At 52.4% G+C, this 246,463-nt stretch overlaps 4 protein-coding genes and 3 long non-coding RNA genes across 17 annotated transcripts; 4 read left to right on the top strand and 3 right to left on the bottom strand.

The window, feature by feature from the left end:
- The first annotated feature begins 41,666 nt into the window (after positions 1 to 41,666).
- On the top strand, positions 41,667 to 150,375 carry CACNG2 (calcium voltage-gated channel auxiliary subunit gamma 2). Its single transcript, XM_060656450.3, has 4 exons — positions 41,667 to 43,300; positions 136,467 to 136,550; positions 148,199 to 148,339; positions 149,437 to 150,375. Exons 1-4 carry the CDS (start codon positions 43,090 to 43,092, stop codon positions 149,970 to 149,972), a joined length of 972 nt encoding a protein of 323 aa, XP_060512433.1. The 5' UTR covers positions 41,667 to 43,089; the 3' UTR covers positions 149,973 to 150,375.
- Positions 70,214 to 81,727, bottom strand: LOC132693788 (uncharacterized). 7 transcript variants are annotated; one of them, XR_014137978.1, is made up of 7 exons: positions 80,255 to 81,727; positions 79,387 to 79,664; positions 78,626 to 78,806; positions 78,336 to 78,391; positions 76,712 to 76,964; positions 75,129 to 76,529; positions 73,582 to 74,317 (listed from the first exon to the last, which is right to left on the bottom strand). It is a non-coding gene; the product is annotated as an uncharacterized LOC132693788 (long non-coding RNA). The 7 variants fall into 7 exon arrangements; XR_013556653.2 differs by having other exon boundaries at positions 75,129 to 76,964; positions 80,255 to 80,411; positions 81,584 to 81,727; XR_009616955.3 differs by having other exon boundaries at positions 75,129 to 76,964; positions 80,255 to 80,411; positions 81,590 to 81,727.
- Positions 89,206 to 179,323, bottom strand: LOC145715624 (uncharacterized). 2 transcript variants are annotated; one of them, XR_014137980.1, is made up of 4 exons: positions 179,214 to 179,304; positions 158,237 to 158,398; positions 91,497 to 91,670; positions 89,206 to 91,003 (listed from the first exon to the last, which is right to left on the bottom strand). It is a non-coding gene; the product is annotated as an uncharacterized LOC145715624 (long non-coding RNA). The 2 variants fall into 2 exon arrangements; XR_014137981.1 differs by lacking the exons at positions 89,206 to 91,003; positions 91,497 to 91,670 and adding an exon at positions 150,491 to 155,450 and having other exon boundaries at positions 179,214 to 179,323.
- A 46-nt stretch (positions 179,324 to 179,369) lies between these two features.
- On the top strand, positions 179,370 to 193,807 carry EIF3D (eukaryotic translation initiation factor 3 subunit D). 2 transcript variants are annotated; one of them, XM_081796257.1, is made up of 16 exons: positions 179,391 to 179,490; positions 181,547 to 181,814; positions 181,997 to 182,129; positions 182,432 to 182,477; positions 183,615 to 183,751; positions 184,261 to 184,346; positions 184,922 to 184,994; positions 186,128 to 186,240; positions 186,846 to 186,978; positions 188,029 to 188,176; positions 188,949 to 189,079; positions 189,774 to 189,859; positions 189,940 to 190,069; positions 192,680 to 192,822; positions 193,002 to 193,285; positions 193,653 to 193,807. In XM_081796257.1, exons 3-16 carry the CDS (start codon positions 182,007 to 182,009, stop codon positions 193,664 to 193,666), a joined length of 1,647 nt encoding a protein of 548 aa, XP_081652383.1. In that variant the 5' UTR covers positions 179,391 to 179,490; positions 181,547 to 181,814; positions 181,997 to 182,006; the 3' UTR covers positions 193,667 to 193,807. The 2 variants fall into 2 exon arrangements, with proteins under 2 accessions (XP_060512431.1, XP_081652383.1); XM_060656448.2 differs by lacking the exon at positions 181,547 to 181,814 and having other exon boundaries at positions 179,370 to 179,490.
- Positions 193,808 to 196,498: 2,691 nt separating this feature from the next.
- On the top strand, positions 196,499 to 213,259 carry FOXRED2 (FAD dependent oxidoreductase domain containing 2). 2 transcript variants are annotated; one of them, XR_009616943.3, is made up of 9 exons: positions 196,499 to 197,733; positions 199,323 to 199,574; positions 199,705 to 199,968; positions 200,904 to 201,070; positions 204,001 to 204,166; positions 205,450 to 205,691; positions 207,546 to 207,716; positions 208,120 to 208,225; positions 211,412 to 211,525. XR_009616943.3 is itself a non-coding variant. In XM_060656447.2 (8 exons), exons 1-8 carry the CDS (start codon positions 197,186 to 197,188, stop codon positions 211,657 to 211,659), a joined length of 2,058 nt encoding a protein of 685 aa, XP_060512430.2. In that variant the 5' UTR covers positions 196,499 to 197,185; the 3' UTR covers positions 211,660 to 213,259. The 2 variants fall into 2 exon arrangements, 1 of the variants encoding a protein (XP_060512430.2); XM_060656447.2 differs by lacking the exon at positions 208,120 to 208,225 and having other exon boundaries at positions 211,412 to 213,259.
- On the bottom strand, positions 206,248 to 229,327 carry LOC132695230 (uncharacterized). Of its 2 annotated transcripts, XR_014137975.1 has the most exons (5): positions 229,131 to 229,327; positions 222,189 to 222,475; positions 216,533 to 216,711; positions 207,660 to 207,729; positions 206,248 to 207,282 (listed from the first exon to the last, which is right to left on the bottom strand). It is a non-coding gene; the product is annotated as an uncharacterized LOC132695230 (long non-coding RNA). The 2 variants fall into 2 exon arrangements; XR_013556652.2 differs by lacking the exon at positions 216,533 to 216,711 and having other exon boundaries at positions 222,206 to 222,475.
- Positions 229,328 to 229,441: 114 nt separating this feature from the next.
- On the top strand, positions 229,442 to 241,618 carry TXN2 (thioredoxin 2). Its single transcript, XM_060656452.3, has 4 exons — positions 229,442 to 229,564; positions 230,556 to 230,809; positions 232,637 to 232,760; positions 240,789 to 241,618. The coding sequence occupies exons 2-4, from the start codon at positions 230,556 to 230,558 to the stop codon at positions 240,900 to 240,902; spliced, it is 492 nt and encodes a 163-aa protein (XP_060512435.2). The 5' UTR covers positions 229,442 to 229,564; the 3' UTR covers positions 240,903 to 241,618.
- Positions 241,619 to 246,463: the final 4,845 nt, after the last annotated feature.

The following is a 246,463-nucleotide window of genomic DNA, read 5'->3' as shown; positions in this document are numbered from 1 at the left end:
GGCTTCATCACCCTCCCTCAGCCCGCACCCCCCCCCCCCACCCCCCCGCTTGGTGCAGAGCGCCAGCTTCGGGGTGGACAGACCTGGGTTTGTCCCAATGGCAGCGATGATCACGAAAATTACTCTGGGTGCTGTTGACGGCCGGCCATGTCTCTGCCTGGGCTAAGCACGTTACATATATTAGCTAATTTAATCCTTGCCGTGCAGTCTTCTCGTCCCACTTCTACGGATTGAGGAGCCGGAGTCAGAATTAAGTAACTTAGCCAAGGGGTGTTAGAGCCAGGATCGTGGACTCCAGAGCCCTGCTCACAGCTGCTGCCCCTTCCACCTCCCTCTCCTCCCCCGCCTACTCACCCCCGCCCCCCCCCCCCACCCCGGTTTGGCCTGGCCCGGAGCAGGTGGAAGCCTTCCCATCTGCAAAGGGGGTCGGCGAGGCTGCCCCTCGAGGTGACCACAAGAAGTGAAATAACAGGTGAAAGGCATCGGGCACATGGAGGCACCATGCCAGGCCCCACCCGGCCCCAGCCCCTTCCTCTAAGGGTCATTTCACATGAACCCAAAGCAGCCACCGCAGGCTTCCGACTGAGTCATTTCTTCCAAAGGTGGTCGTGGAGGACCTACGACGCGTGGGGCTTTTTTTCTAGGCGCCTTTTCTAGCAATGCCAAGCTGCTGATCGCGGGCCACATGGCCCGGAAGGGAAACCTACCAAAAACAACCAAGGAGCCATGGAGGGGACGTTTCCAGTTGCTCCAGGGTTGGTTACGGGGACCCTGAGCTGGGGACAAAGAGGTGTTAAGAGAGGACAAAAGGCTGGGGCCAGACGCTTTCCCCAGGGCACGATGGGAGGTGGCAGAACTGGCCCTGCTGTTGGGAACCTGCCGCCCCCCCTGCCAACCTCTGTGCGCCTCGCCTTTCCCTGCTGGTAGAAGCAAGCTGAGCAGCCAGTGAGGGTAGATGTGGTGTTGGCACGCGGGTACCGCCCCCAGAGAACCCTCCCGAGGCAGAGGGCACCGCCAGCAAGAGGCTGGAACCTCACTCCCCCCTGCTGGATGCCCGCTGAGCTGTAGGAACCTAGTGCCAGCTGCAGGCACGGGGTGCTGGGGGTGTCCTTGGGGGAGCTCAACACGCACGTTCCGGAGCTGTGCCTGCTCAGGGGGACTTGGTGGGGAGAAGCCTGTGCTTCTCCCGACTCAGTTGCGCACGACCCCCAGAGGGCTCTTAGAGGCAGAGTCGGCGGGCCCCTTCCGGACAGATCCTGGGCAAAGGGCGCTGCTTCCCACCCGGAAAAGGCTGGGGCCTGGCCTGCTGGCAGGGCTGGAGGGGGAGACGGCTGCTCCCTCCCGAGGAGGGGCCGCCGCGGAGGAGGTCCCAAAACGACCAGGCACCCGTCTCCACGGAGACCGCAGCAGATGGAAACAGATCGAGACCAGGCAGGGGAGACAGAAGCCGCCCTCCCCTGACCCCTCTGCTCCCAGTCCCCCCGGAGAGAGGACAAGAGAAAGCTTTTGCTCCCCACTTCCCGCCCCTTCTGTAGAGAAGCTCGGAGCCCAGACCGAGTTTTGAACCGGTCCGGTCTGAGTTCCGATCACCAAGAGCCCCTGAGAGGTGTGGGATCGCCCTGCGTGGAGCCCCAGCGGGAAGGGGAGCTCAACAGAGCGCGACAGAATAAAGCAGTTAGGAGCAGTAAGATGGTCAAGATTCTCCAAGAAACGAGTAGCACGAGTAAATAAATGATCGAGATGGTTTCACACCTTGCTAAGTGCTAGGCAGACAATAAAAAAGCAGCTGTGACCCGTGGTGGGGTAACTGGGTTGGGGGGCGGGGGGGGGGCAGGAAGGACTCTAAGGAAAAGGGGCATTTGAGCTGAGGCCCCACAGCCATGGGACCATCTGAGGGACGAGGCAGCAAGGACAGCAAGTGCAAAGGCCCTGAGGTGTGAACGAGCTCGGAGCGTCCAGGAACTTAAGGCTTGTGAGGTGTAGTCCGGTGTGTGCCGGGAAGAGCGGAAGGAGGTACAAAGACAGAGGCCATACTGGAAAGAACTTGGATTTTATTGCAAAGGCAACAGGAAGCCAGTGGAAACCAGCATACCTGTTATGGACTCCCAGTGCCCCCCCCCCCCCCACCCACACACACACACACACTATTTGGGGGGAATCTCGTCAGTGGTTATCAATTTCTTCACTTGCCTGGAGAGCCCATTCTCAGCAAACATTTAGGAGATGCACACCAGGTCTGCAGATTTAGTCAGTCAACATTTGCTGAACACCTACTATGTGCCGGTGCCTGTTCTGCGAACCGGGGATCAGTCACTGAGTACAAGAAAAACCCCTTCCCTCCCTCTAGCAGCGTGAGGGAGAGCGGTCCAGTTAAGCGGGGAAATCACCGTCTGATAAATGGCCATAGAGCAGGAGAGAGCAGAGGGTGAGCCAGGGAGGGAGAAAAAGCACCCCTGCCAGGTCCTGCTGCTTGCAGACCTGGCTGGGGTTCACCCACCAAGAGGGCAGAGGAAGGCCAGGCCAGTGGGAGGCTGGGGACCCACGGGCCAGTAGAGTTTGGGAGTCAGTGTTCAGAAACATAAACGCGATGTCTCCGTGACACTCAGGCACCTCCCCTGCTGAGTCCTTTGCTGGGGACCCACCACGAAAGGTTCCCCGTTCTGATGCGGATGGTGTGGGAGGCAGCCCCCGGGCGGGTGGCCCCCAGACTCCGCGGTTCACCATGGAGACACTTCCGCCATGAGAACCAGCCCTGTGGTTTTCCAGGCTGAGATAGGTGATTTGGTTAGGTCACCTCAGGGGCAGGAGGTAACCTGCAGCGTCCATGTAAAAATACATTCGTTTTAGTGATAAAACGTTGGCTTTTGACACGGAGACTATTGAACAGCGTCCCGTCCCAAACTGTGGTGGCAGTAAGCACACAGTCACCGTATCCCGGGGATAGAAGCAATTCTAACCCTAGGGCGCCTGGGTGGCTCAGTCGGTTAAGCGTCCGACTTCGGCTCAGGTCATGATCTCGCGGTTCGTGAGTTTGAGCCCCACGTCGGGCTCTGTGCTGACAGCTCAACCTGGAGCCTGTTTCCGATTCTGTGTCTCCCTCTCTCTGCCCCTCCCCTGCTCATGCTCTTTCTCTCTGTCAAAAATAAATAAACATTAAAAAAAAAAATTTTTTAAAAAGCAGCAATTCTAACCCAGATCTATTAGACACGTTTTGCCCATCCTGGAGATACAGAGAGAAGATTTTGGTTTTGCCCTCGCCTGCCCCTTTCCTGCGTCCGCCTCTGTGCAGAGCCCGGCTGCATACTGGAGATAACTGAGGTTGTGCCCTTGAGGAGCTCAGCTCGGGTGAGCAGGGAGAGTTTCCAGGGACCTTGCAGGAAAATACCTGACGCTAGCTGGGGAAGAGAATTCTAGACAAAGGGGACTGCATGTGCAAAGGCCCTGAGGCATGACGCTGGGGCCCCTCTTGGAAACTGCATGCAGGGTAGGGCAAGGACTGAGGGGTGGCCGGCAGGGGAGAGCTGGGGAGAAGGACAAACAAACCACGGAGCTTGGAGACCAGGTAAGAGATGTCACTGTACCCCAGCTGAGGTCTGATGGGGTGGGGTGGGGTGGAGACGGCTTTGTCCACATCCACCACTGACAAAACCTTGGGAAACATTGTATTTTCGGCCCAACTTGGAGAATCTATGCCCCCTCCTTTCCTCAGAACGCCAATTGATTTCTTCTAATGGATTATCCTTTATTTACTTTTAGAGACAGAGAAAACAGAGAGAGAGTGACTTCTTTGGGTTGCAAATTGTTAGCGATGGAGCCTGGATTAAGAACTCAGGCCCGCGCCAGCCCTCTGTGGATTTTATGATATTTATGTATACAATGCCCGTTCACTCTTCTGCTCTGCCAGTAAAGCAAGCTGATAAATATGAAGCAGATAGCAGAGGGCTTGTTTCCACCCTAAAAGGCAAGAAGCCCGGGAAGGCTCATTAGGAGAAAATATCAAAGGGGCAGCGTTCAAGTTTCACCTGGGAGGTGTGCGGCGGTGGGGGGGATGCGTCCTTGGGAAAGCTGCTATGTCACTGGTTCTCGGGGCAGAGGCAGGTGACTCAAGAGCACAGCATGGAAGCAGGAGACTAGGGGTCAAGACAGTGTCGGGTCCTGGAGGGCAGGGCTCCCGCCTGATACTCCTTAAATTCCTCTAGAAGAAGCTGGGCTTCTGTGGCAAGAGCACCGGCTTCCCATCAGAAGAGTGGAATTAGAAATCCAAGTGCGCGAGGGGGCGCCTGGGTGGCTCAGTCGGCTAAGCATCCGACTTGGGCTCAGGTCATAATCTCAGTTTGAGATTTGACCCCCTGAGTTTGAGCCCCGCGTCAGGGTCTGTGCTGATGGCTCAGAGCCCGGAGCCTGCTTTCTTTGGTCTCTGTGTCTCCCTCCCTCTCTGCCCCTCCTCCACTCACACTCTGCCTCTCTCTCTCTCTCAGAAATAAAGGTTAAAAAAATTATTTTTGAGAAATGCGGCTGTGTGTCCATAGGCAAAGCACTTACCCTCCCTGGTGGTCAGCTGCCCATCTATCTAACGGGCGTCCTAGCATCAACCTGGCCAATTACCGCGTGTGAATTAAGATATGTCAAACCTCCTTTTGCGAGGCCTGGTGTATAATAATGCCCAATGTATAGCAGGTGATTTCCAAATTTTCTCTAGTAACTGTGGCTTTTTTTTTTTATAAGCATAATAATGTATGCGTACTGCAAAAGGAAAAGCAAGTCAGAAACACTCAAGAAGTATAAAGAAGAAAGTGAAAATTATTCATACCCTCCCACCGGAAATGGCCACCATTAACATTCCGGTGGGTGTGCTCCCTCCTTTTTCTTCTGCATATAACGTTCCATGTATATTTGTGAAACCAAAAATATCGGATAATGCCACATATGCTCTTGGGGATTTTTTCTCTTCCCACTTAGCAGTATCTTGTGGACATCACTTTAGGTCAAAAAAAAAAAAAATAGGGTTTTACATGGCCATTTTCTTTCTTTTTAAAATCATGAAAATTTTAAACCGTGCCCAAAATTAGAAGAGCGTGGTGGGGACTCACTAACCTGGCAGCCGGATTCAGAACTTGCCAGATTTGGCCAGAATTGCTTCTTCCTATCTCCCTTCCCCGATCCTGTTGTTACAACAGCTTAAACCAGACACCGACCCTCCTGTCACGTGTCTCTAAACCAATACCGAGGCCATTATCACACCTGATAAAATTAATAAGTCGTTCCTTAGGAGCCACTGATAGTCAACATCTCAGATTTCTCCGATCAGCTCCAAAAGGTTCTTTTATGGTTGGTTTATCACATGGTCATTGTTCACGGCCCCCTGGAGAGGAGTTCCAGGTTTCCAAGTTGTCACTCATGAAAAGCACTGAGGGCAACAGCCTTTTGCACAGATTTGTGGACCCCTGTCCAATTATTATATTCTAGGACAAATTCCTAGAAGGGGCCTCTCCAGGTCAGAGCCTATGCATTTTTTTTAAGGCTTTTAATAGCATTTGACAAATTGCCCTCCACGGCAATTGTACCAATTTGCACTCCCACCAGCGGGGACTTGGCACCCTGGACAGCCTTGGGTTGTTAATGAAAGGAAATTCAAGGGAGAGAAAGCAGGTGTGGAGAAAAATAGAGCAGAAAAGGAAGCTGGAAGGAGAGGTGCAGGGGTGTGATGCAGAGCTCTTGGGCCCCCCACTCAGGGTGCCAGCAGGGTACCCCCCCCCACCTCCGGGTGCCAGCTTGCCTGAGCCTGAGAGGCAGCCCAGAGAGCCAAGGGTCCTAGCCCACCAGCGACTGCAGCAGATTAAGTCCTAAAGCAACGATTCAATCGAGACTGAGAACAAAGCTGGAGCAAAGACTCTTCGATCCATTCTAATTAGGAGCTGCCTTTCCAGAGAAATCAGGAGCAAGCTGCCACAGCTGAAGGGGGGGGGGGGGAGGGTGGAAAAAAAGAAGCTACAGCCCAGCTGTGCTCAAAGCTTATCTGTTTTCCTCAAATCCCAAGAGCTTCGTCCACTGTACTCACAGTCCAGGGGACCCTGTTCTGAAGGTTATAGGTTGGACTTGGGCAAGACTTTCCACCATCAAAAGTCAGGGGATGCTCGGGGTGGGGGTGGGGGTGGGGATGGGGGAGGGCGGGGAGGAGGCCCACACTCCCCACGTGGCAGGTACCTCCCTTGCACCTGCTGCTTTTCCGTTGTGGCTTAAAAACTCAAATGTTGTTTCCGGGCGCCTGGGTGGCTCGGTTGAGCGTCTGACTTCGGCTTGGGTCGTGATCTCACGGTTCATGGGTTCGAGCCCTGCGTGGGGCTCTGGGCTGACAGCTCGGAGCCTGGAGCCCGCTTCGGATTCTCCGTCTCCCCCTCTCTCTGCCCCTCCCCTGCTCACGCTCTGTCTCTCAAAAATGAATAAACGTTAAAAAAAAAAAAAAAAAAACTAAAATGTATTTCCGGTTTTGGGGGGAGTAAATAAAATTAAGATAGGCTGAGGCCTGGCCCTACACACAGAACTGGAGGACCGGCCGGCTCTGGTTCCCGCAGGCTGGGTAAAGTCGGGGCTTCAGTCTGTAGGTGGACATTGCGACACTTGGCTTGCCTCTGACTCACCCCCGCCCCCCACCCTGATGTCCGTATGCAGAGTATGAGCCTTCAGAGAAGAACTGTCCGAGGATCAAACTTACCCAATTCTCGGTTGGCAGCGCGTTCCATTTGGAAGCACCGACTATGGCAGCCCAGGACTAGGGCGAGTTCACGGGCTCAGAACGAGTCCAGAACTTTCTTGGGCGCGGTATCACTTGCAAGGTGGTATTCAAACCGGGAGCACGCAGGACCCGGGTCATGGTGGATCCCTGCCGGTGCAAAAGAAAGTTCTCAAGCGAAGTTCGAGAAACAGCGCCAGGAGCCATGTATCGGCAATTCACACACGGGTTCTCGATGTCACTTTGTACATCGAGTTGGACGCTTTGCGCCCAACGTCACGCAAGAGGCAAGTGAAGCCCAGCCGGTGAGGTGACTCACCTGGCCGGTAAGTCAGGACTCCAACCTGAGGTCTCTCCGACTCAGGCCTCTTTCTGTGACCTCAGGCCGCCTTCTCGACATCTGGGAGCCTTTTGTGTCCCCAGCCCTTTGCATCCTCAATGGATCCAACAGGGGCTCCCTTTCCCGGGGGGTGTCGGGGCTCTGGAGCCAAAGTGGAAGAGGGCACAGCAGGAGCACTTGGCCCTGAGAGCCCTGCTTTGTGCCAGGTTGGCCCTTTCGCATCAGCCGCCCTTCAGCCCCTGCCTGCTCTCCAGGCAGAAGGCAGCAACAGCCCCGAGACCAACCTTCTAGGCTCTGGAGTCAGACAGCTCTGGGTTCAGATCTCTGCTCAGGCGCGTCCTCGCTGAATGGCCTTGCGCAAGTCACCTCACTGCTCTGGGCCTTAATATCACCTCCCCCGATTGGCCAGGATTCATGACCTGGCCATCCGTACCGGACGAACCCTCAGCCATGCTGGAACAGTTGCCGCTGGCGTTACTGTCACGATTGTGTTTGCTCTCGGCCCATCCTGTACGTTCCCCAGGGTCCGAGTCTGCTGCCCCCCACCTTTCATCCGAAGGAGCTCTGGGGCTGGGAGGCCTGAGTCCCCCCACAAGTGAGCCCTGGGATGTGGCCCACCGTGGTCCAGAGAAGACTAGGGGGACCCGACTGGGGGCTGGGAGACCTGGGTTCGAGCCTACCTCTTGCCTCCTGGGGAGGGCCCAAGCCTCAGGGGCCTCTGTAATTGTAAGGTTGGACTAACGCACGGCCCGCGGGCAAGAGGGCTTAGTGAACAGCACCAGGCACGGGGACAGTGTGTCTCCACAGACCTTGGGCTTTTGAGCACCAGCCACGTGCCAGGCCCTGTTTTATGGGCAGGATCTTCTGGGCCGAACAGGATTGGAGAGGCCCCTCACCTTGCCTCATGGAGCGTACGGTCTCATGAGGGAGAGACAGTAAGCAGGTTTACAAACACACGTATAACCAGGTTGTAAAAGCAGCTCGAGGGGGTATAAGATTTCAAAGCCCTCTGAATAAGATTTTCAAGGAGGCCTGGTTTACCTTGGGGAGGAGGCTGTCTAGCAAAAGCCTCTCTGCTGAGGTGTGAACAAGCAGGAGCCCCGCAGCGAAACAGGGAAATGGCTTATCAACCAGCAGACACAGCACGTTCAAAGGTCCTGAGGCAGAGAGGAGCAGCAGCCCTGATTCCACAGAGCCTCCTCCCCTGCCCTCACTCTCCCGGGGTTTTCACCTGCCCTTCTCTGCCGAGCACTGGGACCACCGCCCCTGAAAGGGTCACAGATACAACGCATTGGTGAACAGGTGCTCAGAGATGAGCCTTGAGGGGCGCCTGGGTGGCTCAGTCGGTTGAGCGTCCGACTTCGGTCACAGCAGGGGCAGCCCCGAGGGCCCCACGCAGGACTGACCCAGCTCCGGACCCATCAGTGGGCTGCAAAATCAGAGCCAGGGCCTGAAGGAGGCTTCCACTGACCCTTGGAAATGAGAGACAGAGGGTGCGAGAGCCACGTGGGGCAGGAGAGGCTCTTAAGACCCCAGACTGCAGCTGGGCCGGGGTGGGGAGGCACCTTCATCTACCCAAACCTCTCATCGTGAGATGTCCCAGTGCATAGCCCCTGCAGCTAACACGCCAATGCCTTCCCTTCCCTCCCCCTCCCTTCCCCAGACAGGGCAGGCCAAGCCCATTTTACAGCCGAGGGAGCTGAGGCCCAGGGAGGTGGACCTACCCCAGCCACTTGGCTAACAAGGAGGGAAGGCTTGTTCTTCTCTGTGCTCAGCATTCACAACCCACGTCTCGAGCCTCAGAGCCTTGCCGGGGAGGGGGGGGGGGGCATGATTTTCCCCACTTTCCAGATGAGGAGACGGAGGCTTAACTGAAGCCCACCACTCAAGTTCAGTCATGGACTAGAATCCACCCGGAACCCGTGCTCTTTTGGTCGCTGAGACGCAGCCCGGGGGGGCAGGCCCAGGAAGGACACCACAGCTGGGAATGTTCGAGAACGGGCCTGCAGGGAAGCGGCTGTCCTTGACGGTGTGCAAGGGACGACCGCATAGTAAACACTGGACTTTGGGGACTAGAACCCACAGGAAGGGGGGTGCTGGGGAAAGGTCCCCCAGGAAGGATGGACGCAGGGGTTATGACAGGGTGGTGAGGGGCAGGTAATAGCCCGAGGTAACCCTTAACTGATGACGAGGCTCTCAGCAAGCGTGAGTTCCCTCGACTCCCTCCGGTGGGGACCTCCACTGGGGTCCACAAGCCACTCAGCGAGGGGCTATCTCCCTGAGGCATCCGCAGGGTGGCCCGCAGCCCTTGCCACCCTCCCGCCACCCTCCCACCCTCCAGTCCCGCCACGGCTACACCAAAGCCCCCAGGATGCACGGCCCCCAGGCCCGGCACTCCTGGACGCCTGGACCGCGTCACGTTACCCCTCACCGTGCTGTGCAGTGTGCCCCAGGCCAGCTGAGCTCGTCGGCCTCTCCAGGACAGTGGCAAGGGCAGAGGCGCCCGCAGAGACAGAACAGAAGATGGGCCGACGGACCCTCCTGACCCCGATCAGTCCGTGCTCCCTTCCGAGACCATCTGCTCGGGCGGTGGCGGGCCGCAGAGGGCGCTGGGACAGAAACAGCCGGCACCCGGCCGGCCACGTGCTGGCCTCTGGGGCCTGCCCGGTCAGGAGGCCCGGCTGGCCTTCCCCCTGCAGCCGCCAGCCCCCAGCTGGGCTGCGGGGGGTGCCGGGCTCCGGGCACAGACCCTCCCTAATGGAGGTCCCGGGGCAGGGGGCAGGCGTGGGGGACCCTGGGACCTAAGAGGGCAGGAAAGGGGCATGGGGAGGGGAGCGCTTAGACACCAAGTGTGCGTCCCCCTTTCTGAGATGAACACTGTGGGCCGGGTGCAGGGAACCCGGCCCCTCTGACGCCCAGTTCCTCCCTGGCCTTCGTGGTGCCCACCCAGAGCTCCAGAGACCTGTGAGTGAGCTCCGTGGCAGGTCCCCAGGGCACCCCCAGCGACTGCCAGCTGTCCTCCTCCTGTGCCCCGAAGCCAATGACCCAAAAACCTCGTCCTGGCCGCGCACACGCCTCCCCGGCCTCGGCTGTGGTGTCGCACCCATACAGGCCCACGCACGCACGCGCACACACACGTACACACAGTGGGTGCTTTGGCTTCAGAGACCCTCCATCCGTTCTGTGTTTACTTAACTCTTCATCTATTAGATGGGATCCTTAACAGTGTCTTAGTTTCGGGGCGCCTGGGTGGCTCGGTCGGTTGAGCCTCCGACTTCGGCTCAGGTCACGATCTCACGGTCCGTGGGTTCAAGCCCCGCGTCGGGCTTGGTGCGGGCCGCTCAGGACCTGGAGCCTGCTTCGGATTCTGAGTCTCCCTCTCTCCCTGCCCCTCCCCCACTCGCATTCTGTCTCAAAAGTAAATAAACGTTTACAAAATTTATATATATATAAAACAAACCAGTGCTCAGCTCTGCTTACTCCACAAACAGCCCCGGAGACAAATGTTCAGGAGCAAGTAATTTTGGAGGTGACCCCAGGAGCACAGCGGGGAGGGAACAAAAGCCAATGAAGTGTGGCTTGAGCGGGGAGCTACTCCTGTGGGCAACAGGGCCGACGTATCAGCCGGGCACCTCTGCTGTTGGGGCTGCAGAATCCCCCACCCAGGGGCGAGGTAGCTGGGATATCTGCCCCCCCAGTTCTCATGTGTCATTGCCAAGGGCACTCCTGGGAAGTAGTGTGCACCCCCCCGGCCCTTCCAGCCCGCCCCTCGCAGACGGCAGACCAGAAGGAGACCTGTGCCCGGGGCACCTCTGGGGCGGACAGAACAAGTGTGGGCTGGACGTTAACAGCCCGGGCTCCGGTGAGTGCCTCTCTCATAGCATCATGCAGATTAACTGACATAATACACGTAAAGAGCTTAATCCGCGGTCCGTCACATACCAAGCGCTCTGTGGTCTGAGCCATAATAACATTAATGACGTCGCCGTTGTCCCGGGTGAGGTTATGGTCTCCCTGACCACTGGGCCTTTGCTTAGGCTGCTCCCCCTGCCCGTCTTCCCTCCACCCAGTTCACGTCGGCGTGTGCAACAGGTTACAGCCCAAACGTCACCTCCTCAGGGGAGCCCTCCCTGAATCACGGATTCGCTCATCTCTCCTTGGATGCGCTCAGAGCAGCTACTCAGGCCCTTTCTTTCAGAGCATGTGATCACCGAGGTCGTTTTAAATTTATTTGCACGATCGTGTGATTCTCTGCCCGTTGGCCGTCTCTCCCACTGGACCGTAAGCCCCCTGAGGACGCGGCTTTGTTCCCAAAGACATGCCCAGGGCCTGGCATGCTGTCACCACACAGGCGACACCTGGAAAGAAACCGGTGGCACAGAGACCAGGATCTGGCAATGGGGAAAACAGACACAGGATGAGTGTAATACAGTGAGGTCAGTGCCAGATCCGAGGTATTTACAAAGGGCACCGGGAGCAGACAGGACAGAAACAATTCATTCCTTTCTTCAATACAATTTCTAGAACACGTATTCTGTGCCGAGCCTGGGGCAGACAGCGATAAACAAGACAGGCACGGTCTCAGCCTTCGTGGACACAGGGCTACCCATCCCTTGGGGGCAGGTGTGCAGGGAGCAGGGGGAGAAGAGGCTCAAAGCCAAGGAGGAGGGGTGTGGAGGGACGAGGCTATGTGTTCACCAGACCCTGCTTCCTCTTCGTCCCAAGCACCAGGAAGAACACAGGTCCCAGCTGCCTGCAGCACAGTGGGGTCACGTGGCCAGCTGTCACCAGTGGAATGTGGGCCCAAAGGACACCCAGTCTGGCCCATAGAAACCTCCCCGCTCTCTCTCCCTAGGCCTCCAGAGCCCCACAGCAAGGATCAGCAAATGTTTTCCAGAGAGGCCAGAGGGCAAATATTCTTATTTTACGGCCACAGTTCTTGGTCTCAGCTTTTTTTTATATATTTATTTATTTTTGACAGAGAGAGAGAGAGAGACACAGAGCATGAGCGGGGGAGGGGCAGGGAGAGAGGGAGACCCAGAATCCCAAGCAGGCTCCAGGCTCTGAGCCATCAGCACAGAGCTCGATGCGGGGCTCGAACTCACAGACCGCGAGACCATGACCTGAGCTGAAGTCAGACGCCGAACCGGCTAAACCACCCAGGCGCCCCTGTCTCAGCTTCTTAATGCTGCTGCCATAGCAGCACTAAAGCAGCCTTAGAGGATATGTTACTAGGTGGGCGTGGCTGTGTCCCAATAAAACTTTATTTACAAGCCCCGGTCATAGTTTGCCAACCTCTGTCCTAGAGGATGATGGAGCCGCTGCCCAGGAGGAACCCGAGCCCCCATGTAACCGTGGAGCAGAGCCCGCCCGCCTCGCCCCAGCCAGCTTTCACTCACCTGCCGCTCTGAGCGAGAAAGAAACTTCCTTTGTGAAGCCGCTGGGGCCCTGGAGTGCTTTGCTAGCAGTTAGCATAGCCTAACTAACTATGGAAGTCTTCTTGGAGGAGGCGACCTTCATCCTGGGCCCTGGCAGATAAGTAAGGCACTGTCCAGGTGGGCAAGATGAGGAAAGGCCTTTGTAGGGAGGGCGGGAGCTCTGTGAGCCGCCTGACTGAGGAGTGGAAGGTAGTGTGGAAGATTCTAGAAGGGCTGCTGCTACAAAAGGGACAGAAAAGGTGGTGCTGAGCGGCAGGGAGGGAGGAACGGATAAGGCACAAGATAAGACACGGGACAGGGATCGAAAGTGCTGCACCCCGCACAGCTGCCTTTCCCTCCATTTTCCATTTCCGTTTGGTCCATACAGCAGGCCCGCCTGGACGCCCTCCCTCCCCACTCCTGCTTCAGCAACCCCACCCTCTTTCAGGACTGGCTGAAATCCCCAGTGGCTCCACTGTAGAGGCAATGGCGGGGGGGGGCCCTCAGTAAGAGCCGGGGCTTGGAGAACACAGAGTCCCGGGTGCAAATCCTGCCTCTGCCAGTAAGAGAAGTCAAAGAACAGACCATCAAACATAACGGAGCCCGGACTTGCTGGGCTTGAAGAGTTTTCTGGAAAACTCTGGGAGAAATGACACCCCGGCAAAGATAAAAGCTGGGCCCCCTTTCAGGGCAACGACCTCCCACTTCAAGGTGAACTTGCTTCCTGTCTTGCCGCCCAGACAAATCTGCAGCCCCCCCCAAATCTGCAGCCTTCAGGCTGGTCGCCTCCTGGACTCTCTCACGTCCGCGGTGTCTGTTTTCCACAAAGGGCCCGGTCCGATGTCCGGGGAGCTCAGTTTCGGCCATTGGCGCATCTTCTGCGCCCTTCTCCCGTCCGGCCCTTCCCTTCCACGGATTCTCTTCCAGGACCTTCTCTGCCCTGCTTCCACCTGCCCGCCGCCCTTTCTGGGGCTCCACTGGCTCCGGGTGGCATCTGAGCCCCCAACCTTGTTACCCTGGGGTCCCTGCGACTTCTCACCCCTTTCGGTGTCTCCCCTTCCCCTTGGCCTTCCCCCTCTGTCTTCTGCTTCCGCATCCACCCGCCCCCGCGAGCGCGGGTGAGTACCTTCCTCTCCCCTCCCCTCCCCACGCCCCCCTGCTTTGGGTCCTCTTCCCCGGCTGCAAACTGGGTTGCGAACGCCACGCCCCACCGCGGAGCAGGACGTACCGTACCGTAAAGCCAAGGTTCCCCGAGGGCCAGGTTGTGATCGTTTTATTTTTACAACGTCCTTGGAGGGACGGGAGTGTTTGGGCAGGGTGGGGTTGCGTGCTGGGCGGGAGGCGACAAAGACGGCAAATAGCAGTGGAGCGGAATATAGGTCAGTCGGCGAGCGGTGTCCCAGTGGTCCCGGGGAGAGGAGACCTGGTCCCCTGGGGCTGGCTCTGCAGAGGTGGCCGCGGTCCCGTCTCGGGAGGCTGCGAGGAGGGGACTTGGGACGGAGGCAGGAGAGAGAGATGCTCCAGCTGCTCTTCTGAGACCGGAGGCCGGGGTATGAGAGACGCGTCCGGCTTCTCCTCGGGGCCCGTGAGCACAGGAGCGCCTTCTCTGCACCTGCTCCTGCAGGGAGGATCCTGGAGCCGGTGCTGTCGCCTGGCAGGTGGACGAGGCAGGCTGAGCGCACGCAGAATGCGGGGGACCCCGTCTCGTGCCCAGCTCTGCCGCTGTGCCCTTGGGCTAACTGCTCAACTTCTCTGGGCCTCGGCATCCCCACCCGCAAAATGGGCGAAACACCAGTCCCGGAGGGACCGAGGACGTTGGTAAAATGGGGACGGAGCAGCGTTTTTAAAATACCCTCACGGCGCCGAATGCTTCTATCCCTTATCACGTCGGACTTTCCAACCCAGCTCTCCGTTTCACGAACGAAGAAATCGAGGCTTACATGTCACGAGGGTGAAATGAGATCTGGGGTGGGGGGGGGTTGGGGGTGGGAAGAGCTCTGGGCTGCCTGTCGGCCGCCGCATCTGGGCCAGACTCGTGCTCACTCTCACACTTTCTAGCCCAGGACGGGGAACAGCCGCTGAGGGCGGCCTGGGGAAACAGCAGGAAGCAGTTCCGTTCGTTCAAGTGCCCTTCGGTGCCAGGCACCATGGTGGCGGGCAGAGGGGAGGAGGCGCCTGTCCCCATGGAGTTCACATTCTGAGAGGGAGACAGACATCAACACAAAAACCGCGGGCACGAGTAAAACTCCAACGATGGATTGTGCGAGGTGAAAGAAGCATACCGAGTGTGACAAGAGAAGAAAACCAGGGGACCTAATTTAGATAAAGGCAGCAAGAAAGAAACCTCCCTGAGCATAAGGTTTCTGCAGCAATCCGGAGGAGGTGTGGTGCTGCCCAGGCAAAGCGCGAGAGAAGTGCACGTTCCAGGGAGCGCGGCGAGCAGGTGCAAAGGCCCTGGGGCGGGAGAGAGCATAGTGCGGTGAAACAACAGAAAGGAGGCCAAGGGGGGGCTGAAGAGACAGACAGCTAAAGGCAGAGCCAGATTATTCAGGGTACCTGGCACACATGTGAACCCACTTAAAGACTTTAAGCAAGGATGTGACGTGAATTGATTCTGTGTCCCCCCAGAAAGTCCCTCTGGCTGCCGTGCAGAGAAGAGGCTGCCGAGGAAGGAGCCAGAGCAAACAGGAGAAGCCCCTAAGAAGCGTCTAAGCAGGAGACGACAGCTTACATGACAGACCTTGACGGTTTGCTAAAAAGCTCTCTGACTCGCCCCTCAGAGAGCAGCATAGCTGTGCCCATTTGACAGATGAGAAAACTGAGACTTCGAGAGGCAGAAGTGGCTGGTACAACACGGCTCAGCTGGCCAGCGCCGGACTCGAGGCGGTAAGCCCAGGTGTCCCTGTTCCCAAGTCCGTGCCTCTTGCCTTTCTGTCTTGTGGTCCTAAGAGAGTCGACGATGTGGGTCAGCGGAGAGCTCAAAACTAAGCCACTGCGCCTTGGAAACATTCGCTCTCTGGGAAGCCTCCTCGTCGCCGTGCTTTTCCTGCAATTCCCAAGTCCTGGTGCCCGGGTCTGTGGATGGGGGTGATGACCCACCCCTCTTTCCAGGGCTATCGTGAGAGTTCAGGGAGTGTGGATGTCAAACACTTAGGAGAATGTCTGGCCCCCAGTAGGTGCTCCATCAATGTCAGCGCCCCTTTCCTTAAAGAGGACAGAAGGGTCCAGCCTGTCTGACTTCAAGAGCCAGTGACATATGCCCACTGTCATGCCATTGACCGAGGGTGATGGATTTGACAATCGGCATAGGCTCTGAGTGCCGGCCGGAAGGCTGACTCGGTCCCCTGGGTGAGTCCCCACACTCGGCCATGAATTTATAAAGGAGGAGCCAGGCACACAGCTGCCCTCCGGCCGGGATGTCCCCGCACAGTCCCCAGCAGCAAGCCACCCACGGCTGGATCTTGACTCCTTCTAACCACGTGCCCGACTCCTGGGTTCAGCCGACTGGGAGGGGGTCTCCTGGGCCCAAGAAACGTGCGAATGTGGGAGCAGGGAGCTCGTCCCCACCCACGGAGGACTTCCCTATCAGCACAGGGTGAGTCCGTGCTTTCATGGGGCCTCGTAACAGTCTAAAGGTGAGGGGCACATTCCCCTCGGGACAGAGAAAAAGGGTGTTCAGAGACACAGGCTGACTGTGCCCGGTGGTGGGGACACCAAGCAGACAGGCTGAGTCAGGGACTCAGGGCCACCTGACTCCCCCTGTGCTCTCCCCCAGTCTTGTCCACAACACAGCCTCGTCCACCTGTCCTTGTCCAGAGGCATATTCCTCCCGCAGCACAGAGCCAGGGTCAATGGCAGGCAAGTGGAAGGGGCCTAGGTGACCAGAGAGAGCAGAGCCCCCTTCCCTCCCCTTGCTGCCGAATGGCCTTTATGTAAGTGGGAAAGAAACACTGTGCTCAGCCACTGAGGTTGGGGCAGGGGCGGGCGGGGGGGGGGTCATCTGTTTCTAGAATGACCCTAACGAATCCCAGGGGTAACCGCAGTCATTGGAACATTGGAAATATGTAGGAGAGGGGCCCGGGAGCGGGGGGACCTGGGACGGACAGAGGAAGGCCACCTACAAGGGGGGATGGGGAGGAGAAGCCGAGCCATAGAAGGAAAGGTCAAGAGTGTGGCGACCTGAGAGCCAGGGGAAACAAGGGGCTGGAGAAGGGAAGAGATATGGCAAGGGGTCTGGTCCCACCAGAGCTCTGTGTCCACTATAGTCACAGAGGTAGCCGCTGACCTAGGAGCTGGTCACGTGACAGGTGAGCAAGTGAGGCGGGGGGCAGTGGAGGGGGGGGGGGCAGGCATCGGAGGCCCGGCTTGAGAGGCTGGCCGCACAGGGACAGAGACCTGAGGACGGTTGGGGTGCTTTTGTTAGGACAACAGAGACCCGGGCCTGTTCATAGGCCAAGGAGGAAGAGCCAGCCGCGGAAAAGAGAGAAGGCGTTCGAGACACGGGGTTTTGTTTTTGCCACATCTGTGCCTTTTATTCCGGGCCGCCTCGAATCCTACTCGAAAACAGTATAAATAAATGATCACATAATAAGACATTGTTCATTCCCTGCCAGCCGGTGACCTTGAAAGGGTCTTCAGCATAGTCTTTGTTCTGTCCTGGCTCGTGTCAGATTTGCTCTGTTTGCAAACAAGCACACACTTGGCTAGGCGGCTGCTGTGTCCCAGGGACACAGAGCCCAGCCTCTCCCTTCAAGGAGCTCACAGTCTGATGACGGAACGCACATGCAGACGAGCCCCAGTGAGACGGGGGCCCCACACGCTGAGAAACGCACACGAGGCACGGAAGTCACTCGGAGGAAGGAGGGGAGGAGTCTCTCAGGACTTTGGGGGGTGGGAGTATCATGGAGGACCTCAGGGAAGAGGTAACTCCTAACCAGGGCTTTGAATGACACCCGGGAGTCCGCGGGGTGAAAAGAGACGCAGCACGTGCAAAGGTCAGGAGGTATGACAGCGCAGGGGCCTGGGAGGGCTTTAAGGATGATAGAGCTTAAAGGTGAGGACAAGGTTAAGAGTGAGCCTAGAAGTGGGGACAGAGACCAGGTCAGCAACCTACCCCCCCTCCCCTGGTCATTTTGTCTCCTGGGGATTTGAACAATACCTAGTACAGTGGGAGTTTCAGGGAGAAAGTCGAGGCTCGGGGGAAGCTATAAGGAAGGCATTCATAGAGTATACACTCTATGGCAAGCAGGGTACCAGAAGCCTGTCACACGTGGGTGAGCAACACAGGCAAAGAGCTTCGCCCCTAAAGAGCCAACATGTTGGTGTCAGGAGTGGGACAATAAACAGCAGAGCTAACTCTCCTTAAGTCAAGTGTAGAAGGTGCCAGAAGGCGATCCGTTCTATGGAACAAACAAACAAAGAAACAAAGTAGGACAGGGTGAGGGGCTCGGGAGTTTTGGGGGTGAGGTCTGGGTGATGCAATCTGAGGGTGGCTGGGGAGGAAGGAGCCTGCCTGTTGAGCAGGGACTCAAAGGAAGTGAGGGAGTGAGCTGTGCATTTAGCGGGGATCAGAGGGAGCGGCCAGTGCAAAGGCCCTGAGGCAGGAGTGTGCCTGGTGTGCTGGGGGATGGCCAGGCAGCCAGTGTGGGCAGAGGAGAGCTGGGAGATACGAGGCCAGGCCAGGAAGGGCCCCGCAGGCTACCTTACACCTTTGATTTTTACCTGGGGTGAAATGGGGAGCCACCACCCAGGCTCAGGCAGAGAAGGGAGAAGGTCTGACTTCACGTCTTAAGAGGATCATTTCAGTCTTTGCAGTGGGAACGGATGGAGGGGGAGGAGGGAGAGCGGCAGGAGGACCGATTAGGAAGCCAGTGGGATAAGCCGGGGGATTGCGGTTCAAACCAGGACAAAAGCAGAGAGAAATGATCGATGGCGAATATAGGATTTCCTCATGGGTTAGACACGGGGTAAAGGAGGCGGGGGGGGGGGGGAGAGAGGAGCCAACGATGATTCCAGGACTCCGGGACAGAGTGTGAGAGGAGTGGAGAACCCAGTAATCAATGTGGAAGGAGCTACAGGAGAAGTAGGACCGGAGGATGGAGAAGACCAGGGGGCCGAGGGCCGTGGAGTTTGAGCTGTCCACCCACGTGCAGCTGCAGGGGTGAAGCTGGCCGGAGGCGTGAGTCTGGAGTTCGGGACAGGGGCCCGACGGGAGGTAGGAACCTGGGAGTCACCGATGCCTAGAGAGCGTTGGTGAGGATAGTGCCACTCGTCCCCAGGATGCGGGCTTGACCCCGGGGGAGGCGGGGACTTTCCCTCTAGAATCACAGGGCCAGGATGATTTTTACAAGGAGCAGGATCCAAACCACCTCACCAGGAGGAGCGTGTGTGTGTCTCCCGTGGGTCAAACTGCGGTCCCTGCGAGGATCAAATACTTCCGTGTCTGCCTGGAAGTATAAACCGGGAGAAAGCAGCCGCTGCCACCGCTGAAGGGACCACACCGAGTGGAACCCGAGGACTCCCCACGCGTGCCCAGCAACAGTCCCCCGCCTCAACTGACTCATCCGTGAAATGGGCACACGCCTCTCCCCGCGGGTTCCGGGAAGAGTAACCCTGGCCAACGTGCGTAGCTATTGCTTTCGTGATTAGGGGGGTCCTCACCGTCACAAAGGGCCTGGCCCACCCCGGGTGCTCAGAACAGTGAGGATGGTCATTCTTAACAGCAACGGCTGAGGGTGACAACGGTGACGAGGAGGGTGGTGAGTCCGGGCTTTCCCTGCCGAGGCCCCAGTTCTGCAGAACCGCAGGACGAGACGGTCTGCCCCGGGGCCGGGGCCCCCAGAACACGGCGCAGACAGCCCCCCTCCCCCCATGCCCCTACCCTACTGACTTCGCCGGCTGCCGGGCCATGACACGGTCAGTTCACGCTGGCTGGGGCGAGCGGCCATCTGATGCGACACGAGCATCTGCCCCATAGGAACTGAACCAGAGCCTGTCAGCTGAGGCCGCGTGAGGATCCCCCACAGCCTGAAGCCCGGGGGGCCCAGTGCTGGCCACACGCCCCACCTGGACCCTGACGTGACCCAGAGCCCAAGAAGAAAACAGTGGGAATAGTGGCGACCCCCGACAAAGACCCCCGACAAAGCAAAGAGCAGGACCCCCGACATCCTGCTTAGGGTACCAGACAGGGCTGTTTGGTGGGGAAGAGGTAACTGCTCCCTAAAGACATCAGGGTGCTGTGACCAGAGAACGAGGACTCGATTCTGGGCGGCCACGGACAACCCACACCCGTCGCTTCGGGCTTAGAAGACAGGTGGACGCGGGTTCACGTTCGCTTCTGCCACGGGTTGTCCAGGCCACTTCTGACAAGCCAGCCTATGTGTGAGCCTCGAAACCCACCGTGCCAGTGCCCCTGAAGCCCCCGGCGGTGCCCGGTGCCGTCCACGACCTCGTGGAACCGGATGCCGTGAGGTCTGGGCCTTACCCATCCCGCCCTCCCGCTGAAGAGGGAGGGAGGGTTCACCGAAGAGGACAAAGTTGCTACATTCTCCAGGACCATCTCAAAGGTCTGAATCTTGGAGTCCTGGGACCTCCCACGGCGCCAGGGGCAGGAACGCCAGCCTGGTGGACAGCATTTACACGTGGGATGTGCAAGTCTGGGGACGAACACAGAACGTGGCACCGGCTGCCCTTCCAGAAGATCTGGAATGCCGTGTACCACCCCTCCCCTGCCGTCTCCTGCAGTCAGGGAGATTTCCAGGATGTGAGCAGACATCCAAGTAGAAATCCGGGGCTTGGGGTGCCTGGGTGGCTCAGTCGGTTGAGCGTCTGACTTCGGCTCAGGTCATGATCTCGAGGTCTGTGAGTTCCAGCCCGGCATCGGGTTCCGTGCTGAGAGCCTGGAGCCTGCTTCGGATGCTGTGTCTCCCTCTCTCTCTCTGCTTCTCCCCCACTCATGTTCTCTCAAAAAAATGAATAAACGTTAAAAATTTTTCAAAAAAAAAAAAAGTCTTTAAGAAACTCAGGGCTTAAGTCAATGTCCTGGCCCACTGCCAAGATCCGGGTCCCTAGGAGTCGGAGGTGTGGGCAGACCCCCACTTGCCCGTGAGCTGAGAAGGAGACGGAGTTTGAGTCTGAGCCACATCGACCAGCACCTCCTCCCCCCGAGAGAGCCTGCCTTCAGGCACCGGCCTCACAGAGGGTGCCAGCAGCTACGGTGTGGGGGGCCAGAAATACAGAAAAAAACCATGGGGCACAGGCGTAGCAAACCCGCCATCGCGGACACAGGACTGTCTGCAGAAGGGACGGCGGGTCTGAACCGCCCAGACGGGCACAGCCCGCCCGTAGGATGCAGTCACGCGAGGACGCAACTTCCTCCCGGCCCCGACTTCCAGAAGAGGCACACACCCGAGCACATCTGCACGGGCGCACGCACGTAGGCCCGTGCATGAGAATGCACGCACGAGCACGCACGCACACAACCCCAGACGGGGGAGCTCCGCGTTCCGTGGGAGAGTGACGTTTTAAAATGAACCGGGCTGAGTCTTAATAACGAAGATGAGATTATTCTCTTTAATAAGCGAAAGTGATGGGAGGGTTATGGAAGGGGCCTGGGGTGTCGTCCCGAAGGAGCCAGCAAGAGAGGCGGAGCCCAACAGAGCACGGTGGGGGCGGTGATTAGAAAAAATAAAATACAGTGTCCCCTTTTCCTGGTTACCCCGAAAGCCGAGGCCCTTCGCGCAAACCGCCTTCGTTAATTGCCCTCGTTTTCCCGTTTCAGGCCGGGGAGTTTCCTTGCCCACAGAGGAAGTCTCTGTCCACCTGGGAAACTGACAGGTACCCCAAATATTGGGGGACGGGGAGGCCCCACCCGCTCTCCTATCAAAGAGTTTGTTTGCAGGGGCGCCTGCGTGGCCCCGTCGGTGGGACGTCGGACTCTTGGTCTCAGCTGGGGCCCTGATCTGGCGGTTGGTGGGATGGAGCCCCACGTCGGGCTCTGCCCTGAGAGTGCAGAGTCTGCTTGGGATTCTCTCTCTCCCAGTCTCTCTCTGCCCCTCCCCCGCTCAGGCTCACTGTCTCTCTCTCTCTCTCTCTCTCACTCTCAAAAATAAATTCACTAAAAAAAAAAAAAATTTTTTTTTTAGAAAGGGTCCCTTTGCAGAGAAGTTCACCAGGGTCAAAGAAACTTCTAGAAGTAGTCAAGGTACAATAATACTCTCCTTTTTACACTGGAATGTTGTCCCCCTCCCCCCCCCCCCTGCCGCATCATGCATTTCGATCTCCTCCCAGATGAAGGTGAAGGAGCTGGGGATTGGAGGCCCAGTTCTGCCATCTACCAGCTGTGTGACCTGGGACAAATCACTGCCCCTCTCTGATCCCTGAGTCCTCACCTGTACTGTGATAGTAGTGCCCCCACACACTAGAGACCAGATCCGAGAGTGTAAAAATTAACTCATTCGTGCATTCAAGACCAGTGGCGGCAGGGACGCCTGGGTGGCTCAGTGGGTTAAGCGTCCGGCTCCGGTTATGATCTCACCGTTTGTGAGTTCGAGCCCGAGTCAGGCTCTGGGCTGACAGCTCGGAGCCTGGAGCCTGCTTCGGATTCTGTGTCTCCCTCTCTCTGCTCCTCCCCTTCCCTGCTCACTCGCTCTCGCTCTCTCTAAAAACAATTTAAAAATAAAAATAAAAATAAGAGTTTTCAGGTGTTTTTCTTTGGTGAGCCCCTGTTATGTGCCTGGCCCCTACCGGCTGACTTTACACCCCCTACCTGGGGGAGCCCTGTGATCCCCAGTACCTGCCCCCCTCCCGTACCCCCCCTGCACTTCACCGATGGGGCTCACCAGGCTTGCTCTGACAGCAGTGCTCCCTCGCCTCCCCTATCAGGCTCCGACGCTAACCGAGTCCTCCGCTAACCTGACCTTCCTCTCCCGGGGAGAGACTCCGCTGGAAGAATGTGCCACTCAGGCATTTCCTCTATTACTGGAGGCCGTCTTCCCCATTCACTGATCCTCCTGCCCATGAATCAAAGCTTGTCTTTTTCTTTCTTTCTTTTTTTTTTTTTGCCTCTGCTACCAGCCCTTGAGTTTCCGATTTCGCCATTAGCTCATTGAACGGTGGCAGCGTTCCCGAGCTTCATTCAGGAAGGCTCTATCTTCTGCAGGATACAGAGGGAGGGCTAGGAGGGAGAGCCCAGGGCACTGGGGCAGAGTCGGATTCCGACCTCTTCCCCGCCCCCCCCCCAACCTCTCCTCCTAGGGCCACCCCAGAGGCAGGGCCTTGGGCCCAGGTGTGACTCCCTCGGCCTACATGTTCTCATCTGTGAGTCCTGGGCCAGCGTCCCTGCTTCCCCGGCAGACACTTTGTGATGTTATCAACTGTAAAACGCCAGAGGTAAGAGAGGTGCAAAGAGGAAGGGCTTTGTAGGCTGTGAAATGCTACCCCACCCCCACCCTGGGCCAGGCGTTGGTGCTTTTGAAACACCAGGGACCTGCTGGGCTGTACCTTTCACGGTGTCAAGAGAATGCCCCCCTCCCCCCCCCCCCCCACCGGAGTGTGGACAAGTCGCTGGGCCTGGAGGGGGAGCGTGAGACAAAGGGGTAATACAACTATTCCCTCCTGGAGGCCAAAGGCACCAGGGGGTGTTTTCAGGCTCCCTGGGATCTCCAGCTTTAAGGGTTAGAATTAAACGAGATAATAATGATGACCCTGAGTGCCATTGGCCTGCTAAGGTGCCTCATGTGTTTTATCTCCTTCTGTCTGTGCAACAGCACTGCTCTGATCAAGATTCCTTCACCCCTCCATCGACAAGATGCGTGAACGGAGACCTGGCAGACGAGGGGACTTTGCCAAAGGTCTCACAACTAGGGCGGGGCGATCCCAGGACTCACAGTGGCCTTCTGGCCTGCCACCTGGTGTGGCGAGCCTAGAGCACAGCACCCACAGCCCGGGGCGGGGGGGGCGGGGGGGGGGAGGTGGGGCAGGGCATGTGGCTTCTCTACGACTCCCACCGCCACCACGCTTAGCCACGTGCAGAGGCACTGAGCCGTACTAGACCCAGCCAGGGTGCGTCTGAGGGCAGGTGACCCTCACGCCATCCTCAGGGTAAGCTGGGAGCCAAAGTAGCGTTCTCTCATCCGTAAATGGGGCCGTAGACTCCCCTGTCCTCCAGAGCGCCTTCCCAGGGAGTCACATGCCCCAGGACCGTGGGACTGCTCAACTGCAAGCCCGTGTCCTTTTTGCAAATATATTTATCAAGCACCTACTCTGTGTCCTCCTGTACCCGGGTAACCTCAGTTCAACCCAGTGAAAGAGAAATAGAAGCATCCCATATGGCAGAGAGGGAAGTTTCGGTTTTCAGGCGTATAGTCACTTGCCCTTTGTCTCACAACTGAGATCCAACCCCAGGCTCCAGGTGGGAGCTCTTTCCATGACAGTCCGCGGCCTCCCCGCCACGAAAGGGCACAGAGCAGGGAGAGCAAAGGCCACTTCTCCCTCCATGTGGCGTCCTGCGAGCTGCTGCAGTCACGATTCCTGTTTCGCAGAGCAGGACACCGAGGCCCAGACAGGTGTCCACAGTTACAAACGCCCACCCTCTGGACACAAGCCACAGGGCTACACGGCAGTCCCCACTCCAACGCCCTCTCAAGAGGCCGGGAAGGGGGCCGCGGGAAGCATGCGGGTGCCAGGAAGTACCGTCAAGTATGAGAGAGGCTCCCTGCGGAGGCCAGGAGGAGTGAAAAAGGGGCCCCCATCCCAGACCAGCACTGCAGGAGGCATCCGGGAAGGGGAAGAGAACCGGCAAGGCAAAGGAGGAGAGAAGAGGTCCCCGCACCATGCGCAAGGGGGGACAGTATATGGCTCAAAGGACATGAGTTTTGGAAAGCTGACTCTATTTCCCCTGGGGCTGGGCTGGAGACGAGGGACGGGGCGATAGCAGCCGGCAAGATGGGGTCATGCCTGCAGCAGACAGTGGAGAGGAAGATGCACGCAAGGGACGTGTTAAGAAGAGTCTGCGGTCACAGGAGACTCAACACCCGCAGTCATCCCTCAAGGCGCACGAGGGTAGGCAAAGCTCCAGGTCCCACGGCCACGGAACCCGTTGAGTGCTCTCCAATTCTGGTTCCCAAACTTGATTTGCCGTCACATTGTCATTTTTGTTTAGACACCCTAGTTAACATCCAGGGGGACTGATGTCCGTAGAATTTACAATGACGAAGCGAATTGTGGGAACGGACTGATCGAGCCGAGGAATTCCTGGCGCACGGTAGGTACTTAACGAATGTTTTAGGGGTGGACCAGCGGACACAGCTGAAGCAGAGCCCACAGGCTGGCAAGGGTCAGGGCTCCGTGGGAGACTTCCTGCCACCACCCTCTCCTCCACTCCAGAACTTTTCCACCATGGGCATTTATTGACCTTACTATGTGCCAGGCACCTTATCATCACATGCTTTACTTACAATATCTTCTCATGTTCACACAACAACCCTATGAGTCACTGAGAAGGTAAGAAACCAGTCCACGGCCACTCAACAAAAAAGTGGCCAAGCAGGAACTATGACCCAAATTTGACTAATTCCGGAACCCCTTTTTCTGAGCTGCTTGATCTTACCGATCGTCAAAAGTCCATGTCTAGGCATTCGCCCCTTTGGCTTAACATCTGCTGTTTGAGATAAACATTTGAGGTCTGTGTCTCGCTATCGTATCAGACATTTACACTGTAGTACGAATGTGTATTTGGAAGAGTATCTGATACTAACCCACACCCCGATATTAATATCACCCCTCGTATTGAAATTCACGGCAGTGTAATTGTCATTGAACACATTTACATGCCAAGCGTTGTTGTAAGCACTTAAAAGTTATTATCCCTTTTACGGGTGCCTGGGTGGTTCCATCGGTCAAGTGTCCAACCGGATTTCGGCTCAGGTCATGATCTCATGGTTCTTTGTGAGTCTGAGCCCCGCACTGGGCTCTGTGCTACATATGGAAAAACGGGGGTACCGGGAGATTCAGTAACTCAGATATGTTCACATAGCTAGTCAATGAGAGGGCCGAAAATTTAAACCCAGGGAGTCTGGTTTCAGAGCCCTATGAGCACAGAGGAGGGCGTGGGAATCTTGAAGGGTAAGTTCCCAAAGCTCGTTCACCAAATAAACCCAGAGAGGTAAGTGACCACTAGCTTTCAATGCAGAGTCAACAGAAGGTAGCACCTCCAGGCAAGAGTCTGAACACGGCAGGGGCACCCCAAGACTAAAGAGACAGGAAGGAGGGGAGTTTTGCCCTTATTAGAGCCTCGGGGGCTCCTCCCAGAGAAGGGGTGCTGGCTCTGGCCAGTGGGTTCCATGGACAGGAGCTCGGGGCATATCGGTGTTAACAGTCGCTGAACATTGATGAAGTTAGCGGCCACCCCCAGGGAGGATGTCACTCACAGGGTGGATCCTCCTCCAGCCACCCCCCTGAGGAGGAGGGAGGGAACCAATGGGCCAGAGGGGACAGGAGAGCAAGAAAAGGAGAAGTCTGCGTACAAGGGATGGTGTGGAAGGAGACTCCATGCTCCGGACCATAGAATTCTTTTATTAAAAAAGCTTCACGAGCATCACTTTGTGGCCCCCTAAGTCTCTTTTAGTCTCCTTGCTGAGCCAACAGAGTGATTGAGGCACACAGGAGGGATGTGACTTGCTTGAGATGAAATAGTAGTTTTCTCAGTCGGTAGGAATCTGGATCTCTCTCGCAAGTCCTGGACAAAGCACGGTTTGAAGATGCCACTAGATGTGTGAATGCGAGAGCCAGAAAGGTTCTTTTCATTCCTGGGATCCACGTTCTGAGGTGGGGAAATGGAAACCCAGAAGGGCCAGTGACTTGGACAAAGTCACAGGGCAAGACCCGCCGGGTTACTCTCCCACTGAAACTCCCCGTGATCCCTACTTGTAGGAATCTACCCTACAGCCGACTGCAGAAACCATTTAATGCATTAAGATGTTCATCTCAGGGAGCCTGAGTGGCTCAGTTGGTTAAGCGTCCAACTTGGGCTCGGGTCATGATCTCATGGTTCGTGAGTTCGAGCCCCGCGTCGGGCTCTGTGCTGATGGCTCGGAGCCTGGAGCCTGCTTCGGATTCTGTGTCTCCCTCTCTCTCTGCCCTTCCCCTGCTTGTGCTCTGTCTCTCTGTCTCTGTCCCTCTCTCTTGCAAAAATAAACAAACATTTAAAAAAAGATGTTCATCTCAGCATTATTTATAATCATGAAAAATAGAAACATCTTTAACGCCAACAGTAGGGAAATCAATCACATATTTTCCCAACCGCACATACTCTAGATCTGAGGTCCATTAAACTTCTCTCTGCTTTTGGAAGATATGCCTTTGTAAACCTTCATGTCTTTGCACATGCACATCCCTCTGCCTCAAATTCCCTTCCCTCCACTGTCTGTCTGTAAACTCTCGCCCACCCTTCACAACGGAGCACAAAATTACCCAGAAAGATGAACACTGGACCTTTACATGCCCAGCACCTAACTAGGGGCTGGTATTATAGAACTGCTCACCCAGTAATCTACGGAATGCAGGAAGGGCCCATCTGGTGAAGCAAGGACGAATATGTAGGTCTCTTGACCCCGTATCTAGAGCTGTTTATTTCTTTTGGCTTTTTTTACCTAGCGCCTGAAACCAAAAGACACATGTCTAACGTCTAAGCTGTATAGTTTGGCATGAACTTTCACCAAATCGGTAGCCAATCTACCATTTTACCTGAGAAGCTTCCCTTACATCCTGGCCTTGGCTCGCTGTAGCCTTGCACATGGCCCCATGGCCCACGTGGTCCAGTCCACAAGGAGCTGTAATAGTCAAAGAATCTATCCAACCACCGAAACACTCACGATCATGCAAGCTCCCTAATTATGTTGTTCCAACACCACAAAGAGACAGACTGCAGCCAAATTTCTTTTTTTTTTTAATTTTTTAAATCTTTGTTTATTTTTGAGAGAGAGAGAGAGAGAGAGAGAGAGAGCATGAGTGGGGGAGGAACAGAGAGAGAGGGAGACACAGAATCTGAGGCGGGCTCCAGGCTCCGAGCCGTCAGCACAGAGCCTGACGCGGGGCTCGAACTCATGGACTGTGAGATTGTGACCCGAGCTGAAGTCAGACGCCTAACCGACTGAGCCACCCAGGCACCCCTGCCAAATTTCTTAAAGTCCACTTTTCCATTCATTCCCAACGCCTGTCTCATCTCCCCTACAGCTGCTTCTCCAGGGTTCCCTCCAACACCCCAAAAATTCCCCCCGAGCCTTCAGTGGAAGCCTTTTTGTCCATTTCCTTCCACCCCTGTCCTCTTGATTCTGTATCCCCCTAACTGCCCCCTCCAAATAAACTAGTCAAGAATCAGCAAAAAAAAAAAAAAAAAAAAAGGTGGGGGGCACCTGGGTGGCTCAGTTGGTTAAGCATCAGACTCTTGATTTCAGCTCAGGTTGTGATCCCACCGTTCGTGAATTTGAGCTCTGTGTTGGGCTCTGGGCTGTCAGTGCGGAGCCTGCTTGGGATTCTCTCTCTCTCTCTCTCTCTCTCTCTCTCTCAAGGACAATTGAAAATTATTCTTTTCAATGGCATCCTGTTACCCCAAGAATAAGTTTTATTTTATAGCCTCTCCTTTTTGTCCATTTAATGGTCCGTCCTTGGCCTCTTTTCTTCCAACTGGCAACATCACAGGTGATCCCACCATCTATGCCCTGAACCTCGCTCGTCCACGGTTGACACTCTCCAGGCTCGAGTCAAAATGGCAGTGTGAAGGCTACACGACAAACATCTGTGTATCGCCAGCCATTTTTTTTTCAAGGGAAACATTGTGCTTGGACACATTTTACCTACAGAATCCATTGAACTGGACATTGTCGGATGCTTACTTAGAACAAACACAAACTAGCAAGGACCGTGTGAAATATTAAAGCACAAGCAAGGTGAGTCTGATGCAAGCAGGAACCTCCACCTGCACCTTTGACAACCTGCCTCGTGGACGCTCCTCTGACGCTTGGACGGCTCAACCACAGGTCAGTTCAACTCATCAGAGGTCGGCCATGCCTGGCCCCCAGCCTCTCACGCACCACTTTCTGTCTACACCGGCTTTCAGGATTCACTAATCACTTGCTTCCTATGCTTCCAGTTGATTTGGCGTTTTATAAGCAGCAGAGATCAATTGGAAAGTGAATTATCCCTGCTAGGGACTAATAATAAGATAATAACGTTATAACCACCTCAAAAAGCGTGTAGGAGATGGAGAAAATGGGGCAAGAGCGGAAAAATTGAATCGAGTTATTAAAAAAAAAAAAAATTAAGGCAGGTGACCTTGCAAGAAGGCGAAGAGCAGTTAATTTGGCTTCGGAATTAAATTATTCCTCTGTTACAGATGAGTTTAGCACAGCAAGATGTAGGAAAATGTATTTAAATGATCCATTTGGCTTACATGGCCATCATCCCTCTCAGCCGGCCATGCTCCAGCCCCACGCAGCCTCCTGTTTCTATCTCGGGGTCTTTGCACCTATCAGTCCTCTGCTTGAACGTCTTTCCCAGACCTCCACACAGCCTCCCCATCTTCACTCAGGTCTTAGTTCCTCAGAGGGTCCTTCTCTGGTCACACTTGCTGAACGAGGACCCTGCCCACCCCGACCCCCCAACCCCCGCAGCCTCAGTCCCTCCTCCCATGACGGGTTTTCTTTTTCTCTCTCTCTCACAATCCTATTTTTTTTAATCTTTCGTAGCCTTTCCTGCCATCCTGCCATACGAAATTATTTCATTGTATACAAATTATAGCACAGATTATTCCAGATTACACATATCACTCTTTGTGTGTAGGTTCGTTGGAACAAGTAGGCGTCAAAGTAGAAACAGTGCTTGACAACAGGACCTCGGGGCCAGACAGCGCTGCTCCTACTAGCTGTGATCCTGGGCAAGTCCCCCCTGAATCTTGGGGGGACTTGTTTTTTTCAACTGGGATGACAATAGCCACTGGGCAGACCTTACTATGGACTGAACTGTGTCCCCAACCATCACCACCACCACCAAATCCGTGGGTTGAAGCCCTAACCCCCATATGTGACAGTATTTGGAGGTGACAGTATTTGGAGGGGCTCTCATGATGAGATCACTGCCCTTATAAGAAGATGTCAGAGAGCTCGCTTGCTCGCTCGCTCACTCGCTCTCTGCATGGTGAGGACACAGCACGAAGGTGGCCGTATGCAAGCCGGGAAGAAAGCTCCCACCGGGAACCAAGTCAGCTGGCACCTTAATCTTGGACTTCCCGGCCTCCAGTGCTTTGAGAAATAAATGTGTGCTGTGTAAGCACCCCCGTCTATGGTATTCTGTCATAGGAGCCCCAGGTGACTAAGACAGGGCTTCTGTGTTAAGGCAATTGGAATGATGCCTGAAACATAATAACCTCTGTATGCATTTTTAAAACTTTTTCATTATGGAATATTTCAAACATAGACAAAAGTAGAGAGAATCGTATAATAAATATTACCCCATGAAATCATCACCAAGCTCCCATAATGATCAGTTCAATCTCGTTTCACCTGTACTTCCATTCAGTTCTCCCACCCGCAGCTTATTTAAAAACAGATTCCAGACTTCATGTAATTGGATCTGTAAATATTTCAGTATGTGTCCCTAAAATACAGAGACCCTCTGTTTTAAATATAACCACAATATCGTCATCACACTGGAAAATAATGAAAATAATGAACACGGTAGCATCGTCACACCCCAAGAATCAAACTTTTGCCTTGGCCTTGGCTACCACTATATCCCCAGACCTAGAATAAGTGTACTGGCATACAGTAGGTGTCTAATAAACAGAGGCGGGAAAAAAATCAATGCTTCTCTCTCTTTGCTTCCAGTGTCTCAAACAAAACAATGCACTGAGAGTTTCAGCATCTTGGAAGCTTTCTCTGGTTCGAGCCGTCTACTCTGCACACGTTTTCATGTTAACTTACTTTTGGCTTGAATATTGCTCTTTAATACCTTTTGTAGACCTAGAGGTAGAGGGATGGGGCCAATTGGGGAAGGAGAAGAGCCTCAAAACATTCAACAAATATCTTCTGTTTCCCCAATTGAATGCTTGACCCCAGGTAAGTCACTGGGATCCAGTGGTGACCAACACGCCATTGAATAGAATAATTCAAAGTTCACATAGAAGAAGGGAGACCTAATCACAACCAGATCCTACAAAAGAGAAAACATCAGGGAGAAATGTGGCTTTACTAGAGGTGAGACCATATTGAGGCCCCTGTTACCAAATTCAGGTGATGCTGGCAGGGAAGTGAGGCACAGATCAGCGGAACAGCCCAAGAGAGCAGGACTAGGTCAACATATTCACAGGAATCCAATATGGCGCAGAGATAGTATTTCAGTTCAGTTGGAAAATGAAGAATTGTTCAATTAATGAAACTTGAAAAGCTCTCTTTTGCAAAAAAGTTGAAACCTCATCTGACATCACATATATGAATAGCCGCTGGATGGATTGAAGAGTTAACATCCAAAAATACACTACAACAATAAATATCTTGGGAGAAAATGTGGAAGATGACAGGGTCAGTCTCAGTGCATAAGAAAACAAGAAAGTTGTACATAAAAAGACATCCTACCCCCCCCCCCCAACATTACTTGGTAGCCACAGAGCCCCCTCACAAAGTCAATATGAAAATGAGGAATGCAAGTCTAAAACCACTTGCCATTTTGCAATGTATACAAATACCGAATCGAAAAATAATACTAGCACCTATGGCTGGAGTGGATGCGGGGAAAGAGACTCGTGAAGTTGTTGGAGGAAAGGCGACAAGTTACAGCACTGTTGGAAAGCGATTTGGCAACATCGGCCTGAAATAAAAAATAGATACCCTTCCGCTGAGCAATCCCGCCCCTGGGGATCTAGTCCATCAAAATAAAAGCACCGGGTGAGCGGATGTATGTAGAAGGGTGTGTGCTTCAGGACCGCTTACAGGCTCAGGGTGCGGGGAGAGGACAGGAAATAAGGAGAATGCGTGCCAGTAAAAGACTGGATGAAGAAATGATCGCGATTCCTCACTGTGGCATACAACAGTACCATGAAAAGAATGAATTAGGGCTGTTGCAGCTGACGCAGACAGAGCCTCACAGGGGTTGTTGTTTGGCTGATAAAGCAAGATGCGGAAGGGGTGCCTCCTATGGCCCCACTTTGCGACAAGGTGGCCAAGCCCCACAAGTCCGCGTGCACAGGACTAGACGAAGGCATGTGTTTGTGTGTGAACATTAGCCATAGGTATATTCTGTTCACGGTTGTGTGAACATGTAGAAACACACAGGTTGTTGGGGCGCCTGGGTGGCTCAGTCGGTTGGGCATCCGACTCCTGATCTTGAGTCAGGTCGTGATCTCACGGTTCGTGAGATCGAGCCCCACATCGAGCTGGGCACTGACAGCACGGAGCCTGCTTGGCATTCTGTCTCTCCCTCTCTGTCTGCCCCTCCCTGACTAGTGCGCGCTCTGAATGAATGAAGGAAGGAATGAATACACATTTAAAAAGAAAAGAAATACACAGGTTTTTGATACAGGGGTGAACAGAATGGGAGAGAGGAATGTGTAAGGACGAGGGAGACGAGCAAAAGAGAAAAGGAAAGACCGAGAAGGAGCTGGCAGGTATGTCCTTGTCCCGGTTATGCCCTTCCGCGGATTATCTCCACGGGGATGCAGGTGGACACATGAAAGCAGATAGGGGAGAACGGGTAGCACCAAAGAGCCTGGCTTGTCCAGAGAAGGAAGGGGAGCGGGACCGGAGCTCAGTGTAGACGTGGGGATCAGGGGTGACGGAGGGAATAAGACGGACGAGATTGGAGGAGACGGGGTCCGACCTTCCAGTGTGCAGACTCCACCGAAGTTTCTAACCAGGGAGATGCTACCGTCTCCACACGTTTCCCAAGCACCGTCTGTGTAGCATGCGGTCCTAGGTGTGCAATCTAAATTAACTCATACTATACTGTACTGGGGGAGTCATGTTATTTTTCCCATTTCCAAGCTAAAGACATTGAGGCTCTGAGTGAGGAAGCACCTTCCCCAAGGTCCCTGGGATTCAACCCAGTCTTCTAGCTCCAGACTCCGGGTTCTTTCCACTACCCCATTCAGTGTGGCCTCCACAGCTGAGTGGAGGCAGGGGCAGGCCTAGGTGAGAGGCCAGAAAGAAGGCCTTCCCGTCACTGACACAGGGCAGGGGAGGGATAGTCGACCCGCAGGACCTCTCCCCACTCTGGGGCCCTCATTACTATGGGCAGAAACTTTACAGACAGGCAGAGCGCCGTGTGCAAACCATGGTGAATCTGCCCATTTGCTGGCAGTTTGGCCTGACACGTTCACCTCCCTGAGCCTCAGTGTCCCCAAGGTTCCCGCGATATTAAAGGACAAAGAGGCGGGCACACAGCAGGCAATCGGCAAATAGGAGGCTCTTCCGCACGAGAGCCTGAGGGCTGGAATCTTGCTTCTATCACTTATTGGCTGAGTAACCTTGGTCAAGCAGCTTGACCTCTCTGTGCCCCAGATTCCCCATCTGCAAAATGAGAACCATAACTGAACTTCTCTGGAGGCATTGCTGTGAGGATCACGCGAGTTCACACGATGTGAAGCCCCACCCGGCACACAGGCCACACTCAACAAAGGTGGGGGCTGGGTGGTCAACGGGACTCCCCCGCCACGGAAAAACATACGCTGTTATCACTCCTGCCCCTCTCCTCTCTCCTCCCACCCACCCCCACCCCGTTTATCAACAAACACATATGGAGAGCCTGTTTCGTGCCAAACTCTGTGCGCGATGCAAAGGACACAGTGGTGGGCACGAGGGACAAGGATCCAGCCTCTCGGGACTCAGGACTTCTCAGGAAAAGACGAGAAACAGCATTTGCAGCACAAGGACGTGAGGCGCCAGGGCAGGTGGCTCAGAAGAGCCTGCCCAGGACACTGAGCCTAGCCTGGTCTGGGGGCACGGCTACAGCCCAGCTTCCGGATACAGTCCCATGTCCCTCTGGGAGACAGTCCCTCTATCCAAACGGGCCCTTGGAGTGAGCTGGGGTGTTATCACGCAGTGAGTTACCTGGCTCAGATAACAGGCTGCCCACATTCTGACCATCCCTACAAGGAGCCAGGTCAGCCACACTTAGAGAATCGGTGGCACATTTGGCAGGGTATAATAGCAAATCGTTCGTAATTAAAACTTACCAAGGGGGAGACACACACTCAATCATCGTGATGGCAACAGCTCCATAAAGCCACCATGATGCCCATTTTACAGATAAGCACACAGAGGCGGAGAGGTAGAATAACCTGCCTCAAGCTCACATAGCGCATGAGGGAGGGTGGAGCTGGGACTCCTAGCCCTTGGCCCTCGAGCCACCAGGGCGTAGCAGCAGCCCATCGGTGCTCCCCACATTCTGGTCTTTGGGTCGATGTCTCAGTATGATGCCAACTCCTCCTTCCCTTACATCCAAGGCCTAGAGAAGGAACTCTGCCAGGCGCAGAACGCGTTGCTCTTGAGTCATTCTTGGGTGTGATTAGTGCCCCTCTAAGCCTGCAGGTTCAGAAGTCCCGCTGGAAAGGCAGGACAGTTAGCTTTGGGACTGCCATTCAGTTGGAAAAAGAGGCAAATGTCACCTCCTCTATGAAGCCTTCCCTCGCGGTTGCTTCCCATGCTGTGCTCCTGTCACACCACGGACTTCCCTCCAGCACTCCACATTCGGTCATTGGTTCCTGCCAACGAAGGACCCAGTCTTGTTCCCCTTTGTATCCATCTCACAGAGCTGTCACTTAGTAAGTGCTGTGCGTGATTCAAGGCCCTCGCTGACCTGGCCCACCTCCCCTTCCAGCCTGATCTCTGCCAGTTCCTCCAGGCACTTTGGCAAAACAGAATGACCTGCAGCGCCCGCAAACGCGCCTGATTGCAATTAACCAATTTATAATCAATTACATAGAGTCGGCCTCCTGGGCGTGTGTGATCCCGGGGACGGGGACCAGGCCAGTCTTGACACCCAGTAGGGGTTCAACCCATTGTTTTCTTAGACAACATAGTTTTTAACACGTAGTTTGCAAAAATCACGAAAACCTCTTCCGTTAAAAATAATTAAGGGGCGCCTGCACGGCTCAGTGGGTTAAGCCTCTGACTTCGGCTCAGGTCATGGTCTCAGGTCACAGTCTCACAGGGTCTCACAGTTCGTGGGTTCAAGCCCTTCAGGGAGCTTGCTCGGGACTCTCTCTCCCTCTCTCTCTGTCCCTCCCTCCCCCACCCTCTCAAAACTAACTAAACTTTAAAAATTTTTTTTTTAAAGTTTGTATTTTTTCAACACATTGGTGTTGAGTGGGCGTTTCACATCCCCTGTCTTTGGACCTTCCGAAAACTTTGCCTGGCCCTCTCTGCTCCTGACCTTCTACTCACCCTTCAAGACCCAGCCCAGTAGCCACCAACTTCTGATGTCCACGCTGAATGTCCTTGCCCTCTTGGTGGTGCCCGCGTGGCCACCTCCACCTTCCATCCACACCAAACTGCCACCGGCAGGCCTCTCTCCGCCCCCCCCGCCTCCACTCGACTGAGCAGGGACCATGTCTTTTTCATTTTTGTGTTCGAGTTAAAGCACGTAACGCCCAACAGAAGCTCAACGTGGAGCTAATATTTATTTAGGGCTTACCGTGGAGGCGGGGCTGGAAGTACTTTTTTATTTCATTTCATTATCAGACTAGCACCTCGAGGCAGGCAACGCTGCCCCATTTTCCAGACCGGCCGGCTGAGACTCGGGAGCGTCTGATCGCTCGCTCGAGGCCACGCTGCCGGGAAGCCTGAACCTGGGCCCCCAGCTCCCTGCCGACCGGCCCGTGTCTGTCCTGCCCTGACTCTCAGTCTCTGCAGCCCCTCCTTCTTGACCTGCCTGAAATCTGCACGGAGAGGAGTGCCCTCCCTTGCCCTTGCAGCTTCAGTCACCTCTCCAAATTCTACTTTGCCCCGGAACCTTGGAAGACCACCCCTACCCCCACCCCCGCCTCCCAGAAACCTCCAGCATCTTCTCCTGAAGACACAGTTGGCTTCCCCGCGCACAGTTCCAGGCCACCTCTTCCGGGATATTCCCATTTCCTGCCTCTTCTTGCGGGCTGGGGTTTCTGCTTCTCTCCCTACTGGCCCAGGGGGGTCATTTTTGGTGAGCACCTGCTATGTGCCGGACGCTGTGAGAGAGGCAGGGGGAATAATAATAACGTGACCAGACCCCGACCCTTACACTATAACCCAGAAAATAAATGGCAGGGTGAACTTTGCCAAGGTGGGGGGATGGGGGTGGCTGTTAAGGGTTAAGGAGAAAATTCAGCAGGCAAAGAATGGACAGTGACAGAGGAGGGGCAGGCGGGCATCTCTATCGGGTGGTCAGTTGGGTCTCTGAGCAGACAGCTGCGGGAAGGAGGGATTGAATCAGCCGCCAGGAGACCGGCATCCCAGACACCAAAACTGTGACGCAAAGGCCCTGGGGTAGGCCTGGGGCCGTGGGATCCAGGCACAGGAGTCTGGTTTGACTGGAGGAGGGGAGGTTGGGAGGGAAATGGAAGACGAGGGGCCGCAGGGTGGCCGAACTTGGTCATGAAGGACACCCAGGATCCCTTCTCGGTCCCCTCCCAAACTCGCTCATCCACCCCTGGATTCCTTCTCCCTGAAAAGTCACTGGAAGTCACCTCTTCTGCCTGCCCTTCTGTCCTTTAACATTCGATTTCTTGCTTCGCCTCTGCATCTTTATGTGTCCTCTTTATTGTATTATTTTTTGTTCTACTCTGTAACTTTCTTATTGATTTTCTATCATAATATTCTTTACTGTGACTCAGTTCCTGGTGAAATCCCACACCAGGCGGGGGTTGGGGGTGGGGTGGGGCAGAGCTTTGGTGATTCAGAGCGCAGAATGGGGCTGCGAGTCCCGGGTGTGGGCAAGCCACTTGTCTGGGGGAATTGTGGCCGTGGATACCTCCACGTGTGGATTTTCAGCTCCTGGTTCTCACCAGGCTCAGAAGGAACCACATCCCCCCACGACGAGCCGGGCTGACTCCACTCTGCCAGCCTCCTCTGGCAGCAGACTCTTGGGGTTCCCTGAGGCTTTCTCAACTGTTCTCAGTGCTGCAAGGTAAGAAACCCCAAGTCTCCTAGCATCTCGATTCCTCCCGGCCCCATCGGGGCCTCTCTGGAGCACCTGCTCCAGCATGGGGCTCAACAGCTGTCCACGCTAGAAGTCTCTGGTCACCGTGATGGCCTGTGTGGGACCAATAGAGCAGAGCAGGCCCGGGAGGAGCAGTGTGGACAAGCCAGGCCAGTGCTGCCTCCCCAAGTCTGACCCGGGGAGGTACTGCCTCCCCACCACGTGCTCTCAGTCTTCCCATCGCACCTCGGGGACACCTTCACCTTTCCCACCCACCCCCACCTGCCGAGTGTCAGGGCCTTCCAGAGGCCTGCTCCGACTGTCTCCCAAATTCTTATATCTGGTCCCTGTTGCTTATCCCCCATAGCCTGAACCTTATTCACTCATTCAAAAAAAAAAAAATTCTCTGAGCACTTCAGGCACTTTCTAGGCATTGGGGAGACTGGAATGAACAAGACCGATGAGGTCTGGTGGCCTGGGGGGGCAGCCAGCGGGGGTGGGGGAGAGACTTCAGATAATAAACAAGAAATGTCAAGTTGCAGCAAGCGCTATGATGTAAACAAAACGGGCCGATGTCACACAGAGTGCCTTCCCTGGGCTTCCATAGCGCGTGTCTTCATTTTGTCCCCTCCTTCCTTCATCAGACGGGCCTCATGGACCTACTGTGTGCTGGCCATTAAGCAGAAATTCCAAACCACAAGAGGAGAAGCACCGGGAGGCTGTGGGAGCACACAGTAGGGGATGCCACACACCCCAGATCTTCCCTGGGCTGGACCACACTGCCCAGTCTCTTGGAATTAGCTGTCTGCTTGCCAGTCTCCCTGGTTTGGGTATTTTCCATCTCATCTGCCTCCCCAGCACCTCAGCTCATGGCCTGAAACAGAGAAGCTATGCATCTGGATGCATGCATTTAGATTTTTAGACCAATAAAGGAACTTGTTCTTTATAGAGCACCTACTGTGTGCTGGGCACTGTTCTAAGTATTGGAAATACAACGTGAACACAAAATCTCTGCCTTTGTGAGGCTTACTTCCGGGAGGCGGCGGGGTGGGGGGCGGGGTAGAACGTAATTGAATGAATGATTTACAGTCCTAATTAATTAATGGCCAGGAGGAGAAGAGAAAGGATAGGGGCAGGGAGTGCAGAGGCAATAGAATGTAGCAAAATCCCACCCGTGACCGAAGCAGGAGTCTCAGTTTCCCCACGCTTTGCCCCCCCCACCTCCCTCCAGCCTGCTTCTCCTTCAGAGCGGCTGTCTCTATAACGCGCACCAATATTCATCAATTTTCTCCCCGATACCCCCAAGAATCTCCACTTCTTTCCATGCCCAATGTCACCACGGATCCAGGCCACCCCTGTCTATTGCTTGGAGCCCCCCCACAACTGCCCTGCTGTCTCCCTGCCCCACCAGCCTCCTCCGGGAGGCTCCTTACGCTCCAACCTCCTTTCCGAGGCCTCCAGGTTCTTAGCCTAAAACGTTTCCCCGCCCCTGTCTTTAGATCGGCCATACTTAGCCTGAGTTCCCTAAAACTCGCCAATCGTCTTTTCCCACCCGTGTGTACTTTCAAACCTCGGCACGTGCCTGTTCCCCTTCAGCCTAGAAGGCTCTTCTCCTTCTCAGCCACCCCCGTCCTGGCCTAGCTAACTCTGATTCCTACATCTCAGCTTAAATGCCTTGTCCTCTGGGAGGATGTCCTGTACCCCCCAGGTTGGATTCCGTCTCCCTACTCCAAGGCCCGGTAGTCTCCATCTCCTACCGTCCTCCTCACCTTTGATGTGGCTATTCCTTACCTGTCTGCTCCTCCCGCATGTCTTCAGGTCCTTGGAGGAAGGGACCGTGTCTGCCTGCCCAACATCCTCAGGAAGGAATACAGTGCCTGACGCCTAGTAGGTGCTTGGTGTTTTGAACGAATAAATGAACAGGCGAATAAACTTTGGGACGTGGAGCTGGCAGAGCTTGAAGCAGTGCAAAGTATTCAAGCCTCTGCTGTTCCGGTCAACTGGCTATATGACCTTGGGACTTGATATGTGACCTCTCTGGGCCTCTTCTTACTCGCCCGTAGGATAAGGTAGTAATACGTATTTGTAGGGTTGTTGGGAAGGTAAGTGTAAGAATGTCTGTGAAAACAGCAAGCACCTAGAAGTCACTCCCTTAAATGCTCACCAAGTCGGATGAGAAGTCAACACACTTGGGTGTAATACCCTTATTCAGGAAATCCGTATCTCGGGTCAAGGCACAGTGGTTCTGAAGCTCGGCCGCTGGACTTGACTCCCAGCTCTGCCACTCACTAACTGGGCAGCCTTAGGCCGGATACTTAACCTGCTACGTGTCCTCATCTGTAAAATGGGAACAAGGATCGTCCGTATCCCGCAGCGTTATTGTGGGATTCGGCCTCGACCGCTGTCTGGCCCGTTGGCTTTTGTTCCTGCTATTAACGTGTAATAGTGACAGCCACACTATAAGGTTCCACCACGATCCTCCTTGACTGATGAAGAGAGGCTTCCAGAAAGGTTAAGAGACTGCCCAAGGTCAAAACTGAGGAGAAGGCAGCTTTGTGCCTCCAGGCCAGGTCTGCTGTGCCCAAATCCCATGTGATTTCCACTCCATCAAAGAAGGAGCTCAAAATAGGCCTGTGGCATTTCAGCTAATTTCCTCTAAGCCCTTCCCAAGTAACCAACTGCAGGCACACAAAGCTGTTCCCCTCAGAGCACCCATTCAGCAGCTGCTAAGTATGTGTGCCTGGTGGGTCCAAGCCATCGAATGGGACTCAACCAAGCCAGTTCTTCCCAGGCAGCCTCATCTGGGCCGCAGGGGTGGGTTCGGTCGGCGAGGGGGGCGGGGAGCAGAACCGGAGTTAGATCAAGGAAGCCAGAGACCAAACTGGATGTAAAAGTGGGGAGGAGAGGGAGGAAAGCCACGTTCACTGAGGGCCTACTGTGTGCCAGGCACATCACCTGTCTCCTACCATTTAACCCTCACCGTAATCACTCAGCCGTTGTTATCAAGCACCGGCCACGTACCAAGGCCTGCACGCGAGGTCCCAGGACATCATGGTGAACCAGATACGGGCGCTGACCTCAAGGGCTCACCAGTGAGTGAGGGCGACGATGCAGGCACAAGTAAGCGCTAGAAATGGGATGAAGAAGCCCGGGCCCGGTGGCGGTGGCAGCGGTGAGAAGCAGGGAGAAGCCAGGAACAAGTTCAGAAAAGGAAGAGGCAGGTACCCTTGTGCTCATTTTACATACGGTAAAACCAGGGCTCTAGGAAACCCACTTGTCTGGAGCGTGTTTGCAGCAGAGGCAACCCGTGGTCCCAGGCCTGTTCTGTCCCCAGAAGTCCGCTCCGTCCACACTGATAGGCCAAAGCTGTTACATTCCCCTAAGCCCCCTTTCCTTTTCTCCATGATTATCTGGCCAGGAGATTAATCAAATGCTGCAGATCTGCAGCTACGGTCAGTGGCTAAGATGTTAGCAGCCTCCGTGGACAAACAGAAGTTTCTGAGCCTCTGTTACCGATTCCATTTGAGCAAAAGATTCCGGGGTCGGTCTGAAATGTGATGGGAGGGGAGAAGGAGGGCTCTACCTCCAGTGTGAAGGGACTTCTTGGATAGGTCAGAGGCGACCAAGGGGACAGGCAGGAGTGAGGGCAAGCTTCTCAGTCTCATGTGGCTTCAGGCAAGCCTGTCTCCACTCCCCCCAAAAGACCCAGCCCATCTAAGAGGCCTTCTCGTCTGCCCTTCACTTTTGCCTTATGGGCCGGAGCCAAGAAAATCACGCACCTGAACCCCTGGCGGAACTTGCTAAGCTCCCTGCCCAGTGCATCAGCACTTCAGCCCCTCTCCCACCTCAATTCCCATCCCCGTCCTCACAGGACAAGACACAACACTGGAGAAATCCTCAGTCTGCAAATGTCTTGCTATACCCTCAAGGTACCTTAGCAGAGGTTGCCGAAACTGTGGTTCTGTTCTCTGGACACCAGGACCCTCTCCCGGGTGCCAGGAGCACAGCAATCGCCCCTCGTAAGGGTCCTTCCCTTCTGAGAAAGGAACAGAGAGTGAGAAAAGGAAGTTTTATGCAGGGTGGAGAAACAGGTCATTTTTCTACATCAAAAAGTACGCACCGATTACCCCTACAGACCAGCTCTCAGCTAAGGGAAAGAAGTTAGACAACACCAAAAAAAAAAGTCTGTTTTTAACCTAGTCATCTCTCATATACTCTTTGGTAATCACCAAATCACCGAGAAATTGTGAGACAAATTATCTCAAGACAAAAACGGAGGGAAAGAGAAGAGAGTACGGAATAACCGGGTTAGGAAATTCAAACACCTCTAACCCCCAACGGACCCACCAGACTCACCCCTCTCTCTAGGGCGCTCCCCCCAAAAATGAAAAACAGGGCACCTACATCATGCCTCATGCGCTCTCACTTAACTCCGAAACTGATCAGAGAAAAATGTAATCAATATCAGCAGGAATCTGATGGGCTCCTTTCTCCAGGAGTCACATTAAGGAAAAGTTGCACATATAGGAATGAGAGGTAACGCTGTAATTAACCCAGCATAACGATTCTGCTGAGGAAGAGGGGAGGGCTGTGATGTGTTTCAGTGTTCACAGCAGGGAGATTTTTTATCTCTTCCAATCCAGTTTATGAATGACACGGAAACTTAGAAGGATTCCATTTCACCCACTTCCCCTGCAAACAGGTTTATCCTTGAGATGAAAATCACTGCCCAAGCCCCAGCTACCAGCCACCCTTTCGCACCCTTTTTCATGAATAATCTTTCCAAAATGTCTGCTTGTGGGAGCAGAGTCGGAATTTCACGGAAAACTACAGAGAAACACACACGGTGCACTGCACACCCCGTTAGCCGGAAAGAGAGACAAAGAGACGAAGAGAGGAACGACTAAAAGGAGACGCGGCTAACGTGCCAGTAACAGAACACAAAACAAATCCCCCCAAGACAGCAAAGTGAAAACGACGATTGGAAAAACACAGATAGACCGTGTTTGTAATTACCCATCCAGGCTATATTTTCACCGCTTCCAGGCAGAGAAACGGCTGCTTGAAGTTTTGTGCCCATCTGATTGCGATGGGAGGGTTGTATTTGAAGCTCTGGGCACGTAGAGATGGAATGAGAAGGAGGCTGAGCTGGAAGAAACACCAAGGGGGGAGGGCAGGGGAGAGAGAGTGAGAGAGAGAGAGAGAGAGAGAGAGAGAGGGAGAGGGAGAGGGAGAGGGAGAGGGAGAGGGAGCAAGCTCTCTCTAGCTACGCCTTCCTCCGAGCTCCGGGAGCCCAGAAGAGCGCTCATTTTAGGATTTGGGGAGAGGGGTAAAAAGAGGGAAGGCAGCCCCCGGCTCTGCCCCGGCCCTGCCGCCCCCGGAGGGAGGGAGGACTCCGGCCCGCGCCCCCCTCCTGGCGGGCCGCCCAGCGAGCCGGGGCGCGCGCGGAGCGGGCGGCGCAGGGAGCTGTCCAGTTCAGCACCACCCGGTAATGCAGTAGGTGGGAGCGCCTCCGCCGGGGGCCGAGCCGGCAGCGAGTGGGGGGGCAGGCGGGCGGCCCATCCTGCAGCAAGACGCCGGCTCCCTTGTTTCCAGGAGCTTTGCAGATAGGGGGAGGGAAACCCGCCTCGATTCTCCGGGAGAAACCCCCTCCCTCCCCCACTTCGCCAACACTACCCCCGCCACCAACAACAATAACCGCCGCCGCTGCTCGTCCTGCCGCCGCCGCCGCCGCCGCCGCCGCCGCCGCCGTGCCTGCCCGCCCTGCTGCCGCCGCCGCTGCCGCTGCCGGGGCAAAACCATGGAAGGCGAGACCCCCGCACCTGTTCAGCTGAGATCAAGGGCTTACAGAATACTGGGAAGTCTGGTCTGAAACGAAAGCGCCCGAGACCCCCCCCCAAGGAAGAGAACTGGCGAAGCAAAGGATTTTCATGGCGCAGGCCGCAGAGCCGAGAACGAAGACGGAAGGTTGCATCCCGGCTTTTACAATCTCTAACTGTCTAGGTCCCGACCATGAGAGATTGTGTTGAGAATGCGGCTGTTCCCTGGTTCACTGTGGAAGCCATCTCCAAATTAGCTATCACATATGGAAACTGGAGACCAGAATTTTAGGAAAAGAGATTAAGGCATCTCACTTGGGGGGGTGGGGGGTGTCTTTTTATTTTTTTTTCCTCCTTTTTTAAAAAAAAAAATTTACTGCAACTGGAACAGTTTCTGATCTCAAAAGGCAAGCCTCTCTTCCCGTGTGATCTTTATAATTTACACTCTTTTCCGTGAGCTTTTCTTACCTCCCTGGTTTTATATCTCTCCATATTCTCTATTCACACACAGATCCATTATATTAGTAGTGGAATTATTTTTATTTTTTTGCTTTAGTACTCGCACCCTCACACACACTCTCCCGAGAACCAGAAGTCGGTTGGGTGTTTATATAATGAAGAATTATGGGGCTGTTTGATCGAGGAGTTCAAATGCTTTTAACCACCGTTGGTGCTTTCGCTGCCTTCAGTCTGATGACCATAGCTGTGGGAACCGACTATTGGCTCTACTCCAGAGGGGTTTGCAAGACCAAAAGTGTCAGTGAGAATGAAACCAGCAAAAAGAACGAGGAAGTTATGACCCATTCTGGATTATGGAGAACCTGCTGTCTAGAAGGTATTTGATTTCCCATCTCCTCCCCCTCTCTACCTCACCCCTCCCCTTTTCACTCCCCCTCCCCACCCTCCTCCAAAGAAGTCCCCTTCACATTCCACCATTTTCTTACTTCACTCCTTCCTACCACAGATCAAGGTTGGTTGGGTTAGTTTCAGAGGAAAGAAAATCAATAAGCAAAAGCCATACTCAACTCTCAAGCCTCCACCACCACCCCCCCCCTTCCCCTAAACCTCTTCATTGGAATGATCTGTGATGTGATGAAAACAACAAGAGATTGTCTTTTAAAGTCAAATGAGCTCTGCCTGCTTTGGAATCATTAGGATTTGCCATTTGGTGTAGCATTGCCATCTACAAGGGGGGGAAATAGCTGTTTCTGTCAACACTGCTCCTCTTTTCGCAATGAAGAATTCAAAAATGTGCTTCCTTTCCCCCCTCCTCCTCCCCTTACTCCCCAAAAGTCCCAGACACATCATCATCTGCAAATCTCCTTTTTTTTAAAAAAAAAATCTGTTGTTTCTAAGAATCCTTATTTGGTAAATCCTAATTATTCCAGGATCGCAAGCTGAGTTCAAGAGCATTTCATAATGTCTACGAACCCACACATATCTTTCGGGGCGACTGGCTGCGTGTGTGTATGTGTGTGTTTTAACGTTTACAAAGTCCAAAAATACATACGTCTCTCACAGGAAACAAGCCCAAGTTCTGATAAACAGCAGTTCACTTGCGGGTTAGGCTGAGAACCGGTTCCCTTCCACGCAGTGACATGTCTGTTATCCAGAAGCGAGTACGGTCAGCAATGCAGCCAGCTTGAGCATCAGACATTGTGCAGGGAGGCCGGGAGAGAGAGGCGAGGGCTTGGGGAGCTTGAGGGAGGGAGTGGAGGGGGGGCAGTGGACTGGGGGTGTCAGCTGTTTGCCTTGATCTTGCAGGGTCACTGAGACGTGTGTGCCTGTGCATGTGCTGTGGCCAAAGTGGTCCCCACCGTGAGAAGCCTGGGAGCTCGGGGTACCGCTAAAGGCATGTGCTTCTGAGCCACGTTCATAAGCACAGAAAAAAACTCCTGCAGGTCATACAACCTGCATTTAGCAACAGACTTTAATACGAGGGACCGCATTTGAATGGCCATGTGTGTATATATACATACATAGAGATATCCGTATGTACAAGCTACAGCTACCCGTAGAAGGATGTGCACAGAGAGATACGTGTTTCTGCGTGGAGAGAAAGGCTTATGTGCTCTGCTTCTGACATGAACCAATACCGGAGGCCGTTTGAGGCAGCGCTGGGAAGCGGGGACTGCAGAATTGTTTGTTAAGCTCACCATGGGATGGTGATGCAAGGACTTGAAGCCAGGAGATGGGGGAGAAGAGAGGGAAACAGACAGCAGAGGGAGAAACTGATGTGGCCCCAGGGTCTAACCCAAACTGAGCCAAAGCCGCTCTTTGGGAAACGATTATGTCTGGGAAAGAGCACCAGTTTCGTGCCCCCCTCCCAACATTCTTGGTGCAAGCGGTTGAGTGATGGCTGAACATGTTTTGAATAGCTAAGTGACTTCATTGAGCGATGGTCTATTTGACGCATACTGCATTTGGTGCCCTTTCTCAATCCAAACCGCTGCCTTGAACATAGTCTGCAGGAGAGCTGTAGGCTGAATACTCTATGCTCTTCCCCAGCCAGAGAATCAATATCAGGAAATTAATAGGGACCGTTTTAAACACACCCGTCCTTAAAGAATGAAAAGCCTTTCGAGCAGCTTGTCATTAACAGTGGAAAGGCTTCCATTTAATTAAACATTTATGGCAGACTTTTATTCCAAAAGGGAAGAAAAGCAAAGTGAATGAGAGTTGCTTTAGGGAAATGATCATAGGAGCAATTTGCCTTCCTTGGATGTTAGTCGGATGGAGACAGGCAGCCAAGAAATTAGAGGAAAGACGGAACGTTATTTTAGGAGAAATATACTCAGAAATTGGTAAGTTGGTATAAACATACTTTCTTATCAGGGCTTTACTTGCAAATTCTTCATGTACTGGGATCTTTGAAACATTTTATAATTCCCAGAAGGCAAGTGGACTAGAGGTGGCTTTGGATCACTTGTGCATTAAAAGGCTTAAGTATTTTCATTTAAATTCCATCTGTTTGGTGTCTGCGTCCCCAAATGTGCCGCCCACTCCCCCTCGCTTTCTCGCCACACGGCACCCCACCCCCCCACCCCCGAAACATCTCCCAGAAAGGGTTAGGATTACAACACCTCCCAAGGGTTGTGTGGTGCGCACCAGAGCTGTGGGTTTGGCCCTTCTCCCAGGCCTGGGGCCTCCGGGCAGTGAGGGGGGGCTGGGCCAGGCTCCCTCCAGGATGCTACTCCTTTTCCACTTGTGGCCAAGGCCCAGGCGGGAAGGGTGGGTGCTCGGGGTGGCGGGGGGGGGGGGCGTGCAACCTCGCCTGCATTTTCCAACGCATCCGTCCATATGGGGCTTCGCGGACCTGGGACTGCCCCCAGGAAGTCGGGCCTTGGCCACTTAGGAAGTGGCTGGAAGATTTGAAGCCACTTATTTTGGAAGAATGCACTGATTTCCACAGACTGGAAAAGCACTTGTCTCTGCAGGTTAGCACAGACGGCTCTTGTGAGGTGTTTCTGTGCTTGCTTTTTGGAGCATTCAAAATAGGGTCAGCCTTTATGCAGATCCAGTTGTCGGCACTTTACATTTCCCCCAATCTATGTTTTTTTGTGTGTGGAAACTTGGACCTTCAGGAAAGATTCCCCCGTCGCCTCTTTATCGTGTTTCCTGCCCATACCCCAAAAGTTTGTGAACAGACTTCAAATCTCCCCAAGATGCTCTGATGACTCCAGAGGGAAAGACAACCCCGTCTGCTTCTGATCTCTGCGGCTTTTCGGGTTTTCACTCGGGCTTTTTGTCTCCTGATGTGCTTTCCCCCCGCCACTCCCCCACCCCCCTTCCCTTCTTGATGAAAATAAGAATCAGCAAATATTTGCCTGCCTCCATTGCTGCTTTTGAAGTGAATCAGTCTGCTGAAGAATGAGGAGGGACAGGGCCACCTGTTAGGGGTGGACACACAGCGGGAGACAAGGGAAATCAAGAAGTTACAACCTTTTAATTTTTTTTTCCCCTTGTGCAGGGTAAATAGGAGCGTCTGTGCGAACTCGAAATTCCTAGGAGACTGGGGTCTTTACTGGGATCGAGGGGGTGGGACAGTCTGTGCGTGGATACAGACAGGTGGAGCGTGATAGAAGTCCTTGAACTTTTCAGGAAAGCTGCGCTAAGAGCCTCCAGATGGAGAGAGGGATTGGCCCTTTCAGGGAATATAGTTCAATAAAACCCATGACAGGACACTAAAACAGCTGCTCCGAGCGAGGTGTCTCTGGGCCGAGCGGTGGCTTGCTGCTCAGGATATTAACCTCTGCTGTCACCGAAAGGAATCATGGTCTCCAGGGGCAGCAAGAAATTCACTCTGTGTTTATCCTCCCCTGCGCCTTCCTCGCCTTCCTCCCCTCTGTGCGGGGGGGCCCCCGCGTCTCCCCCAGAGGATTTCCGGCCCTGCAGAGGAGGAACCAACAGCGGGGCAACGTGGTCTAGAGCAGAGACCGCCCTCCCTTCTCTCGCGCGCGTCCCTTTCCTTGCTGTGAGGCAGCACAGAAGTCTTTCTGTCTGGACTGTTAACATTCTCTCTGCTGAATCTCTGAGCTCCTCTTCCATCCACGGCTCCTCCTGTCTTTGCTTCCACGTGCTGCCTGCTCACGGTGATTCTGCCACTCGTTCTACGTCCCTGCTCTCTTTGAGCAAGAAGTGTCTCGCTTTGCCCGAACTGGCTTTGCCCACCTCCCGGTCGCGTACCCTTTGCCCGGCCTGAGAGGTGGTGAGGGCTCCAGGCTGGGTTCAGCCATGGCTGCCTTGTGTCTCCAGAAGGAAAGTATGTATCTTTTATTTTAGGAAGGCCAACAGCCTTTCCCAGATCATCTTACTTTTTCGCGTGTCGGGCGAGCTGATTGTGGAAGTCGCTTCGCACCCTGGACCCATCACTCCAGAATTCCCAAGTCAGATTCCCCGTTCGACTCTCCTTGGGCACTTTGCGCGCAATGGGGGGGTGGGGGGGCATAAACATAGTGATGGGTGCATTGATTCCGAAATCTTTAAGATTATTTAACTTAACTCAAACACCATAAGGACGTGTGACAGTCGAGTAATCGAGAAAGAAGGAGGCGAGGAAGTCAGGATGGTCTGTTTGTTCTTCCTGGTGCTTCTTTTTTACAAGAATAGTAATGAGTCATGGAACTCATCATCACAAACTAAGAGGATTCAGAAGGAGTCCGTGTTTAGGGTCGTGCCGCTCCTAACTGGCCAACGGAAAATTGTCAGTAAACTCAGTCTCTGCAAGCAAGGGAAAAATAAATAAATAACCCGTTGGTTTTCTTCCCTTTCCTGCTTTTAAAGTACATCCAAGCCCAGGTGGGTTGTAAGAGGCACCAGAAGAGACACTGTGGGTAGAGAGCAGGCTTTAGGGACCGTCCCCATTTAGTTACCCCGGAATCTTCTATGCTTTAGCAAACCTCCCCACCCAGTCCCCAGGATCCTGAGAACAGTCCTCGAGGTCTTAGGTGCTGACCAGTTTTCCACAGGGCCAAGACCTAAGCATCCTCACCCGGGAAGGCAAACCTGAGTGCTTTACTGAGGCACAAACTCTGGAGCCCTTGCCCACCCGTGCTGCCCTTCCCGCCCCCGTGTCCCTCTACAGCTGAGCAGAACCAGGCACACAAGGGTGACACCACCCACCAAGGCCACGTGGACAGAGCCAGAACTTGAATCCAGGGCCCCGTTTCCACCCCGCAAGCCTCCAGAGGGCTCTATGCACATACCCTGGCCTACTGTGGCCCTATGCTCATATTCACTGCCAGCCCTGGGTTTTATTCTGTCTGTGTCCCTTGAAGTGTCCCCCAGCCAGGGCCCAGCCTGAGCCTGTTCTGGCCCACCGGACCCGCACCTCGCAGCGTGACGGTTCTGCCGTAATTCCCTCACTCCCGTGAGGCTGAGGGAACGCGACCCTGAGCTTCAGGCCAGACCCGCCACGCGCCTCTCTGGGTTTGCCCTTCCAGTTTGGAAGCCTGGAAGTGTCCTCAGCTTTATAGTTGCAAGCATCTTTCAGAAAAATAGCAAACGTATGTCCCCTGTACATTTTCAGATGGAGCTTTGTGGCATGTCGCGTAGCTGAAAGACTTTTGCAGCCACTCGGGCCTGGGTTCGTTCCAAGCCCTGCAGCCGGCGAGACTCGGGGCACGGCATTTAACCTCTCCGAGCCTCAGTTTCCTTTTCTGTAAAAGGAAAGCAAAACAGCTTTCTCACAGGGCGGCTTCCCTGACCATCTTATTGGCGGTCAAGATCGACAAGCCCAACCTGTACCCCTCCTACAATCCTCCTTACTCCGCCTTCTTTTCCTTTACGGAGTCCTTACCACCTTCTAGCACAGTCCATAGTTTACTCGGGATAGTTGCCGTCTGTCTGCCCCGCCGGCCAGTCAGCTCCACGAGGGCAGGGATTTCTGTCTGGTTTGCTCGTTGCTGCAACCACAGCGGTTACGACGTGCCCGACGTCAACCCACCTTCGCTGGTGAATGAGCAAACCGCGACTGCCTGCTTAGCGGGGCGGGGATTCGAGCCCGTGGTCCCTTCATACCGGCGAAGGATCGTTCTCGAACTGATCTACGGTGAGCGGTGGTGGCAAAAGCATCCTCTTTCTGACGTTCCAGAAAATGGAGAACTCAACACAGAGGAGGGCGACAGGGAGCGAGGGGGAGAGAGACAAGGGAGGGTGGTGTTCCACACGCAAGGGACGAGAATAAGGAAAGGTAATAAAAAAGAGTTGGGAGAACAACCGAATGCCTGGGAAGGAAGTGCCGGGCGGTGAGCGTCCTCTAAATAGACGGTGGCTGTGTTTTCCTGCCTCCACATCACCCACAGCGGCTGTCACCGAGATCCTTGGGGAGGGCTTCCCACGAGCATTCGCTTTCAGGTCAGTGGGGAGGAGAAGGCACAAATCCAAACTAATAACGCAAGAGATGTTTTAGACTGTGCAAAATCCAACGGTTCCCTTTCGCCTCGGGTATGAGTATTTTGGCCAAAATACCCGTATTCAAGTGAAATACGCATTTAAAGCTTCTGGGTTGGTTGACAGTCACGGGTCAGGCAACTCCTTCACTCATTTATTTGTTAAACCTTTGGTGAAGTTCAGCAAAGGACCAGGCGTTGGGCCAGGGGTTGAGGTGGTGCCTTCAGGGTCACGGCCCCCGGTCCTCAGAGACCCTAATTCAAAGAATATATGTACAGGGGCGCCTGGGTGGCTCAGTTGGGCGTCCGACTTTGGGCTCAGGTCACAATCTCACGGTCCGTGAGTTCGAGCCCCGCGTCAGGCTCTGTGCTGATGGTTCAGAGCCCGGAGCCTGTTTCAGATTCTGTGTCTCCTTCTCTCTCTGCCCCTCCCCTGCTCATGCTCTGTCTCTCTCTGTCTCAAAAATAAATAAACGTTAAAAAAAATTAAAAAAAAATATATGTACATTACAACTAAGACAGGGCTCTCCAGGGAGGTCACATGGGGCTGTGAGTTCGCAATATTGAGGTGGTATCTAATCCGGGAAGGCTTCCCTGAGGAGGTGAGGTGAGAACGATTATCTGAAGGAGGAGTAGGGGTTCATGGGGTGAAGAGAGGAAAAAAGATCATTCCAGTTCAGAGGGCAGCAAGTGCAGAGATCAGTGAGGAAGAACGAGACAGGGGCCTGGGTGAGGCCGGTGGCTGGGGGGGGGGGGGGCAGGTAGAGAGTTTGGGGGGGGCAGTGCTGGACGGTGTGGGGAGAGGGCTTCAGAGGTAGTTAAGACTCAAAGGTGCGAGGCCTTGTTAGTCTTGCGGAGTTTTGCTCTCTGCCTTCTGGCTTCTTGCTTATAAGCTGTGTGACGCTGAGCTAGTGAATTCTGTCTCTGTGCCTCCCTTGTGCCATCCATGTGGTGGAGGTGACAGTGCCTGCCCCTAAGGTTGTTGCGAGGTTTCGGGTGCCGTTCTCCTCTCTTCTCGGTGTGTTCCCCTCCCCGTCTCCATCCCAATGCCATCAAGGCCTCCAAACTTCCCGTGACAGCGCAGAGAAGGCCGGGAATAGATAATACTCCACTCCAATCGAGTAAATTCAAAATACACTCAGTGGAGGTGTTGACGGCAGGTGCCAGCCCTGTGCCAACATAAGAAGGCAGTGGCGGGGTGCCTGGTGCCTGGGTGGCTCAGTCGGTTGGGCGGCCGGCTTCGGCTCAGGTCACAATCTTGCGGTTTGTGAGTTCGAGCCCCGCGTCGGGCTCTGTGCTGACAGCTCAGAGCCTGGAGCCTGCTTCGGATTCTGTGTCTCCCTCTCTCTCTGCCCCTCCCCTGCTTGCTCTCAATCTCTCTCTCTCTGCCTCTCTCTCTTTCTCTCTCAAAAATAAATTAAAAAAACGTTTTAAAAGATTAAAAAAAGAAAAGAAAGCAGTGGTGAGCAAGCCCCCACCTGCCTGAGGGCCATCCCGGTGAGGCCCCGTGGGGGATCCTGAGGAACAGGCATGTCACAGGGTGGCCCCGCTCCGTACAAGCTATGTGACATGGCCCTGTTGCTGCCTTCGTCACCCTCCCGCAAGTTCAGAGGGATTCCTGGCGCCCCTTACAATCAGTTAGGACCGTGGAGAATTTGAGCTGGAGTTTGAATGCGGCTCAGTCCTATGCAGCAGACTTTTGGAAAAGAGGAACGAGAGAGAAGAGGGACGTTAAGTGTGTTCCCCGACCCCCCAGAAATGCAGGTCGACCATTGTGCGGTCGTCGCTGAGTCGCATGACCTCACGGCATCCCGGTCCTCTCTCCCGGCTACGAAAGGTGCTGTATTCTCCTGGTCCCGTCTTCCCTCACTTCCCCGGGCACTGTTAGTTTACGAAGTGGACCATCCTCTTAAAAATAGCTTTTGGGGGCGGGGGGCGGGGAGGACAAATTTGATGGACACATCAATTGTCAATTTCAGAAACCTTGCAACCTGAATTACGTGCCTTCGAACCAAAGGAAGGTGGTGAGCTTTCTGGCCTGCGGGCAGGGTGCCGAGAGAGCCCAAGGGATTCTGCCCGCAGGCAGCTGGTGCCTGTCCTGTGACTCCGGGAGCAGCAGAGGGCGGAACAGTGTGGTCCTACCGACACCTTTCTCGACAAGGGAGAGGGCGATAGTTGATCTCTGTTCAGTAGCTGTTCCCGGAGCACTAGCGGGTACGAGCTTTGAGGACAGAGTCAAAGGCTCAGTCTCTGCCCTCGGGGCAGAGGGACTTCTCATCTGGCAGGGGAGACACAACGGTGAACACACGAAGATGACGGCACAGCAGGAAGCATAAGCACAGGGGATTCTGGGAGCGCAGAGACCGGGGAGGGGTGGATGCCGGGGGAGACCGGGTTCTGAAGGATGCGTAGGGGTGAGCAAGCTGGGGAGAGGGTGAGCACCTCAGACCGAGGGAAGGGCCGTGTGCAGAAACAGACGCCCGAGCCACCGTGCAGAGGGTCCCACGCAGCTGGAAGGTAGATGGCAAGGAGGGGTGAGTCTGGGAGGCGACGGGACCGCCTTCCAGAGGGACAGAAATGGCTCAAGGGGCAGTGTGTGTTTCCCCCTGGGAGAAAGGGAGGCCCAGAAAGGCGGAAGCAAGGGCAGCAACCGGCTTGGCCCCCCAGTGAGCTCCCGGGAGGCTGAGTCTCTCACGGGGGGAGGGGGGGGGCAGGGGGGTGGCAGGCATCAGGGGCCAGAGGTGGTGAGCTCTCTCCCGGGAAAGGGAGTGAGCACGTAAGTTGCGCGGAGCCGGTTGTAGTAAACAGAGAGAAGAGAGAAGATCCTAGGGAATGCACAAAACAGGTGCATCAAGATCCGCCCCCCTTCTCTTTTGACTTCCGGGTATATTTCCCCTGGAGCCCCCAGGCCCGTGAGCCTCTTTCCTTTCCCTTTTCCGCCTTTCACGTTGACTTTTTCCTTTTTAGCGTTCACTTGCCTGTGATCCGTGTGCCCCTTTAGGGGCTGTATGCTCCGTGCCGGCGGGGCCGTGTCTGCCTCGGCACGGAGACAATGCTGAGGAGCCAGCGTTGGGTGAACCGCTAAGCAGCACCTGCCCTCCAGGAGCTCCCACGGAGGGAGGGACCTGGCTTCCAAAGAAAAACCCGGAGCATCCTCTAGACCGCGCTTTTCTCCTAGGCTCGGCTGGAACCACTTGGTGAAAGACCCGAGAAGAGGCGGGTGTCTCCCTGGCACCCTGCACCCCCCACCCCCACCCACCCCCCCAGGGCAACAGCTTTGCCATAAATGAGCTTCAGGAAGCCGATAAGGCCACCGCCAGCCTTTTCTCTTAATCTAAATCCTGGTCCTTATCACCCGGCCCAGAGGTACTGACTTAGCAGCCCTGAGCCTGCCTCTGAGGAGTCACCACTCCTTTCCCTTCCTGACGCTGTATTTATTCACTCTTCCCTGAACTTCCTTGACCTTGGGTAGTCTTCCAGCTGCTAACAAGAGTGCCAAGGATTAGCTCTGAGATCCCAGGTGCACGGTTGCTGTGGCCTCGTTGTATGGGGAATCAGAACCTTGCTTTGCTCTACAGCATCCACCGTGCAGTTTCGGTGCCAGCCTCTCTCTGCCCTGGCTGTGGGGCACAATCCACTGGTGACTGGCTCTAGCCTTTCTTCCAGCCCAGCCCCCGTGGCTTTCCTCTGTCGCTTTCTCTGCCTAAAGGATCATTCACTCTTTTCTGTCACTTCTCTGCCCCCAGCCCTCTGTCTGTACGAGTCTTATCCCTCATCCTTCTTGAAGTCTCCCTAAGGGTGGAAACTCTTCTCCCCAGGTTTTCCTCCAACGTGTTTGGCAAAGAAGGTAGCCCTGACATCACGTCAACAGTAATGATAACATAAATAATAATAGCTGATCATTCGTGGAGTGCCTCCTTCGCGCTAAGCACTCTTTAGATGCTTTTCAGAGGCTAGCTCTTGCGTAACTTTCACAATTCTGAAGGTACATGCGGTGATGCCCGTTATCTCCATCTGAAGAGGCTCAGAGAAGTTAAGTAACTCGCCCGAGGGCACACAGCAAGTCTCAGAGCTGGGATTCCAGCCCAAGTCTGTCCGTCCCCCAAACCAGTGCACAGCCTTCCTAGTGCACTGTTATATTTCCCATCATCCCCTAGCCCCCAAGTTTATACATAAATCTCTTGGAGAACTCCATGCATGATGCAGTCTTCAGAACTTTGAAGCTTACATTGGGAATATGCTCCTTACACAGGGCAGAGTGGGGGGACGTGGAGGGACTGCCAGTTTCTTTCGTTGCTTTGACGACAGAAGAACGCCTCAAAACGCATGGACATCGTGCTAGCTACAGTTTCTGGAGGGGGAAAGGGGTGAAAAATATATATATATATATATATATATATATATATATATATATATATATATTTATTTATTTATTCCCTCTCCCCCACCCTCTGCCAAAAGGGCCTGTTCCCTACCACATTCCACCTGTCTCCAGGATTCAGCTAACTTGTCACTTCCCCGACACCTCAGCTGCCTCCCACTAGGTTACAACCCCTCCCTCTTTCCTTCCACAGCATCCACATGTGTCTCTAACACACCTTCCCTCTTCCCGTTGCTTGTTCCCAGTTCTGTCTCCGCTTCTAGACCGTGAGTTCCCTAATCCTTTTCATCGACAAAATTCACCCGGTTACTATATGCCAAGTTCCATCCCAGGCTCCAGATTTTAAAAAGGTGAAAAGACGGGGCCCCTGCCCTCCAGGAGCTTCTGCTCTAGTGGGGGATAGAGGGACACAAGCAGCCACGCTCCGGGTGGGGACCCTGCTCCAGGAAGAGGCGTGAGACAGCATGGAGTGTTCAGGGGAGCACAAGAGGTTTCTGGTATTGCTGGGCGCCAGGTGTGGGCGGGGGAGGTAGGGGAAGGTATTAGTACCCGGGGGACAAGATTGGACAGAGCCCACATCGTGGAGGGATGGCTGTGCTGTGCAAAGAGCCCAGAGAGGAGAATGTCGGGAAGGGAAGGGACATGGTCAAACTCGCACTTTGGAAGGATTGTTCGGGAAGTAAAGATGGGGACAGGACGGGAAGGACAGAGCGGAGACTCCAGGAAGGGGGGGACTGCATGGTCTGGGAAGTGATGAAGCAGCTGGCCCAGGGCAGGGGACTGACCCTAGAGGATCCACAGGACCTGGGGACTGTCGTTGTGTCAGGTAAGGTGTGACAGTGAGTGACCTTGTCTGAGTCAGTGCGAGCAAACAGGAGACATCTGCAGGGAGAAGACGAGACCTTTCGTCTTGGATAGAGTGATTCCCACCTGTGTCCCCTTGGCCTCACCCAGTGCCGGGCATATAGTAGGAGCTCAGTCAGTGTTTGTTCAATGAATGAATGAATGGATAGATGGATAGATGGATGGATGAATGACTATAGAAAAAGCACATAGAACGTAGCTTCGCGTCTGAGATTAGGATACATATTTAATCTCAGATTTTTCTCCCAGCACCATAGTAATCCCAGGATATTCCAGCCAGGCCTGGAGCTCCAGTCAGCTCTGGCATTTGCTGGCCTGGGTTCAAGCCCCAAACCTATCACTTATCAGCGAGGTGACCTTGGATGAGGAGTGTCACCTCTCTGACTCGATTTTCTCATGTGTCAGTGGGAAAAGTTGTATCTCACTCTTGAGTTGGTCATGAGATTTTAGTAAAATCCTCATGTAAAGTGCTCGGCGAGATGCTGATACATAGTAAGTGCCACTGTCCTTATCCGTAGTGTGGCGATTGTGGTCACCCTAGCAGTTGCAGACGGTGGCCTGCCAGCGAGTTGTGTTTAGCCCTCGAATCTTCCACAAACGAAGAACTTTCCTATAAAAATTCCTAGTCGTGGCTTCACTTGGGAGAAAAACAAAACAAAACAAATCGGTTTTTTTGTGACCCCGGGACCCCATTCCTGTTTGGCCACCGATGGCAGGGGCCGGGCGGACAGTAGGTGGCCCCTTCAGGTGTGGCAGGTGCTCTGAAGTCCCCCGGGGTCCCCGCCGCTCCCACGTGTCTTCCGTGGCCGCTTCGCCCCTGTGGCCTCCCTCCGGCCTCCCTCCGCAGCGCATCTGAATTTGCAGCCGCTCCTCTAAGGCCAACGGCAAATTGCAGGCAGCGTCTCTGTCTCCTGGTGGCCAAAAATGCTGAGAATGTAAGCAAAACAGCAGCCCGGGCAGGGCAGAGCCACTCACAGGACGAAGCAGGCGGCGCCTCCGTGAACAGATGCGTGAATATCTCCCATCCCCAGGGCAGCGCTTGCTGATGAGATCCGGGTGGAGGGCCAGCCGGGCCGGCTCCCTCCACACGGCATCCCATCCGTGTGCTAAACGCTGCCGCCTTTAAAGAGAGCCTCTCACCCATATGCCGCCACCCCCACAGCGTCTCTTTCAGAGGCTGACATTTTCTGACCTTGACCCCGGTTCGGGAAGCGCACCCTGTCGTGCAGGCCATGTGGTCTGCCTTATTCAATAACTAAATGGCAGGCACCAGGGACACAACCCATGTTGTCAGCCTGGCCGAGGAGGGAGGGGAGGGGGTGTTGCTGGAGCACGGGGGGGTTCTCTTCTTTTTTTGCCCAGCGAGCTTCGGAGAGAAGAGGGAAATTTCTAGAGGGTTTTTTTTTTTTTTTTTGCGGGGTGGGGAGGGTGGACAGGAGGTGCCCGGCAATTGCTCAGAAAGGATATGAACTTCTAGACGTGCAGTTTGATCTGGGAGGATGGTCACATGATCCACCGTGACACGTGTTGGGTGTTTGGCATGCCAGGCTCTGTGCTCATGCGTGGGGCTCAGAAACAAGTCAGCTCCGGGGGAAGGGGGTCTGCCCTGACCCCCCTGCCGGCATCACCCATCCTCCTCCCAACCTCCCCCTGCCTGTTTTATTTTCTCCATCGAGCCTCCTGCTCTCTGAATTTGTTTGGAGGGCATATTATTTCTCTCCCAACAAGAATAGAAACTCTGGGAGACCAGGGTCCTTTGCCGCTAATGTTGTTATTGATGGTCGAAGGTGGTGTCCACAGGTGTGATGGGAATGGTTGGTGTTCCCTGAGAGTGGACGGTGTTTGAGGGTCTCCTGTGTGTTGGGTCGCGTCCTATGGACCCATCTTCCTTAGGCCACACAGCACTTTCTAGCGAGGGGGTTATGATCTTATCTTCCCAGGAGGAAACAGAGAGAGTGTATTAGTTTCCTACGGCCTGCTGTGACCAATCACTACAAACTCAATGGCTTAAGATAACACCAACTTATCACCTTACAGCTCTGGAGGTCGGGAGTCTGAAATTGGTCTCACTGGGTTAAAATCAAGGTTGTCAACGGGGCCATGTTCCTTCTGGAGGCTCGGGGGGGGGGGGGTGACTCTGTCTCCTGGCCTTTTCCGGCTTCTAGAGACTGGCCGCGTTCCAGTGGGGCAGAAAGATTTCCTCCATTTTCAAAGCCCAGCAGGTGCCAGACAAAGTCCTTCTCGTGCTGCATCTGTCTGATTCTGGCTCTCCTGCCTCTCTCCTCCACATGTAAGGACCCTCGTGATTACACTCGGCCTGCCTGGATAATCCAGGATAATCTCCCTCTCTTAAGATCAACTGATTAGCAAACTTAATTCCATCTACAACCTTAATTCCCCTTTGGCATGCAACATAGCATATTCACAGGTTACAGGAATTGGGATGGGGGGCATCTGCAGCCGGCCCTTATTCTGCCTAGCACGGAAAGCAAGTGTTTAAAGATGCCCTAACGTCACAGCCTCAGAATGGTACTCCTGGAAGGGATTTTAGGGCTTGTACTAGGAGGGATCAGATTTGACAAGTAACAGAAACAGAAAATTAACAGAGGCTTAAATGAGACAAAAGTTTTTCCTCTCTTAAGTAAACCAATCTGGAGACAAGTTTGGTCTGGAGGCACCACAAGCAGGTTAGCGACGCAGGTGCCTACCTGCTCACCATCCCTGTGGTGTGGCCTTCAACCCCACAGTCTATAATGGCTGCCAGAGCTCCAGCCACTGTCTTCAGATTCCAGGCTTCAAGGCAGAGAATGGCACGAAGAGACAAAGGCAAAAGGGCACCTGTCCCATGGTTCTTAAGGAAGTGTCCTAAAAGATATCACACAACATTTTTGTTTTGGTCTCATTGGCCACAAGTTTGTCACCTGACCATACACTGGCTGTAAGGAAGTCTGGAAAACATAATCTTTATTCCAGATTGAAGGAGGGTATCTAGCAGTGCATCCAGGGAGCTCATCTGGTCCAGACCCTCACTTTGGGCCCCAAGAACTTGAGGCCCAGAGAGGGAGGGGATTCCGCCAGCGGCGTGGAACCAGCCAGCAATGGTGCTGGGACCAGCATCCATGTGACCCCGGTCCCATCCCAGCATCAGTGCAGAACCTCACGCACCCAGTAGGGCGCTTAGCACACAGCAGGAGCTCAGTAATGCTCGGTGGAACCAGAGGGACAATTCCCTGGGGACCACGTGCTCCACCTCTCTCTGGGCAGGACCACCAGCACTCATGGATCTCTTTAGCCCCCTCCTCCCGCTTACACCCCTGCATACCCTTGGGTGAGCTCCGGGCTTCTCCACCTGTCCCACAAAGTCACATGGGAGGGCGGTAGGATCTGGCCAACGAGAGCCTTCAGATGGCAATGAGAAACAGAGGGACGGGGACATCTACTTGGAGATGGGGTGTTATGTCTGGCATTCACAGTGGTGGTGTTCACGCTGACACAGCGAAGCGGGGGATGGAGGCTGATCGAAACGCGAAGCCTTTTCCCCACGGGCTGCAAAAGCCAGTGGTGTGGCGTTTCCTGTCCTTGCCAGTTCCGACGTGCACCAAGATTTTCTACTTTCCCAGACTTCTCTGTTTTCAAGTCTCTGTCTCCTCGGCCAGGCAGGAAGGCTCTTGAGACAGGGGGCTGTCAGATTTGCCTTTGTGTCTCATTGCCTGGCACGGTGCTTGGCACACGATGGGCATTTGGTCAATAAGTGGGAAATCGGCCATTCGGTCTGATGAAATAGCTAAGCCAGGGTCTGGCACATAGTCGACTCTCAGCAAAAAAAAAATTTTTTAAGGAAAGAAGGGGGGAAAAGGAGGAAAGGAAAGAAGGATGGAAAGACAGAAGGAGGAAGGGAGGGATACATTGGTTTGAGTCGTGGCTTGCCATGGAAGCAGCAGCTCAGAGAACAGGCGGCTCTCCCGGCCTCAGCCCTGGAATAGCAGAATCCCTCCCCCAGGACTGAGTTCACAGGAGAACACAAGAACCTGGCCGGGAAGGTCTGTTTCAAAGGGCCTCCCCTCTAGCTTGAGAACACTGTGCCTTTCAGGCTTCCCCGTGGGCCTCGGTACATGGCACCAGGGTTACAAGGACATGGCCTGAGGCAGAATGGGTGGGGTGGCTGATGGGAGGGAACAGGGAACACTAACGCAGGGATAGGAAGCCGCACCCCCCCCCCCCCACCGCACCCCATGCCAAGGCTAAGACAGTGGCTTAAAAAGGGAGAGCTGGGGAGAGCAGGAGGCGGGACCAGAAGCTCAGCAAAACGAGGTTGGTGTTGGGGGAGGGGGACGTGGAAAGGGTGGGCAGAGGCCGCTGGGAGGGAGAGAAGACGGCTGAGCACGGGAGGGGGCCATCCCCTCTCGGAGCGAGCAGCCGCAACCTTGGAGCCGGAGGGTCCACGACAGTCGGTTGGAGGGTCCGTGACAGTTGGTCGGAGGGAAGAGAAGCGGCCCGCCTCACCCCAGGCAGGGACAGACACCCCCTTCCAGCCCCGAAAACACTGCGGGAGGAGAACTCACCGAGACCCAGAGATCGCAGCGAACAACCAGGCAGGAGAGGTGTATTTGTGGACTGAGCGATGAAGCCGCAAAGCCTGTGGCCCGGACTCGGGCTAAAATTACAGACCGGGAGACAGGACCGCACACCCGAGCAGCCTGGGACCGTAGATCCTCCCTAGAACCTAACCACATCCTACCCTAGTTTTCCCTGACTGATTGACTAAGCGCCATCCAACAGAAAGAGCCCCGCTGGGGCATCAGACGGGCGTGGGTTTGAGTCCCCCCACTTGTGTAACCTCAGGGAGAGGGGGGTCATCTCTGCTGTTTCTTATCTGCCACAGGACACCGGAATGATGATGCCTGTCACGCAGTGGGTTATAAATTGTAAAATAATCTCTATAAAGGGCTTGTACACAGAGAAGGCACTCAAAAGATCGGTGATGTTGTAAATCAAGATTTCCCACCCTTCAGCCATTTGGGTTCCGCCTTCATTATGTCTGCCGTGTCCAGGTGCCACCTGTATTGTTATTAACTTAACACTTATCTTTAATTGGCCCTGTTTCCGCCTCATCCTAAGCAATAATAGCCAAGGAATCACTGGCTTAATGCACTAGTTAAAATTTTAACACATATTAAAAATACTCCACTTAAGTCTGCTTAAATGTTCACCCCTCTACCAACTAAATTCATCTCAGATACCACAATAGCCCATCATTCACTTTGCAAACGCACCATTCTGACCTATAAACCTTCCCCCAGGTTTGAAAAAGATGGAGAGACGGGTGTCCCTTTACCCCCATTACTCACAGCTTTTTTTTTCTTTAGTGATAAAGGGGCGGAAAGTGAAGAGAAGGTCAGAGGGTCAATCCACAGAAATTGCTTGGACTCCAAGAGCCTTTCTATGGCGTCAGGAACACTCAGCTCTTAGTTAAGATGTGACCCATTCTTACATCTATAGAAGGACAGGGGCGCCTGGGTGGCTCAGTCGGTTGGGTGGCCGACTTCGGCTCAGGTCATGATCTCGCGGTCCGTGAGTTCGAGCCCCGAGTCGGGTTCTGTGCTGACAGCTCAGAGCCTGAAGCCTGTTTCAGATTCTGTGTCTCCCTCTTTCTGACCCTCCCCCGTTCATGCTCTGTCTCTCTCTGTCTCAAAAATAAATAAACGTTAAAAAAATATATATATAGAAGGACAATGATGCGGACTATCGCCCAGAGAGAGGTCGTGAGCCTAACTCCCTTGTTGACACACTGGCTTGAGCTGGAGAACCTTCCCTCTGTTTTCCTGCAGGGTCTTGAGGAGCTGTCCCTCCCAGGACCACCTGGGTGAGAGGAATTAGCCCTTTCCTCTGCATCTCCCAGAAGTGAAGGGATTTCTTTCTAGAGTCTCTCCAACATTGAGGGATTTGCCCCTAGTGTGAAGAGGTGCTGTGAGATTTCTCAGTAATGATTGCCCTTGGTGGGGGGCGGGGGGGGGGGGGGGGGCGCTGAGGCCAGCCTTGTAATAATGGTAATGACCGTCTTGCATGACCATCACAGGAGAAAGGATTTAGAGGGACATAGGACAGGTTGGGAATAATGTCGGTTAGGACACCAGGTGTTGGATCAGAGCAGAGGGACACAGGTATTTCCTTCCCTACCTTTGATCCTGACTCAACCACTTAGTTTCACAGGCTCATCTATAGAGCATGGTCTTGAAATCGTAGCGTTGAACTTCACCCCAAGCGTGTTTATCCTGAACATCCAGCACTGTCTCGTTACAGCCTAGCCTGCTGAGAAGAGACAGTTACTTCTTAAACAGTTGAACAAATCAACACATTATCGAAGGTATAAACTGATTGCTGGGTATTACTGTGGGGGCCTGGAAATAAATCACCGTCTATGCAGCCGTGTACGGAGAGGCCAGGGAAGAAAGGATGCCTCAAAGGACGAGTTGAGAGCAGCATGCTTTTCCTTTGGAGGGGCCTGAGCTGTTGTGAACTAGTTGGCTCTAAGAGCCCCCTTTGGGATGGCAGGCGTGGGGGAAGTAAGCGTTCTCGCAATGAAGCTGATGGGATTTTAATAGCCAGACAGATGGCCTGAGAAAAAAAGGAAGATTTTTTTCAAATGAGGGAAAACACTTCCATAGCTTCCCTTCAATTAAAACAAAGTGAGAGCCCTCCACGTCAGGAAGATTTATCACCATTATTAGTATTGTCAGCTTGGAGGTCTTCTTTTTAATAATTGCGTGATTAAGCATCAATAACAAAGTAGGGTAGTATTTTCAAACAAATTAGAGGGTGTAGCTGTCCACTGACTTTCAGTGCAATTATTATCACTTTGGCTTCATTTGATTTCACAATTTAATAATGATCCCAAATAATTATGTTGTTGCCATTCTTATTTATACAAACAAATATTTATTGTTTATTCGATTTCTTAGTGTCCACCCTCCTAATAACTGTAGGGTTCCGTACAAGCCACCGGTGAACAGTCAGCATTTCTCAAAATCTGATATCACAAAACCTCGGATGAAAAGGAAATGCAAACAAAAGAATGTCTTCGAAAAGAAAGGGAGGATAGAGAGAGAAGGAAGAGAGGAAAACAACATCTACTGAGGACACTCCTAGGTGCCAAGTGTTTTTATCGTTCCCTCAGAACAATACACAGCATCTGTTTTAGGAGCCCCCGTAGCAGGAAGGAGAGATTAAGGAGCTGAGAGATTAAGTCACACAGCTAACAGGTGCACTGGTGGGAGTCAGGTTCAGGGTTCCCTCCTCACCCTCTTCACTCCAACAGGGGGGCTTCCCACCCTGCAGCTCCTTCTCAAGCATCACCACGCTGTGGGAACCATTCCTGTCCGTGGTGATGGGCTGTCTCAGAGTGTTCCTGCGGGGGGTAAAAAGGCAGTGAGTTCACAGGGAAATCCTGCCCCCTGGTCTGCCTATGTTACACTTCCCTAATTCAACGATCAGGTTCTCCTAAGGGCTGAGGATTGTAAGGACAAGCTGATGGCAGAAGGAGAGCTGATCCCTAAGAGCATGCAGCCCAGGCATCCTTTGGCTGTACCAGAAATGGACAGAGAGGAGGACGTGATATTCCACAGGAAATGTACATGTACCATGCACATGCCTACCATGAGCTGGGTGCTTTGGGAGCTACAACCGTATGGACCTTCTTTCATTCAATTCCTACTGTGTTTCCTATATGGCATTGATCCCCATTGCACAGATGAGAGAACTGAGGCCAAAAGAAAAATGACATTTTCAGGCTAGTTGTTGGAAGAGTTGGGACTTAAATCCTGTATACCCAATGGATTCCAGACATTAATAATCAATTTTACTTCAGCATCAGGGTCATGAATTTTGATAAGGGACAAAAGGAAAGACTGGGAAAGATTAGGGATGTGACCCAAAAAGAGACTGAGAATAAAGGTGGTGGCCCAAGGGACTATGGGTTTAATTCCTTTTTGGTCCAAAAGCTGACACTCGACTCCAATTCAACAAGCACTCACCGGATGTCAACAATGTGCACATCATGGCCCTAACGCACTGGCTACGAACCAAAGGTTTGGATTTGCTGACTTCTTCCATTTTAGAAACTTTTGATGCTGAATAAAGACATGTACTCTTTTTTCCCACAGAAAGATAAAATAGTTTAGTTTCTCTTCATCATTCTCTTTCTAAATAAGAAAGTTCTGGTCTCTGTACTAGGGTGTTTGGAAGCATTCTCTATGTGCTAAGTTGCCGTACTGGTTCGCTTTAGGTTTTGAGCTCCAAATAAGCTGCAGGTGAGCGTGGAGGTCTGAAGAAAAAGGAGAAAGTCCTAGAAATACAACCAAAAAGAGAAAGAAAAAGATGATGATAATAGATGATAGATAGATAGATAGATAGATAGATAGATAGATAGATAGATGATAGATAATAGATGGATGATGGATGGATGGACAGTTAGATGGGTGGGTGGATAGACTGATGGATGGATGGATAGATTGATCAATCAATCAATAATGAGATGGTGGTGGTGGTGGTGCCAGTGGGGGTCTAGTGGTGATGGTGATGAAGACGTAGTGATGAAGGTGGTGGTGATGGAGATGGTGACAACAGTGATGATCATAGGGATTGTCATCATGATAAGAACGTTCGGAACATTCTTTACAGTGCCCAAAGGCTTTGAACTCATGGTGCTTCATTTTAGAAGAGAAACCCTATTCACAGCAATATGCTGGATTTGTCAAAACAACAACTATTTCTAATTCTAGTTCCACCACGAGTGTCACCTCAGCTCAGAGTTCAGAGAAAAGGGAGGAGAGCCACGGGCTCTTCCTGCCTCAAACACAAGCGGACCACTGGACAGGGACAAAGGAACAGTTACAGAAGCCAGGGCGAGGCTGCAAAAGCCCTTTCCCCCCTTCCCTCAACCACCCGCCCCCAGCCCAAGGTCATTCACTCAAATCAGTCCCCAAAATTGATACTACCTAATACCCTTGTCATGTGACAGCTGTGTAGGGGCTTTTACAAAATGCAAAAATGATTGTGGTCTGATTCCTGGTGGCTAAGTAAAAATCATTTGTGATCACTGAAACGTATTTACTTTTTAACTAGGTAGCGGCCGAGAATGAGGAATCCATGGAGAGCAATCTTCTGTAACCTCTTAAGGAGTCCCACGGACATAGCAAGGGGGGGCGGTCCGTGGCTGGTGCCTTGGCTGTTTTCCACATCTTCCTGTAAAGGCCTTTAGCCCTGACTGCCCACCACAGTTCACCGGAACTGTTCCCACATCCTTTTTTTTTTTTTAAGAAAATTTAAAATGCTGACGGATACACTGCCAACAAAATGATTTCTTCAAAAATAACCTAATAACTGAATATCAGATTAAGGCACGGGCAGCTGTATGGTTTCCTCTGGCCATGCCAGGTGCCAAAATAATTGCCTGCTCTGGTTGCGCCGAAAACTTTGGGGATGTTGGCTGTGTCGGAGGGCTGGACATTCCGGCAATGACACGAACCACATGTCCTTGGGAAGAGGGGGTGTGATGACGTCCCCAGCAGGGTTTGAGGAGTGGGAGAATCAGGTCAAATGCCTGGGGACGTACCTGGGGAGAGAAGAGGTTGCTGTCGGAGGTGCAGCTCTGTCTTGGGTATTAAAAGAAGGGGCTGGTGTCACCTGTAGAAAGGGAAGGTAGCCGTCTGGCTCCGGTCCAGTGGGGCGGGGGAGGGGAACAGGTGTGAATGACTAGCATGGAGGTGGAAACTGGGTCAGATCTGTAGTGTGGGGAGGCGTAGGGGGAATGTTATCGCATGTGCATGGGGAAGGATGCAGCCAAATTGGGTCACGTCTTTGTGGAAATGACGAGAGAACTGGGTCAGAACTGTGGGGGAGAAGGCTCGAGAATTGGGTCGCGTCTTTGGATAGAAGGGGGAATTGGGTCAAACGTGAACGTGTGTGGAAAGAGGGTAGTAGAAGGTGATAGAGAGAGTGGGCTGATTCTCTAAGATCAGAGGGGAAGGGGGATGAGGGGGCACCTTTGGTTCACACAAGGGTTAGAAACTGAGATTCTGACTGATGGCCATCTTCTCCCAGTTCTGGTGACTTGCTGGCCCCTGTCATGTGACATGGGACAAAGTCATGTGACATGGGACAAAGTCAGGCTTTCCTGCTCCTACCCCCCCCCCCCAAATCGCGTGTCATAAACCTCAGCCAGGACAGGGTGTGATTCATTCTTCAGCGCTTTGCAAGCCAACCCCAATTGGCACCTGGGGAGGTAACAATCCCATCACTTGATGTGGCCCCATTTGACCTGGGGTCTAAGCCTGGGGAGCAGCTGCCCTCCCCTCTGGGTTCCAGCACATCAATAGGTTCAACCCTAAGCCTCCCTCCGTCCCCACCCCTGGCATCACTGCGTGACCTGATGACTCAGAGCCTCAAAGTACATTTTGTAAATGACAGCTCAGTAACAGGTTCCTATTAGCAACCTCCAAACTGGCTTTGTTCAAATCCATGCGATCAAGGGCCAGTCAAGCCACAGCAGTACTTAAAAGGGATGTACTTTTATTAATTAACTGAGTTCCCATTGGCTACTTGGTTGACGAGACCTGTTCTCAAGGCAAAAACAGAACGTGCTATTCACAACTCCGTCGGCTGTGACACTCTACGGAGAAAATGTATTAAATCCACAGAACTTTATTACGATTGAATCGAGCCACAGGGTCAGCACACGCCAGCACATACTTCTCCAGTAATTTCAGCTTCATTTATGCCCATGTGGGTTAAGGAGGGTTTCTATTAAAGCGTTCAGCACACCCGTGACCGGCCATGTCCTCTTGGGACCGACGTAAGGAGTTATAATGAGCCTCCTCAGATAGGGCCTCATTGGTTAAATCTGCATTTCACCTCCTTCTGAGAATTCCCTTCTATTGATACGGATCACCGTGATTAATGAGACAGGCTTCTGTGGCCTATGGGCCACTCTGATGCAGCCCCGAGGAAGATGCTCGTGTAGGCAGCACAGTGGTAGGGAAACCGTATCACTCCCTATGCCCCGGACGATGTTTAAGAAAGGACAGACCAAAGAACTAAATGCTTCCTATCCTTAAGGTGATACTGGTAGTATTTTGGAATGACGGGGAAAGATGCCTGACAAATACCCTCATGGATCGAACAACGTGACTCTGGTTTTTCCCGGAGCCTTGGAATCTCTGAATGTAGAAGGATCTTGCAGAGTCTGAAAGCCTTCGCCAGGAGACGAAGAGAGGGAGAGGGACTGAAAGCGAGCCGTTCCCTCTGCAATTCAAATCAAACCTTCGTTTTCCTCCGCAGAGTTATTTTAAGTCATTCATTATTATTTTTCCTCTGAAGCGGAGGCCGGTTGATACCTGCAAGATTGTTAGAACCGAAGAGCGTAAAGAGGACACTGAAGTATTATGCCTGCTGCAATTTCAGATGAATTTGGTGCTGACAAAAGATTTTTAAAATACACACGCGTGCGCGCGCGCACACTTCATATTACAAGAGGCAGAAAGGGAGACAAGTCTTCCGACCGGCAGCTGAGGGAAACGAGGCCCCCGCCGTTTTTCTAGGGCCCTCGCTGAGGCTGGCCGGCAGATGTTCCCACACCGTGGGGTAGAGGAAATGGCACCAGATGTGGGGGCAGAGGATCTGGGCTGGCGGCGGTCTGCTCTTCCACTTCTGGGCGGTGTGACCTTGACCGAGGCCCTTTCTTCACCCTCTGAGGCTGTGCGTCCCTCTGTGAAACAGAGGGCGGGTAATTCCTGCCTCCTCAGTGGTGAGCCATGGCAGACAAAGGACCTTCTGGCAGATCGGCTCACTTCATGCCTCCTCCGAGCAGTCTCCCAGGAAAAGGGTGTTGACAAGGCCTGGGCTTCCAGGGTGGATCTGAGACTCCGGTGACTTAAAATAGGAGTCAGCTGGTGACCTGAGGCCAGTGGTTCAGCCTCTCTGGGCCTCAAGGTTCTCATTGGCAAAACGAGTGAAATCGTTATTCCGGCGAGCTCCTGACCTGGGCGGGGGGGCTGTGACTGACACACGGCAGGTGCACCGTCAGCGGTTACAGGTGGCAAAGACTCTTCCCCTAAAAGAGAGGGCCGTGGTCTCAACCAGAGAAGGATCTTCCGCCGCCACTAAAGATTCAGGTTTGGAGCCACTTCCGAGACCGTGGTAGTTAAAGAAAGGTCAAGGTGCAGGCTGCTGGTGTGTGGTTTACAGCTGCTGGGAGGGCAAGATCAACCCTGTGAAGATTCACAGGTGGAAGCAGGTATCTCGGGTCTGGCCTCCCCAGAAGGTAGCGTGGGCCAAGCCCGCTCCGCAAGGGTTGGGGCGAGACCACAAGGGGGCTTAGTAGCCCACAGGGCAGGTGTGACTGGTAGGCACCCACCGCCTCCCCACTGCGTGGACACGAATCCACTTCAGCTCTCTGCCTCCTGAAACGAGGGATGGCAGGCCCACCCGCCTCCGAGGGTCGCCGTGAGGATCCAGCCCGATGGCGCAGACAGCGCTCTCAGTAAGGACGGTGACTGCCGCTACCATCGTCACGCCTGTTGACCGTCACTGTGGTCGGCAGCGGTCACAGAAACTTCAAGCCAGTCCTTCTCTTCCTCCCTCTCTCTCTTTCTCAAACCTCTCCCTACGGAAAAGGAGGGAGCAGTGAGCGGGGCACTCGGGAGCCCTGACACTCCAGCGACAGCCGTGTCTTCAACTGGTAGGGTGACATCAGGAACTTAATGTAACCCAGCAGGCCCCGGGGGTTGTTTGATGGGACGTAATTCCTAGAGCCGTTATCCATACAAATGAGACTTGCCACCTTGGACGTACTCCCAGCTCTTTGAAAAAAAAGTCAACATAAAAAGACGCCCGTGTCACAGGATGGAATTCACTCCCACCCGGCTTCAGAAACTGACCAGAGCCTACCTGTTGGGTCCCAGGAGGAGAGGAGGGGAAAGGACTGAGACTTTCCGATCACTCACCTCCTAAGTCACTGTATTTTAGCCCCCCCACCCCAAGCTGACAAATACCAAAAGCAAGAAGTACTTTATGCCGGGCACTGTTTTAGATGACCAGCTGCTATCACTTTATCTTGACCCTCACTTGCAACAACCCTTTGAGATGTTCCTATAATTAAACTTGTCATACAGATGAGGAAACAGGCTGAGGGAGACTCACAGAGCCCATCGGTAGTGAGCTGGGATGCAAGTCTGGCTCCGGAGTGCCCACCTGGAGCCTCTCCCTGCCTCTCCCCTGCAGCGCAGGGCACAGTGGGTCAGCACGTGGTGTAGGGACTCAAACTGCCCGCGTTCGATCCAGCTCTCTCAGGGGCCCGCCCTCGGCCTGGGCTTCCTCATCTGCAAAATGGGAATGAAGAGGGTCCCTATCTCAGGTGTGGTTTGAGCATTAAGAGTAAAATGAGTTCGTCCTGGGTCCAAGGTGAGGGAAGAGGTGAAGGAACTTTCCCGAGGTCGCCCCTCCCCCTGCTCAGAGATGCTAGAACCAAGATGGCGGCCTGGCCCCATGGCACCATCCGCCAGAACCGACGCCAGCCCGCAGCTATCAGCCTCCGGGAGGGGCCCAGCCACCCCGAGCTCCTCAGTCGCCAGGGCTGACCTGGCCAAGCATGGGCACCACCAGGCCTTTCTTGATCCTGAGGGAGGGACAGCCACCAGCTGCCCAAGCCCCACAACCCACCAGCAGTCAAGTGCATTTGCCTCACTCCCCGGCACATCCCCTCCCCTCCCCTCCCGATGCACACTGCCCTCTCCCTCTCGCCTGGGTGTTGTCAGCTCCTGGAAGTGACAGGTAGAGACGACATCTGCTGAAACTCCAGTGCAGTAAACCATAAAGCACACTGCTCAGGTGAGGGCTTGGCATGGAGACTGGAACCTCTGGGTAGAGTCCAAAGCCCTTGGTCCCCTATCGGAGCTCACCTACTCGGCTTTCTCCAGCGCCACGCGGCAGAAGGGTTCCAGCCCTCTCTGCTCTCCCCCCGGCTCTTGGGATCAAACCTCCTCCTTCGCTTCTTCCCTCGCCCGCCTCTTCTTCCGCACACAGTGCTCTTGCCTCTTGTTTCCACGTGGAGATGCCTGTTCCACGGCATTCGAGAATCCATAAAAGGGATCCGTGTGTGTGCTGCAAGACGTTTTCTTCATAGGCGGACTGCTTTCCACGTGAAAGTTTTACCAATCATTGCCGTCAGTGGAGTTCAGAGAATGCCACTTCCGGTCTTTTCGACCTTCTCCGAACCCTTGCTGCCCACTCGGGCTGATCGATCGCCTTCTTTCCCATCACTGGGCCCCCTTCACCCCACTGTCTTGGTGTCTGCAGAGATTCATTACTTCACTCCTTCAACACGTGTCTGTTAAGGTCCCAGGATGTGTCCGGCCCCATGCTCGGGGATCAAAGCAGTCAGCAAGGGAGATGCCATCCTCCGCCCACGAAGCCTACGGTCCTGGGGTCTGCTTCTCAGACATCAATGTGCACAAGTCACCCAGGGTCTGGTTGAAATACAGACTCAGGTTCAGGGGGTCGCGGGCGGGCCTCTGCTATGCAGGGGTCCAGTGATGTCTGATGGCAGTGACGATATGGGAGGTACCATGTCTGCTGGACGCGTGGGGAAGGAGGACTGACCATGTGACCTAAGAGCTAGAAGGCAACCAAAACTGCTCCCGGGTTCAAGGTCACCCCAACAAGCTGGGGGAAATCTGACATCCTGAGACCCAGCTAATGGGAGCCACTGCTCTCTTATCCGCACAGAGCGGCACTGAAGACGGCCTGGTGGGAGCCGCCTCTATGCGTGTGGTTTCTCGGCCTCCTCCAGCTGCCTGGCCCCTTCCCATCTGTGCAAAAGGTTGCCCCTCCCGGGCCCCTTCCTGGCCTCCCCTCCACATGTTCCCAGTGTGGCTCTAAGTAAGGTCCGTGTCCCCTTGCCTCTCCTATCGAGGAAAGGTTTCTAGCTTTTCTGCGAATTTCATCTGCGTCCTTCTTCCCATGATTCCTTAGTGCCCTTCTTTCTTGCCTTTTGTTGGGGTTACGGCTGTCTTGCCCCTCTGAGCCCCGTCCGTACCCTCTTATCTCCGCATATACCTCTCTTTGCTTCAAAAAGGCTGGTCACTTTTCCCACTAGTGGAAGCTTCTTTCCTGGGTGAGGGGCTGGAAGAAACTGGAGTCCCCCCACCCTCCACAGCAGAAGCTCTGGGTTCCTGACGGCCTGGAAAAGAGACAAGAGCTTTGTCTTGCAGGACGTGGAGGCAGGGACTCCAGGCAGACCCTTGGAGCACACAGGCTCCAGTCACGTCTGCAACTTAGAGCACAAGTGTCCCAGGACACACGGCCAGCCCTTTCCCTTCGGCCCACAGGAAGGCTGGGAATGTACATGTGGTCAGAATATCCAAAAAAAAAAAGCTGTCTGTTGACCAGTCTGCACTTTACAGAGCAGTGAGGTCCTGATACACAGATTTGCCTTAAGACGCCGGGGTTGGGGGGTGGGGGTGGCAGCTCTGAGCCTGTCTCTGGAACATGTCAGCCTGTAATCGCCCGTCACTCACAGCCCTCATCAAGCAAATGCCAATTGCAAGCAACAGGCCTCACGAAAGGGTATGAATTATTTAAACCAATCAGCTGTCAATGAGCGCAACAATTACGGGGGTCGAATCCAAGGGGAAAGTGAAGTGGTATTTTTCAGCCTGCTTGCAGATTGTCAGATTAATTTTCACTTATTTATTTCTGACCTTACGGAAAACGTATTAGCACAAGGTCAAAACATTTCTTTCTTTCTCTATAATTTGAGAACGTCAGAAGCATAGACATAGAAACCCGTAAAGAACGGACACTTTTTGGACCCGGCTGGCGATTCCGGCCGCCCGGCCTGCCCTTTTCACAGCTGACTTAAACTTTGAACCTCTGTTTCTCCTTCAGAGAAGTCGGTATGAGAGGGCCTACCCTGAGAGTGTTCCGGACCCTGAACTCGTTGTGGGTAGAGCCTATTTTAAAAACTCAATAATTTGGCCACTATGATCATCATTCTTTTCGATTATCAGGTTGTGAAGTACAAACTTAAAAATAGATCCCTCCAAACACACCCACTAGTCAGAAGATGTTACGCCTATAGAAACTGTATTTACATGTCAAGGTGAATGTTATTTGTAATTGATGTAACCTCGTATGTTAGGTCAAAAGTTGGGTTGTGGAGTTTTGAGCGCCAAATGATGAACTGCCCCGGATCGACTGGGTTTTTCCTTAAATTCTTTTTCCACGTTTGCCCTCCCATCGATAGTCAATCACCGTCTAGGCCAACACCCCGGTGCTGGTCACAGTACCTGGCACACGGTGGACTGTGTTTAATATAGGCTTACTATTGATTTTTTTTTTTTTTGGATGAACGAAGTGTGTAAGGAGAATCTTATAGTTAGATCAGTGTTCTATGGAGGCTGAGAGGCAGAGGGAGACCTGATCCCTGTATTCAAATGGTTTATAATCTAAGTATGGAAAGAACGTGATCACAGGAGCGTGCACGCACACGTACACTCATGCACACACACGTGCTCATACGTGCACACGCACACGCATGCTGGCGACCATTGGTCCGCCACAGAGTAAAGCAGGTGGTTTGGACTCCGAGTGCCACGAGAGTTCAGACAGAACTTTCTGGCAGAGTTGAGACTCCAGCCAGGCCTCAGAGGGTGCATGGGGGGGGGGCGGGGTAAGGACCCGAGGCAGGCCGACGTCACGGGGTGGGTGGGGAGGCAGGGAGCTGGATCCCCGTGGAGCTCTGGCTTATACCGAGGAAGCCACGTGCCCCCGCGTAGCCAGGACAATTTGTGGAGTGGGCAGGGGGAGCCAGGGCGAGGAAGAAGAGAGGGCCGGGAACTCAGCAGAGGTAGCAAAGGCCCCGGAAGCAGCGAGCAATAGTACCATCTTCCTCCTGATTGTGCAGAGACCTGAGACGTCCATGCGCCCGAACCGCTTAGAACAGTGCCCGGCACCAGGCAGGCGCTGGGCGGGCTTTGCCACTTGGTGGCCGTGGTTAACATTACCCTTGAAGATCTTGACAAGTAGCCGCGTAGATGAACTGCTTTAGGAGGCCGAGTCTGGCAAAGCAAAAAAACCAAGATAATTACCAGATATTTAGGCCAGAAGAGAACTGATTAGCATAGCTCTGTAAGGCACACTTTAACAACACCCAGTGACCTAATTTCTCGAAGGAGAAACACGAACCCTCGCTTTATTCCTCCCTGATCCAGAGGCGATGTGATGGCAAAACACAGTATTCCCTCCCCAGGCTCTTCCTCTCAAAGGGTTTTGAACCAGGGAAATCATCTGAACAGCCTCTCAAGCTTCTGCGTGGACTTAACATTTCCCCCATCACCAGGCATGTGCTTATTTCATAATAATAACTGGTCGCAAGTGCTCCTTCTGGCCTGCACTTTCTCCCCGTTAAATGGCCAAATTCACCCAGCAGCCACTGCCTGAGGCGCAGTGCTACGTCCTGGACAGGACCCAGAGCTTAGAAACGAGGGCCAGGCCCTAACTGTCGAGTGAGGTCAAGGGCCACGGGAGCAGAACAATGAAATCAGTTCGAGGGACCAAACTCTACAGGGGGCTCAACAGAGGCACAAAAGAGGGAGTCGTGAGTTCCAGGGTGGACAAAGGGGTCCTAAGCAGAGGCCAGATCACCAAAAGCTTTGACTGCCAGGCTGGGAAGTGTGGCTTTCCCCTGAGGGCAACGAACAAACGTTTTAGAAAAGGGAGGGGTATATGCACCTTTAAAATAATGAGAGCAGCTCTTGTTAATTCAGCATCTACTAGGTGCCAGGTGCCGCTCTAAGTGCTTCATGCACACGGGCTCATTCTAGCTTCATGACTTGTGGGTGAGGAAATGGATGTCCAGAATGGGCAAGCAATCTGCCTGGGGTCACACAGCGTGGGAAGGGGCACACCAGGCTTCGAACGTAGGCAGCCCCAGGACCCACATGCCCATCACCAGGCTCTACTCTTACTAGAAAAATCACTCTGTCTGCATGTGACGGTGGGCGCTGGGAGGACAGGAGCGAGGAGGCGTTTGGAACAAACCCAGCAGGTCCCCAAAGCTTCTCTTGGCCAACACTTCTTCCCGATAAGGCGTCTCCTCCCACTGGCCCCTCTGCCCCGTCCCGGGGTCCTTCCGGTGGGACCTCCACCCCCAGCAGCCACCTGGGGGCATCCGCCAGGCCCTCCCCAAGGAGCCAGCCGCCCAGTGTACCCCCTCATCCGAGCTGAGTTGTAAAATCAGGAATCGATTTCTTCCGGGTCTATTCCCTTTACGTTTCAGCCTAAAACACATGCTTTTCTCCCTGGAAATTCCTATCTTAATTCTGCTTTCTTGTTCTGTAAACATTAGGAGATGATGCTTATGAGGAACTCTGTTTTATTACACTGCAGTCTAGCAAACATAATCGAATTAGGTGATGCTTTATTTGAGCACACTTCACCGGGTTCTTCCTCCCAGATAGCACCGGCCTCTCAGCTCGGGCTTCCTCATGTCCTCTGAGCAGTGAGTAGAAAGAGAAAAGGCCTGGAAACCAAGCTCCCATCCTGGTCCCCCACCCTAGCGGGTGGCCTCAGACAGGCTGACCTCTGACCTGAGCTTAGATCCCGTGTCCGGAAAGTGAGGGTGCAAATGGTGCCCGCCCCCTCTGTCTTGTAACGTGGCTTTTGAGATTAACCTGCACCATCCTGGCCACTGGAGAAACTCGCCCAAGAACACTGGGATGAACATAAGCTCTGGGGGAACAGGAACTTTGGCGGTCCTTCCCATCACTGGATCCCCAGTGCCCAGAACAGTGCTTAGCACCGAGTGGTTTTCGGAATTTTTGAATGAATGAATGTCAAAATAAGCCTCTCGGTTTCTCAGCATGCGCGCACGTGTGTGTGTGAGAGAGAGAGAGAAAGAGAGAGAGAGTGAGAGAGAAAGAGGAGAGAGAGAGAGAGACAGAGAGACCCTGCAACTTTCTTGGCTCTTCTATCCTTACTATAACACTTTTCAATTCTGTTGTGCGCTCCAAACCCGCCTTGCGATTCCTGACTCACTAGGTCTGTGGAATTAGGTCTGCACCGTGTCAAGTTACAGACCTTTTTGGCCCCCTGGTGCACAGCCCAGCCAGAGGGAAGGAGGGGAGGGAAAGAAGCGGTTGGCCAGGCAGTGCGGAGGAGAGCCCTTGGAGATGAGGGTGTTGGTTATTGGACGTGCTCCTTAATGGACTCAGGTGTGGCCCCTCCTAGGCATGATTTGTGCTCGTCCCTGCAACTGACAGCCTGGTTCCTTCTGAGCCTCTTCAGGGCATCGGTGCCCTTGGTGAGAAGCGGGCCCATGTGACTGAGGCCCGTGTCCTGAATTTCCCTTGTCATCCAGCCCCCCACAGATGGGAGCTGGGTTAGGGCTGCCTTGTTCTTGCCTGGGACACAGCGGGTCCCCGTGACGTGGCTTTGCTGCACTCTGAACAGTATCAGGCAGTCATCTGAGGCGCCCAGGGATGCTGAGGACCGCGAGCAAGCAAACTCGTTGCATGTCTGCTTCCCACAGCTTGTGGGAGAGGCCCCCCTGAGACACATTAATAAAGATTAAAGGTCCTCCAGGCCCTGTGATCTTCGCCATGTCAAAAGGAAACAGTCACTTTTCCCTTCTCGCCGCCGTTTATTAATATTACAGGGCTTTGCTCTAAAAAGAAAAAAACGCAGGACGCTGGAGAAGATGGTATTCTGAAGGCTCTCACCCTTATATCGCTTTGTCATTTCTCTGTGTGCGTGAAGCACTCATCAAACCTCCAGTTTCTCTGATTTGGGGGCGTGCAGGGATCACTCTTTCCTCTACGTACCCCTTGGCCAAAACCAAAGACCTTCAGATTTAGGGGCCCCAAAGCAGACTGGGTCCACAGAGAGCAGGGCTGTCCAAGATGTCACCCGCGAGGGGGAAATACATCTCCCTGTCACTTCGGACGTTCTGAGCACTTCCTCCAGCCAGACCCTGGGAATAGGCACGTGTTGACAGATGCACCCAGGGGTCTGCTCTCGCGGGGCTTCTGTTCCGATCAGGACTTGCCTGAACCAGCCAGGGGGGATGGGAACCTGGGGTCCTTGATTGAGGTCTTTTTGGTTTTTAGCCATTATTATTCTCGAGACACATCCTGAGGGCTCAGGATTCATTCGGCAGCTATTGTTTGAATCGACACGTGGTGTAGGGCCCTGGGGCCATAGACACACCTAGGCCAGGGTCGCAGAACAGAGCCGAGTTAAAAAGGATGCGAGTTAAAAGGGATGCGTTCCCAGCTGCCTCCTGGAGAGCGAACCTGAGTTCAGCTCCCGTCTCCCCAGCCACGAGGTGGAGAAAAGACCAACCCCACTGCAGAGGGGGCACGAACGGCCTTGCACGTGCCCGGGAGAAAGAAAGTGCTCTGGAGATTGAATCCATTGTAACTGTGCAGGGGGTGTGAGCCTGCGTTGAGGGGATGCCAGGCTACAGGAGCACCTACCTCTAGTGCCCTGGCAGGAGGGCTTCCTGGAGGAGGAGACACTTGAGCTGGGCCTTGAAGGACACACCAGATTGAGTCAGGCAGAGGTGGGGAAACAGTCACTGCAGGCAGAAGGAACACAGAGGCCAAGAGGCGTGGGTTCGCCCGGCGAGTTTGGGGAAATGTGAGGAGAGTAGAGGAAGGAGCAGGGACCGCGCCAGGAAATGGGATGAACGAGTAGCCCTGAGCAAGTTAGTGACCGCTCTGTGCCTCAGTTTCTCCAACTGTCAGGTGAGGCTATTTATAGATGTGATGACATCACAGGGTGGCTTAGAATAGTGCCTTAGAATATAATTAATAAGCTGCCATTAATTCTCTGGTCTCACAAAGAGGGATATCATCACACCCATTTTTCAGGTGAAGAAACCAAGGCTCAGAACAGTTAAGGAACTTGTCAAGGCCCCACTGGGAGTGAGCGTGGAAACACTGCTCAAATCCAGCCAGTCTGAGTCCCCGGCCCATTAGGCCACTTGGCCTCTCATCCCAGAGGTGCTCATCCTGTGACAAGGTCTGGGCCAGGTCTCCCCCCCACCTAGGGGGCCATCAGTTTTGACGCCCATTTCCCTCGGTGACATGCAGGGGGGCTAGTTCCCAAAACAGGTTTCCAGTGGGGATAACCCAGGCCTTCACAAGGGGGACCCTAGTTAAAATTTAGAGATTTGGGGACAGCAGCATCACTGGTGAAGGGGCAGCTGCTCTTAAGCACAGACCCCGGCCAAGCCCCTGACACTCGAGTCGGTGCCGAGCCCCCCCACCTGACATCCTTCGTGGAGGGCAGTTATCAACCCCATTCGTAGACGAGGGCATCATAGGCACGGGAGAGTCCTCTGTCCCAAGTCACTCAGTTCAGAAGTGGCAGAGGTGAGATGCCACACCTCTTCTTCCCTGGAGATCACATGATCTCTGACAAAGGGGGCGATAGGTTTCAGCCTAAGGGGTGTTCTCAGGAGGTCAGCACCTGAATTTTGCTCAGCAGCCTGCAGGGAGGGGACTGGAGAGAGCCACACTCGAGCCAGGAATGGGCCTAATCGATGTGTCCACCCAGCTCCCTGTTCCATTTCTCGACACTGGATTTGGACGGGAGCCTCCACGCAATCCTGCTCTCACACGCAGCGCCTGGGAGCGCCGAGCACGAAAGTGATTGATTTCACGGTCACGGGGCTTATAGCCGAGGAACGCACGGCCCCGCGAAGGCCTGAGCTCCGAGAACATGTGCTAACACCGACACAGGGCATCAGCATCGTGGCCAGCAGCTATTGAGTGCCCACTGTCTACCGAGCGCTGCACGGCACTTTCACTGTATCTCCCTTAATCCTCTAATCATCTTGTGCTGTGACCATCTCCATTTTCCAGATGAGAACACTGAGGCACAGAAAGAGTAGGTAATTGACTCCAAGGCGCACAGCTCAGTTAAACACTGGTAAGACATCTGATCCAGGAAACCCTGGGTGAGTGGGGAGTGGATAGGGCTCGGGATGCATTCCCTGGGCAGATGGCCTCTGTGTTTATTTCACCACCCACCGCCCAACTGTAGGTGCACCCACCATGGGGGGCCTTGTAGGTGAGAACCGGGCCGCATGCACTCTGCCCCTCTTGCCTGGGCAAGATGGGGGGCCCGGGCCGGCAGAAGGAAGGAAGCCACCGCGCTGAAAGTGGCAACGTCTTTGTTTATGTGGGAATTTGGTGCCATGTGCTCCGTTCGGCTTGAATCACGCTGGCAAGAATTCCAGGAGCAAAACGTGGAGTTTCCTTGTGATTTTCCCAGACAGAGAGTGAGAATGGGCTGGAACGAAAGCACTAGGAGGAAACAATGCCGGAACGTGGCAGATGCCTTGTGCCCCTCGCATCCAAGGGCCGCGGCAGCGGGGTGAAGGTAGCAAACAGAAGCCGAGGCCACGGGACTCTGTCTCCCCCCACGGTGATCGTCCCCAGGCAAGGGCAGGGAAATTTCCTGTTCGATTAGGAAGGGAATTCGACAAATATTTGCTGAGCGGCCCGCATGTTATGCCAGATCCTGTCGTGGGCACCAGGGACGGGAGATGACTCAGGCTCATCCCTGCCCTGCAAGAGCTCACCGTCTGATGAGGAACAGTGACACATTAACACACAAGCACATACAATAAGGCAGCACAGCTGCGTGCTGGGTGATGAGAAGCAACTTGGGAGGCTGAGGCTTCCGCAGGTACCAGCCGCAGAGTCCCGAGGGGATTGTCCCCTTCTGGCTCCCAGAGGAGGCTGGGTAGTCAGACCACGCTAGAAGGTACGGGGCCACTGGGCCACTGTCCTCCCTGGAGCTCTGGTGGAAGGGAGCCAAGGCGAATGAGTCAGGCTCTTCTGGAGGACTGCTTACTCAGGCGGCCGAGGCAAGAGGAGCCATGGGGGCCTCCTCTCGGGGCGGCAGGCTGGGGGAGGGGCAGCACGGGGAATTGGGATAGTCAAGGTTTTCCCTCTACCTGCTAGGTATTAGCAAACCGGCACAGGGGGGATTTGAACCCAAGTCAGTCTGGCGCAGAAAGCAAAGCCCAGCCCAGTCCATCAGAGTTCCACCTGTGTCCCCTTTCCCCTCCCCGTCTCTCTCCCCCGACCCTGCCATCGACCCCCTCCCTACAGTGGCCCCTGGGTCCTGCCTCTCTGGTCTCACTCCCTCCCTCGCCTGGCTGGTCTGCTGCTCCACAGGAAAGAGTGTAGCTTTTTGAGTCAGGAAGGCACAGCACACCCTTACTAGCTGAGTGACCTTGGGCAAGTTACTTTAACCTTTCTGAGCCTCAGTTTCTCCCTTGTAAGATGAAGACCTGGGGGGCCTCTAGGAAGTGAGGCTTGTGGGACGTCAGCATACAGTTCTCCGCAGAGAAGCCATCTGACCAGCGTTAACTCCCTTCCTCCTCTCCTTTTCTCCTCCTCGAGAAATGCCAGCGGGATCTCCGTGGTAGACGGGCTTCTGCCCACGCCCTCTCCCACACGGCCCCACCCCGGCCTCTTTTCCGAGAAAAGTCAGGTTGCTGTCTAGGACCTCCCCATCGAAAGGATGGAACCCTGCCTTCCCGTTTGCCTTAACAATGCGTTCGGAGTCTCTCAGTGGGACTCTGTCTACACCTACTGGGAAGCTGTGGGTATTTTCCGTCCCCCATCATCTCTTTCACTCCCAAAGGCCCGAAGTTTCCTACCCACCGGGCAGGGTGGTATTTCCTCTTCCGACAGGAGCTCCTCTCTGGCAAAGCCACGCGCTAGGGCAGAAAGGGCGTGCATTTTGGAGAAACACCTTGCGACTCATTCTCCCCTCTGCTCACTCCTGTGACATGCAGACCCCTTCCCTCCCTGGCAGTCACTGCTGCTCCCCCAGCCCAGATGCATCCCCCACTCAGCCCTTCCCACACTGGGCTCTATCTTATCTCTGTCCCTGACCGCCCCCCCTCCAGCCCAAGGAGAGCCCACCCCCAATTCTCTCCCCATCACTGCACCTTGACCGCTTCCTCTGTGGCACTATCCCAGCTGTGATTATCAGCTCTGCTTTGTTCGCTGTCAACGTCCTCCGTGGATCGGGAAGCTCCATGAGGGCAGAACATTCCTGCTTTGGCCACTGGCCGGGTACCCAGTACCCGGGCAGGGTCTGGCACACGATAGGCCCTGGGTATGAATGTGCTAGAAGAAGGAAGGGACCAGATGAGAGATGGTTGATGAGGACAGGCTTCAGTCTGAACTCCGTCCCGACACTCGGAAGCTGCAAGATAGTAAATTATCTAGCTTCTGCGCTTCATTGTCCTCATCTGTAAAATGGGAACAGTAATAACCATTCCAAGTATTTTTCTTGTGCTCTCAGACATGAAATGCTCGGTACGTGGTGAGTGTTTCTTTCTGCTTGGCTTACCTCCCCCCGCCTCATTAACAGTCTGCCCAGTAGTGCCCACCCCTCCCCCGCTTTTTTGGCAAGGACAGCAGGTCCCCTCATGTTACGGGAGGGACCTGCCCTGACCGTGGTTCTTGTCCTGGTTTGAAATCCACAGCCCGGGGCCCGTCTTCCTCCCAATAAAGGTCAGAGTATTTTCCCTTTACACCTGCCCGCACTCAACTTCATGGGACATTTTTTTTTGGTTCGCTCCTGTGGCTTTGTGAAGTCTTTGTTCTTATTTGCTGCGTTTGTTCTGTAAGGATTCCCAGGGACCGTGCTGGCACCCTACTGCAAACCAGGACATGCTGTAATACTCCATCATAATACACTTACATATGACAGCCCAAGCGGGACATCTGGACGGCCCCCTAGAAATGACAAGTCTATGGGCTCATTCCCCGCAGGCACAAAGTCCATGCCAGTCCCTGGTCTCACTGAATCTCTGTAGGGCCGTGGGCACTGAGAGCAGTTGGAAGAGGACAAGAATTTGAGAATTGCTTTGTGCCCCCGGGCACCAGAACCATACCAGGATTTCACCATCTGCCTGCTTCATTAGGGTCCCAGAGATCTCTGCGCCAGCTTGATATTCTGGAACCAGAAGCCTCGGCTCCCTGGGTCAGGGCAGAAGAAATACACAAACTTTAGGACATTCTTCCTTGTTACAGCACTGCCCATCCCCAGGCCAATCTTATCATCCAGTAAAAAAAAAAAAAAGGTCTAAGATTATGAAAATGAAAAACACTGTACAAGTTGAAAAAACATTCTAGGCACAGACTATAAATCCAATGTCTAGTCCCATAAGCTCCTCAACCCAGGGACCATTCATACAACTGCAGGCAATTCCAGCCCAGCGTCCCCCAGCCTGACTTCTGGAGCAGCCTCCACACCCCTCTCCCCACCCCCATCCCCCCCCCGCCCCCCAGCGGAGGCTTCCTGAACCCAGACTATGCTCCTCTGTCCTTGACACATGAGCCAAACGTGTTCTCCGGGACCAGAGTCTTTTGCTTTGAGGTTCTGTGTATCCCAAGGTCTAACCGCAAAGCATAACCTCCTTTCCGCACGCTGTTGGGACCCTAGACGTGGACGCCTGGGTTCTCTTTGCCCAAAGCTACTTGATCTCCCTTAAAGAAGGCACCAAGGCAAGAATTCAGCACTAATCCTCCACGACTAAGCCACAGACGTTCCACACACATACACATACACGGTCATCTCGCCACGAGGTTCGTGCCACACGGTGCGGCCCCCATTATCCACAGTCGCTGTCCGGCACTTCTCTGTGCCAGGCGCTGTGCCCCGCGCTGGGCTGCAATGGTGGGCAGAGCAAACGAACGTCCTCCCCCTCATGACGCGCCCTCATGCTACAGGAGATAGACAAGAAACAAACAAAAAAGCAGAATATAGGTCAGATGGAGGTAAGTGCTCTGGAGAATTCAATAGGGAAGGAGGCCGGGGACGGGCAGCCAGGGGAGGAGCAATCTGAGTAGGGAAGGCCGGAGAAGGGAGGCCTCAGTGGGAAGAACATCAAGGAAGTGAGGAGAAGAGCCACATATCTGGGGCAGAGCCTCGTGTGGCAGGAGAAACAGGAATGTGCTCTGTGCATTTGAGGAAGTGCAAACAGGCCAGAGTTCCCGGAGTTAGGGGAGGCTAGGGAGGCAGCAGGGGCCGGACTGAAAGGACTTTCTTTGACTTTTGCCTTGAGCACAGTGGAAGCCTTTGGAGGGCTTTGAGTGGAGGAGGGTAGTGATCTGGTTGGTGGGTGGGGAAGAGACCACAGGGGCCAGAGTGGAAGTAGGAAGGCCAGTCAGGAGGCCATTATACCAGTCCCAATGAGCGAGGACGCGGCTTACACTGGGGGATGGGGAGGGTGATGAGAAGTGGTTGGATTTGGGCTGTGTGTTTAAGGTAAAACCAACAAGATTTGCTGTGGATTGAATGTGGGTTATGAGAATAACACGAGTCAAGGATGAGTCTAAATTTGGGGGCCAGCTTAGAATCATGAGCACACACACCAGTACGCAGCCTTTCCAGTCCCTGAATCATTTATAAGAAAGTCAATTGCAAGAGCCCAGCACCATTTCCTGGGTACGTTCAGCTCCTAAGTTAAATTAGTTCCCAGAGGTAACAAGTTAAGAGTCTATCTGTCAGACTGTTCCATCCTATGCTGCTTGAATGTTTCCGGTAGCCCTTGGTGTGGACCTAGCTAAAGAGAGATCTGGAAGTCTTAAGTAAATCACGGCCATTGGTAAGCCTCCTTCATTTGTTCAAAAAACATGTACTGATTATGTGCCAGCAGGTATGGTCTTCGCTCTGGGCTGAATCTATAAAGAACAATAAAACATAGCTGGTCCCTATCCTCCAGAGTCTTCTGGCCAAGGAAGGGAGACAAAATGTAAACTGTGAATTACCATGTCGAGGGGAGTGGGGTACCAAAATAGGACCTAACCAAACTGATGGCCAGGACGTCAAGAAGCTAGCAATTGCTGAAGGGGTGGAGGAAAGCTTCACTTGGTCCAGACTTGAATTACTTAACAAAGACCTCGGGTAGGAGCACCAAAATTGTCCTTACAGGAACTATTCTGTCATAAACGCATGCACTTGAGGAGTCCTAAAACATAAAGCTCCAAGTGGCTCAACTCTGCAAAAAAAAAAAAAAAAAAAAAAAAAAAAAAAAAAAAAGTCACATCTTAGTCAAGGAGTAATTAAAAGAATTCTAATCCAATGTCTACTCCTGATCCCTAAAGAACACGAATCCCTAGAGACGACCCAATTCCTAACCCACAGAAACAGCTCTCACTTTTTTTGCCTCCTACACCAGACCCCAGAAGTCTCTGGCCCAGGCCCCAGCATTCTGGCCTCTCCTCTCCCCAGCCACAGCTGCCTTAAGTCGTGATGCACTCAGGTTCCCTCGCTATTCCTCCCCCCACTTTCTGCCTGCCTCTCTGCTTCGCTCAACTGTTTCCTCGTCCTGCACAGTAAGGATCCACAGGCCAGTCTGGCAAAGGCTGGGTCTTTCAACTTTTCAAAAGAAGCCAAATATTCAGTTTTTCATGTGAAACCTCCCAATTTATCCATGTTAGCAACTCATCCACATTTTTAAAAGAAAAGAAAAAAAAAAAGGAAAGAAATACCATGGGGACCAACTTTGTGTTTGCATAACAAAAGATTTCTGCAGACAGCCCAGCCCCCCTGCCCCGCAAGGGGGCAACTTTGCCTCCTGGCCCTACCGCTTGCTTAACTTAACGCCAGGAACATGGCCTGAGGCTTGTCTGTCTCCTCAGGACTCGAGTGAAAGTTAACTAGCCATTGAAGACCCGACCTAAATTAATTGCTCAGCAGGGCATCTTCCCCACATTCACTCACTTGAGCAGCATTACTGAGCACCTGTCGTGTGCTTGCTGACTGCCCGCTGGGCAGAGACCTCAGAGGTGCAGTCCCTGCCCTTGTAACCCTACAATCCTGTGGTCGAAGGAGGGGAGAGGGGGAAATGGGTGATGGGCATTGAGGAAGGCACTTGCTGGGATGAGGACTGGGTGTTGTACGTAAGCAATGGATCATGGGAATCTACCCCCAAAACCAAGAGCACACTACACAGTATGTTAGCCAACTTGACAATAAATTTTAAAAAGAGAGAGAGAGAAAAAAAAAAAACAATCAAGAAAACACATCCGGGCGCCTGGGTGGTTCAGTTGGTTGAGCTTCCAACTCTTGATATTGGCTCAGGTCAGGATCTCAGGGTCATGAATGGAGCCCCGAATTGGGCTCCACGCTGAGCACAGGGCTTGCTTGAGATTCTCTCTCCCTCCCTTTGCTCCTCTCCCATGCTCACGCTCTCTAGAAAAGAAAAGAAAAGAAAAGAAAAGAAAAGAAAAGAAAAGAAAGCACACCAATCATTGTCCAGTTGCTGCTATCGTAAGACTTACAGAGAAGGGGTGTGTGGAGGGTGCCTCTGTGGTAGCGAATAATGGGGAGATTTAACTCAGGGGTTCAGGAAAGGGATGAGAGTGAGCAAGAGCTAGAGGGAGTGAAAGGTGTTCTGGAAACAGGGGACAGAAGGGTTTGCATGCAAACAACAGTGTATTTGCAGGGCCAAAAGGAGGCCCAAGAGGCTGCATTGCCAAGACGGAGGGCAGGATATGGCAGAAGAGGCAGACAGGGCGAGCTTGAGCAGGCCCTTGAGGTCATGCCAGGGACTTTGACCTTCATCCTGGGCTCTACGGGTAGAAGGTAGCAACTATGGGGAGTGGTTGGAGGGGACATATGGGGACGATGGAGACCAGTTAAGAAGCACATTACAAGGAAGCACCCAGGTAGTTTGGCTGAGGGTGGTACTGAGAAAATGGAGAGGAGTAGACAGATCTAAAATATATTTAAGGAACAAAACGGATGGAACTTGCACGTGGGAGTCCAAGGAAGTTGGTAAGTGTCAAGGGTGACTCCCTTGATTTCTGGCTGGTGTAACCAGGACTCATTTACTCACAAATATTTCTCTCTTTTTTTAATGTTCTTTTTATTTCTTTCTGAAGGAGAGAGAGACAAAGCACGAGCAGGGGAGGGGCAGAGAGAGAGGAAGGCACAGAATCCGAAACAGGCTCCAGGCTCTGAGCTGTCAGCACAGAGCCCGACGGGGGGCTTGAACCCATGAACTGTGAGATCATGACCTGAGCCGAAGTCGGACGCTCAACCGACCGAGCCACCCAGGCGTCCCACAAATATTTCTTGAGCATCTGTCCTATACATAGCTCTGTTCTAGGTCTAAGGTTACAGTGATGGACAAAAGGGGTGAGGACCCCGCCCTTGTGGCTCAGTCCCCAGTGGGGATTGATGCAACAAAAGAAGTCAAAGATATAGCATGTTGCTAAGACCAGCTACATAATTTGTGGGACCAAGGTCAAAATGAACTTGCAGGGTCCCTTGTTTAAAAATAGATATCTTGGGGTGCCTGGTGGCTCAGTTGGTTAAGCGTCCGACTCATCATCTCAGCTCAGGGCTGGATCTGAGGGTGGTGAGCTCAAGTCCCATGCTGGGGGTCCATGCAGGACATGAAGCCTACTTAATTTAAAAAATTAGAAAGATACTAATGGAATCAGAGTCGGCAACACGGAGCACTAAGCCAAGCACAGACTCCTTCTAAGCACAGGGTGGACACCCATGAAGCGAGCCCTACACATTGCAGAGACAAGTTCTAAGGAGAAAAGTACACTGGGGACATGGGCTAGAGTGTTTCTGGGGAAGGGAATTTGCAATATTTCATAGAATAGACAGAGAAGGTCTTAGTGGGAAGGAATGTTTGAAAAACTACCTGAAGGAGACGAGAGACCAAATAATATCTAGGAAATAATAAATACATAAATAATAACTATCTAGGGAAGGTGTTTTTGGTAGAGGAAACAGCTAGTGCAAAGGTCCTGAGGCAGGAGTGTGCCCGCTGTGTTGAGGAACAGCAGGAGGCCAGTGTGGCTGAAATGAAGCAAGCAAAGGAGAGAGGGCCCATTGGGAAATCTTTGCAGGGAAAATGGTGGTTAAGATCAGGAGGATGTGGTAGGAGGAAAGGACCAGACTTGCGTCAGGACTTGCTGATGGATGGGATGTGCCTGGGATTGAAGGGAGGAGAAAGGAGCAAGGACAATCCCCTGGATTCTGCCATGAGCTGATGGACAGTGTGGACGGGCCATTTACCCAGACAACGAAGGAAACATTAAAATTTCAACTGGATAAGGAAATGTTGTTGGATAAGGGGTTAGTTGGACAGGGAAGTGATGAATGGATGTTTGCCCCGGGGTCCCAGAAATGGAAACGCAAAGAAGGTGATGGGAAAGGGAGGCAGTTTGAGCAGAAGGAACCACGTTCCCGGCATGGACTTGCGGGGGGCGCTCTGAGTAAGGTTGTGCTGGACAGAAGGTGTGAGGGGTGGACGGCAAGACAAACCAGAGACGCCAGCGGGAACCTAGTGAGGGAGGATGCTTGTTTCACATTCCCAAGAGCGCTGGGCCCTAGGACATTTCCACATTGATGGTTTCTGGGCTATTTATTTCACCGATACAGAATCATCACTGTACAATTGTACGGTACTGTTTTTTCTGTTGCTTAATTTGGAAATCATGTGCTCTTTTTAAATTATTTGCATTCAATTATGGACCTCTTGGACACCTGCCACGGTGTGCTGGAATTATTTTATAAAGGGCTGAACTTATACTGGGAAAAATATCGCATCATTTCTGAGGTTGATACCAAGGATTCGCCGAGAGTAGAGCTGGGTGATGCACACCTTCCCAGCAGCTGGGAAGCAGACATTTGAGCGTATAAATTTCTTCCTTGACTCCTACTTTATTAGACAAAGATCTTAAATTTATTCTAGAGTTACTCATTCATTCAACATTTTTTTTTCTAAATCCTTATGTTGTCCCAGGGGATTCTAAGCTCTGGGAATAGAGTGGGGAGCAAACAGCAGACCCAGCTCTTGCTCCCATGGAGCTTAGACATACACCCCCACACACACACCCCTACAAACTATGTTGGGAGGAAGGTAAAAGGCCTGGGAGTTAGAAAGAGTGTGTAAGCAAAACTTTAGCTAGCCTGGGGAAGCTGGGCTTTAAGGGATGACATGGTAATCAGGTGAAAAGTGAGGAAGAAAAGAGTATTCCAGGCAATGGCAACTGCATGTGCAAGGGTCCTAAGGCAGGGTGGGGGTGGGGGGACAAATTGAGATAATTAAGAACCAGGAAGGCTAAAGACAGTGAAGCAAGACTTGTGGAGGGAGAGACAAAGGCAGATGGTTATTTCATTCCTTAAAGCAATGAGAGCCACTGAAGGGTCTTAAGGATCCCATAATCAAGATGATAAGACTTGCATTTTAAATGACCCCTCTGCTACAATGAAGATGAAGAGGTAAGAAGGAGCAAGAATGACTGCGGGCAGACCTGAGGGGGCCACTGCAGCTGTGCAGGTGAGAGACGGTGGTGGCCCAGGCTAGGATGGTCAGTAGGGAGGGAGAAAAGTAGAAGGATGTGAGAGGTAAATCAATAGGACTGAATGCAGTTAAGTAAGTGATGGCATCTCTAAGAATTTTAAATGAAGATCTGCCAGGATTATTTGACTTATTGATCATTTGCAACATGGCTAATCCTCTAGGAACAAAAGCCATCGTGAGCGGACGCGCACGGGACGGTTTGGATAAGTAGTGTCATTATCTGCCCCCTGCCATCAGCCCACCATACCAAGGGCTACGAGCAAATATAAAAGTAGAGTCCCTGCCCTCAAGAAGTAAGCCCCAGGTCATTCATTCATTCTTTTCTTTATGGATTAGTGTGTGAGAAATCTCATCACCTACAAGATACTAGGGGACCCTGGGGCAGAGAAAGTCAGTGTCTGCAGCTGGCAAGGTAGCAGAACATGGCAGGGATTGTCGATGAGAATTCCAAACTCAGTTTAGAAATTCGCAAACGAGCAGAAAAGTAGAACATCCACGGGGTGTATGGTGTGGCTGGAGATCAAAGGGCCTTCTGAGGAATAAGAAAATGGCCATTAGTCCAGGTGTGGATTTTACACTTTATTCATGTAAAAGAGGCAATTATTTGCTCCATTTTACAGACTAAAATAGGCTTCTTAGATTTTATGGGATTTTAAAAAACAAATATAACTGATTGCAAATCAATTTTTGTGAGGCTATAGATAAAACTTGGCTGAGGAGTCGCTAATGGCAGCATTGATAGCATTCTTATCTGATGCAGATTTCATCACCATGTAAACAGCTCGCAAACAAGGTCTTGGGCACTGCCTCTATATAATGCTAACTTTTAATTCCAGTCAGCTTTTTCTTTTTAGTACGTCAAGATTGGTGCTGCCTCTATATAATGTTAACTTTTAATTCCAGTCAGCTTTTTCTTTTTAGTACGTCAAGATTGGTATCACTAATCTCACACCTGAGTTAGGAAACAGATACATTAGAGGAAGGTGGGTAGGTTTCATATAGTGGTCAATCATACCCATAAAATAGGTATTTCCCTATAAACTCGGGGAAAGTAGACAATAAAGAAAAAACAAGTGCATGTATAACCATGGAAAGACATTTCTCAGATGTGAGCTTGCTATTAGTCATTTCACACAATGTAACAAAATAAAGCCAAGCCAAGACTTAGAGGCGCCCAACACAAAATTTTAATTGTTGGAGTTTACATGTATCCCTAACTTTCTTCGTTTCTCCTTCAAAATTTTATTTCAACCTAATGTTGCTCAACCTTTAGCATAAATTAACGGGAGGAGTGTTCTAGGCAAAAAAAAAAAAAAAAAAAAAAACAAAAAACCACCTGGCTCTATGTAGGAAATTTTGTATAGAAATATGTACTGGGGTTTTTTAAGTTTGGATACACATGATTGCTTCTTACAATGTTTATTTCTTTTCACATTAGTTTCACTGTGGAAATAAGGAGTTACAAGAGAGAGAGGCACAAAAGCAAAAGAAGAAATCCTCAATGTACATTTCCCATTATGAGATTCCTGTAGCTCTGAAGATACATCTCCATAAAGTGATATGACATCCATAAATGCCAATTTACAAAGCATTATCCACTATCATCAAGGAAAAAAAAAACTATATTCTCCCTCTCTCCCTGCCCAATAAGTAAACTTTGCAAACAGTTACAAGTACATGTAATCATAATACAGCAACTTGCATTTCTATAGCAACTTTCACTAGAGAATTTCTCAATGTTCTACAAACAGTAATTAATTAGACCCCCTAACAACCCCGTGAGGAGCCGAGGGAGGTGGGTATGCGCTGAACATCCCCCAACACAGACTCACTGCCACCTCTGGGGTGGATGAACAGCTGTTGTTTAAAAACTGTAGAGCAAACAGAATTCAACATTTTAGAAAATCATTGGACTCAGAAGTCCAAGATGCAAGAGGCAGTTGCATCTGGTGTACAGGCCTTTCGTGTTTCATGTAAATGTGATAGAGAGGGATGAGAGCAAGATACCATTTTCTATGTCATCTGCCATCACCGCATCCCCTAAGGCTGGATTCACCCAACGGCATGAAGTGACTCTGCTGGGTTCATCATCCCAGAAATGACCCCATTACCAAGCAATTTTGCTGTAAGAGATGTTTCTTAACAAACACACATATCAATCTTATTATTTGCCAGGCACTTTTTACAATGCTTAGTGACTTATAACTTATTTGGTCCTCACAGCAAATCTTCCTGGGGTATTATTATTATTATTATTACTACTACCACCATTTTACAGGTGAGGAAGTGAGGCATAGAAGGTTTAACAAATTGGCCCCACGTCCCTCAGCTAGTGAGTTGCTGAGCCAATGCAGTCTGGTTCCAGAACGCATGCTGTACCTTTACCCTATGCTACCTCTACATAGGCATCGCCTGTAAATAAACTTGAACGTTTACAAATTGGCACATTTCCTCAACTTGGTCATGTAGTTTGTCTCCTATTTTGAGGAAGCGTTGATTTTTGTTTGTTTGTTTGTTTGTTTGTTTGTTTGTTTTTTCCACTCATGTGGTTACCAGGAGTAGTGACTCAGAAGGCAAGCAGCCAATCTGGAAAGAAAAGGAAGAGCCTCTTGCTTCAGCACCTTGGAGAGCGCCCCCAACTGCTTACCCCAGCACTACAGCCCCTCTTTCAGACCTACTGAGGCTCTCTCGCAAGGCTGGAGCCTGAGAACAGGCAGAGCCAACCTAGCGGGGATTGTTTTTCACTTATTTCTGCCTTTATGACAACAGGAAATGGGTACAAGATTATCAGGTTAGTTTAGCCCGGGCCGTCCCGAACCTGGGACCTAACAGCTCTGGTTTTCCCATTCTTGGGATGTCTTGGGCCTAGAAGCTGATGAATTTCATACCCACTGTTATTTTCCCACTTCACATGGATGTGCCTCTCTCTTTTTTTCCTCCCAGATCTCTGGCAGGAGACCATCTCCCAGGGCAATTAGGCTTTTGCTCAAGGGCCATTCATGTACTTTTTCAGTTTGCCCTGAGGGAGAGACAGTGAAGTGGTCGACCCTGAATAACACAGGTTTGAACTGTGTGGGTCCACTTACGTACACACACACACACACACACACACACACACACACAGTACATGTATGTATACACACATACACAGTACAGCATTGTAAGTGTATTTTCTCTTCCTTAGGATTTTCTTAACATTTTCTTTTCTTTAACATTTTCATTTCTCTAACATATTCCTCTTCTAGGAATACAGTATATAATACATATGACATACAAACTGTGTTAATCAACTGTTTATGTTATCAGTGAGGCTTCCACTCAACAGACTATTAGTCGTTAAGTTTCGGGGGAGTCAAAAGGTATACTCAGATTTTTGACTGCGTGGTTCAAGGGCCAACCGTACGTGGTTAAGGGCACTGGTTCTGAAGTTAGACTGCCTGAAAATTCACCTCACCTCTGCCACTTCCCAGATAAGACCTTGGGAAAGGTACACAGCTTTTTAAGTCCCAGTTTTTTCCATCTGTACAATGGGGTTAAGATGAATGATAGTTGAGTCAAAGGATCGTTCTAAGGCTTAAATAAGGTCATATGATTAGATAATGGATTTTATTATAAGAAGAAATAGGGAAAGTACCGATATCCCTTTCTGAACAAATGAGACTCGTGTGACGCATATACTTTCCCTCTCTACCTTGGTCGTCAGGGAGCTTCAGACCAAAGCTCCCACTTGGCATTGGCAGCTCGATAGGACCCTATGAATTGCCTAGTGGTATTTCTTCTCCTCTGATGCTGACCTTCCCTTCTCATTGACATATTATTTGATCCTGATATTTTTTTCTTTTTGTAATTTTATTGTCTGTGTCATTTCAGGTCACTGCATAAGATAGATAGACAAATGTGGATCGTTAGAATATAAGTCACAAGTGAGCAAAGAGTTTGGTCTGGTTTGTTTGTTGCTATACCCACAAAAGACTGGGACAGTACAAGTCAGTCGCATCTGTCCATAACTGATGCTTGGAGTAATCCCTTTACTTGGAGATACTACGGTGACTAACCGAGTAGCTTTGCATCGGCGCTGAGTTAGCTGGCTGCTACAAGTTCACTAATTATCTATGATTCCAAGAGCTCTTGCCAGGAAATGTTTCAGTGATGATGCTGTTTACAGTGCAGTCTATCTTTCTCGAGTTGTCTAAGGGCAGAAAATGAGGAAGCGGGATGGGAGGCTGGTCAGAGAAATTTCTCCTTATCAATATAACTAATCTTGGGATCTCAGCTGGTGCAGACCCCTTCCCAAAAAAAGCTAGCAGGGTTTGACCAATGGGACAGAAACAAGAGTAGTAAAATTAGTTGCAAAAACATGCCCTTCTGACTCAGAGACCCAGTGTGTGGGCAGAGCTGGGCCGGCTCCTGTGCCGGGGGAGATTCCCTGGGAAGGGCTGGATCCTTCCCTGTGACACAGTGAAAGGCTTCAGTGCTGTTGCTATTTGTGACAGATTATTAGACAATATGAATGCACCAGGGGGATGGGAGTGCGGGGAGAGACTTGGTCGAATCAGATCACAGCAGCTCACACTGCCTCCAAACCCTCATCAGCCAAATTCAACTCCAATTTAACTTACATTTCCTGAGTGCTTACTATACGCTGCGGCCAGGAAATTGCCGGATGCCGCAGGTTTCCAGGCATTTGGCTGTAAGAAAACAGAAAAAAAAAAAAAAATGGAAAAGATGCTCACACATTTCTCTCTCTCCTTCACTTTCTCCCCTCGGTCTGTTGGCCTTGCTCTTAAGATTTTAACACCCTCCCAAGTAGGAATCAGCTTCCCTTCTGATTTTTGGAAGGCATCCAGCCTGCTCTCTTCTCTCTCTCTGCAGGGCATCATACACACAGCAATTCTAGCCAGGCAGGGAGCGCTTTTCTTTCCCCCACTTAAGGAAATCTTCCAGCTCTGGTCTTGTTACCAGAATCCTGCATTTGAAGTCTCCCTGGGAATAAACACACGTTTCTGATAACTCTAAAGATTAAGCCAATGAAATAAAAATTCATTTTTGAGACATAAACTGTAAATGACCGGGATTTTCCACGGAAATATTGGCACTTTGGTGGAGGCACGGCGGCCCTCAAGTTGATGGTCGTTTGCTGCAACGTGCCAGGCAGTCCTGCGGTCGTTCAATAGACAAGACATCATCAAATACCACATCTGAATTCTGTTCAGATTATTAGAATGAAAAGGGTAATTCAATTCAATTGCCTGGAGAATCATCCTACACAGGCATAAACAAAGCTGGCCAGAGGCAAAACTGCTTAGCAAGGGAAGAGTGGCTGGGGCCCTCGGCCTGCCTTCCTCCCCACCCCCCAGCTTAGTCCTCCCCTCTGCAGGAATCCCGGGTGAATTGAAATCAACGTGTTGCCCCTCCCAAGGGTATTTGCTTTTTCAGTGTTCTTTCTAGCTTGATAATGAAGGGATTAAAAACTCACCTTTATCAAACACCTACAATGGACCAGGCCCATTTTCACAACGTTAATCCCTGGACACACTCTGCACTTGTTCATTCAAAAACTACTATCTACACCCAGCCAGGCACTGTGCCGGGTGCCGGAGATCCAGCAGAGATCAAAGAGTCGGATCCTCCCCTCTCTGGGCTCTGCAGCCTGATGAGAAGAAAAAAAAGCAATAGACTAACAAATACATAAACGTTTGTCAAGCGCTGATAAGTGCTGTGCAGAAATATCCAGCAGGGGAAGGGGACAGGGAGCGCCCAAAAGGAAATGCCGTGAGAGATAGGGTGGCCGCGCAGGGACTCTCAGAGGAGGGGACAGTTGGGCAGAATGAATGAGCTATGCTGCTATCTGGGGGAAACACATTCCAGGCTGAGGGCCCGGGAACAGCATGAGCAAAGGCCCTGGGGTGTTCCCAGCAGGAGGCACATGGGAGGGAGCCGAGTGAATGGGAGAGACATGCTTTGTAGGCCAGGATGAGAGTTACCCACTCGGGGATATTGGAAGCCACTGGAGGGTCTAAGGAAAGCAGCGACATTGGAAGTTCGTTGACCTGGGTTTTCAGAGCAAGCTTCTGAAAGCTATATGGGGACAAACTATATGGGGAAAGCTATATGGTGCCTATATGGGGACAAACAGGGAGACAGGCCCGTCAGGAGACAGCAGCAGTAACCAGTCACTAAGGTGGCCTGGACAAGAGCGAACCAGGGGGCGTGATGCTGAGATGTCAGGTCCTACCCTCTCTTGTGGAGATGGGGGTCCCGGTCCGGCAAGTGAGGAAACAGAAGTACAGCAAGGGTAGGTAATTACCCATGGGCCGGGTGATTGCTGAGAGTCCCACAGTCTGCCCATTGCAGAGGCCTGGCTCTCTTTACTCTGCCACAAGCTTCTCTGTTGCCACGCAGTGAAAAGTACTGCTCCCTGGCGAAGGCATTTGAGTCCTCAGAGAGCAGAAAGAGGGATTTAGGGAGGTTGGCGATTTTTCTGGGCCCTTTTCATCTCACTCCAGCCCTTGCTTCGGCGGGGTTCCACCAAGTCTTAATCATAACGGTCAACACGTATCATGTTAGCACTCTGGACGTGGCAGTGTTCTAAGGGCTCCCCCCTTGTTATTGCAGTGATCCCCATAATAGCTCCCAGGAAGGAAGGAAGTACCATTATCATTCCCATTTTACAGATCGGGAAACTGAGGCTGAGCTGTATTCATCAGTCCAAGATGACAGAGCTGGAATGTAGATCCCGGCGGTGAGGTTCCCAGAGCCCCAACCCTTCAATATCCTGCCACTTCTTCCTTGAAGAGATGTTTACTTTGCAGTGTTTTTCTACTGAATTGTGGACTTAGAGACTGAAGTTCACACCACTGATACATGTTGAAACTGGCCCCCACTGACATGACCTTGGGGCACATTGGAGAGAGTGTCCACCAAGGCCCCTCCTCAAGGGCACTGCCAGGATGGAGGCCACATGAGGTGGCCTCCGGGTCCCCATCCATCTCCAAGTCGTTGCTAAGTCTCATATCTCTGCCTTGTCCATCCTGGGTACAAGTCTCCAGGAGGTTGGGAGGGGAGAGTAGTGATCAATAGAACCACAGCTGCCAACTCCTAATTTCATTGGATGGAAGACAGAGACGCTTCCAATCCTCCTTTCTTCCGAGTTTTGAGAGGAAAGGGGAAACAGAGGTATAGGCTTGGCAGCTGGGTCGGGGTGGGGGGGAAAAGGGGACAGCATGGGAACAGGGACGAGAGTGGGGGAGGCGTGGTGCATTCGGGCTTTCCAAAGACAAACTGAACTATTCTCAGAAGAAGGGAAGGTGGTGTGCGCCCCACCCCCCCACCCCCGGGAGAGAGACATGAGGAGATGCTCATTTTCAAAACACCGCAATCCAGATCCCCCCCAAAAGTCCCTCTGTTGTCACACAACAAGCCCCCACCTCTACCCACCCTGCCTCAAAGGCACTTCATCATGTATTAGAGCCTCTCTAATTCCCCTCCCCCCCCACCAGGTAGATAACCTGGCTCCCCCTTTATGCCCCACCCAGCTAATAAAAATAAAAATAACATCTTCTCTTTATTGAGCTCTGCTTTTATGCACTTTAGCTCATTTGTGTTCGCAAGAGAATAGCCCTGCGAGATGTGTCTGCTTATCTCCATTTTACAGAGGAGCCGCCCGCACGGAGCTCAGAGAAGTGAAGTGACAAGTGACTTGCCCAAGGTCACACACTGAGTAACTGGAGGACCAGTCACCCACACCTGACTCAGCTCAGGCTCTGTCTCCACCGCCCCGCCCCTCCCCCAAGTTACTAAGTTACTAGAGGGCTGGCAACTTTTCTTGTTCAGTTTTGCATCCCCAGCATCCAGTTGGTACTAAGTAAATATTGATGGGAATGACACATGGATGAATAAATGGATGAAAACTGCCTTAGAATGAACTGGCTGATATAAATATGCCACATGCACTTACATTGTCAGAGACAATGCCAACAGTTTTTGAGAACCATTTATTCATTCAACAAATACAAAATGTGCTTATTGGAAATGCACTGAGTGCCGGGCAATGTGCTTGATGCAGGGAGATTGTCGGAACAGAGCCATCCTGGTCCCTAGCCTCCAGGAGCTCATAAAACAGAGGGAGAGAAAAGACCAAGACCAAAGCAAGCAGCCAGCAAAGTCACAGAAGAAAAAAATATTTGCAAATAATTGACAAGTGAAGAAGGGAGAGTGGGGACACTAAGGAGAGGGCTTTGGGAGACAGGAACGTCCTCTGAGGAAGAAACGTTCAAGGGTGACTAGAAGTCACCCAGGAAAAAGTCGGGGAAGAGTTTCGGGCAGAATGAGTGGCATATGTGAGGGCCCAAAGGCAGGATTAAGTGCCTAGAGCCTTCCAGAAAGTACAGGAAGACTATGTGGGTAGAGCCAAGGGTCCAGAGATGGAAGGAGACATGGGGCGGGGTGGGGGTGGGGAGGCCTTTCAGGCCTTGTTAAGTATTTTGGAATCCAGCCTCATGGCAATGGCAACCCTTCGAGGGATGGGAAGCATGCAAGTGACATCCTGAGATCTGTTCCCACTCGGTAGGCAAAGGGGAGCAGAGGAGGAGCAGAGAAGCTGGTTAGGAGGCTGCAGTCATGCAGATAAGAGCCGCTTGGGCCAGAAGTGTTAGGAAGTGGATGCATTTGAGAGCTCTTTTGGAAGCAGGAAACTGAGCAAAGGAAACTATATGGACCTAACTGGGCCGTGTCCATAAATGCACCCATGATGTAGTCAGGGCAGTGGGGGCCTGAAAACAGATAAGATTCTAATCCATAATGTATCTTTTATGACTGTGTCTTCAGGCCATCCAATCTGCTGGAGCCTCAGTTTCCTCATCCGGAAAACGAGGCGTCCCAGGAATGTTGTTGCTGAGACAATGCATGCCACGGTGTGGGGCATGGTGATCTTCTCCCTTTGCCACCTCCAGATACTGGTGATCCGACTTCCCCACTGCCCTCCTGAATACCGGGCTCTACTGCCCCAGTAAACATTTTTCAAGAAAGAATTAATCTCCAAGTATTCCATGCCAAAGGAAAAGTGCAGAATAGCCTTGCAACAGTCTGCCAGCCTCACGCCACTAATACTTATCATGGCCACGGTGCCTCAGTACTTTACCAGTAACTCAATTACCAGTCCCTGGGCGCCTCCCAGCACAAAGCCTTTCCCGTGGGTCCCCATTGCCTTCCTGAGAAGCCCTGGACACAAGTCAATTCCTTGGCCCTAATGAGAGCTTTTCAACACCTGACAGTAACCATGGAGCGTGTGCTAAGTACAGCCGTCAGGCCACCCCGGCTGCCTCCCAACCTCCCAAGACAGGGGGTCCTGGCCAGCCGGGAGGTGCCACGTGGGCTCTGGCATCAGGGCCTCACACAGCAGATGTTGCCGCCTTCAAAGCCGGGCCAATTATGATGTTAACGCCCTGGACATTAATCCCTGGGTCCTTGCCAGCCAGGACCTGCTCTGCTCTCTGGTTGAATAGCACAGGTCCTCTGGGGGGGGGGGGGGTGGGCGGCAGGGATGAAGGAAGGGTCTTGGGAAAGTCACACTTTCAACTGCTCAGATTCAAAGCCCGACTTCTCCTCTGCATCACACCCAAGGCCTGAAGGTGTCCAAGTATGTTAGCAGCATGAACGCCAGCCCCCGTCACCACGGGGCAGTCAGCAAGGACTGTTATTAAAAGTGAGACCCAGAAAATGAAATGTCTTACTCAAGGAAATAAAACACGTTTGCGGGAGTTCCCTGAAGACAGATTTGCTCTCCTGATACCCAGATTTCTGAAATGTGTTCAACAAATGGCAAGCTCCCGGGGAGCAGAGGAAACAGCACAGTGTCCAGCACGTGGTAAATATTTTTGGCACGAAATGACTAGCCCTGGTTCAAACTCGGTATCAGAACTACGTTCCATGGTCTCACACTCAGTTGTAGAAAGGGAGATACCCACGCTGCATCATCAGTGACAAATGTTTTTTAACACCTGGCTTCTCACCATCCAGAAGGCCCCTGAGCCATCTTTTCCTTGGCCCGGGCTGTGTGTAAGCTACAAAGCAGGTCCGAGAGGAACCTGACCTAGATGCAGAACCATGGACAGCTACCTTGAGGTGATGGGTCCAGGGCATCTGGAGGATATGCCAAAGGCAAGCCTGGCAATTGTGTGTTCGGAGGCGGGGGAGTGGGTTTGGACAGTGCATTCGGAGCAGAGAGAAGAGCTGAGCAATGGCCCGTGGCTGGATTGTGGGGAAGGAATTGAGAGGAACAGCAGGACAAGAAGGCGGAGAGACAGGCAAGGCTCAGACAAGGAGGTACGGGCGGCCCAAGTGAGGGATTTGGGTCTTTGTTCTAAAAGCAGTGGTGAGGGTGGGGGGCCACCTGGGTGGCTCAGTCAGTTAAGCAACTGACTCTTGATTTTTTCAGCTCAGGTCATGATCTCTCAGTTCTTGAGTTTGAGCCCTGCATCAGGCTCTGCACTGACAGTGCGGAGCCTGCTTGGGATTCTCTGTCTCTCTGCCCCACCTCCTTCCCTCTCTCTCAAAATAAATAAATAAACTTCAAAAAATAAAAGCAGTGGGAAGCCACTGAGGAGTTTCAGGGTGAGGAAATAGCTGGGGCGAATGCTCAGAGATGAGGTGGAAAAGACTGGAGAAGAGCTGAGGCTGCCTGCAGGAGGACAGGTGAGCCACAGTCCAGGCACATAGAAATGACAGCTCAGTCCGGGCAAGGGGGGGGGGGGGCAGTGGCAGAGATAAAGAGAAGAGGATGGCTTTAAAAGAGATGTCTAGAATCCTGATTCTCACAACTTCTTCATCACAAAGATGACAAGGCAGGAGATGCCGGACGGCAGAGGGGCCTGGCAGAGGGGTGGGGACAGTGTGTGACTCTTAAGCTTAGGCTGGAGACACTGAGTCTGAGATGTCTTGGAGACACCCAAACGGAGACACCCTGTGGGCAGCTAGAGATATGGGAGTGGAGTTGGGAGCAGTCAGGTCCAAAGTCATAGATGGAGTAGCCACCTATGCAGGCGGAAACGATGAAGTTTCACAGGGACAGAGTACATCAAAAGGAGGAGCCCTGATCTGCCTCAGCCGTTTCCCACTACTTCACATCTGGGTCGCTTCTGATCATTTGACATTTTAAGTGTCCCAGTAATGAACACCCTTGTCCTAATTTACAGCTTTTCCATATTCTAGGTTACTTTTCTAATAGCCTACCTTGCTAACATGGCTAGCAACGGATAAGTGTTAAAAGACTGAATATCTCATGTGTCTGAAATGAAACAGAAATTTTTTAGTCGACCACAATTTGTGGTGGCCCATGTAACCAATCTCTCCTGATACGTGCTGATTTGTTAAGTCTTCCCTAACGAGCCCAACCAAAGGGAACTTCTTCCTCTGAATTCTAATGGCTGATCCTAGAGACGCTCCATTCTTGTCCTTCAGAGGTCTGATATTTTAGGATCTATGTAGTCCCCCTTCCCTGTGGGGACACGTTCCGAGACACCCAGTAGATGCCTGAAACTGCAGACAGTACCGAACCCTCTATATACTATGTTTTTTCCTGTCCCTACATACCTATGATAAAGTTCAACTTATAAATTAGGCACCTAAGGGACACCCGGCTGGCTCAGTCGGTGGAGCGTGAGACTCTTGATCTTGGGGTGGTGAGCTCGAGCCCCACGCTGGGCACAGAGGTTGCTCACAATAAATAAATATATATATTAAAACCTTTTTTAAATGTAAATAAATAAATTAGGCACCATAAGAGATTAACAGCAATGACTAATAATATAGAACAGTCATAGCAATCTACAATATATAGGACAGTAAGTTACACGAATGTGGTCTCTCTCTCTCTCAAAACATCTTATTGTCCTGTAGTCGCCCTTCTTTTTGTGATGATATGAGATGATAAATTGCCTACTTGATGAGGTGAAGTGCGGTGAAGGACGCAGGCATGTGACACAGCGTTAGGCTATCACTGACCTGACATGCCGTCCGTGTGCATCCAGACCGAGGTCGACAGCGGGTCACAGAAACCGCAGAGAGCAAAACCGCGCATAAGGGCCAACAAAACCCTCTGAGGGCCAACGTGGGATGGCCACGATAGACTAACTAGGCAAGAGGATCGTAAGAACCAGTATCGATCCCTTGCTGCACATCAAGACGTGTTCTGGGAGCTTCAAACACAAGACGTATTTCAAGTCTCCAAAAACAAAAATGTTTCTCCTCATTTATTAGGCAAGTAGTATCTGAGAGGACAACTGAACCCCCAAATCCCAGGGGCAGGAAACACAGAACTGTCTTTCTCGTTGACACCTGGTTTCTCGGTCACTCAAAGTCCCAAACAGGCGGCTCTCCTAGAGGCACTGATGCAGGGACCTATGCCTCCTGGTCTTGTGGCTCCACCGTCCCTGGCACATGGCTTCTGGAGTTCCCAGGCTCCTCTGCCTCAGGCCAGAAGGGCAAAGAGCATGACAGAGAGCCCTTGAGAGGTTCTTACGGGCTACGCTCAGAAGCAACACAAATGGCATTCATCACGTTCCTCGGCCCAGAGCTCAGGCACGCGATCATACCCAGCTGCGAGGAAGGCTCAGAAATGCAGTCGGGCTGAGTTCTGGGCTCCCGGGAAAACAGATGGGGTGGTTCATAGCAGTCTTTGCCACGTGACAGGAGAAACCAGAGCCCAGAGATGTTAAGTAACTTACCTGATGTCACACAGCAGAGCTAGGATACATACTCTGGTCTGTGTCACTCCAAAGTCCATGCTTTCTCCACTACACCCCACTGATCGGCAACGGTCATGGGGGTGCTGTCCTTCGGGGCCTCTGAGATGCATCTGCCTGAATCACCTTGGCAATTGTTCGATTCCACTTATAACCTAACTTCATACTGCTAGCGAGCATGACAGGTTCACCCTAAAACCGACTTTCAGATATATTTTCCAGATACATCTTCTGTGTCTTCCAAAGATGCTCCCAGTGTCCTCCTTCAACAAGTCAATCAATTCGCTGACATGCCCTCACATTAGGTAGGCACATTCCTGTTCTGAAGTCTATGCCTTATAAACTTGACATATTCGGATGCCATGGCTTTTATCGTGAGTAAATTAAAGCTCTTAAAACGTCAGAATGTTTCTGTTTCATTTGACGTTCCCACCATAGGTCAGACGACTGCTTCCAAAACAGACATGTCTAAGTGGCTTTCTAACCATATCACTCAGGATGGCTTTTTAGGAAGTACAGGATGCCCAGCAGTGCGGTGATCTGAGGCCCCTGAGCGTCAGTAATTCTGTTTGGATCTGTTCCCATGTAAGCCATTTACAGAGCATCCACTGGACTTGGAAAACCAAGAGGGATGTCGGGAAGTCAACTGGCGCCTCCCTCTTTGCACGCATATATAGTAGAATCTTAAAGTTGGGGAAAATAATGACATTGGTAATGGCTATAGCCATAATCCTCAGTGAACGCGTTCACTCAACAAAGATTTACTGAGAGCCCATTTTGTGCCACACACCATTTCAGAAGCTGGAGATTCTGTGCCTAAAACAAGATCTCTGACCTCAAGGAGGTGACATTCTAATGGGGGAGATGTACGAATAAATATATAATGCATTAAGCAGTGCTGAGCGCTGTGACAGCAGGTTCAGGGGAGAGGATGAAGCCTGACGGTAGGTTATCCAGGGTGCTGGGGAGGGTTTCTCTGAAACAGTGACATTGGAACAAGGACCTGAGACAAGTGAGGTAGGGAGACGCCATGCCAGAGGGGACAGTAAGTGAGGAGGCTTGAACAGAGAGGGTGCATGGCATTTTCCTGAAACGGCAAGGAGTTCTGGTGAGCCGGGGGACAATGGTAGGAGGCAGCAGAGGAAACTGGGAGGGGCAGATTGGCAGAGGCTGATGGCCCATGGTAAGGGCGTTGGGCTTTCTGCTTCGGCTGAGATGAGACCACTTGAGGGGTGAGATGCTAGAGTTGGGGGCTTGAGGATTGAGTCCCAGGGCGCTCTACCTCTTAGCATCTAGAAGATGATGAGGAGCCAACAAGGACAGAAAGGAGTAGCCACAGGGGCAGGAAGAGAACCAAACTCGGGGTCGGGGATGCCAAAGGCAAGTGAGGAAATTCAAGGAGAGTGATGGGCCAGTTCAAGTGCCCAGTGATTGGTCGAGGAAGATGTGAACAAACTGTCAGATCTGACAAGGAGAGCTCACTGGTAACCACGTCCGTCAGCGGAGGATGCTGGAAATAAGGAGCTCTCCTTAGGAGAGCGGGGCACCTGGGTGGCTCAGTCGGTTAAGTGATCAACTCTTGGTTTCAGCTCAGGTCATGATCTCACGGTCCCGTGAGTTTGAGCCCTAAGACGGGCTCTGTGCTGACATCTTGGAGAATGCTTGGGATACTTTCTCCCTCTCTCTCTGCCCCTCCCCGCTCATACAGGCTCTCTCTCTCTCTCTCAAAAATAAATAAACATTTTTAAAAGTTATAATAGAATACTTTTTTAAAAAAGCCTTATGGGAGACAGATGGAGAGAGAATGGAAAGAAGGGGCACCTCCCCCTCTTCCCTCTCCCCCTTCCCCGCCCCACTACTATTTTCCAGGCACAGTACAAGCTCGTTATAGGAGCTTCCAATTTAATTCACAGGACCACCTTGGGGGAGGGAGGGGACTGGTTTTCTGCACTTCACAAAGAGGCTCAGGGAGAGAAAGAATTCAGCTCCTAAGTGTGAAATCTGGACTTGGCCTTTGTGGGTGCCAGACCCCAAAGCTCCCATCTTCTTTCCTCTGGGCTAGTCTCCATCTCTTAGAGGTCGTCTGGGGCAACGAACACAAAATGAATTTCCACTTTTAAAAAAATCTCAGAAAATAGGTCATTCAGCTTCTCTTTGAACAGTGTCTGAATCATTCTAATGATTAGCATCTCTCCTTCAGATTTTTAATTAAAGAGGTTCCATAAGCCACCCCTACACTACCACACCGCGGAGCACTCTTCAAGGAAGTTTTTCCTTCCACTACTCCACTTCTCTCCCCGTTAAAAAAAAAAAAAAAAATTTTTTTTTAAGTCTTATTTGAATAGGAAAACAATCCTATTCACACCAACCCTCAGGAGTGCGAGCTAGAGTTCTTTTTCCACCTCAGACTCTACCCTGAGCTCCAGGCCCACACAGAATGCCCACGTGCCTGCTGGAAATCTCCACGGATGTCCCACTGGCCCTTGTATCTGTCCAGATGCTCCGAGCTGCCAGTAAGGGAAATGCAAACGGGCTGCACGACATGCAAACAGCTTCCTCACATAACTGGGCAGCTCCAGCCTGTCTGCCTGGGTCTCAATATCCTCAGAGAGGTGGCTAGACAGCTGCAGTGATTTGGGACTGCACATCCAGGCGACCAGGCTGGGCTGCTTCCAGACACTCTCAGGTAAAAGCAATGAAGCTGCTTTCCCAAAAGCCCTCGGAAACCTGTCCCCCCATCCCATTGGCCCAAGTGAGTCACATGACCACTTTCATACTACTCATTGGCCGGGGGTGAGTTACCTGCCTACACAGGGGGACCACCCCTGGAGCTGGGCGCTGGGTCAGCTTCCCCTAAAGGACAGGACTGTGCTGAAGGAGGGGCAGGGAAGAAGGAGGAGCCAAATGGCTATGAGGGAAGCAACAGACATCTGCGAGTCTATAACTTGACTATAACACACATCTGCGAGTCTATAACTTGACTATAACACATCTGCGAGTCTATAACTTAACTCCTCACCTCCTCAACCCTCCCCACGCTCTGTGCTGCATTGCAGTGAACAGAAACCATCCATGAACTCCATGGAACCCATAAAATGAATGTTCACAATCTACCTCGCACGTCTAATGAGACACTGTGTCCCGCATCTTCTATGCGCTGAATAGCTCAAGAACCTGTCCCTTCTCTCCGTCCCCCCTTACTTCACCTACCGCCAGCTCTGCCTGCGCTATTACGACAGCATTTTGACTAATCTCTGCTTCCTGCCACCTCCCCCCAAGCAAACACCTACACTGGAAGCTCATCATCTTTCAAACGATGAAACCAGACAGTGTTAAACCCACCCTCCTCCCCACCGCCCCGGTTGCAAAAGTCTTCATTGACTACCTGAGGCTTTGGTGTTCATGTGGTGCTCTCATGGGGCCAATGGGATCCTTCAAGACCTCTGCCTGCCCTTCCTGTCATCTCTCATCCCTGTCCATAAACGTGGGTTTATGCCATGCCTGCTGCCCCCCCCCTTCAAACAAAACAAACAAACTTCCTCTTCCCCACCTCTATAAATGGCCACCATCTACCCACTGCTCAGGTAAAAGCATCCCAGAAGGTATCCTTTATTCCTCTTTCCTTCTCCCCTCACTTTTCTAATCCTTCCATAGAAACTGTTGCTTCTACCTCCAGAACATAATCCCAAACTGTCATCTTCTGACCAAGTTCACAACTACGACCTCCACCCAGGCCACCATGGCTTCCCACCAGGGTCTATCACCATAGCTGACCAACTGGTCTACCTACCCACTCACACCCCTTACAAACAATTCTCAAAGTCCTCACAAGGGCCCACAGGCACTACATGGTCTGGCCCCTGCTTACCTTTCTGACCACAATACCCCCTTCCCCTTCCACTGTCCCCCTCATTCATGCCCTTCTTCTGATCCTTGAAGACACCAAGTTCTAACTCTTACATTTGCTGTTCCTGCCTCCTTGGATATTCTTCCCTGGATCTTTGGACTGATGACTCAAGGCACAGCATGGAAGGCAATCTCTCTGAGATGGTCCTTGGCCACCTTCAGGCCTACCACACCCTCAGATCACATTATACTTTCTTATATTTTCACAACACGTTACTCTTTGAAAGGCTCTTCTTTGTGGATTTGTTGCTTACCTGGTCCCTAGATTATAAGCACTCTGGTCCCTAGATTATAAGCAGTTCTTTGCCTGGTCCCTAGATTATAAGCACTCTGAAGGCTAGGGCATTGTCTGTCTTGTTCACTCAGTTCTTGGGAAAGTGCCTGGAACACAGTAGGAGCTCAATATGTGTCAAATGAATGAATGAACAAATGACTATTGTATCTTTCTTGGCTTATATACTTATCACCCGGCTCCCTTTACCTGCCTAACTTTTTGTGTCTTTCAAATTCAGTTCTGCCAATCATCAGCTCACACACACACACACACACACACACACACACACACACACACACACACACCACAGTGTTGCTTCTCCTCTCTCTCCCACAATAACAGCCAGCATTTACCTCTATCCCTGTATAGAACACCCTGCACGATAGCTATGGCTCCTCCCTCCATGTTCTGGGGTCCATGGGGATGGGTCTGTGTCCTTCCACTCTGCTTCTCCATCACCCAGTTCACAGCCTGTCCAGAGAAGGCACTCGGTGACTGCCAGGTGAACGAATGAAAGACTGTATTCTTCACTGATACTTAGAGCTTTGATTATTCCTTAGAGATAAAACTAGACCTGTATTACCCATTTCTCTCAATCAAATCTCCAAGTTTGAGATTCAGGAGACATCCTAAATTGCCTCCCAAGGTCCCTTTAAGTCTTTACTCTTGCTGTAACAGGCTAACACTTCTCTAAATTATTTGAGAACTGGAGCTTCCCTCAACGTTGTATTTCTGATTGGTTGCTATTTGTTTTGACAGTTGTCGGATTTTTTTATTTATACCAAGCTCTCTCTGGGGTTTAGTTTACTGGACCCTCTCAATATAACACCTAGAAAGAAGAGAAAATGACTTACCTGTAAATCTTTTTTACTGAAGGTGTGCCATAAAACAGACCTCCCTTCACCTCTCCACTCTCCCCTGAGATTTAAGGATTCTTGGTTTTTATTGTTGTCTTTACCACTCATTTGGAAAGGACAGAGCAATGGGAGGCTGGAGAAGCTTGTTAGCTCCACCCAGGAGGGATCTTTGGGCTCACAGTGTCCCTGCTGGTGGACCCAAACAGTGGGCGCTATTGTGGGAGTTTTTGATAGTTTCATACCAGAAACATACACCAAGCTGTACATGACATACATCCATAGAGCCGAAATTACAGACTATTTTCTCCTACCTGTCCCTTTTGTTTGATTTCTGGCAGATGTCCAGGGGTAAAACCACCAGTCTCCCTGGGAAAGCAGAACCCTAACTCTAAATGAGGGCTTTCAGGGCTCCTACAGACAGAAACTGGCATTTCCATTGGAGATGGCTGCAGAGGAGAGGATTTGCAGGAAATGAATATTTCAGAAACTCAGATGAACATTCCCTCAGCCAGTTACTCCCACCTCTTTCTCCAACATCCATCCAGGCTAGAATGTTGATTAAGGTCAACAGGAAATTGCTTAATACCCTGCTTTATTTTGTCTCTGCACATACTAGTCACTGTGTATTTCAAAAACATCTTGTCCCCAAACATCTATCCTTTTTTAAAAATAGCATATTATTCTTTGACTGTATAAGCAAAACATGCCCCTTATAAAAACTAAAGTAATACATGGGGCGCCTGGGTGGCTCAGTCAGTTAAACATCTGACTTCGGCTCAGGTCCTGATCTCACAGCTCGTGAGTTCCACCTCCAGAGTTCCACCCCCACATCAGGCTCTATGCTGACAGCTCAGAGCCTGGAGCCTGCTTCCGATTCTTTGCCTCCCTCTCTCTCTGCCCCTCCCCTGCTTGAGCTCTCTCTCTCTCTCTCTCTCTCTCTCTCAAAAATAAACATTCAAAAAAATTTTTTTAAACTTCAGGAATACAGAAAAATATAAAGAAAACAATTAAAATAATTCACATTGATAACATTTTAGGAGGTAACATTTTAAGAGAACTGCAAATTCTTTTGTTTTTTCTGTGAATATAGATATACGTCTTTTTTTTTTCATTTTTATGCTTATTAATTTTTGAGAGAGAGGCACAGAGTGTGAGCAGGGGAGGAGCAGAGAGAGAGGGAGAGAGAGAGAGTCTGAAGCAGGCTCCAGGGCTCTGAGCTGTCAGCACAGAGCCCCGGAGCCTGCTGGGGGGGCGTTGAACCCTTGAACGGTGAGATCATGCCCTGAGCTGAAGTCAGACGCTTAACTAAGCCACTCAGGTGCCCCTAGATACACAACTTAATCCAGGCTCAGATCATGTTGGATGCCCAATTTTACGTCCCCTTTTGTCTAAACATCATATCGAAATTTTTCTCATATAGTTCGTTTTTGAAAGCATGACTTTTAATGAGCTAACCATATTTTGCGAGTTTTAAAATTCATCTTAGAGAAAATAAACCCTAAAGGAATTATCAGGTGACATCAACCCAGCTACCCCTAAGTGAGTCCAAAATTCAAAAATCAGAGTTATTCATATTAGCCGTTTTTTGGTGGTCTCCATGGAAACTCGCCAACGGGCAAGACTGAGGTGAATTTAAGGTAGCTAAGCCCTGGAATGCAGAACTCAAAGCCTAGCTTCGGGTCATGGTTCTTTCTAGTCTGTGGAATTATAGGCTGGTTTCACTTCCTTTACTCTTCCTTTCTGTGCAGACTAAATTTGTTACCACCAGCATGCCTTGCTTTTAAAATCAGAAATAAATCATAACGCTATTTTCATTTTGGAAGCAAACACCTAGTTACATATTTATCCTGGTTCTATCATTCTCCCTCTCTCTCTCTCTCTCCACACACATACACCCCACAGGAGCCCCACCCTGAGCCCGTTGCCCCTCCCACTTTTCCAGGGGCACAGCCTCCACCCCCACTCATACCTACCCACCCCACCCCCACCCACCGGCCCCAGTCCCCGGGAAGGCAGCAGTGGGTGTGAGGGGCTTTCACCCGATTCCCAGTCCCTTCCCATCCTGCGGCAATCAGCTCATCTCAAGCCTGATGCCAGGAGGCAGCACCACTGAGCCGAAAGGAGACTAACTGATGGAAACAGGCTTAGGATGTCAGAAGGGCTGGGTCACTTCCTATCTATGCGGCCCTGGCCAGGTCGTCTACCCTCTCTGAACCTCAGTTTCCCCATCTGTAAAAGGACACCAGCTTGCAGAATTATACCATAATTAAATGAAGTCATCTCTGACAAAAGCTTGCACCAAATAAATGCCTTCCTCACACACTCACGGACCATCTTTGGGGCCAGTCCTCCCTCTGGCCAAGGCCGAGGCTGAGATGTCTTAGCTGTAGCTGCAGACTCTTAATCAACTGTAACTTTTCTGCTTGCACAAAGGGGCACCTTTTAACACTGGAGCCAGGAACTCTGGCAAAGGGCTGGGAATCTGGTTTCAAAAGCAAAATAGTGAGTAGATGAAAACCCGAATATTTCTGGAGCTCTTGAGAAAGCTCTCTCCTGATTGGTTACAGTTCTCAGCTCGCCTTTGCAGTGAAATCCACAAGATCTTCTGTACACATTGTCCTCATTGATGAAGAAGGAAACACACTAACAAAAGCCTGATGGTTTCTATCTTCCAACTCCACATTTCATCCAATTAAAAAAAAATAAGACAGAGGAATCGCGGGTGAAGATGGAAAAGGTGGAAGAAGAGAATAAAAATGGGCAAGAGTGATATGGCTCAGATGATTCCATAAAAAGACAAATAAAGGAAAAGAGAAACAAACAAGAGGCAAGAATGAAGTAGGTCGATGTTGTCATCCTTTGCCAGAGGAGCAAGCTTGGTTCTAGCATTTTAGTGACTCATTTCAGAGACCAAAACAAGTCAAGATCAGAAATAGGATTAGAATTTGGAGCTCTTGGTTGGTCTACAGTTGTCACCAATTGTAAAGCTGTCAGCGCAAATTTATAACCAGGTTTTCAGGGGCAGCTAGCTCACTCTGCTAAATTTTTCATGTCTGTCCCTTTAAATTCCCAAACAGCATTGCCTATTACTAAGTAGCCGCTTGTTTGCCTTTTTTGCTTTTCTCCAAGAAAACGACTAGAGGTAGAAAAACCCCTGTAGTCAAATTGCTTTCAGAAGGTTTTGCTTAAAAATTTTTTCCTTAACTGTGGTTAAAGGTAAACAAAAATTTCCCCAAAGCTGAGCTATGTTATCAAATCAGACAAAACATAATACGGTTTCTTTTAGGAACCGAGATTAGCTACGATCTTGGTGATTATCTGGATCTAATATGTTACAGTTTGCAGAATGGAGCAGCCCACTCAATGCTTAGGAGCGCCATTCACCCATTCTACCGTATTTACGGAGCACAGAGCTTGTGAGAGGTGCTCTCTAGACCTTAGGGACACCGACCGAGGCAAATGGGGGGTGCCAGTGCCCTGCCCTGAAGGATCCTGCCCTCCAGGCAGCGTGAAGGCAGAATGTGACCTCCAAACTATAGAGCCCAGAATCCTCTCATCCATGAGGTGCGGAGAGAGGACAGGGCTTGCCCAAGGTCACACAGTGAGTAATTGGGAGAGCCAGAATGCGTTTTCAGACTCCATATCCAGTGCTCTTTCTTCTGTATAAAGAACAGATTGGAGCTGCGTGGTTGAAATGTGCTGCAGCATCACACCCGGGACTTCCTCCAGCTAGTGGGGCTGCAGGAGCCCCTTCTGAACACATTTAGGATCCTAGCCTCAAAGAAGGTTAGATCCAGAAGGGACTGTGGTTTACAATCAAGAGGGCACATCACCCCAGATCTACCAAATCAGAGTGTGAGGGTTGGATGTCTTTACTGCTTCTTAGTACCTAGAAGGCACTTATCAGACCTTTCCAGGGACACTAGGAGCAGGTTGGGGGCGGGGGGGGGGGGTGAGTTGCAGAAGGAAGGAAGGACTAGGAATCAGGGGAAAGAGGAAGAAGGAGACCAGAGAGACAGTTTAGGGTGGTGGTCACTGGTAATGTGCTTGGGAGGCAGATAGGTCTGGATTCCAATCCTGACCCTGACCCTTGAGCTGGGTGACTTTGGGTGAGCAGCCTGACCTCTCTGGGCCTGTTTTCTCCTCTGTGAAAGGGAAACTCTGCACCTCCCGGGCTTGCTACCGGGCTCAGGAAGCTCAAGGGGAGGACACGTGGCGCCGGGCCCGCAGTCAGTGCTGCATAAAGGACAGCGGTTGCCCCCACCACTGGAGGGGGTGGGGTGGGGGGGAGCTGACAAGGTGCCAAGAAGCCTCCTCCTGGTTCACAGCTTCACCTTGGGCCATCCCTGCCACCTCCCATACGGACGCCTAGCGTTGGAAGGAGCTGTACGGCAGATACGATTCGTGAGGTGTCTAGAATTCCAAATCACAAATTCCAGGGACTTTGTTCCTTTGATACCCAAGACGCAAAGGAGAGGAGCTCCCCACTCCGGGGATTGCCAAGGCTTTAAGAACTGATGTGTCCTAATGATTGGGGTGAGCAGTCACAGGAGCAGCATACCCCTTAGAGAACATCAAGGTCAATCCCATCTTGGAGGCCCAGAGAGGGTAGGCAACCTGCCCAAGGTCACGCAGAGTGTTACGGGAATTAACCCCACAGACCTTCAGTCTCCCCATCCAGACAGCAGAAGTAACAACTGAGATTACTAAGAGAACTCAGTAGAATTTTGCATAGTGACTGACCCACAAATGTCTCAATGAATAATACTAATAGCAATTATTATTATTACTACCATCATCATCATCATCATTATTATTATTAAATCAGTTTATAAACAGTTCCCTAGACTCTCAGTCCAGCTCCCTTTCATTGGCCTGAATCTCGCCCTTTCTGCGTTAACTAACAGTTGACAAAGTCATTGACAAGCTCTGGGCCAGACAGTGCTATTCTAACTCACTTGACCCTCACAATGAAAGTGATAAGGTAGATACTCCTGTTACCCCATTTCCCAAATTGGGAAACTAAGCACAAGGCAATTAAGTCACATGCCCGAGATCACACCCCCAGGAAGGGGCAGAACTGTAACTCTTACTGACAATCTGGTCCCAGCATATGAATGCCAAATGCTATACTCTTAACACCTCAAAACCTTCTCCAGGAGTGAGCCTCTGTTACTTCTCCAAATTTTGAAGACTGAGTGCGGAAGATGTCTTGCCTTGCCTGTTAAGTAATTTAGTGCCAGGGCAAGGCTGGCATATAGTAGGGGCCTAAAACGTGTTCCTTCTTCCCTCTGGAACTTCAGAGCTGAATTTCTGCTTTCACGGAGCATTTCTTGGGCACCCAGCCCCACTCATAGATGGCTTGTGTCTACATACCTTACTGAACTCGCTTTTCCTATTCTAAGGGTAAGGAAGTCAGACATGGGCCAACGGCTCTCAGACTGTGTCCCCAGACCGTCGGCACCTAGCTTTAGAAAGGCAGACTCTCTGGCTTCACTCAACACTCTGTCAATCAGAAACTGGCGCCGGGGTCCAACAGTCTGTGTTTCAACAAGCCCTCCAAGACATTCTGGGGTATGCTAACAAGGAGGAACTACCGACAGAGTGATTCATGCAGCACCTGGTCTGGGCCCAGGGCTTCGTGGGGGGGACTCTGGAAAAGTAGGCGGAGCCAACTGGCCAGGTCTGAATCCTGCCCCTCCACAGCTAAGCAACCTTGGGCAAGTCACTTAACCTCTCTGTGATTCAGTTTCCCGGTTTCTAACCAAGGAGGACGGTGCCTGTTTTGTAATCACGTCTGGAGGGTTAAACGAGATCACAGATGTAAAGCACTGAGGAGGGTGAACAGCAGATAGCGAGTACTCAGTAAATGTCACCTGCTGCTTGACTGTTGTTGTCATACGCAAAGACATGAGCCAACGTGCATACTTAACACGGAAAACCGTGTGGCTTGCCTTGCAAAGCCACAAAGTTGTCTTTTTAACTCAGCTGTTCAAGAAATATTCACGGAGCAGCTATTATTCGCCAGGGCCTTGTCGAGTCTGTGATGCCAGGATGAGTAAGACCGTGTCCCAGCAGACAAGTGGGGAGGGGTGGGGAACAGGCCTGTGTCACAGTACCTGTGTGTGCATGGAGTAGAAAGGAAAGGCTCCTGGAGAGAATGCGTGTGTGTGCGTGCACACACACAGACTCTACTTAATCACTGATTTATTTTTTTTTAATATGCAGCACATATGGGCATCAGGGATGGAATTCATTCTGTTCTCCTGACTTCCTTTTTATCAGTTTCAGGGATGAGCTCAATACCTATGCAATATCATTATTAGTCATTCATTCACAAGCCACGTTTAATCCAAAAACAAAAGTCATCTTTGTCCTCAAATCACTCCCATCGCAGAAGATACGAAATTCTTCAAGACAAAATATACGACCGGAAAAGACAGGCTTGGGCTGGGAGGCCCATCCAGCTGCCAGGAGTGGGCTTGGTACAGGCAGTTCTCACTCTGAGCTCCTAGGAGTGGGGAAGGCTTCCCAGAGGAGCCACGACCCAAGTGGGCTTTCTTGAAGGATAAGGACAACAGCCAGATGAAGGGATGCATAGGGCGAGGTCTGGGGAAAGGGTGTGGTGCTTCCATCCCCTCTCCAGGGACAACACTGTCCCCGCTCCCCTATGTGTTCACCAACCAGGGAGCTCCAGTACCTAGTCTTTTTGGTTTTTTCTGGAGGGTTCCTTGCACAGTCAAGACCAAGTCCCTGGTCTTTCTTTGGCTGATTCAACCTCCAGCCACTCTCATCTTCCCGGAGGTCCAGGAGATGGGACCATAAGTTCCAACCCTCCAATCACATGGTTGGTTCTCTGGGCAGTCACTCCCACCCTTACCTTAGGGCTTTCCAAAGGTCGCCTCATTAACATAACAAAAGACTTTTTTTTTTTTCCCCCTCACCCTTACCTTGGGCAATTCCCAGGGTATCAGGAGCCCAAAGCCAGAAACCTTGGACAAGACCAAATACACAGGAGAACTATATTGTGGTCATTTCAGCGACCAAATATATATTTCTTATCAATCGCACTATCGCAGAGGTGAAGTACCTGCCCAAGGTCACACAGCCAGTAAGCGGTGTTGCTGACGTTCGAATTTGGGGAGCCTCGCTCCTAAATCTATGCTCTTTAACGCTCCACCCCACAGAACAAATGAACTGGCAGAAGAGGCCAGAGAGGTTTTCTAGGTGGGACTGGTTATTTAAAGGAAAAGGAGAAAAATACAGTATCCTTTCTCTTGGAGTGTATCCATTGTGAACACATTTCTCCCTACACCGTGAGCCTCACTCCGGACTGAGGATTTTGCTATCACTCGGTTGAGAGTCATTCAGTTGCGTCCCAGAGGACCACCTGCCTTAAGTTATCATGCCAGGAAGGGAATGCTTCTCTGAGCTGCTCGTCCTCTGCAAACAGATCTGGAAGGCTTGTGCTGAAAGCGGAGTGTCCAATTACTTGTCTTTGCGGCGCTAATCTGAGCAAAGTCACAGAAGGCAGGGGAGGGTTTCCCAGAGTGGCGGTCTTCCTAGACTCACGGTCCAGGCACCATGCGCGCGTATGCACACACTGGGATGTGTCTTCCAGGGGATAATAATATTTTTAAATCCACTTATGCATAACTGGCTTATGTGGATCTGTAGAGGCCCCTCTGAACACCACTTCGGCGCTGGGGCTTGCCTTTATACAAAGCAATGACCCTGAAGGGCACCTGGGTGGCTCAGTTGGTTAAGCGGCAGACTCTTGATTTCGGCTCAGGTCGTGATCTCACCGTTCGTGAGATCGAGCCCCGCGTCTGGCTCCATGCTGATAGCATGGGGTCTGCTTGGGATTCTCTTTCCCTCTCTCTCTGACCCTCCCCAGCTCGCTCATGCACTTGCTCTGTCTCTCTCTGTCTCTGTCTCTCTCTGTCTCTGTCTTTCTCTCTCTCAAAATAAATAAACATTAAAAAGAAAAAGCAATGACCCGAGTGATAGCATTTAACTTGTAACAGGCTGATAAACACATCCAGCTGCCACCTACAGTGGCAACTATGTCCAACACTGAAGTGACAACTTCAAGTGAAATCACTTTCAAGTGATTTCGGTCCTCAGCTTGAAATCTTCTGCGTTGCAAACTTCTCTCTTGCCATCTGTTCAGTGGAAATATTCTGTTCGCAGAATATCACTTTCACTTAAATTATCTGAGAAACGGAGACGTTGCGTTTACGTCACAAGAGCGGTATCATTGGGCAGGAAATTCACTGCCTTCGTTGTCACAGACTAGTGGGAAAAGAATAAAAGCAGACGTGGTTGATGGGCAACCGAGGTCCGGTGACACTGTGGTGGTCTTTGTGTCTCAGGTCCTTGAGATAAGTCACAGTGAACTCATTGGTAGGCAGAGTGATCACTTGGCACACACCGGCCAAGGCATAATGAACTCAAAAGAGGCTCGAGCAAAACAACGTCACCCATCACACTAAATCAGGGCTGTTGATTCAAATTCGATTAGTAACGGCAATTCTGTATTTCCCTGGTAATGCTGTCTCTATTTCACAAATGGTATGAGACCTGTAAACTCTTATGCCGTGCGCATAAGAAACATGCAACCTAGCAGTGTGCTTTTTCATTTTAAACATCAGAATTCTTAAAAATCTGACATCCCGCAGAGCCTTGGGAATTCCATTCACTTAACACAACCCCTACACTAGTCAAGTCTGAGAAACCTTAATGGAATGAGCACCGAACGGGGGGCCTGACCAAATAGAGGGTAAATCCTGGCTAGGCCGCGAAGCCACTGTGTCCTGGGTGATCCCTTATTCACCTTTCTGGGACTCGGTTTCCTCATCCGAATGGAAAGAGTAACACTGGCCTCCCAAGCGGGCCGTGAGAACTTTAAAGGATGTTTTGTGGAAAGTGCCAGGCATGTAGCTGACACTAGGAGTGAATTCCCTGCCCTTTTCTCTTAAGTTTTCATCCCATCCGCATGCCATTCTGTTGCTTCTCCCCTCTGAAAAATAGAGGCTGGGCCGGGGGTAGGAAGCATACCCACTGTCAGGGACAGGTCTTGTTTGTTAGGACCAGGGGCAGGCAGGCCCTGGTGGCCATCAGGGAGGCAGAGAGGTGGAGGGAGACCAAGCACATATAGCTGCCACCTGTCTCCCCAGGAAGGGGAAAGCCGGTCACTGGTGAGAGGGCGGTGAGCAGACCTGGCAGTGAATTGGGGCAGCCTCTGCAGCCTGGGATGTGACACAGGAGCAGCTGCCTCCGAGGGGCCCCTGCAGGCACACTTGGCCGCTCTCCTCTGGGTTCCGCCCGGGTTCCAGCCCAGCTGAAGACACGGCCATATGGCAGCAAGCTCTTTGGGAAGAAAAGGGAGGCCGGCCCTTCCAAAACCCAAGGGAACAAAGTCACAGAGGAGAGGCTGGAAGTGTCCCGGGCCCGGAGTCCCGGAACCCATCCAAGGGCCACAAGATGTCACTGGCACACAGCTCGGATTTCACTACCTGTCCCTCCCCTGTGCCCTCCACCTCCACAGAGGATGGCTTCCAGCCACATAAAATCAGAGACAGTCATTCGGCGCATGTGTATTGGTCGGCTGCTGTGGCCAGAGAGACCTCGCGAGGCTCTCACGCTTATACCCGTGGCAAGCAGCGGAAACATACAGGGCTTCTAAATTTCAGATTGATGGCTAACAGCGTTACCAGACCCTACAATGCGGCAGGTGTTCAACATAAGTTATCTCAACGAATTTCAGAAATCCTCAAAAGCAGCAGCTATTATCCCATTCGACAGGTGAACGAACAGACTGAGAGAGGTGATGAAGGCTCAGCTCAGTCCTTGGACTGTCTGATTCCCAAGCCCATATGCCTCCCGCCGCACCATCGTATCACCATTTGCATTTAAGAGGGGAAAAGAGACTGGTGGGTTTTTTTTTTTAATGTTTTTATTTATTTTTGACAGAGAGAGAGAGAGACAGAGCATGAGCAGGGGAGGGGAAGAGAGAGAGGGAGGCGCAGAATCTGAAGCAGGCTCCAGGCTCTGAGCTGTCAGCACAGAGCCAGACTCAGGGCTCGAACACACGAACTGTTGAGATCATGACCTGAGCCGAAGTTGGATGCTTAACAGACTGAGCCACCCAGGCACCCCATGGTGTTTTATTAAACACCTACTCAGTGCCAGGGTTTGGGATTTTACATGGATTTCTTCCTTTTAGCTCCATAATAAGTCTATGAGGTAGATGTCACTATACATCTTTTTTTTGGATGAGGAAACTAAGACTTAAATGGATGGGGTAAGAGGCTCAACATGAACTAGTTGGTAAGTGACAAAGCCAAGGTTCAGGGTAGGTCTGTCTGCTTTCCAAAGCCCATGCACTCCCCCTCCCTCAAGTCCCTCCTCTGAGCAACTAGCCAGATTAAAGCATTTTCAACATAAAACATAGTATAATAACTCTACCCACCATCAAGGAACTCACATTGAGTACCTATGTTGCTTCCAGCCTTGTGCTAGGCTCTGTAATAATTTTTTTAAATAGTTTCTACTCCTAGCCCCCCAGAAACACCCATCCAGACGGGCAGATAAGGCATGAAAACACGAAGAGAGAGTAGTAAATATGCCAGTGTTCTCAAGGACTAGACGATGGGGAAACATCAGTCTCATCACTTCCCTGTCCTCTGCCTAGCTAGTTCCTGGTCATCCTGCAGATCTCCACCTCAATGCAGCTTCCTTAGGGAGGACTTCACTGAAAGCTCACCTTGGTTTAGCTTCTAGTAACACATCTCCAGGATTCTCAGAAACTTTCCTTCCCAGGACCCTACACATGCACCATAACCTGTCCAATGTCTGCATCCCCCACCAGCCTGTGAATGTCTTGAGTGCAGGGGTGGCCCCTAATTCATGCACTCCCTCCCCAGTACTTAGCATCCCCGATGCCTGGCACCATGCCTGAAAGGAGTATAAAATAAATATATAGAGTAGAAAGAAGAGTAGAAAGTAAATCATGGTGCAATAACTGAATAATGAAATTGGTCGGGAAAGACTTCATGAAGGAGGAGGGATTTTAGTTGCACCTTGAAGATCAGGGAAGGCTCAAATGGGTCATGAGAGGGGAGATGATAAGCCAGGGAGGGAGCCAAACTAGCAGGGCAAATGGGGCTGTGTCAACTGGATATCCCTATGGGGACAATGTATGTGTCAACCCCTACCTCACACCATACAGATAAAATCAATCCCTGATAGATTACAGATCTAAAGGAGAAAGGGAAGGCCACAAGGCTTCATCCAGACTTCTAGCAGTGATACCTCTCTCTCCCCTTCGGGGACTCACTGGGAAGACAGAGTGACATGAACCACTGGAGACAGTAATATCTAGTGAATCCTAAGGCCCTACTTTCTATGGTGCAGCCTCACCGGGATAAAATTCAACGGTAAAAGACAGCTATTTAATGTAAATCTCCAATGCAACTGCATGAAAAAGACATTAAAAATTCAAGGATGGAATTCTCCTATGGGGGAATTTCAATAAAAATTCAGTATTAGAATGACCCAACAATAATAACTGCATTTAAAGAGTTCTTAGTATGTGCCAGGCTCTTCTCTGAGCACTTAACCAAATTAGCTTCTCCCCGGCAATCCGAGAGGCATGTACTTTTGCCATCTCCCTATCAGAGACGGGGAAACCAAGGTAACACGCATTTAAGTGATTCAAGGACATTGCCATTCAAGGGGTAGCAGCTTTGGAGCCAGAGCAGAGGACTATTTTTCTGAGCCCTGGGTGGGGGCAACGGGAAATGAAAATTCTATCAGCCACCTTGGTAGCTGTGCGGAATGAATAGGAGAACGAACATAAACACACCTTCTTACTTTTAAATGCAGTGTGCCAGTAGAGCCTTTTTTTTTTTTTAATATTTATTTATTTTGGGGAGAGTGTAAGCAGAGGAGGGGCAGAGAGAGGGAGACAGAGAATTGGAAACGGGCTCGGTACTGACAGGCCGACAGCAGTGAGCCAGATGCAGGGCTTGAACTCACGCGAGATCACGACCTGAGCTGAAGCTGGGCGCTCAACTGACTGAGCCAACCAGGTGCCCCAAGTCTTTTTGTTGTGGTTGTTGTTTTTTAACTGATTTCTACTATGACATTGTTTCTTTAGAACATAGAAGGCTAGGGGCGCCTGGGTGGCTCAGTCTGTTCAAGCGCCCGATTTTGCCTCAGGTTGTGATCTTGCGGTTCATGAGTTCGAGCCCCGCACAGAGCTCGGGCTCTGTGCTGGCAGTTCAGAGCCTGGAGCCTGCTTCCGATTCTGTGTCTCCCTCTCTCTCTGCCCCTGCCCTGCCACACTCTGTCTCTCTATCTCTCTCAAAAATAAATAAACATTTAAAAAAACTTAAAAAGAGAGAAAGTAGAAGGTTAAATCCGAGCATGTGAAAGACTTATTCCCACAATCCACAAGTATTTACTGAGCACCTGCTTACAAAATGAACAAAGTAAGGCCCTGCCCTCGTGGATCTTCCATTCCAACGAGAGAGTCAAGGAGTAAATGCATAATCCATAAAAATGCAATCAGACTTCAGCTAGTGATTAAATAAGAAGGGAAATCAATCCAGCTAAGGGAGTAGAAGGTGATGGTCGCGGTTTTTGTTCAGAGATCTGAGTGAAGTAAGAGAGGCAGCCATGTGGACAGAGGACAAGGGCGCTGCAGGCAGGGAGCCCCGAGTGCAGGGGCCCTGAGCGGGGAGCCTGCTTGGTGTGGTTAGAGACCAACTGGCAGCCGGGCTGGCTGGAGTCAAGTGAATGGGGCAGAGAGGCAGCGGAGGGCAGCAGGCAATCCAGACTAAACCAGCTGGGGTCCTGTGGGCAGGGTACCCATGAGATACACAAAATGTATACAGCGGGCAGGAATTCACGCCGTTTGCTCACCGGCCTTCTCTGTGTGTGAGACTCCAGCCAGTCACTGCCAACCCTGTGCACGCACTTCCCCTCCTGAACAGTCAGGCGGGACTTACGTGCTGTAGTGGGCATATGGCTGTGAGCACATGCGTTCTATTCATTCATTCCTCAGACATTTGCTGAGCACCTGCTGTAAGCCAAGGCCCTTGCTGGGTGGCAGGGATACATCATGAATAAAACATGCAGAGTCCCTGCTCTGAAGCCAGGCATCCTCTAGTGAGGAAGACTGGAAGTAAACTGAGTCACCTTGCCTGGGGACAAAGGCCCTTGCCACGAGTCTGGCCCTGCCCAAGAGGTGAGAGAAGCTGGAGAAGGGGGAACCGGTTCTGCCCCCAGGCTCCTTCACAGCCGGTGATGGGCAAACGGAACCACTGCCAACCACAGAAAATCCCCAAACCTTACTGAGTCCATAGTTGGAATCACTGTCCTCTGCAAGCTTTCACAAGCTCCTCTAGCCCGGCAAAAACGCCTGGGCACCTGAGGTCACACTACCTGTAGCTCTCCACCCCTTGCTTTCTGGCAAGGGGCGGGGGGGCGGCGGTACATATGCACATCTGGAGACACAGAAGGCGGACAGGCTATCTTTTGCCTATGGACATGATGATAAACACAGCAGCCTGCACTGCCCTGGAGGGGGTGGGCAAGGACACAGGCCAATGCGCCGTCTCAGGGTGGTGTGGGCCAGGGTGGAGTGCTGGGCTGGGCTGGACAGAAGGGAAGAGGGGCCTGGGAGAAAGAGCAGACTTCAAGGAAGCCTTCCTAGAGGAAATTATGTGTCAGCCGAGAGCTGAAGCATGAATGGGAGGCATCCAGGGAGGTAGACAGAGAGGAGGGAGAGTAGGGAAGTGGCAAAGGAAGGCCAGGCAGAAGGTGAGTTAGACAGTCCAAGACAGGGGGCCCCTGGGTGGCTCAGTCGGTTAAGCATCCAACTCTGGCTCGGGTCATGATCTAGCGGTTCACGGGTTCGAGCCCTGTGTCGGGCTCTGCGCTGACAACTCAGAGTCTGCTTGGGATTCTGTGTCTCCCTCTCTCTCTGCCCCTCCCACCCCCCCCCCCTCAAAAATAAATAAGCATTTAAAAAAAGAAGAGGAAAGGAAAAGAAAGAAAGTCCGAGATAGGAGTGAGCATGGTGGGGGTGGCAGTCCGGGCAGCTCAGGATGGCTGATGAGTAGAGTCTGAAGAGCCATGAGCTAAGGGGCAGCAAATCCAGTGGATCCCACAGCAGGCCTTGCCACAGAGCCCCGATCCCATCCTGGAGGAATGGGGAGGCACTGAGGGTCCTGGAGCAGAGAAGGGGAAGCCCAGATTTTTGCCTTTTGCAAATCACAGTGGCTACAGAGTGGGGAATAGTTTGGAACTGGGTAAGAGGGAGTCAGAGAAGTCGGCTGGGGCTTGGAGGTGTTCTAATAATGCAGGGGATGTTAGCAGTGGGCCAGACTAAGACGTGGGTGATTCCAGATTTGTTAAAGAATTGGCAATTAGACCAGACTGGGAATGGAGAGGTCAAAATCAAGGACGACTCCCAGATTTGCAGCTTAGGAAACCAGTTGGATGAAGGCCTGGAGTGTGAAGGGAGAGCAGCTGGGAAAAGGGTCTGTGGGGAAAACAGCTAAGTTCAGCCTGAAGTCCACGTATCTGTGGGATATTTAGGGGACCCAGTGCACCATGAAGTCAGGGGTAAGAGACAGGTCTGGGATAGAGTTAAGATTCTCGGGTCCTCCCCTGCAAGGATGAAAACTACAGCCACAGGTGAGGTTCTGCAAGGAATTCCTACAGAATGAAACATGAAGAGGCCAAGGGGAGAGCCCCAAAGACACCAAATTTACAAGACACGCAGAAGAAGAGGGGTTTGCAAAGGAGTCTGAAAATGAGAAGAAAGAAGAGAGCAACAGGGCTGTCCCAGGTGCCAAGGGGAAAGGGCACATCAGGAGGCCCGAGTGCTGGGCTGGATCACATGATGCCCACAGGGCATGGCAGAGGCACGCAGACATGTGTAAAAATCCTCCCAGGCTAGCGCCCAAGGGGAGAAAAAGGTACTGGAAACCTCTGCACCCTACTTTTTCATTACCCTCTGCTCTCCGTGAAAGGACGGGTAGAAAAATCCCAGATCCGTTTAGTGCAGTGTTTCCCAAAGGATGGTCTGAGGAACCCGGCCCCGTGAGATGAAATACACACGCACATCCATGTACACATGCTGTCTGTAGTGACCGAATGTTTAGAAGGTCGTGCACCACAGTCTCACATCAGGGTCCAATGATGCAATTAGGAGAGCAAACCCTCTGAACAGCCCAGTGGTGAAGAAACCTGTTTAACTTCGTTTGATCCAGCATTTCCCAAACCTCTTTGGCAATGGAACCCCATTACCCCATTACCTACTAACATCTCTTGGGCTGGAAATGGCAGCATTGATGGAAAAGGGCATGTCTAACTGATGAAATGTCTACAGCTGGTAACCCCCTGGCGAAAAGCATCCTCTCCCAAGCTTGGGATGAAAGGCGTCCTTGGTCTGGGTCCCCCTCATTCATTCACTGATTTAAAACGTATTGGGTAGGGACGCCTGGGTGGCTCAGTCGGTTACGCATCCGACTCTTAATTTCAGCTCAGGTCATGATCTCACGCATCGGGCTCTGTGCTCACAGCCCGGAGCCTGCTTGGGATTCTCTCCCTTTCTCTCTGTCCCTCCCCTGCTCTCGCAAGAACTTGTGCGTGCACTGCGCTCTCTCTCACTCTCTCAAGATAAATTTTTTTTTTTAAATAAAAATAAAGAAAACGTACTGGGCACCTAGTAGGTGGTGGCGTAGCCAGAAGGGCTGGCACATTTGGGGAGACGAAGATTGAGGAGACACGAGGCAGGCGTTCTTTGGATGTGCACGTTCTTGGTAGAGGATACGGCCAGCCAAATAACCAGGCAGACGCTGGCCAGCCAGCGTGGCAGGATGAGGGAAGGAACACCACCACTATCATTTATTAAGCACCTACTGTGTGCCAGGCACACTCCATAATAATGAACGAGCGGCTAACATTTATTGGATTCCTACTCTGCACTAGATAGTCTCCTAAGTCCATCAGCGTATTTATCCTTCCAACCACCCGGGAGATATTTATTATCTCCTTCACCAGATAAGGCCACTGAGACAGACAGATGTGACATTTCTCACCCAAGGCCAAGGTTAGCAGTGTCAGAGCAGGGATCTGAGCCTAGACAGTCTGCCCCAGATATTATACTCTTCAACTCTACACTCTACACCCTTTGGAAACATCCCGCTGATACTTGAACTTGGGTTGCTAGAGTCTGAATCTGAAGTGCCAACCGTTATACCCTGGAACCACCCACATTATTGACGTTCTTTGATCTTCACGACATTTTGCCGCACGTGTTAGAAACCTCATTCACAGAGGAGGCTCCAACTTTCACACAGCTCGTGGCAGGCAGCGCTGAGGCTCTTGAACTCAGGGGCGGGGGTCTGACTCCAAAGCTCACGCTCCTAGGTCCATCACGTCCTGCTGCCCAGACTGCTGTCATTTTTACAGGTTGGAATTGAGGTGATAGCATATTTCGCATCTACGGAGGCCTGGCGGCCTGACAAGGCAGAATGGACAGTGGCTATGATGAGACGGCCTCCTGGACACAACCCCGTGTCGGGCTCCAACCCCTTATTTGTTGGGGGGGCGGGGAGGGCGGTGTCCAGGAGGTCCCAGAGGAGGGGCCAGCATGGCCAGGGCAGAGGGAGAAGGGGAATTCGGCAGTGCTTGGACTGAAGTCATTTTACCCACCGGTATTTGACAGCCAGCGTGGCTATGTCAGGACATACCTGAGGAACGTCAGCCCAGGCTGGGACCAAAACCATGACTGTTTACCAATTTCCAGCAGCCTTGACCTTCAATGGCCAAGCGGGCTCACAGACAGTTCCCCTGTGCAAGTTTGGCCTCCTCTGAGGAGTCCTCCCTCCTTTGACCTGGAGTCATGGCCTTAAACCTGAAGTAGGTCAAGTTCATCTGCACCTTTCTACAGTCGCATGCTGCAGCCCCAATCCTGCAAATGCAGATTCCCAGGCCCCGAATGGCCGGGACTCTGCAGCACCTCTTCCAGAGATGTCAAAAGCAGTGCCTCTGAACCAGAAGCTGCAGACTGCAGGCCTGGAGGCTGGGAGATGCTATCCCACCCAGCCCACGCGGCCCCTCGGCGGCCCCAGACACACACACATACGCCAGACCCCGAAGGAGCTCCTAACCGAAAGCCCTCTGTGCGGTGTGGATCTAATTAAGTTCTGACATCATCTCAAATTGAATCCTTTTATTAAACATTTATCTTCAGATTCCGGAGTGTCACAACACCCCATTGTCTTAAGTGACAGAAAGGAAAACAGCGTTTGCCTTTCCCACAGCAACCAAAGTCCTGTTCTCAGCAGCCCGCGAGCGACAGCCAGGTCTTTCCAGAGCCCTCTCTTCCTCCACCTGCGCGGGGTCCTTGGCGGTCCCCCTGCCCCGAGCTTGCCTCCGGTTCCTCGACACACCCGCCTCCCTCCTGATCTCCAGCCTCGCTGAGCTGTCTGGATCAGCTGCAACTTCTCTCAGTCATTTTCCTCAGCCTTCCAGAACCCCTTTCCTCCTGGGGATTGCGCTGGAGAGACGAAAGGCGGCCCGGCTGTCTCGGCTGCTCCTCTCTGAGCACAGGCTGGCTCTGGGGGGCAGAGCTCACGGGGTCCCACCTCTGGCCTCCCTCCACCCCGTTCCCAGACTCTGAAGGCTTCGGAACAGATTCTAGTGTTTTCATCCTTCCCTGCTTCCCTAGCAGAGTGCCTAGCACAGAGAAGGCTGGCAAGGTGTCTTCATTGATCAGTGACTCAATAGTTAAAGACCAAGTGTTGTCCTCAGCTTTGTCGTTTGGAGAACTCTCTTTGGACGTTCCCCAAAGGTGATCGAATTCTAGCAGACTGATCCCTGCCAGTCAGACTCCTGGGAGACTCACCTTTCCCTCGTCTACAAGTGTCTCCTGGGCAGAACTCTCTTCTGGGGAGTAGATACTTCTGAGCAATGAGAAGCTCCCACCTGGGTGACCAGTCCAAGTCTTTTTAAACACCCGGGAATACTAAGGCTCGAGTTGCGATCGTTCCTTTCTCTAGGCATGACAAGACCCACCAGTCCTGTGACAAAAATAATTACAGATCATGTGTACCGACAGCTCACAGCACACACTGTTCTAAGAGCCTTACATGTGCATTAGACTTATGGAGCCCACACAAGGAACTCTGGAATAGGTAATGTTCCTTACCCCATTTTACAGAAAGGAAACTGAGGCCCAAAGTGGTTAAGCAACTTGCCCAAGGCTACATACACACCCAGGCATTCTGACGGATTCGGTCCTGAGTTTCTAGGAAACTAGGTAACATTTACCCAATAGTTACTATTTAGCAAGCCTTGCCAGCCTCTAGTAGAACGGGCTCGTGAATAGAACCCACTCAACCAGTTGACACGATCGTTGAATCGCATGATATGGAAAATGCTGGAGCAGGATTTCTAGTGAATTTTAGAGAGTCTCCCGCACCCACCGAGAGAACAGAAAGTGTGCAGTTCGATCCCTGTCCTTGATGCATGTGGAACGCCGTTAGGACAATGACACAGAAACTCGTGAAATCCGAAATAACAAGACAGGCCAGCTGTACGAGAGCTGTCACGAGGCAGCCTGCGGTGGACGGCCGGATGAGTGGTCTTGGAGGTAAAAACAGAGCTGGAAGGAAAGAGACGCAGTTCTGAGATGCACCATCAGGAAAGCTCCTTAGATCCTAGCTTCCAGGGGTGGAAGGCAGAATCATCTAGTCCACCTCCCAGCCATTAAAGAAGTGCTCTCTTCAGCATCCCTAAGACGCAGCTGACCACTTTCAGCTTGAACGCCTCCAGTGACGGGTAGCTCACTACCTTAGGAGGCAATGCTGAAAACTACCACACTGGCTCGGGTACCCACCTGACATCCCCTGCCCTACACAGGACCAGGCAAGGTTGAGGTGCAAAACTGAAGAAGATGCTCGTTGCGCCTGCACGACCCTGAGAGCGAGTGCCTCTTTGATTTGGACCCTAGGCACCTCATCTACTCCTGGCCCTGCCAGAACATCCCCACCCATGGCTCCCAGCTGTCCCTCTGGAGTAAACCAGACACTGTTTTAGTGAAGGGGAGGAAAGAGTTTGATTCATCAGGGAGGGGAGTTGTAAGCAAAGGTGGGCACCGGGGCAAGGGCAAGATGCAAAGGCACAGCAGGGAGAGGAGAGTCAGGGCAGAGAAGGTGAAAAGCTTTGGGTCCCACTGAACATAGCTGGGATGTCTGGTTGTCCAGATGTCTGCCCTTTTTGCGACAGGCGCTGGGGGTCTTGAAGATTTCCAAGTCAGGGAGTGTGTTTGGCTTGAAAACAAGAGTGTGCTCGCATGAGCGGCATCCCCGGTCCTGTGGATCCTCATCACGTGAAACGTTTCTGTCCTCTTGGGTCAGTGGTTTAGATGGCATTTGGCCACTTTGGCCTGGATCTCTGCCATGAAATCGAATGTGCCAAAGCAGCGAAAATGAACCATAGGGGGTTCAGAGAAAGCAGTTGTCAGAAAATGAAGGTGGATTATGCAAAGCAGAAAAGGCCGCTGGCATTTTCTCTCCAAGGAGGGATCTGAACAACATACCAGAGATCTTCGTGAGATGCTATCAGGAAGGAGCGTCCCGGGGCACCTGGGGGGCTCAGTCGGTTAAGTGCCTGACTTTGGCTCAGGTCATGATCTCACGGTCCATGAGTTCGAGCCCCGCGTCAGGCTCTGTGCTGACAGCTCAGAGCCCGGAGCCTGCTTCGGATTCTGTGTCTCCCTTTCACTGCTCCCCCCACCGCCCACCCGCCTACTCACACTCTGTCTCTCTCTCTCAAAAATAAAAAAAGGGAAGGAGCATCCCTCAGATGGCAACGTCCACGGGGCCTGGCCCCATGATCTTTGTGCACGAGGTAGGGGAAGGGATGCTATCTCTGCGGGAATTTTTATTTCCCTAGCATTTATTATGCGGCAGGCACGGCGTCCAGCCCTTTTTGACGTCTTGTTGGTGTTTACAACAACCTTACCCCATTTTTCACAGAAGGAGATAGGAGCTTGGGGGGTGGGGGGAGTGGGACGGAGCCACGTGCGTCATGCCCAGTCTCGTTCACTACAGGATGCCCGTGCTCACCAGCCTGCACCTCTGCACGGGGTTTGCAATTTCCCGGGTGGGCTTATTAGTTGTCATTTCATCTATTCACTTCTACCATCAGGGAAGCAGGACTGCCCCCTGTTCCCACCTGGCAGATCAACAGACCTCCGCTGACTTCATGACCATCCCTTCTCTCCATCCCCACCGCCCCCACCCCACCGGGGCCGCCACCATCTCTCCCCTGGACGCCTGCCACAGCCATCCAGGCAAGGGGTCCTGGTGGCTCCAATGGGGCTGGTGGCTTCCAGTCTCACCCTTCCCTCACATTCCCCACTTGGCCACCAGTACCAACATCCTAACATACAAGTCTGGTCACATGTCCCCCTTGCTTAAAACCCTTCATTGGCTCCCCACTGCTCCTAAATTCATACCTTAAATGGCTTATTAGGCCTTGAATAATCTGACCGCAGCCACTAACTCTCCCAACTGATTATACGCGCGCGCGCGCACACACACACACACACACACACACACACACTATATCCAGCACAACCATCTGTCCTTCAGACAGACAAAGGCTCTTGGCCTCAGGATCCCGTCCTCTGTCTCTGGTTAACCCTTGCTCCTCTCCCTAGCACCTTTCTTCCCTCCCCTCTGTCATCTGCCACCTTCTACTTACCCTTCAGGGCTCCTCTGAGATGAGGCTTCTTCCAGGAAGCCTTCCTGACAACCCACCACCACCCAGACTGAGCCATGCACGCTTCTGTGCACGCTCTGCTGTGACAATATCACACAGGGGTCACCTAGAAATCCACTGCCTGGAGTCAAGTCTCAGCTCTTTTGATCACACTGGCAGTAAATCCTTAGATGCATTCCTTTACCTCTGTGCCTCCCTTCCCATGCCTTTAAAAAGTGGAGAAGATGGGGCGCCTGGGTGGCTCAGTCGGTTAGGCAGCCGACTTTGGCTCAGGTCATGATCTCGCGGTCTGTGAGTTCGAGCCCCGCGTCAGGCTCTGTGCTGACAGCTCAGAGCCTGGAGCCTGTTTCAGATTCTGCGTCTCCCTCTCTCTCTGACCCTCCCCCGTTCACGCTCTGTCTCTCCCTGTCTCAAAAATAAATAAAACGTTAAAAAAAATTTTTTTTAAGTGGAGAACGTAACAAAAGGGGTTTTTTGAGGATTAAATATAAAGTGCTAAGCCTGGTGCCTGGCTCATGGCGGCTTCTCCCAGAGGCCAGTGATCACCACCCCTGAGTCATACAAGTTAATTATTTGTCCCGGTGCCTCTTGGACTCAGTTGTTGGGGACAGAGAATCCTGCTGTATCAATGTCCCCTCTATTGCGGTGCCCAGTTCAAACCACCACACCTCGGAGGCCCTCAGTAAAAGTTGAGGACTGGCGGAAATACTGAATGCGTCAAAAAGCGTACAACTTGCCCAAGATCACATGGCTAACGGATGACAGAAAGAGGGACCAAATGCGAGTGCTCTCAGTGGCAAGGCCACCTTTCCACTACACCGTAAGGCCTCTCAAGATGAGGCAGAGCTGCTGACACATGATGGTATTTATTCATCACCCACCTGCTCCTGGGGCCCCGGGGTTGACAGAGTCATTTGAACAATCCTGTTTTGTAGGATCTATGCGTATCCTCTCCCTATGCTCCCTGGGCATGCCTCCCCCAGGGAGCTCTCTTGACAAAGCAGAGTAATCCCCATTCTCTTCAATGAGTCTGTGAGCTTCTCAAGCGCAGGAGCTGTGTGTGCTCCATCCGTGTCCCCCAGCCCCACCCCCAATGGACCCCAGCAAAGACAATAGCCCCTACTAGGTACCAGGCACTGAACCGAGGCCTCTCAATACAGCGCTCTGGGAAATTCCCACAACTCTATGAGTCAGGTCCCACTGCCTCCCCATTTTACAGATGAAGAGACTGAGGTTCAGAGGGCTTCAGCGGTGTAACGGTGATACAAACCCAGCTTGCCTCCAGACTTGGGCTAACCACTGACCTTCACGGCCTCCCTAATAGTAGGAGCTGCACTAATGGATCTGTAGTTCAGGAAGATTCCTTCACGGCCTATGACAACACCCAGGCCTACAGGTCGATGTCACAGGGTGCTTTTAGGTTGGCTCGCTACCTGAGCAGAGGGTCCTTAACCTCATCGGGAGCAGGCTTTCCATCACAACGTGGCATGAAGTGTGTCTGAGCTTTTCCTGTCTCCAGGGCCGCCTCCAGTGTCAACAATGGTGGGGGACGGGGGACAAAGTTGCAGTGAGGGCGCTTGACGTTCAGGACCCAGATCCTTCCACCTCCTCAGAAGTCAAGCCCATTTCCGTCCAGTGTAGGGTCCTGACCACCATCTCCAGCTTCCCCACCCCTGCCCAGTCCGTAAGCACCTCGGCCCGCTGGTCTTCGCCTGGATCCATTACATTCTTCCTGCCTGAGGTCGAACCCCCATTCTTGCCCCTCCTTCCCTGCTCCCTTTGTCCAAGGCCGACTTCCCCACAAGGCCCCGACTCCCCTCATCCCCCGCCACAGCTGGCATCCTGAACAAAGACGTTGTAAGAAACACTGAGACGCCCCTTCATTCATTCATTCCTTCAGTAACTCTACTTAGTGATATTTAGTGAGCACTTGCTATATGTAAGCACTGAGAGTTCAACCGACTGTGGTTAGCATTAAATCCACACAAAAGACTATTTTAACATGTATGATTATGTTCATTAGGAATAGTCTTGGCTCCCGAGGCTTTTTTTTTTTTTTTAGGTTTTTAAATTTATTTTTGAAAGAGAGACAGAGAGAGAGCGCAGGGGAGGGGCAGAGAGAGAAGAGAGAGAATCCTAAGCAGGCTCCGCACGGTCAGCACTGAGCCCGATGTGGGGCTCGAATTCACAACCCGTGAGATCATGATCTGAGCCGAAACCAAGAGCTGGATGCTTAACGACTGGGCCACCCAGGCACCCTTTGAACTCCAATGTAAAGGATGGTTTACTCCCTCCTCATCACACAACCTTGGAGGTAAGAGGCCCAGGGCTGCTGCAGTTCTGTGGCGGCATTGCCCCCATGCCTTGAGCCTATTCTACCATCAAAGCCGCTCTCCATCCGCAGGGTGGCCCCGTGGTTCAAGACCGCACCGGAGCTGCCCAAGCCAGGGGCCCACAGACGGCGCGTCCCACCCGCTGAGGGTTCTTTCTCAGAAGTGACTCCCACCCCCACTGCCGCTGCCATCCCATTGGCCAGAACTCGGTCACGTGGCCACCCGTGGCTGGGACAGCCCGCAAACCCGCGGGGAAACGTCTGCGCGGGCAAAATACGGCAAGGCAAGGCAAACGCTGGGCTAGGGAACCCTGGCTGCGCCACCGCGAGGTGTCGAGAGGAACTGTAAAAAGAGCCCCTGTGCACTCAGCACCAGACTAGGAACTAGAACATCCAGTGCGTCGAAGCCGGTCCTGGGCCCTCCCTGCTGCCACCCCCCCCCCCACACTCCCCCACCTCCGGTCCACACCCTCTTGAATTCCGTGGTCGGGGTTGCCTTGCCTGGCGTTGCCGGTTCACCGCTTGTAAACGATCGTCAGCCTAGTTGTACAAGTTTTTACCTTTGTGAAAATAGAATCATACCATAAATATATATATTTATATATAACATCTATATGTTATACATATGTCATGTGTATATATATGTTATATATATATATATATATATATATATATATATATATATATATATATATTCTGCAGCTTGATTTTCTGTTCAGTATTATGGGTGTGGGATTCACCGGTGTTGACACGGGTAGCTGTAATCCATTCGCTTTCACTGCTGTGTAGTATCCCGTTTTATCAACAGACTCCAAGGAGTTAGCATTCTTCCCGCAACCGAACCGTGGGCTCTTCCCAGTGTTTTGCCCTTACAAGCAGGGCTGGGAGGAACATTCGCACGTACATTTCCTCATGCCTACATGCAACAATTTCTCCGAGGCAAATTTCTAAGAGAAACTGCTGGGTCGTGGGGGGATACACATATTTTCATATTGTCAAATAGGTTTTTAATAAGACAGGTGCAAAAGGTGGTGGCGATGCCCCAGGGGCTCTAATGGTTTGAGACAAGTGTTCATCCATTTAGGAGGATGGAAATGTGTAATACACTGCCTGCCCGCAGACCTGGGTGGGCACACATACGCACACACAGACTCATTCATTTATTGTCCGTTTGTTCAATAAACATTTGTCATGTAGCCATTCTCATCAATTATAAGCCACACCATCAGTGTAATGATGATTCTTCAGGAGGAAAGAAACACAGTGCAGTAAATGAATTCATCAATTATAAGACACATTCTAATTTCAGCAACACTGAAATGTGCGTGTGAAAGCATCTTAGAGTCAAGGGAAATATGGTACCTTCAGGCAATTCTCTAGAGGAAATTCCGCCCTTAGGAGCTTACAGACTTGAAGCTACTTGTTCCCAACAATACCCTAACAGAGGTCATGGTCAAAGCAGACACAAAGTGCTTGAAAGCCTTGCTACCCAATGCCAACTGTGGTCCACTTGGGAGCTTGTGAGAAATGGAGTCTCAGGCCCTGCCTCAGAACCACTGAGTCAGAATCTGGCTTAACATGAACCCGGGCAATTCCCATGCCCATTAAAATCTCAGAAGCAGGCAGAGACCCATAGGGAAGAGAAAGAGTCTTTCCAGTTGAGGGCAATCAAGAAAGGCTTCCTGAAAGAGGCATCATCTGAAGAGGAAAAACTACATCCGTTGAGAGCCTGCTCTGGGTGAGAAACCGCACCAGGAACCTCACTTCTGCTCTCTCCTTGAGTCCTCAGAATCGCCCCATGGGGCAGGGATTCATATCTGTTTTACAGCTAAGGAAACAGAGGCACAGAGCGGTCACATAATGAGCTCCAGGCCACACAGCTAATAGCTACCAGAACCAGGCTTAGAAAGCAGATCTGTCAGAGTCTGGAGTCCAGTCTCTTCTCCCGCATCACAGGGAAAGAACTTAGGGAAGTAGCTGTAGAGACAAGAATCAGGACAGGATTCAACTGGAGGCTACAGAAGCAAGTACTCCCTGCTGTGCTCAGGGACCTCTGGGAGGTGAGCTGGCGGTCGGTGGGCCAGACACCTTACCGCCTTCTCATCCCGCCCCAGGGGAACCTGAACGGGACCTAGCCCATAGTGGGTGCCTGAAATAATCCAATGAAGGCATTAACGAATGAGCGAGCTCACAGACAGCCACACAGGCTGCTTCAAACCCTCCGGCGCCCGTTGCCGCTGGCACTGTGCTGGCGGGTGGGGGTCCCAGCCAGGGAGGAGCCTGGCACTGCCCACCCACCCCAAGGTCTCCTGAATCCCCGCCGGCAGGGAGGGCCCAGCCAGCAAAGCGAAAAGCCAGGAGCAGAAAAGGTTGAAAACACAGAGAAAGCAGCTCCCACCAAACCCTTCATTTGCTTCACTTAAAAAATTACTTAGCCAGCCTCCTGCCGGTGCCTCCCCCCCCCCCTCCCTCCGAGCACCGGCCCCGCTCTCCTTCAGCTTCTCATGAATACGTGGGAAATAAAACGGCGTCTGTTCAGCCCCTAATGACCAGGTTTATGAAGAGCTTATTGTATCTCAAAGAAATGAGACAGCAGTTGGTGTTGTGAGATATTAATGTGCTTTTTACAAAAGCTGATGAAACCTCCTTTAAACTACTTAATACCTTCAAGCTGAAATTTCCAGTCTGAGAGTAAATTCCTGGAGGCAGAGCCTCAGGCACAGCCCTTGGCCTTTCTGTCTCAGCTGGGCGGCCAGTCATTCGGCTCTGGGGTCGGTGGGGCGCTGCTGCCCTTTGGGGTGGGGGTCCAGTAGAGATTTCGTGATTGTTGGGGGCCTTGGCAGAATAATCCTTTCTAGTTCACAGTGGGAGAGTCTCTCCCACATCCTCCTGCTCTAAGAGCTCGAAGTCAATGCCTTTCTGGGGAGTGGGGAGTGAGATGCTCCCCCCCTCAGTTCAGCCTGGACCCCCAGCACCCCTGGGGACGTGGCCCCTGTCCCCTCTTCTGCCCTCACCCCCACCCAGCCAGCCCTCTACATGGGACCCATCTTCTTGTAAGTCTCCAGTCCCGCTCTGATGTCACGCGTTCGCCCCGGCCGACCCCTCACACGGGTTGCCCTTCATCCAGCAGGTGTGCTGGTAAATGTCTAGCAACTGGCTCTCCGGGCAGGGAAAGGGGACCCCGATCTATTGTATGTGCCCATTCTCAGGGTGCAAATCCTCCCACCGTGGCTGCCCGTGTGAGTGACCAAGAGACTCTAACGAGCAGCCACCGGAAGCTAGTGCAAGCCTGCTCCCGCACACCTCTGCCTCCGGGCTCCCTTGTACCCCCAACTCTGGTCCAGGGGACCTTCCCCGACCCCCCGAGACAGTCTGTCCCCTCTTGTGCGCCCCGCACCTCCCTGCCTTTGCTCTTGCTGATCCCTGTCCTAGAAATCTCTTCTCACTGCCCCCCCCCGACTTCTTCATCACCCTCCGACACACACATGCTCACTCTCACACACTCACAGTCACATGTGCCCCTCCTGTGCGCCCCGAGACACGCTCTGCTTTGTCGCCGCACGGACCCTGCTACACCACAGCGTCTGGCATCCATCTCCCACCGCACACTACAAGTTCCGTGGGGACAGAAAGTCCCCTGTCCCCTCTGTTTTCCTCTGTGTCCCCAGCAGGTTACACCGAGCATGGGATACGGTCGGCGCTACACAAATCTTAGCTGAACAACTAACTCTGCTGCCATAAGGCCTCATACATTTCGCTATAGAGTATGTGGGACATTACATTCTAGTAAATTCCGTGCTGTCTGTCTTCCCCCCCCCCCCCCACCAGACTGAGAGCCCCCGAAAGGCAGGGAATCAGGTTAGATTTCCCTCCACCACCCCAGTGCCAGGCACATGGTCAGCCCTTAGTCCCTACCTTGGGGAGAGAGCCTGCCTAAGGACGAAGCCAACTGAGAGGAAAACCAGAGATGGGGAGAGAGACCCCAGATTTTTGAGCACCTGGATCCATCTGTGCCTGAAGCCGTCTCAGTCCCTGGGCTTGATGAGCACCAACCTGAAAAAAATACAGCAGGACCCTAGGCTGGCAACAGGAAAGCCAGACTGCGCCACTCTGCACTGACTGTTGTGACGTCTCGAAGATGTTCTACCACATTTCAACTCCAAACAGAGGTGGCTGAGTGCTGCTGACGCCACCTCCCTTTCATGAACCTCAGCACCTCTTCGTTCGGACTGAATCCGTGGCCACAGAGCTTCAAGTGCTCCTGGAGACCCTTTACGCCTCCAGCCCACCCTCACCGCCTCACTGCTACCGTCAGCCTCTGGACTATTGGGACCCATCCCGTCATGGCCCGCGTCTCAGTTTACCTCCATTAGTCCTCACTACCAATCATTTGTCCCTCACTCTGTTCACCTCCCAATCTGCCCCAATCTCCCACCTCACCCCACCCCCCCAGCCTTTCAAATCCCTGCCCAGGGCTCCTCGGCATTTGGTCCAGAGGTCAGGAACCCCCGCTCCTAACCTCTTTTGTGCTCACTCATAGAAACCTGGCCGTCCCTTGAGGACATGACACACAGGGCTGATAATGCACAGGGGGCGTTTTATTGCCTCTTCCCTAAAGCCCTGTCTAAAACTCATCCAGTCTTCTCTTCCCCGACTCTCTCCTGCCCAGTCCCAACTTGGCATCCTCCCCATTCTTTGAGGAGGTAAGCACGGGCCCACCTCATTCTCCCAGGCCACCCTGCAGCCATCTTGGATTTCACAAGCAGTCAGACAGCCTTCCCAGTACCTGGCCTTGAACACCTTGCTTGGCGAGCACATCCCAGTCCCAGCTTGCTGGTTGTTAACTGCTGAAATCCTGTGTACCCAGGATTTCAAGCAGCCCCACTAAGTGCAGGAAGAGGGCTGTACAGGAAGAGGGCTCCCAGCTGTGACAGATAGGGCAAGGAGCAGCTGGGACTGAGGCCCCATCTCCTCTCCCCACTCGCCAAGAATTGGTGGAGGGTTGAGCTCTTTGCCCCGGGCCTGGCAACTCTCCAAGCCCTGGGCCCAGCGAGGGCCCCAGAAGAACAGAATCTTCCTACAGCCGGAGTGGCTGGGCCAGGCTGGGCACACACCATCACCCATGAGAGCACTACCTCTGAGGTTTCTGCTCTTCTCCTCCCCGCCCCCCACTCCACCACCCACAGGGGCATCCCTCCGGGCCTCCTAGGTCGCCCAGCAGGAGGGCTACCTGCTTGGAGAAGGCTTCCAACACAATGGCATGGGACAGGGTAGGAGAAAATTCTGTATTTACTGAGACAAAGTAAGTCTTACTCTAACAGAGACATGTTGGAAGCAGCTGGTATGGTTCCCTGCGTCAAATCGTGGTCCAGACAGGACCATCATTTAGCTAGAAAGAGCCTCACACCAATAGTTTCTAAAAACAACCAATGATTTGGGGTTTACCAGAATAATGTGATGAATGCTTTGCATATCATCCTTAACTTGGTAGGCAGCTTCCTAATACATACTTAACTATGTATAGAAAATAAAAGTGAACGTTTAGTTTTGTCTTCTATATTTATTGGTATGACCTTTCCAACTGCTAGAGACTTTGAATGTCATCCCTACCTCCACCCGACCCAAGCCACCCCATCCTTGACCGTGACATGACCAATAGCCACGTCCCTTCAATGATCTCAATCGCTGGCCCCCACTTTCTGACTCTCCTGCCCCAGTCTTCCAACTTACTCCCAGGAGCCCCCGGCTCTGGCAGTTCTTTGACCCCCACCCCACCCTAGGCTTCCAGTGCATTGACCCCATCACCTTCACTGCCTCCTTCCCCAGCTTAGAGTCTGACCCATCTTCATAATCACTGCCTCCCCCACCCCTGCTCTTGGACTCATTCCACAGACCCCCACCCTGGTTAAAGGCAACCCTCCAGCCAGACTCAGCCACACCCTAAATGTAGCTGGGCCACCCTTGCACTTGTGTCCTGGGCCTCATCCCCTCTCACGCTGCTCCTGCATTGCTCCCTCGTCTCTCCAGCTATCATGCCTTCCCTCTCTTCTGGAACATTCCCAGCAGGATCACATGCCTTAACATCTCCCCCAACACAGAATGGACAGCAGAGCAGCAGACACCCCACCAGCACAGTACAGGGGGGCAGAGGGGGGTTGAGGGAAAGAGACAACAAACGATATGTTGGAGGCTGGGGCAGCCAGACCAGCATGTGCAAAGGTCCTGTGGTAGGAGGGAGCATGCGTGACAGAAGGCTGAGATGGCATGTGCACAGAGAGGGAAGTGGGCAGGAAATAAGGCCAGACAGAGGTTGGGATCAGGCCGCTTTAAGATGCTGAGCTTTCCTTACAGGACTGGGAAGCTATTGAGCATTTCAAGCTAGAAGTGGTTTGATCAGATTTGCATTTTCAAAGGATCACCATGATTACTCTGTAGACAAGGATGAGAGTGAGTGCAAAATGACCAGTGGGGAGGCTGTCATGCAGAGAAGCCAGGATGGTGGCCTGGCTGTGGGTGTTGCTGCCAATGGAGAGAACTTGACAGTTTTGAGAGACACTGCGAGTGAATGCAGGCAGGACATCCTAAGGGAAGGGACCTGCAGTCAGGAAGAAGAAATGTAGGCAGTGACAACTGGGCTCAGGCTTGCATCGGCAGCGATGGAGAGGCATTCACTGAGCTGGTTGGTGCCTGCAGAAGACCAGGTTTGAGGGGAAATGATCATGAGTTCAGGTTAGTTCCTTCTGAATACACAGTGCCTTTAAAACATCCACCAGGAGACATCAGATCGGCAGGTGGATACCAGGTCTGGCCCTCACAGGAGAGTCTGGGTTGCCGGTGACCTCACACAGCCTCTATACAGCATCTCTTGAGCCCTTCCTGTGTGCCAGGCACCGCACTAGGAGCTCATGGTCTAAAGATCACTGGGGCACGGCCCGTGCAGAGAAACAGCCAGGTTGCAAGGGAAGCAGATATGGGTGCGGGCTGCTAGCATGAAATGTGGGGCCCTTAGAAGACAGGGTAGAGGCACCAGCCACAAGCCCTTAGTCTGGGATTGAGCAGTGTCCCCAGTTTGTTGTTGTTGTTGTTGTTGTTGTTGTTTAATGTTTATTTTAGTTTTGAGAGAGAGAGAGAGAGTGAGCAGGCCAGGGGCAGAGAGAGAGGGAGACACAGAATCCGAAGCAGGCTCCAGGTTCCGAGCCATCAGCACAGAGCCCGATGCGGGGCTTGAACTCATGAACCGTGAGATCATGACCTGAGCCAACGTCAGCCCCTTACCTGACAGAGCCCCCCAGCCGCCCCGTGTCCCCAGTTTGTTAGGAGTCTCGGGGCCCACATCTCACCTCCTGCACGGATTGCTTACAAAGATGCCCGGCACCAGATTGGCACTGATGAGATATTTGCCAGCTTGAATTGAAAGCAAATGAAAGCACTTTGCAGAGCACTTTTCAAATGCACTGATCTGTAATTTTACCAATAGGGAGGAGATTTTATCCTCTTAGCAGCTAGACTCTCAGCAGTAGACTCTTCTCAGGTCCTAGAGGGAGTTGAGGCCTCCTGGGGATGCTTGAGGAGAGGGCGGAGAAGCAGGGTGGGTGGGCAAGAAGGGTTCTGCCCCAGGGGAGCATTTCAAGCAAAACGCTGTGCTCCTGAGTCCCCACAGAGCTTCAGTGAAGTTACCAGAAGTCTCCATATCCTCTGGGGAATCGTTTTTCTTGCAGAAGTCAGGAAAGGGGGTGAATATGGTACAGAGACAGTGATTGGGGCGATCAACCACCTTCTCTGCAATATATCGCATAAAATAATAGCGTTAGAAATGCCTAAAACGCTTCCCTTTGTAGAAGTACACCTGTATCGTATAGAAGCAGGTGTACATGATATATACACAGGTCTATGTAAGAATGCCCTAAAGGGGCGCCTGGGTGGCGCAGTCGGTTGGGCGTCCGACTTCAGCCAGGTCACGATCTCGCGGTCCGTGAGTTCGAGCCCCGCGTCAGGCTCTGGGCTGATGGCTCGGAGCCTGGAGCCTGTTTCCGATTCTGTGTCTCCCTCTCTCTCTGCCCCTCCCCTGTTCATGCTCTGTCTCTCTCTGTCCCAAAAATAAATAAAAAACGTTGAAAAAAAAATTAAAAAAAAAAAAAAAAAAGAATGCCCTAAAATTCCTAAATCATATCCGTAGTACATGATAAAACCTACTTTATGGGACATGAAGGTTCAGCACCCCATAGGAAAACAGATTGCTAACACGGACTGAGAACTGTATTAATTAGGTTATATTAGCTACTGTCACAGAAAAATCCCAAATGTCAGTGGCTGAATATAGTCAGCATCCAATTCTCCCTCACAGCGATGCCCCCAAGCACTTTTACTGACGTGCCAGGCACTCGCTCTGAGCACTTTATATGTGTCAGCTCATTTAATCCGCGAAGGAAAAACTCCTTTGATCTCCACCTCTCAGGTGAGGAATGCCAGGCTGGACCCAGGCCACAGGAGCTGCCAGCATGGGTTTGCCTATTTATTCATTCAGAGAAAGTTCGTCTGCTGGTGCGGTTGGGGGGGGGGGGGGGGTACGACCGTGTGTGAAACTGACCGAGGTTTCTACTGTGGCGGAGCAGACCCGCTTGGCAAGCTCCAGCCCACGCATCAGTCCTTCACGAAGACCACATTCACTTCACAGTCGTTGGTGGAGCCGGCTGGGACCTTGGGTTTTCATCTGAGCCTGTGTTCACCTTCTCGGCCATCTGCCAGAAAAGATTGAGTCAAAAGGCCTTCGTTGGAGCCCTGGATCTATCGTTTCCTGACCACAAGTACTTACTCGGATCATTTAGCCTCCCTGAGCCTCAGTTTCTTCATCTGTGCAATGGAAGAGATAATAGCCCTCTCACAGGCCTACGGTAGAGCCAGAATGAGTTGTAGTTCAAGAGCCTGGCAGTGGGGCTCAGCCCCCACTGGGGGCTCAACCCCTTCCCATCATCCCCCCAATTATCCTCCTCCCCTGCCCAGAGCAGCTAGGGGCTGGGCACAGTGGATTCCAGGCCCTGCAGATGGGAAGGCACTTTGCAAGCTCATTTAAGGGCTGTGAGAACGTTTGTCGGCATCCGTGTGGGGTCTGTCTTCTTTGCAAAGCGATCTGCTCTCTGGCATGCAAAATGCGAGGTGACTCCCAGCGGAGCTGGGGCACAGAGGCGGGTGTACTGACGGGTTCATCAGCCTCCTCCTCGGCAGTCCCCAGCCCCGAGCCAAACCGCTGCTGCCCGCCAAGCTTCAGCTAATCCCCAGAAGCCTCGATGCAGGGACGGAAGGCTGGGTTTTGAAGTCTTAGGCCTTAGATCCTTTCCGTTGCACCGCGGGTGTGTGTGTTTTGATTCACCAGGCAGATGTCCAAACAGACAAAGTGATACCTTCCTTCAGGGGCCGGGGAGAGGGCTGAGCCAGCTTCAGAAGAGCCAGAAGTCAGCAAGAGGCCAGTGGGTGCTGAGCCCCTGGAAACTCTGATGTTTCACGTGTCCTTTCTCCTCTTGTTTTCCAGGGAACTTCAAAGGTCTCTGCAAGCAAATCGATCACTTCCCAGAGGATGCAGATTACGAAGCTGACACAGCAGAATATTTCCTCCGTGAGTGCATGCAATTTTTTCTCCCTTCTGGTGGTGGGTCCAGTCCTTCTAACCTCCAGAGCACCAAAGGCCAGGACTATCCAGAGATCCCTGTATCAGCAGAGGGCAGGAAAAAGCTGAGCCTCGCTCCTTTCCTCCTATCTGGAGGCCAAACCTTCATGCATGCTGTTCCCTCTGCCTGTAACCCTCTTCCATCCCCTTTGTCTGATAAACTCCTATTCATCCTCCAGGTCCCAGCCTGAAACATCACCTCCTCCAGGAAGTCCTCTGTGCCCCTAACGGGTTCCCAGAGCACAGCACATTTATCATGCTGTGGGGTCCTGATCTATTTGAGTAAACATCTCCCTGGCAGTCCCACCAATTATGTTAGGCCAGGGACCCACCCTATCTCGTTCATGTGTTCATATTCCCAGCCCAATGCCCTTCACATAATAAGCGCTCAGTAAATATTTCTTGACTAACTCAATGAAGAAACTCATCAGGCAGTTTCAGATTGGAACTTCGAGAACAATACATGAGATTTTTGTTTTCTTCCTCCACAATCAAGTCACGGTTAAATCCTGAGGTACATGCTGTGACCTTAAATCCACCTGAGGCATATTGTCAAGAGAAAGCATTTTGAGTCCCAAAGAAAACTTCTCAAGAACCAACAAAAACTAACAAGGTAAAATGCTCCCTGAGAAAGGGATTTCCAGGAGAGGGGCTGAGGGTCCTTGACACCTGGGACAGCAAAGCCACCCAAGCAGAAGTGGGTGAAAGCTGTGCTCCACGCTCTCAAGAGGCTCTTCTAGAAGAGGTTTGCTCTCCACCAGGAGCGTCCCCACCTTCTGTCCCCGGTGACCTTCCCAGCCGCACGGAGGCCGCTAAAGCCTCCCTCCCATCCACCTCCCCCCCGCCCCCAGCAGAATGGCTAGCATCACTCTCTGATCACTTTTATGGAAAATATAGGAGGCATTTCATTACATGGATCACCCTGTCTCTTTCAGTAACTACTCTTCACATCAAAGCCAACTCTCGGGTCAGCCTTAGAATCAACCTGGTTTCATTGAAAAGCCCATGGAACATGAAGTCAGCCCAGTGGCGAGGAAGAGAAAGGAAGGGAACACGATGTAATTTATAGATTTCTTTTGAAAGGGAGAAAAATATCTTACAATGCTCATCATTTCCGTTTATGAACTCCCGAAAGGCACTGCTCTTAAATGGAAGTCCTAAAAGACGGGTTGGGCTATCGTTCCCCACTACCACGTCCGGGGCTCTTGCAGGAGCAGTGCGGTGGCATAAAAGCGGGCTGAGACCTAGGCCAGACCCTGCGCTCGGTGCTGGGGAGATCAAGGTGAGAAAAACAGGCGCAGCTCGTGGCCCCAGGCAGCGCCCAGCCTGGCCGGGAGGCCCCTCAGAGAAACAGCTGGCCTCGGGAGACGCGGCGCGGGACGGATGTGGCCTGCTGGTGGCGGTGGGAGCGGGGGGACCACAGCCTAAGCCTCGTGCCAGGAGCCACCCTGGTTGAGCACAGTAAGGATGTGATAATCAGCTAGAGGGCTCAAAGGAGGAACTTTGTCTCCTTCATTGCTGTGCCTAGAACAGCTTCTGGAATAGAGCAGATACTCCATAAATGTTGTCTGTTACATAAAGGGCAGATATAGGAGTCTTCAGTGGCTGTTTCTACCTACTCCATACCTCCATAGCCTCATTGTTTAAGAGAGAATCACATAACGTGTTTGGTTCACTGGGGTGTCCCCGGACAAAAGACCTGAATCGGGTAACTGCTGTTAACAGGGCAGGATTCCAAGGGTCTGATTTAAACTTACTTAACCCAACAGTATTTTTTGAGCATTGTAACAACAGTCGGCAAACTTTTTCTATAAAGGGTCAGACAGCAAATATACCAGGCTTTGTGGGCCATACAGCCTCTGTCCCAACTACTCAATGCTGCCCGTGGGGTCTAGACATAATGGAAGCCAATGAGTGTGGCTGTGCTCCCAGGAAACTTAACTTCATTTACAAAAACAGGCAGCAGGCTGCACTTGGCATAGTTTGCTGACCCCTGATCTAGACTACGCTAATCTTGGGCTAGGCAACAAAAGTAATTCTGGAAAGCCGGAAGACGGGAGTTCCTATCCTTATCAATAGATTCTAAATCCTAATACATTCTAACTAGATGGTCTCATTCTTAATAAGCTCTAGAGACGCTAGAAGCCAGGGATCGATTGTTCTTCTATTCGGATCCCCAGCCCCCCTGAAGTGGGGAGGGGGGCGGGGCTGTGTCTGGAGGTGGGCGGGGCTTCAGCCGGCTTCCAGTTCAGGTCAGTTACACCCGTTCTCACAGCGCACCTGCCACGTGGGAGGCCGTGAGAGGGGCTGACGCTGCCCTTGTCCCTGAGGGCTCACTGTATAGAAACAGGCCAGTGAAGGTAGCATGAATGCCAAGACGCAGGCAGGGATAAAATGGAGTGTGTGGTGCTGAGGGAGCCTGGCCCCTAACCCCCAAACCGGAGATGATTCCAGAAGGGTCCCCTTGAGAAAGCGGCACCAAGGCTGAGACTGGGCCTCTAGAAGCATTCGCTCATTTACTCTTGAGACATTCACTGAGCACTCACTCCGTGCAGAGCCCTGTTGTCAGTACAGGGGATCCAAGGGTGAACAGAACAAAACCGGTGCCTCTGCGAAGGTGACATTCTCGCGGAGGAAAGAAGCAATGGGCAAGACCACAATAGTCCCCTGAGACCTGAGACCGATCTGGCTGTGAGGGGGTGGAGAGTGAGGCGGTGGGTGAAGGGCAGGTGGGGGGTGTTACTGAGGACAGGTAGTCGAGACAGCTTCTCTAAATGAGGAAAAGGACAGAGCCGAGAGGACTTGGGGGAAGTGCGTGCCCGAGGGGGGACTGGTGAGAGAGCAAGGGCCTTATTAAGGCGGGGGGGTGGGTGGGCAGGGGGTGTGGGGGGTCAGAGGGGAGGCCTGGCTGGCTGAGCACAGTGCAGGAATGGAAGACATTCCACAGCACAAGGTCCGAGAGGCGGCGGAGGAGCCCAATCGGGTGTCATTCTAAGTGTGATGGGAACCATGAGCAGGGGACACTGATGTGGAAGGTCCGTTCTGGCCGCCGGCCGGGGTGGGGGCAAGGAGGCCAGTTGGCCGCTGCTGCTGGCATCCTGGTGAGAGGCTATGGCGCCTGGACCAGAGCGATAGCTGTGGTGGCGGCCAGAAGTGAGGGGCTGTTTGGGAGACATGGCTGGGGGGGGGGGGGGGGGGAGGGGAGCACAGGCACTTGGGGGTGGGTCCTGGGGCCGGACCCCAAGGGGTTTCCAGAGGACAGCAGAGGACTGGCAGGAGGGGCAGGGTGGGGGGCAGGAGACCTAGGAGGGTGGAAAGGGGCTCAGCCAAACATTCTGGCTTTGACTGTTCGTGCCTGGCCTGCCTCACACTCGGAAGGCAGCGGGGCGGGCAGGGTGGGCTCCAGAAAGGTGGCAAGAGCTCCTGCTATTACCAAGGTCAGGGGCACAGTCTACTGGACTCTGTTCAACCTAAGGGCAGGATCTGTTCAGAGGCTGACACAGGGCCAGCACATTGCTGGCATGGACGGAAAGAGGCCTGACCATGTGTAAGCATGGGGCTGTGGGCCTCTCCTGGCAGAGCTATAGCTCCCGAGAAACCCATTGAGTATCTTCTCCTTGGCTCTTTGGGCCTGAGGTCCCAGTACTCGGGAGGCCAGGAAGGATCTGAGCTACCCATGGGCCATGGGTCCTTTTTGCCTGCAGACAAAATTAAGACGGGCCTTCATGGTGCTTGCAAGCTACAACAAACGAAATTCACAAGTTAATTATACGGTCTGTTAAACTATGAGGAGTGATATGGAGAAAAATCCAGCAGGAAAGGGGGATAGGAGATTCCGGGGAGAGGGGGTTGTCCATAAAATCCTTATTGTGAAATCTGAGCAAAGACCTGAAGGAGGTGAGAGGGAGCCATGCGGAAATGTGAGGGGAGAATGTTCCCGGCAGAGGGAACAGCAAGTGAAAAGGCCCTGAGACTGGAGCCTGGAATGTTTGAGGCGCAGGAGTGAGGCCAGAAAGACAAGAGTGGAGTGAGCAAGGGGAAGCCAAGGAAGAGCCAGTGAAAAGAGGTCCGGGGGCCCCTGTGGTTCCTAGAAAGGGCTTGGGTGTTGCTCTGATTGAGGCAGGAAGCCATCAGAGGGTCTGAGCAGAGGAGTCTCACTATCTCACATTTTACAAGACCCTCTGGTTGCTCCGTTCACAAGAGACTGAAATAGGGTAAGGATAGAAGCGGGCAGAACAGTTAGGAACCTACTGCAATAAATCCAGACAAGAGACAGCGTCCTGAACCCAAGTAATAGCAGTGAAGGAGGTGGGAAGGGGTCGGAGCCTGAAAATATTCCCAAGGGATTACATGTAAGCTTTCCTGAGAGCCTACCTGTGGATTTCGCAGGAAAGGAAGGTGTCAAGGTTTGAGTCCAAGGCTGGGATTGGGAAGAATCGGGAGCTCAGTGTCGGCCACATTAAGTTAGAGAAACCTATGGGACTCCCTGGGGAGACGCCTTGGGGTCTGGGGCTCATGGGACAGGCCCTGGCCCCGACAGGAGTTTGCCAGTTGTCAGCTGGTGGATGACATTTACAGCCACGAGCCGATGAATGGCCCAAGGCGGTGGTGCAGAGAAGAGGTGCAGAGTCTGAGCCCCAGGATGCCAAGGTTTAGAGGCCAGGAAGAGGAGGAGGCCCCAGGGAAGGGGGCTGAGGGGGTGGCAAGTGGGTGGCCCGGGTCACCCCTACCATCCCTGCTCCACCAGCTGGATGGAGGACCTAGAACAGAGGAGGAGGAGAGAGCATGCCAGAAGGGCTGGACAGGAACGCACAGCTCATCTCCTGGGATGGCAAGAAAGTGGGGCTCACTTGCTCTCAAGCCATCAGACCAAGCTTCAGGCCTCCTGGGGGGCCCAGCAGAAGGAAGGCGCCCCATAGATATCTAATGGGACGAATGAATGAATGAATGAATGAACATTTTTACCCCCAACCCCCATGGGTATTTAAGGAGTTCCAAAGCTTCTCCTGAACACAGAGTCCAGGGACTTTCTGGTGACAGGCCCTGGCCACCACCCTGAGCCTCCTGACATCTGGGCCCCACGAAGGTGTGGCCAGTGTGGCTCTAGCCCACCTGTCACTAGCTTGCCCAGGAACAAATGATGGCCAGACCTGTTTTGCCCAGCCAGCTCTGGGGGGCCATCGATGTGTCTGCCACGGTGCCCCAGCCCCCGCCCATCCTAACCCTTACCAAAGCTTGCGAGCGGGTGAGGAAGAGGCAGAGGTGGCCCAGGTGTGACTTCCTGTGACTGTCAGTGTGTCGGTCTTTGTGCACAAGTGTGTGAGTCTGCTGTGTTCTGTGTCTTTCGGTGCCCGTGTGTCCACGCATCTGAGCGTCTATCTGAATGTGTGTTTGCTCGTGTCTGCTGCGTGTCTACGGGTCCCTGCAGGCTGTGTGTGTGTGTGTGTGTGTGTGTGTGTGTGTGTGTTTTGTGTCCAGGAGATGGGAGTTGGTATTTCCCACTGGTCGCAGTGTGATTGGGGCACATCCCAAGCCAGCACCCCTAGTCACTCACATCCATGCAGCCAGAGCAAACATTTCTCAAAACGGCTCCGACCTCGTGCATTCCATGCACGCTGACACTTTGAATTCTGTCCCCCTTCATTTCTCTAAGTGCTGGTGGCACCCAGCACGCTGACTTCCCCACCTAGTCCTGACTCACAACCCGCACTGTGATCAACACCAACCCGGGGCCCGTGAGAAGCAGCAACGGTGCCTTCTGCCAAGATGAGAAAACTAACATTTCCTGGTGCTTGGCGCGTACCGGGCGCTCTTCTAACTGCTTGAAACGTCTTTACTCCTTACTCTTCATCGCAGGCTATGAGCTGGGTGTGCTCGTGACCTCCCTCTGGCAGGGGGGACAACTGAGGCTCAGAAGGGCAGGGGGCATGGCCGGCGGAGGCACGCAGGGCGCCTCTCTCCTGGGTTGGTGCAGCTGATCACCAGCCCCGGAGACAACAGGGAATGGGACGGCATCTGGCACCGCGCAGATGGCACTCCCCAAGGAAGCTCCGGGGCTTCTGGAACTCTTTTCCTTATGTCATTAGATAGAACACACCTGACAACTTTATATGTTACCTGTGTTCCCCTTCACAACACCCCGGGAGGTAGGTGCTGTTGGTGTCCCCATTACACAGGCAAGAAACTGGAGGCACGGAGGCCACACTGCCGGTGGGAAGGCTGGGACGGGGCTCCAAGGAGGCCCCGTGTGGAGCCCGGGCTCCCAAGCCACCGCTCTCAGCTTCTCTCTCTCCCTTCATCCATCGTCATCCGCTTCCTCCTTCCTTCTCCCTCGCTCTGTCCTTCCTCCTCTCTCTCCCCTTCCCCACCTCTCTCGCACCCACGCTCACACACACACTTGTGGTCCTGGCCACCCCATCCAGCACAGCGGGGAGGGGAGTGAGGGAGAAAAGCCCAAGAGCCCAGCAACCCCTCCCGAGCCAGCTCCTCGCTGATCCTCTCCGCTTAGAAGGGGAAAAAAAAACCAGGTGGGATAACAGACATAAAGAGTTGAGCACTGCGCCCGGAAAATAGGGAGCCCGCCCTCCATATACCTGGTAAGACTACCGTTTTAATCAAAGGCCACAACTGGCACAGGGAACAGGTGAGACTGTGGCCTGGCTGGCTGAGTGGACCCTGCGGGGAGGTCTGGGGGACACAGGGCCATCAGAGACAGGCAAGACCCTAGAGATCACCTAATCCAGACAAGGAAGCGGAAGCCAGGCATACCACATGATTTGCACGAGCCCCTGCTGAGACATCACTTCACACCAGGGTGCCCGGAGCCTCAAAGTTAAGCCCTCTACTCTTCCACAGGCAGGTGCATCTGTGCCCCACCTCTGTGTCTACAACCCCCCCCATTACAGCTTCAGCCCACCGCAGCTCTGTGCCCCAAGCCTGTACCTGGTGAGCCCCCCACCCTGGCCTGCCTCGTTCCCTTTAGGGCTCCCCAAGCTCTCCCGTGGCTCTCTGCGATCCAGAATCTTCCAGTTCCCTGAGCAAGGATGCTTCTCCAGCCCTGGAGCACACACGCTGCTTCCTCTCCCTGGAACACTCCACATCCCGCCTCTCTTGTGCCCTGTTAGCTTCTACTTATCCTTCAGATGCCAGCCCCAGCATCACTCCCTGGGGGAAGCCCTCCTTGATGCCCATGTGAGCTCAGAGGATGCTCTGAGGGGCAAGACGTGCATGTCTGAAAGCAGGGGAGGGCGGTGGTCAAGACACACAGGCCCTCGAGGCTGACCTCCTGGGTTCACAACCCAGTTTCCCCACTTCCTCGCTGGGCGGACTCGGACAAATGGCTTAACCTCTCTGTGCCTCAAGTTTTAGCTGCCGCTTGATGGGGGCTAACCAAAGCACTTCTTTCACGGAGCTGTAATGAGAACTAATGAGTTAATAGATACACAGTGCTTAGAACAGCCCTGGGGTACACGAACCACTCGATGAACATTGGCCATCTATATGTGACATCAGCCTGTCACATACCTTCATGGTGCCATATGGGTACCTTTCTTCCATAGCACTTTATCCTGGTTGATAATTACATAATATCTGTGTTATTACCTGATGACATGTATCTCTTTCATGAGAATGTAAGCCCCATAACGACATGGCCTAGGCCTGTTTTTGAACCCCTGTGTCTTCCATGCCCAGCCTGGAAGTTGGTACAGCGGCGGGCACTCGACCTGTGTTTATTCATTGGACCCACAGCTAGTTAAAAGCGAAGCATCTCCCCACTCCGGGACCATGCGGCCCTTCCCCAGTACAGCATATTATGTTCTCAGCCAGGAAATGTCCAAACTGCAGCTCGCAGGCCAAATCTGCCCCCCACCCCACCACCACTGTTTTTGTAAATAAAGTTATTATTGAAATAGAAGCGCACTCATTTGTTTACGTATTGCCTGTGGCTGTTTTCAAGCTACAACAGCTAAATTAGGTAGTTGCAACAGAGAACATATGGCCAGCAAAGCCAGAAATGATTATATTTACTACCTGTCCCTCTACAGAAAAAGTCTGCCAATACCTGCATTAGGTATTTGTAACCTCCTTGAAGCCAAGGCCATGGCTTCATGGGGCTGGTGTAAGGTTTAAATGGGTTTATCCATGTAAGGCACTTACGATGGTGTAGGGAGAGCTCCAGAATTGTTGGTAGGGACTGCAGAGTTCCATATGCTTACTCATAGGAGATCGATAAATATTTGTTCATTGAATAAACCAGATACTTTCTGCTCCTCGCGATAGACTTTAGCACTAAAACCACCCCAGCTTCAGTGGGAATCAAGGCAATTCGTGGGGAAGAAGTGTCTGGATGGAGGGGGCAGGACGATAGAAATAATGATTGTACCATTTACTGTACCCTTTCTAGGGTAGAAACAGGACAGCCATGGTCCAATGTAACCTTGACAACAGTGCCTCTCGAACTTTCGCGTGCACGTGACTTGTGTTACGTGCTTTGGCAAAAATGTAGAATCTAACTCAGTAGCTGGCAGTGTAACACCCAAGAATCTGTAGGCTCTAACCAGCTCCCCCGCGATGCCCAGGCCCCCGGCCTTCCGACTGCCCTGTGAACAGCAAACCTTACATTCCCGGGAGCTGGGTATTAGGGTTATTTTTCCCATTCTCCAGGATGCAGAAACAGACTCAGCCAGGTAAAGACCCTTGGCCCAAGGACACATTGTTAGGGACAAGGCCCGCGTCTGAGCTCAGATGTGACGAACTCCCAAATCCCCACTCAGCCTATGACACTGCTTAGCGGGAAAGAACTCTTTCGAGAAACTTCTCCAATGTAAGAGTCCCTGCTTGCTCTAAAGCAGCTTCCTTGCCCAGCCTCCATCTGGGTCTCGCTCTGCTCATCTGAGCCACTGCCACTGCCCCCTTGGAAGTCACACCAACCTCTCCTTCTTCCTTCTTGCCGTCACCCCCCCCCCCCATTCCCAGCTGGTCAGGAATCGTATCCACACAGGGAGGGCAGAAGCGTGAGAAATCATCTGATGGTCCACACCCGCTTTGCACATGGGCAAACCAGAGAGGACGAGGCACCTGTCTCAGCCACACAGCAAGTGAGTGGCATAGTTGGGACCCTACGCCCAGATCTCTGGACTCTGCAGCATCCCTCCCAGGCTCCTTGGAAGCCCCAGAGGGAGAGTACAGGATGGCCCAAAAGTTGGGCCGATCCGGACTTGAATTCTGACTCACTAGCTGGGCTGCCTTGGGCAAGTTACTATGCCTTTCTGAGCTTTAGTTTTCTTGTCTACAGACAGGGGCTAAAAAACACAGCCCATGGGGCTGTTATGAGGATTAAATCACAGAATGTATGTCATGTACTCGTTCAAGGCTCGACACAGAATGGTGCTTATCACAGATTCTCTCCCCTCTCCCCTTGTGCTTATGAAGATGAGGATTCAGGCAGCATTGACTGTGCAAGTCCAGGCACCTTGCAATCACGTGTGCGCGTGTGTAGGGATGTGCGGGAAGGGTGACCAGGTTGGGGACATAACAGTTCTCTTGAAATGACTTGCTGGGGGAGAACGCTCAGGTCTGGGGGGAGGTGGCCCATCCGTCAGCAGGAGAAGGGAAGCCCGATTGCCCAGGAACCCAACTGCACCCTCTGTGTGCCTCCTCCTCTGGCCCCGGCTCAGGTTCACCTTTCTTCAAGTCCCCCTAAAATAATCGACTCACCCAACAGCACCAGTAAGCAGTGTAGACTTCCTAAAGATCCATGGGGAAGAGAGAAGAGGGGTTTTATGCCACACATCACAGCATACTGCCTAAAATCCTCTTAGAAAAATGCCCCGAGTTCTATACAGAAAAACTCTCTTCGCCACACTGCCCCCCAAAGGGGTGGGGAGCCAGGGGAGGCTCGACCCCCGGCACCTTCCTCTCCAAGATGCACATCCCCAGCCAACCCTTACCCCCACCCCAGGGCTGAGCCAACAGGCCCTCTAATAGGACCCAACTTCCTCAGAAGCCATTTAAACAGCCCAAACATGTAAAGAAAACTTCCTTTTCTTCACACAAGCTTCCAGATGGCTCTGCCTGGCCCACAGCTCCGGGGATGAGCAATCAGGGTTCTGAGGTCACTCGCTGCCTATTTGAATCTGGAGAGAAAAGCTCTTTTCCTCTCCAGAGAGCCTTTAGGGAGGACCTCATCCGGACACTGTCCCCCACATACACAGCCTGCCTGCCTGGCCTGCCTCTCCCCCAGCTGCCTTCCCCTGCCCTCAGCCACCCTGCGTCCCTCTGTCCTCCTTCCTCTCACCTGCAGGTGGCAAATGTTCCTGAAGATACTCTTTTCTCTTGCCTGTTTATCAGTCCTTGCTTCTTATCTTATCCTGAAGGCATTTTGTTGTTGTTGTTGTTGTTCTTTGTTTTTTACTTTTTCTTTTCTTGGTAACATGTCTGCTGCTGCTTCTTTCTGGAAACCCTCCCCACACTTACTCACTCAGTGAGCCTTTATTGGGGACCTACTGGGTCTTTGGCACAGAGGTGCGGTGGGGACAGAGAGAATAAAAAGAAATTTAAAAAAAAAAAAAAAAAAAAGGCCGCAGTCCTTGCCTTCATGGGACCCCACGGCTTATGGTAGCAGCATATGTAGAAACGAATTTTTCCTGTAATAACTATCATTTAACCAGTGTTTACCACATACGCTCCGAGTTTCATCCCAGTGCGTTATCAGAATCAGCGCATCTAATCCTCACAGCAGTCTTGCAAGGTAGGCACTATTACCGTCCCCATTTTATAGATGAGAGAGTTGAGGCGCAAAGCGACAGCTTACCCAAATTTACACAGCTAACACATGGTAAAGCCGGATCCAGATCCAGGCTGTGCGGCTCCTTCACCACTATAACACGCTGCCTCTCCTTGTGCCCCAAAGCACAGAGGAAGGGACAAATAACTTTGCCTAAGGAAGTCAGGGAAGGCTTGACAGAAGAGGCGAATTTGAGTTGAGGGTTTGTTTTTTTTTTAATTTTTTTAATGTTTATTTATTTTTGAGAGAGAGAGAGAGAGAGAGAGAGTGAGAGAGAGAGGAAGACACAGAATCTGAAGGAGGCTCCAGGCTCTGAGCTGTCAGCACAGAGCCCGACGCGGGGCTCGAACTCACGAACTATGAGATCACGACCTGAGCCGAAGTCGGAGGCTTAACCGACTGAGCCACCCAGGTGCCCCTGAGTTGAGTTTTAATGGATGAATAGAATTTGCTGAGTCAAAAGGAACAGGAGAAACATTCTAGTAAGAGAAGTCAGTGCGTCAAAAGTCAGAAGCATGCAATTACATGACATGGGAAGGGTGCTGTGGCTTGACAAGAGGAGACATGGGGACCAGGAGGCATGAAGCCTGAGGGGGGCAGAGGTCAAGTCACACAGGGCCCTGTAGGCCTCATGAGGCCCTGGTTTGGTCCTGTAGGCAGAGAGGAGCCCCTGAAGGGCCACGAGCTGGGCAGTGGCTTGCGCCCGCTCCCCTTCCCCACTCCCACTCCCGTGGGCCGCTCTCTCCCCCTAGCGTCCCTCTGGCTCACAGCTGTGCCCTTCTCTCTCTCCCTGACCCTCTGTGTTCTGCAGGGGCCGTGAGGGCCTCAAGCATTTTCCCAATCCTGAGTGTGATTCTGCTTTTCATGGGTGGACTCTGCATCGCAGCCAGCGAGTTCTACAAGACTCGACACAACATCATCCTGAGTGCCGGCATCTTCTTCGTGTCTGCAGGTAATGGCCACGGAGCTGCGCGGGCCAGAGCCCAGGCCCGCCTGGGGGGAAAAGGCTGAGGCTGGGGTACTCAGCGATGGGGAGGACTCGACGGGGAGCGGGGAGGGGGAAGAGGGATCTCCAGGACTGGCAACAGGTCATGTCATAGGGCAGGTGGGTTGTGCTGGGGCTCCTGCCCCATAACAACGTCCAAGCCCCCCGCCGCCACGGAGTCCCCCAGGAACATCCCCAGACCCCGTCTCTCAGCCCAAATGGCCCATCTTCCTCCTACCTTTTAGAAAAGGGCCCAAATCCCGGGTCCCTCTCAGAATACTGGGCCTGTCCTCACTGCCCTGTCCCCTCACTGTCCCACTTGGGTGCAGGCAGGCACCTAAAACCACGTCCCTCAGCCCCATTACAGGACTAGTCACATTGCTACAGATGCCAGAGAAAGAACACGGCTGTGGGATGAGCCATTTAACAAGAATGAGGAACACTTAAGTAGTCCTTACCACACCGCGGCCCCCAAGAGCTTCACAGGTATTAAGTCATTTAGTCAATCACTCCCACAAGAGCCAGTCCTATCCTTCTCCCCATTTTACAGATCTGGAAACTCTAAGGTTACCTTGCCAAGGGCTTTGATTCCAGGCAGTCTTGGCTCCAGGAGCCAGTCTGAACCTCCTGCAATCCCAGCTTCAAATCTCTGTGCGGCCTGGAGCAAGTTACCTAACCTCTCTGTGATCCCTTTCCTCAGTTTGCAACCCCCTTGAAAAGCGCTCAATAGTGAAGGCAGGTAGCAGACGCTCAATAAACAGTGTCCATTATCATGACTCAACGCGCTGTAGAATGCCTCTCTCTTCTCCCCCTCCACTCCCGCATCTTTGTCTCCAACTGCCCTCCCCTTTGTGGCTCTCTTCGGTGGCGTGACAAAAATATTAAGGTGATGCTTGCCCATGTCACTGTAGAGCACTGACCCTGAAAACTCCGGATCAGGGAGAGCCCGCCCAGCTGCCCCTGCCCTTCGGTTCCCCCCTCCCCAGGGCCTGATATCCTGCTGGAAACTAACCGCCCCCCCCCTCTGACTCCCACCCCTCCGCGCCCGTCCCCGTGCCCCGCAGGTCTGAGTAACATCATTGGCATCATCGTGTATATATCTGCCAATGCCGGAGACCCCTCCAAGAGCGACTCCAAAAAGAATAGTTACTCGTACGGCTGGTCCTTCTACTTCGGGGCCCTGTCCTTCATCATCGCCGAGATGGTTGGGGTGCTGGCGGTGCACATGTTTATCGACCGGCACAAACAGCTGCGGGCCACCGCCCGCGCCACGGACTACCTCCAGGCCTCCGCCATCACCCGCATCCCCAGCTACCGCTACCGCTACCAGCGCCGAAGCCGCTCCAGCTCCCGCTCCACCGAGCCCTCACACTCCAGGGACGCCTCCCCCGTGGGCATCAAGGGTTTCAACACCCTGCCGTCCACGGAGATCTCCATGTACACCCTCAGCAGGGACCCCCTGAAGGCCGCCACCACGCCCACCGCCACCTACAACTCCGACAGGGATAACAGCTTCCTCCAAGTCCACAACTGTATCCAGAAGGAGAACAAAGACTCTCTCCACTCCAACACAGCCAACCGCCGGACCACCCCCGTATGAAGCCCGCGGGAGGGGGTGGGGGAGGGGCCTGGCAGCGCCGCAGGAGGGGCGCGTGCGCCGGGAGGTGGGGCGAGCAGGGGAGGGGGCGGGAACCCGACCATCCAAGGGGAAGGGGAAACCTTCCAAGAGCAAAAAACAAAACAAAACAAAACAAAACAAAACAAAAACAAAAACAAAAAAACAAAAAAATAAAAAAACAAAAAAAACGAAAAAAAAACAAAAAAAGAGAAAAACATAACAAGTAAATTTGAAAAAAAAAAAGAACAAAATATAAGAGGAACACAGAAGCAAAACGACAGGAAATGTGAAAAAATATTAACCGAGGGAAAGAAAAACAAACTTTAAAAAAAAAAAAGCGAGAGAGGATAAAAAATTTAAAATAGAAAATAAATCTAAAAGAAAATGCATGATTTCCCATGTACCATTATTTTAACATTTAATAAAAACCAATTTAAACGAAAAAATAAAAGGGAACCAAGATAACATTAAAGCAAAAAAATGAGAAGGAGCGGAAAGGAAGGGGGATGTTCTCTGCATTTATCAGGGGTTTATGTTACTTTTTGTTTTAATGCGGGAGAGTTAACTTTTCTGTTCTCTTTAACCCCAAGCGGGCTCTGCCTCCCTGGGCGAGTGGGGGGGTGGAGACTCAGGGGCCCCGGGGCCGGGTGAGCCCCTCGGTCACTGCCAGGTCCCTGGAGCCTCTGGATGGTTGCCCCAGGAACGCTGGGCAAGCTCCGAGGCTCGCGAGGCTTGCGAGCCGGCTCCACCCAGCATCGATGGGGCAATTGTAGGCCTCCAGGTGACCCTAGAGTCCTTGGTCCCTCCTGTACGAAAGGTGCCTGGAGGGGGGTGCACTTGGGGCTTGCGTAGCGCCCAAGTTCCCAGTCCTTAATGGTCCTTAACCCACTGTGATGACTTCCTAGGCCTTGAGGGAGGGGAAGGAGAGGGGATGGCTGCCTTTGGCTTGCAAGATGCCCAGAAACCCTGGAATCCTCAGGGTGAGCTTTTGGGGTCACCACCCCAAGTTCCTGTCCCTAGGAGCGGGAGATGCTCACCCCCCAGGGGGTTATAAAGCAGCTCTCCCTCCTCACCTCTCACCTCAGGGCCACTTGATGACCCTGGGGCGATGGTGGACCCCCAGACTCATAGGCCCCCGGCCCCCTGGGAAGGGGGTGCTCACTGACCCTTTGGGGGTCCTTGGACTCACTGAAGCCCCCCTCCCGGGGGCCCAGCGAGTCCAACAACGACACTGCAAAAAGGTTTCTTTTTACAAAAGAAAAAGGAAAAACAAGTGGTGATTTTTTTTAATAAAAAAACCACAGACTATAAATAAATGTAAATATATAATAAGTGGATTTACTTGCAAGAAAATCAGATAGTATTTTTCTTTTAATTCTTTTCCAGCTTTAAACTGTGAAAACAAAACAATGGGGTGGGGTGGGGGACTTAAAATTTAGCAGGGAACTCGTAAAGAGAAAACAGAAAACAAATATACAAATCCATTAAAAAACAAAACAAAACCAAACTGCTGCAAGAGATAAGGGCTGGGCTCAGGGGGAGGGAGAGGAGGGGGGCCCTAGGGGGAGAGACAGGGGGGTTCTGTGAGGAAAGATCTCTTCCTTATACCAGGAAGGTGCTGCTAATGTGGAAGAGAGAGAGAATCACGACGGAGAACCCGGTCTACACGAAGGAGATCGAATACCCACTCACACACACTCACATACGCACACGTACACACTCCTCCGGGCCCTGTGCTCCAATCACACACTGGGATACACTCTCAGCCTAAACCCTTTCCTTCCCATACATAGCCAGAGGCAGGGCTCAGAGAACACTGACTCATGCCCTCCAAAGCCATTGACAACAACCACACACACACACACACACACACACACACACTCACACTCACACTCACATGCATGGAAAGGGCCCCAGTCTAAAATCTAGCTCTGGATTTTGGAATCCCTTGCTGTGAGGGCCTCTCTGGGCCTCAGTTTCCCCCTATGTAAGCATAAGGATTGACCTACATGAGTTTCAAAGGCCCATTCTTATTCTTGGTGTCGATGACTTTTAAGATGTGCCACCTGCCCAGAGGAAGATGCCAGGGATGACCAAAATAGCTGCCATCCAGCCCCCAGACATTGAGAACATTCCCAAATCATCAGTCAGCCTCTCAGACACACACACACACACACACACACACACACACACACACACCCCATATGCCTCCTCACTGTGCTCCCAAGCCCCTGCCCCCACATCCAATGTCAGAGCAAAAATACACACATGTGAGCAAACATATCCTGCCATTCAGACAGAGAGGGAAAAGGCACCAGAGGTCCCTAAAGTCACTCTTCATTTGGTGTCCCCTTTCTTTAGTGCCATAACCCAGTCACAGAGAGTGAAGGGGGCTTCTCTGAGAGAAGAGATTAACAACCGCCAGGCCTTTCCCACAGCCTTTGGGGGTCAGAGAAAAAGAGGATCCTCTGAGGTTTGCTGGGAGGGGTTAAGGTTGCGGGGACGGAGGGGATCGCAGGTTGAGGACCAACCCCCCAAATTAAGCTGACACCATGGACTAAAGTCTGGGGCGTCCCGTGTTGCTCCCCCGCCTTCTTCCCAGACCATCAAAGGCCAGTTCCGACTAACGGAAACCCAACAGCTTTCTCAAGTGTGGATTTCAGCCCAGCCTGCCAGCCACTCTGCTCAAAGTGGGGGGCCCCTGCTGGCCCCCACTTGGTTTGCTTCGCACTGGCCTGGCCTGAAGTTCCTAAAGTTGAGCTCTGGAGAGTTGCGGGGAGTAGTAAAGGAAAGCCCTTTTTTCAAGTCAGCTGCAGCTGGAACCCTAAACTCAGCCTGAGCCACAAGGCAGAACATCTGCCGGTCCCCGAGCGCACAGAAGGCCACGCCCCCCCGGGGGCAGAGCCAAGGCGGCCAAGGTTAGCGCGGTGGCAACACAGCGCTTCTCGGTCTGGGCAGAAATCGCAGTCTCTCTCCCTCCCTCACCCCACCAGCTTCCAAACCTGAAAAAGATGAAGGACTAGAGAGAAGGAGAGGCCCCAGGAAAACAGCAGACAAACGGGTGCTGTCGGAAGAGGAAAATTGGCCCCAGTTCTCTGGGTTCTGGCAGAGTGTTTGTGGGATAGCAACTGGCGCTTCTTTCCAGGCTGGGGCCTGGGGCCTGGGTCCGCTTGAAGAAGGCCATCTGGGTGCAGGGTGAAGCCAGCACTGCGGAGAAAGGGCTAGGGGGCCCGAAGGGAGGGAGCGGGGAGGGGGGCTGTCAAGGGCACTGCTCGCCAGGGCAGCTGATTGCTCATGCCCAGCTCAAACCAGTTCAAGAAACCAACCTCCGATTTATTTTCTTGGTGGGTCCTTTTTTTTTTTTTTTTTTTTCAGACTGTTAACAGAAAAAAAAATTTTAAAAAGCAGAAAACTTAAAAAAGAAAAAAAAAAGAAAAAAATCCTGGTACATGAAATAAAGATTTTTTTTTATAGCTTGGTCCTCACGTCAGTGGATTTCTTTAATTGCTTTCCCAACTAAACAATCCTGAAGCTGTGCAGTCTCAGAGCTGGGGGATGGGAGGCTTAGAAGCCATGCAGTAGAATGTCCCCACTCCACAGGTCATGAGTCTCCTCGTAAGTATCCTTTAGGGATACTTGCACACCTCTGGCGACAGGGAGCTCATCCCCTCCATAGGCAGCCTAGCCTGGGCTGGGCAGCGTTCATTGGTCAAAGTCTCCTCTGCAAGATGAATTTCAATCCACTTCCTTTGAATCCAGCAACAATGAACAAGTGCCTTCCCTTTCGAACACAATCGTCCTTTTGGATATTTGAAGATGGCAAGCATGATGTCCTTGAGTTCTTTGTTTTAGAACAAACCAGCCCCACTCAACATCCCAGTGACACTCCAGGGTTTCAATTTTTCCCCATGAAGGTGTATAGCCTGGAATGAACGTGACCCTGCAGGTGAACTCAGAGGGCTCCCTGCATGGAACTGCTCCTCCGAGGGGACTGTGGATTGGGAGGCAAATGAGGAGGGTCTAGCAGGAAGCCCTGGGTCTCTCCTAACAGGAGAGACAAAATGGGGAGTGTCCTAGTCTGCTCAGGCTGCTATCACAAGGCCAAGACTGGGAAGTTTAAACAACAGACATTTACTTCTCCAGGTTCTGGAGGCTAGGAGGTCCAAGATCTAGGTGCTGGCAGGTTCTCTTCCCGGTAAGAACCCTCTTGCTGGCTTGCAGATGGTCACCTTCTCTCTGTGTGCTTACAGGGCACCAATCTCTGGTCTCTCTTTCTCTTCCTATAAGATCACCAATCCCATTGGGGTGCCTGGGTGGCTCAGTCGGTTGAGCGTCCAACTTTGGCTCAGGTCACGATCTCACAGTTTGTGGGTTCAAGCCCCGCGTCGGGCTCTGTGCTGACAGCTCAGAGCCTGGAGCCTGTTTCAGATTCTGTGTCTCCTTCTCTCTCTGACCCTCCTGCATTCATGCTCTGTCTCTCTCTATCTCAAAAATAAACAAACGTTAAAAAAAATCTTTTTTTTAAAGATCACTAATCCCATCATGGAAGCCCCGCCCTCCTGACCTCATCTAACCCATTATCTCCTAAAGACCCCCACCTCCAAATAGCCTCACACTGGAGGTTAGGGCTTCAATACATGTATTTCAGGAGGCCACAAACATTCAGCCCATAACAAGATGCCAACAGGAGAATTTGACCCTTGACATTGGAGAAAGGCCCCATTTGCAGGCAGCTAAAGAGCCAGCCTGCCGATGTCCAGCCCTGGTCTGGTCAAACTGCCAACATCAGCTATTTGAAAGAGCACTGTAAACACCTCTTAAAATCCATTAAACACATTTCATTTAGTTCCTTTTAACTTTGAGAAAAACTGTCATACTGAATAGGAGGGGAGGAAAGAAGGTCTTCCAAAATCAAATCAAGATTTAAAAAGCAAACAAAAAGGAACTCATCCGTTGGCAAGTTGTAAACTGCTTCCTTCCTCCTCCTTCTATTGCTTCTCTGGGCCCACTTGCCCATCACCACCTTGCTGAATTTATTATCCTTAATGAGGAAGGTCAGGTACAAACTCACAACCAAATGTGTGACAAACAGGAAAAGGGAAAGCTAACCAAAGCTTGTTTAAAATGAAAACATTATAACACATTGTTCTGAAAGGAGAAAAGAGCTTCATTCTGTCCTACTGATATCCAACATTGCAGACCAAAAAACAAACAAAACGAACAAACAAAACCCCACGGAAATCTCATTCGTTACAATAGCTGGGATTCACTGGCCTGGTTATTTGAATATTTTCATTTGGAAAGCCAGAAGAGTCACCTATATGTGATCTTCGACACAGCCATGATAATACACAGGGATGGGAACTGGGGAGGATCCCAGATGTCACGATGTCCCAGATGTCACGACCCCAGTCCTGACATAGATCAAGGATTCTTCATGAGCTCTGGAAGGCAGGGTCCCTGGTAGGGGAGACAGTGCATAAGACGTGGGGAGGAAGCATAGTCATTGTACAGGTCTCCTTGGGGTCCAAGAGAAAGGAGATGTACACAAAGGAGACCCAAGTGACCCAGACCTAAGAGAAGCCCATCCCCACACCATGAGGCCCCAGAAAACTCCACTCTGGAATTGGCCCATGTTCAGAACTCCCTGCTCCATTCAGCTCAGGTCCCGTCCGGCCACGCCACCAAGCCACCCCCTCCCCAAACATCTCTTCCCCCAAGATCACCCCTAACATCTGCAAGCCCCAGGGTAGGAGTAGACACAGAGCCCCCAAAGCATAAACTTGAATATTTAAAGGCTACAAATCAAACCAACAAAGTTTAAAATATGTTCCATCCTTCCATCCTGACAAACATCTCTTCGTGGTGACTTAAAATACTAGATTGGAATTTGGAATTCTCAGCCTGGTCTGGATGCTATACCCAAAAGTGGCAAGGGGCAGACCCAGCCTGGCTCCTAGCCCAAGCCTGGCCCCCTTCCCTTCCCACCTCCAGCTCTGCTCAGCACAAAGCGGGTGTCCATCCCAGCACGCCCGAGTTCCAGCTACAGACACCCAAACAACAACTCCTTGACCATCCCTCACACCAACCCAACCTCAAGACAGATGGCAGCCAACCCTGGAGGTTGGCTTAGGATCCTTTGGGCAGAAGTTCTAGAGTAGCAGGCCCCAGAGAGAGAGTTCTGAGAGAGGGGTGTGGGCTCAGGGTAAGCACATGCCCTTGGATTATGGACTCTTCCCCCTACGGAGGGGGGCATGGCCTAGAGGGCCACAGCTAGCTTCCCCGAAGCCCAACACCCAAAACAGGGACCCCTCTTGCCCAAGTCTGAGGTCAGCACAGACTCTCTCTGGCTTTTCAATGTAGATTTCAAATCCTCAGGTCCAGCCCTCAAGGCAAGAGGTCACAGAGCTCAGAAGACCTATCCTTTCGTGCAAAAGGGCACTGCTGAAGCCCAGAGAGGGCAAGCAACGTGTCCACACCTGCGCAGGGAACTCGCTTCCCGCAGGCTCCAGGCCCTGGTCTCCTGGCCTTCGCAGTCCCCAGCCACCCCTCCTGACGGAGGTTTGAAGGGCTCCTTCTCCTCCCTTCTCCATTCGTGCTCCAGGCTCAGAGTGCTGACCTCACCGAACTCTGAGGGCAGTGGAGGCAGGGGAGGGAAGGCTGCTGTCTCAGGAGACCTGACTAACCCGGAGGGTCAGTTTGGACTAGCTTCCAGGCCAATCACAGAGAGAGCTGGTTGGGTGCCAACGACCACTGGCTCCCCTGGTGCACGGGCTCTGGAAAGAGGCCTCTCTGGGCCACGTGCGGAGACTTCTCCCAGGCCCGAGGAACTTTGCCGGCTGCCTTCCCAGCCACAGGCTGTCACAGACGGACAGCCAGCAGCCAGTGGTGTGCTGGGACTGCCTCCTACAGGTGGGCCACGCGTATCCCCTCTCAGCTCTCCAGGAGGCCACCCTGGCACCTTGAAAAGGGAGTGGGCAAATGCTGTAAGTGGGGGATTTTTTTTTTCAGTTCATTTATCGTGAGAGAGAGAGCATGAGCCGGGAAGGGGCAGAGAAAGAGGGAGAGAGAATCCCAAGCAGGCTCTGCACTGTCAGCATGGAGCCCGGCACGGGGCTCAAAGCCACGACCCGTGAGATCATGACCTAAAAGCTGAAGTCAACAGCAGGACGCTTAATCAACTGAGCCACCCGGGCGCCCCAGGGATTTTTTTCTTTTTTTTAACAAAGAGCTGATTATCAAACATTTGCCGGCGTATCATTCCACAAATGTGTAGATATGGTGTGTGCATATAGGTTCACTCATGCACACCTTCAAGACACAACCCCACCCCCCCGCCACACACAGCACGTGAGCCTGTGTGTGTCCACATACGTATTTTTATGGGCGTGTGCACACACACGGCACGCGCTTCTGGAATTAGAACGACTCACACAAACATATTCGTTCGGTCTGTCAGGTTTATTGACCACGTCCACTCTACCAGTCCTTGATCTTGGTCCCGAGTGTACAGACAAGACAAGGACAGGTACTTTCCTGCAGGAAGCTTAAGTTGTCTGTCTTACCACAGCAAACTGGCATTTATAGAGAGCCTACAGTACGCCTGGCACTATCAAATCATGTATCGTCACAGTCCTGTGAAGCAGGTGTTACTACCCCCTTTACAGATATGGAAACTGAGGCCCAGAGAGGCAGAAACGTATGCGGGTTAAGAGGGTAGGTCCTGGATTCTCACTGCCAGGTTCAATCCACTGCCAGGCTCTAGACACTCGCAGCCTAACCTCGGGCAAATTACCTATGAGTCCGTTTCCTCATCTGTAAAAGGAAAATAATAGTAACAGCACCTATCTGATAAGATTGTTAGGTGGCATAAATGAATTAAAAGCATTAGAACAGTGCCTGATACCCATAAACACGTAAGTGAACACTCAAAAAAATGTACCCATGGCACAAAGAGATACCACAGCGTGACAGAGCACGGGGTCAAACATCGGGGTCTCCGGGTCCAGAGTCCCACACCACACCGACTACTCTGTCCTGTCTGCATCGTCTACACACACAAAAGCACACAGAGTCGCAGGTGCCTTAATGGACGGCCCCACAGGGCACAGAAGAGCAAGGAGGAGGGAGGGGCAGTTCTCGCTGGCAGGGACCAGGGGGTCTGGGGTGCCAGGGTCGTGTCAGGAAAGGCTTCGCAGTTCTGAGTTGCGAAAGCCCTCCAGAGCTAAGGCTTGAGTCATACCCACCTCCTTCCTGGTGATGCCCCAGCCTGATTCCCAGAGGCATTAGAGGACCATCCTGATGCTTTCCAGTCATTCATTCATTCAGCTCCCATTACGTGCTGTTCTGTGCTCGATGCTGGAGACGGTGGTAATCAAGACAGACGCGGTCCCAACCTCCTGTAACTCCTGTTCCAGAGGGGAAGCAGGAAAATTAGCAAGAATCAAATAATTACATAATCACAAATTTTCATGAGGGCTATGAAGTAAATGCATTGGGGCAATGATTTCTTTTTTCCAAGTTTATTTATCTATTTTTTAGAGAGAGTGTGTGTGCACGCATGCGTGTGTGAGCAGGAAACAAGCAGAGAGGGGGAGAAAGAGAGGGGGAGAGAGAGAGAGAGAGAGAAAGAGAGAGAGAATCCCAAGCAGGCTCCGTGCTGTCAGTGCAGAGTCCGACAGAGGCCCGATCCCATGACCCTAAGATCACGACCTGAGCTGAAATCAAGTGTTAGATGCTCAGCCAACCGAGCCACCCAGGTGGGGCAAGGATATAAAAAACAAAACAAAACTAAACAGGAGTTGACCTCTCCTTCAGTCATCTAAAACTTAGTGGCTTAAAATAATAACTATTTTATTATCCCTCAAAATTCGGAGGGCTCAGCCGGGTGGTTGTTCTGCTCCACAGGATGACGGCTGGAGATGCAATCATCCAAGGGCTTGATTGGGCTGGGACGAATAAACGGGCTCACGCACAATACTGTTGTGGATGCTGACTGTTGGCTCGGAGCTCAGGGAAGCTGTCGACCCGAACCCCTCATCTCTGCCCCCTGCGGCCCCTCCAGGTGTCTTGGGCCTCTCCCAGCATGGCAGCTGGATTCCAAGTGGCAGAAACTGGAAGCTGCTCCCCATCTGAGGGCCTAGACTCAGAAGCCTCAGCAGGTCCCTCTGCTATAGTCTGGTGATCAGAGCGGGGCCACCTGGGTGGCTCAGTCGGTTCAGCGTCAGACTTCAACTCAGGTCATGATCTGCAGATCATGAGTTCAAGCCCCACGTGGGGCTCCGTGCTGGCAGCTCAGAGCCTGGAGCTGCTTTGGATTCTGTGTCTCCCTCTCTCTCTGCCCCTCCCCCACTCATGCTCTGTCTCTCCCCATCTCTCAAAAATGAATAAACATGTTTAAAAAATTTTTAACAAAACAAAAAGCAAATCCCCAAGGTTAGTTCCAGGGGGAAGAGAAACTGAGTCCACCTCCTGATGGGATTAGTAGAATGCAGCTGAGAGGTGAAGAAACATTAGGCACCATCTTTGAAGGTTAGATACTGCAAACCACTCCCTCCCCCTTTTTTTTAATTTTGAAAGCAGTGCTTTCATATTTTTTTTTTAATTTTACTTAAATCCAAGTTAGTTAACATATAGTGTAATTGTGGTTTCAGAAACCGCAACCCCTTTAAATAGAGCGGTCAGTGAAGGCCTCTCACTGATACTTTCAGCTGAAATTTGCAGCATAAGGAGGGTGAGCCCGGCAAACACAGGGGATGGGAGAAGAGGGAACGTCCCAAGCAGAGGGAACAGAATGTGCAAAGCTCCTTTCACAGAAATTCACAGGAAAGAATTTGGCCTGTGAGTACACCTAAAAGATGGTCTTAGAGATAACTAAAAGATGGTTATCTCTGATAAACAAGGGACAAGTGACATGAGATGAGTGGGAAGAGGTGGGCAGGGGTCAGTCCCCGGGGGACGGGACTTTGGATTTTATTCTAGCGCAAGGAGAGCTGCTGACCCACACATGCCAGGGAAAATCACCACTGAGCTTTCTGTGCAAAATTTACCATGCCAGAGCCAGGGCGAATAGAAGTAAGGTATGTCCCGTCAGAATGGCTAAAATGAACAGGTCAGGCAATGACAGATGCTGGTGAGGATGCGAAGAAAGAGGAACCCTTCTGCACTGCTGGTGGGAATGCAAGCTGGTGCAGCCACTCTGGAAAACACTATGGAGGTGCCTCAAAAAACTAAAAATAGAACTACCCTGCGACCCAGCAATTGCACTACTAGGCATTTATCCAAGGGATACAGGTGCGCTGTTTCGAAGGGACACATGCACCCCCACGTTTATAGCAGCACTATCGACAATAGCCAAAGTATGGAAAGGGCCCGAATGTCCATCGATGGATGAATGGATAAAGAAGATGTGGTACATAGATAGAATGGAGTATTACTCGGCAATCAAAAAGAATGAAATCTTGCATCTACAACAACATGGATAGAACTAGTGGGTATTATGCTAAGCAAAATTAGTTACTCAGAGACAGACGAATATCATAGGGCGTCGCTTATATGTGGAATTTAAGATACAAATGTTCCCTTATGTTTATAAGGGAAGGGAAGCAAAAATACTATAAAAACAGGGAGAGGGACAAAACAAAAGAGACTCTTAGATATAGAGAACGCACTGAGGGCTGCTGGAGTGGTTGTGGGTGGGAGGATGGGCTAAATGGGCAAGGGGCACTAAGGAGGACACTTGTTGGGAGGAGCACTGGGTGTTATACGTAGGCGATGAATCAGTGGAATCCACTCCTGAAGTCATCATTGCACCACATGCTAACTAACTTGGATGTGAATTTTAAGCATTTTTTAATGAAACATAAATTAAAAAAAAAAAAAAGAAGGTACGTCCCTTTCCTAAAGCTCATAGTTTTACTTGAATTATGTACTTGGGATTTGCAATCTGCCCTTTTCCATTCAGTTAAGCTCTATTTACACAGCTCCTTCTATGAGTGGAACAGCTTTTAGTAAAAAACCCGTAAGTAAAGACAATAGTAAAGGTAGAAAATGAAAACCCTGGAAGGGAGAAAGAAACAGCATGACAAAAAGTACAAGCTTCCTGGCAAGCAAGGCAAGAAGGGAAACACCGTCAACTCTGTAGCTTTCATGGTCCAAGTCAACACTTCAGTTGCTAGAGAGAAGAAAAAATGTTTCTCGATCTCACACTCTCTGAAGAAGAGAGAAAACACTCATGAAATTAATAATTAACAACTCGAGGCTACAAGTAGAGAACTCCAGGGGAGCCTGGGTGGCCCAGTCGGTTGACTCTTGATTTCGGCTCAGGCCATGATCCCAGGGTCATGGGATAGAGCCCCATGTCAGGCTCCTTGCTGAGTGTGGATTCTGCTTAAGATATTCTCTCTCTCTCTCTCTCTCCCCCTGCCGACCCTTGCGCTTCTCCCTGCTCACGAGCTCTCTTTCCCTCTAAAATAAAAAAAAAATTACAATTAAAAGAATATATTAAAAAAAATAAAAGTAGTTGGGGCGCCTGGGTGGCTTAATTGGTTAAGTGTCTGACTTTGGCTCAGGTCATGATCTCACAGCTCGTGGCTCCAAGCCCCGCATCGGGCCCTGTGCTGACAGCTCAGAGCTCAGAGCCTGGAGCCTGCTTTGGATTCTGTGTCTCCCTCTCTCTCTGCCCCTCCCCTGCTCATTCTCTCTCTCTCTCTCAAAAATAAAAAACGTTAAAAAAAATAAAAAATAAAAAAATAAAAGTAGAGAAAGCCGAAAGAGCACCCCAGCCAGAGCCGACATGGAAGTCTCAGCATCCTTGCCTCTCAGGGCGGACGTCCCTTGAGGGCAGCGGAAAAGGGCAGGTGGGAGAGCACAGACAGGAGAGTTACAAAGGCCTGTGTTTGAAGCCCAGCCCTGCCCTTTACCAGCTGGGTGATGCAAGCAAGAGATAGCCTCGCAGAGCCTTCGTTTCTTCATCTGCAAAATGGGTTTAATAATCCCTACACGGGATTAGCAGCTGGAATGCTCCAAGGAGACCTTGAACGTGAAAGCTCCCAGTGTCGTGCCTGGATGTAGGTGGTGCTCAATGAAGAGTAATAATAATCACGACTGAAATCTATCCAGCCCCCCTCTTCGCGCCAGGCATTAATGTAGACACTTTACATTCTAATGCTAACAGCAACGTTGTGAGGTAAGTCCTATTTATTAGCCCCATTTTACAAAAGAGGAAATGAGGATCAGAGAGGTTAAGATCAATGCCCAAAGTCACACAGCAGGAATATGGTGGAGCTGGGACAGTAAGCCAGGCACTCTGTTGGCACCGCGATTCGAACCCCCATTCTAATCCACTTCTCTAACAGTGGTCTCTTGGCCCCCTTCACTTCATCTTCAGCCGCCAGTACATACCCACTCAGTCTGCTAGAGTGCTCACAGCTGAAAAGGAGCACTTACCATAGAACCAAATCCCTGACCCATTCGCTCACCTCACACCTCCTTCCCATGCTCTGTCTCTCTCCTTGTCTTAGCTGGAAAACCAGGCTAAACTTTTTCCCCAAGGACAGTCCTTTAGAGTCTATTGCTCTGCCTGAGAGACTGGCAAAGGGCTCACGGAGGTAAGACTCAAAGCTGGCCATGAAAGAGGAGGATTCTTCCCACGGGCTCCTGGTAGGGAAATCTGGTAACTAAAGGTACAGAGGAATGTCCTTGGTGGGGGCAGAGGGCTCATACCAGGAGAAATGGAAAAAGAAATTCTCCCTCCTAAAGGGATAGATGGGGGTGCTGGGCGGGGGTGGGGGATGCTATACAAGTCGTGCGCTCAGTGGCTGCTGGGGAGGGAGGAGTCAACAGCGGGATGGCTCCCCCGCCAGCTGCGACCAGGGTGACACTGACAGATTACAGCGTGTCCTCCGCACTAATAACACTGCGGAGTCCTCTCCTGCCAGCTCCGGCTCCAGTGGATCGATACCAAAAGGCACACACTGAAAATCCTCAGCCAACTCCCTCCAAGGCTTGGACACTTTAAAGCCCAGAACCGCAGAGTAGGAGGGACCTTGGAGATCAGTTCATTCCCTGGACTGGGAGTTCCTTGGGCTAGGAAAGGTATCCCGTTCACCTTGGCATCCCCTGTCCCATCACAGGGCTGGGCAAGGACCGGTAGGACTCCAAAAGTGTGCCGAGTGAATGGAGCAACCTCCCGGCCAATGCAGGAGTCCTCAAAAGAACACTTCTCTGGCAATGGTCCCTCTCCCTCTACTTGTATACCTCCGGCAACAGGAGGCTCCCCACCTTCCCCAAGCAGACAGAACCTTCCTTTGTTGGACAGATCTGACCACTAAAATCACCTTCCCTGTTTTGAATGAACCTCCCCTCCCATTTATTTGTCCACAAACTTCTATTTCCCAATTTCTTCCTCTTCCCTTGTCCCTTTCCCAAATCATCCAGTAATCCAGTTCTCACCTCCTGGGATGCTGAAGTTACATGGCCGAGGACGGATAAGAAGGGAATTCACATTCACTGAGTACCTGCTCTAGGCGACGTATGTCAGAAACCTAAACGCGTTGTCTCACATCATCCTCAAGCTGACATGAGGTGAGTGCTACTGTCCCCATCTGACAGATGAGGATGCCGTAGCTCAGAGAGGTTAAGTCACTTGCCCAGAGTCACTCAGACACACAGCAGCCGAGCTGGGGTGGAATCCAGGTCCGTGGGCTCCCACCATGCCATCGCAGCCCAGGGGTGCCCAGCATGAATATTTCCCATGTCTTGTTCTTGGCCTCGGATGAGTCTGGAAAGACGTAACTGGACCTCTAATCCCCCATCCCCAGGGGAGGAGGAGGGAGCTGCCAGACTGTAGGCTCCTGGCCCCGAGCTTGCTGCTTCCCACATCCCCCCGGCCCAGACTGGGGCCTCCAAATGGCATTTCTCATGGAAGGGAACCAGGGCCAGGGCTCCTCGGGGAAATGGTGGATTCCAGGACTTGGGAAGGGAAAGTACAAGATGAGTCTGGAACATTTGTTCTTCCAGAAAGCCAGGAAGTTATCAAAGACTACTCAGGCTGGGTCACAAGGCCCAGTGGTCGACTTGAAGGGGCTCCCAGGGCCGGAGATGAGAGCATCTCAGCACTGAAAAAGGGAGGACACCAGAGAACCTGCTTGTTATTTTGAAAACTGGTTTCAAAACAGAAGCAGGGGACAGGCAAACAAAATAATGTATGTATTACATGTTATTACACGCATTATACACATATTAGATCGAACATGTAAGACTGTATCTACGTATAGGCTCCCACCTGCCTGGGAGAACTCTGCACACTGTGAATGCTTGTTCAGATGCAGCCTGGAAACCTCTGGAGAAGGATCCTGTGCCCCCAGCCCATTCCAGCCAGGGCACTTCTGCTCCCCCCACCCCCCGCATCCCCCGCCACCGACTCTGCCTTTACTTCCACAGTGAGGAACAACGGGGCGATGAACCTCTGGGAAGCGCTCACTGGCACTGAAGCTTGGGGAGGGAAGTGGCTTGCCCAGAATTTCCTGCTGGCCACTCAGGCCGGACCTCCCGGACTCCTGAGTCCATGGCCTTGCTGTCAGCCCAGGGACCGAGGCCCAGCTCCGGGGTGCACCAGATGAGCTGGAACTCCTCCAGGTGTCAGCAGGAGACCTCAGACAGGGACTGTCCCAGACCCACGGGCCACCTGTCTCCCTCTCAGCGCACCTCCAGTCCTGCCAAACACCTACCTGTCGTGGCGGCCCCCCCACCCCACAGCCTGGCCCCCACCCAAGTCTCTCTCCAGGCCCCACTGGTCCTCATTCTCTCATCTCCATCCTGTCACCGCATCCTCCCCCACCAAGTCCAGCCCTCTGGCATGTCCCCCGCTCCCTCCAAGACCTCCTGACCCTTGCTCAAACCACAATTTAGTGGTAACACTCTTCAAGATCACCCAAAAGAGTCAGGACTCAATTCCCTGCAGGCTGTTCCCAAAGCCCATGCTTGTGATTAGCCACGCACTTGTCTTTTCTTACCTTTTGGGCTTGGGTCTGCATAGAACCTCTCTAGAAGAAAACACCAGAAACCAGTAAGAGTGTTCGCTTCTGGGGAGGGAGGGCTGGAAGCAGGGATGTGACCACAAGCGCCTTCACTGGGCACCTTCTGAATTTTGTACCACATGCATAAAAAAATCTACATAAAATTAATGAATTAGTTTTAGCAAAGCTGAGCATTAAAAAGTAAAAAAGATGGGGCGCCTGGGTGGCTTAGTCGGTTAAGTGTCTGACTCTTGGTTTCGGCTCAGGTGGTGATCTCACAGTTTCATGGGTTCAAGACCCACATCGGGCTCTGCACCGACAGCACGGAGCCTGCTTAGAATTCTCTCTCTCCCTCTCTCTCTGCCCTTCTCCCCACTGGCACTGCCTCCATCTCCCTCGACATAAATAAGCTTTAAAAAACAAAACAAAACAAAAAGCAAAAAAAAAAAGACACGTCCTGACTCTTACTACCACTAGTTCTATGACCTTGGACAACCTACTTAAGCACCTCAAGTCTCAGGCTTTTCAGCTAAAAAGTGGGGATGAGGGGCGCCTGGGTGGCTCAGTCGGTTAAGCCACTGACTTCGGCTCAGGTCATGATCTCACGGTCCGTGAGTTCGAGCCCCGCATCGGGCTCTGTGCTGACAGCTCAGAGCCTGGAGCCTGTTTCAGATTCTGTGTCTCCCTCTCTCTGATCCTCCCCTGTTCATGCTCTGTCTCTCTCTGTCTCAAAAATAAATAAACGTTAAAAAAAAAAAAATTTAAAAAAAAAAAAAAAAAAAAAAGTGGGGATGATAACAGCACCTGCCTTGCAAAGTAGGTAACCAGCCAACGCTCAGGAAGCGGTTGGCACGATGCTCGGCAAAGGGTCAGCGCTCAACAAATGCGACTGCGGGTCTTCTCTGTGGCCATGTTCTCCTTGAAATTCTGAACTCTGATGGCAAGAACCACAGTGTTCAACTCCGGATCTCAAGCCTAGCGCAGCTCCTGGAGTGATCACTCAAAGTCTTGATGTGTTTTCTTCCATCTATGACACACAAATTCACTGTCCCCACGATGGCTTTCAAGGCCCGTCTCTGGCTGCCCCCCATCTTTCCGGCTGCCTCCCTGTCCCATCAAGTGCGTGATGACTTTTGACAGCTCTTGCTTCTGTACGCACATCGCCCCCGACTCTCCCCCCCGCCCCCACCCCACCCCACCCCACCCCACCTCCAGGCTCCTTTTGCCTGGTGATCTGCAAACTTGTCTCATCCTTCAAGATCCCACCAAAGGCTTCCTCCTCCGTGTGGCCTGCTCCCCTGCCTTTGGTAGACTCACTCAACCCCATGACACTTAGACCTCCGAGAAACGCCTGCCAAACTGTATTGTTCGCTCTCTGCCCTCTGTCTCCCCCGCTGCTCTGAAAGTCCCAGGAGGACACGGGCTGTGCTTTTGGTCTCTGCGTCCCTAGTATTTAGCACACGGTGGGCACTTAGGAAGCGTTTGTTGAACGAATACATGAGTGAACGAATGAATGAATCATTCCTGGCCACTTGGTCACCCGGCAGCCTTCGGGGGCCAAATCACGGTGAGTCACTCACACCCTGCCCGGGCCTCAGAGTGAAAGCAGTGGCCTCTCTTTGAAGTCTCTTCACAGGCTCCAACCCAGACGCTGCACCTCTCAGCCTGAGTGCGTCCGGAGAGCGCTGGTGAGCTATTCGGCACCGCGGCTTCTAGAGGCTGAGTGGCCTGAGGGAGCCCGCCTGCCTCTCCCCTGCCCGCCACAGACGTCAGCTGAAGCCCTCAGTGAGGGGGACAGGAAGGAATGGGGGCAGAAAGGCAACTAAGATAGCCCCTGTCCTCACCGACAAGTACTGGCACGGAGGAAGCAGACGCCTGGTCTCCCCCATTCAATCTGCCGCCGGCCACTCTGCTCGGGGCCTTTACACAAGCCCTGTCACCTCGCTGAGCTTCAGTTTCCTCCTCAGACGTGGGTGGGAAGGCTCGCCTCATCTCACGTACCAGGATTATTTAGCAAATGGAACCGGGTGATCTCTGTAAACTGCTCAAGAAACTGTGACAACCCGTACGGGTGTTATTGGTTTTGCTGCCGTCGTTTATATAACAATAATGGATAAGCGAAGCCCTCTCCTCAGCAACAGTAGTGACTTGCACATAGGAGCTGTTTAGATGTTTCATACCTGGAAATGCAGTCCTGGTGAGGGGCTGGCATTTCATGCCTTGGGGAGCAGCGCCATCCTGTGGCCAGAACTCAGAACACATGGCTATTCTGGTAAACGGATCAGGGTGCGAGGGGGCAGCTGGAAACCCCCGCGGAGGTCATTTGGGGACAGACGCCAAGAAAGTCAGTCTGACACCAGGGCACAAGGACAAGTTTCTTCGCCCCCGGAGCTGGTATAGGCTCAGCGTATAAATAGGTACGACAAGGGTTTAAATAGGTAAACCCACTGGATTATTTCTCTATAAACAGGTCTTTGGAAGAACCAGAGTGCCCAAGGAGCAGCCCGACGGCACGTGCAGGTGGTCTGGCCTGGCCCTGCGAATGACACTGCTCATCCTTCATCCAAGGAGACTTGAGCTTGGCTCTACCACTCACAAGCTGTGTGACCTTGAGCAGACTTCTGCCCTCCCTGGGCTCCCGTTTTCTCACCTGTGCGAGGTCATAATCCCTGCCCTGACCACCTCAAAGAGTTGTTGGGAATGTCAAATGGGCTAAGGAAAACACGACCAGTTCCTAAACGGTAAAACGCGGTACAAACATGATGTACGTTTCTTATTACCATTTCCAATAACAGGAATTCATATCCGGCATTTATTAAGCTGTTCACTATATGCTAAACCCTTCACCACGTAATGTCATTTAACTCCTACAAAGCTCTAAAAAAACAGGTACTTTTAAGAAGCCCATTTTGCAGATGAAGACATTGAGGTTTAGAGAAGTTTAAAGTTTGGTCCAAAGGCACACTCAGCTAATAAGGAGGAGTCAATATTTGCACTCAGGACAGCGGGACTCCCAAATCCAGTAGTCGACCACAATGCCATGTTGTCTCAATAGTTCCAGGCACTAAACGGGGAATTGAAGGTAGCCCCTGATGCGCAGTGGCAGGTGTCTTAAAGGAAACAAAGTAACTACCGACATTTCTCCTCTTTTTCCCAGGGAGGTCGGCTTCCTTCCCAGCTCTATCTCAGCATCTCCTTTTGATGTGGGAGCCTCGTGAAAGAGGGGAGCCCTTGGGCTCTGCGCCTGGAGTCCTGTTCACAGCCAAGGCCAAAACGTTCCCTTTCTGGGTCCACGCCTGGAAGAAGGCTGTGCACGCTCCTACATGCAAAGGAGAGAGAATGGCCAAAGCAGGTGGGGGACAAGGTCCCCGTAACATCGAAAAGATGCGCCAAATCTGTTCGAAGAAGGTGGCTATTTCTCCACCATCATGATGCCTCTCACAGGCCTAGAGCGCTTCGGAGCTTATGAGTGTCCCCTACCCATTTTCTCACTATCTGGCCCCAGAGCACTCCCTTGAGGTCAGAATCCCCAGCCCTACCCTACAGATGAAGAAACCGAGGTTGAAGATGAAATGAGTTACCCATGGCCACGCCGCAGGAGGGTGGCAGAGAGAGGGAATCAAGATCCCAGAGTACAAATGGCAGACTCCCGAGGCCCACGGCTGCTTCTGATTGACAGCCTGGATGTGCCACGAGCTGGCTGTATGACCACACAAGCCACTGAGCCTTGGTTGCTTTATGGCAGAGATCCCGCCAGCTCGGAGGACTTTGTGTCCTCTATTCACATCCTTGAGCCATAAAGACAAGGATGTTCTGCAGCACTGGCGGGTATTACAGAGAGGCAACTGGGACTTCGGCTCCTTTGGGAAGCTCTTCCCGACTGCCCACGGATGAGTTATTATCCCTCATCGTGCTCCCGGTGCATTCACAGCATTGCATTGTAATCTGTCTGCAAATTCCCAAAGGGCCAGGCAGCAAGCACACTTGAACACGAATACGGGCGGACAGGATGCAGGAGGGAAGAGTGGGGACTGGGGCAAAGTAGAGAAACCCTGGCCTAGGCTACAACACTTATTCTGCTCCGGCTTCTTATCACCGTGCAGGAAAGCCAACCCAGTGTTGCTAGATCATAAGAGAAGCCACAAATCTGGATTTCCATGTGAAATCTGCTTTTTAAAAGTCTACTCAAAACATATTTCGTTAAGCACCCCTGCATCAGCCACATCTGCTTTCCCACTAGACTTTGAGCTACTTGAGCTCATGACTGGTTCTCTCTCTGAACTCTGAGTGGCCAACTCAGGGCCTGGGTCCCCACAAGTGGCCATCGATCGCTCCAGTCAAAGCCCCACAGGCTTCTGGTGACCATGCTAATTCAGCTGGCCTGGATTAAGGGCTTACTGCACACCAGGCACTCTCTCAAGCACTGTACGTATTGTCTGACTTAATTCTCACTACCTACTTCCTCTGATTCCACCCATTTAACAGACGAGGAAGCCGAGACTCAGTTGCCTGACTTGCCCAAGGCCATGAAGCTAGGGGTGACCTGGATTCAAATTCAGACAGTCTGTCCCCACGGATGTCTGTTTTTCATTGCCTTGAAGCCATATCTCCCATGAGACCTCCTTAAATATCACCTGCAGTCACTTAGCCCCAACAAGTCTCTGCAGGCACCCACCAGGCACAGTTTCTAGTCCTAAGGCCAGTGGGAGCCAGGGCGGGCAGAAGGAAAGAGAACGACGTCCGTGTTGCAGAAAGTGGGCCTGAGGTCCCGGGAGGGGCGCCTAGTAGCTCAAGAGCCAGACTGAGCCAAAACCAGTGTGTGCCTTTGTCCCCACCACCTCCCAGCTTCCGGAAGAAGAGCAAGCACAGGGCAGAGAAAAGGAGCCAAGGAGAGACCTGGTTATCGCTCATTGCTCATCCCATTGAAACAATCAAGCACTCTCTCAACTAGCTAAATGGTTCCAAAGGAAATGGGAGTCTATTTTGTCTCCTGTCACCAGGGCTGCAAATCCTGATATATCTCAGGCCCCAGCAGAGAAGCGGATGGCTCAGCACTTGGAGAGATGCCCGCATGAGGCAGGAAGTGGGGTGGATGATTCAACAGGTACCTCTCTATTCTGAGAGCTGATCCTGTGATGGGTGAGTGTACATCCAGCCGAGATAAAAAAAAAATAAATAAATTTGAATGCAGACCATCAGAACATACGGCAAGCCTCCCTTTCCCGCGGGGGACTTGAAGCGTCCTTTGGGGCTTTAATCCCTCCAGGTTTTCTATTTTTACGAATTTGTCGGGGCCGCAGGGCTCTTAGGAGGCTGGCGCGAGCTGGTGACTCAAGGCTTCCCTTCCTCCCAGCACACCGTCCAACAGGTTTGCCATCAGGTGCGTGCCCCGACCTTCGTGAAGAGGGTTTGCGGTTTGCACGCCCACCTGGACCGCTGTGCCACTGCACCTTTACCGGCGGCCTGACCGCGGGCAAAACGTGCCTCCTCACTGCGCCTCGGCCTGCTCACCTAGAAAGTGGGGTGATAACCCCCTGTGGTGGTTCACAGAAGGCACACGAGGAGGTGCAGGTGGATGCGCGCCGGAAAAAGCGCCGGCCACGCGGACAGATCGCCACCAGCCGACCTTGGTGAATCCGTCAGAACGGTCTGGGATACGCCCGCGCGCCAGGCAGGGCCAGACTCCCCTTAGCCAATCTTGTGAGGCTGACGCATCACCGGACGATCCGTCTACTAACGGAGAGCACAAGAAATGTTAGCCTGACCAGCCTATGCTTCCCGGCAGCGAAAGCTCCGTACGGGTCCATGGTCTTGCGGGGCTGCTTGGTGGGAGGGAGTGGGAACAAATAACGGTATTATTCAGAAGAAGCATTTCTCAGCAGAGGCGGCTCGAGGGGACGGCCTTGCCCAGGGACATGGCGGGCGGCGGTGGCTGCTGCCCCGGCCAGTGCGGCCAAGAGCCCGCGCCCTGGACAACACCAGGCCTCTGGCTCTGTGACTCTCCCCTTCCCACAAGTTCATTCACCCCTCTGAGCAGATTTCCCTTGAGAAACCACGATCACAGCCCAGGCCTCCTCCCGACCAGACTTCCTCCGAAACTCTGGCTTTTGCTCTGTCCTAAACTCTTCAGTCACACCTTTGCAGACAACCAACTGGTTACTCTTAGAAAAGGCCAGGTGCATCTGTAGCAGATTTTAGGCTCCTCAGATGGTCACGACAACGTCTCTCACTCCACGCGCTCTTCTAGAACCTGGCGCCTGTGACTCGCTGGTAACCAACAGAAGGGCCGCCTGACTTCTGAGACCGGGTTGTAGAGGGCCATGCAGCTTCCAGCTTGTTAGTCAGAATACCTGTTCCGGACATCTTCGGCCCCCTTGTATGTCGTCTGACTGCCCCGGGGCCGCCATGTTGTGAGAAAGCTCAGCTCTCTGTGTGGACTCACCATATAGCGAGGCTCTAAGGCTAAATGGAGACACAGACACAGAGAGAGAGAGAGAAGGTTCTAGCTAGCCTCCAGCTACTCCAGCCCCACCTGCACCTAACTAATACGGCCCGGGAGGCCCCAGGCTAGAACTAGACAACCCCTTCCCAAATTCCTGGCCTACAGAAGCCAACAGAGAAAACAAAACGATTATTGTGGCTTATAGCTGCCAAATTTTGGAGGGAGGTGTTACCCAGTAATAGATAACCGGAACAGAGGGCATCTGATTTCCCTCCTGCCGAGGGTGACCAGACCTCCCAGTTGGCATAGGGCGGTCCCAATTTATACCTTCTGTCCGGTGCAATTTTCGATAGTGGCCCCTTTGTTTCCCCAGAGGGCCCCAACATGGATGGTAAATTACATGGTCACCCTACATCTAGTCGAGATCCCGGAGCACACCACGGATCCCTGACAACTCTTTCCCTCACAGTCTAGAATGATCGAAACACACAAGACGCTCGCGCGGAGGCAGCATTCAAGAAATCAATGGTTGTTCACTCGTCCCTTCCTCTCCTTCCAATTTCGTTCCGTTTGGGTGCTCAGCAGTTTTGCCAAAGAGATGTCTTAGGGGGAAGCCCCTTCACAAGCTCCGGGGTGCCTTCCCCCGGTAAGTGTGCCTCAGTGAAAACGGGGCCTCTATGGTACAAACACAGCTTCCAGACCAGATCCCTGTTGCGCAGCCCCTCCTGTGGGGAACTTCTGGAGCCCTCACTGATCTTCAGCATAGGAAGGGTCTGAGTAAATTAGAGATCGCAGAGGCAAGAGACAGTGGGAGGGAGCAAGAAAGAGAACCTCCCAAACCTCAGGGAAGGTCTTCCCCACTACCCTGTAAGGGATGGGAAGTGGTGGTGGTTGTTGTTTTAATGTTTATTTATTTTTGAGAGAGACAGAGGCAGTGTGAGTGGGAGGGGGGCAGACAGAGGGGAGGAAAAGAATCCCCAGCAGGCTCTGCACTGTCAGTGCAGAGCCCGATGCGGGGTTTGAACCCGCAAACTGTTGAGATCATGACCTGAGCTGAAATCAAGAGTCGGATGCTTAACCGACTGAGCCACTCAGGTGCCCCAGGGATGGGAGCTTTTGAAGCCACAAAACTGCTCTCAAACAGTGGCTGTTACTCCTCGGACCAAGTATCCAACTGGGCAGAACCTGCTTCTCCCTACCCACATTGATGGGAGGGTTGAACTCTTGGAAAGAATCAAAGAGATGATTAATTATGTAATTAATCACGGGTGCCTGCGTGGCTCAGTCAGTTCAGTGTCCGACTTTGGCTCAGGGCATGATCTCACGGTTCGTGGGTTCGAGCCCTGCATCGGGCTCTGTGCTGACAGCTGCCTCAGAGCCTGGAGCCTGCTTTGGATTCTGTGTCTCTCTCTCTGCCCCTCCCCCACTTGCGCTCTGTCTCTCTCCCTCTCAAAAATAAATGGATATTAAAATCTTAATAAAAATAATCTTAAATAAAAATCATGTTAATTAATTACGTAAAGCACTAACACAGCGCCTGGCATATACAGTCAACAGTCAAAAATACTACTTTCCTCTTTAAGATATTAGAGGTTCCTATTAGAAAATGCCTTTGTGGGACCCCTGGGTGGCTCAGTCAGTTGGGCATCTGACTCAATTCCAGCTCAGGTCATGATCTCAGGATTATGGGATTGAGTCCCGTGTCTGTCTCCACACTGAGCATGGAGCCTGCTTAAGATTCTCTCTCTCTCTCTCTCTCTCTCCCTCTCCCTCTCCCTGTGCCTCTCTCCCTCTCTTTCCCTCTTTCAAATGAAAAAAAAAGAAAGAAAGAAAATGCCTTTGCTTTATCTGGAAGGGACAGGGCAGGATAGCACAAAAGGCTGATCAGAAAACAGTAACAAGGGCGCCTCTCACTTCTAGACATGACATGGGGGCAGGTATATGGAGGGTCCAGCAGTCACCTACAGCTTTCCCTTTCTCCAGTCTAGAAATTGTTTTGCAGTCACTGACTCAGACCAGGAGACAAGAATCTCACTACCAATCGTTACATACACAGGATCTTGCTGCAAAGGGGTAGCTCTCAGTGACACCCATTGAATGAATGGTCTCATACCAATTTTGACCTTCTTATCCACTGACTTAGTCAACAAATACTTATGGGCACCTACTCCATGTCAAGCCCTGTTCTAGCAACTGGGGATATGAGTCCTCTCTCCATCTTCTCGGGGTGCTCCATGTGATGGAAGAGACGCGTGGATCAAATAGGTACATACATAATCACTTAATTATCATTGCTACAAGTGTTAAGGGGAAGCACAGGGTAAGAAGAGGAAGAAAGATGCCCCCGAAGAAGTGACATTTGACCCACAGCTGAAAACTCAGCAAAGAACATACATGCCTTCCAAGCAGGCCCTGAGGGGAGGCTCTGGGGAAGAAGGAAGGGCAGAATCCAGAATTTCCAGAATCCAGACCCTGGAAAGAATGTGGGCTGGTCGACTCAAAGAAGATGCCCCAGCCAGCAGCTGAGAAGTGGCTCATCCGTCCTGGCTCCAAGAAGATGGGGCTGCCAGAGAGGTTAGAGGAGAGAGAATGTGTTCGCGTGAAGGGTGGGTGTGAACAGAAGGAGGTTAAGAAATCCCCAAAAAGGAGGGTGGAAACCAAGCAGGAATCAGAGAGGTCCCAGAGGAGAGGAGAAGAGCGATTCCGAAGTGGCCGTTTTGTTAGAATGCTGACAATGGGGAAACGAGGACCAAGTGGCACTTGAGGTGACGCCAAGAAATAGACAAAGGAGCTGAAAATGTTTACCACACAGAAGTCCATAGAGGGTAACGTGGCATCGGCAGAGGAATGAGCTCCCCGTCACAGGGCACATCCAAGCAGAGAGAACGGCAATCAGCCAGACAAGGAGACACCTGGTCTGGAGTGAAGGCTGTAGCAGATGAATGAGTAAGAGGTTCCCTTGACGCCCCAGCACACAAGAATGGGTCCTTCCTCCTCGGAAGGTCACATAAGGGAACAGAAAGGGCCTGTTCTCTCTGCCAGAAAGCTGTTCCCCTGCCTCTCCCCTGCCTGCTCCCTCTCATCCTCCAGCCTCTGCTCAAATGTCACCTCCCCAGAGGGGCCTCCCCGAACTCCCGCCTTGTAAGTGCTGCACCCCAGGTCATTCTCTAACACAGATCCCTGGTGCGGTGTCTTCACCTACTTGTCACTTCTCCATACACCTGCCCAGCGTCTACCTTCCCCTGCTTAAAAGGTACCCTCCCTGAAAGCAAGACCCTCGGTCACTTTGCTCCCTGCCGCATCCTCCACACCTGGCCTATCCAAGGCACATGGAAGGTGTTCCACAAATGTCTGCTGAATGAGTAAATAAAGTCCCAGCTTTGTCTCCCACTAGCTGTGTGACCTGTGTTAGTACCTTAACCTCTCTGAGCTTCTTCATTCTACCAACGGCAAATTTCGTGTTAAAAGACCATAGTCTTGAGTCATGAATATACATTTCATCTTCAAATGAAATTACGGACCTTGTCACTTACAAACTGCAGTGCTAATGTTAGCCATTGTTAGTAATAATGAAAAATTAGTCACTCAATTGCCCAAAGACAGTGTCTGTTTCTCTTCAAAGTGTGAAGAAGCTGTGAAATCTTTTGAGAAGTGGGCATCTGCCCCCAAACCTACCTTTTTCCGGCAAGAATGTTAAGGTTTTTATTCTACAGCCTCTAAAAGCAGTATCCAGAGGCCATGAATACAATAAACCTTTCCTGGGTACACTCTGTGTACCTGGCACTGCGCTGGGCCATGAGGCCTCCTCAGAAATAACGCGACCCCACGTTAGAGGAACGCGGGGTCTGGAGTACCAGAGGTGGGGGACACTGGTAACAGACCACACATGTTGTAAGCACAGCCACGGAGGGTTCCACCAAGTGCTGCAGACACGTAAAGGGAAGGACCCGTCTGCAGAGGTCCTTCGTGCCCCCAACCTTTTCCAAGCACCAACTATGTGGTAATTCGAGGTGCTGGGATACGACAGTGAACGAGACATGTAAGATCCCACCTGTCACGAGGCTTACATTCTAAAGGAGACAGTAAGTAAGCAAACAAACAGCAACAAAAACCCAAACAACTAGATAAACGAGGCAAATGTTAGTCATCCAGCAAAACACCAGAGCAGAAGCAAAGGAAGCAGGAGCCAGGCGGCCTCCTGAGTTCGAAACCCCAGTTTCACTATGCACTGTTGAGCCTAGAGCATTCCTCGATATCTTCATTTCTAAAACGGGAAGGACAGTAGGCTTGACCTCACACGGCTGTGGTGAGAATTCGGTGAGGTAATGCAAATACTTGGAATAGTGCCAGGCACGGGGCCACTGAGCAAGTCAATGAGGACAGGGTGAGGCAACACAGAGGGGCGATCAGGAAATGTCTGTCTGATGAAGACACAAGGGCATTAAGATCTAGGGGAGATGCATTCCAAGCCCCAGAGAACCGCAGGTAAAAAGGTCTCCAGGCAGTAATGAACCTGGGTATGACGCAGAAAGAGAATGCTGCCAATGAGAAGACGCATTAGAAACTTGCAGCCCACAGAACACAGTGTGGGATTTTCTCCTCGGGCTAGAGGTAAGCTACTAAACAGTTGGGGAGGGGGAGGCCAGGCATGCTCCGAATTAATGTAAAGGAGGGTCATTCCAGCTGCGTGTGGACAGCGGGGTGGAGAGAAAGAGAGGCAGCAAGGGTGTCCGTTGAAAGAAGGAATGAAGGCAAGATCTGCCACCCAAGGCCAGAGACCCACTGTGCACAATGAGGCAGGACTCTCCAAACCCTCCTCCATCTGGGGACATGTTGAGGCCAAAATATGGGAAAGATGATTAAACTCTGACACGAGGAAGAGACTGCAGTAGATGGCCTGTGAACCCAAGTGAAAGAAAGAAATAAAGGGAAAGAAAGAAAAGAAATGAAATGAAATTAAGCAATTGAGCAAAAATACATCTCCTTGGGGCGCCTGGATTGCTCAGTGACTTAAGCATCCCACTCTTGATTTTGGCTCAGGTCATGATCTCATGGGTTGCGGGTTCGAATCCCGCATCAGGCTCTGCACTGACAGTGTGGAGCCTGCTTGTGAGCCTCAATCTCTCTCTCTCTCTCTCTCTCTCTCTCTGCCCCTCCCTTGCTTGTGCCCTCTCTAAATAAATAAACTTAAAAAAATGCATCTCCCTTTACATTTAAAAATGTTTTAATGTTATTTTTGAGAGAGAGAGAGAGAGAGAGAATGAGCAGGGAAGGGGCAGAGAGAGAGGGAGACACAGAATCTAAAGCAGGCTCCAGGCTCTGAGTTGTCAGCACAGAGCCTCATGCGGGGCTCGAACTCACAAACCGTGAGCTCATGACCTGAGCCAAAGTCGGACACTTAACCAACTGAGCCACCCAGGCGCCCCACCCTTTACATTTTAGAACGTATTACAATTAATATTGATCTTCCCTACACTGACACTGAGTACTTACTTATGTGCCCAGGATAATCTACTGAATTTATTTTTTCATTCAATTCTCATAAAACCCCTATCCATTCGTTCAACAATTCAACCAATATGTCTTACTGGCACTGCTCTAGGTAAGACAGACAAAACCTCTACTCTTATGGAGCTTATACGCTAGAGGCAGAGACAGAACCCAAACGAGGAAACAAAAAAATACTTCAGGGCATGATAAGAACTACAAAGAAGCAGAGTAAGAGGGTGAGGAGGGAGGAGGGAGGAGAAGCCTCTTTAGGAATGGTGGTCAGAGATCTCCTTGAAGAGAGAAGTCTGAACGGAGACGCGAATGATGAGCCAGCCACAGGCAAATCCGGGAAAGACTGTTCCAGGCGGGAGGCACAGAAAGTGCAGAGGTCCTGCTGGGATAGATAAGAGGTGGATGTACTTAAGGCACAGAAAGATCATGGTACCTATAGCCGAGTCAGTATAGAAGGCAGGATGTAAAGTTGGAAGGTAAGCAGGGACCAGACAGGCCACAGGAAGACATTCATGTTTCAACTCTAAGCACATATGGGAAGGGGTGCCTGGGTGGCTCAGTTGGTTGAGCGTCCGACTTTGGTTCAGGTCATGATCTCACAGTTCGTGGGTTCGAGCCCCACATCGGGCTCTGGGCTGACAGCTCAGAGCCTGGAGCCTGCTTCAGATTCTGTGTCTCCCTCTCTCTCTCTCTCTCCCTCAAAAATAAATAAACATTAAAAATTAAAAAAACAAAACAAAACATGGGAAGCTGCTAGAAGACTGAGCGATTGCTTTGGGCACCATGTGGAGAAGGAGCCCAGAGGAGCAGGAAGTGGACGCTGGTAGTCTGAGCATGAGCCTGGATACATTGGGGCAAAGTGGTAGCACTCATGCTGGATTTTGAAAACAGAATCAAGAGGACTTGGTAAAGGACCAAATGTGGGAATGTGGTGGGAAACGGAAAAGGAATTACCAATGAGGACTACAAGGTTTCGGCTGAACACCATTACCTGGGTGCCATCAATAAAAATTAGGAAAACTGGAACAGGAGCAGATTGGGAGAAAAGTTATAGAAACAAACAAGGCTATTAATATTTTTTACTATTTTGAGAGAGAGAGAGAGAGAGAGAGAGAGCATGCGTGCACATGAGAGAGAAAAGGGGCAGAAACAGGGATGGAGAGAATCACAAGTAGGCTCCCCGCTGTCAGCGAGGAGCCTGACTGGGGGCTTGATCCCACAAACCGTTGAGATCATGACCTGAGCAAAAAACTAGAGTGGGACGCTTAACCAACTGAGCCACCCATGTGCCCCAACAGCTGTTAGTATTTTCAGTTCACAGATGAGTAAGCAGCTTCAGAGAGAGATCGAAGAGCCTGTCCCAAGTTCACGTAAGTGGAATTACTGTTCTCACATGAATGTATTTTTACCCTCATTGCACCCAATATAATTTTATTACCTCTAACTTACAGATAAGGAAACTGAGCCCAGAGATGAGAAGCCTACACAGCTTGCAAGTAGCAGCAGAGCCAAGCAGATATCAGATCTAACAATAGATACATTTTCCGACAGAAGAGACACGCTGGGAGGAATCCCAGACCAGGTAGAAAAGGACGTGAGGTTTGAATAAAAGCACGTCCTCGGATCCTCTTTCAATGCTTTGAAATCCCCCAATAAGATTTCAGGACAAACTCCGGAGACCCGATAGTCATTGAAAGGACAGCACGGTTGCCCTTCGTAGCAAAGCGGTCGCCACTTCAGAATCACAATCGCTAAGCTGCTGATTCCCGGCCTCCAGCTTAGACATAGTTAAATAACCCGTCCAGGGAAGTGAGACCCGCAGTCTCCATCCTACACTTCGGCGCCCCAGAAATCTTTGCCCTACAAAATTTGAGAACCGTGGAGTGTGGCTTGAATCCTGGCGGCCGCCCTCTACACTAGCAATATAACCTCCCCCTCTGGGCCTGTTACCGAGACTAAAAGGCGGGGGGCGGGGGTGGTACAGGGGGCGGGGGTAGGGGATGGTAACTATAACCTCTGCCCCGACTCTCGACCTGCCCCCAGCTGTGAGACTCGAGCCACACGACTAGCTGGAGACGACCGGAGCCCCCGTCACGGTGCGATACAGAGGGGCCGAAGCGTCCGCGAAACACGGGGGGGACACAGAAGGGCGGTCACCGCTGCCCGCCCCCAGCCTCCACTGCCGGGCAGCCACGTTTCAATAATTCGCAACGCCCTCTCGGGGCCTCGCCGGAGGCGCCCGTGACGTAATTGTAAACACACCTCCGGCGTCTCGGCTCCTCAGAGACCCATCGGGCCACCTAGCAGAGAGTTGTGACGAACTTCCGGGTCTGCCGTCGCTTTACGACTCGTGCGTTCCGCCCTTGAGTCCGGAGGAAGCAAGAACGCAGTTTACGACAGCGTCGATTGTGTTTACGGCGCCGGCCGCTGCGCGCGCATCTTCTCTCCTTTTCCCTCTCTGTTCTTCCGAGGGCTGCTGGGTGTGTGGTCTTCGGCCTGGACCATCTCTTGCCATCGGGGCCGCCCGAGGCCTTTACAGGTGAGTGGAGTGTCCCTTAAGGTTCTCCGTATCTCTGGAGCCGGTTTGGGCTGGGCGCAGCCTTCGGGGGCCTTCCGGAAGAGGCCTCTCGTACGTCTCTGGCCACTTCTGCTCAGCTGGGCGGGGCACGAATCCGCCTTTCGGGGACCCCAGGCCCGACACACTTAGGGATGCGGGGCACGGCCTTATGGGTAAGGTTCTCTGACCTTGGGCTCCGCTTTGCGGCCACGGGCTGAGCGACCTTGATAATACCACGTAACCCCTTTGGGTCTCAGGGTCTTTTCAAAGCGATCAGAGGCTCTCTGAGCTGCCGTGGAAGGAGGTACTGACTGTACCAAGCTGAGCAGTGTTCGATCCTGCTCTGAGGAGTCCGCAGTCCGAAGGTTTTCTTTCCTTTTCTGTGAAATGGAAGGCTGTGGTGGAGCAGGTGTGATCTCTGATTTGAAACTCTCCCCCCAGGGACTGATGGCATATGATCTGTGGTGGCCACGGTAATCTGCACAATACCGTGCCCTGCCAGCCATGGGCCCCTTCTGACTGCCCTGTGGTGGCCTCCCCACCCTGTCCCTGTAGCCAGTACAGCTGTCACTTCGATATAACAGAGTGGCTCTTCCTGCTTCTGGTTCTGTTCTGCTCACTCTTATTTTGAATGGGTTGAAGCCAGGGGACTTCCTCCCCCTGGAGAAATGTATGCCAAGCCTTGGATCTGTTTCCTTCTTGAGCTGTGAGAGAGGACTCGATTTCTTAAACGTTTTGAGACATCATTACTGGGTTACTAGGTATAGTCTAAATCCCCATTTTTTTCGGGGTGCCTGGGTGGCTCAGTTGGTTGAACATCGAACTTCCGCTCAGGTCATGATCTCACACCCGGTGAGTGCGAGCCCTGCGTCGGGCTCTGTGCTGACAGCTCGGAGCCTGGAGCCTGCTTCAGATTCTGTGTCTCCCTCTCTCTCTGCTCCTGCCCCACTCATGCTCTCTCTCTCTCAAAAATAAAACATTGTAAAAAGTAACACCCCATGTTTTCTCAGCCTGCTGCCCAGCTATAACGTAATGGCAAGAATGTTGGACTTGGTGCAGACAACCCTGGAAATCAAGTCTGTTTTTGAAACAATGGACAGATCGACAGCTGAGCTGCAAATTTTTAATTTAGCATAGTGTCTGACATTGTAGGAGCTCCATAAATACGTATTTTAGCGTGAATTGTCTTGAAACTGCCACGCCTGCCCTCAGTCCCCTTTCTGTAGTGTAGCTTAAGCTTAGAGTTGAAGGACGAAGGTCCCTGTTGCTGTCACCCAGGTGTCACTTCTGGAGGAAGCCTGAATCTCTCCCCGTCATGGGACACTGAGAACTTACGAAGGGCACTGTGCCTGTGTGCTTTGATGGCTGCCTCCAGAAATACTCGTGTGGTGAATGTTCCTCTGGGAGCTCACCTGAGGATTATGATGGATGATGAGGTTTTTGATAGAAACCGTCAGGCAGAGATGTGCTCTGTAGCCCCTGGCTTTTTCTCTCTCGAGAGGAGCTGTAGCCTCACACAGAGTGTGAATTCCAGCCAGACTGCTTCGGTTCAGATTTTTTCGTCAACTAGCATTGCAGATTTGAACAACTTCTTAGCTTCTCTGTGCCTCAATTTTCTTACCTGAAGAGTGGGGATGATCTAGCCGCTACGCCAGGATCGTTGGGAGGATTTACGGAATTGGTGCAGAGTAAACACTAAGAACAGTACCTGGTACTCGTATCATTATGAACATGTGATGATTGGCCACTTCTACGACCTAAGGTTCATGGTAACGTCAGCTTTCTGACAGGCTCTGTCCACTTGCTCTGCGTGAGGGTTTGCATTGATGGCAGAAAATTGGGAGAACGAGAAAGAAAAGTTGAATAGCGGGATATACTTACAGACTCTTTCCCGGCACTCTCTGTAAATGTATTTTTGCAAGTCTAAGTAGTAATGGTGTGGCATTTTACAGCGAAGGCATTTTCATATGCGTAACTATTAAGTCTTTGACCCTGGTCTTGTGGTATGAATTAGACAAGGGTCTCACTCACTTTACAGATGAAAAAACTGAGGCTTAGGGACGCTACGGATTGTTTGCCTTGGTGAAGGTGTTTCTGGAAACTAGATCGTGGTTATTACGCTTGAGAAAAGGTTACTGCATTCCATCAAATCTAAGACCCCGCTGAGTTTAAGAAGCACCACTGTCATATGTAGACTAAGAAAGAAAAACTGCCATTAAGGTGAGACAGTCCATCAAGCAGAAGATGCAGCCTTATTTCAAAGATATTATAGTGGAAAAAGTGGGTGTCACAAGCAGCACAATATGGTAAATGAGTCTTCGTATTTGTCCTCTGAGTTTGAAGTACTCACAGTATTATCTGTGACTGTTCCATTTTGTGTGTCGCTTTTCTAATTTTATCATTCTGTCTTAGCTTACCTCGAATGGAAGGCTTTTTGTGCTTGGAGGCCTTTCTTCACAAAGCTCCTCACATTATTTGTATCTTTAAGATTCTAGAAGATGGCAAAGTTCATGACACCTGTGATCCAGGACAACCCCTCGGGTTGGGGTCCCTGTGCGGTTCCTGAGCAGTTTCGGGATATGCCCTACCAGCCGTTCAGCAAAGGAGATCGACTAGGAAAGGTACTTGGCCCGTCAGTGACGGTGACTCTTTCGAGCCGTGACCGCTGTCATCCGTTAGATCGTTTCGATTTTATTCTCTCAAAAGAATTTTAACTCCCGTGCTCCTCACGGAGACGCTGGCTGGGAACAGCTATAGTGTCTGGGTCCTTCCAGTAGTCACGGGAGAGCTGAGCACTTGGCAGAGGCATCGTGAGCCAGTCCTTACACTTTCCCAGACTGCGTCTTCGCGTACAGGGGCTTCTGGGTCAGCAGAAACTTGCCTGATTGACCTGCGTGCTCTGTCTTCTCTTGTTGCCTCACAGGTTGCAGACTGGACAGGTGCCACATATCAAGATAAGAGGTACACGAGTAAGTGTTCAACTGACCGCCCAGATCAAGGCCTTGGGAGGATTGTTACTTTTTCCGGTGACCTCCATCCAAAAACATTCCAGGATGGGAACAAAATGCTAACGATAACACATAGTTTTTAGGGGCAGGATCTGAACTGTAGACAATAACCACATACATTTTTTTGAAACGGTCCCAAAACTAAAGACTGGTCATTAAAGAGGTTTAACCTGTTATAGTGGGATTTTTTTTCCTTCCACGTTTAGGGAGCCATACACCCTTTCGCAGATCTGTTGAACTCCTTCCCATTTGGTACCCTAGTGCCTGGGATTTACCGAACCTGTGAAGCCCATCGGTGGACTCCAGGTCTACAACCCCTGATTTTAAGATCTTGTTACAGTAGATGGGTTGGTGGTGTTGGTGTTGTCGTCTCGTTTTTTCCTGTGCCAGTTGAGATTGTTGGAAGTGGCTTAGTTGCAGTGAGTACCCAGTTAGGATGATCTGAGGCTAGGGCCAACAGTAAAGTATATCATAACCCATTAGACCTGTCTGCTTGGGGTACCAGATGATGTAAGTGGTTGCATATTTGCATAACGCATGCCCCATATTTGCCCTTTCTGGAGTAGTAAACCTTAATTCCGGTCCTCATAGAGTAAGGCAGGGTGTGAAATGGGCTTAAGGAACTCAAACTCTGTCTTGACTTAGAAAGTTCTTTAGACCAGAGCTTTCCAGACTGGAATGTGCACAAGAATCACCTGGGGATCTTCTGAAAACATTGATTCTGACATAGTGGGGCTGGGCGGAGTCCATCAACGTGCACTTCCGTTAAGGGTCCTGAGAGCACACTCGAAATAGCAGGGCTTTAGGGGCGCCTGGGTGGCCCAGTCGGTTAAGCATCCGACATCAGCTCCGGTCATGATCTCACGGTGCGTGAGTTCAAGCCCCACGTCGGGCTCAGTGCTGACAGCTCAGAGCCTGCTTCGGATTCTGTGTCTCTGTCTCTCTCTGCCCCTTTCCCAGTTGTGCTCTGTCTCTCAAAAATAACTAAAAACGTTTAAAAAAAAAAAAAAGTTTTAAAAGAACTAGCAGGGCTTTAGAAGAGCAGGCGTGCAGAGTCTGTAGGTAGTATCTGTTACACGTCGTCCCCTTTGCCTGCAGATAAGTACTCCTCTCAGTTTGGTGGTGGAAGTCAGTATGCTTATTTCCACGAGGAGGATGAAACCAGTTTCCAGCTGGTGGACACAGCACGCACACAGAAAACCGCCTACCAGCGGAATCGGATGCGATTTGCCCAGGTAGGCCAAGAGCCGGCAATCTCACCGTCTTGGGGCCATTATCCGTGGCTGCCACCTGCTAAAAGTGCTTCCTTGCACATAGTGACGGGAGGAAAGTGTGTTCTCCTAGGTCTTCCAGTGACTCCCAAGTAGCTGACCAGTGACACGTTGCACTAAAGTAAACGTGGGCTGGGTCCAGAGATGGTCTAAATAGTTTAGCTTTCTGCTGACCAGTGGCCAGGACCTCATGCCTCTGTGCTGAGAGTGGGTTGTTTGTGCCAGGTGAAAAGATGCCTGATGCCTCATTTAATTGCTGCGTGCAGGCTTTATTAAGTAGATGGTCTGGTCGGGCTGCATCTTCCTAGGTATAAAGAGGCAAACTACAACTCTGACAAGGGCCCATAAACCTACTTCAATAAAAAATGTGTGAACGTCTAAGCCAATTCCAAGTACAGACTTACCCCTGGGCACTCCCTGCTGTTGGTCAGATCCCCAAGGTTTTAGCGTGGCTGTTTTTTCTTGATTCCCAGCGGAACCTCCGCAGAGACAAAGATCGACGGAACATGTTGCAATTCAACCTGCAGACCCTGCCTAAGAGCGCCAAGCAGAAGGAGAGGTGAGGTTTCCCACATCCTCCTGGATTGAGTTGTTCTTCCGGGACCGACCGTGCTCTGAAATCACTAGGCCAACGGTGGTCTTCCCCGTCACTGCCAAACAAGCAAAAATTCCTTCCTGAAGGCCGTTAAGCCGCTGGTGTAGCCTGGCCTCATTCTCCAAGGGCCAGTTCTTGGCAGACAGCATGGTGGGAAGGTCCCTGGCAGTGGGCATGTGCACTGGCCGGAAGCGAGGGTAGGTAAGAGGAGCTGTGGGGCCCAGCTAGGCTCAGCTCTGCTGTGGCACAGGTCACGCTGGGCCCTGTGAGCTGTGCGGTGCGGCGGCCACACCCAGGCTGGTGCTGCCATCGGACCGTCCATAGGGCGAGTAAAACCCAGCTGGTGGGTGCTGGGGGGCAGTATGCCTCCTGTAGCACTCTTAAGGTCTCCTCTTTTTCACGAAGTCCGTGTTTTCTTAGTTCAGACAAGTCACTAATGATGCTGAGGTTCAGCCGAAGAGAATGGCAGCTTTTCTGCCTTTTGAAAAGCCAGTGACTCACAGATCTGCACCAACAGCACAGTCTTCTTGTCTTTCTAGAGAACGCATACGACTGCAGAAAAAATTTCAGAAACAGTTTGGAGTGAGGCAGAAATGGGACCAGAAGTCACAGGTAGTGTATCCACACCAGAGTTCTGTCTAGAAATTCAGTTTCGCGTATGTGTTTGGTTTTGTAACTGCTTTATTGAAACATAATTCACATATCACACCATCCACTCATTGAAAGTGTACAAGTCAGTGGCTCTTGGTATATTCACACATACGCGCCAGTCAGTTTCAGAACGTTTGAATCATTGTGAAAACAACACATACCCTTGGGCAGCCGGCCCTGGTTCTCCCCAGCCCTTGGCTGCCACCGGTCTTTTCTGTCTCTGGATGTGCCTCTTCTGGACATTTCACATAAACAGAATCCTACGACGTGTGGTCTTCTGTGTAGCTCCTTTCACAGTTCATCCCTGTCGTGGCGTGTGTCGGCACATTGCTGAATTTGTTGTGTGGACACACTGCGTTTTTGTGGCTGGTTTTTTGGTTGTTGTTTTTTTTTTTTTTTTTAACGTTATTTATTTTTGAGAGAGACAAGGAGACACAACTTGAAGCAGGCTCCAGGCTCTGAGCTGTCAGCACAGAGCCCGATGCCGGGCTTGGACACACAAAAGGCAAGATCATGACCTGAACTAAAGTCGGAAGCTTAACCGACTGAGCCACCCGGGTGCCCCCACGCTGCGTTTTGTGTACGCGTTCACCAGTACATGGCCGTCCGGGTGGTTTCCACCTGTTGCTATTATGAAAAACGCTGCCGTGAACGTTCGCATACAAATGCTCGTGTGGACACTGTGATAATGGAAGAACACGTGAGGGCAAGTGAGGAGCTCCAGATTGCAGCGGTTAGATTTTGCCGGATGTGATGTTTCTATGTTAAGGGTAAATAGCTGACGTCCAGAGAGAAATAAAAGAAGCTGCCACGGCTTCTTTAGGAAGAACCCATACATACGTACATTCCCTGGGCGCCGGCATTACGTGGGAGTCAAGTTCCGGGTTGTTTTTGACCCCTTGACTTCTTCGGTACCCTTCGAGATTGTAAACTCTGAATTCGGGGTCAGGGATTCCGGCTCCTACAGCACCCAGCACGTGGTAAACGTTCTGGACACGTTTATTGGCTAAAAGCCCTTCGTGCTGCTAAGCTGCCTTTTGCTTATGCCTCGCACCGGCTGTAACTCTCTTCCCTCCCCTGGTTTTGCACCGCAGAAACCCCGAGACTCTTCAGTGGAAGTCCGTAGTGACTGGGAGGTGAAAGAGGAAATGGACTTTCCTCAGTTAATGAAGATGCGCTACTTGGAAGTGTCAGAGCCTCAGGACATGTAAGTGGCGCCTTTCGCTACCTTCCGCCATGCACTCGCGTGGACCGGCTGCAGTGAATGTTTTCTCAAGCCTTAGTGTTTCCAGAAAGGATTGGCAGGCGCTTAAATACATTGTATAAGATTAACAGACACTTTTTTATTTTTTTTTTAAGTTTATTTTATTTTGAGAGAGAGCACAAGCAGGGAAAGGGCAGAAAGAGAGAGAGAGAAACCCAAGCAGGTTCCACACTGCCAGCGCGGAGCCCGATGTGAGGCTCGAACTCATGAACAGTGAGATCACGACCTGAGCCCAGATCATGACCTGAGCCGAAATCGAGAGTCAGACACCAGGCGCCCAACAGATACATTTTTTAAAACTCAGGGCCAAGAGGGGACCAGCAGAGAGTTCCCTGAAGTTAAACTTGAGATTTCTTTCCGCTTCCTGACCTCACGAGCAAAAGAGAAATTTAAGTTACGTAGCTCTTTCCGCAGGACGAGAAAGACCACAGGTCGTCCGCAGGAAAGCTTTTCCCGATGTTTCAAAGAGCTGCTTACCTGAAGCAGATTCAAACAAACAGCTGATCTCCTTCCCATTTGCTTTGCGTGTCTTCCCCGCCTGCCCTCAGTGAGTGCTGTGGGGCCCTGGAATACTATGACAAGGCCTTTGACCGCATCACCACGAGGAGTGAGAAGCCGCTGCGGAGCATCAAGCGCATCTTCCACACCGTCACCACCACGGACGACCCGGTCATCCGAAAGGTGGGCGCCCCCTTCCGCCGCTCGCCACCCCCCTGTGTGGGGAGTGCCGCCGGCCTCTACAGCTGAGGCCTCGGGAGGAACAGAGCCCGCGGGGACCTACGTGAATCATCTGAGCCTTGGAAAGCCCTTTATTTTATTTTTTATTTACTTTTATTTTATTTATTTTTTTTTTTAACGTTTATTTATTTTTGAGACAGAGACAGCATGAACGGGGGAGGGTCAGAGAGAGAGGGAGACACAGAATCTGAATCAGGCTCCAGGCTTTGAGCTGTCAGCACAGAGCCTGACGTGGGGCTCGAACCCACGAACCGTGAGATCATGACCTGAGCCGAAATCAGACGCTTAACCGACTGAGCCACCCAGGCACCCCCAGTTGCCATGTTTTTAGTTCTGCTTTTATTTATTTATTTATTTAATGTTTATTTATTTTTGAGAGAGACAGAGACAGAATGCGAGTGGGTTAGGAGCAGAGAGAGAGGGAGACACAGAATCTGAAACAGGCTCCAGGCTCTGAACTGTCAGCACAGAGCCTGACGTGGGGCTTGAACTCACGGACCGTGAGATCATGACCTGAGCCAAAGTCGGCCGCTTAACCGACTGAGCCACCCAGGCGCCCCTCCGAAAGCCCTTTAGATGCGACGCTCCTGAATCAGACAGGATTAGGTGGAAGTACGGGCCCCTTGCTGGTTAGCCCCTGATGCTGGTAATAGAGCAGAGCCGGGCCCGCTTCCCAGCCCTGCCGCGCTTCCTGGCACCACCCCCTCGCATCTCCTACCTCTGAAGTGGGTCGGAGGCACTTACCGCACACCATCGGGGTGAGGGGTGTGAGGTGCCATCCCGGAACACTGCGGGCGCTCAGAGAGCCGCGGGGTCCCTCGTACCTTAGGATGGGGACCGCCAGCAGGCAGACCTGCCGCACACACGCTCCTCACACGGCTAGAGGGCGCGTGCACGCGGGAGGGTGTGAGGGCCCCTTGCAAACGAGTCCTCTGTGCGAATGGGCAGTGAGACCGAAGTGTCTTCGCATCTTGCCCTCTGCCCTCTTTGCAGCTGGCAAAAACTCAGGGGAACGTGTTTGCCACCGATGCCATTCTGGCCACGCTGATGAGCTGCACCCGCTCTGTGTACTCCTGGGACATCGTTGTGCAGAGAGTCGGGTCCAAGCTCTTCTTCGACAAGAGGGACAACTCTGACTTTGGTAAGAAGCCTGTCTGGGAGCGAGGCGACAGGGTTGGGTGTTCTGAGGGCTCAGAGCAAGTCCCTGGTCCTGGAGCAGGACTGGGAGGTGGCTGTCTCCCCACGGGCAGTGAGAGCTATGGCCAAAGCCCTCCCCGCCCCCTGAGAGGCCTGGCAGAGGGAAGGACGGTCCCTGCTGTCCCAGCTCGAGGTGCCAGCTTCCTGAGTCCTCCCGGGACCCCAGTGCTGTGCTGGCAAGCGTTACCCGTTTGAATGGCACTTTCCTGACTTTCAGCTCTCCGTAGCACCTTTAACGTTACCTTCACTTTTTTTTAATGCTTTTTTTCTTCACTTCGGTGTGTTTATACAGGGAAAAATACATTTGCCTGTATTTCACACGACATAGACGTGTGCACGCGTGCCATGGGGGGAAACCAGGTCGCTGAGAACTAACGGCAGTGAGACAGAATGATACAATTACATTCTACGCCTGAGCCTTGGGGCCCTCTCTTTGTTAAAAAGCTAACAAAATCAGACAGGCTCTTGAAGAATCCAAACAGATTGAAATGGGGTAGGCTTCTTACAGCTCGCTCGACTGTGACATTAGAGGGGATCTAAAGTTACCCGGCAGCACTCCCCACTCCCTCCCCAGCCTGCCCGCACTTGACGGAGCCATGTGAGTAGGTGGCGGGTCTTGGAAGGACAGGCCTGCATCGCTGGCCCCTCCCTGCAGTGCCCGGCACACCGTGGGCGACCCGGTTTCACGGGGGCGTGACACGCCGCCACTTTTGCAGACCTCCTGACGGTGAGTGAGACCGCCAACGAGCCCCCACAAGATGAAGGCAACTCCTTCAACTCGCCCCGCAACTTGGCCATGGAAGCGACCTACATCAACCACAACTTCTCCCAGCAGTGCTTGAGAATGGTGAGGCGGTGAGAGCGTCTGGGCATCGGCTTCTGTTTCGTCAGCTACCGTTTACTGAACGTCTGCTTTGTGGTAGGCTCCGGGGGTGTGGGACCGAGCAGGACAGACAGGGTCCCCGCCTGTCACAGAGGAGCTCCAGGCTGGGGCTTTGAGGTCAGGCTGCCTGACCAAACCTTAGATGCAGTGCTTTGGAGCTTTGGGGTGTGGGGTAGGTTTCTTGTCTGGAAAGTCAGGATACTAATAATACTTACCTTCCACTGATAGGCCGTATAGATACCTTCAGTGTCGGACAGATAATGCTGATCTATACAAATACAGCGTTTAGGTGTTGAGGATATAGCGGTACACAAAATTCCTGCCCTTAGGAGGCTGTGTTATCGTGGAGGAGGAATGACCGTAAACCTAGGTCGTGACAAACGGTGACGTGTGCTGTGGGGCAAAATGAAACAGGAGGGGCGTGGCCGCTAATTAAATGAGATACTCGAAGCTCGCCGGCAACACGTATAAGCATTCAAAATCCATCGGGGTTCATGCTTAAGGTCAGGAGGGGTAAATAGCCACCCGCCACGCAGGGAGCCCACAGCCCCCTCGAGGGCCCGGGGAGCCAGCCACGGCTGTAACTAAGCAGAGCGCAGGGTCTGGCCGATGGGCTTGGAAGCAAGTACTTGCTGTCTGGTGACGCCTTTGTTGACAGGGAAAGGAGAGATACAACTTCCCCAACCCAAACCCGTTCGTGGAGGACGACATGGACAAGAATGAAGTCGCCTCCGTCGCATACCGGTATGTCAACCCACCTGCGTGGGGTGGCTTCTCTGAAACGGGGGGTCTCCAGTGACCAGATAAGCTCCTTTGCGTTGCAGTTACCGCAGGTGGAAGCTTGGGGACGATATCGACCTTATTGTCCGTTGTGAGCATGATGGTGTCATGACCGGAGCCAACGGGGAAGTGTCCTTCATCAACATCAAGACCCTCAACGAGTGGGATTCCCGGGTAAGGCATGCTTCGTCACCCTGTCTGTAGTTCCTGCGAGCGTGTTGTCCCCGGCTGGTGTTTGCGAACCTCGGTTTCGTTTCCGCGTGCGTTACTTACAGAGCTTCCAAGATTTTTTTTGTCTTCAGAGTTTTTCTCCACCTAGTTCCTCATTGAGAAAGAGAACGTGTGTGTGTGTGTGTGTGTGTGTGTGTGTGTGTGTGTAGAACAGAACATGCTTATGGTTGAAGAACTTTTCTGCTTACTTTGCACATGGGAGCCAGTAGGAACTACCTTCTGACAGGATTCTCTCCTTCTCTATTCCACGCTGACCTCCCGTTGGCGTCTGCTCCCTGCAGGCGTCTGGTTTTGACCTCTCATCTGGGCTGGCGGGTTTCCTCTAAGCCTGGGAGCTCTTTGAGCTGTTCTTTCATTTACTGCAGCCACTACCTTCTTCAGCCTTCTGATTCCTTTTTCCAACTCCTTCACTTACTGAACTCAGAGACTGTTAGGTTAGCTAAGATTTGGCTCTTCGGGAGGCATCTTGAAAGAAATGCGCTTCCTTCATTTTTCCACTCTCTACTTCCCTCTCGTGCTGGTGCTCCGTGAGTTTTGGGCTGCTTCCCTTTCTGAAGTTGCCCAGGCTTCTGTGCCTGAACTGGCAGTGGGTGGCAGTGCTCCTGGGTGCTGCTATAGAACAAAGGGTCCTCAGAAGGAAGGATGGCTCGGGCTAAGCCAGTGTTGAACAAGGGTCTGATGAGATGGAGCCTGTGGGCCATTTCCTTCTGACTTCGTCAGAGGCACGGGATTAACATTAACTGCTGCTGATTCCCACTCCCTGGGTGTTCCTTCGCCTCCGTCAGCTGACGGAAGAGCACTCCAGAAGCATTTCTGCAGACCTAGCTCTGAGGCCAGTGGCCTCTTCTCCGACTGTCCTCCAGGCCTCCCTGTAGCGTTCAGCATCGCTGTAGCCGTGTGGCCTTGCCCTCTGTGCTGTTCCCTCACTCTAGTCCCGTACATTTCTTGGTTCCCTTCACTTGTTTTGACACCAGTGGAGCCTTCTTTCAGGGTCAGTTCCCGACGCGGCTGTTTTTGCCATAATGACTTCCTCATACAGCCTTGTATTAGTTTCCATTTGCTCCATAACAGATGACAGCAACCTAGAGGCTTAAAGTGAATCTGAAGGTTCTGGAAGAAACTTCCAAGCTCATTCTAGTTGGCAGAGTTCGGAGTTCCTTGCAGTTGTGGGACTGGGGTCCCCGTTCTCCTGCCACCGTCAGCTGGGGCCTCTCGGCTCCTAGAGGTCACCACACCCCGTGCCCTGGGGGTCATCCACATCCCGCGCCATGGGTCCCCTCCGTCTTCCAGGCAGAAACAGCATGGCAGGTTCTTCCAGTCTTCGACTTCTCTGTGTCTGGCTTATGCCCAGATTTAAGAGATTCGGGGTTAGGTGAGGCCCACCCATAGTCTCCTTAAGGGACCTTAATTACGCGTGCAGAATCCCTGACGTAGAGGGAGCGTAAGCACCGGAGCAGGGTTTCCTCATCCATACGGCCTCCACCCGCACTCGGGTAGGCGCCGTAGGGGGCCACCGTAGAACTCGGCCTACCCCAGGCCTCAGGCTTGAACTCTTAACAGTGATTCCTCACATCTCTGGCTCGGCTGTGTACCAGCTTTGGGTCTCTCCTGCTCCCTCAGGCTCGGCCTCGAATGGTCCCCGCCGCGTCCCCCTCCCCCACACAGACTCTTCAGTCACCCTGGTTTCCGACGCTGTTGATTATGCCTGTTACTGTGCATTGACTCGTCTCCTAACTGACCCTCGTGCCCTCCTCCATCCCACCCCACCCCACCCCACCCCACCCGGTTGATCTCTGCCAACTAATTCCGTCGAGCAGCACAGATTTGTGGAGAGGCCCTTAAAATGCCACAGCAAACTCGCAAGGGTAATTTTGAAGAAACACATGTGTCCAAATACTGCTCCTGAATGGTTTTGGTCTAACTACTTGAACTCTAGTAGTTGTTTTTTTTTCGCCTGTGGTTGCCATGAACCGAGACAGGCTGAGCACGTTGTGCTACGCGAACTTCCAGCAGTCACTTCACTCTGGGCCTCGAGTTCCCACGTCTCAGAAAGAGGTGACTGGGGAAGATGGTCCCTCCTTCGTGGGCACATGTATATCCACAAGGCCAGACTGACCTCCTCCCCCTCTGCAGCCTCCACCCCCCACCCAGGGCTGACCCGGCCTGTCTTTCCCTCTGTGTCTCTCAGGTCACGCCTCGCCCAGCCTCTGTCACTGGCCTCCCCTTGGTCAGCTAGCGCGTTCCCCCCACGAAGCCCTTCTTACCACACAACGCACGGCGAACCCTTGTCCCCGCCGTTCATCTGACACTCGGTCGGCTTGTGCACGCGTTGTGTCCTTGTCTAGACAAGCTCTTGTGGAGAGAGGAGTTGCCGTCTGCCGGGTGGCACGTCTCTGCCTTTACGGTGATGACAGTCCTACCAGTGATTTACGTGCAGACTCCCCCACTTGCAAGTCAAGCCCCCCGGGGAGTCCCTTCTCGGCCGGAGGAGGTTCCAGGCCTTGGGCGGTAGGAGCCCACCCTCATTCTTGTGCCCGGGCTCTCCTCCTGCAGCACTGTAACGGCGTAGACTGGCGTCAGAAGCTGGACTCCCAGCGAGGGGCTGTCATTGCCACCGAGCTAAAGAACAACAGCTACAAGTTGGCCCGATGGACCTGCTGCGCCTTGCTGGCCGGGTCGGAGTATCTCAAGCTTGGGTGAGACTCTCTCTGGGGGCCGTGAAGTCTGCCAAGAGGAGGGGTGCGCGCGGAGAGACCCGTGCCTGCCTTTCCCCCTCCCTTGGGAAGAACTGGCACTTGGCCCCAGGCATTGCTGTGTCTCAGTGCGGCCCCGCCCCCACGGCACTAACACCCCTTCCCCCCCGCCACCCCGCTAGTTACGTGTCCCGGTACCACGTGAAAGACTCCTCACGCCACGTCATCTTGGGCACCCAGCAGTTCAAGCCCAATGAGTTTGCCAGCCAGATCAACCTGAGCGTCGAGAACGCCTGGGGCATCCTGCGCTGTGTCATCGACATCTGCATGAAGCTGGAGGAGGGCAAGTACCTCATCCTGAAGGACCCCAACAAGCAGGTCATCCGCGTCTACAGCCTGCCCGACGGCACGTTCAGCTCTGACGAGGACGAGGAGGAAGAGGAGGAGGAGGAGGAGGAGGAAGAAGGTGTGTGGCAGGCCTCGTTCTGAAGCCTAGAGTGAGCTGTAGGCTGGCTAGGGCCCGAGCCTCGTGGCCACCAATCTCTCTCTGTAGCCTTGATGTAAAACTTGCTGACGGTTCCGAGACCGGACTTTGGGGCAGCCTCCAGTCTGGCACCGGGAGCTGCTTTCAGGAGCCTTTAGATCCCAGGGGTCTGAGGAGGAGAGATGGGCTCTGGGCTAGTCACGTGGGCCCAGAGCCACCTCTCCCTGCTTCACCAGAAACGCGTTGGCCCCACGAGGAACCAAAAGGCTTCAGAGTGGAGGTGGTGACAATCCTAAGCAGCTCACCAGTACGGCACGGCTCATTTCTCTAACCTTTTTGTGTCTTTCAGAGGAAGAAACTTAAACCAGACGGTGACGCGGAGCTGGAGTTTGTCCCACCGAGCCTAGAAGGGCCTTGGATGCCTAGCAGGATGCTTGTTTGCTTGCTTGCTCTCTGCAGTTGAACAGGGAGAATAAAGCGTAACTGTTCAGTCTCTTACCTTCATCACGTGCTGACATTGTGACCGGCAGCCATTCCACCCCCCTCCCCCCATAGCCCTTGGAAGAATAGGTGAGATACAGCAGTTTTCTACCTGGAGTTCATAATCACAGCTCCTTCATTTGTTCTTGAGAGATATTCGTGTCACACCGCTGTTAAAGGGTGAGCACCCTAGGTATTTTCATTCCTGGACCCCCCCCCCGACACAAACCGTTGCTGGGAGTGTCGTCAGTTGTGAGGGGCCTCCTGGAGGTCCCCCCGTAGGAGGTCCATTTCCACAGACGTGGGTGCCTGCTAGCTGTGCGCCAGACCCGTCTGTTGCCCCTGGGAGACATAACTCCCTAGTGAAAGGTAAAGCAGGGCACGGTCTTGGAAGGTCGAGGTGGGCGTGCTGTTTATGAAGAAGACTGCCCCACAAGATTCTGATGGATGTTCCAGTGGGTGATGCTCAGTGGTTTGTAAATTATTTTCAAGTTTGGTTCGGGCAGGTGACAGTCTCAAGCTGGCACCCTCAAAGCAATGTGTCATAAATCTGCCACAGATGCTTAGGGTATGCAAACTTTTTTTTTTTTTTTTTAATGTTTATTTTGACAGCAAGAGCATGCGAGCTGGGGAGGGACAGAGAATCCCAAGCAGGTTCTGCCCTGTCAGTGCAGAGCCCGACACAGGACTCAGTCCCACGAACATGAGATGACCTGAGCTGAAATGAAGAGTCAGGAGTCAGACGCTTAACCAACTGAGCCACCCGGCGTCCCTGTAAAGTTTTTATAAATGAATAGTGTTCTGTTCTGGACACTAGGAAGTAATTACCTTGCCAGGTATACTAAGCTTTCTATAAATACATCCTCTGAGCCTGAGCCCAAACTGTAATGCTGGTTGAAGTGACATCAGTGTACTGATGAGGAAACAGGCTCAGCTTTTGAGTAACCTTCCTAAAGTTACCATTTAACCAAAGTAATTGAGCCTCAGAAGGCAATGAAACATTTATTCCTGTTCACGTTAGCTAGTGCATGAAACATGCTTCCTGGGGAGTCTGTGAAATAGGCAGATTGTTAAAAGTGGTGTGACAAGTGCCATGGGCGTTCAGACCTGGGCCTGGTACTCCCCCAAACTGCCTCTTGCAACCCCATGATGCAGTCCAGCGGGATTCACTGGGGGAGGGGGGCAGGTGGAAGTTCGTTCCAGCCCTGGTCTCTGAAACCTTGGCACTGGCTTCCACACGCTTCATTTATTTTCTCTATCCCCTACCTCTGTCCATCCTGCTTGGGGCCATCAAGCTGCACTGCTTCAGTCCCGACTCCGAAACCTTCCACTGCTGCCTGTAATTCAGGGTCAGCCTACTCTCAAGGCCCTGCCCTGCTTTATCGGGCCAGATTTCCCACCACTCCCCAAATAAGACCAGTAACTATTTCAGGTACTTCGTTACTTGCCAGCACATATTCTCAAGTCTTCACAACCACTAGGAAGCAGACCTTCCTACCTTAGTTTTGGTTAGGTACTTGGCATAGCCCGTCTGGTTTTGGTGTTTAGTCAACAAATGCTTACTGATGGCTCCCTATTTGCCAGATACTGGAGAAAGCATCGAGGTCACCAGAGTGAATAAGATCATTTCTGCTCTATGGAACTTTTCTCTGATGTGGACACAACCTATAAATAGATGAGTGGCATTCCTTAGTGGATACGTTGTTCTGAGAGATGGAGGGAGACTTCTCTAGAGGACCCAGGGCCAATTTTTAACTAGAGGCTCCAGCCATGCGAAGCTAGACCGCAGAGTTCTTTCCACACTAGGCATGACTGCCCTAAGCAGGAGCACTCTTGGCCCCGTCTCACCGAACTGCTTAACGCCCCCTTGAAGGTTCCTGTATTCTCAAAACTGCATATGTTCTGCCCTGTAAATCTAACGCAGAATCCACATTCCACCTCTGCAAAGCCAACCTCCATCAGCCAGTTCACCTGAAAAGCGGTTCTCCGTCATCCGGCCATCCATCCACGTTGCGTGCTTCAGCCACACCCAGTTGCTGTGAATTAGCAGTGGATTTGCGTCTATACTGGCCTATCACAGGCCCCTTTGTTTACAACATTACCAAGAACACAACACGTGACTCATGAATTAGAAACTTCTTGGAAAGAGCTCATAATTTGGAGTAAAAGGGGAGGGGTGAATTCCAGGTTCCACCGAACTGGGTGGTCTCAAGCAAATCGCTCCTAAACTTCCATTTTGGCCAGTGGCTACACAATGTAGGAAAACAGAATCGCCTGCTTCTCCGGGTTGGTGGGACAGTCAGCCAATCACGGATGTTACTTTGCAAACAACGGACTGAAACCCTGTAGCAAACACCTGTTAATTTCTTTTTTTCTGTCCTGACTTCACTAACCTGGCTTCCAGGCTCCCCAAACTGGGTAGCCAACAAGTCTTTGGCGACGTTAATAGCAGAGTGTAAGAACTGGGTTTATCTCCAAAAGTCACCTGCCCCTGTGCCTCACCTACACGTGGAGACGTACAGCTTTAAAACGAGAGCCCGGCGCCCCAAGAGCGCCGCCATCCCCAGCGCCACCAGCTTCTGGCGGCTCCAGCCCGCTGGCAGCACGTGCGCGCCCGTCCCGCGCCGCCGGGAGCCCGCGGCCCCCCCGCCCGTCCCGGCGTGCTGCGCGCCGCGCACGTGACCCCCGCCCTCTGCCATTGGCCGGGCGGGAGGGGCGGGGCCGCCGGGGCACCCGCGGGCAGAGCGCGGCCCCAGTCGACTGCGGGCTGCCTCCCGTGCGGCTGGGACGTTCGCGCTCCGTGCAGGGAAGTGGGTGCTGCAGACGTGGGCACCGCGCACGCGTGGGGAGCGGCCCCCGGGGAGCCCGCGCCGGCAGGACTGCGGCCTAGCGCCGCGTGGCGACAGGTGTTCTGGGGCATCCCTGTCACGTGACCGGGGAGCCCGGCGCGCCCGGCACCTGGAGGGGGCGGGGCTCGTGCAGGCCACACCTCCTCCGGTCCAGGACCTGAGGACGGGGGCGTGGCCAAAGAAGCGTACCTCGAGGGTCTCAGCTGGGGAGGGCCCGGGAAGGGTGCTGGGCACCCTCAAATTAGGGGAGGAATGGGGGAACACCCGTCCTCGTACTACTATGGCAATAAGAAGGAGGGTGGCGCCCCTGGGAACCGAGGCCCTGGAGGAGATGGAGGCGTTAGGGATGCCTGGGGGGAGCCCCAGATTCGAGCTTGAAAGGATGAAGGCAGGCAAATGAGCTCAGAGGGTCTTTGGGTGTGGTCCTGGCCCGACTTCAGATTGCGGTGGGCGAGCCCCTGCCCCTCTCTCGGTCCCCAGCCCTTCTCCCATCTCCCCGGTCCTGGAGGGACCAACCAGGGTGCAAGGCCCCACATCCCTGGTCTACCACAGGATGAGCCTCTTGGCCGCGGCCAGGCTGTGGGGCCCGCCCGGGCTGCTCCTGACCTTCGCCCTGCACCCGGCTCTGTGCTTGCGCCCAGCCCCGACCTCCGGGCCCCCGCACCGGGACTACTGCGTCCTGGGCGCCGGGCCCGCGGGCCTGCAGATGGCCTACTTCCTGCAGCGGGCCGGGAGGGACTACGCGGTGTTTGAGCGCGCCCCGCGGCCCGGCAGCTTCTTCACGCGCTACCCACGCCACCGCAAGCTCATCAGCATCAACAAGCGGCACACGGGCAAGGCCAACGCCGAGTTCAACCTCCGCCACGACTGGAACTCTCTGCTCAGCCACGACCCGCGGCTGCTCTTCAGACACTACTCCAGCGCCTACTTCCCCGATGCGGGCGACATGGTGCGCTACCTGGATGACTTCGCAGACAGGCTGGGGCTCCACGTGCTGTACAACACGACCATTGCCCACGTCACTCTGAACAAGGATCGGCAGGCCTGGAACGGCCATTACTTCATCCTGACGGACCAGATGGGCCACGCACACCGGTGCAGGTAAGGAACCTGGCCCCGGAGCCGATCTGCTGCCACCCCTTGGTTGGCGGGTAAGTTTGGAAGAAATGAGAGAATACGCGCATTTCTGCCACTCCTTGCTCCCACTGAAATCCAGTGCTAAGAGGTTCAGCTCACCCAACGTTGCCCAAATGTGTCCAAAAAAATTATGACCAAATGTGCGTGGAAGATACTTACCAGCTCTTTCCTGCAGCATTTGTCAGTGTTTAAGACCTTCGTGTTCACTGTGGCACTCTGGCACTGGGCATTCAGCATTGCCTAAACATATGTACCCGCAAAGCTCTTTTGGCAGAGCATCTCCTAGAACTGGTGTTCCCCAAAATACATTGTGGGAAAAACATCCAGCAAGTGTTGGATGGGCCCGGTGGGATTTCAGGACTGAACAAGAGAGGTCCAACAGGCAGTGCCACCAGCATTCGGTGTTGGCTGGCTTTGGCTTGGGACAAAGCCCGATATTGTGTAGACAGCCCAAACTCGGGGTCACGCACCGCACTGCCCTTATTTAATCCCCGCAAGGACCCTGGCGGGGAGTTCTCTGGTCCCAGTTTTACAGATGAAGAATTGAGGCCCAGAGAAGTTGATTAACCGGCGCTGTGTCACACAGTTTATAAGCGATCCAGCTGCAGTCTGACCCAGGCTGTGTCTTCCTGACCCCCAAAACCTGTTTCTGCTATACCAGACTGCCCCCTCCCTTCCTGGCCATTAGCCTGACACCCGGCTCCAGGCAGGTGCCCAGAGTTCAAATTCTCATGCCTTTTGCCGGAGGCCCAGCCTTGCTCCTTGCTTGTTACAGCCCCGGGGAAAGAAGGGTAGTGCCAGCCTGGATCCTTGCACTTAGACAACCCAGCGACACCATGGGGGCGTCGGATCCGAGCTGCGTGAACAAGGGTCAGAAGTTCTGTTTTTGAAACCACCTGTTACCAAACCAACCTGCAGGCCCCGCAGAATCCCGCTCCCGGCTGTGCCCCTACTGGACTGTAATGCCCACCAGTATGAAGGGCCAGACTCGGGAATCAGGCTGATCCGGTTTCAGGTTCTGGCTCCGCTGTCGTGGGCCTGCAGGGCTTGTGTCTCCTCACCTGGAAAGCAAGCCAGATGACCCCAACTCACGGTTGCTTTAGGCAGTAAGTTGATGCACGGAACACTTAGTTCCTGGAAACTACTGCATCTGCCAGGCTGGTCAGAAAAGAGAAAGTAGACCACTGAGTTTCATTGTCACCCCTGAGGGTGACAGTGGCCCTAACGGCTGTGTCCAAAATTAGGTGAACGATTCGATTTCTCACGTGTCACCTCAGGGAGTCAGGTTGATTCTCATGTCTGGGATCATCCCAGGAACATGGAAAGGAGACTGTCCGCTAGGGTGGGCTCAGTGAGGGTGGGGGTCACGTCTCTCAGATACTCGGGGATGGGTCCCTAAATGGATGAAGGAATGGACGTTCTCCTGTGTTCTTTTAGGAGCCAGCAGTCTGCGCGAGGCGGGTGAGCCAGGCAGCTAATCCAAGGAATGCTTTTCACGTAGTAGTCTTACAGCTGAGAGACTAAGCCATCTTCCCTCTGTCCCCTCCCTGCAGCGTCCTTCTGGTAGCCACCGGTTTGTCGGTCCCCAACCAGGTTGACTTCCCGGGCTCCGAATACACGGAGGGATACGAGTCTGTGTCCGTGGACCCCAAGGACTTCGAGGGTCAGAATGTGCTGATCCTGGGGCGGGGGAACTCTGCCTTTGAGACAGCAGAGAACATCTTGGGTGTCACCAACTTCATCCACATGCTGAGTCGCTCCCGCGTCCGGCTGTCCTGGGCCACCCACTATGTTGGAGACCTCAGGTATGCTGCGTGGCTGCTTGTGGATCGAAAGCCCTTCCTGACCCCACCGGACCAACCACCCCTTCCTCTGAGCCTCCTTGTCCCCTGTACGGACTCCTTTCTCTCTCTTGGCATTTCCCTTGGGCCCCAGGGCCATCAACAACGGCCTGCTGGACACCTACCAGCTGAAGTCCTTGGACGGGTTGCTGGAGTCCGACCTGACGGATCTGGCCATCGTGAAGGACCGTGAGGGCAAGTTCCGCGTCACCCTGAAGTTCTTCCTGGAGGAAGGCAACCAGAGCGCCGACGCCATCACCCTCCCCCAGGACGACAATGACAACTTCGCCATGCGCGTGGCCTACGACCGGGTCATCCGCTGCCTGGGCTGGAACTTCGACTTCTCCATTTTCGACAAGTGAGTCCAAACGGGGGAGGAGCTGGGATCACTTAGCAAATCCCTTCTGATATCTCCCCTTGGGCGGGGGGGGAGGGGTGGAGAGTCACCGTCCAGTGGGCCAGCAACGGCTTTCAGGACTGCGCCGTCACAGTGGATGTAGCTGCTGCCTCATCTCCCACCCAGGACATGAGCTCTCTGCCCTCACAGGGACCGATGGCCCTGAGGCCCTCCATCGGGTAGCAGCAGCAACAGTGGGTCTTTTTCTGCGTTGTGATCTTCCACCGGAGAGAGGGGAAGATGAGCCGAGGCAGAATAAAATGGTGAATTTGCTGCAAGGTGGCTAAGGACACAGGCACTGGTGTCGGCCTGAGATTCTCCACTTAGCAAATCTGCGGGCTCTGGGACAGTTACTTAACCGTGCTGTGTCCGGTCTCTTCATCGCTAAAACGGGGATCATACTTTCTCACAGGGCCACTGTGAGGATTAATCCAGAAAGTACTCGGCACGTGTTCTATGCTTAACAGAATGGTGGCTGCCAACGTCACTTACGATTGTGAACTACCTTGCTTTAGACATCGCTGCCCCAGTACCTTGGCAAGGTTTGGTATTAAAGAATCCGTCCAGTGTCTCACTTTTCTCTGGCCAGAGCACGGGCGGACAAGGAGAAGCTGGAAGGCCTCAACCAGACTGCCATCCCATTAAGTCAGAGCCCAGAGCCTAAGCCTCCAGTCAGGCTTGAATCCTGGCCCCATCCCTGACCCGCCCCAACTTCAACCTGAGCCTCGGTTATCCTCGTCTGTTACATGGAGATAATCATACCCACCTTCCAAGGTCATGGTGTGGTTTAAATGCAACAAGGGATATAAAGCACTTAGACTTAGCTCAGGGCTGAGCGCAGCATACGTGTTTCATACACAGCAGTGATTTCTGTTAACCACACTTTCCGCTCACAGGTCCCTCCGACTGTCTTCTGGGGGTGAGTTCAGCAAGAAGTACCCGCTGGTGAAAGCTAGCTATGAGTCCAAAGGAAGCCGGGGTCTCTTTGTCCTGGGTACCGCCAGCCACTCGGTGGATTACCGGAAATCGGCCGGGGGCTTCATTCATGGATTCCGATACACAGGTGAGCCCGGCAGAGAGAATAAACCCCAGGGTTTATAAACATACTCCTGATTTCCAGCAGCCTCGATGAGATTGCTTATCAGTAGTCGATAGGTCGATCTGTCCGGGACAGATGGCAGCATGTTTTTGTGGTCTGAGTAATTTGTCTAGGAAAGTGTCAGATGAGGTATGAAAGTTAAGTACATTGGGAGTTGGCAAGTTACATGCTTGAGTCCCGTGCCAGCGAGGTACCAGGTATTGGCAAGAAGGCCAAGCTTGGGGGGTGCTGATGTGGGTTCCTCCCCTGCTGGGTGGTCTGAGAGGTGAGGCTTTATGACCTCTCTAGAAGCCTCATCTGGACGGCCTGACATCAGAGATGTAATCGAGGTGAACTTTCCGCCCTCGGGGCTGTTGTAAGGACTAAATAAGGCAATACCCGGGGACCTGTAGCTATGAAGCATTACACACAGATTCTCTGGGTACCAACAAATTTCAGTCAAAATTGCGGTCGAATTAAATCAGTCGTGAGCGTATAAATTCTCTGCACCTCAGGCGGGCTATTGGATGGGTACTTGGTTGCATGGTGAGTGTTATGTGGACCAGTTGACTCTGCCATAGACACCACGAGGCTTCCCGCATCCTGGCATTTCCGTGTTTAATTTGATGACTCCCAGTGGCTTAATGTTCATTTTTGCATTTGACTATCCTTCCTGTTTGACAGGGAAAAATAACCATGTTTGATTTCCAGACAATGTATTTTATGGCCCACGGGTGATGGGTGCTGTCGGAGAAGGAAACCAGAGAGAGTGTTTGCCGTCTATAAGCCAAAATATCCGCAGATCGAGTACAAACACACACACCCAGAAGGAGAAGCATCTGTCCCTTTAGCTGTGTCTCCCCGATAAGAAATCCCTGGGGCGCCTGGGTGGCTCAGTCAGTTAAGTGTCCGACTTCGGCTCAGGTCATGATCTCACTTTGGTTCAGGTCCTGATCTCACGGTCTGTGGGTTCGAGCCCTACGTCGGGCTCGGTGCTGGTAGCTCAGATCCTGAAGCCTGCTTCAGATTCTGTGTCTCCTTCTCTCTCTTCCCCTCCCCTGCTCGCTTTCTTTCTCTGTGTCAAAAATAAACCTTAAAAAAAAATTTCTTACAGGAAAAAAAAAACCTTCATCATTGTTCCCATGCACGTTACCCTCCCTGCACCTGCTCTCCTGACAGATCCTGCCCCACCCCCCACCTCCTTCCTTCGGTCCCCTGACCTTTCCCCAGCTCACATACTTAATCCTCACGGCACCCCTGTTATTTCTGCACCATTTTTCCAGATAAGGAAACTGGGGCACAGAGAACTTAAGTAACTTGCCCAGAGTCACCGAGCCAGTTGGAAGAAGGGTAATATGAATGCACACGTGTCTGATTCTAAAGCTCACAGCCAACCACGAAGCTCCAGGCAAATGGGAAGCAGTCCTGGGTTGCTGTGTGGTCACTACTACCGGCTGAGGATCCTGCTGGGGGAGGGGTGACGTGGCCCACACATCCTGCTCAGACCCGAGAAACAGGTCCCACGGGAGACCAGAAGCAAACAGTAAGGCAGAGGAAAGCAACAGAAGATAAAATGTGAACGGCACAGACCAATACCACACGGAAGGACAGGCCAGACGCCCGGCCTGGCCCCCTCCTGTATCTCTTCCAGCTGCCTGCCAAAACACCCTTTCTAGAAACAAACAAAAAAATCTTCTCTTTCCCCTGCTTACAGCTTAAGCCGCTCTTAGTGGCTCCCCTCCTCCCCCGGGGAAGGCTCCAGCTCCTTGGTGTGCCATTCCAAGCTTTGCCAGGCCCCTGCCAGCTCACCTTTCCAGACTGGTCCCTTGCCTGCTTTTCAGAACGTGCCAGGCTCTCCCAAGATTGTGGCCCCTTTTGTCAGGGCACCCTCCCCAGACCCCACTGGCTGTGCGGTTCCTCGACCTTGTGCAAAACTCAGCTTAGCCATCGTTTCCTCCAGAGCCGGGTGTCTGGGGAGGCCAAACAGCTTCTCCCGTGACTGTTGGCGAGCTGAGTCTCCCGTCACGCGCGTGGTCTGTCTGTGTTCTTGCCTTTCTCGGATTTGGATATCGTGTTGATTTGTTTTGGAAGAGCAAGCCCAATTCCACAACTGTGCACGGCAGCCCCAGATATGCGGCAGAACATCTCCCTGTCATTTCAGACAGCTGTCACTGTGCTGTCCTTCCATCAGTAGAATTTAGGGACAGCTTGGATTTAGACTCTGGAGGACGGGAGTCACTGAAAGGTTTCCCAGCTGGGAGTCTCTGAGGGAAACAAAACCCCGGGAAGGGGAGCGGGGTCAGAGGGAGGCTCAGGGTCCAGGGTTGACCTAGCACCTGTGAGGGGTAGCGTGGGACATCCACGTGCAGGGGGCCTAAAGCGGGGCCGGGCCCACTCTGGCCTGGAGCCGGATCCAGCCACTCCCATCCATTCAGGGACCCACTCGGGCTGTTTTCACGCCGGAAGCAGAACTGAGTAGTGCAGCCGACCGGGCTGTAGAGCCCAAAATACGGCCCATCTGGCCCTTGGTGGGAAACCTTGACTGACTCTGCTCCAAAGGCATGTTCTTTTTTTTTTTTTTTTTTTTTAAGTTTATTTATTTTGAGAGACAGAGTAAGAGCTGGGGAGGGCCAGCAAGAGAGGAGATGGAGAGAATCCCAAGCAGGCTCCAAGTTGCCTAACGGAGCCCAGCACGGCCTTCGGACTCACAAACTGTGGGATCATGACGTGAGCCGAAGCCAACAGTCGGATGCTTAACCGACTGAGCCTCCCAGGCGCCCCGCCGGAGGCATTTTGGAGCCCCGCACACAAGCGTTATTGAGCCCCAAGAAGTTGGCAGGGGCCGTGCGTCCCTCTGGGTGGTGAAAGATGAAATCTGAAGTATGGCATGCTGTTCCTCCCCCTGGCCGTTTCAGCGCGTGCCGTCCACCGCCTGCTGGAGCATCGCCACCATGGCGTCGCCTGGCCCTCCACCGAGCACCCCGTCTCACAGCTGACGAGCTCCATCGTCCAGCGCATCAACGAGGCTTCTGGGCTCTACCAGATGTTCGGCGTGCTGGCCGATGTCGTCCTGCTGAAGGAGTGAGTAGCCCAGCTCCACCATTCACGGGTCGGAGCTCTTCTCTGCCTATCCCTGGCATGGAGTGGCCCAGTGGTTCCCTCCTAAGTGAAGCCTTCAGGGGGCGGGGGCAGGGGCGGGGGGGGGGGTGGTGGAAATCAATGAAATCAACACCACAAGCTCGACAGACAGACGGACCTGGGTGTGCCTCCCAGCTCTGCCGCCGTCTGCCTGTGTGACCTTGGGCAAGTCACTTAGCCTCTCTGAGCCTTTCTCACATCTGCGGAATGGGGATAATAACCCTTACGTTGCAGGCAGGAGTAAAGGTAACTGGTAGACCGCACTTGGCACTGAGCGGATGAGCAGTAAACCGCAGCGATGCGGATGAAGGGTCTCCCTCAGGCCAGGACCGTGTTGTCTCCTTATCAGTTAAGTGACAGGTGGCAGATCACAGACGACACACGGCAGAGCAGGGACGGAGAAGGGTGCTCAGAGGACAGGTCAGACGCAGGGGGCATCTCTCAGAGGGAGCAGCCCGACCCAGAGCCAGGGAGGGTGACAGCTCGCCAAGTTCAAGGACACGCGAGGAATTCGCCTGTGCTCAGCACAAGATACCCCGCACCCTGACTCCTCTCTTCCATACCCACTCTCCACACTCCGACTCGCCCCACACCCCGTAAGCGCTGCCTTCAAATTCTGTCAAGAATCTGACCACCCCTCACCCGCCCCGGTGGCGCCACCTTGGTCCAGCCCCCCAGCATCTCTCACCTGAACCACCTACAGCGTCACACCTCTGCCCGTGGTCTGCTTTCAACACAGCGGCCGGGCGGTCCTCTTAAAACCTGAGTCACACACGTTCGTCTCTGCGCAGCACTCTCCAGGGGCTGGTGGCCTTTACTTCTCAGGGAGAAAGCGAGTGGGAGAACCCACGTGAAACCGAGTGTTCCCGTCATGGCACCCACAAGCCCTCCTCGACCTGCCCCCAGCCCTTCTCCTGCCCCTCCGCTCGAGGCCGGCCTGCCTCCCTCCGGTCCCTCGAAGACACCCAGGCTCCCTCCCGGGGCTTTTCCGTGACTGGCCTCTCAGCCCGGGTCACCCTTTCCCCAGATAACTTTCAGGTTACTCAGAGTTTTCTGGGATCTGTCTCCTGTGTAAGTCGGGGTTCAGCTGTGACAGTAAGGCTCAAGTGAGGTGTGTGCACAACAATCAGAGCCCGTAGGCAATTGCACGAGAGGCACGCGCGCGCCCGCCCCACCTCTGCCGCGGCACTGAGGGTCTTGGCGGCCCGCGCTGCCCTTATCCCCAGGAACGCCACGGCATTTGAGTACCTGGAGGAGCTCCCCGTGCAGATGCTGGCCCAGCTGGAGACCATCACAGGAAGGAGGGCCAGGCATGGGCTCTTCGTCATCAACATGGAGTATGGCAGAAATTTCTCTGGGCCCGACAAGGACGTCTTCTTTCATGACCGGTCCGTGGGGCACACGGAAGACGCGTGGCAGTCCAACTTCCTCCACCCCGTCATCTACTACTACAGGCACCTCCCCACCGGTGAGCCAGGCCTCTGCTGTCCCCCGACACCGCTCGGCCCCCGCTGCCCGTTACCTCGTCACCGCTAAGCCCTGACACAACGCTTTCAGCCGACAGGAGGACACGGGGCAGGGAGGGCACTGGGGACTCCGCCCACAGAGCAAACGAGGCACAGGGTCCATGAGTGAGAAATGACGTTCCCAGGTTCTGGCGCGTACCGTGACCTGGGCAGGCCACACGTGGAGTGTCGTGATCTCCTCCAGGCGCCACGGTCTTGCTCTGTGTCTCCAAGGGAGGCTGAGCGTGGAGGGGGAGGGGACCTGGAGACTGACTCTCAGAGGGCGCAGGGATAGGAGCTGGACGTGATTAACACAGGCGTGCAGCATAAAAAGCGCGGAAAAGCCAGGCAGCGTTCCCAGGCTGCCCTTTTCCTTGCTGTGTGGCCTTGGACCGTTACCTACACTCTCTGAGCCTCCGCTTCCTCATTTGTAAAGTGGGGCTAACAGTAGAATTGTGTGAAGATAAACGAGATTAAAAGAAAAAAAAACACAGAACGTGGGGCACCTGGCTGGCTCACTCAGTAGAGCATCCGACTCTTGATCTTGAGGTTTTGAGTTCAAGCCCCCACACTGAGCGTAGAGATTACTTAAAAATAAAATAGGGGTGCTTGGGTGTCTCAGTCGGTTAAGCGTCCGACTTCGGTTCAGGCCAGTGATCTCACAGCTCATGAGTTCGAGCCCTGTGTTGGGCTCTGTGCTGACAGCTCAGAGCCTGGAACCTGTTTCAGATTCTGTGTCTGTCTTAATCTCTCGCTCTCTCTTGCTCCCTCACTCTCTCTGCCCCTCTCCTGCCCATGCTTTGTCTCTCTCTCAAAAACAAACATTAAAAAAAATTTTTTTTAAACAAAGTCTTGGGGCACCCAAGCAGCTCAGTCAGTTAAGCATCCGACTTCAGGTCAGGTCATGATCCCACAGTTCATGGGTTCAGTCCCTGCATCGGGCTCTGTGCTGACAGCTCAAAGCCTGGAGCCTGCTTCCGATTCTGTGGGTGTGTGTGTGTGTCTCTCTCTCTGCCTGCCCCTCCCCTGCTCATGCTCTGTCTCTCTGTCTCTCTCAAAAATAAGTAAATGTAAAAAAAAAATTTTTTTTTAATAAGATACGGTCTTTAAAACAACTGAAAACACAGAATGTCAGCACGGTGCTTGGCACAGAGTAGCTACCAACAGATGAACCCCCCCTCCCCACTAGGGAACGCGATTCCTGCTCCAGAAACTAAAGAGCTGTCCCTGGGAAGACGTATTCTAAAAACAGGCAGAGGTAGTATCAGCAGGTCAAAGTGACAGGAGCACAGGCTTCTATTCAGAATCAGGAGTGACTCATACTCAAAGCTGTCCAGCAGTGGAACGGATCGCCCCCGGACATCGAGTTTCCCAGTACGAGGATGGTCGAGTCGCGACTTAATGGCTGTCTGTCCGGGACACCACTGAAGGGAGTCCACACCAGGTGGGAGGCTAGACTAGATGAGCCCCCAGACCCTTCTCGCGGGGCCTCCGAGTCTCCTCAGAGAAAGAGCAGTTCTGAAGCAATCACCGTGGCCCTCAGTCCATGCGCGTCTTAGAAAAATACCAAGTGCAAGTAATTAGTCTTGGTTCCGCTTTCCGATACCACAAGGAACAGATCCAGTCCCTCCCTCGTGCCAACCTTGCAAACACAGAGATGGCCGTTGAACAGGCCGGCCGCTGCCCAGCGCAGAGTGTGGCCGGCGAGCCGAGCGTGAGGGAGCGCGGGAAGCACCTGGGATGTGTGGGAACCACGCTGTCAGCTCCAGGATGGGAGCCCGCCGGGCCCTGACGCGTCTCCCCTCTCGTCCCCACAGAGCAGGAGGTGAGGTTCCGCCCTGCCGACTGGGCCCTGCCTCGGCCCACAGCCATCCACCACATCGTGGAAGATTTCTTGACGGACTGGACCGCCCCGGTGGGGCACATCTTACCTCTGAGGCGCTTCCTGGAGAACTGTTTGGACACCGATCTGCGAAGCTTCTATGCAGGTAACTTCAGTTCCTAGAAGGACAGAGTCGGTGAGCTGGAGGTTGAAAGAAGACCAGGTAGATCCGTTTCCCCTGAGGTTTCAGGATTCACATCTAGAAATCTAAACTTGAGAATTCGGTTATCCACGGCGTAGACTAGATGTCCGCAGAAATCTCTCCCAGGACAGCACACCTGAAGTTGCTGAATTGAATGTCATTTTGTTTAATTTTTTTTCATTTTATTTATTTTAGAGAGAAAGCTGGGGAGAGGGGCAGAGGGAGGGAGAAAGAGGGAGAATCCCAAGCAGGCTCTGTGCTCAGCGTGGAACCCGATGCGGGGCTCGATCCCATGACCTTGGGATCATGACCTGAGCTGAAATCAAGAGACACTCAACTGACTGAGCCCCAAATGTCACTTTTAAAGAACCGGCAGGAAAAAAAGGGAACTCTCCAGAGGCCAGATGCTAAGAAAAGCATAAGGCCATTGCTGGACATGGTCTGTCACCAATTATCAGTAGTCTAGAGCCCGGGTAACTGACAGCACTTGCGGGTGGGAAGGTAAAGCAGCAGGGTAGGAAGTCTGTTTAGAGACTCTCACATAAGCTTGGATCTCAGTGGATCCACTAGGAGGCACAGAACACTCCCAAGAGAAGATGATGGAGACTCATGCTTTTGGGCTCTGGGTAGAGTAAGGGAGAATCTCTCCTGAGAATTTCTTTTTTTTTTTTTTAATTTTTTTTTTTAATGTTTTATTTCTTTTTGACAGAGAGAGAGAGACAGGAGCATGAGCGGGGGAGGGTCAGAGAGAGAGGGAGACACAGAATCCGAAGCAGGCTCCAGGGTCTGAGCCGTCAGCACAGAGCCTGATGCGGGGCTCGAAGTCACAGACCGCGAGATCTTGACCTGAGCTGAAGTCGGACGCTCAACTGACTGAGCCACCCAGGCACCCCTCTCCTGAGAGTTTCTAACCACTAAGCCTCGCTCATGTGAGTTTGGGGCCAAACTTCACACCATCGGTGTGCAAAAATCACAGAAGTAAATGCAAGTCTTCTGTGAAGAAACACACTTTAAAACTAGGACTCAAAAAAACATTCCCACAGATGAAGCTCCAGGTTAAGGTGAACCCGTGTCCCTCCCCCACCAAGCAAAAAGCACTTAACATATAAGGACACAAATAGCCATGAGGGAGCGTCAGTAGAAAAAACAAACTGTGGGATCAAACCAAAAAAAACTGTGGGAATTGGAACAGTTACAAACAGAGGAGACAAAGTCTGTCTAAAATATGTAAGAAAAATGGAGCGCCTAGGTGGCTCAGTCAGTTAAGCATCTGACTCTTGATTTCAGCTCAGGTCGTGATCTCACGGTTGGGGAGTTTGAGCCCCAAGTCAGACTCTGCACTGGCAGCATGGAGCCTGCTTGGGACTCTCTCTGTCTCTCTCTGCCCCTCCCCTGCTCATGCATGTGCACTCACTCTCACTCTCTCAAAATAGATAAACTTTAAGATAAATTTTAAAAAATTAAACATATAAGGAAACAAACAGATTCTTAAAAATATAATTGACTGGTCAGCTTTCAAAAAGATCCAAGTAAGACTTCTGGAAGTGAAAAAAAATGTGTAATTAGAAACTCAACCTAAAGATAAAGTAGCGCTTTAGACAGAGGTGAAGAGAGAATTGATGAACTGGAAGATAGCATTGACAGAAGTCTGACGATCCAGAGGGAGAACTGACGATCCAGAGGGAGACAAGCCAAATTTTTGTCTTTTTTTAACCCCCCCTGAATGCCTAGGACATCCACTCTTTTGTGTTCAGCAAACATCTTTTGAACATCAGTTGTATATCAGGCACTATTGCTATCAAATCAGGTTACAGATGGTCGGTGTCCTCTCAACAGCCTCAGTCAACTTTGAAATCAAAATGCATATATTAAGAGAGATGGCTTGGGGCGCCTGGGTGGCTGAGTCGGTTAAGCATCCAACTTCAGCTCAGGTCATGATCTCACAGTTCATGAGTTCCAGCCCCGCATTGGGCTCTGTGCTGACAGCTCAGAGCCTAGAGCCTGTTTCAGATTCTGTATCTCCCTCTCTGTCTGTCCGCCCCCCACTCACAGTCTGTCTGTCTGTCTGTCTCTCTCTCTCAAAAATAAACATTAAAAAACACTTTTTTTAAAGAGAGGGATGGCTTGAAACAATAGTTTAAATTCATAGTCTAAATATACGTAGATGCTCAGAGGTAATTAGTAACGCAGGGCTAAGCAGCTTTGAAGGGCTGGCATCCGCAGACTATCAACCGTGACCACGCGCTTGCACAGGAAATTACGTGATACAGGTCTAAAGATCTCAGCGACAAAATCCCTGCCTGTTTCTCGAGGTTTCGGGAGTACACGAAGACGACCGTGCCTGTTAGGGAGTGTATCCCACCCTGGGGCACGGCCACCACAGTGCCTCATCCGGGCCCTGCAGCCTCCTGGCTCCCACCCCCCAGATCCCGCTCAGCACTGCAAGCCACTGAGCCTCACTGCCTTCACCTTGGAAGAGTCCTCCCGCCTCGGGGCCAGCTGGCAGGGAAGCGGGCTCTCCTCGACCCCCTTAGCTGATGTGCAGCTGCTAGCTTTGGCCCCAGATTCTGCTGGGCTCCTCCGCCCCCTGGCCCCTGCAGAAGGGGTGACGTATGTCACCGGAAGGTGGTGCTTGCCAAAAGTCTGCCGCTCCGCCATCCTCCCCTGCACCTGCGGTCTTCCCTGCTCAGGGCCGTTCTCCCATGGGCCGTCCGTGCATAAGTCAGAAATAAAATAGGAAATACTATCCGTGTAGCTCCCTACAGCCTGTTCACCCATGCAAGCCTCACAACATCCTTTGTAATGTGCCTGTTTGGGGTGGGCGGGGGAGGGGGGAGGGAGGGGGTTGTTTTTTGTTTTTGAGATCTAAGCCTCAAGACAGTTTTGGACATTTGCTCCTTCTCATCTTGTCTCTAAATCCCTGAGAAGACTGAGCCCCTATCTGTTTCGTCTTTTCTGTTTTGTAAGTGAAAGTTACATAAGCGCTTAGCTAAAAGACTTCTCACTTACACCCTCGTTCCCCAGAAGGAACTACTTCTCGCTCTTCTGGTGGCTTCTTCATATCTCTGGATCATAAACATCCACAGCTGTTTCCTGATAGAGCAGACTGGATCTGTGTGCCAACTCTCTGCTGTGGTACAGACGAGGGTTTGCCAGTTTCCTCTACCCGCCCCGCATGGTGCTTAGAACACCGTGCTTCGCACAGTGCTTTACACACGGTATGTGCAACCCAGATATTGCTGAGGTGGATAAATCCTCGCAGGCAGCTCTGAGCTCAGAATAGGACTGACCGACCACCCAGCTCCTGGCCCCAGCCAGGCCAGCTTCTAGAAGAAAAGGCTGAGGGGTCTGCTTCAGGGTGGCCGAGCTCCCAGCTGGGGCTGGCTCCCTGCAGAGCACCATGTTGGGCCCAGACCCCTAGGAGCTGAGTCATATCTGTGGTTTTTGCTTTCCATTTGGAGCCTTATTCTTCCAGAATGTCCGGGAAGCCTCCTATTCTTGGAACCTCAGGGAGGGACGAGATCCGTGGCTACTCAGATCGGATGGGAGGTACCCACAAAAGTGAGCTCCCAGCTCAAGGCCTGGGTGAGGCCCCGGGACGTCGGCAGCCCCTCCTCATCTTCCATCTTACTCATTTATCTCCTTTCGCTTCTGTGTAGAGTCCTGCTTCCTGTTTGCCCTAACACACCAGAAGCTGCCTCCCTTCTGCCAGCAGGGGTACCTGAGAACGCAGGGGCTTGTGGGAACTGAGAGCCTCCGGCGGCACGGAGCGGAGCGCAGGTTCCCGCAGGACTATGCCACCGTGGGCAGGAGCCGTGAGGACAGGGCCCAGGGGCCCGAGGGTGGCCCCCTGGCCCCAGGGCCTCCGCTGCTCCAGCCCCACGACAGCAACAAGGAAGAGTTGTGACAGCCAGCCTTCTCCCACCCAGGCCCACAGCTGCGCCTCTGTCCCACCATTGTGGTTGCCGAAGACCACTCAGGTTGTCACAGTGACCAAGAGAACACGTAGGGGGCATGTCAAGGCTGAGGGAGGCCAGCCAGTGGTCTCCCCTCCGGTCTGGTGCCTGGGAGGCGGGGTCCAGAAAACAGCATCCTCTCCCAGTGGGGGTCGCCTCCCACAGCCAGGCCCATCCGCAAGTGGACTGTCCTTGAGCACCAGGCTGGCTCAGTTCTGTCCCCGTCAAGCACCCAGCAGTTCCATTTCCTTCTGGTCTTCTCTTCAGATGAACCAGGATCCCGCCTGCAGATCGTGTCACAGGCGGAACTGTCCTCATCTTCCTAAGGGTTTGTGGCAGGCACTTTATAAAGCAGACGCTCTATTGTCCTCAACCATCTCAGGCAGGTGGGACTGTCACCCTTGATGAAGATATCAGCCCAGAGAGGGTAGGTGACTCCCACGAGCCCCTGTCTGGGGTGGCCCTGAGGCCTCCACCCTGCCCACCTCACCACGGCCTCTGTTCCCAGAACCCAGGGGGGCCAGCCCAGTTTATCATCTTAGGCCCAGCCACTGTCACCAGGCAGAGACGGGACAGCTCCTGCCAAGCCACCTTATCTAAACAGGTTTCTCCCTGAGCAGCTGTACTCAAGAGCTGCGCCCGCCCCAAGACTGCACTCCCCGACTTAATCTTCAACCTCTGCGTTCTCTTCTCTTCCCTCCTGCTCAGCACCGTGCCCTTGCCCTCTGGCATCCCGAACAACACTCTGCCTCTGGCCTGCCCGAGCACGTTTTGTAAAACTGTCACCATGCTATCTTTCAGAGAGGATTCTTTCTGAGGTGATTCACCTGCTGTTTGTACGGAGCCTGGCTCAGCAAGGAGGCATTTCCAACTGCATTTGTACAATAAACAATGCGATTACTTTCTGGTTCTCTTACCTCTTCTCGCTCTTCTTCCTCCCCAGAGATCTGCTCCCTTCCTACACTCCTGTCAGGCATTTTCGTCCCATTTAGGAGTAGATCATGGAAAGGAAAGCATTTGTACATAAAATAATCATGGTGATTTTTCAAAGCTCAGGACCCTAAATGATTGCTTCTTCACTGGTTCTTACTGTCCACGTATGTGTTCAGAATTCAAGGGACACAGGCTTTCTGGATCCAGGGCCCTTTTCTGGGAACATCCTCTTCCTCTCTCAGCCTCTGCTCCCGGGCCCGCTGCTTGTCTGCAGACCCCTCTCCCTCCAGTCGTGCAGTCACAGTAGTCACACTCGGCAGTCTGAGCCTGGAGGGGAGTACTTCCCTGGGACGATACTTGGCATCATTTGTCCAGGGCTGAGCCATCTAAGGATCTCTCTCTAACCCCAGGGGGCTGGGTTCGCCATAGTTCATACAAATTACATGTAAACCAGATATGGGGCCCGTCAGCCTGGTCGCCCTTTTCCAAAACGTTTTGTAAAACAAATCCTTGAATTCAGACTGTCCCGTAAGGTCACACACATCACACACCTAACCAGTTACCAACGGCGGCTAAGCTCCTTGTGCCAATAAAAGTTCAAGGTGCTTCAACAAATAATTCACTGACGCCTGTGTGACATCTGCTCCCATCATCTGCCAGATCGTGAATTCCATCAGAATTTCAGCCAGCCTTGTTTGTGTTTCATAAGACATGGTTTCATGGGTTAGCTGATTAGAGATGCCTTCCCTGGTATTTTCCTTGTAAAACTGATAAGTAATTTGGAAAAGAAAATAGGGGCGCCTGGGTGGCTCAGTCGGTTAAGTGTCTGACTTCGGCTCCGGTCATGATCTCGCAGTTCGTGAGTTCTAGCCCCACGTCGGGCTCTGTGCTGACAGCTCGGAGCCTGGAGCCTGCTTCGGATTCTATGTCTCCCTCTCTCTCTGACCCTCCCCCGTTCATGCTGTCTCTGTCTCAAAAATAAATGTTAAAAAAAAAAATTCAAAAAGAAATCTCATTTCAAACCCCTAGTTCATGCTATACTTCGAAATTAATTCCTGAGGAGTTTTTTAAAAGCCATACAGAAATTGGGGGCACCTGCGTGGCTCATTTGGTTAAGTATCCAAGTCCGGCTCAGGTCATGATCTCACGGTTCGTGGGTTCGAGCCCCGCATCGGGCTCTGTGCTGACGGCTCAGAGCCTGGAGCCTGCTTCAGATTCTGCCTCTGTCTCCCTCTGCCCCTACCCCACTCACATACTGTTTCTCTCTCTCAAAAATAAAGACAAAAGAAAAAAAAAAGCCACACAAAAACTGGAGGTGGAGAAGCGGTGCTATGACAAAAGAAAGGACTGTCCCAAGTTTAGAAGCCATGAAATGATTCCCCAGAGGAAAAGGTTTTACATTTCCAGCCCATAGTTAAGTTTCTTAAATTCCACTTAGTTAACATATAGTGTAATATTGGTTTCAGGTGAAATTTCTTTTTTCCTTTTTTTTTTTCCTTAAGAAATCCCTACACCCAATGGGGGGCTCGAACTCACAACCCCGAGATCAAGCGTCCTCCTCTCCACCAACCAGGACAGCCAGCCACCCCCACCCCAGCCATATTTCATTAATGGGACTCTTAAAGGGGTAGAGGCGCCTGAGTGGCTCCAGTCAGTTAAGCATCCCGACTCCTGATCTCGGCTCACGTCCTGATCTCACAGTTCGTGAGTTCAAGCCCCGCGCTGGGCTCTGTGCCAGTGAGAAAAAGGACTAGCCAAGCAAACTATGGACATTCACCCAACAAAATACTACGCGGCTCTCAAAAACGCCCAGAGGTGAAGACCGTGTGGTAAAGATACACGTGTGACAAAGTCCAGCGGAAAGAAGCAGGACATGAAATTATAGTTGTGAACTACTTAGAACTACATAAAACTAGAAAGCCACCCACAGGGGAGACTCTGGCAAGGACAGATCGCAAAATGTTAACAGTAGTGGTATTAGGCTTGTGGAGGCTTTTTTTTTTTTTCCTTTCTCTTTTGTCCAAATTTGTGGTTACACTCTATAGTGAAATAAATACTTTCTTTCTTTTTAATCATCTCTGGGGGGATGCCTGAGTGGCTCAGTTGGTTAAGCAGCCAGCTCTCGATTTCAACGCAGGTCACAATTTCATGGGTCACGGGATTGAGCCCCGCGTTGGGTTCTGAGCTGGCAATGCAGAGCCTGCCTGGGATTCTCTCTCACGCTCTCTCTCTCGTTTTTTAAAAAATAAAAAATCATCTCTGCTTTTGGGATTTAAAATTGCTAGGGGTGAGAGGATGGGGGGGGGGGGGGCGTGGTGACCCTCCCAGGGGACATGCTCTGCCCCTGGTCCCAGGGGTGCCCATGGTTTTATCCCTCTCCCAAGTTAGGAAACCCCTGCACCCAGTGTCAAGGGACTAGACATGGCCAGTCTAGAGAAGGGAATTTTAAGTGATGTGTATTCCTGCCCTGCAGTGTTTGGACTGACTGACCCAGCACAAGAGAGGAGATCTCTGGAAGCATCACCCCTCCCCAAGTGGTAGAAAAGGAAAGAGAAAAATCCTCGTTTTCTTGTGGAGGTTCCCTGGGTGTAATCTCCAACCCACTGTGGAGCCCCCAAGTCCTTTGGTCTGATGAAAGTGAGGGCGTAGCCAATTGAGTCACCAAGACGTGACTTTGTCTGCTAAACCAATTCCAACTTCTAGTCATTTATTGAGTACTGACTGCATCCCCAAAACTGTGTCGTGGTGGTTTTAAAGACAGAGTCACAAACTCTTTGATACATCCTCAGAGAGATGGACTAATTCCCCTCCTGCCGAGTGTGAGTGGAACTGAGTGATTCGCTTCCAGCAAATAGAGCAGAGGTGACAGGACGTTGGGACACCTGGGTGGCTCAGTCGGTTAAGCCTCCGACTCTTGATCTTGGCTCAGGTCATGATCTCTGGGTTCGTGAGACCGAGCCCAGCATCGGACTCTGCAATGATAGCTCAGGGCCTGCTTGGGATTCTCTCTCTGCCCCTCCCCTGCTCGTGCGCTCGCTCTTTCTCTCTCTCTCTCTCTCAAAATAAATACATTTAGAAAAAGAAGTGACAGGATGTAATTTTCAAGGTTATGTTATAAAAAGACTGTAGCATTCACCCACCAAGAGACTGTTTTCTTTCTTTCTCTCTCTCTCTCTCTCTCTCTCTGTTCCATCACTTGCTCAGGTTATGAAAAGACTAGAGCATTCACCCACCAAGAGGCTGTTCTCTCTCTCTCTCTCCCTCTCGAGTCGCTGGCTCAGGCCATCCAGGCACGGATGGAGAGGTCCACGTAAGGAACTGAGATCTGCCAAGAGCCATGTGCGTAAGCCTAGAAGCAGACCTACTCCCACCCAGCCCTTGGATGACTACAGTGATGGCCACCACCTTGAACGCAGCCTCATGAGACACCCTGAGTCAGAACCCCCCACCTAAACCGCTCCCAGATTCCTGACCCACAGAAACTTTGACGTAATGCCTGTCGTTTTAAGCTGCTAAGTTTCTGTGGGGGGTTTTGTGAGGGGGGCATTTTGTTACACAGCGATAGATAACTAACACATGCACTAACCAGCTTTTACCTGCGTTAACTGTTGCCACAACCCTAAGGGGTAGATATTCCTATCCTAGCCTCCATTCTCAGGCTGAGAACAATTACACAGGTGATTTGCTTCGAAAATCCACCTCCTTCCAGCCGTCCTCTAAATATTAAGTCGTGAAAACAGCCATCTCATCACCTGTGGGCTTCCTTCTCATGAACACTGAGTGACAAGATATTAAGAGAGCAAACAATCCTCAAACCTAAGACACGGTGAAGTGTGTGTGGTCCCACAGGATGGCAGAGAAGTGTCAAAGTGCCGGTTACACAAAACATACCCTCGGAAACAGTATTCAGCCACTCCATCAACCAGACGTCCTGTGATACAGGTGGGGCGGGATGGTTCAGATGGGGACCTGGAGTCTGGACTGTCCACCTTTCTCCAGGCTTCAGCCTCAGTTAGGATCCTCAGTTCTCTGACCAATTACAACATCATCCCCAAGAGCCAAATTGGATTCTTCCCGAGAAAAGAAACCGTAGGCTGCATCATTTCCCTGCAGATGCTTATTTTTTTAATACAGTAAAAATGCTGAGTGGGGCAAGGCTTTTGTCAGACTGCAGGCTTTAAAGAAGCATTTAATTCAATCTGGCACCCCAGACGGAATGTAAATCTGCCACAGAGTGAAGCTGATGGGCAAATATATGAGATGCTTTAGCCCAAGTATTTAATCCAAGTACATCACACGACCAATCCATCAACCCTGAAATAAAAAAACAGCATGTAACAGATGTATTTAAGCAGGGAAGAAAAGACCAGCAGAATATCCTGTCTCGCTCCTTTCTCAGTTCTGCATAAGTAAAACTGATTCGCCTGCTCTTCTGGAGAAGGCCCCAAGTTTAGTGCTCTGTGCAAAATGTTTCAGAAGTCTGTCACCTGTTTTTTCATTCTCTTTGAGATGTCACCGTCTCAGACCAGTCTCTCGGGTCGTTCCAAATTATTATAAATTCATTAGATGCAGAAGAGTCTCGCCACCAGAAAAAAATTAATGGCAATGCAATCTATCTTGAAATTTCAGTGTGTGGTAGTCTGTTGTTGTAGTTTAAAAATAAAGCAACGACAGAGGCACCTGGGTGGCTCAGTTGGTTAGGCTTCCGACTTCAGTCATAATGTCGCGGTTCTTGAGTTCAAGTCCCTCACCAGGGTCTCTGCTGTCAGCGCAGAGCCCGCTTCGGATCCTCTGTCCCCCTCTCCTGTCTGTTCCCCCTGCCCTGCTCTTTCTCTCTCTCTCTCAAAAATGAATAAACATTAAAAAGAAAAAGAAAGAAAGAAAGAAAGAAAGAAAGAAAGAAAGAAAGAAAGAAAGAAAGAAAGCAACTACAAAAATGTATGAGATGAGCTCCTTAACACCAGCCATGTTTAAGTTTTAAATAAGTCAGTCTATCAGGAAAGGAAAAGGTGCCCAGAAGCCTGTGCTATGAAGCACTGTGGTAGGTTAAAGATGGCCAAAGACTTTACGACAATTCCTATCAAGATGTGAGGTCTCTGCTCCCTCCCCTTGAACTAGGGTGGCTTCTGGGACTTTTTGGACCAAAAGAACATGGTGGCAGTGATGCCCCACCAATTTCTGGGCACAGGCCCTTGGAGACTGGCAACCTCCACTACTTCTCTAGGAACCCAGCCAGCATACTGAGAGAGGCCCACATAAAGACGAATTGAAGCATCTAGCCGAGCTTCCAGCTAATAGCCAGGACCAACTTGCGCCATATGGGTGCGCCATCTTGGAAATAGATCCTCCAGTCCCAGCTGGGCTCCCCATGTGGAGTGGAGATGAGCTATCCCTGCCGAGCCCCACCCAAATGTCATACTTGGGAGGAAAATGATCCCTGTGCTACGCCACTAAGTTTTGGGGTGGTTTGTTACGCAGCAATAGATAACAGGGATAGTCACCCCAGGGTGGCTATGAGGTGGCTCCAGTGAAGGTACACTTATAAGAGCAGATACAATATTTGTAATAGCAACTTTGGTTTGTTTATGTTTATTTATTTTTGAGAGAGACAGAGACAGAATGTGAGTGGGTTTGGGGCAGAGAGAGAGGGAGACACGGAATCTGAAGCGGGCTCCAGGCTCCGAGCCGTCAGCACAGAGCCCGACGCAGGGCTCCAACTCACGAGCTGTGAGATCACGACCTGAGCCGAAGTCGGACGCTCAACCGACTGAGCCACCCAGGCGCCCCTGTAATAGCAAGTGTTAATAAGCTTTTTGTAATTACAAAGATAATTACAAAGCACACTCATCGAAAAACTCTTGGTAAAATATAGCTATGGTATTGCACCATTTAATATGCATATGCTGAGGGATGGATGAAAAAGAAAAGTGGAGGGCGCCCGGCTGGCTCAGGCAGAAGAGCATGCAACTCTTGATCACAAGGTCATGAGTTCGAGCCCCACGTTGGGTGTAGAGATTAAATAAATAAAAATAAGTAAATAAATAAATAAATACTTTAAAAAATAATTGTAAGAAAATAAATAAAAGTGAAGGAAAGAGAAGCACGAGCCAGTTAAATAAAGGAAGCGAGTCCATGGAGACTCAGCCCTTGTTATGTGCTTGCCTGAAACTAACTGGTGGAAACTCAGGAGTCTGATGTCCGTCTTTGCCTCAGTAAAACCACAGGTAGCCTGCTAACTATCGTACATTTGTGCGCATCAGCAAGACAACCCAGTATTCCACTGAGATCAAACGCTCTGCACTTGAAAGGGACTTTCGCCTAGGCAAAACGAAACTGGCCCAGCACAACTTTTTTTGATCAAAGGACTCTCCTCCAGCATCAAAGTCTTCCCAACTTTGTCAGGCATGAATTGATCAAGAAGGGATATGGCAAATGGAAGGATTACTGGACTTGAGTCAAAGAGCCCTCACTACCTGCACGTTTGTGATCCACACGCCTTCCTTTGGAGAACCCACTCAATGTCCACCCAACTCTATGGGACCACCCATCACGGTGGAGGCAGGGAGTGGGGGTGAGGGGTAGTCAGACACATAATGCAGACTGGCCAATCGGAGACTGCCCTACAGTCGGACATGTGACCCAAACAGGTCCAATCAGAGTCTTTCCTGAGACCTGACGGATGGACACTGGGAGGGAGAGGGACTTTCCTATTTTCAGACTGTCAACCCAAAGCTGGACTTCTTGTGACTGGTAGTAGGCATCTCTCCCACGACATGGAGAATGAAATCAACATGATGAGGAAATCAAAACAAGCAATGGAAAGCCCACAGAGCTCCGCAACATTATTTGGGTCCTGATCCCACTGTACCTAAGCTAACTGCATCCCTGAACATGCCAGTTATGTGAGCTAATAAGTCCCTTTTCGTGAGCTGGTTTGAGTTGGTTCCTGACCTTGCTGGGTGAACTGTGGAGACTGAGCGGCCATGGGGCCTCGACCCAGCCCCTCCCAAAAGTCGCCAAAGGTTCTTGGTCTTGTCACAAGAAGAATTCAAAGACAGACATGCAGCACAACGGACATGCAACACAAGCAGGAAGGTTTATTAAAAGGAAAAGTACGCTATTGAGATGTGAGCTCCAGCAAGCTCAAGAGAGAGAAAGACAGCTGTGTCCCTGGGGTTTGGGTTCCTATCTTTTATCGGCAGTTGGGAACTAGGGGGCAAAATATTCATTACTTGCAGCAGAGAAACAGGGTTTCGCACTTTTTCTTCCTAATATGGTCAGAGGTTTCCTGTTACGGCGCACGCCTGCCATCTTGAGCCTGTCTGCTTTGATCTGGCTTCTTGTGGCATGCTGCCAGGACAGGGCCCTGACAGCTGGCCACAACTTCCTCCTTGCTGGCCTCCAGGTATCTTGTTTGAACCTAACTGCCTACTGTAACGCAGAAGAATCCTGACTAACCCAAGCCTCAAAGAGGGCCATTCTTGGAGACAGGGTTAAGGGACTTCCATTCATACACCAAAACTGAAGGACCTCTCACTCCATTCTTCTTTCTCTGTCTTTTAACACACATTTGCTGAATGCCAACCATGTTCAGGCTCAGGGCTAAGCAGAGCATGCAACTCTTGATCTCAGGGTTGTGAGTTCCAGCCCCATATTGGGTGTAGGGATTACTTATAAATAAAATATTTTTTTTAAGCAATAAAGTAATAAAATATTAAAAAAAAAAACTTTTACTGGGCATCTAGGGCTAAAATGGAGAATAAAAGAATCAGAATCCCTTTCCTCATGGAGTTCATAGTCCAACAGAGAAAACAGACCATACACTTAAGCAGTAAGAGTCCTCAGGATACAGAAAGTAGAGCGGGGCTGAGGGATTACATAAACTCCTTGCCCTGATCTACTTCCATTTCCACCTGTGATACTGTGACTTAAAATAAGAAAAAAATATATTTGGTTTTCATCTCCATTTCTGGCACAGAGCTCCTAAAACCCTTGGAATTTCCTAAGTGACAAGAGCAATAAAGGTGTCTTTTGCTATTCAAACCAAGGCCCTATGAGCCACCCTGGAGTTTCTGTTTATGTGGGGACTTTTGGAAAACCCCTAAGGATGGGAGCTGGTTGCTGGGGGAACCATCCAGGTGATCGGAGGACTGGAACTTTTAGCCCCACCGTCTCACCTCCGGGGAAGGAGAGAGGGGCTGGAGATTGAGTACAACCACCAATAACCAGGGATTTCATCCATCGTATCTTTGTACTGAAAGTTCCATTGGGGCGCCTGGATGGCTCAGTCAGTTGAGCGGCCGGACTCTTGATCTCGGCCCAGGTCATGACCTCACAGTTCGTGACAGCGAGTGGAGCCTGCTTGGGACTCTTTGTCTCCCTCTCCCTGCCCTTCTCATGCACTCACTCTCTCTCTCTCTCATAAATAAAAAAACAAACATTTTTTAAAAAGAAATTTCTTATCAAATATATTCACTAGTATTTTTTTTATATGTACACAAGACATATATTAAATTTTCTTTAAATAAATCAAAAGGAGGGGCATCTGGCTGGCTCAGTAGGTAAAGCATGGGACTGTTGATCTTGGGGTAGTAAGTTCAAGTCCCATGTTGCATGTGGAGATTACTTAAAAACAAAATCTTTAAAGGGGCACCTGGGTGGCTCAGTCAGTTAAGCATCTAACTTTGGCTCAGGGCATTATCCCACAGTTTGTGGGTTAGAGTCCCCGCATCGGGCTCTGCGTTGACAGCATGGAGCCTGCTTGAGATTCTCTTTCTCTCCCTCTCTCTGCCCCTTCTGTGCACTCTCTCTCTTTCTCTCGAAATCGATAAGTAAACTTAAAAAAATAAATAAGATCTTTAAAAATCAATCAATCAGTCAAAAAGAACTCTTTCAATAAGCATAAAATAAGAACTGTAAGTGATGAGAAAAATGGTTTCATTATTCCGGGGTCAATCAGAAACACAAGCTACACAACGCATTTCAGATGAGGACAATTAATATAGAGAATTTGTTCGGGGCACCTGGGTGGCTCAGTTGGTTAAGCATCCGGCTTTGGCTCAGGTCAAGATCTCACAGTTCATGGGTTCGAGCCCTGCGTCAGGCTCTGTGCTGACAGCTTCAGAGCCTAGAGCCTGCTTCGGATTCTGTGTCTCCCTCTCTCTCTGCCCCTCCCCTGCTCATGCTTGCTCTCTCTCTCTCTCTCAAAAATAAATAAAACTTTATATATATATATATATATATATATATATATATATATATACACATGTATATATATATATACGTATATATAGTGTATATATATATACGTATATATATACGTATATATACACGTATATATACGTACGTATATATACGTGTATATATACGTATATATATACGTATATATATATATATATATGGAGAGAGACAGATAATTTATAATATAGGCATTGAGGACCAAAAAGGCAAAGGGAACACAGAGATAACTCAGGGACAATATGTGCAAACCCAGCAGCATCCCTGCCACCTCGGGCCAGAACCCAGACCTCTGAAAAGGAGGCACGACTTGCCTAGTGTCGGTACCTCTCGAGGCATATGATGAATCCAGTTCTGAGGTCCTGAAGAAAGCTGGAGGCTGGAACCAACGGCTGCCGCCTGGGAGAGGAGCCAGTGCTCCGGACAGTAGTAAGAACGGGAAGCAAAGAGGAAGGAGCAAGTCCCTTCTCCCTCCTCCCGCCTTCTTGTTTCCCTCCAATGGCCCTGAGTGGCGGAAGCTGGCCAGCAGGCAAAGGCACGGTGTAGCTCACAGGTCTCCAGTGCTGTCATCACAAAGCACAATATGGCAGAGTGGATCTGGAGTGGAGAAACAAAGCTTAATAAGAGGCACAGCGGTGGTCTTGTTTCTTAGTGACACGTGAAATGATTGTGCAATGTGTATCTGATGGCCCCTTAGGGTCTCTGAAATAAGGGAGCTAAGCTATTAACATGGTGGCCATTGCAAGACCCAAACCACGAGTGATGGACAGAAGATGCGCTTAGTCCTCCCCAAACGCAACAGTCACGATGAGCAGTGCAGAGCGGGTACGTGGCTCCGCAGAGTGAGGGACTCAAACTCCTACCATTTTTCTCCACCATTTTCAACAAAGGACCTGAACACCGTGGTCCAAAGTAGTTACTCCAGCTCCAGCCGACACACCCACATTCCAACTAGAGAGAAAGGGATGGCGTGCCCCCATCCTTTTATTTACTGTTTTTTAATTACTTATTTATTTTAAGTAATCTCTACACCCAACATGGAGCTCGAACTCACGACCCCCAAATCAAGAGTCACACACTCCCCTGGCTGAGCCAGCCGGGTGGCCCCATGCCCCATCCTTTTAAAGCAGAGGCTGGCAAAGCAGAGGTTGGTGGTAACCCATGGGCCAAATCTGGCCTACTGCCTGTTTGTGTAAATAAAGTTTTATTGAGACCCAGACATGCTTATTCATCTACGCATTTGCCCATTTCTGCTTTTGCGCTTTCAACAACAGAGCTGGGGCGTTGCAGCAGAGACCTTAGGGCCTGCAAAGCCTAAAGTATTTACCATCTGGACATTTAAAGAAAAAGTTTGCTGACCCTTACTTTAAAGGAACAGCCTGGAAGTTGAACAAATGACTTCCATTCCCCCCACCTAGTTACACGGCCAGAGAGGTTGGGAAATGCAGTCTACAGCTAAAAAGCCGGGGCTCGATGTAAAATGTTATTACTGTGTAAGACCACAGTCTCCACCACCCTACCCTTCCATAAAGTTCTGCCCCTGGCTTTCCTCTCTCCTGACCTTCCCATCACCTGAACCACTGAGTGGTCTGAACTCATTTGCTGATACTAGGTGTACTTTATTTTACTGCTTTCTAGAAGTTTCCAGCAACTTCAGCTAATTCTGATAACACCAGCTACCTTCCCAGTAGCCATTCCCTCACTGCTTGCAGGCTAGCAGCTTCCTGATTTTGTTCAGAGTGTATACAGCTAGAGGGGCTCAGGGAAGGTGGGCCCAGCTCCAGAGAGCGAACCCTGCCATGGGTCTAATCCATATCCCTTGGCCAGTTACTGGTTTAGAAGAGGCCGTGTCATCCACTACTGGTCAGGCAGAAGTAAGGAGGGTTTCAGGGAAAGATTGTCCTGCCTGATTTTTAAAAGCCACATCACGGAGGATGAGAAACCCACTTGCTTTGGGAGGATTTGATGGAAGGGTAGGACGCTTGCAGCCAGGAGAGCCACGCTGGAGGTGGGAGAAGGCCAAGAAAGTTGCAGAAAAGCTGACCCGGTGCCCTAACATCACTGAATCCTGAATTCATCACCTGAAACTACCTACGTTCAGACTTCTCATTTAATAGGGTAATAAATCTCTACCATTTAAGCCACTTTTGGGTAAGCATTCTGTTTCTTACAGCCAAACGCACCCTCTCTGAAATGTCCTTTAGCGTGCATGCCTACTATGCACACAGTGTGGGCCTACTATGTGCCAAGAATATTGGCATTTTTTTAAAACAATGGTTCAGGGTTTTTTTAACGTTTGTTTATTTTTGAGAGAGAGAGAGAGAGAGAGAGTGTGTAAGCGAGTGAGGGGTGGAAGGAGAGGGAGACACAGAATCTGAAGCAGCCTCCAGGCTCCAAGCTGTCAGCATAGAGCCCCACGCAGGCTGAAACCCACGAACGGCAAGATCATGACCTGAGCTGAAGTTAGACACTCAACTGAGCCACCCAGGCGCCCCAACAATGTTGGCATTTTAATGCTTACAATTGCATAAGATTTCAATTTTATACTCATTCTACACATTTAAAGAAACAAGGTCTAGGGGCGCCTGGGTGGCTCAGTTGGTTAAGCGCCCGACTTCAGCTCACGTTATTATGATCTCGTGGTCCGTGGGTTTGAGCCCCATGTCAGGCTCTGTGCTGACAGCTCAGAGCCTGGAGCCTGCTTCCGATTCTGTGTCTCCCTCTCTCTGCCCCTCCCCCACTCACTGTCTTTGTCTCTCTCAAAAAAAATAAACGTTTAAAAATTTAAAAAATATATATATAGGTATCATAGAGTTAGGATTTTTATTAAATCCAAAGGCTATTTTTACAGCATCGTATCCTGGCTCAAAAGAAGAAAAAAATATGTATCTTCTTACTCTTGGCGGGTGTCTCAGTCAGCTCTGGTGCCATTAACAAAATACCACAGACTGAGTGGCTTGCACAACAGACATTTAGGCCTCATAGTTATGGAGGCTGGAAATCCAAGATCAAGGGGCTGGTGGATTCAGTTCCTGGGGGAAGCCCTCTTTCTGACTTGTACATGGCCACCTTCTTGCTACCTTCTCATGTTCTCACATGGCAGAGAGAGAGAGAGAGAGAGAGCGAGCTCCGGTCTCTCTTCCTCTTCTTGTAAGTGTAAGGACACTGGTGCCATCATGGGGACCCGACTCTCATGACTGATCTAAATTTAATTGTCCCTCAAAGGCCCCACCTCCAAACACCATCACACTGGGGGTTAAGGCTTCAACATATGAATTCGGGGAGGACACAAACGTTCAGCCCACAACGGTGGGCTCTCTGCTTTACATACACATCAGTGGACTTTTGTGGTGGCTGAGAACAACTGTACCAGGCCCTGGACTCTAGAATACCTGTAAAATGGGGGCACCTGGGTGTCTCAGTCGGTTAGGCATACGGCTTCTGCTAAGTTCATGATTTCATGGTTCATGAGTTCGAGCCCCACGTCAGGCTCTGTGCTGACAGCTCAGAGCCTGGAACCTGCTTTGGATTCTGTGTCTCCCTCTCTCTCTCTGCCCCTCCCCTGCTCATGCTCTGTCTGTGTCTCAAAAATGAATAAACGTTTAAAAATTTTTTGAATAAAAAACACACAAATTATCCTCAAGATGGAAACTGAAAACAAAGATACTCGAGGAGAAACACCTCTTGAAAACTCTATGAGCTTAGACCGTGGCCCGCTACCTCTCTCTTCGTTGACTTTTTTCTTAAGTGCCTCCCTCCAGCTATGAAATCCTCGGACATGTGGTCACTGAGATGCACCTGTCTCCCACACCTGTCCCCTGCCCAGTGGACCCAAGGGAGCTGGTGCGTCAGGGCCGTGCCCAGCTTGCCTGGTCCGCTGAGGAGACTGTGTGAACCACACTGCCACCGTGTGGACACTTCTGCTGACAACGGCTGCTGAGAACCGTTGCTGCCCCGCTCGGCCACCAGCTGGGTTAGAGCCCCATGTTGCATTTCGATGGCCTAGACTAACTGGCTGGTCTGTAGGGATTGGTGGGTGGGAAGAAGAAGCAGTCTTGAGTCAGATCAGATCCTTGCTGGGGGCAATATAGCACTTGTAAGCTTCTATCTATCTCCTATTGTTTGGGGGACCCTGGACAAACCACTTAGCCCCCATGTGCCTCATTAGGGGGCACAGACGGGGACTCACAGGGTTGTAGGATTGAGTGGATACGTGTAAGGTGCTTAGAACAGCATCAGGTGTTGGGTAACTTCAGTATATCAACAGCTTTCAAACCCTCTGACCACGACCCACAGTAAGAAACACATTGTATATCACAACCTAGGACACACAGACCTAGACATAACACCAACAACTGTTCCAGTCTTTCCTGCAATCTCCCGGCCCCCTATGGGGGAGGCATAATTCTTCCCATTTCTCAGATGAGAAGCCTGAGGCCAAGAGGTGAAGTCACTGTGGGATGAGGATAAACAGGACTGGTCCTCCTTCGGAATTCAAAATGTGAACCGAGCAGGGACATTGGCCTTTCAGAAAATGCAGTGCAAAGGAGGGATAGGATTAGGAGGTGACTGGAAGAGAAAGTGCTGGAGCTTCAGAAACAACAGAAGTGAAAACGGACGAGGGGAAGCTCCCCAGCCAGACGGCATCTGGAACTAGCAAACACAGCTGGACCAAGGGATGCTGACCTCAGGTGCTCCCACCGTGGATTACCACTGTTGGCTCCAGCCCTGGGCACGGGCAGAGGCAAAAGCGAGAGATCAGACAGGGCAGGGAGGGCCACGCCTGCCCGTGGCTCTCACCTGGCCCCCTGCCTGTGGTGGACAATCTATTGAAAGTGGAAGGCTGACACAGCTGGTGATGGCCAGGGGTTGTGGGTCTCTTCCAAAGATTCCCTCACCCACCCCAGAGGACGTGCACGCCAGGGGAGTGAGGGAGCGAACCTGTCAACCGCACAGAGAACAAACAGCGTACTATGGCCAAGACGAAGGGGAAACAAACAAACAACAAAAAACATGGCAGCGATTTGGGAAGGGTATAATGGAGCCACGTGATATGGTGGAGACAATGGGATTTGGGGTAAGAAGGTGTGATTTGTACTCCTGCTGTCTGTTCATGGGACAAATAATCACGGAGCACCTGCTATCATGCACCAGGCCCGGAGATAAGCCATGGAGAGACAGATGGACCCTTTGGGAGCTGACAGTACAGTGAGGAGTGAGGAACAAAGAACAGACAATATTTTGTAGTTTCCGCAACAGTAGCCCGATCCCCACCGCTCTGGTCTGTGATCGCTGCACTTTGGGGAACTGTGCATCCCCCTCGTAGCTTTGCTCAGTGTCCGTGGTATCTTTGCGGACTTCCCAACCCCAGAGTAAGTTTTTCTGCCAAAATGAGAGGTTCTTGGTGCCTTCTAGACTTTCCACACCTCCCAACGTGGGAGGATTGTGAAACTTTCCACAAGACTGCTTCCCTGGCCTCTCCATCCTTCTGGTGTTGGTTTTTCTGGGTTTGACACAAGCCCACGAGATGTCCTCCAAAGCCTCTGACGGTCTACCCATCTCCTCTCCAGCCCACTTTAGTTAGACTGCATCACTGTGAGGCCACCAGCCCTTTCGTCTGAATTCTGTGAATCTCCACCCGGCCTGCCTGTGGGTGGAACCTGGACGGTACTGTCACCCTCCTGTCATCTCCCCCCACATCCCGGGCACTGGCTGTTTTCTGTGAAACTGGGAGTGAACACGTTCGGCTTTGAACTGGCCCTGAGGAAATGGGTCAGGAGTTGTGTGGGCAAGAGGGAAGGCTGAGAGCCATTGGAAAACTAAGAATGAATTTTGTTTTAGATTTTTTATTTTTAAGTAATCTCTATACCCATCTCTATCTCACAACCCTGTGATCTAGAGTCACCTGCTCCTCCAGCTGAGCCAGCAGGGTGTCCCGAATTTTTTTTTCTTTTTAACATCTTTCTGTATTAGTAATAAATGCAGTGGAGACAAAACAGACAGTAACAATACAGAGTGCTGAGTGTGGTGGCTGATGTACAGAGGCACAGGGGCTGTGGAAGGTCGAAGAAGGGCATCTCCCCCGCTAGAGAAGGCTCAGGAAAGGGTCTCCAGAGATGATGCCTAGTCTCTCCCTTGGAGAGTAGAGGACAGCGCCTTCCGGTCATAGAGCAACTACAAAATCCAGGGACGGGAGCGACATTTAAGCACACTCTGGAGCTGTATGGGATTCCCAGTGGCTGGACTAGACTGAAACGGAGGTGTAAGAAGGGGCTGTGCCAATTTACCTGCCTTGTGACCTTGGGCAAGTCACGTAACCTTTCTATAAACCGCTCCCTGAGATATCCAAAGACAGTGTTTAATAAACATCTATCGAACATCCTCGGAGTCAGGCACTGTATCAGATTGGTGGGCAGATGGAGTCAAATAAAAGCTACAAATTCCTACTCTCAGGAAGCATAAAGTCTAGGGGGAGAGGCAGACACCCACAATGTGTTACATAAGAGTTTCGAACAAAGCACTACAGAGAAGGAAACAATTACTGCTGCTCAGAGAAGTGATGAGTAGGTGTTCCGCCAAGGGGAGAGAGAAAAGATCATTTAAATTAAGCATAAGGCAAGGAGGAGGGAAAAGGCAGTGATGTATTCATAGACCCGCCAGGCCACGAGTGGTTGTAATGTAAGGTACAGGGTACGAGGGGGGGAGACAAGAGATGGCTGTGACTCCAGCCTGGGCCACACAGATACTTAGCCCCTGTTGTCCAGGCCAGCGACGGTGGGTGCGAAAGGAAGGCCCAGGCTCAAAGAAGTTCACGGGTCCCCACACCTTACCCGGGGCCTCAAAAGCAGGCCGAGTACCACCACCACCTGACATCTTGTCCAAGCCCAGTTCCCCAGCAACTCCGGAGACAGGCTTGAACCACGCCAGCCTTTCATGTCACGTATTGGGAAACCGAAGCCCCCCGGGCCAGGGTGACTTGTCCAAAACCACAAGCGGGTACAGTTGCGTGTGACAGACAAGGGCCACAAAGCGTCCTCTTTACTCCCAGTCGGGGTCTTTTGCCCCTAACCGGCACTTCCGCCTTCAAAGAGTTTAGCTGCCTCATCTGTAAAAAGGAGGAAAAGAATCTCCCGCACCTGTAATTTTCGGAAGACACTGAGGCAAAGGGGTGGCGGGTGGAGGAGTCTGCAAAACCCGGAACCACGCCTCCCTCCCGCCCTTTCGCCCTTGGGTAACTCCCTCAAGCTCCCACCTCCTTCCTCCTCCTCTTCTTCCGGACCCTCCTCGAAGGCCCGCCTGCCTTTTTCCGGCCCCTCCCCGAGGGCCGCCCCTCTTCCGGTCTTTCCTCAAGGACCCGCCCCCTCTTCCGGTCACTCCCCCCCCGAGGGCCCGCCCCTTCCTCCGGTTTTCCCTCCCAAGGACCAGCCCCCTCTTCCGTTGTCTCTTCCCGAGAACACCTCTCTTCCGGTCCCTAACTGAGGCTCCACCCCTTCCGCTGTGCCGTCGTCCGTCATCCCCATTGGTGGAAAATCCAAGCCGCTCTCGAGTTGCGGAGAGCCGTCCTCCAGGTTGTCTGTCCCCGGAAGTGATGCTCGAAAGGCCCTCCCCCGAGGAAGTGACGGCAGGAGTGCCCTTGACTGACGGGGAGGGCCGGGCCGTGCATCCCTCCGCTCGCGCTGCAGGGAGGTAGGAGGCTCGTGGGGGTGGCTCTAGGTGGTGTCGCGGCGGAGGCAAGCTCCGGGTCTGTTCCTGCGCTGGCCGGCGGCCGACCGGGCGAAGGCCCCGGGCGGGGGGACCTGTCCTCCGGAGGGCCGGGATCCCCGGCGGCGTCCGATTCCCCAGTCCCTCAACGCATGTCCCTTCTTTTTTATTCCCCCCCACACACTCCGGGTCCGGAACCTCTTGGTTCCCCCCACCTTGAATTGTTGCGATTCCTCTTTTCTGATCCTTTGATAACTCCCTTGTGCCTTAATTTCCCGTTAGAACACTCATTAAAATGAGTAATAAAGAATCTGCAGACGGCCTTGGGTTCCAGTGTTGACTCTCATTTAATAGGTTACTTTGGGCGTGTCACAATTTACCTGAGCTTCGGACTCCCTATCTGTAGTGGGAGCAGTACTGTAGAAACTTCCTCCTGGGTGATCTGGGAGAACTAAGGCCCCCTTGGCCCTTGGCAGGTTCTCCATGAATATATGTTCCTCCCTCCCTTCTGTTATAATTCTGAATATCCTGATTTCTCTTTTGTCATCAGCCCAATTTCCGAGTTGTGTTATGTGACTCCTGCTTTTTGATTTTCATTCTTCACTTACCTCTATTCTAGAAATCGGGGTTTTTTTAGGTTTATTTATTTTGAGAAGGAGAGAGAGAGAGAGAGAGAGCATGCGCCCGCGAGCGGGGAAGGGGCAGAGAAAAAGAATCCCAAGCAGGCTCAGCACTGTCAGCCTCGAACCTGTCAGAACTTGAACCCATGAACCGTGAGATCATGACCTGAGCGGCAACCAAGAGAGTTGGTCACTTAAACACTGAGCCACCCAGGCGCCCCCTCCTCTAGAAATCTTACATATCATTTCCTGGAATTCTTCCGGCCCTGAATGTGGAGCCCCCCAGTTCTCCCCAAATACCTTTCTTTTCCTGCAGTGTTGACTTCTCGAACTGTTCCTGCCTCTTTCCCTCACAGATGGCTCAGCGACTTCTCCTGAGGAGGTTCCTGGCCTCCGTCATCTCCAGGAAACCGCCTCAGGGTCGGTGGGCACCCCTCACCTCCTGGGCCGTGCGGTGCAGTCCTGGTGACCTCACAGTAACACCCAACCAAGCCCGGTCAATATACACCACCAGAGTCTGCACAACGACCTTTAATATCCAGGATGGACCTGACTTTCAAGACCGAGTTGTCAACAGTGAAACACCAGTGGTTGTGGATTTTCACGCACAGTGAGTCCCAGGGGTCAGCAGAAGACTGGGGTGTTGCTCGGTCAGGTATTTACTGAGTACCTGCTGTGTCTCGTACCGTGTTCGATGCTTCTCAGATGTAGTCTCCTTACAAAGGCTGGTAAGACCCAGTCCCTGCCATCAAAGATTGAGTGCAGTCTGGTAAGACACACACTAGTAAACAGTCCTCAAAGCTCCCTGTCATTGGTGCTGAGAAACACTCACGTTCTGTATCTCGCTGCCCAAATGGCTGAGTCCCCTTCAGCTTGGACCAAAGCAGGAAAAATAGGGACCATCCCATCATCTGGTTTGTGGGGTATATATCAATTCCTGGCCCTGCGGATAGGTTGATGTTTAACATCTTGCCGCCCAAACTGGGAAGGGCTGGCAAAAAGTTATCAGGGTCCCCACAGTGATATCCCAGCACGCAGGGGACGGGCAGGGTTTTCTTTCCAGTGCTGTACAAGTGTGTTTTAGGGAGACTTAAATGCCTCTAGCCTTCTAATTGTTAGCTTGGCCTTCTCATTTCCAGACTTTGGGTCCTAAGCAGCCACCTGGCTACCAAAGAACTGGACAGACCTGGCATAGCCTGAGTTACAAGCTGGGAGGCCTTCCGGACAAACGTCAGGCAGATTGTTTTGTCTTCTTTCCCACTCTCTCTGACTCACCACATTGCCTTGGTCAGGCCGTGTGACCTCCTTGTGCCTCCCTTTCTTCTCACAATAGGAGATAAGCTCTTGCAGACTGGGTTTTTAGGTGTTGTGAGTTCCTTAATTGAAATCTCTGAAGGGAAAGCGTTTTCAAGGCTGAGCATAAAATAGGGGTCATCAGCCGGGGGTTCGTGGAAGGCGGAGCTTTCTACCTCCCCTGTATAGTGAGCACTCCAGAGAGGACTTCCCAAATGAGTGATAAATGGGATGATGCCTCATTTCCTTCGACGAGGAAGTAAGACAGTGAGCTTGTTCATTCAGCGCCTGGCACTGTCCCTAGTGCTCCGGAGATGACAGCCTGTTCCCAAAGAGCTCACCACCCGAAGGGGAACAGCTGTGATCGGTACCGTGCTAGCACTTGACGCGGGGCCTGTGGGATCCCAGGATAACCAGGGCTGGAGGAAGACATTTGGAACACAACCTCGGGTTGCAGTTCCCGTGTGCCGCTCGCCAGATCTGGGACCACGCACATGTTCCTTAGCTTGTGTGCTCCTCAGTTTCTTAGGAAGGCGTGTTCTTTTCCTTTGTGGGGCTGAGGGTTCTGGGCGGTAAACGCTGAGAAGGCCCTGGCGCAGTGACTAGCATGTCGTAGAAGCTCCCTAGCCACAGGTCTGTCCTCCCTGTAGTTGTGGGTCCGTGAAGCATCTAGAGTAACCCTGCAGCTTACAGAGTATGTTTATTCATGTTGCCTTAGTAGATTTCTCGTCGCTGCTTGGAGAGACATGGTCTCTCTTTCTCAAAAGAGGAAACTGAGGCCCCAGAACAGTGAGCTGATAGGTGAGGAGTCTTTGTTGGAACCCAAACCTTTTAACTTCACATCTCATATTTTTTTCTGTGACAGTGCAATTCTCTTATATCTATTGAAATAACCCTTATAAGAGTCTTCTGATGAAGACTGTGATTTAGAAGCCCGGGACCCCTGGAAATTCCCCCGCTGCAGAGTTCCGGCTTTATCATTTGACCTGTTGACATTACAAGTTAATATTCAAACACTGTAAACGGAGCTAATAAGGGCAAAAGGCCCCTCAGAAAGATGTGGGTCAAGGGAAGTTTCTGGGGAGGCAGTAAATCGATTGCTGAGCACTCTTGTGACTGGATGCTTCCTTTCTCCCCTTCTGAGGTGGTGTGGCCCGTGCAAGATCCTGGGGCCAAGGTTAGAGAAGGTGGTGGCCAAGCAGCATGGAAAAGTGGTGATGGCCAAGGTGGACATTGACGACCACACAGACCTCGCCCTAGAATATGAGGTATGAATCGGCAGGGGATTGCCACAGTGCAGCTGGTGTGAGGGGTGCTTGGGCCCTAGGATAGCAGGTGCGGGACACATCTTGGGGACCACCAGGCAGCCAGGAAGAAGTGTCTCGGTTTTTCCTAGAGCTCTCAGGAATTCAGAGCCCTTTGCAGATGTGACTCTGTTGACCCTCTGAGCCGCTTGTCTGTCTACCCACCTTTAGGAAGTGGAGTGTATGATCCAAAACACCAGGTTATTGTCTGAGTCCTGGGGCACTGACGCACTCCTTCGTTCATGTTTTCATCCACGCACATATTCCGTCAGCCGTCGTTCGGGAGCCGCGCAGTGAGCCAGGCATCCGTGATTCTGGCACAAAGAAGATGAACACCTTGTGTCCAGCACCCCTAGTCTAGTCTAGCAAGAGAACAACAGGTAGACAGGTCATTTCAGCGTACGGTGAGAGGTGCTGACAGCAGAGGTGCACAAAGGAAGAAGGGACTGATTGTTGGGGTCGGGGGAGGGAATGCTTCCGTTTTGGGGGACCTCTGACTGGGGCCATGAAGGATGCGCAGAGAAGAAAGGCCAAGAGCACAGCACACACGGAGACAGGGTAGTCTAATGCATTTGGTTGGTCTCTGTGTGCATTTAACAGATGTGTGTTCAGAGTCTCTTAAATGCCAGGTGCTGTTACTTGGTTGTCGATATGACAATGAACAAAGCTAACCCCCTCCCCGCCCCCAAAAAAGGGGATCAGCACACTTTTTCTCTAAAGGACCAGGTGGAACATACTCGAAGCTCTATAGGGCATTGGTCTCTATTGCAAAAACTCAACTGCCATTGAAAGCAGCCAGGGACAGTGTAGAAACAAATGGGCATACTTGTATGCCAGTAAAACTTTATTTACACAAACAGGCAGCAGGCTGGGTCTGGCCTATGGGATCCCTGCTTTAGGTAATAAGTGCTGTGGAAACAAATCAAGAAAATGAGGTGGGGCTGAACATGGGGCTGGGGAGGGTTTCTCTTTTTTTTAATGTTTACTCATCTGAGACAGAGTGTGAGTGGGGGAGGGGCAGGGAGAGAGGGAGACACGAAATCCAAAGCAGGCTCCAGGCTGCCATCTATCAGCACAGAGCCCAGCGCGGGGCTCGAACCCACAAGCTGTGAGATCATGACCTGAGCTGAAGTCGGACGCTTAACTGACTGAGCCACCCAGGTGCCCCATGGGAGGGTTTCATTTTGAATCTTAATTTTTTTTTTCAACGTTTTTTTATTTATTTTTGGGACAGAGAGAGACACAGCATGAGCGGGGGAGGGGCAGAGAGAGAGGGAGACACAGAATCGGAAACAGGCTCCAGGCTCCGAGCCATCAGCCCAGAGCCTGACGCGGGGCTCGAACTCACGGACTCACGGACCGCAAGATCGTGACCTGGCTGAAGTCGGGCGCTTAACCGACTGCGCCACCCAGGCGCCCCGAGGGTTTCATTTTGGAAAGGGTGTGGGGGCACCTGGCTCGATAGAATATGTGACCCTTGATCCTAGGGTCATGAGTCCAAGCCCCATGTCGGGTATGGAGCTTACTTTTTAAAAAATAAAAAAAGAAATAAGTAAATAAAAAATAAAAGGGTGGGTTAGGGAAGGTCTCTGAGAAGCTGACATCCAAGCAAAGACCTGGAGGGAGGAAGGAAATGAAGCAAGCAGCTCTTTGGAAGAGTAATCTGAGGCAGAGCAGACATCAAATGCAAAGGCCCTGGGGTCAGGGTGAGCACAGTTTGCTCACAGAATAGCAGTGCCTGTGTGCCCGGAGCAGGAAATGAGTGGGGTGTGGGGGCATCTTCTGGGCCTCAGAGACCACAACAGCTGGAGAAAGGGGAGAGATGTACTGCGGCTGGATGGCCAGCGTGGGGAACTGAGCAGAGAGTGAGAGCACAGGCCACTGGGGGAGTTGACTGTGGCCAGACGGGAAGGGGTGCTGATCGAGTTTGTAAGTCCAGGCTCAGCGCCCCCCCCCCCCGCCCCCGCCCGAGCCCAGCTCAAGTAGAGATGCCGCCTCCAGCCAGTCCCCAAGGGGACGGGGATGCGCATAGGCTGGCTGCCTGCTGCACTGGGGTGGCAGTGATCCCCCCGCCAGGAAATCAGGCTGCCCCAACCAGAGGGAAAGGAAATAGATGCCGGGCAGGCAAAGCCACCGATGGTCACTGCAGATGAGTGAGGGGGTGTAGGACTGCCTGTGGCGCTGAGTGACTGAGGGCGCCTTACGAGGGCTGGCGCAGGGGAGAGGGATGAGTTACTACTTTGATGTTCTGTTTTGTCTTTTTTTTTTTTTTTTTTTTTTTTTTTTTTTTAAGTAAACGACGTCCCTATTTGGGGCCCGAACTCACAACCCTGAGATCAAGAGTGGCATGCTCTACTGACCGAGCCAGCCAGGCATCCCAAGTTGCTGTGTTTGAAAGCTCTCTCACGGAGCGTTCAGTCAAGGGGGTACTTACTGGCCATTCAGATGCCCCTACCTTTCTCCTACTTGTCCGTCCCTCCCCCAAGGCCCGCGGCAGCTGTGGGGGTGAGCTGAGGGCTGGAGCTCCCAGGACATTCCCAGGGCGAGGGGCGGGCATAAGATGTCTTCGGCTAACTCCTGCCGCCATGCCAATCAGCCTCAGCCAGTAGAACTTTTTAGCAGACATGCCCTCAGCGCCAGCCATGTTCCAGGAACCGTGGTTAACCGGTACAGATGTGAAGAAGAATAATCCGGTTCCTGCCAACAGGGTGCCCCCCGGGTGGTGAGGTTCCCAAGACCACCCCCACCTGCATTCCAGGGAGCCTGGTGGTTAGGGCTGGGCACTGAGGTCCTGTGGTCAAGCCTGGAAAGTGTATGTGGACTTGGGTCCTCTTGTAGGACCTTCTCGCTCCTCCCTCTGTCCACTGTCCAGATCTCGTGGGTCACATCAGCTGGTCCCAGCCTCCTTGTTTTGCCAAGCCCTGTTTTGCCAAGGTCACTGCAGGGCTGAGGAAGCTCCAACAGGGACTTTCCTGACCCCCTTTCCTTCCTTCCTTCACACCTGTTCTTTTGGAGGAGAGCCAGAGGACGAAGACGTTTCAGCTGAGAGATCCAGGGTACCTCCCGGGACAGCTTCCTCCTTTTCCGAGTGTTGGATGAACATGTGGTAGAAACTGCTTTAAATGGTGTTCAGGGAGGGGCGCCTGGCTGCTCAGTCCACAGAGCATGTGGCTCTTAATCTCAGGGTCCTGAGTTCAACTTCCACGTTGGGCTTGGAGCCTACTTTTAAAAAAGGAAAAAAAAATTGTTTTCAGGGAATTTGGTCCCTCTCTCCAGGCTTTCCTGAACCTCCCCTCGTGCCCAGCACATGCCCTCGGGGCAAGTCTCCTCCCTCAGGCACCACACTTCTGCTTCGCTCAGCTGACCACCCTGGACCCCCACGGTCTCCCAAAGGACAGGGAAGGGAAAGACTCGGGGCTTCGGTAGTTTTAGGGTTACCCCCCCACCACCACCACCACCCGATCGTGCACTGCCCTGGCTTGGCCAGACGAAAAGCTCTCTGCTCTCCGTCTCCTCGTCCCGGCTGCCTGGCTGGGCATTCCGTACAGACCTTGCCAGCTACTGGGGGCAGAGAGTGGATCCAGATGTGGACCCTCGAAGCTTTATGCTTTCCTCTGGCTTCACACTTGGAGCTGTTACTCTTTTATTTTCTCCTCGTATGGAGAAGGCCCTTTAAAAAGCATTAGGAAAACAGCCAAGTAGTTAATCAGGGGGAAAGTCAGCTGTCATCTTACTGCCCCAGATACAACCACTGTCACCATCTTGGGTGGTGTTTTAAACTCGTTTAAGGTTTCATTTGAATTATTTTTCCTTTTAATGTTTCGTATAACCCCATAGTTTACTGAGTATTACTATTTCATATTATTATGAATACGTAGCTAGAAGCGATCGTTACCATATCTCCCCGCTTTGCAAGTATTCTAAATCAGTGCTTCGCAAACATGAATACGATCTGGGATGTTGCTTAAAAGCAGATTCTGATTCAGTAGGTGTAGGAAGAGCCCAAGATTCTGCTCTTCCGACCAGCTTCTAGGTGAGCACTGCCAGCAGCGTGGAAACAAACATCGAGAAGCAAAAGTTGGAAAGTCCTATGCTGACCTTCTGGGGGCGTGCAGGGGTCCCACCAGATGGTGTCCATCTCGTGGGTCTTGACAATGTACACGCATCCGCCATTACAGTTGTGTGCAGAATAGCGTCACCGTCTTACAAATCCCCCCGGGTTCCACCTTTTCCTTTTTTTTCCTCCTCCCCTGGCGCCCCTGACAACCACTGATCTTTTTTACTGTCCCCATAGTTTTGCCTTTTCCAGAACGTCATAGAGTTGGATTTGAGTTTTTCAATAATAGCTTTGTCCCAGAACCCTCCCGTGTCCGAAGGCTTCTCATTTGAAACGTGGAGTGTGACACCACCGGGAGCTTCCCAGGCTGGAGGCTGCTCAGCTGCCCGTTCATCCTCGCCCTGCTGGGACCCGGTAGCTCTTAGGCCAAGGGATGGTTCAGCTTGATCACAGCAAAGTCAGACGGATCCCGCGACAGATCCCAGCTCCCGCCCTTCCTCATTCAGCGCTTGTGCCTCTGTCTTCTCCTCTTCAGAGCGACCCCACCTCGAGGCAAGAATTTATGAGGTAGCCTACGCAAGCGGTTGGTGTCATTCCTGACCCTTAAAGGAGCCCCCAGTAGGTAGCAGCCTCGGTGACAGTGGTCTTTTCCTTTGCATCAGTTCTGCAGTTAGCTGAGGAGGAGGTGGCCAGCCTCCTGTGACATCTAGCGCTGTGTCTGTCCCTCAGTAGGTCCTCACAGGTGGAGGAGGTTGGGGGGGGAGAAGGGGGAGACTGAGCAGGGACACTGAGCTCAGTCGCACAGGGCGAGCCACTGGGCTGCAGGTTGGTGGGGACGGACCACACACACACACACACACACACACACACACACACCCCACCCTACCCTGAATTCTCAGGGCATCTCGGGTCCAGCCTGGAAGGCTCCCGGTGGTGTCACAGAGCAGGAGGAGAAGCAGTGCGTCTTCGCACGTCTGTTCATCTCTCTCCTGGCCCCTCGGTCCCTTCAGAGCTGCCAGAGTTGGGAGGGAAGCAGCATTCTTGGTCCGCCACGGCCCCTCTTGCACTTGGATCACATTCTACAGGCGTGTGCCAAGGACCTGTGCACTTCCATTTAAGGCCGGCTTTACAAGCACCAGCCCCTCCTGATTTGTGAGCCAAACTCCAGATCCGCAAAGCCACCTCAGGGGAGGGAAGTCCCATCACACCCCAGGTACCACAGCAGTGTCCCGGAAAAGCCGGCTTCCCGCAAGCCCGTTGCTCTGTGCGCCTGTGCGATTTGGACTCAACGCTTGGAAGAATGCCCTCGGTCAGTAATGACCAGGCCTCGGAGTGTCTGCGGTACAGCTGACCGCAGTGTGGCTGTGCGCGTGCGTGCACGCATGTGAACACACAGGTGTGATCGTGGTGGGACTCGTGAAGTTCTTGGAAACTGAGTCCCCTCCAGGCCCCACAGTGAGCATCGTCCCGAGAGGACACGCGAAAGCAATCAGACTACTTCTCGTACAGTGACACACAGCTTATTTATTTATTTAGAGAGTGAGAGAGTACACGCGGGCAGGGGACAGGCAGCGAGCAGGAGACAGAATCCTAAGCAGGCTCTGAGCTGCCAGCACAGAGCCTGATGCGGGGCTTGAACGCTCAAACCGAGAGAGATCATGACCTAAGCCGAAACTGGGAGTCAGATGCTTAGCCCACTGAGCCACACTTAGCCCCTGACACACAGCTTTTATATTGGTTGAAGAAACGGGAGGGGAGGGGATGCAGTTAGTGAGGGCTTGAGCCTGGTGCCTCCGTTGAATGGCTGGATTTGAGGCGCCCTAGCTGCCCTCGCAGGCCACTAGAGGGCGCATAAGACCATAGCTCGGGGTGCGTGGCTGGCTCAGTCAGCGAAGTGTGGAACTTTTGATCTCTGGGGTTGTGAGTTCAAGCCCCCGCGTTGGGTGTAGAGATTACTTAAGATAAAACCTTGGGGCGCCTGGGTGGCTCCGACCTCAGCTCAGGTCACGATCCAGCAGTTCGTGAGTTTGAGCCCCGCGTCAGGCTCTCTGCTGTCCGCACGGAGCCCACTTCAGATCCTCCTCTGTCCCCCTCTGTCTGTCCCTCTCCTGCTCACCCTCTCTCAAAAACAAGCAAACGTTTAGAAATACATATTTTAAATTAAGTTAAAATTAAATCGTTTGGGGCACCTGGGCGGCTCAGTCGGTTAAGCATCTGACTCCTGATCTCCGCTCAGGTGTTGATCTCAGGGTCGTGACTTGAGGCCCTGCGTTGGGCTCCAGCCTGGGGATGGAGCCTACGTGTTCCACGCGTGCACACGCGCACCCCAAACGACTGGGTGTGCGGCCCGGCCGGAGCAAGTTTCTCTGGGCCCTGCCTGTGCCTGGAGACCATAAGAGCCACATTCCGGACCTTTGTACTTCGTGCCACCTCCCCTGCCACAGTCGTGAACGACAAGGACGGGAGCCAGTGGTCGGGCCACGGGCAGTGGCATGCGTGGTCAGCCCCCTGCCGGATGGGTCTGAGGAGCATATCAGCTGCCACCGTGTCAGCCCCAGGACAGCCCTCAAAAGGGCCGGGAGGGACTAACCGGAATAGGGACTTTGTCGTATTACCTGCCGCGTTTGTCCACCCAGAGCCAGTTAGCGGAGGTCAGGGTCTGCCACACAGTCGGGAGCGAGTGGTAGCACCGCCCGAGGTATGAGCTCGGGCCGCTGTGGCCTGCGGTTCTCTTGTAAGTGACCCGCGCACGGTGTGAACGTTCTAACCCCGAAGTCTGGTTTCCCGAGATGACTCACGGGCAGGATGCGCTCAGAATCCCGAAGACGGGGTGTGTTTGTGTAAATTGCTGTTGTTACTTTGTAGTTAACATGTGTAAGAAAAGTCTGTTTATCTTGTTCTGTGTATCCATTTTTTAAAAAAATGTCTACAAACGTCAGGCAGGGAGCCCAGGCGGCAGAAAATGCTAGGTGCCAGAGTGCAGCGGGCCTCATTGACATGCCGTGTAATCTGCACAGGTCCCCCGAGGGAACTTGAGAAAATGCTTCACAGGCCAAGAATGTTGCCCCCGACCCCCCTAATAAGTAAACATCGGATCGTGTGTAGCCGAGCCCCTCCTCCCACGCTGTCCAGTCGGAGTCCGTGAGTTTCTGGACCCTGCTAACCGGCCACGGCAGCGAGCCGACGTGGCTCCTGCGGTAGACTTTTCTGCCATGCTCTCTGCAGCCACCATTTGTTGAGCGCCACTGCATACCAGGCCCTCTGCCAGGTCCTAACACTCGATGTGCCTGCCAGGCGCAGGGCACCATGTGCATTATCCCACGCAGCCCCCAAGCCCAGCACGAGTGCCGCCGGTGGCTCCGTTCTGCCGATGAGGACACGGAGACAGTGATGAAGTGGCTCCCCCAGAGTGGCCGCTTCCAGAGCCTGAGCTCCTGACCACTCAGCTTTGCATCTGGATCGTTTGTCCTAAACCTTCAAGGGAGATCCTTTGGTCCCCGTTTGACAGAAGAGGGCACCGGGGCCGTGGAGGTGGCGCAGCCTACCCGCGAGGGGCCAAGCCAGGCCACGGACCCCAGTCTCTGGGTCTTCCCTCCTCGGGAAGCTTCTCCGGGCTCCTCAGCCACGCCCCGCCCCCAGCCCCGGCCTGCAGCTGCACGGACGGGTTATTTTCATCTCTCCTGTCATTGCAGCCAAACCACTGGGCCAGTGAGTCAGTCGTGCGGTTGGGGGAGGAAGGGGACCGCGGGGACCCTGCAGTGGAAAAGTCTCCCCGGCGGGTGAACCTCCAGGCCCCGCAGGACCCCTGCACCAAGAGGAGGGGCCGCGCCCGCCGCCTGGGCCGTCAGTGCCCCGTGGGAGCCACCGGCCTTCTCCACAAAGGCTTGGGAGTGGCGGTCGAGAGGAGTTCACCTCCCCTTGTCTCCTGCACCCAGGTGTCCGCCGTGCCGACCGTGCTGGCCATCAAGAACGGGGATGTGGTGGACAAGTTCGTGGGCATCAAGGACGAGGACCAGCTGGAGGCCTTCCTGAAGAAGCTGATTGGCTGACACGCAGGGAAGAATCCTGGTGGCCCTTGCCCACCTGGGCCCCAGGGTTCCAGGAGGATCCCCGCTACAGCTCAGACCTTCTGTGCTGGCCCTTCCTGCCTCCTCCCTTCTGTCCAGCCCCTGTGGACCCGTGCTTTGGAGACCAGGCCCCCAAACCCTGGGAGCCTCCGGGGCTTCCGGGCCGGCTGACTGCCACTGACCTGGGGACAGCCGTCTTCCCGCCCACTCTCTCTTGTCTGCTCCCACCAGGGCTCGCCTCAGTTCCCCCAGGATGCTGAAGAGAGCCCCAGGCCAGCCAGCCCGCGGTGCGCCGGGCCAATGGCGGCCGCGTGTCCCTGGCCCCTTCCGATCTGCACCCCGGTGCCTGGCCCATCTGCCTCCTGCAGTTTTTCTTCCCTGCTGCTGTTTTGTAAAAAAGAAGAAGGAAAGAAGAAACCCAAACAAGTGAGAGTAATATATAATTCTCTCATTTTTTGTAGGTCTGTAATAAAGAACTTTATGTGATCCCTTCTACCTCCTGCTGTGAAGAACAGACCCTGGGCCCCACACTAAATTACCCTGTAGCCACCACCCCCCACCAAAGAGCCACCTTCCTTCCTTCCCAGGCACGAGGGCGGAGAACATGCACTGGGCAGAGGGAGGGGGGAGTCAGGCCCCTGCCTCTGGAAGCCTCACTGTGAACAAACGGGACCAATAAAGCCAGGGTTTGCTCTGTCGACAGCTTCTGTTCTGTCTGGGCTCCAGGAGCACTTGTGTCCCCTTCCCAGGCTGGCCTGCTGTCCCTGCTTCCTCTGACTCTCTGCCACCCTCTTGCCCTTGGCCAGCCTCTCCTGTTACTAACAGTGCTGTCAGTCATGGCCGCTGTCCCGGTGCCACCTTCACACACAAGGCAAGAGGGCGCTTCCTGTCCCGTTATGCAGATAAGGACATGGGCTCATAGGGCGCAGAGCCCGGGTTTGTACCCAGGCGTGGTTGCCCCTGGAGCCTGGGCTCTTAAAGCCGATCCCCTGGATGCTTCTAGCGCTTCCGTCTCTGCCAACGGGCACAGGGCCACTCCCGCGGCAAGCCTGGCCCCCTGAGGGAGCTGGGCTGGCTGTTCCCTGTGTGTGCCACAGGACCTCCTCCGCCTCGGCCAGCCTCTCCGCCCCTTCCTGTTCCCGGCTCCCCTCGGCCCACGGAGCAAGGTGCCAGCCCAGAACGCCCGCCCTCTATCTCCCTCCTGGGGCCAAACAGCCCTTAGGCTCAGTTGCCCAGCCAAGGCGCCGGCATCCTGGGAGCCGTGGGCGCTCAACACCGGGGGTACCCTTGCCCTCGCCCGTGGGGTGCCGTGACCACTCCTGTGTGCTTTGTCCTCGATGGCTCTCGTGTGCCTATTGAAACCGTGTGAGCACCACCTGGGGAAGGCCGCTGTGGCGGAGGCAGAAGAGCCGGGCCGCCCCGGGAGCGGCCAGAACCGCAGACCGGGACCTGTCACAGGCGTGCAGAGGCCATATAAACCAGCACCTGGCAGTAGCGGAAGGAGGCCAAGGGCCGCGGGGCAATGGGCAGTAGCAGCCAGTGCCCGGAGGGCGCTCACGGGGCGCCGGGCCTCGTTCTGGGCTCCTGACCCCTCGGTGGCCGCACAGGGTTAGCGTCCTCGTCAACATTCCCTTTTACACGTGGGACCGACTCAGAGGTTGAGGCCCTTGTCCAAGATCACGAAGCCCACGGGCCCCTGGGCCAGGGATCAAGGCAGGGCAGGCTGCACCTGTACCTCTCCTGTCATCCTCCAGAATGTAGCGTATGATCTGAGTCCCACAGCCCACGGGGCAGACGGGCCGGGCGGCGGCTCACTTTACAGAAGAGGCGCTGATGCAGACATTGAATAACTTGCACAGATGCCCGGTGAGTAAGGTGGGGGCGGGCAGGGCTCGGAGTTCAGGGTCGGGGCGCCGTGACTCCCGCGCCCGGGCCCCTCCCCGCGTGCCCCGCTGCCACTCCTTAAAAGGCGCCCTCTGCCAAGCACTTTCCACACTCATTACCTCACTCCATTCCTCTCTCGTGAGGCAAGCACTATTCCCAAATTACAAGTGCAAAAGCCAGTTCGGAGAAATTGACTTACCCAAGGTCATGTCTAAAAAGTGATTATGCTGGGGCGCCTGGGTGGCTCGGTCGGTTAAGCGTCCGACTTCAGCTCAGGTCACGATCTCGCGGTCCGTGAGTTCGAGCCCCGCGTCGGGCTCTGGGCTGATGGCTCAGAGCCTGGAGCCTGCTTCCGATTCTGTGTCTCCCTCTCTCTCTGCCCCTCCCCTGTTCATCCTCTGTCTCTCTCTGTCTCAAAAATAAATAAAACGTTAAAAAAAAAAAAAAAGTGATGATGCCACTTGTGAACCCGGGTGGGGGTCCGGCCTCTCCACCCCCGGCAGGTGTGAAAGGCTGGCGAAGGCCTCGGGGCCTGGGGGGCGAGGCCTCTGCACTGCCCCGAGCTCCCTCTCCTTAAAAGGTGTGCCGCGGCGGGAGGTGAGCCGGTGGCCTCGGCCATCCCAGGCTGGCAGGCTGTGCCGGTGCGGCTGTTCAGGCCATGAGTCACTGGCTGCGAGCACAGAACCCTCAGGGTGATCCCATTTGACTCATTCCACAGCGCTGACCTCACCGGGACGCTGCTGGCTCTGCATCATGGCCCCGCTCTTGCCCTTCTGGGTGCCTCCTCGGGCTCCCGGGCTCCGGGGATTGGCGGTGCAGCTACAGGGCCCGGTGGTCCCGCTGCGGGGCAGGGGGGACCGGCGCCCGCCCTCAGAAGCACACACGCCCTCCGGGAAGGCGGGCACGGCCACGTGCATTTGGGGCCCCCCAGACGTCCCAGGGGCGGCATCTATACATGCATCCTCCCGATGCCTGAGGTCAGGGACGGAAGCTCGTTTGTCGTGCTGTCCGCGTGTTCTCCGCTACAATCCCCTGCGCTCCCTGCCAGGCCGAGTTCTCCCCATTTCTCAGAGGAGGAGACTGAGGCCGGAGTGATGGCCGTGGAATGGCTGAGCCAGCAGGAGGGCGCGCCATCAGAGCGCGCATTTGGATGGGGAAGGAAACCGACCGTGCCCTCCAGAAGCTCGCAGAGCAAGGGGCTGCGGGCCACCCCGGAAGTCTCCCTCGGAGGGGCACCGGGAGGGTGACTTACCCAGGTCACAGCCCATTTGCGATAGGGACGTGAGGCCAAGGGCCCTGACCTCGGCCAGCCCTAACATGAAAATGAGTCACAGCCTTTCCTTCCCTGGGCTTCGGGAGAGGTGGGGAGCACGCCGTGGCTCTGAGGAGGCCAGTCTCTGGGGCCGGGACCAGTCAGGTCAAGGGGATGTTGACCGTGCTGCCGCTGCCCTTCCCGGCAGTCCCTGCCCAGGGCGAGGGGCTCAGCCCCTGCCCCAGACCCCCCGGGGGAAAGTTTCTCCGGAAGGTGAAGGCAGTTCTGGCCAGGCCGCCGGAAATCCCTGATGTGTGGGCCCTGACCTGGGAGGGCCCAGAGAACAATGTTGGGGCCTTGGTGGCCGGCAGGATGCTGTGCGGCCAGCGGGACCTCCAGGCACGCTGCCCCGGTTCCTCTCCGTGGCCTGGAACACCGGCCGCAGGCCTGACCCTGAACCCCGGGCGCCGGCGCTGGCTTCCGTGGCTCTGCCGGAAGCCGGGACCATGGGTGGTTCCAAGGAGCTTCACCTCTCCAGCCACCTTGGGAGCCGAGGGCTGGCAGCGGCCACCCCGCAGTGGTGTAAGGAGGGCAGGAAGAATCAGATCTGGGTTCAAGTCCTGACCCTGCCCACCTACTAGTCGCGTGGCCTGGGGCGCATCGCCGCCCCCGTTCTGATGCTCAGCTGTGACATCAGTACAGTGAGGCGACGGTGGCTGGCTCTCTCTGAGGACACATTAGCATGCGTCACGTCACTGAGCCTTCTCCACGACCCCGGGACGCCCCGTCTTCTGTCACCACTTTACCGACGAGGAAGGCGAGGCCCAGAGCACTTGAGCCTCAACAGGTGTCGGGGCTCGGCTCTGAACTCGGGCGTGTCTGATCCCCAAGTCTCTGGGTCCTTAGCCATTGGCTCTACTGCTTTCCCTTGGGGACAAGGTGCGGCACCGTTTTGAGCCTCAGTGGCGCCATCTGCAAGCTGGGCCGGTAACCACCACTCCAGAATGAGGTCACGGTGGGGCATGTAGAAGCATTCCGGTCCCTAGCTGGAGCCCAGAAAGTGTCCGTGGCTTTGCCTTCCCACTCCCCCCCGCCCCACCCCTGCCCCACCCCTGCCGCACACCCCCCACCCCCCACCCCCAGTTCCATCTTAAACAGGAAGCACCAGGTTTCCTGAGATAAGGACCCAAGCACCTCACCGTGGGTGGGGCCCGTCCTCGCCTTAGGCTGTGGGCATTTGGCTCCCTGTCCTGGCCCCCACCCTGCCGCCACCCCCCTCCTGCTCCAGCGCTGGCTCAGCGGTGCCTGTGGCTCGGGCAGCCCCGAGGAGCTGGAGGTGGTGACCTCACCCTCGGAGAATGCCCACTGGAATTCGCCCTGAGTCTGGTCCCCTGCGCTCCGGGCCTCCCCTCTGGCTCCTGCCTCTAAGCCAGCCGGCCCCCCACCCCCACCCCCCACCGCACGCGGCTGCCAACTACTAATTGGGGGTGAGCTGGTCCCCCGCCGCCTGCCTTCTGGGTAGCCCCAGGCAAGGAGCTGGCTCTCTCTCCTCTGCAGCCTTCCTCAACCTCCCAGCAAGGAGGCAGTCCAGCATTGATCCTTGCGCCACCCAAATCTAACCTGCCCAACGCCCACCCGGGGTCACCACTGTTGTTCCCATTTCACATAGAAGGAAACTGAGACCCAGAGACATACCCTAGGAAATGGGCCCCGGGGTGGCCTGGCCTAATCCCCATCCTCCCCCTCTGCCACACCGCTGTCCCCAGGAGGACCAAAGGATCCCTCGTCTTATGCCAAGAGTGGGGATTTTGAGCCTCTCTCTTTTATCTGCCTCCCCCCCCCCCGCCCCCCACCAACCCCTGGCCAGAGGCAGAAGATTCCCTTTCCTCAGGATCTACTCCTAAGGCCGGAATAGTCTCTCCAGTCCCAGCAGGGCAGCCTCCCCTGCTCCGACCTCAGCCCGCTGGTGTCTGTGAGCGCCTCGCTCGGCCTGGTGTGGATGCCCCAGAACATGCATGTCAGGAAGACAAGGTGTGGAGTGACTGCACATCCTCGTGGGGAGGAGGGGACATTCAGACAGGTTTTGTCTGGAAGAATGGAAGAGAAGTTAGCCTGAAGAGAAAGCAGTGGGAGGAGCAGAGTGGGTAGCATGTGCAAAGGTACGGAGGTGGGAAGGTACCTGATCTGTCCAAGGAGGGAGGCTGGGATGCAGGGGGCCGGGTGGGGCCTTGCAGATGGCCACCTTCCCGCTGTGCCCTCACATCGTCTTTGTGCCCATAGATTCCTCGGGTCTCTTTGTCCAAATTTCCCTTTCTTGTAAGGACACCAGTCCAAATGGGCTGCGGCCCGCCCTAACGGCCTCATTTTAAGTTTACCACCTCTGTAAAGACCCATCTCCAAATATAGT

The sequence above is a fragment of the Panthera onca genome, chromosome B4 (assembly GCF_046562875.1).
Source record: "Panthera onca isolate mPanOnc1 chromosome B4, mPanOnc1 haplotype 2, whole genome shotgun sequence".
NCBI lineage: Eukaryota > Metazoa > Chordata > Mammalia > Carnivora > Felidae > Panthera > Panthera onca.
The sequence above is the reverse complement of the archived record's forward strand: the minus strand, read 5'-3'. Positions and strand labels throughout refer to the sequence as shown.

Bases quoted from the DNA above. Each gene is read 5' to 3' on its own strand.
- CACNG2 (XM_060656450.3), top strand. From the start codon at position 43,090: ATGGGGCTGTTTGATCGAGGAGTTCAAATGCTTTTAACCACCGTTGGT. The intron at 43,301-136,466 runs GTATTTGATTTC...CTTGTTTTCCAG, and splicing joins GAGAACCTGCTGTCTAGAAG to GGAACTTCAAAGGTCTCTGC. The intron at 136,551-148,198 runs GTGAGTGCATGC...TGTGTTCTGCAG, and splicing joins CACAGCAGAATATTTCCTCC to GGGCCGTGAGGGCCTCAAGC.
- EIF3D (XM_060656448.2), top strand. From the start codon at position 182,007: ATGGCAAAGTTCATGACACCTGTGATCCAGGACAACCCCTCGGGTTGG. The intron at 184,347-184,921 runs GTGAGGTTTCCC...TTGTCTTTCTAG, and splicing joins AGCGCCAAGCAGAAGGAGAG to AGAACGCATACGACTGCAGA. The intron at 184,995-186,127 runs GTAGTGTATCCA...TTTGCACCGCAG, and splicing joins AATGGGACCAGAAGTCACAG to AAACCCCGAGACTCTTCAGT.
- FOXRED2 (XM_060656447.2), top strand. From the start codon at position 197,186: ATGAGCCTCTTGGCCGCGGCCAGGCTGTGGGGCCCGCCCGGGCTGCTC. The intron at 204,167-205,449 runs GTGAGTAGCCCA...CCTTATCCCCAG, and splicing joins GATGTCGTCCTGCTGAAGGA to GAACGCCACGGCATTTGAGT. The intron at 205,692-207,545 runs GTGAGCCAGGCC...TCGTCCCCACAG, and splicing joins CTACAGGCACCTCCCCACCG to AGCAGGAGGTGAGGTTCCGC.
- TXN2 (XM_060656452.3), top strand. From the start codon at position 230,556: ATGGCTCAGCGACTTCTCCTGAGGAGGTTCCTGGCCTCCGTCATCTCC. The intron at 230,810-232,636 runs GTGAGTCCCAGG...TCCCCTTCTGAG, and splicing joins GTTGTGGATTTTCACGCACA to GTGGTGTGGCCCGTGCAAGA. The intron at 232,761-240,788 runs GTATGAATCGGC...TCCTGCACCCAG, and splicing joins ACCTCGCCCTAGAATATGAG to GTGTCCGCCGTGCCGACCGT.